The sequence below is a fragment of the Falco cherrug genome, chromosome 4, assembly GCF_023634085.1.
Source record: "Falco cherrug isolate bFalChe1 chromosome 4, bFalChe1.pri, whole genome shotgun sequence".
NCBI lineage: Eukaryota > Metazoa > Chordata > Aves > Falconiformes > Falconidae > Falco > Falco cherrug.
The window spans coordinates 20,753,951-21,042,308 of NC_073700.1; the positions used below are offsets into that span (position 1 = coordinate 20,753,951).

Consider the following 288,358-nt stretch of genomic DNA (forward strand, 5'->3'; position numbering starts at 1 on the left):
GGCAGGCGGCATTGGGAGAGCACGCTGCCTTCAGAGATGTAATGAACAACCTGTGTGTTTTCTTACTAGCAGTAACAGGAAGGTGAACAGAGTCATTCCAGACTGCCCAAAAAAGTCTTCTCGGTCCAGTCTTGACTATTCGCTCTTGGTTGTATTTTTCTGTTGCAAGCCTGTTGAAGGAGAACAGAGAGGAAAGAGTCTCTGGCCAGGCAGCTCTCTGCAGAACTGCTCCCCGTTTACTGTGGTGCTGCTAACAAGGTCATGAAAAAAGGTGAAGCGTTGCTAGTCAAAGAGAGGGACATCTTAAAGAGATCCAGGCAAGCTGGCCAGCAAGCGAAGCCCTTGGGAGCAGACCAGGGATGCTTGATCTATGTGATGAGGGGCAATCTTAGGCTGACTCAGGCCAGTGCCTGGAGCTGGAGAAGTTATTAGGTATGCCAAGCAAAAGATTGAACTGGCCACTTCAAGAGGTGCTAATAAAGATAAATGGCCTTGTTGCATGGCCAGAGTTTGTAAATTAAAGGATTCTAGTCCTCTGACATGGTAAATTAAAGACCCCAGGCTGAGGGAGGACTTCTTGTCCAAGATGCAACATTGAAAAGATAATTAGATGATTTCATGGAAAGAAACTCAGCCTCTTGGTTTGATTCCTCCCTGAACTGTTTTTTCTGATATAGTATCCCAAACATCTGCTGGCTTCTCACTAGCTCAGTTGTTATAAGGCATATGGGATTTAAAAGGATAAAAGAGAGCTGGAAGCCCTAGATCTGTGATGTGCCCAACTTTCTGCAATACTTGCCTTAGCTGTGAGAGAGAAGCTGACAAGACAAAGCCTCTAGGAAGCAAAAATGATCCAAGAGAGTCTCTACAACAAGGTGGTTTTTACAGAAAAAAACTCAAAACTAAGAGAGCTCATACTTATTTTGCTTCTTAATTTAGATTACAAGCTGCTGTTCCTTGAGGATGTTTCCTTGTACTTAACACTCAAGATTATTTTGACATTCTCCAAGTGTACACACATATTTTTAGTACCATATTTTTATCAGAAATACTTTGGCTGTAGCAGTCATCTGCAGGCACCCTGGCACCAACCCCAGGCAGAAAGGAAGGCAAAGGAGATGCTACAAAGCAGCAAGGCGGTAGCAATCCAACCCAATGTGTTCAGGAGGCACCTTCGTTATAGGGCAGAAAAAATTTGGAGATAAGCCAGGTTTGTTTTAACGTTTTAAAGTACTAAGAGTTGAGAGAACTTGGCATCTGTCAACGTGAGTGTTTTCTGTTCCACATTGGTCATTCTCTGAACTATATGTGCATTGGAGTATTTATTAATTTGCCTTAATAAAAAAAATAATTGTCATCTTAAAATTTCACTAAATACGTGATGGGATATATAAACTGAATTATGCCCAGTATTGATCTAATCTTGTGAATATATACTGATTTCCAGTCACTTAAAATGCATATAAAGGACTATATAAGTGCCAAGCACATTTCTGAAAGGCAGATTAATGATCTGAGGAAGTGATCAAGCACTTAGTGGCTTTTGGCTGATAAATCATTTCAGCTCTTTCATACATACGACATTTAATTATGGTCATTTAAATGACTGTTTGTTGTTGTGCCATCCTATAAACTAAAGCCATCAAAACATTAACTTGAATGGGCAGCAGAAAGTTATTATAGCCACAGCCTCATAGGTTCTGTATGAGCAATGTTGCCGGTTAAATCAGGGCAGATTTGGCTTTTTGAAGGGTAGAAGTTTCAGGTTTTACACAGAACTTACCATCCTGTTTGGCTGTTAGTTTCAGGGGAATCCTAAACTTCCTATTTCTCTGCACACAGAGCAGGATTATGCAAAAACACCCAAATGAGGAGCTGGATAAATGCATGCTGTGCCCGTGGAGGGGCTGTGGGGAAGGGTGTCCCTGGGGAGCTGCATCAGTGCCCCACAGCAGCTCTCCTGCAAGTGCAACTAAATCAGTTGCAGTTTGGCCACCCAGGTATGCATTTGAAAATATTTCTCTAATATTCTTCTTTTGTAGACTGAGAATCCTTGCACTGGAACCAGTAGACTAATCAGTTTTAGCCCAGAAATACTAATTCATACCCAAAGCCCCAAAACAAACAGGTTTTTTGTTTGGGTGTTTTTTTTTTCCTTCCTGCTAGAAATCGCTTTGATCGTCTGAGCAGTGCAGCGCTGGCGGCAGGTTTGGCTCTTCTCTGGGGAGGACCTGCCTGTGTTGGAGATAGAAAATCCTCCCTCCTTCCCATTTCTGCATTCATCTTTGGGAAAATTGCCTGCCTGTTTAATTTCACTACTTTTTTCTGCTAATCTCCACCTTGCAAGAACTTGTAGAGAAGTTCAGAGGAATAACAGAGGTTTACACCAACAGTGTAAACCAAACATCGGCGCTGGTTTTTTTTTTTTTTTCTTTTTTTTTCTCTTTTTTTTGTACTGCCTAAATAGTAAATGAGATTAAATATGGCTGATGGCCGTGCTAGCAGCTCGTGTGGAAAGGAGCCAGAGGCAGCTTGGGATGCTCCACTTGCTGCAGAACACTACCTCATTATAGCAACACTGAGTCATCTTTGCAGTGTTTTGCTACCCTTGCCCGCCCAGCCTTCACCCCACCGCTCTGGGCGCTGGGCATTCAGTTATTCTGTCCCCTTTCTGGTTTTTTAGAAGGAAACGAGGAGTAACTGCCGAGTGAGACTGTTCCACCCCAAATCTGCACTGGTGCTGCTGAAATCCCCTTTGAAACCAGCAGATATTATGTAATTCTCCTGGCGTTTTGGGGGGGGTTGTTTGTTTTTAGGGGGCTAACCCAGATGCCAGCAGAGCCAGTAGGAGGCTTTCTACTGCCTTAATTCGCTGTTGGAGCTGGCCTAGGAGACTCTCGCCCATTTGCCAAGGATTTCCTGATGGCTCCCTGATATCTCCATACAGCCGGTGCCAGCCGCCTCCAGCAGCCCCAGCTCCCTTTGTTTTTGTGCGGTGGACTCGGGTGAACCGCGGCGGCGTTGCTGCGCTGTCCCGCGCTGTTACACGCCGTGGGAGATGGGCTTTGCCTCCACCCTCCCTGCCTGTCCTTGGCTGTTGGCAGGGCATCTGCCTACTGAGCTCCTCCACGGGCAGCCCAGGGAAAGCAAATCCTGACCTTCAGCAGGGAGCTGTCAGAGTGGCTACTAAGTCCCTAAAGGTTGATTTCCTATTTTTTTATATATATTTTTTTTAAAGTGGATAAAGATGAAAAGATATGCACATAGGCAATGCTACCAAGAACCCTTTAGGCCTTCCAGAGGGCACCGAGGAGACCCCGCTGGCAGGGGAGGGATGCTGCTGGGGCAGGAGGGGTCTGGCAATGGGGCCTCGAGCTGGGTTTAGCTGGTCGTGTCTTGCACGTTAGATCATGGGCTGCTTCATGTCAGCTTTTGCTGAATACGGTCTTACGCTGCTTATGCTAGAAAACTGCACTTATCACATTGGTCCGGGTAGCATCAACATTACCTCTGGTCCTCCCTACCTTTGTGTGCGTGCTGAACCCTGCCAAAGTTAATGTGCTGAACTGCAGGACTGCAAATTACAATTGAATATTTGATGGGGGGAGGGGAATCTCAAAAATTGGGATGGACTGAAATAATAAAGGCCAGCTAGGAACTGAGGGGCTGTCTATCTGCTTTTCTCTTGCTTGGGGCCAGCCTTTCATGGCTTCTCTTAAATGGACTCTATTAATTTCTGCTGTAAGCAGGGGGAGGAGCTGTAAAGAGTGTGGCTTTTGCTAAAATGTCATTGCAAGCTGTTACTATTAAGCAAGCCTGGAGGAGGAACAAGGGGAAACAACGCAGTGGTGTGCAAGGCACTGCAATGCTTTTGTTCTGTGCCAGTGCAGATTTCAGAGCCGAAGCAGGATTTTAGCCATGCTGCAGTGACATTTGTAAATGAGAACATGGAGAGCCCCTCAGTTTAGCCAGAATAAAATTCTCTTTTTAAGGGTGGGGGATGGGGGATGAAAAAATCTGGCTTAATGAAAAGGGGGAATCAGTCCAGGGAGGGGAAATAAAAAGGTTTAAGAAGCAAAACAGAATTTGGAAAGAACATGCGTGCCAAAAAGTGAGAGTAATCAACGCAGGAGAAAGGGTCTCGCAGAGGCAGAATGCATAGGGCTGGGAGGGAAGGGGCAGCGGAGAGGGGGGAAAGGCTTCTGGAATGGCACAGAGGCTTAGAAAGCTAAAATGAAAACAAAAGGCCAAGGGGTAACATTCAAATGGATATAAGGAAGAATGAATGCCTGTGAGGCATCTCAGGAATGCATGTTACAGCCTCTGAACTGAGGATCTTTATAAATTTGTTTGTTATGAATTTTATCCTACATTCTGTTTCGCTGTTTGATACGAGGCTATTATGTGGAAAATACAACCCCCATTTCAGGGAGCTGACATGATTCCCTTGAATTTCATGGAACTGTAACACTGCCTAATGTTTCCTTTCATTTCACTGAGAAGGTGACAAATTGATTGTGGGCATCATTGACCCCCTGTTTGTGCATGAGGTCTCTGTGGTATAGCAAGTGCAAACTCCAAAACGTATAAGCACATTTTGAAAAAATCAGGTGTTTGTGTAAAGACCAAGATGAGCAGTTACCCTGTCCCAGCACAAACCCAGCACAGCAGCTGGTCCCGTCTTGCTGGAAACAGGACTGGGAGCAGAGGTGGGCTATCACCTTTGTTTTTTTCCTTCCCAGTTCTTGCTGCCTCTTGCCTAATGAGGCACCAGCTATTTGCGAGCACTGAACTGCTGAGGCAGAGCTGGAAGTCGGCTCCAGATCGGTCTCTCATACATAGCAATTGTCGGTAGGGCGTGGAAAAGGCTACAGAGGAATGCCAGCACATCCATCCTGCAGGCCAGGGTAAAACTAACCCATTAGAAATAACCCCTGAGCTTTGCTAGATTCAACATCAAGGGGGGAAACACCTGAGGCTTCATTTAGCTCTGCAGGGGTTTGCAGCCTCTGTTCCCATCAGCCAAGCGCTGCCAGATGAGGCTCTTGCCCTGCGGGCATGGTGGAGAGGAACCGTTTAACGGTCCATGAAATGATGGAGCGAGCCTCTGCCAGATCCGCTGCCTCAGCCCATCGTGGGTAACCCTGGCTCCTTGGCCCTGCTGTGCTGGTGGGTCATGGCCCGTGGCTTTAGGGCGTCCTGCGCCACTTGAACCACTTCTCCATCCTTCCAGGCAGGTTGTCCTGTGGAGGCTGGGAATTCGGTTAGAAATGGAGTCCTTGGTATTTTCTTCTGTCTTAAGGAGGATTGGAAAACATGTCTTCTCACACTAAATCTTAAAAACAAAGGCTTTGACTATCTATATAATGATAGCCTGATTTGATTATTAAATTATTGCATTTTTGTCAGATTGTGCTTTGATGTTTACTTACAAGAGCTGGACATGTGGCTGGTCTGCGCTGGCCAGGGTTTTTGTAACTGGTTCTTGCAATTTCACTTCAGAGATTTACGCGTTTACCCAACAACACAGCTACTTCATTAAATGCAGGGTTTAAGAAAACCTCCATACTGAAATTCATCTGCTCTGACATCAGATCCATGCAAAAATGGGACACATGGAAAACGGTACGTGAGATGGGGCTATTAAGAACAATTAATACAAAATTTAATTGACAATTACTTAGCAAGAGTGATTTTTGGCTTTAAGAGGCCATCTATATTTATGATGCTACATAGTACAATAAAAGATAGCAATCTGTTTTACTGAGATGAACATAAAGTGGTAACAAATGCAAATGTTGGGCTCCTTTTACCCGCGGGCAGTGCTTTCTCGCCAAGCAGTGCAGGTAGGCGATGGCGGGTACACACGCGTTAATCAGAACTTCAGAAGGCATCTTCTAATTGTTTCTGCATCAGTACAGACTGGATTTTAATCCTTCTGGGAAAGGAGGCAATAGCTTTTAGACTTGGTGTTATTTACATATAAAAGATTCATCTGTTCGTGTTAACGGGCTGTGTAGCATTGCTTAGATGTGGGCAGGTGACTCATATAGGCTGTGCACATGTATAAACGTATATTCTTTCTCCATGCTTTATGAAGCCTTTGAGTATTTTCTATATAATTTCCTGCACATAGTTTAAACACTGAACCCGTACAATCTCCTTTGTTCCCATCCTCACCATATTGCTCCTGATATACTAAACCTTCCAGTACGTTGCTCTCTTACCCGTTGGCTATTTTCCCCACTCCATGAAGCTTTTAGATATGGGTATAAAAGAAAGGAGATTGAGATGAACAAAATAACTGAATAATATGTAATGGAATGATTTTTTTAAAAAAAAACCAGCAACAGAAGGAATCAGTAACTAATGAGTAGGAAGTACCGTACAGTATGTCATTCATTTAGCCCTCTCTGTACAGGGTAGTACCAGATGGTGCCCTGAGGGACTTTGATGTTCCCATCTATGCTCTAACACCACTAAAGAGGTAAGATGAGAAAAGGAGATGAGATAGATAACACCAATCTGCCCAGCAGAAAAATGATTATGATTACATAACTAATGACCCAGGGAATTAGATAATATCAAAAATAGGAAGCATGCCAATTTGCGCTGTGACACATCTGAGCAGCAAGAGCAATATGAGGACAGTATAATAAGAGTTTATTTGAATGTATAGTGGCTTAGAAAAAAAGGGGCGTTCCTTATAAAGTATTCAAAACCTTTCTGTTCATTTGACAGCAGTTTCGCTAGATGTTAGCTGATAAACCTCCGTTATTGTGTATTGTTGCAATAATATTAACTAGGATGTGCACTTACATGTTCTCTTTTTGCAGTATTTAGCTCAGTGGGGAACTTGTTAGAATCTGATTTTCCTCCAGTTACGTTAAGTAGTTTCCCTGTTGAACGCAGTAGTAACAGGATTGAGACCTCAGCACCGCTGCTGAGGAGAAGCAGCTTGTGCTGTGTCTGTACAAGAACTGTCAAACTGGTTCTTACTCTGCTTAATGGCACATGGTTTGACGCTGAGGCTCCCATTCCTCCAGGCTTTATGGCATTAGGGAATAGCTGGAGGACTGTGTGCCATGGGAGTGTGTCTGGTGTGGGGCCAGGCAGAGGTCTTGGTTGTAGACCTTGGGAAAGGATGGTGTCAGGGCATCATGGGCAATTGAAATATTCCACTTTGGAATATTTTGGGGAGAGGCATATTGGATGAAATTTTAAGTTACTTAGAAAAAGACTTTGTTTAATCAATTTCCTTCCTCTAGTTGTTCTCATTATTTTTTGTTTATTTGTTTATTTTATTTTGATGTCTGGGAAGGGACTGAAAGTTTTTCTATTTCTGCTGTAACATAGTGACACTAGTGTCTAAATACACATCTACCAGATATTTTGATTTCTAAAACTAGATTTGGTGTGCAGCCCTACAATACGGGTAGCTTAGAGGTCTGGGTATAATATGTGGAGCAGTCAAAAATGATATAAAATGCAGCTTTTTACCATCTGTTGGAAAATGTTAATGAGCTGGTGATCTCATTCTGTTTTTTAGACAGGTGTCCACATCCCCAAAAATGTGACTAGAAATGACATCTTTGTTGACAGTCTCATCAGATTAATTGGACTTCAGGACTGAGCTAATTCTCACATCAAGAGGCTTGAGAACATACTGTCGGAGCTGTGTGAAGAACCTTGAACTCCTGTTTCTTGTGCTGTCGCCAGATCATAACAGCTTTGATGGACTGGATTAGGAAATCAATATACACACATTGACATGCTAATCCCTTCAGGGACACTCATTAAATAACATTCAGATAAAGGGACCATAACAGTACGTGTAGAAGCAACGGCTGCAGCAGTGTGTCAGGTTTTGTTTGGTTTGGTTCTTTCAAACAATATAACATAAAAGCATATAAAACATTAAAAATATACATGAAACTCCTCAAAGCACAAAATCTGGCATTAAAATGGACCTAAAGCATTAAAAGCATGAAAAAGGGTCAGGTTTTGATTGTACACACACATTAATGTGAAGTAACTCCTAGGAGTAAGAGGGATCTGCTGGGTCGTGAGTTCAGTTCTCTGCAGTAGGAGATATCCGCGCCATGTAATACTTTCCATAAAGTGATCAAGCACCGTTTTAAAACTAATTAGAATTTTTCTTCTCTCGGGAGTCTGCTCTGTAACCTTTCTCCAATAATGGGTAGAGACCTTCATCTAATTTCAGACTAAATTTATTCCTGGTTAATTTATATTAATTTCTACACCCCCACCCCCCCCTTCATTTAGCTTACAAATCCTTTTCCTCCTCCTCGTTGTTCACATGGTGTATTTACAGACAGGGGTGTCTTCTCTTAGTTTTTGCTCTCGGGGGCTGAACTGGCAAAACTTGGTGAATGCTGCCTCATCGAAGCATTCCTGTCCCTCGTTCATCACAGTAGCCCCTTTTTTTTTTTTTTTTTTTTTTTTTTTTTGACCCTGTTGCTGCAGTTTGGTCTTTCTGGTCATTGCTGACACCACTTCTCTTGTGCTCCAAGTGACATGTCACCATCATACTCCACCATCTTCAATTCTTGCCTTGTACAAACCCTCCGGTCCTGCTGCAGGACCCGATTACCCTCCAGGGCGCCAGCCATGGAGGGCTGAAATCCTGCCCATACCTGTGTTTTGGCAGGGCTACGTTTGCCCAAGGTGTTTGGATTGCAATGAACCATGGTTCTGGTTGCAATGACTGAATGTTCACCAGGGTGGGGGGTGGGGGTTTTTAAAAAAATCCCTGAAATATTCTGGGTAAACTCTGATTCATATTTTACTCTTCAGACTTGGTGTCCAATCTGTTAAAGTTGCTGACCCTGTATTTAAGTAAATAGGACTACTTTAGTTTTATGCCATTCTAGAATTTGCAGTAGAGATTCAAATAATTGCTAATATTTAAATGTTTTATAAAGAAGAAATATTCAGCATCATATTTTCAGATGGGATACTTTAACTCTTCAAAACTTTTTTTCCCCGTGGCCATTTATATGGCAATGATAGTCTGCATGATACAGAGTGTGTTAGTTTTACTCTATAAGTTACTCAAAATTGATTTGTTTTGTTTGGAGGTTGTTTGGTTGTTTTTTTTTTTTTTTGATATATATATATATATATATATATATTTGTGGAAAAATATAGTTCTCATACAACTCACCTGAAGTACCCAGGTCCCTGAATGTGGCGGTTTAGAACTTTTAAAGACTGTTGACCAAAAAGCCTTGTTGGGCTGCTGTTAGGTCTGTTTGTTGTGTATCTAGTGAGTTATCTCCTATCGGGTTACAACTATTGCAAGTCCCAGATAAACGAAAACATAGGATTTAAGATGTTTTGGGAACCGAGCAGGAAAGGGAAGGACAGAAAAAAGATCTGGATGTCTTCATTCTAGTTCTTTACCCAGTCTCGTGCTCATGATTACAACACAAAATACATGCACAGCCAACAAGACTTTTGTTGGTGCAGTTTTCCATAATTCTGTGTATGTTAATTAAACTGTTTTAATGGCTAATTACTCTATTTACTATTAAAACACACACAAAAAAATTCTCTCACCTATTTAGAAAAAAAACAGGGTATCCCAACACACACAAGCCGTAGATGTAAAGTGAAATGGATTCATAACATTTATTTCTGTGTAGCTGGTTTCCATGGTCTGGACAAAATAAGACCTTCTTGAGCTTACAAGATGAAGTAAAAATGAGGCTACTTTAATTCTTTTCTTCCTCAGCTGCTAACATAACCTTGTTTTACAGCATCATGATTCATTGCATTTTTCACAAAGAAAAGGAATGCTATATTGTGGGGTTTTTTTCTATATAACCTTTTTTTTTTAAATTTTCCCAGCTTACTAAAACCAGAGAAAGACACCCTTTCACACTAAATTTATGCTTTATCCCAGGCAAATGGTAATGTGTTTTTTTAAAACTTTGGAAAACAGACCTCAGTAGTTTCTTGGTTCTGGAATAGAAATGACATATTTCTTTTTATATACTGAAATGGAGTTGTGTACTCATGGGATGGATGAACAAAAGAACAAAAATGAGTTCTTGTGAAAGAATTCCAACTACAAGAAATTTAATAGCACTATAGATAGAATATATAAAATAGTATTTCACATTTTTAGGAAGGTTCATGAAAAAATACCTTGAGCAGCTAAAGCTTCTCAGAATAAAAAGGGATAGACTCTTCATAATAAAATATTTATGGTTTTAATTATAATAAATCTACCATGCATTATGAATTTTTTGTTTCCAGACTGTGGTTCTAACAAATACTTTACTTTAAATCTACCTAGGACAGATTTACCTATTCCTTCTGCAGTTAGCATTGTGTTCGTTCACAGAGCTGCTCCAAGTGTTTTCTATTTGTGATTTCAGCAGTGCTCTTTGTGAACGTGGGTTTATGGCAAAAGGCTTTTTGACAAAAGGCTTTTTGACTATGAGAAATGCCTCGAACAAGTGAAACTGCTTTTCTGAGGCTGCGTGAAGCAGAGATGAAGAGATGTATGGAATGGGGGCGGTGGGACCTCGTAGCGGTTACGCTGGACTCTGTGGGGTAGGGTGCGGATGCTGTTCCTGCCTGTAACAGTCCTGGCGTAAGCCAGGCACATGCCTGTCTGTCTCTTTAGTCCCATTAAACCCCCGGCAGCACATCCCAGCCACACCATGGAGTATCGTTGCACCTTGTCTGGCAAATTGGACCCAGTGCGGGACAAGGTCTGATGAAAGCAACGTATAACTGGGTGAGGGGCAGGGGAAAGAGAGATAAATAGCATCAGCAGTCTGAGAAGAGTTAAAAAGAGCTAATTGGGAAATCATGGCTGTCAGCCCCAGCCCTCTTATTTAATGGGACCGCGTGTAGTTATGCACAGTGGAGCATGTGGTGCGCTCTGTCCGTGTAGGCGCTGGGCAGTACCTCCTGCCCCTACAGAACCGCGGTGGCTGGGAATGGCAGCCAGTTCTGTGCCTCCAGAGAGGCACTGGAAGGTACTCAAGCAGGAGAGGATCGTTCTTATCCCTCCAGGATGCTGATTGTTCCTGTTTCATGGGATTCTGTTATCAGTTCTGACTTCAAATAAACATCTTACAGAGTTTTCCCGACTGTAAATTATATTTTTTTTTCTTTATTTGATCTTTCCACTCCTCCTTGATCCTCAAAGTAGGCATCACATGATTCCATTTAATTGATTATTTTGCTGTTATCTGTTTCATCTAGCATTATTAGCAAGTGCTGCCTTATCTCATTTTGGAAGGTTTTTTAACAGAGAGATCAGCTGGATCAATATCCACATAATAGAGATGCTAACTGTTTTGTCTACAGCTATTTTAACTTTTAGTCATCCTTGCTAACCTTGCACGCCACTGCAGCATGAACTTTTGATAGAGTCTTAAAACATGCTGCATATTTTAATTCACTCTGGTGATGTGTATTATACACGTGAGATTTAGCCTTAACAGAGACAACCCCTTGGGTTTTGGAGAAAATCTGCAATTTCTGGGCTCTTTTCTGATGTAAGTAACGGACTTGATCTGCTGCTGTCTTGCATGCTGTGGTACTGAAGCATTGGCAGAGTGTTGTATCGAGAAGCAGGTGATCTATCTTGTGCTCTGTAGTTCTGCCCACTCCATTTATATGGGTTTCACAAAATTGTTTTTGTAGGGCCAATGCAGTTAAATCATTCTTGATGGCTATGTAAATTGTCTTACTCTGGGTTTAAGAGTGACTTATTTTAATAAATAGGTAGGAACTTACATTTGTTTCCAACCTGATTTAAACTAAAATATTAGAACCTTCCTGCATGAATTATGTTTATTTTTTAAGTATATCTTAAATATAGTTCAGGTAAGGTGAAGGAGGAAGATTGTTCATAAAGTTTCCAGTCAGCTGCCATGTAAATAATGAAAGTTCACTGTTACCACTGGTAAGGAACATTAATTTATGAAAAAGATAGATTATTTTATTTATTTATTATTTTATAAAGATAGATTTTTATATGGTGAGATAGAATATTTGGTAGAGAAAAATAGCAGATTGTTTTAGGTACAGGTGACAGGATGACGGATGGTTTAGAGAAAGTTGTGTTATTATTAATGCAGATGCAGGGAAAAGAGTAGGAAACGTTGAATGGAGAGTCTGGAGGAAGAACAACAGATACATAGAACAGGTCAAGAGCATGGCAGCTTTTGCGTGTAGTGCCAGATATTTATTTTTTTTAATGTCTTGAATAGTAAGTCACTGGTGAAATCAAAGAGGTGATAGAACCATAGGATAAGAATGTGACTAGTTTGTCAGCTCATGGTTTTTGATTAATTCTCTTCTTTTTATCTAAATCTCTCCCCTTTCCCACTGGTTGACATCTCATCAGCAAGGAATTTAATTCTGAAGTAAGAGAAGTATTTTGTTATATTAAAAAGGATGGATCAAATGATTATACTACAAATCTTGTAGAAAAGAATAGAAATCTCTGGTTTAACTTGAAATATTGCAATATTATCTCAATACCCTTTGGGATGGTAGCTTTGATTGTAAAATGCCTATACTTTGATCTTGCCTTCTCATAACAAAACTCAGATCACTGAGTAAATATGAATGCAGGGAACAGCCTTTTTATAGTTTGTGTTGTGTTTAAACAACTTAGCTTTGCCTTGATACAGAACAACAGCTAGCTTTTAGAAGGCAAAGCCTCAGCATTATCTTTCCTCCCTTTCCCCATTTTCTCAAGCCTTAGGTTTGAATAGAGATGTACAAACAATTGGTCAATGAAAGGGAGCAGGCACTTACTGGCAATCACCCCTGAGCTGTCTGTCAAGGTCGGATCTGCAGAACAACCAGATAGATCTCCTGTGAAGTTTGGTATCTATCTGTTTCCACAATGTTCTCTCTACTGATTTGTTTGGTTTTTTTTTTTTACTACTGTAGGAAAATGGCAGACCTAATTTTATATATATATATGTGTATGTATGTGTGTGTATCTGTGCAGCACAGACCTTGTGTATGTGTACACTGAGGACAGCATTGTAGGCCATGAGCAATTTGATAGGCTGTAACACAAAACATATCTAAAACACTCCTTATTCTTGTAAATTATAATTGTTTCCTCTTTTTTTTATCCATCCTGAATAAATTGCACAGACACAAAATGTCATTAAACGCTCCTCTTACAACTTACCATTTTAACATGTCCAAATTTCAATATTAACATTGTATTCCTTTGTGAATTGAGCTTTTATTCATTACATTCCTTTTTAGTCTAATAGTTATTATTATGCTGCTCATACTTTAGCTTCAGAGCTAATTATAGTCTTTGGCTATCTCCTTCTGGAATATAGATACTGATATATATTAATAACACGTACCTTGCTCTTCAGCCAGCACATTTCACAAGGATGCTGTGATTTCATCCTCTTACACTGACTAATATGTCACAATTCTTTTTGCATTATAATCTTGCCATACTGAAAAGCATCATCTACTAGAAATCTGTGCAAAGAGAAATCACAGCCCCTCCATCTCCATGCCCCCCCCTCCCCCTTGGAAATCCCTTAATATAGCCATGTACTGTCAACTCGCACATAATGAAAATGTCAATAGTCCTCAGATTGGAACAGTTAAGGCACTGAAACAGATGTAGCCCAACACAAAATAAATCTATTGAGCAGATGAAGTGGGAGATGGCTTGGTCACACAGTCATTAAAAAAATTAATCAAAACCACCCTCAAACCGAAATTAACCATGAAAGTCCTGCTACAAGATCACATTGCAAACAAGGCAAAGTGATAGACTCTGGCCCAGAAGAGTCGCCTTTGGTGCGATGCCGCAGCTTGGATCCAGGAGGATCTAAGGGAATAAGATCTTAGTGCCTGCTCCCCACTGACAGGGTGGCAAACCTTGTAATTCCCGTTTCATTTCTCAGCTCTCCTGACCAGAATATAGGAAAAAAATGTAATTGTGTTCAACCTTCACCTTTCTAATTCCTTTGAAGGCAGGACAGACATTAGAGAGAGAGGAGTACTGGTACACGTTCTAACCACAGCCACAGTTCTAATACAGCAGCTGTGAAATGTTGAGATAAAATCACTGAAACTGTGGGTACTACTTTTCCCAGTGTGTATCCCTGAACCAGAAGCAGGAAAATCTAAGCTTGTCCTTTCACATAGTGTTCGTGCTTTTGGATTAGCTTCTTCGCATCAAGACAGCTCTCAACTGAGAGACAACTTCAACATCTGAATCTGCTTGGGAAATTCCATATCCCTTAAACAACATTTTGAGTTTTCATTTGTTTCCTATCGGGTCTTTGTGGATCAATGTGAGTAATACACAATTGGTGAATACCTGCAAAATAGCCACAAAATTACCTGAAAACGACTGTTTAAAAGTCACCCACATCCCAGCATTTATGAACAGGGTAGTACTTGCACAATTTATGCAATTTAGAAATTTCAGGGAGTACAGAGAAGACTCAGTGAATGGTAAAGTGCTTAGAAAATCTGTCAGTGGGAGACTGCAGGTGCAAAGTGAATGTTAACAAGCCACCAAATCAGTTTCTGTTTTTTCCTATGAGAACCCAAATCTGGATAATCAGCTACTTTCAAAACTTACCATAAGCTGCTTGTCAGGAAGAAAAAAAAAAAATCATAGTCGCAGCAGACATGGCAATTAACCACTTCCAACAACTGAATATTTATTGTGGATTTTCTCTCAACAGCAATTTTTTTAAATAAAATTATTCCACCTCCTGCAAGGTCTGCTTTAACTCAAGCAAGGATGCATTCAAAAGGCTTCCAGGGCCAGTATTAGCCCATAAGGTAAAATTGATGACTAGATATCATTAAGGTTTCTATAGGTTTTTAGTCCTATAGAATTTAACAGTACTCATGAATATAGTTCAGGTTCATCTGAAAAGATGTTCTTTAGATTCAATAGTATCTGAATAATACTGTAGTAAGAGGAATTGCCTGTACGTGTGTTTACAGCACGTGTGGGTTTTGCTTGACAGAATATAGCCATCATCAGTAAGGATCTTCTAAAACAAATGTATCTCCATCTCATGTCTTTGTATGTATTTAAAATACAAAGGAATGATAATCCCATTTTTCTATACGTTCATCATTTCCTAGCCTGCCTTGCCTGCCCACATACTCTGAGATCATGATTTTCCTCAATATCTCCTCCTTGAAATGACTGAACTCTATAGATTTTGTATTTCCCTCCTAATGGCTGTTTTAGTCCACATTGTATATTATATTTATCTTTGAAATCGCTTATAATTCAAAATCCAAATAATTCTCTTTATGTGGTGACTGCTTGGTTTTCCTATGAGCTGTGCGGTGTTGATATCCTACCAGGATGTCTAGGAAAGGCGCAGGCAATTATCTCCATTAATGTGAGATAATCTTATTAATGAGTGAAAAAGCAAGAAGTATGTTGTTCAGAAGATAACAATTAAAAGACAAGTAGTGTTGTATGGAAGTGTAGCAGCTTTGGGGAGGTTTTCATTTTCTCTAGAAATTCTTATCTTTTTGAAGTGTATTTACAGGACTTTGGGATAGCAGTAAGATTAGGTGCCTATACCATCAAATATTTCAGTTCTGTGGATGGTATATGTTACTCACAAGTGACATTCTTGTAAATTAGTCTTTGCCAGATGCTTTGTCTTGTGGCCTAAATTGCTGTGAAACCCATTAAGATATATTTTGCACATAAAAGGGACGGAGTAGTTGCAGAATCATTGCTATAAGGGATTATATGTTACTTGATTGTTATCCATTAAACAAAAAGAATTTCATCATCCCACTTGAATCTTACTTCAGATGCTTGTGTTTGAATCCGTAATGAAGATTAAGGGCTATAGTCGCAATCTGCCAATGGAATTTCTCCTGTTTTATATTATTGTTCATTAAATACCGGTTATGTCTGTGTGTCTGTGTTTCTGTAAGAAGGGACAGTGGAAGCCCTGAGGTATCTGCACCTATGCTTTAAATCCCGTTTCCCTGGGCCAAAGGGCAGCTGTTGGGAAAGGGGTCCTTGCCCGTGCCCCTGCCCTCACAGGCTGGCCTTGCCTCTGCCATCACCTCCCCGGCGAAACACACTCCAGACTAGGCACGGAAGAGCTTATTTATTAGCAGATCAAAATGATGTCGTGTTTACTTTGAGATTCAAGGCTCCAGTCTGGCAGACGCTGTATGTCTCTTACTGTTTTGCCAGCGCTTGGTTGCAGGTGGGTGTAGGCTGGCGTCATGTCGAAATTACCGGGGTTTAGATATTCTCTCAAGAGCTGAGTCAGGCAATAACACTGCTGACCGTGGGCTTGTGTAGCACAGAGGTGTCACCCAGTGACAATATCACCTTAGCACGTGCACCCGGTATTTTTTTTTTATTTTTTTTTTAGTTACGCTGCTTGTTTATTTGTCTCCTTGGTATAGATCGCAATAGTGCAAATAAAATTTTAAGAGTAACTTTCAAAAATATTCCCCAGTATAATTCTTGTGGATATCAGTGCTCTTCCTTAGGAATCCATGCTAATTAACTCCTCTTTCTTCATGTTTGGAGTCCTTGGCTTGGAGTTAAAAACCTCAGTGAGTCTAGGAGAAAGTGAGTGAGTTTAACCCATCTGTGACCCATTTGCCTCAGTTTTCCTTCTCCTGGTTTGTTTTCACTTGAAGGTCTGCAGGTTCTTTCCTTAAAATCTTGGCACTGGGACTGTTTACCTCTGAAGAATGTCTTGGAGAACTGACAGCGTTTGCTTTTGCAGGTATTTCAAGTATCTTTCTTTTTTTTTAAGTAAGCAATTGGTGACTGTTTCCCCAAATGTTTCTGAGTTGCCAGCACATTGGCCGAGTTCCTACAAAGGGTGACAGGAAGGAGGAGATGAAGGGCTGGACCCTTTCAGGCTGTTCCTGCTATGAGGAAGGTCATTGCTTTTGGTAAAAAAGAGCTGAGAACTGCCAGGCTCAGATTTAACTTGTTCTACAGACTCCCCGTTTCTCATCGGTTTCTGTGATGGTGGACAGCTGTATTTCCTTGTCTCTGAAGGATGGTTGAGCTCTCCTAAAATTAGCATGTGGGTCTCTGGTTCCAGCAGTTGGGACTGGGCTGCTTGGATCCCTGGATAACTCAAGTGAGAAGGATTCAGCTTGACTACAAGCCACACGGCCAGGTATCTGCTCACATCACACTGGCACAAGCAGTTGCTTTTTAGTCCCTTTTTCACTCCTGAAACCTCTGCTCTGGCTAGTCTGAAATGCAGATACTGTGTCCAGCATCCTGGCCCTGCACGCTGTTGTGTGGTATGTTGAGGGAGGGTGAAATCTTCCTTTGCCTTTCTCTGTGGTTCACTTTTCCACAGCAGAATTTTCCTTCTTTCTACATTTTTTTAACAGAAAAACGGTACCTGTGCTGTCACTGGGGTACCCGTAGAGCTGGGACCATAGATCACTGCCTGTGTCACATGTGTGTCCCTGTGGTGCAGCCTCAGAAGAGTGAGTGCCAGAGGTGATGGTCTGGTGTCACTGCAGATGGTAAGAAAATGCTACGAAGAGAATGCAGAGTGAACCACTTCCCTGTCTTTTCAGGTAGAAAATGGATAATACCTCAGGGCTTTATTGTTATTCTGTTTTCCTCAAAACAACATACTAGGAAACATCTGTCTGCTGTAACCCACCGCCTTTCAGGTTCAGCCTCAGACCTCTGTTTCTTTGGGGAGACAGTGACAGTGTGGGGATTGGTTTTAACAGTCATTTACAATTCCAGTGTCGTTTCTGTTCAAATAGCAAATTGTTCCTTATGCCGAATGATGCTGAAATGCATGCAGGGTTCAGAAAACAGACTTGTATCTGGTTTAAGCTTGGAAACGGGAAAAATTTTGAGAAATGATGACTGTGTAGATTTCCTGATTCTTTTTGTCATGTAAGTCCCTTAGAAGATAGATGTCGGAGTGATTTCACGCTGTGTATTATCATGTCATTGGCAGGGTTTCTTTGGTAATAGAATTCGGATTTTACGAAGGACAGTGGCTGCTAAATCAGGCTTCATGAAAAGCCAGGTTTTAAGTCTTGTAATTGTGACACTTCAATGAGAAGCTTAAAACGTGGTGTTAAAGGTAGTGTTGCTGCCTAGAAGTGTCTCACAGGCTACAAAGGTGTAGGACAGAACACCAGTGGAGGAAAAATACCTTAGAAATAAAATCTGGTTTTCCAGTATTTAAAACAACTACATCTATAAGCAGCAAGATAAGACCTTTCACTCACATGCGGATCATCAGGAGGAAAAACTGGCGACTACTCTTGCTTTCCTTGTGAGCTCCTATTGAAAATCAGCTTCACTAATACCAATGTAACCTTCTCTGACTGATCTTCTGTGGGCCTTTTATAAAAGCAAATTTTAAGACAGTGTTTGGGTGCTTTACAATAAGTTCCATTTTGGCACTAAAAATATTTCACTTCAATTGAATTTTTTTAAAAACTTGGCAAGTCTACAAATATGGAGCTGATTTCATTTTTTTTTCTAGGATTTTTCTCCCCAGTGAAGTTAATAGCACTTCTACTGAAAGAGTAGTGAGATCATTGCAATTTTTCATTCTTCTTTTTGGTTACATGTTGATTAAAAGTAAATACAAGCTGTTATGAAAACAACTGCCAAAAAATCTCAAGCCTTAGGATTTTTTCCTTTAAAAAGGAAATTTTGCAGTGCTTGCGAATGAGGAGCCCAGGGTGTTCGTGCATGTGCTGAGGATGGAGTGATTAGATAGAGATCCAGAGTGTGGGTCCATTTAGAAAGAGAGAAAGAAAATTTGACCAAGAAAATGTTTCTTTCTACCACTTTCAGGGAGGTGGAGTTTAGTCACCTCTTGCAGGAAAACAAACAAACAAACAAAAAAAAACCCCAACAAAAAAGCAAACCAAAAGCTGAATGTGACAGGGTTTGAAATGTTATAGAGATGAAAGAGTTGTGGGACACCCCTGGACAGGGTCATGGTAGATTCATGGTGGTGTCGAGCCACTTTGTGTGCCTGATGCCTGGCAGAAATGCTGCTCGGTGTGCTTGCTATTGACGTGCCTGAAGCTTTGGGACTGTGCGCATGCAGGTTGTGTAAATTTGGATTTGGGGTGTTTATTCTTGGGATAAATATCTGTTATGGATCCCCAAGGCCTCAGCCTTCTGTTCTACACCTATGTAAACTCCCTCCCTCTCCTCAGCATGGTGGGCTGGGTGAGCATGGTCATGCTGGTGCTGATCAGCTCCACACCACCCACGCTCACCTCGCTCAGCCGGGGCTGCTCAGCGCTCCCACCCTGAGCTCAGTGGCACTGCCCCCATCCCTGGGGCAGCGGTACCCATGTGCATCCTCCGGCTTTGAATGCATGGCAGGAAGCCTCGCAGGCAAGGGGTGTAGAAATTGCTGTATCTAGGAGCACCAACACTGTTTTATTTTCATGTGATGTTGCTCGGGTTAAAGGAAGCGATTCCGTGACTCTTTCTAGTGATGCATGTCTTTCCCCTGAAGGTACTTTTTAATTTTTTATCATATCCCGCAGATGGTCACATGGGCTTTCAAGAGGACAGTACAGGTGTTCCCTCACCTTCATGCAGAGCATATGCACTGAGCCAGTTATTGCCCTACACAGCAAATATACGTGACTGTACTGTATTTATTTTTACACTCTGCTAATAAAACCATTTAAATACTGGGACTGGTCATTTAATTCAAAATCATGCATTAATCACTGCAAGACTGGCACTTCAGAATTTATGTAGTGGGCTGAAACAGAGGTTTTCTACCCTGTGAAATAACACTTATGGAATGATGGCACGCAACCTCTGCCCCCGCTTGAGCAGACAGGTTGAAGAGGAAGGCAAAAGCCTATGACACAGAATAGCTCTTCTGACTTTGTAAGAACGATGCTGACCGTGGCAATAACAGTGTAATTGCACCTTCTTGCACAGGACCCTTCTTCACTGACTTGGGCAGGGGACACATGGAAATGGGACATGGGACATGTGGAAATGGAACAGAGCCCGGGCAGTTTTCCCTTCAGGAGGTCTGAGAACAAGTAAGTGCAGAGCTACGGCAGGTTTGGGTGGTGAATAAAAAGCTACTAAAATGCTGGTGTTCCCTCTTTCCCCCAGGACTGCCCTTCCCTTTCCGTAATAATTTCTGAAGGACACTGTTGGCTTAGCAGATGAACTCCTTGTTCTTTCTTAAAGCCTTTCCAGCCCTTTGCTGGGGAGGGGGATGAGAACTGAGGGAGACTGTGGTTCATTTGAGGTGCCCTCAATGGGCACTTACAATTAACAACTGAACGCATCAGTTGCTTTAAATAGCCTGACTACAGTCATTCATAAGAATAACAAAAGGCGGCAGACTGATTAACATTTGGTGGAGTTTGAATGTTGAACTTTTTTCAGATGTATGGGGGTAAGTTAGGAAGCCTTTCTCTCTCCCCCCCCACACATCTGTTTACAGGCTGGGGATGGCTATTTAGGAAGAGTGACACGAGATTTGGCCCGGACTGCTCAGTCCAGTAAGCCTTTGACTGTTTTAACTGCTTTTATTTGTAAATGAATTAGCGAAGTGAAAGGAGCAGAAAGCACCAGCAATCTGGATTTGGGCGCTAGCTGGTATCCCTTTCTGGGGCAAAATCAGTTGGAAGGAATGGGCCCACATTTACAGCTGTTGAGCTGTGGGGTACATCACTGAACAGGGTACAGTGAACAGAAATCTCCATTTTTAATGTCTTCGTACAAGACAGGAAGGTTTAATTTAGCGGGATAATGCGGGTAACAAACTTGCCCTGTTCACTTGCCTTGCAGCCTGTGGGTTAGACGGACTGCACGTGTGGCTGAACACTCCTGTACGAATGGCAATGGCCTGAACTCAGAATCCTGCCCCAGACATAACTACATCTGAACACTCTCTGCAAATTTGAATTAAGTAGGAAATGCACCCACTCACTAGGTGCATATACTTGTTTACAATTCAAACTAATACATAAATAAATAAATGTTAAAAGTTAGAGTTTTATGAAAGGGCTCCCTTTAACAAGGTCTGCAGCCAATTTTGGGTATTGTGTTGGTACATTCTCTGCAATGAAAATGCTCACGAACTAAGGAAATTTTTGAGCATGACCATTTATTTCAAATGAATACATTAAAAAAGCTTTAAGAAAGCAAAAGTGTAGATTTAAATGCAGAATGTAGGAGTTGCTGCTGTGAAATCTATAATTCAATCTTGGTTTATCATGCTAAGCAAAAGATGGATTTCTAGTAATGGATTGTCAGGTTTAAACTGCACTGTATCTTTTTGTAATAAGCATAAGTAGATTCTTGTCAACTCAGCATGCAATATTTTTCTACATAAATGTTTTTCCTTATAATATTCTCTACTGGTACCTGTAAGTTTGAACAAGAGACCATGTTTTGCAAGGATATTTGCTCACATTACCCATCAGGAGTGGAAAAGCACTGGAAGTAAAATGCTTTTGCAATTAAAATCCAGTTTCAGTTGAAATCTTCCTCATTCATGAAGGGCAGAAGCTTACCATAATTTATTCGGTGATTTCTTTTCTTGTACCTGAAGACAGGCCTGGCAAGTCAGAGGTTATAACCCTGGAAAAAGAAGCCAGTAATTACACCTGCCAGCAGTTCCCTCTGGCCACTGGTACAATTACCCATCAAGGATAATTGACAACTAGCTAATAGGATAAGCTTTTGTTTGTTTGGGTGTTTTTTCTGTGGTTTCCCCCTGCTTAGCAAGGGGAAGTCTATCAGCCTGTGAGGCTCCATCAGGAACATGCTCATGGGCACAGAAGGACAGTGCTTTAAGCAACCTGACAGGGACCAGCATTTTTAAGGAGCCAGGACAGAGGAAGAAATAAATGTCTTTCATCTTATCTTTGACATTAGAATTCCCAAACCTCTCGCTGCCATGGTGCTGCACATGCCTGGAGCTGCTCCCATAGGAGCAGGCAGCCATATGTCCTCCACCTGAGCCGGATAGGCTGAGATGGGCAACAGGTCTTCTCAGCGCCAGCTCAACAAGCCCTAGCTACGGTGTTTCCTTTCAAGGTGGCCACAGCAGTGGCTGTCTTCTGTACGATGACAAAATGGTGACACAAGATGAGACGCCCTAACCATTCCCCTTTTCTGAGAAGCATAAGCTCAGTATTCTGAGAGCTCAGGGATGAAGATGAGCATCCATCCCCTTTTTATCCCATAGCTATGGTCAGTTCACAGCTTGGTCAGAGCAAGCAGCACTCACTGCTCACGGTTGTCACAGCAAAGTCAGCAAGTCCTGGGGCTGGGAAAAGGGAGAAAGTTGGAGAGAGAGTAACGCACAGCTCAGGGTGCTCGCTGGGTTGTGGGGAATCAGGATAGCCAGCTCCAGCATCACTGACGGGGTTCACAGTTCGCAACCCATTGCTGGCTGGTCATACGCTCTCCTCTGATGCATGCCCAGTCCTCGCCAGACAGAGGGGGAAAGGGAACACGGATCTTCAGCTTCTAAAGACCAGGAGACTGTAAAATAGATCAGACCCGTACCAATTTCTCTGCATCTCTGTCAACCTCTGAAGCTGAAATGGGACCCACAACTGCAAATACAAGGGACCTCTGTCTGAGTCAGAGCGCAGTGAGGGTTCAGTTCGTGTTTAGTGTTTGCTGGTGGCTGATTCAAAAACCACCCCTTGATCCGTCTGCGGATGTTTCTTATGTATTATGTCAAATGCCTGGTTACCTTTATGCACTTTCCCTTCTAAAGTCTCCCTCTGGCAGCTGGCACTGCAGTGAAAGTGTCTCCATCCTTCATCTACCCCCAGCTGCATCCATCCGAGTGTAGCAGCGCTCTCGGCATCTACTTCAGGACTCTCCTAAGTGGCACGTTTCTCCTGTGCCTGTTCCCCAGTGATTACAGTTTTGTTCCATTGTAATCTTTCCTCCACAGCTAGGTGTCTGAATCTCAAGGTATGTTTAAATATGGGGAAGGATATTATTAACTCATATTATTTGTATTTAAAATATGCAAACCTATTAACCCAAATTACCTGCTGGTTTCCTGCTGAATTTAGTTTTCAGAACAAATCCCGTTACCTTTGAAAGAGCACAAAAATTGGGTTCTAAAAAACCTGTGTTATAAAAAAATTAAAATGGAATAAGGATGTTTTAAACTCTTTAAACCATCTGCACGCTGCCAGCTTACCTATTGTGCCTTTAATTTAAAAGGAATGCTAAAATGAGTGCAAACACTGAAAATTATGGCTCTGTGTGGAATACTAAGCCGCAATATTTGCATGTTTCTGACATTTTAAAATTCCCCAGACTCTCATTCCTCCAAGTTCCCATTACCACACTTGTGAAGGACATCTTGTAGTTACGAGTGTATGAAAGCTAGAAGGATCTCATCTAGGCTGCTCCATGTGACTTTGAGAACCTCATGTAATTTGGGATTCATCAAATTAAAACCAGTACTTCTTCCCTTAATATTACGGGAGACTAGATGCACCATTATTCCATCAGGAATACAACAGTATTTTCTCTACTCATTCTCTTTCTATGTCCTGATTCACTTCACCTGTGAAAAGGACATTTCTTCTGCAGCCCGTTCCTAAAACCAGAAAGACAAACATGGTTCTTTCAGATTTGGATATCATTACCCGTTGTCAATATTTTACCATGGGAGTTTAATTACCAGCCCTACCAGCGACACACAAGCGAGAAAGAAATGATCCCTCTCTTCTTAGAGGCGCTGAGGCGTCAAAGTGGGCAGACCCTCGTGTCTTTCCTTAGGTGGCTGATGTGGTTTGGAGTTGTGAAGATGCAGACAAGTCAGGATCAGACTGTAGCTATGCTCAGCTGTTTATGAAATGCCTGGATAGCATTGTCTGGAGAGCGCAGGGTGAAAATTTTCAGAACCTGGGACTTGTATTTAAGGCCAGATTTTCCTCAGTTTCTTCTGCTTTAGATGACTGTTGGCTACTGTGCTCTTCCCTACCTATCATAGAAAGCTTGGGTTTTGCAGGAGTTTGGTGGGGATGGAGCCTTTCTAAAAATTAGTGCCTCCAAAATCACCTCCTGAAGTGTCTTTACTCACATGCAAAAAAGAATCCTTTTGTATCGACTTCCCATATCCTACATCTGGTGTGTAGGTAGGCGAGGACCTTGGCTATACGTTAGTTTCTTGGCCTCACTCTAAGGTTGAGGTCATAAATTTGCACAGTTGGTTTTCTGAGGGTGTATCCCGAAATGCCAGCATACAAGGAGAGGGATGACACCACCGCTCTGAGGTTCGTCTGTGAGTGTGTTTTGAGGTGTCTGCTGCAGCACGCAACCAGGAGTGGTCCTGTGACTGCTGGAAACGTTGTTATATGCAGAAATCAGTGCCGAGAACAGCAAAGTGGCATCAAGGCGTGTTTGGCAGTTAAGTTGGGCCTGCTTGGCTGAGCTGAAGTCTCTTGCCTACAGAATAGCTTCCAAGTTGGAATAGAAATGTTTATATCTGCTCTGTCCTCACTTCGCATAGATGTAAATGATGATAAAAATGAAAGGCAAAACAGACTCACTATTTTGGAACTCATTCTAAACACTAAGTCCATGAAGTTGCAAATATTCCTTATTTTACACATTTGTTTCCACTGCAGAATAACCAAGGACCAGAACTTCTGCTATATGAAAAGATGTTTTATTAAACCTTATCTTCATCATCCTCTCCACTAGTTCAGAAGGATGTGACTATAAGCAATTAACTTTTTGATGCACTTCACCACACAGCCACTAACCTTTATTTTCTTCCCATTAAAATCATTGGCTTACTTGACAGGGTTTGTTTTGGGGTTTTTTTTGGTTTGTTTTTTTTTTTTTTTAATCTGATCCTTCCTATTCATGTTGTAATGAAATCCATTCAATGAATGTTGTGTTGGGTGGAGGGGAGTATCAGTCATTACATAGAGCCTATTTGCCCTGGCCAAACATGGAGGGGGTGTTGCTCTTTGCTCTGTCAGAGACAATAATTTTGGAATTTGATTATGTTAGCACTTAATTTTGTGAGAAATGCAGGTAATTAATGAACTTCACCTAGCTGTTGGTGTAGATAGGCTCTGTGTTAGGATTCTTGAGTCCGAAAGAGACAGCTTGGCTTTGGGTTTTTTTGGGAGAGGGTGGTTGTTCTTGTGGGTTTTTTTTGTTTGGGTTTTTTTTTTGTTTGGTGGGTATTTTTTTGGCTTTTTGATTTTTGGTTTGCTTTTTTTTATTTCTTATTTTTTCATTGAATCAACCTTGTTTTGTGTAGCAAAAGAAGCATAGAGAAAATGTGTTTGAATTCCGCAGTACTTCATTGTGAGTAAATGAATAGCATGAAAGAACAGCATAGAAACCAGTGAACCTGAGGTGGACTTGAACTTTCTGGACTTCTTTTGTTGCAGATTTCTTTTCATTACCATGGAAGGCATCTTACTGTTGGTGTATGCTTCTGCAGTCATAATAACCACCCTGAATAGGCTCCGTCACAGCACTTGAGTGGAATCAAACCTTTGTTAACACTGTAAGCAAAATATTCATAGAATTTGACAAGGATAAGGAATCTTCCTTGCTAAGAGTGAAGGGAAGGCAGGAGGGGAGCACCAGCCCCAGGATGTGCCTAGCGCTGGGGCACGGTTATCCAGGGAGTGAGCAAGCCTCCTCCGCCGCTGCCACCCAACAGGTCTCCTCCAGCCGTCTCCCCATCCTGTTCTTTTCTTTCCATTCAGTTCATAAAGGGTGAGAACCATGGAAACTGTCCACTTTTTCATCTTTCCATAGTTCTCCTTTGCAGAGCGAGCAACGTGGGGGCTCAGATGTTCTGGTACTTTGGAAAACAGGAATGCAATAGATAGGAATAAATTTGCCCTGCCTGAAATCTTATTTCAAAATGTGAAATGATTTACTGTTTTAGTAATTATGTGGAAATTACGGTGGTTTGGTTTTTTTTTTTCCCCTGGGGAAAAATAAAACGAAAGACAAACAAATTGAGAAAACTGACAGTGTAACATATAATGCAAAATATTTTTTGTTTTCAAAAGTCCTGCTCAAGCAAATCTTAATGCATAATTGGGAGCAGTGTCACATCCAGACCAATTATACAACTGGTGTGCATTTCAAGAGGAAAACACACAAAATGGTTCCTATTTGTAAATCTTTATAAAACCTGGGGTTGACATGAGCTGATTTTCAGTTTTGCCATAAAATAAGAGACTCGCATGGTCTTGAATTTTTTGGTCGGAATGTTTCATTGCCAGAGGGGAAAAAAAAAAAAGCTAAACAGCCTGTTCAATTAAAATCAATGGAAATTTTCCCAGTGACTTCAATGAAACCTAGCATGGGCACAAGATCTGTGAAGATGACTGGAAATGGTCCATGGAGAATTTTAAGGCAGGCAGCTTTGAACTGGGTACGAAATAAATGGGAAACCAGTGTAAGTGTCTGCCAGTGGGGCTGCGATAAGCAAATGTGCAAAGACTTCCTCTGATAGCACTGGAATTAGCTGCAATTAAGTATGATTTTGATGAGGAACACATTGCATTTCCAGTTCATCACAGCGAGAAACATTTGTGTAAAATGACAGCTGCAGCTAACTGTTTATGAGTCTCTGCAGGCGCTTCCTGAAGTTGGTGAGTTTGTTTGTGTGTACAAAGCCAGCGGAAAATTCAAGCTTCCCACAATGGGAAGAAATTGGGACACACTTGAGCAAAGCCCAGTAGACCATAGCGCTGTCTTTAAGTTCAGAGCATGCTTTTCTGCCTTGGTGCACAGAAGTTAGCCCTGAGGTTATGCAGATGTCTACACCCTACCAGGCCTGTCACCTACCCGTGACCCATCTGTAACACTTGCTTTACTAAAATTTGGTGAAGGCTTTAGAGAACTAGAAGAAGATCCCTAATGGAGGCCTTTGATTTTATCAGCCCTGCTTTTGCATGTATCTTTTTCCTCCCCCTGTTATTATGGAAGTAGAAAATGGCAGGTCAGGAGAGCAGCCTCAGCTACAGGCTTGGGCTGCAACTTTTACTGAAAATTGGTTGATTGAGAGCAGTGAGAAAATGAAAAGTAAGGAAATGTCAAAACCTCTATGAGAAACAGAACGAAGGAAAAAATGTGGAGGGTCACAGGCTGAAACGTGGCGGTGTCCCAAGCCATCACCTGGCTTGGGCAGATGCTGCTTGCAGGGCAATCCCTGACCTCAGGTTTTTTTACTGTATTTTGTTTTTTTAACAGTCTTTTACTGTTTTTTTCAGAATTATTCTCTGGTTCACTTAATGGAAAAATCAAGGATTCAACTGAAACCAGTAGGTAGGTTGGCACTGGACATTTCTGTGCACTGTACCTATGGTACTAAAAGAACAAGACCTTCATATTTCTTCTCTCTGTGGCTTTTTTTCTTCACTTTCATCTCTATTATTTTGGTGTAGGTGGGATGGTGTTTTGCATCACTGATTTAAAAACTGCTCTGTTTGCATGTTTCTGTTTATGCAGCACTTAACTTAGGGGATGGTATGGATCCCTTAAGGATTTCCCTAAAAGGCAACCTTAATTAATGTTACCAGCTGTATGGAAATGTGCCTGCCCCTGGCAATGTAGGGGAATGATGCTGAATGGTGACAAGTTGTCCTCCTCTTGAGCATAACAACTCTTGATCTTTCCTCTTTCAGCACATGGAGGTGCTGAGCCTGTCTTGTAATGTAGCTACATTGCAACGCATTTGCTTGCCCACATAAATTATATCTGTATCAATCATTTTCTCAGCACTTGTTCTTCAGGAAAAGGCAAAGAAGTACATGCACTTAATAATGGCTCTAGACCAGAAGCACGGTGATCATCAAAGGTGTCCTGATTTTTAGAGAGCCTTACAGAAAGTAAGTGAGCCGTGCCATTCATGGTTAGAGTTTCATAGAAATGAAAGCCGTTGAAATACGTAGTAACGAGTCCAGGGCTAGCTGTATAGTGCTGCTGGCAGCATGGCTTATCAGCATAGGTGAGTAATAGCATGCCCAGCCGCTGTAACTGATTTCTGCCCTCGAGGTACTTGTCAGAAAATATTGTCAGCTGGTTGCACTTTGCAATGACAGGATTTGTCTTCATTCCCCCAAATAACGTGCCTGTGTGTGGGCACGCGCACGCGCCTCTGTGTTTTAAGATGGGGTAAAGAATATTTTATTTTGTCTCACAAATGATAATTTGGTTCATGGTTTGGAGTTCATTTATTTTGGGTTTCGTATTTGGGGTTGGTTGGTTTTTTTGGAAGATTGCAACAAAAGTGGTGTTGCCCAAGTCTAGCCTAAGCCCCCAAGTGCGAGGTGTTTTGGAGCTGAGCTGTGATGCGCAGCAGCCAAGTTCAGGTTAGAACGAACCAGCTGAACCAGGGAATCTCTTAATGTCCTGCAGTACCATTAGCTGTTCATTCACTCTGCTGCCAAGACAAAGCTGTTCATAAGTGGTGGTGCTTTTATTCCAGGGTGGCTTTCTTTTGAGAATATTTGCTATTTTCTGCCTTCTTCCTCCCCTGGTCTCTGACAGCTGACTCACTGACTCTGGTTCTTTGACTTTGCCTTTCCTACCCCTGGCCGTGCCTTTCCCCTTGCTGTCGTTGTGTATGGTGGTGGCTCTGCTGCCACTCTTGCTTAAGCAGGGATCGAAGCACACTGCCTATACCATTAGGCTGTAGGGTTCACCTATACCATTAGGCTGTAGGGTTGCCTATACCATTAGGCTGTAGGGTTTGCCTATGCCATTAGGCTGTAGGGTTTCGTGTGCGGACAATTTGTGGTTTTATTTTAGCATTACCACTTCTGCAGTCCCAAAGGCGTGGAACAGACTCGCTGCAGTCATAGTCTTGCAGGAGTTTACATGAACTTTCGTTCTGCGTACCATGGCAGTCCTGAGGAAGGAGGAGGTTGGGTATGTCATACATACGTGTGGACACATGTAAATCTGCATGGTTGTGCTGGCAAAAGCCTTCACATGGATGCAGTTATTCTTCAGTACAACTTAATCTGGGCAGCTAAAGCTGCCTAAACTAATGTTATTTGCTGAGATGAGCCATGTCTGTGCAAGGAAGGTGTTTGGGGCTGGGTTTGTAGGTTAAACAGCCCACACACAGAAATGATGCATTAATGCAATCACCAAAACATCATGCATTCGTGCACGCGATTTAATCCACAGCTTATGGTCTGAACCCAATCCTGCAGCAGCTACAGACAGCAAGAAAACTTTTCTTTCTACCTTTGGCGAGTTTAGGAATTCAGTGCTTCCCTGTCATAACTCAGTAGTGTGAAAACCACTGAGGAAGATTTGCCTGTAAACAGCTGGAGAGCACCACAGTGGCTGCATGGGCTGCAAGCCAGACCCCACGCCCCACACCGCTCGTCTGCAGAGCTGCAGCATCCTCGGGAGCTACTGCAGCACTCTTGTGACGTGAGGGGTCACCGAGGGTCCTCAGAGAAGATATTCAGGAGTGTTATAACAAAATGCCCTTCAGGCTTATGTAGTTAGGAGCTCGATCCCACTGCTTTGATTCAGTGAGGTTACTCAAGTGAGTAAGACCTTCAAGATTTTCAGCAACAATATAATTGTATGCGTGTTTTGGCTGGAGATCCGTGGAGTGACATTCAAAGCCGGAACATTTTTCCTGCACTGAAAATATCTTGGCAATATTAATTAAAACAAACAAACAAACAACAACAACAACAATAAACCAACAAAAAAAACCAGGAAAAGTAATAAATGCTGACATCCTCAAGTTAGAAAAAACATACACTTTTTGACAAATCTCTTCACCCAAGCCGTGCAAGGTAGCTCTTTCTTGAGAGATACTCAGCATGAACCCCTTGTCAGGAAACTGCTTTTTCTCAGGAAATGTTGATTGCCTTTTGAAAACAATCTTTTCCAAGTGCCCAAGATGAGGTCACCCATTAAAACTGGCAAGCTGGTGTCGTAATTTCAATGCGTGCCATGCATGCCTTACTTCTCAGAGATGTATCACTCACTCTTCCTCAGTATTTTATTTTATTTTTTCTCAGTGGAAAGGCAACCCCCAAGCAGGTGATGAGGGTCATACCTGCCTCCCAGCAGCATGGCGGTATGTGGGCTATACTGCTGGGATGGTCTGTACACTACTTTTCTAAGGCAAGACAAATTACATGTCTAGCTAATAGGGTTGTGGCTGCCTACCAACGGGAAAAAAGTACAGTAGGCACTTTCTCGAGAAGATGGATGTTAAATATTTATGCTCTTCCTTTTACATTGGCGATATTGCATAGGAAATAGTGTTCAGAGCTAGTGTTGCTCGTAATGAAGTTAAGGGACAAAGATCTGGGTCTCCTGTGGACGATATTATCAGCCTTTCTCAGAGGGAGGGCATGATGCACGTCTGTCTTACAGCAGCATTGCCGCAGTCGCTGCTCAGTATCGGTCCCCATGAAATGCCTGGGCTTTGTTCAAGGTTACTGAGTTTATGGCAAAAAATCCCAAACCGTAACATCTGATCATCTAGGGATGAGGACAGGTTGAGTGTTGGCTGTGTAAAATCACAGCACTATACAAAGTCAGGTTTTACCAGTGCGATGTTTTTTTATTTGTTTAGCATGAGATTAATATGAAAATACTTTTAGAGGGGGAAGATCAGCTGGTCCAAAAGCCCTAGCATTTGGCAGTACAATAATTTTTATTGGTAGATTCAGGCTAACTATATTTTTTTCTTAACAATTTGTATGCTACTCAACCCAAAGTACATGATATAATCTGTTTATAGATTCATAAACAGAATGAAAACTTGGCTTCGAACTACATCTCAGGACTTCACAGAAGGATGCTTGCTCTGGTCTGGTGCAATGCTTTGCTTTTATTAGCAGATTTGAGCTGTAAAACTCTTGGTTATAAGAAGCATTATTTAAATTCCATTTTCCGTGTTACTTATTATTATTTCAAATGCTATTATTTGGTGCGTAACTTTATTCTTACTTTAGACAGCCAGCAATCCTAAACAACACTGTGACATCTGAGCATGACAATGTTAACATGCAAATTGCTTATATCTGGCATGTGTATGCTTAAAACAAAACACTCTGATACTTGTGATAATCATTACTCTTGGCTCTAAAACCTCCAACTGTTTGAAAGACAAAGTTCATTAAGTTGATTACAATTTCTTGATGGCAAATTGTCTTGTTGGCAAAGTCAATCTCTATAGGAGACCTAAACAGCTGAAATGTAATCAGATGCTGCTACAGAAAGTGGTTTAAAAAGGCAAAGTAATTGAAATCAGCTCATTTTTAAACTCTGGGCAAAGGCGGTGTGTGCCAATCCTGGATTCTCTGTGTCTTTCCTTTTGTCAAAGAATTGATTTTTGTGTATTGTTTTTAAGTCAGCCAGTACAATGGGTAATTCATCATCACTGTGAGATACAAACTCAAGCAGTCTCCAAAAATAATTGAATTTTGCAGAAATTCTCTAAGGGGGTGAAAAAATCCATAACAGCCATTAAATTCTACTCTTTGTAGAAGGAATCTGAAATATTACAATTGTGATCAAGTGGAAAAAAAGTCTTTAATTTTAGTTGCTGGATCTAGCAGGAAAAATTTGATATTTTGTTATACTGTTCTACTGTTTCAATGGAATTTGTGTGAAAAAATGAGATAACACATATCAAAAGATGTCATTTAGAATGGAAGGGGGAAAGCTTTTTAGGAATTCCAGTGTGACAAATGCAAGCGAATTTAGTCTTGATCTGGAGCTATGCTCGTATCTGCACCTGAATTGCAGAACAGCTTGCTGCTACATACATTAGGAAGCACTTGGTGCCTGCCCTGTTAATCTGTGGGATCTATCATTTTCAGAGCATCTCCAGATCTCCTTTAAACCATGTCTGTCCAGCTGTGATTCCCAGGATCAACCCCTTCACTACACAACTTCAGGACATGTGGAAGAGTAATACTTGGAATATACTTGGAATACTTGGGCATCTTGGAAAACCCATCAGCTCTGAGCAGCATCACATTACAGGAATGGCACAAAGACCACAAGTAGAGTCCAGGTTTGAGCTCTTCATCATGTAAATGTTTCAAGGGTAGAGCAAGTATTATGGAAGAAACTTTGCAAAACACAAGAGGGAATTGGGACTTCATCTCCCAGGGATTTTGTTCCTTTCCTGGTAGCTGTAGGACTTGACTTGCTCATCATCTCCAAAGATGGATTAAGATTCTTCCTAAAGCTAGTGTGCATCAGTAAGAAAGACTTCAGTTCTAGTGGTCATATACTGAACATTTGCTATGCAGAAGAGGTAGCACAAGATCTTATGGTCCATGCTTATAAAGAGTTCACAAAGATTAGGAAATGGACCTGTGTTTTTGTAAATGGACTTACAGTGGCACAGGTTAAGTGTGACAGTAAATATATGCTGCAAAGTAAATAGATGCTGTGATAATTTATTACAAGCTAGGGTTTTTTTCTATATACATAATAGCGTGCTGTAAAGTAATAGATCATATCAGATGAAGCCATAACATGACAAGATGGATCATTTACTATATTAAATGATGCTGTTTTGTGTACTGTTGTTATCTAAAGTATATTAAAAAAAGTATCAGACAGTATATTTTTTCCAATCACCCTCGCATGCTTAGATCTGGCTTAGTAAATCTACTGCATCATTAGCTTCTGCCTGAATTCAGCTTTTAGAATGGTTTACAGTTCTGAAACCATTTCAGTGTAAATTGTCATTTTATTGGTGTCTGTTAGTGGAATAATCATTTGGGAACAAAGGAAAGAAATGACCATGCTGCTTAATAGGATCTGTACCTGGATCTAGCAGGAAAACAGCATCATTTCAGTTTATATATGAAGATGTAATTTTGTGCTGGTTATCGAGGTGCTTCCCCTGACTGCTGTGGGATTTTCTCTCTGTCACCTCTGGAAGAGGGGAGAAGACCCCAGCTGTGTGTGGGGCAGGGTGGTGGCACCATGTGGCAGCGCTGCAGTGGGGTCTGCCCTGTGCCAGGACCTGCCCCAGCCGGAGGATGGGCAGTCCCTTCTGTCAGCCTCTGACCATGCTCCCTGCTTATTTCTTGGTGTAAACACATTTTTAAAAGCGATGAAGATGGGGCACAATACTCTGCTTATACCCAGTTGCTTGGGATAAGCCAGCACAGCCCTGTCGGTAACTCAGGGGGCTGGGTGTGGGCTGTCCGGGCTCAGCAGAGTAAATGGCATTATCTGAATGTTTCTGACCATGCCCTTTAGAGCAGCAACCTGGAGATTAATGTGCTCTGCCTTGCAATATGTTCTCTTGCCTCATTGTCCCATGGCAGTAAAAAGCAACTTTAAGTCTTTGTAACATATAAAGGTATTCATCCATATTTTTGTCTTCCCTGGGCTGAAATGGAACAAGCAGGTTGTTCCAGATCTTTTGAAAGCATGCAAAATTAAGTTCTCAGTTTTCTTCCTCTGCACAACTCAAACCAGGATCAGAGACAATTAAGTGTCTGCTTTAAACTTAAGGACACCTTAGGGTGTATTGTTTTCACAGAACCGAAGTAGAAAAAAGACTGGAACCAGACAGAGAGGGAATATTCCTGCACAGCTCAGGGGCATTTCTGAAGGCCAGCAGAGCCCCTTCGAGGCCAGCCAAGGTTGCGCTGGGTCGGTGAGTACTGTTGCTCATTTGCAGCTGAATCAATGCGTCCCTGATGCCTCCTGACAAGCACATGTGCGCACTGCAAGGCAGCGACTCCCAGGGTGACCTATACCTTTTCATTCCCGTACGTATGGAGATGAGACAGAGCCTTCTCACTGAGCTGGGTGATGGCTGAGCACGCCTGCCAGGTGGGAAGGAGGCCAAGAGGAGGGGAGGAGAAGACAAGCTGAATGCCTGGGGATGTCTCAGGTGGCAGCTGCAGCCCAGGGTACTGAGAAGAAATAAGAAGTTGGGAGGTTTGAGAACTTGGCTGAAATTCTAAGAAAAGAAAAATAAAATTTTCAGAAAAGTTTGAAGTAATACAAACCCTTGGAAGTCATAAATTCAGGTGTAATAGTAACTCCTTTTGTATGTATGGTATACAGCCTTCTGCCACCAGTGCAGTCCTTGACACTGCTCACTGTTACCCCCCGGTACTCTGTCTCTAGAGACACGCACTCACACCCCACAGTATGCACATTTCAAGCTTAGCAATGTGGTCAGTGCTATGTCTTTTACCGTCTAACAATTGCAAGGAAGTTGAAATATAATTACTTCAAGGAGTTTTGTAAGGAAGAAAAATGCTACAGAAATGTCTTCATGGGCCTGACTCCACATTCACTAGAAAGCAGAATGTCTCCCATTAACATCATAGCTCCACAACAGCCCCTTCTTCCTTTTTCCTTCTCCTCATTCTTTCCTGGTTCTTACAGAAACAAGCTGATGGGTTTTGTAAAGGCTTGTGTTGATTCCTTGCAGGGTTCAGATCTCTACCCTGGCTGCTCCTTGCAGGGTCCCCCATGGCTGACCCCCTAGGAAGGCACTTTGGTTAGTGAAGCAGGAGCTGATGCTCTTGCAGTAATTCACTGTCACCTGGAAGGGGGTTGGCAAGGGGGCTGCTGGAGCCCAGGGAGAGCTGGTGCAAAGGGAACCTGCTCGGGACAGAAAATGGATAGGTAGGTTTTACAAATGAGGGATGGAAAAAGTTTTCTAGTGGGTAACGCTTGATTTGGGTTGTTCTTCACAAGATTTTTCTCTGCCAGTGGTCTCTGATGCTGGGTGTGGGTTTAATTGATGGGCTGATTCAGGGCCAGTTGCATTAGCTCCTGCTTGTCCCCGTAACCCCCTTTGGTAATACTTAGCTGAGTGACATTGCTACTGGCCTGTGCTTGGATGTACTGATACCTGAAGCCAGGGCTTCTGAGCTGGATATTGCTGTCGCCAGCATAAAGATGATGCCACAGTAGTTGTGGCTGTCCTAACTGTTTAAACAGTAGAGTTTCTAGTGTGAAAACAAGGCTGCAGAATATTTTTTTCACGACCCACTGGCAACTGCAAGTATTATCTGCCAGAATATGCCACAATATTTAAATTAATTTAGACCCAGACTTACTTACATGGTAGCTAAGACAATATTCACCGAGTTTGACATTAGTTTCCCAACCTTTCCCTTTTTTTGGGAAAGCTGGTTTTTTTTGGGGGGTGAGCTGTTTTGGAGGGAGGTTCACTGAGCTGCCACCCTTGCTGCCCCCAGTAGGAGTGGGGGAAGAGTGACTGCTAGTAATACCATTGATTTTTATGAAGTGGAAGCATCTTTATTCAGAAAGGGCACTCTGATCATAAATCTTAGGCAGTGCTGATGGGGGAGATGAGCTGAGTTAGTAACCTGAGGGTAGAAAACACAGCATACTTCTAGCTATCCAATACCCAACTGAGCTTGGTTTTAAGACCATGGATCTTTTCTCTCTATTAAAGCTATAAGCTCTTATTTTTATCTTTTTCTGAGTTTTTTGATGACGGCCTTGCCCTTTATTTTCCTGCTTCTGTCTTACAGCATTTTGTATTTCTGAGATGCATTATAAGGGGCAGGTTTGTCTTCTACTGAAGAATTATCTACTAGCCAATGTTGAAAGAAGGATATAGGATTTCATGGACCAGTGAACTAATACGATGTGAAATCCTATTTTCCTATCTTCCAAGTGTCTACAGAATTCCAAGTTAATGTACTTTATATTATATGGTTGCCACCTGTTTATATTATCAGTAGTTTGAATATTTAAGCATTACACACTCCATTTCCTACCAATTTGTCTGTATTTCAAGAATGGTTACTCCTAGTGTTTCCATACTTAATTTTTTCTCCCTTTTTCTCTCCAAAATGAATATTGTAGCCTAGCATGATTACATTTAAATTTTCATTAAAAAATTATATAGTTCACAGCACAGATTTAATTGATCACACTCTTACCTGGTGTAAATCAACATAGCGACATTAATTCTAACAAGATTTTTCACCAGCTGAGGATCTGCTTCTATGTATTTTTATGCTGCTCTCAAAGCCCGGAAGAGCACATCTTCAGAAACTATCTTTGATGCTGGCTCACTTTTAACAGTTCGAAATTGCATTTCATTATCATATGCACATTTGAGATACATCATAAATCTCACGTAAACAGCCTATAGTTTCAGTGCATATATTTAAATATATGGTGATCCAAGGGCCTATTGCATGCTGGTGCACAGACGTGTGGGTGGGTGTAAACGCATCGACTCATAAGGGGTCGTTGGATCATTTCTGCATCTGGACTAATAAATGGCAACTGCAGTTAATGGAGAACAATGAATCTTGGAACAAAGGGAAAAAATAGCGCATCTGCTAAAAGGAAAGATGTGTCGAATACTGATTAGGAAAGAGATCTGGGAGTTGTTGTAGAAAATCTCCAAAGCATTCAGCTTAATGTGCAACTGCAGTGAAAAGGGCAAGCAGAATGCTGGCTTGTATTGCTAGAGGAAGGCAATATAAATCAAAGCAGTTGGCTTTGTTACTATCAGGCATTGTTTTGACATCACCCAAAGAACTGAACTTTATTTGCTATTGGCCACTACAGCTTCAGAAGAATGTATTTTTTACTAGAGGGGATTTTCTGTACAGCAAACTAAATTACCATCTCCTGCATTTTAAGATAACACAGAGGGAAAAAATAGAAAAAATCAGCTCATTAAGAAGTAAAGCATATACCCTGATTGGCACAGTTATTTGTTGTCAGAAAAGAACAGCCTACAACTTGACCTGAGTTTTGGTTTCAGAAAAAAGGATGTGGAAATATTACCTAAAACATGGTGAATTCAGATTGAAAAATAAATGTTTTGTTGAAAATCTCATTTCATGACAGCTCTAAAATGATGTGAGTTATCATTACAAAGACAGCAAATGATAGAGAAAAATGTAACTGCTAGTGAATGAAAAGCACAGACATAATGAGCTCAGGGCTCTTATCTGCTTACGAGCATTTGAATTTTGTTATGCTTTAATTTTACAAGATTCCCATAAAAACCAAAGGAAATGTTATGCTAAAAAAAACCACAAAAAAACCAAAAAAAAACCCACAAAACTTTTAGCAGAATCCTGTGCAGCTTTTATGGGCTGTTCTCTGTCAGCATTGCCATTGCGGTTCCTTGGTACAGAAGTTGACGATTCAGCCATAAATAATTACTGCTAGCTGGAAAACTAGTATGCAAAATTCTAGCTAGAATATAGTCATAGAGTCCATAAAAAAGATACATAAAGGAGATATTTTAAACAGCAACAAGAGTTTGCCGCTTATACTACGTTCAATGGGAATACCTGAACCTAACAAAATACTTCTACTGGATTTGAAAAAAGATCTAGAACATTTATCTACTTTTTCTCTTCTCACACTTGGAACTTGAAGTCCCTCCCATGGGATTGTTAAAAATGACTCTGCTTTCTCCAACACCTTCTCCAGCTTCAGTGGGGAAAAAACAAAGGCACGCCGGGTACACCACCTCTGAGCACCCTTTGCAGTCGCAGTGCTGGCAGCGCAGCCGTGGGAAGCACAGCAGTTCTTACTGGCTCCCTACTCCCTGCTTAACTTTTCCCGTGGGCTATTTCTGACCGACCCCAGACACTGTCAGAACAACTTAATATCATCATAAATTCCCAATGTCCTCAACAAGAGGGATCAGGGCTTTTTGGACCACGACACTTCTGGACCTGAATCTATCCTTAACCAAAAGGGAAAGGGGGAAACCCAAAATTTATTGCATAGTGAAGTAATTTTGTGCTTGCTAATAACAGGCTCCAGGTCCTTTTCCCTGCAGATTTTGGAGTTGGCTGAGCAGACACCTGGCTTGAGCGTGCCACCGGCTGTGCAGGCAGCCCTGTGTTCATGTGCCTTAGCCGTGAGCTGGGGCTGAGCTTGACCTTGGCATTCGTCTGTGAAGATCTCACATGGTCCAATGGATAGCAGGTTGGATCTGGGGTAATTTGTTCTCCGTTCCCAGCTCTCTCACTGTTTTTCTGTTTCACTAATATGAGTTCTCCCACCTGCATAGTAACCACCTAACTTAGAGCAAATTGTTTTCCTTCACCATAGCCCAAAATAAATGTTTGTAAAATGTGGATAATATTTACTTACTTTGGCAGTGTCTCCAGTGAGGAATACCGTGCAAAAGCCAGGATTTGTAGATACTAGGCATGTAGATAGGAACCAGCTCTTACCATAAGAGCTGCACATTATCTCTAGTTGCAAACTGTATGCACACATTTGTTATGGAAGGTTTTCTGCAGCACCGACAGGAGTGGACACTATAAAATATCAGTTGGTTTGACTGGGACAGAAAGTCCATCATTCTTGTCCTCAGGGCCATGAGCAGAAGTTCACTCAGTTCCCAAATCTCATTCCATTCTGAGCTGAATTCAGAAATAATATTTTCAAGCTGTGATTGCCTGTCAGATCAAGAGAGGTGGTGATGGTTAAGAAAGATGCTTTTTTCGTCTTTTCCATTAGCTGTGTCCAGCTCAGGATGGGTGATGCTTACCTTTTCCGTTATGCCTGTGGAACATGATACCAACTGATAGTCAAGCTCTAATATTGGGAAATAGGTTCGGTCCCTGGAGCCTGGTGCAGACCCTCAGGTAGTCCAACACCAGTTGAACTCCAGTGGCTCCAGTGTAGCCTTCCAGCCTCATCCCTTTTCCTGTTTGCTGGCCTTCCTGCTGTGTGTCTTATCTAACCCTTACTTTGTCAAAACGACTTTTTTAAGCTTATATTTCTGCTTCTCTGATGAGCTTCCAGAATGTTTCCGAGATGCTGCCACTTATCAAGGTAGTGCTCTTAGCACCATGACTGGCTATGAGCAGCGCTAACCCTTTTCCTCAATAAAGGTCTGCACTTCCACAGACACGAGAGTAGGCTGAGCACCAATGCAGGTGGCAGTATGTATGCCTTTCCATAAGGATTCACACAACAACGGCTTCAGTAAAGCATAGGATGTGCTCCCTGCAGTAATTTTAGCACTTAAACTGGTTACATGTATGTTTTCCCTACCAGACCAGTGTAGTTTCCCAAGGATGTAACCAACTTGCCAGCAGGCAATGTCATCCTAGCAGTTGGGTGTGAGGGCAGGTAGCAAAGGAAAAGTCTGTCTCAAGCATATTTGCTGGAGGTGGATTCCCTGCGGGGAATTCCTCGGCATGTGCTACCCTCAGGTCAAGGGGGTATGGCACTGCTAACACCTCTCTGAGACAGACCTACTGTCCAGAGGCAAAATCAACCTTCCATGGCCATGTGGCCCCAATGACAGTCTGGGACCCAAGACCACATCTGTACAAAATATCAGGATACACTCAGCCTTGTCAAAAGGACACTTCTCCTCACCTTTCTGTCTATCCATCCTGTGTCTCAATTTCTAGATCGGATGTGTTATTTTGCAGTTATATACCAACTGAAGTCAAACAACATTAATACACTAGAGAGAAGTGTGGTGAGCTGAGCAGTTTTCACTTTAACAGTATTTTAATAATCAGGAAAGTCACCCGTGTAGAGTAATGATAAATTGCTTTGCTACAGGGTAATATAAACTTTAACAAGTATAATAAATATTTCTGCTTGGCCAAGAAAACTGAAATACTGGAAACTGTTTAAATGCGTGCATCAGAATGAATGAAGGTGAAAAACTGGTGAATATTTTAAAAATAGCATATGTTTGTGTAAATTAAATCTCAACCTGTCTTTATAGAAACGGGAATTTGGGGCACTGATGTGTTTATGGCCTAGCTCAAATCAATGAGATTTTGGTGTCACGTAGCTACAAAATTCAGATTTATTTATTTTCATATTGCTGTTAAGTAAAATGGGATTAAAGCATTCCAGGTTATTTAAAAGAAAGGTGTCCATCTGAGCTTTTTAAGCTAGAAATTTGTTTGTGGCAGACTATGTTGTTCAGTAAATAAAGCCACTTTTTTTTTTTTTTCCCATAGGAAATGTCACTTTCTGAGAGTTTCAGATGTGATCCATACCAGAGGCAGTATGTATCAGTGCTACTGAGACAGAAGGAGACTTTTGTAACAGCCCTGCAAAGTTAGTTTGCCACTTCCCATCAACAGTCAAGCGATGAGGGAACTTAATATCATGGGACTGTGAGCCGGGAACAGCTTCTCTGTATGAAAATACAGGTAATAAAAATAGTAAAAGCTAATAACTTTATTAAGCCCTTTTATCCCTTTTGCAGTTAGTGGAAAGTTAACAGGGACTAGAGGGAGAGCTCTGCACTGCTTAAAAACTGGCATTTCAAGCTTTGCTTTCAGTGCTTGTGATATCAGTCTTTCACTCATTCTGTAGAGCACATTTTCTAAATTTATTCAATTTTCTTTCCAAAGTTGTTGTATTTCTTTTCTGCTAAGAGCATCCAGCTGCAACAGCCTGGTTTTCATCTGTCTTTTTTTCCCCATGGATATTGTCAGTTCAATCTCAGCAATCCTTTATAGCAGACATGTTTTATCTGGGGTTTCACAATATTTGAGAGAGAGACGGGTTTTAATATGACTTTAGTATAAACGCCAGGGCGTTCCTGCATCTCTCTGTGTATGTTTCCAACATTTTTCTCTTTACTGACATGTATTGAATCTTCCTGTGCATCATTTTTTTGTCTTGCTTTGTTGGTAGAAGTGGTAGATGGGGGGAAAGTTAGACTCCTTTCCAATTTCTGCTTCTATTTTTATTTCTTCATTACTTTTTCTCTTCTTCTCTTTGCTTCCCAGCAGTGTCTCAACAGGAGTGACAAGGCATCACTGTGGGTAGATGCCACCAGTATTTACACTTCCACTGCGAGGGACAAATGTCATGGAAACAGGTGCAGAATAATCTTCTGACAACACCATAATCCCTATTGTGGCAGATCATTGCAAGGTCAAATGATAACAAAGAATGCATATAATATCCAAATCTAGCCCTGGAGAAGAGTGGCATAACTCAGCCTGCCGTTACTACAAGGAGAGCTGGAAACTTGAAGCTGACCTTCTTGATTTTCAGGCTGTAAGTTTAAAAAAAAAAAAAACAAAACAAAAAACTTTCTGATTGTCTCCTTCAATTTTGTTTTATATTTCTTTCTGTATTCTCCTATGTATAGGTATAACCTCTGGAGCTGCAATTCATGCCAAGAAGAAGCAGCATTCTGTCTTTGCATCAAATAAAGGGAGAATGTTGTACTGCAGGAGGGGTTTGGATATTGCTCTGCTTTGGTTCCTTACACTCTTGTCCTGACTTTTCAACTCTGCAGAATCATTTCATTCATTTGATTTGTGTAAACATTGTGGACAAAAATTATTTTCTGAGACTTGGCAGCTTTTTCATTCCTGTGTGGGTGCTGTGTAATTTTATAGCAAACATTTCAAAATACAGGCATGCAGATCTTGAGGAATAAAAATAAAAGAAGGTTTATACGCTGAGGGGAGCAGCCTGAGTGGAATGGCACTGCAGCCACAAGCGCGGGCTGTCTGCGCCCGCTCCCTTTTTATAACTGTTTTGGGTAGACAGCGCTCAGTATCTTTCGTAAGTCAAATTGACTTATGTGTGTGAAGGAGCATATTCAGGAATCTAATAAAATAAAGATGATTAAATGAAACACTGCAACCCACTCACTCCTTCATTTTGTAATAGTACACATAGATGTGAAGCTTGATTGTCAGGGATGCTCAAGAGGTACTTAGAGCAGCTGTAAAATTGCCTGTGCGTGTCATTGATGCTATCAGGATCAAACCAGCTCCCAGTTCATCTCCGGGCAGTCTGAAGTTGGCTACAATAAGAGCCAGGAGATCCTGCTGGGTGTGGGTCAGTTTTGGTGTCTGCTTCTACCCCTGCCACTGCAGCCGCCGAGGTCACCCAGCTGGCTCCCGCTGCGTGCCTGGGCAGTGCTGTTGGTGGACCCAGCGTCCAGCCACGGACGGGGTTTGGTTTAAAAGATTTGTGAGCCTGCATCTGAAGGAAGGGGATTTACTAAGAATGGAAAAATTAGCTTTTTCTGTTGGGACAAGGAAATGATTATATGATGTTCTCACCTGGCATAAAACATAGGGGTCTCTGTATTTTTCCTTGGACAGGCTATTGAATTCCTTGCTTGGAACATCCCGGTGGAAGGGAGGCAGGTCATACGCTGCTCTCTCTAGAAAGGGCCTGTTATGAGTTTTATAACTTTTTCTGCTTGAAGTGGCCATTTTGTTAACTTTGCTGATGTAAATACTGCTGATATTCTTGCTTGGCATGGCCAAAGTGTTTCCTAATAGGGCAGTAACAGGTTCCTACAAGAAGGAATTTGCACCGACCACCACCCGCGCTGGGAACACCTCATGCCCCTTCTCCTCTATTTGCACAGGAGAATTGGGCAGGCGGTGGGGAGTAATTAGGATTGATTTCTGCTGTCTCGGTTGCACACATGGATTCTCCTATAATTGAGAGAGATTTCACTGGTAGAATTGAGCTGATTAGCCTGAACAAAGTAATGTTGCATCCACATGCATCCTGCCTTCATGTAATTATAATTGTTGGTCTTCCAAGAACAACTGAGAGCAAAATACTGTGAACTAAAGGACTCTATAATAAAGTCATATATATACGAGTCTATATGCATAGTAGGAGATAGTTCCTTCCCCAAAGTACTTCCAGTCTGAATGGGAAATTAAAAGGAAAGAATAGCAGGAGAGAAAGGAGGAGACGAAGTAGTTTGCTGACATTATATGGCAGGACAGTAACTGCACTGGGTAGAATGGAAATGTCCAGGGTGTCTGATGCTGCATTTTATCCACTGGATCACACTCAATGTCTTTTCAAGCCACTGTAGTACAGACACCTTTTAATTTTTATTTATTTATTATTATTATTTAAATGGGCTCTGTGCCTTTAAAAGCAAAAATAAATCTACTGGCTTGTAAAGGGGGACTGTAAGGATGTAAAACACTCCTGCAGGTGTATCCATCCCTGCATGATGTCACCTATGTTTTAACATTAGCAAATTGTACATGGATACAGGATGGAAGCTTTCTTGCACATGCACACAAAAATGGGTATTTATTTGCAATTTACTGCTGAGGAAGATGCTAGCAAAGCTCCTTTTTTCCCCCTGAACAGTGCTGTCCCTCAGCAGTCCCGGATAGGTGAAATCCCATTGCAAACCTCCTTAAAAGAAAGATTTTTTTTGTTCTTCATGATTTATTGAGGTATTTGAAAGGTTTACTGTAAAAGGAGCTCTGCCATCCCACATTTACATAAGCTCCTTATGTCAGACAATACCTTTGTTCCTGAATACACCATGTATTTTTCCTCCATGTTTAAATTTGGATTCACATTTAGGGACGATAAAAGGGTTGAAAATTAAGCGGTTCCTGAGTTAACTGCAGCACCTTCTTTCAATTAGCCATTCATACATTATAATAAGCCCTATCTTGAAGGCTATTCCACTATGTAAATGAAAGATTATAAGCAAGAATGCCTGAGGACGCCACCTTTCACCTACCCAATTAACAATTTATCCTCTGAATATTTTCATGTAACACCTTTCAACCTGCTTGGATTTAGTTGCGCCTTTACCTCACTAAGTCCCCCAAATGTTGCACACTGATAAAATCAGTGCCCAGAAAATTTTCAAAACAGGGGTTTTTTTTGGTAAAATGCTTCTGTCCTCATCAGCATCTGCGATATGGAATTCAGTATAATGAACTGCTAGAGCATGCTATATAATGAGCCACTAAAGAAAAGGTATGTGGTTCCCTGAGGATGTTTTTATTTTATCAGTATTTTCTGGAAAATGCTTACACTGACTTTAAATAGAGAAAGGGGTTTATATGCAACACTAGTCTGTATCTGTGTTGGTTTAAGTCTGATTAATGAAGGCAAAAATGGATATTTGTTGGAATATACTGCCTAGTCCTCATGGCCTTGTAGAGCCCTGCAGAAGGGGAAAATGCCTTGTATCCTTCTGACTTTCTCCTTTGCCAATTTCTTTCCTTCCTGCATTCAAATAGCTTTTGTTAGGCAGCTGTAAACTAGAGACTGTCTCTGCATCTGTATCTACTGACGGGTGCACGTGAGGCTGTGTGTGCTGGAGAGCGAGGTACTGCCCCGAAGTAGGAAAACCCAGCAAATACATGATACATGGTCAAGTTGAAGAGAATCCTCATGGAAATCGAGGGGTTAGTTTGTGTGAGGAAGACCTCAGGAGGCAGCATGACCTGTGGGGAGGGGATGATGCTCTACTCTCGCCCAGATGTCCTGCTGACCTGCCGAGTGGCTGTGTGTCCCCTGGAATCTGCTGCAGATTGTCAGCAGGACGCTGCTGCTGTGTCCTGCAGACAGGCTGTTGGAAAGACTCAGGTCACTCTGTGTAATCAGTGAAACAAACAGCTATGAAATTATGAAACACTGCACATTAATAAAACACCTCCTCGTCTTGCACACAGCTCTGCTCTCCCGGTCTTCGGTACTTTTTCTCAATACTTATTTAATGTCAGCTTCATCTGTTTTAATTCATTTCAATACTCCAAAACAGCAGCAGCTGAAATACCAATTTTTCCAATTAGTACAGTCTTGGTCCTGCATGATAATCTTTTCTCTGGGCTGCTGCCTGCTCCAAGAAGTGTACTTTGTAGAGAACTGGTCCTTCATTTTAGTCAGGCTAACCGAAGGCAATGTAGCTTTCATGGGCAAATACTGATGGAAAAATACTATGGGATTTGCTTTTCAGATGGAGGCAATAAGGTAGGAACAGACTGTAGAATATCAGGTTTCACCTTTTCTGTTCTAAAATTCACGATCTGATATCCTGCTAGGTAATAAAGCGCTGTCTGTTCATCACAGGGTTTTGTTCTGTTGTTTGTACCATGCTATCATGATGCTTTTCCTGTGAAATCAGTAGTTACAGCAATGTTCTTAGCTGATCACACCAAATCTTTGTGTCTTCTCAGGAATGAGGAGGTACATTGCCAGGAGGAAAGAGCTCACACATCCAGCAGGTAAGGACAGAAGAAGTTGGCAGCTTCTATACTTTGTGAAGGAAAGGTCTTTCTACATTTTGCTTTGTGCTCAAAAGACCCCTCTGTCACTGATATCTACGCTAAAGGTTTAATTAAAGGTGTGGGTTGATTTGTTTGGGAAGCCCCCCCAAGCAACAGTAGCCCAGACCACAAGCCTGTGTCTCGTTTGTGAGACTCCTTGCACAAGCAGTCCCTTCCACAAGACCTACGAGCCGGACAGGGTTTGTTTTTACCTACACCAGGCAGCGCAGAGCAGCGCAGAGCCCTGAAGAAACCAGCTTCACACCCAAAGAGTCTGTGTTAGCTAGAAAGCTGGGATCATTTCATGGACCTGAACATATGGCTACGGTACTTCCCAAAGCGAGGGATATGCCTGTGTGTCACTGCACCATAGTCCATTTATCGGGACAGCCTTGGCACGGTGACACATCTCACGGGTTTGCTCAAGTCCCCTCTCTCCCAGTGCTTGAGGTTTACTGATTTGAATGTGGAGTTTATCATAGACGCCAGCAAATAAATCCCACTATCTAGTACCAGCCTACCACCAGTAGACCATACTGGTGGTTCCGGAGCTGTGGAGGAGATCGTGATGCTACGGCACCAGGAGAGGGCACCAGGAGCCCTGACTGTTCCAGCGTGCCCCAGGATGGGAAGTGCAGGGGAGGAAGTTTCCTACAAGGCAACTGTTTCTAGTCTGGACATACTCCTTTGACCCCAGGTTCAGAGATATCTCTCAGTCCAGCTTGGAAAGACTGGGGGCTTTTTACCTACGAGTGCTTGCAGCAGTCTGTGTGAGTTAATTTTTTCTACAGGCAATACTGAATGGACAAATATTCATATAGAAAATGACATTCAGAGCTGGCATTATCTGGCGCATTGATTAGCAGCTTTAGCAAAGAGCTGAGGATATACTTGGAAGAAAGTGAACTGCAGATAATCTCACTTTTACTACAAAGGTGTGAGGTTCATTAGTGAAACAGTGTTGGAGAATTTGTCTTTCCTTTTTCATCCTGTGGAGACTGTGTGAATTGGCTTGTGATGGTTTTGTTCTGTGCTTAAATATTGCTGTCTGATTTACAGACTTTGAATAGTCTTAGGCAGATTGCACAGCTGAATAAATAGGGAGGGATCTGCGAGTGAACCAAGCGTGCTCGAGGGGGGAAGCAGAAAGGAGCTTTATTCCATTGATGGCCTGCGGAGAAGGTGGGATAGAAAGCCCACAGAGGGACTAGTCGTCTCTTTTGACCTTTTTGCAATCAGACACATTTCCCTGGCACGTTCACACGAGTGCATGCATCTAACAGCTGCCTCTTGCAAGTTCATTCTTGCAGGAACTAAATGAGTCTTTTGGAGAAAACCGTCTTGGCTCACAGGCTGAAAGCATCAGATTGACTATACAAAGGACTGGAAGTCTAAAAAGCCAGTCTGGTTTGCCAAGCAAGGAATTAGAAGCAGTGGCTTGGATGATGCATGTTATCCCAGATGAAATAACACACCTGGAATTATTGCCAGCCTTAGAGCATAGAGAGTTGCCGAATAATCTCTGGTGTCAGACTCTTTGCTTTCTCCAAGTCACCGCTGTTATCCTGGTGCAGTTTTATATGTGAAGGTCTTTGCTCCTGCAACTTCAGGTCAGATACATCTTTGAAATTAGCTGGAGAATCATAAGAGATCTCTTAATGAGGTCTGCACCATGTACAATTGTCTTTGGGTATAATCATGTGTCTCCTTAACCAAAACCTTTGGCATTCAGCATGGTGATACTGTACATGCCTACAGGTGGTTATGGAAAAATTCACATCAGAAGGCTTTCTTATGAGCATTGCCATCCTAGAAATGCCTCTCTGATAGGGCTTTGACTATCTGTTTTTATTTAATATATATGTAAAATAATACCCACATCTTTATTCAGCTTTGAAACTACACTATCTACCTGCCCTCATTGCACATCCAGGATTCAGAAGCTCAGCAGCCCTTCGACAGGCTGTTTCCATAACAACAGAAGAGGAAAAAAGCCTGAGTAGGAGTCCATCACTGAGTGTGAGGCTGCTCGGTGTGGCCTCTGGAGGTCCCTCAGGTCTCCTGAACCCCACAGCTTCCCCCAGGCTTGGGGGAGACCCCAGGGACCACTCCCCCAGACTGAAATGTCCTCTGAAGACAAAAACCAGCCCTGCCAGCTCCCATGAAGGAAACTGAAATTCTGTCATTACCTAAACTGAAGTGAGAAACTCAGCTCTGCTGTGCAGATCCGCACGCACCATCACACAAGAGGCTAATGCCTTTCAGCTCTATCAGTCAATTAATTTTTATCCATTATCCTTTTGCTGTGCATCCTCTTTCACCCCATCTCCCAAGGGCACCAATAGGTTTAATTGCCCTGAGCAGACTCACCAGGAGCTCCATTCAAACACCTTCTCCCTAAAGACCCAGGAACTGCATTTCATCTGTCCCAGGCACCTAGGTGGTGTCTGGGACATGTCCCTGGTGTGATTGTGCTCTTCTGTGTCTCCCATGGACCTGCCTTACTGGGTGAGTCCTGGACCTACAGGCATCCTGAGGATGGACCTCAGGGTCACCCTCTGGGTAGCCTTGTCCAGTCTTATCCCTCACCCATTTCCTGCTGGTCCTGACTGGACCTTCTGGATGCCCCAGGCCTGACCCCTCCATCTCACCCTGGGGCTGTCCCTACCCCTAGGCTAGCTTGGCTGTAGTGGGACAGCATGATGGTGGCCCAGGTGGTGTTCCCCCTACTTGTCATTCACCCCTGCCCTGCTCCTGCTTTACCCTCTTTCTCTCCACATGCCTCTTCATTTTTAACCTCTTCATTACTTTCACTTCCCAAGAGCTCTTCCTCAAGTTCCTCTCCAGTAGCAAAAAAAGCCCAAAACAGTCATTATGATGTTATAGGATGAAAGGATGAAACAACTTCATGTTATATAAAAAAAATGCAAAAAGACCATTAGTCTATACAGCCTGATTGCCAAAATTCCCCATTACATTGCCATTGTTTGTGCCATTCTTTGCCCAATTTCTCTATTTTTGAATGTTATCTCAGAAGTCTGCGTGCAGCCTAATATAGCACTGAACTCACAGTCATTAATGCAACAGGAATAATGATAAATTATTCTGTGAGCAAAACAAATCCTGTGCAAATTGGAAAACAAAACTTGTGTCTCAAGCAGCTTTTATTCAAGACCGTATTATGTTTCTGTCCTGATTCAGAAGTGACTTGTTCATTTAATTAGAAGGGGTCTCATTCTGATCACAGTTGCTCCTGTTTCACAGAGGTACCACTCTGTTGCTCATTGATATTACTCCTGATTTATACCAGCAGTCAAAATGTGCTTGCCTCTTACTCTGTCGTCTTTTTCTATTAATTCCAGCTTGTCTTTGCCCTTTTTGGGATCCATAACTCCAGCAGACACAAGTGAGAGTACTTACTCAGTACAGGTGAAAAGGCAGCTGCCAATTAAAGCTCCATTATTCACTGTCATTCCTACACCAGACAGAGACAACTCTGCCAGAGCAATCCATTTTATCCACTCCTTGGGTCACTCTCCAAGCCACTAACCTCATCAGCGTAAACAGCCATAAGCCTTCCTTATCCTCTTCATCACGATTTAAGCCATATTTTACTTTCCCTCGCCTTTTTGTGGTTTGCATGCTGAATGTGCAACATGAATTTCTCCATTGCCTTGTACAACTTATCACATGAACTTCCCAGCTGAGAAATACTTCTGTCAACATACAGAGCTGATGGAAATCTACGGCCCCTCGCTTTTCTACCTAATACCCTTGCCTTCTCTGGCAGACCAAAGCAGCCTTTTCTGGGAAACATGTAAGAAAAGTTCCCCTAGCCATGATGAGTAACTTATGCTTAGGATAAAGATTAACCATCTATCTTGAAGGGTAAATACTCGTTATAAACTGATACTATAAGGAAAATATGTTATTTCATCTGTACCATTGTCTGTTCCCAGTATTACGCTAATAAGATTTGTGATGAGCTAATACACATCAAACATATCTGAAAGAGACAGCATTTCATATTTAAGACTCTTCCATATTTTAACTGCATGAGTCAATTAATATATTAGTAACCATAATAGATGCCCACAGGGGTTATCTGGTACACTTGCCCTTATTACAGATGTATTTAAAATCAGCCTTGGCTGAGTGGTCTGTGACCACATCTAGATCAGCTGTGGTTTAAAAGAGGCTTTGTCAGCACAGGGATGGTCACAGCACTCAAAACTCTCTCTGGAGATCCACATCCATAAATATGCTGCAGCTTGCTCAGTAATTTAAGTTCAAATAGCACCTTTTGATGAGAAAATGTGAGTCAAAACTCACAGTAATGCAAACATTTCTCACTGTTTTGTTTCTTGGGTTTTTCTCAAGTAAAGCACAAAGCTGTGTCGGTGACAGCACTCGCACCTTCAGCCATTGCTTTCAAGATTTCAGTGATTTTATTTGAAGACATGATCAGTTTTTTAATTTTCATCTCCCTTAGCTGCTCTTGACAAACACAACTTGCTAGCCCATTTTACATTTCAACGCTTAACATTTAAAGTGCTCAACTGTTTATGGTAAGTCAATACTGTCTTCTCTTTAAATATATAACCCAACTTAAAACGTGACTAGCTTTTTAAAGATTTTAGAGATTTTTAAGCAGCACTACTAATATGCAAATTAACAGTCAAATAATATTAAACAGTAAATCATTCTCTTGCGCATCTCCTGGGCTATATGCAATACACACAGCCAACACGTCGCCTTCGGAGAGACGACGACACCCGTTGCAGGGGCCATTCTAAATTGTGGGATAAGGGTGTCACAGCAACATGTCCCATCCCTCCCCTTAGCCTGTGAATTTACATTACCAGCCAGTATAAGAAGCTGACACACAGGGCCCCAAATCTTGCCGACTCATTGGTCTTTCAGTTCCTTTTTTGAAAGCATGGGCTCGGAGATCTGCCAGAGTGCATTGGTAACAGGGCAAATTAAATTCCACAGCGTCCTTTCACCCATCTGGAAACAGCAATTCTGGCTGTTTCCCATTGACCTCACAAGATTAATTGGCAGTTGATAGCCTTTATATTCTAATTTTCCACCTAGGGGCACCATTATATTTCGACCGCTGTGGCTGCAGAAATGTATCTTCATGTAGAATTAAAACTTTTATGAGTGCAAAAACTCAGATCAGAGGAAGCCAAGCCTACGCTGAAGGCTTCTTTTGTCTTTTCACCATGCTTACTCCCGCTTTGGATAGACAGGTTATCTTACCAGGATTTCCTTTTTTAATGGTTTGTGTTAGGTTTTTTGGCTTTGCTTTTGTTGCAGTTGCATCATTTAACATCCCCGTCTTTATTTTCAGTCTGTCCGATCTCTTGGCAATAAGGGTGGAGAATGTAATCATCCATGTTTGACAAATACATACGATTATATCAACTGAGTATTGCAAGAAAAGAAAACACAGCCCCTTTGACAAACTAGGGGATAAATTAACCAATGAATCCAGAAGATAACTATATAGGTTGGAATGAGACATCACGTAGAAAGAAGTACAATTTGAAACATTTTTTTTGTTTTATTTGTAGTTTGAAAGAAAAGGGTAACCTCTTCCCCCTTCCTGCTCCCTCTGTCAAGACAGTGTGTAAGACTGTTAATGTTATTTCAGTGCATCGTGGATGGCACTGGGGAAAGATACTCATTCTAGCAAAGGTAAGAGACTTATAAACAGTTTGAGTGTTCACAACTTGGACAGAGGACTGAATATAGCTTTCTGGAAACAATTCCTTTTAGAAAAAAGTTCCTTTTGTACATTGCTGATTACTGTCATCATGGCAAAATGATGTCTGACTTGCATTCCTGTCCGGAGTTTGAATGTTGGCATGGGGATTCCTTTCTTTGGTGGTTCTATAAGGGATGTGTGCGACTCTTCAAGTGTGGAATATATGCTAGGCTGTGCTCACGGACCTTGCAAGAGGTTGGTTTTGCCCGCAGTCAGTGAATAGTCTGCAGAGAAATTTGTACCCAAATGGAGATGTATTGGCTTCTGCTATTTTTTAATCATTATGCATTTGTGATATAAGTGCGTTTAACTCCCAAATGAGGCAAGACGCTTTAAAAATACACTTTCTGTTGTGCTTTTCACTGCTTTGGTATGTTCTGCAGAGTCACTGCCAGAGAAACACGTGTGAGCCCAGCAAAAAAAGCAGATGGCAGAAGGACTGAGAAAGCACTTTCAATGAAGTTCAAATCTGGGAGCTGTTAGAGATGATAGATATATCTAGAAAAGTATACAGGATAAATTTTCAGCTGATGGGAAGTGTCACAGCTATATTAACGTCGAGGAGCTGGAAGTCAGCTCAGCTTGAACTTCATGATAATTCTGTATCATTAAATCAGTATGTAACATAACACATCCACATGACTCTAAATACAGGTGAATTTGACAGCAGTTTTTCTCTGATATTGTTTCCCCTCAGTGCTGGGATTTAACATCTAGCCAAAGTAGTATACATGTTTAAGGTGACATACACCTGTTTCTGATGTTGAATTCTGAGGAAGCATAGTACCTCTTTGAGGAACTTTTTCAAGCCCTCAAGCAAGATGGAGCTGTTGTAACAGGATTTGTTCTGCTCCATCCCAGAGCTGGACTACATGGACGGGCATGGGAGGGTGGCAGAGCAGGATAAGCTGTGTGGTTTGCTACACAAGCACTCCACAGCTAGACAGGTCTCAAAAACAGTTTCTTTTTGCTGACAGGACTTGGATTAATGGATTTCTTTTGAGGTCACCTTTGCAGCAGCCCATCCTTGGTTTGTTCCAGGGTCCTGTTGGTCTGGACCTTGTGCTTTGCTGTGGTTTTGTCACTGCTGGGCATCAGCGAGGGCTGCAGTATAACCTCTGTGATCAGCTAGCATGCATTTCTTATATTATACATTCCCGATTTAATCTTTTTTCTTGAGCTAAAAAGTATTTTTAAGAAAACTGTATCGTCTTGGTGTTACAGTGGCACATCATGAATAATGTACTACAGCTAGGAAAAAATTGCTAAAGGGTTAATTAAGCTCTCTTTTTAGAAAAAAAAATAATTTAATAAATTATTTTCTCATTTGCCAGTCATTAGATCTTGTTAAACTTTGTCAGCTGGATAGAGAAGCCCTCCATTACGAAATACCTATTCCCTCTGGTACCGCAGACTGGGATCTAATCACCTCTTAACATGCTACTTGACGAATTCTTGTTGCTCACTGTAAGATGTACTTTGCAATGCTGCAGTTGTTTGCCTGACTGCTTTCTGAATCCTAACAAGTAGTTTGCTATCCATCCTGAGCTGCAGATGGCAGAACTAGACACTTTAATTCCAAAATACATACCAGCACAAAATATAAAAGAAATAGAGAGTTTTTATATCTACTTAATATCCTCTGCTTATACAGCTATGATTTTGTAGACCACCAAATAGATAAGGTTCAACCTCTGGTTCCTAAATCCCTCCTAGACTTATATTCCACTCAGAGTGTAGGCTCTCCATAGGGATCCTAACGCTGTGACTTGCATTCCTTGTTTCTTCCTCCATCATGTTGCATTTTCTGGCTGTTCTGAAAAGGTGTACTGCTTGCTTAGTCAGCTAACCAAATGGTTATGGTCACCAACCAAATGGTTACGGTCACCAACCAAATGGTTTAGGGCCACTAACCAAATGGTTACAGCCACCCTGCACTGCGGACCTCCATTTACAGGTAATTTGGATTTGAAAGTTTAGGAAGCATTTATCATTTAATTCAGATACTGGGGGGAGTGGAAGCTAAGTATTGCCTGCACAGTCTACTAAAACTATTAGGGTGTATTATCATACCTTACCAGTATAATTGTGACCATTTTGGTAATCCCTAGACTTTAAAGGGAGTCCTTAGTTTCATACTTGTAAGAATGGAATTTTTGACTCACACTCATCACCTTAGCCTAGTGATAGCATTTCCAGTATCTACTGAGTGATTCTTATTTTTAATAAAAATTCCTGGGTTTCCATAACATCAATTTTTATTATATTTTATATACATATATATATATATATATATACATATACACACCTAGGTATATAATATATATATAACAGGTTGAAGTAACACAGAAGTATGCTTGTTTTTACAGAGTGTTTTCCCATTTATTGTATCTGATATTCACAGTACTATTTTTTTTAACCTTGAATGTCTTTTCTGAAGGGTATGGAAGAGGGTTAAATCATTAATGCACTATTACATTGTCAGTATATTTAAAAGAAGTCTTATGTTGTTGATCAAACTATTGCTTCCCTGCTTGCATTAATAACTTTGTATAACTGCTGATAGCTTGACTGTGCAACAACAAAAAATTGTTTTAATATACAGTTATTTGTATGCTGTTGTTTCCTAAGCCTTGTATTCCTCATATAACTTTGTCCGTCTGGTAGAATTTAAAAGCAGCCTGAAATGTAATTGAAAAATGTGTATCATACCATGTAGTATTTAGAGCAAATTGTCTGGACTGAAATTGCTGATGCAGGTGACCTATTGAACACCCTGCAACCCACCAGTCAGATTAAATTGGTAAAGGAACACAGGGAGCACCAAACGGTTCAGCAACAACCCGTCTAGTGTTTTGTTTTTGATTTGGACTTTAATGTAGGTCATTTGAATAAAATTGGTTCACTATATGGACATAAAAAATGGAAGAATACAAATGATAGCATTAGCTATGACCACTGTTTGTCCCTGTCTTAGGAGATCAGTGTCATTTCTTCTTTTTCGCATGAAAGCCAAACGAACCCCTCAGTAATTGTCTTGTTCACGTGCCTGCAGAACTCGGGAGGGGGGTCCCTGATAATTCTGAATTAGCTGTTTATGGTCACAACTGTGACTGCTCGCTTTCAAGGGTAGCTACAATAATTTTGTAGATGATAGTTGTTATTATAATACAAACAGGTTTGAGTCTTGGTGGAAAAATGTGCACAAACCATTTCTTTAAAATACTTGTTCTTATTTTTGCGTAGGGGACTACAGATAATCATGTTGTGTTATACCAGTATGGGGGTTTGGCAGTAGACATGTTGTGCAAATTACGCCAGTTGACCTTGACAGAAAGCAAAGGAAAGCATTTTATTCAGTAGTTGGTGAACAATAGGTTTCATCTACATCCCTGAAAAAGCTGGGACTGTGTTCATGGGTTGTCCAGGCAAAGGCTTCGTTCTACATATCCCACCTCCACACTAGGCAAGAGTAAGAACAACCAAGGGGACCTTGTTGCTGATGTTTTGTCCAGTGACTAGCCATTCTTGTTCAGGAAATAGAAAATCTTTATTCCTAGGCCTCTTTAATCTCTTCCACAAATGAATGAGAGCTATGCCATTGCCCCGACGTGAGTCACGATTCCATTTCTCTAAATACTGTGGCTTGCTCTTTCTGGGCTTCGTGCCAGTTCCGTGTGGAGACCAAAGATACATTTTCAGATAGCATTTTTTTGTGAGAAGGGTACTTGCTTTTCCTTATAAATGACCTTGTCTCATTGTGCAGTGAATGACTGGGCATGCATTGGTCTCCATGCAGGCACAGCATTTCTGTTTGACCTACAGTTTGGTAGCTTCATTCCAGAAACTGGTACGTGCCAGCTAGGGAACCGGGACAGCTACCAAAGAGAAGGTGTCCTGTGGTGGGGTGGCCAACCAGACTGACGTGGCAGACAGATCTCTACTTTCAATACACATGTGTACTTGAAACCTGGGCTGTGAGTTCTGCTTTGAATGATTGTAAATGGAAATGTCACTACTGCACGGTACACCCACCCCCCACCCACCCCCCAAAAAAACCCAACAAAAAATCAAAACCCAAACCAAACAAACCCAAACCTAAAACCTGGAATGATAGAGGTTTCACTTAACTAGCAATGACATCAAAGATGACAAATTACAAAGTTATTCTTACATAGTACTATATTTTGTATATATACACACTATATATAGTTCTTATATAGAATATATATTGTATATTCATTCAGAAGAAACTTTCTACACAGGTTCTAGGACCTATGATGAGTGCTTGAAGGAAAAAGCATGAACAGTCTGTTGTGGCACCACTGGAGCTCCAGCCTTCCTTCCACCAACGCCGTAACAAAAATGAGGCTCAGTTTTGCTTCAGGTTGGTTCCAGTGAATCTTCAGTTGTTTTCTGCTCGATTAAATATGTTCTGTAGAGCTCAGCCTATCTGCCCTGGAGCAAAGTCCAAAGTTGTGTGGAGCTTTCTGGTACAGCTGGGAATTAAACCTAAATCCCCATCTCACAGGCTAAGCTCTCCCATTTTACTGTGTCTGTTTTTCAAAGAAAAGAGACCACAGCCTCTTTGTTGATGGAGACGTGGTTGTCTTCGAAAGCAAGTTTTTACAAGCTGGCCATAGGAGATGCATGGGCCCACCGGTGTGGTGACGCTACTCGATGAATTGGTTGCTTTTCCTCCTGATCTTTGGATCTGAACCTAGCTGTGGAGGAACCCACTTGCCTAACTCAGGTGTTTTAAGATTCACTGTGAGATTCTTGCTTTTAAGTTTTTTGGGGTTGTTTGGTTTCGGGGTTTTGGTTGATTTGTTGTTGTTGTTGTTGTTGTTATTGGTTTGGTTTGGTTTGGTTTGGTTTGGTTGGTTGGTTTTTAATGTAGACCTTACTACTTTCTTTCAGAGGAAGTGTAGGAAAAAAATAGGAAAATAAGAAGCAAATATTTCACTGAATTTGATCCTAAATCTATTAGTGTTTGCAAAGCAGATAGGCAGCTTACTGTATTTTGGCATCATATTTGTTATGAGGGATTAGATCAATTGTGTAGCTACAGTAGCTAAAGTAGCAAACCCTCCCCTTGTAATGCACTTAGTCAGTTGTGAAATCATGTACTCAGTAGTGGGGAAAAAAAGAAAAACCTCCATAGCCCCTCGAAGCAATCAATTTATGCCCTGAAGCATGAGATTTGATTACCATTGTTATTATCTTAGCTTGCACAGTTACAAATGTTATTAGCAGTCATAAAATTATCCAGCCTTTAAAAAATCATATTAAGAAAAAAATACCAACATTTCACTCCAGGTTTTTCAAAGCCTAAATTCCTGGGATTGATTCGAACTGCGAAAAGTGGTAGTTCCTTTAATTAATTTTAAATTTGCTGTCCTGTGATCACGTGGATTTTTCCTGTATTATTCTGAAGGGGTAGATGAGCATTTTCTAGCATGTCTGTAGTTTCTCTGCTCTGGCCAAGACCAACTTTCAGCATTTCAAAGCTAAGCACTGATGATGTGTGCTCAGATACATGTTTAATAAACCATTAGAGGGATATGCATCACTCACTATCTCATCTATGTTTTTTTCCTTTACAGTTAAAGTCTTCCCCCTATGAGCTCAAAGTTTTTAATGAAGCTTTGGGCTTCTCAGTATACATCTCAGATGTTATAACTGAAACATTTGAAACATTCCACAGTTAATGAAAATACTCTGAAATGTTACAGCAGAAAATAATTTCCAAAACAAATTTTGACATGGAAAAAATGCTAGTTGGCATGATGTCAGTTAGTTTAGCCATTTAATTTGTCCAGGACCAAACCAGATCCCCAGAAACTTATCCTTGTTGAAAAAAGACAATATGAAATTGTGGTTCTTGATATTCAAGTATGTTCACACTTTTGCATATCTACCCGTTCAAAAAATGGCATCATCTTTATTACCAAGCTGTGGTGGTGGGATCTGCGCTGGCAATTACAAGCAAAATGAATTTTCTCTTAAGAAAATCTGGCCAATCTGTTCTTTTGTCCTGAGTATTTCATGTTTCTTAAATGGCATTAAAGTAAGATTGGAAATCTTCTGAGCCTCCCATTGGACTCTGGAACTGATTTTAAAATAGTGTTTTTTGAGGGAGTACATGCAGCGAATCAGGTAACAAGTTGAAGTTGCGATAGGCACAAACACACCCTCTATTCCTTCTGATTTCTTTAGACAATACCTGAGATAAATCTTCTGAAGGTTTTTTTCTCACGCTTGATTTGAGACAATATTACGCATTTAACATGCATTTTAAATATGTGATTGGTACTAGCCTAGAGAGATGTAATGAATTTTCCCAGTGTTTCTAGCAGTGTTGCACTCTCATTCTCACATCAAGTAGTGGGTTTGATGAAAAGGCTCCTTGATTTTCAGCAGGAAATCCCAAAATAAAGAGCAGTTCTGTGGAGACACGGAGAGGACCGAACTGTGCTTCTCTCTCTTTATTTTTGTTCTGTGCAGACTTAAGTGCTGTGACATTTGCCCTGTTTCGTTACCCGGTGAAATCTGAAGCACAATGGCTTATGTCTATTTACACTTTACTTAAGGCAAACCCGAGCCTCGGAAATAGATGTGATTAGTGCCGTGTCTTATTAGGAACGTGAACACATTCTATTTTGGAAGCATGGAGCAGTTTTTGGTAAGCTGATGTACTTTGACTTTTCCATCAGCTTCCATCCTTCCTAGTGGAAGGAACACCTCCTGCATGATTCCGTGTCAAAAACGAAAACCATTTAATGGTTTCCATATTAGGGGCTGAAACCTGAAAATGTGAGAATTTCCTGGGGAAATCATGTTGCCAGAGAGGATCTAAAAGTTGGGCCGGCTAGGCAGGGGAATGAAAGTCCAAGTGGTTTGGGCATTTTGCAAGACCAGTTTCCTTCTGTTTGTGGCACGGCGTGTCTGGGTAGTAGATGCGGCAGCGTAGCTACAGGCAGCCTAGGAAGTTGACTTTGGCAGCAGTCCTGCCTTAAGTAGTCACTGGAGGTAATTAAATTGTTGTCTCTCTTCTTTACGTCAACCTGGAAACTTCTAGTACTGCTGAGGCATCCCAGGAGGAGGGTAGTGTTGGCCAGAAATGGGTAAGAGTCATTGTCCCTGTTTTTCATCCTCTTGGCAGTGGCAGGACGGGCGATGCCAGCCCTCCCCAGCTCTCCGGCCAGCTCTGTTATCTGTGCTCCCAGACGAGCAGGACATGGGTTCCCACCCTTGGTGTCTTCACTTTTTGCCAGCGCTTCAGTAAATCCTCAGTCATCGCTGGTTTTCAACATGATCTTCGATGGCCACGTTTATACTGGGTCAACTGGCTTTTGAATACATCGGCAGCCCCAACACGGTCAGACATTCCTCTACAGCTGTCTCCTTTTCCATTTATTTTCAGAGGTTTCCGCTGCACGGGGGCACAGGCCTGTTGCTTAGCTGTTGGTTGCTTTGGAAAGCAATGTGCTGTAAATACAGCATCTTACTGTCTCTGGAAGAAACAGTAAGTCAATTCAGGATTTGGCTATGAGAGCGGGATTCAAAGGGAGAACTCCCGTTCCCTCGTGTGTGCTCTGGGCTGCCCACACAACCACAGCACACTTCCCTTGCAGAACAGGAGCTCTGCTCCACGCGTTTGGTGAGAGCTTCGGCATTTATATTGGCACAAGTTGACTCAAATGTAGTTTAAGATGAAAATTATATCTATGAATTGCCTGACTTTGCGTGACTAAAATATCAAGCGTACATTGCTTTACCAGTTTTACATTTGCTTTCTTTACACAGAACAAGTATATTAAATTATTCTATCCTTTTCCCTGCTAGCTCTCAATTTTTTTTTCATTACCCCTTTTAGCTTATAATACCTTTCCTTAAATGTAATTATTTACTTCCTGACCAAAAAGTAAGCTCACCTGCCTAAAGCTGCTGGATGATGAACACGAATTGGCCAGTACATCAACAAATTCTGATTGCTACTGTCCGAAAAATCTTTAACCCAAATGATAACTGTCCCCATGAGTGCTAACTGTGACTCGGAAGGGTGGTTTTATGGTTTAATGTCTGTGAATGTTACTTGATGATTATTGTTCATTGCATTAGACAAGGCTCAGAGAAAAGAGAAACACCTAAAGGTCAGCAGTGAGACAGAAAATCATCGGAGAAGTCCGAGTCCCCATGAAAATGATTATGTCTGACCTTGGCCACCTCCGCATGTGGGCCCTGGGCGGACCGCTTAAGAAAATGACTGGCAGGTTTGTGACGACTGTCTTCACTGACAAATTTAGCCTGTTCCACGAAGGGGTGACAGAGGGAAAACCGCACGGGCAGAAAGCCCGAGTGCCCAAGCCCACCCCTAACCCTGGTCAGGGTTTGCGAAGATCAGGAGGGCACTGGGGAAAGGAGGAAAAGGGTTTGGGGAGGTTTGCCTATGTAAAGCACTGGTGTTGGGATGGGGGATGCGTGGGGCTTTCGGCAAGGGGGGCACAGAGGCGGATGGGGCAGGGAAGCCCATTCCCATCTGGGATTCTGCGATTCCTCAGCCTCTCCCCTGGAAAGAAAGGGCACTTGTGCACCCCGAGAGGTGGGTACAGGGGGCGGGGGGCTCGCTCGGGCCCCCGACGGCGCCGGTTCTCTCCTTGCCCAGCTCATGCGTGCCCCGACCACCACGAGGAAGGGCGAGGGGCAGCGGGTCTTCCCTAACCCCCCGGCCCCATTTCGGCCATTTCCTTGTCCTCTCCGCATCGCCGCTCGGCTGCCCGCAGCTCGCCGGGCCCCCCGGCCCGCACCTGCCACCCCGCCGCGGCGTGCGGGGCCGCTACCGGGGCCGGGGCTGGGCGGGGGGCGGCGGCGAGGCCCCCCCGGGCGGGAGGCGGGCAGGGGAGGTGCGGGCGGGCCGGGCCGGGGCTCCCGTCCCTCCCCGCCATCCCCAGGTGCCGCCCGGAGACGCGCGGCGGGGCGGAGGCGCCGCGGGCTGCCGGCTCTCGCCGAGGGGGCGCCGGAGCGGGCAGGTGGGAGCCGCCGAGGGGCCGGGGCGGGCCGGGGCGGGGGGGCTCGGCCCCCCGGGGAGGCGGGCAGCGGTTTGGGGAGGTGCGGGGGCTCGTTGCCATGGCTCCCTGCAAGCGCTGCCGGAGGAGATAGTGATGCCAGTCACGGAGGGACCCCTCTTCCTTCTCGTGGGTGTGTAGCGGGGCTGGGTTTGGGGTGGTGGGGATTCCCCCCCTCCCCCTTTTTTTTTTCTCTTTTTTTTTTTTTTTTTTTTTTTTTTTTTTTTTTTTTCCGGGGTGGAGCGATTAATTTGGAGAGCCGGGACAGGGCTGCGGAGCGGCCGCGACTCGCCGGACCGGCCGCCCCCTCGCCGCCGGCTCTGCCCTGCTCCAGGTACCGCCGGGGGACCGGGGCGGGGGGGCCCTTCGGGGTGCGCAGGGCGCTGGGACCCGGGGGCTGCCCCGGCCGCCACCTCCGCTCGCTCTGCATTTCTACCGAAAGCCTTTTAAATTATCTTTTTTATTTTATTTTAAATCTCTTCCTCCTCCTCCTCGCACCGCACCTGGTCCCGCGCCCCAAGCGCTGGGCTTCGCCCTGCAAAGCAATGAGGAAACCGAGCCCGGACCCAGCCCCGCCAAGGGGCGAGCAGGTGCCCGCGGCTGGGGGCGCAGCGCCGGGGGCAGCCCGGGGGTCCCCGGCCCGCAGGTCCCGCTGTGTGCCCCCCCCCCCCCCGCCGCTACCTCCTCCGCCGCTGGCGCTGGGGCTCCCCGGAGCTGGGGGCCGCCCCCGGGGCTCGGCTTCCCCGGGGCTGGGGAGGGGGTCCCGGCGCTGCGGGCGGAGGAGCCGCTGCCCGGGGAAAGTTTGCGGGGGCGGGCGGGGGTCCGGGCAGGCAAAGGCACGATCGCGGTGGGGTTCGGGGGCGGGGGGGGGCTGGCGCGCGTCGTCTCGTGCTGTTTTCGGTGGGTTCAAGTTTGCAAGCCCGGGTGCCGCGCGTCTGTGGCAAACACTTGTTTCTTTCCTTCCTCATGGTTCCGGAGAGTATTTTTTTTTTTTTTTCCTGCACCCCCTAAATAACTGTGAACGTCCCAGGTTTTTGCTGGGGAAGCGACAGTGTGTGCGCCGCGTTCCGGGAGAGCTGTGAGAATCTTTACACCTGGGTGTCGTGTGCTGTGTGTTACTAATCCGTGTTGCACGATCGCCGCATCAGTGCGCTCAGCTAGGTTTAGGTTTCTGTAACGCAAGGAGATTCTGTTTGCTAATAGTCCGACACAGCAAATGCAACCAGACTTTCACCGGTCACTTCTATGACTAACATTACTTAACTGCTTATTTTTGGGTGGAAAGGAGGTAAGCTTATGGTATGTTGGATAAGATGTGGGTATTTAACCATAATACAGGAGATTGAAAGTAAGTTCATTCTCGGTGCTACCTAGGAACAGTTTTGCTTGCAACATGTTTTGGAATATTTCTCCAGAGACTTGACAGGTGGTATTTTTGTTTGTCAAGGGTTCATTTGATGTGGCTGATTTAAATATGTGTTCTTTAGCTCTCCCAAATACTATTCCATAAGCAAAAAATAACAAAAATTGTGAGTTTACTTGGGGCCTGAGGAAAGGAGAAGGGGGAAGACTTGCACCTTCAAATGAAGGTGTGATTTTTGCCCACTTGTGAACACACATGCAGTGTTGCCTTGTTGGAGCTGTGCACGTGGGTCTTTGCCCGTTGCTTCCCGAGATCCTCTGCTTGGCTTCTACTGATGTGAAGCATTAAGAGTGCATGACTACTGCTATGTTAGCCTTTTACTGTTGCTTAAAAGTGAGGAATTTTCTTTGTCTTTCCAAAAACCCTAAAACCAACCCAAAAAACAATGAGTCAGTAAAAAATCAGAACATTCTTACTAGCCAGGCTCTGTCATCTTTCCTTAGGCCAAGCATCTGCTGGCAGTGGAGTCTGGCTTACAGCAGAGCTACAAGACTACACTTTGTTACATTAAAATAAGATGCAAAAGATAAGATACTCAGGTTTGCAGGGGGTAATGGAGTTCCTTCAGGAGTATCGCATAATATATGTGAAAGTATCATTAAATATCTTCAGTAAAAATACCTCTCAGCAATCCAAGAGTTGTAGAAATTTTGCTATATGCCAACACACAGGTTTTAAACCAGTTCATTCTCTAAACCCTTGCAGTTTATTACTGATTTTTATCAAAATAGGAATAAAATGAATTCTGAATATGAGGCTGAAATAAAGAGACTGTACTATAGCTATACGCACTTTGATTGCATTTAACTCGCTCTCCGTGTGAACGAATGCAATTGTTATGGACATTTAGCATGTGTTACTTCAGTAATTAAACTTAGTGAATGAAATCATGAGTCCACTCTTTTATCCCAAGAAACCCAGCAGATAAGCCTTCGTTTAAATGAAGGATTACATGATTCACAACATGTGTGTGTACCTTGGGTGGCTTGGATTGTAGCCATCTTGTTTGCTAATAAAAATATGCTTTATCACTTATGTTTGGAAGGAAAAATGAAAAGAAAAAAGAAAGGTACCCATAAATTACATAAAATGATGTAGTGGACAGTTGCTTCTGTGATAAGAAAGGATCCACTCCTTTCCCCAGTGGGAGAGGACAAGCCACTACTTTAAACACTACTAATTAGTTCAGTTTATCTTGCATGCATTACAATGCTGTAGCTAGTTAATTATAGCTTTTCCCATTAGCAGTATGCTAAGAATAATGAATTAACATATCACACAGATCAAAAGAACATCTACAAAGTTTATCTTGGAGGAAAGAAAGTGTTATTGTGAGGCAGGAAGTCCCGGTGGCTTTCCCAAGGCGCAGATTTGCTGGAATGCCTGAGCTGGTGCTTCAGAGCCTGATGAATGACTTGAATTGATCACAAACAAGTGACACTGGAGCTCTTGGTTGCTTAGCAACCCACCAAGATGCCACAATTTCTTTTGGTATATTTATCCAGTAAAGTAGAAATTCTGTTTTGTTAAAGATTTTTTTTTTTTTTTCCCCGCTAGTACAAAGCCCACCCTCTAACAGCCTTAGATTATACATCAATTAAAATTGATACCTCAGCGCTGAATCTGGGGAGCAGCACGGGTACAGAAAAAAGAGCAGGAATCTAACTTGTGAAGTGTATTCTGGTGGTGATGTGCTCGGTGCTCTTTAACAAGTTTCAATTGTCCTTTCTCAGTTAGACTTCTGTTCAAAAAACAAAATCATGAGTGGGACAAGTAACTTAAGAAATTAAGACAATCATCTACCAAATGCTTTTTGAACAGTTCCCCTCATGCCGTCTTGAGTTGTGAGATCCTGCAAGGTCTTGTGGTGTTGCCCTGTGCTCCGTTATGAGTAAATTAAATGCAAGATGGAACATGTGGTTTGATCGTTGGCCAAATTATGTCCAGGCAGTCTGGCCCATCCTATAGCCCATATGGCTGGGGACCTCTGCTAGCTTGTCCTTGCAGAAGACACTGGTTTCCTAACAGATCCATTTTGTGTAAGGAAATAACAGATTTAGTAGTCAAAGGGCAGAAGGAAAATAAATGTTGTGGTGGTTATATATATGCTAAGTACCAATATTGGCTCCTACTAGTTTGTGGCATCCTGCATAAGGTTTATACATGGTGAATTGTATGTTTATGTCAGTAAACTCTTTATTGTTACCCTTGGCTCCATGTGTGCTGGCATCTCAGTTCTGGAGTGCACCTTGGAAAGGAACCTTGCTGTGGTCCCATCCCCACTTACGCTGCTTTTGTTTGTGTGACGGGGGACTGCACAAACCGGATTAATTTTGGGTGAACTTAAGCCAGAATATGTTTCAGGAGTTTACTTTGTGCACTTCAGCTGCTAATGGGCTTTCCATCCATGGCCTCCTGGCTAAAGCTGGAGCTGGGCCCTTGCAGGGTGGGTGGGTGGGTGGGTGAGTGGGTCTGGGGTTCCCAGCACCATTTTGCTCTACTTGTCTATGCCCTTTGAAGCTCTGCTGCTGGCTAATATAGATATAACCTTTTCCTTCTAAAACTGTAATGAAGAAAAAGCGTACTAGGGCTAGGAGAACAGCAGGCTGTCGTGGCATTTATTTTGCTTAGTTAGTAGTTGGTGTTCTGGAAGATTTCTTCTCCCTCTTGATGATAAGATGGAATCCAGGTATTTCTCTTCTTTCCTAGGCAAAAAGCTTGGGTATTGCCTGATTTGCTGGCATATTGGACTAGAAGAGGATGTTATAGCAGTGCCCATAATAATGCTGCCATGTTTGGACTGCAGTGAACCAAACCTCAACTCATTGTCAGTATTCCTAGGCTAAGATTATTATAGTTTGTAATCTGTGTACTTATAATTGCCTTGCTAGGCTTAAACAGACTTAGGTAAAGAGTTGGATACATGCGAGTTTGTTTGAATTTGTTGTGGTGTGTGTTTGTTTCTGTTGTTTCTATGTAACAAAGCTAATTCCCAACCTTGAGGTTGTTGTGTTTGGGGTTTTTTTGTGTGGCTGCTCTCTTTGCATCTGTTTTATGAAGTTGATTTCTGTAAGTCCCTTTGCCTACTCAAATGTGGATCAGTGCTTGCCATTGTAGTGATTGCCTCTGCATTATAAATTGATGAAGATACACAGTAATATTTGGTGTCTGGGGTTTCTCCTCCCAGCGTGTCCAGGCACCCTGTATGAAGTGCACAGCATGGAGCTGTGATGGCCGATGTGCTATTTTCTGAGGTTGCAGCATTCCCTAGCAGATGTTTCCTCCTTCCTTCATTACACCTGAATATATAAAATCCAAAAAAAAAAATGCAAACAGTTGGATGGAAAACAGTTTATCATTAAAATTAGTGGTTATTGTTAAAGCTGAACTAGTGTTGGTTGTTTTGAGCATGACCTCCAGCTGCGGATCCTGTTCCATGTAAGAAGAACAGGATTTATGTTGCTTTCTTCATTAAAGCTTTTAAGTCTTCATAATTTTTTTTGACCCTCACTAGTCCTCTCTTTTCTCCATTTATCAAGAAAATTGCCGATTTCTCTTTTCAGGTGTTTTTCTCCTTTTGCTGACTCAGCCACAACATGGAATTAAATTAGAGGTGTGGTGGGGATATGGTTCAGGTTAGGGAGGGTGAAGGGGAGGTTGGGAAGGGCAGGGATGAGCCTGCTTGGATTCATCCTCATCTTTGCTCCTGTCCTCCCGCACAGAAGAAATAGAGATGTCTGGATCCTGGCCTGAGCAGCTGGGGCAGAAGGAGCCAATGCTTGTGCCTGGCCAGGGCTGTTTCTGTAAGAGTGCAGCTTTCGAGGATATTTTTAACAGATGGTTCCTGGTCTGGCCGTAATAGCCAGTCTGTCAGCCAGGCTGAGCTGCCTCAGGGCCAGCCCCACGCTGAGCTCCTGACAGGTAACCTCCAAACAGCTGCTTTTGCTGTAACAAAAATGTTGCTTCTTGTAGCATCCCCATTTCATCTTCCCCACGTTTGCAACCAAGGCAGGGAAAGGTGAACCTTGCATGCTTGCCCTGGGCTTTTTCCCCCCTGGGCTGCCCCAGTGCAGCAGCAAGGTGGGCACCGGTGGCCTCCGCATCGTTCTGCAAATGCTCTTGGTCCTCAGCCGGGACCCCTCTTATGCTGCTGTTGCCTGCCCAACGATGCTCCTGCTGCACCTGCTGCCAGTGCCGAAGGCAGCACATGGGTTGTCCATGAGCCCTTGTGGCTGCTGGTCTTTTCTTAGAGGTAGACAGGGCTGTACCTTTAAAGGTGGGACAAACCCATGTGAAGGGGGCCTGTAACAGCTGGGATGCCTCACTGCCCTTGGGAACAGAAACTTTAAACAAGCAAGTAGTGAAAAAACAGGGCTCCAGTTCCAAAGAAGTATATCAAAACATTTAAATGAGCCAAAGTCATCCTGCTTCTCAATATAGAAGTCAGATGACTTTAGTGCTTTTAAAAATCTCATTTCAAGTGTCTCCATTTTTGGGGAGACCCTAGAGATGCCTCTGAAAGGCTGGCAAGTTGATATTTAGGACAGCCTCCCAGCTGAAATTAATTGGTTAGGCAGTAATCTCCGAAGAGGACTAAGAAAAAAAAAATAATTGCAGAATTGGGCCCATCCACCTTTCAGTCTGTTTTGCCTTTGGTGACTTTTCAAGTGTGACACAACCAATTCCCTGTCAGCCTTTCCTGCTGGCTGACATGGAAGAGGTAGCTTTGAATGCTGCCTGCTGTGCTTGTATGGCACTTGAAAAGAAGAGAGGGCTTGCCTTTAAGGGGTGTATTCCCACAGCTTTAAAGTATATTTGAAAAATGCATCGTTCAGTTATGTCATGTGTATTACGGTATTAAAACTGATGGAAACCTGGAACAATGTTTCAATAAAAAATGGCTGGTGCCATTGCTGTATCCCCAGCGCTTGAAATAAAATTAGTCTTGATGAAAGATTGCTGCTCTTATAGGAAAAGTAAAATTATTATTCCAGGGCAGATTTTTTTTCTGGTAGAAAATACCCTAACAATGCTTTCAGCTAACAGCAGTGATTAACTAAATGGCTTTTTTATTTAGACATATGGCATACACCTTTTCTTTCCCCCCCTCCCCAGTTTACTGAAATCAGAGAATTGTTAATAATAAAAGATTGTCTGTAGGTTTTGAAGCATCTACTTTCCCTCCCCTCCCCCCACCCCCCCCCAAGAGTGACCTCATAGGCCAGTGTGGTCTGTCTGTCACATCACTAAGACCCTTCCCTCTGCGGCACTGGGGCGGTGTGTGTTGGTTGGCACGGGTCTGTGTGCATGCTTGCACCATGCCTGTTCCCCTAATGGGGTTGGGTTTTCTTCTTCATAGGCAAAATACCCCAAACCACTTTGTTTGCTGATTTCAGTGAGCATATTAACTGAAATTTGGGATACTGCTTGGGTATTTTACTGGATAAGGCCCCGTGCTTTATTTTTCACAGGTTATTTTTTCATATTACTCCAGCAAGGACTTTGTTCGAGTAAAATTTCATTGTAGGGAATAGGTTTTAGAGGATTTCTATTTTGACCTGATATGAGTCAGAGAAGGTCCCAGCTGATCATCTTGGTCACGAGACAGTAAACTGTATTCAGTGCTTACTTGGTATGAGTTCTGCTGAAGAATCGATCAAAACCATAGCTATTTTTTGGTAATTAAAATCCAAAGTCCTTTGAGATAAATGTTCCTTTTCTTATGTTTGAGCAGAAGGAAATAAGATGAAACTGAACTACTGGTATCCGCAAGTACTAATGGAAGTTTTTATTTAATATATTTTTAGGAAAGTAATAAACCCGATAGACTGTGGTGACTTTCAGGATTAATATTGCACATGAAAACGACTGGTGAAGTCATGGCGCCGCTGAAATAGATGGTCAAACTCCCACTGACCTCAGCAGAGTCAGGTTTTTGTCCCAAGAGTGATGAAAATCTAATTTACAACCTAACCAGTTTGAGAAGTAGGCATAATGGCTCAGCTCCTTGACTGATACAAATTACTGTGGTTCAGCAGAGGATGATTGAGTTACACCGACTTGGGCCATCTGGGCTTCTGGAGAGCCGCATCCAGCGCCCGGCGTGGGCGCCCGCTGGTGAGGGTGCTGGAACAGGCTGTGCGCGGGCAGGCGCCTTAGCAGCTTTGTGATGGTGTCCGCTATCAAGCGGCGTAATCTGGTCTTGTGTTTTAACTGGAAGCAAATAACCAGGAAACAGTAATGAATATTCCTGTTTTCCAAGCCATGCAAATTACAAATGTGGTACTCTAAGCTATTGAGTAGCAGTGATTAAAGAACTGTCCCAGCTGTACAAAGCTAAGGCATACCTACTTCATTAAATTTACAGGGTTACCGCGTAAATCCACAGTAATTGCTCAGGGTTTACTACCCGTGTGACAAATGCACCTTTCTATTATTGACTGTATGTGGTTTGACTTAGGCTTTCACCTAAATCTGGGATTTTTATTATCTCTGATTATCGTGTTGAATTGCAGCATCCCCGCTGTCTATGTCTGTGCAGCACTCAACTGGTGATTTTGCCCACCCTGCTTTTAAGATTTCCTAATACCTGCCCAGATGGTGCCTACATGCTGGGAAACACTTGGGCTTGCCTTTCCAGCTTCACGTTACATCCCGAGGAACTGCTGAAAATTGAGCTTTTGGAGTTGTACAATAGCATATATACACACACACTATATATATTAAAGGTAAAGTGCAGTAAGTGTGGTGGTACCAGAAAGTAATACAGCTGGTCTGGTTATGCAGCCCTTAAAGAGAAGTAAGTTTCTCCCATTTACTTCCACATGTGCAGGATCCTACCTTTCAGAGCATTGTACCTAATTATCCTGCCAGTGCAGCAAATTTTCCCTGGCAGCCATTCTCCCTGTCAGGCATCACTCTGCAGTGAAACCTTGCATCATTCCCATTGCATAGCAAGATGAAAATTTCATCTTTGGTGCTTAAGAAATATGCCTCGCTGTTTATTTTAAAAAAAAAACAAACAAACAACAAAACACCACACCAAGAAACCCAACAGACAACAAACATCAAGAGCTATTCACAAATCTTATCATATGCATCACAAAATAAAAAAGGAATAATCTTTGTATTCAGCAGATAAGCAGCATTCTCTGTACAAACCTCTTCCACTGTCATCCTCCCAAATGTATTCTAAGCTTGTCTGTGTGCAAAGCTCCTTGTAACGGGTGGTGGTTAGACCAAATTTTTTATCCTTGCATAGGATAGGATATAGGCAGGAGCACTATAGATCTGCAGTGTTAATTATATAATACGCTCACTGAAAAGAATAATGTATTCAAACTTTTGTAGCTCAGGCAATGGCAATCCACTTAACTGTTTCTAGCTTTATGTATTTTATAATCCCCAAACCCAAGTGTCCCCAGAGAAGGAATGTGCCCTTAAAAATTTTAGGCCTTTAAATTAAGTGAATTTAAATTCAATCATTTGCATACATATTTTTCCCCCCCTTTGTTCTGCCTGAATGAGATATTCCTTCAGTAATTGAACTGTAACTTTGCTACAGGTAAATAATGGCAGACAGCTTATATTCCAAATGCTCGCCCGCATTAGGGTTGCGTGGCGCCAATGCGGCGGTTTGCAGTGCACCTTTGAGAGGGGACGGTGTCCAGCCCACTTAGGATCACCGAGCGCTGGGCTGGCACTTGAACATTCAATTAACGTGTGGTGCTAACTGTGCTTCTCAAACAGGGACTCGAAAGGATGCTCTGGGGTGATGAAACAGGCATCCCTGGAAAAAACCTTGATACCAAGTTAGTATCATAGGGATAGGCCAAAGCTGAATTCTCCTAAAAATGAAATTTTACAGTAAAAACATGACACTGAGGTCCCTGAAATAGCTTTCATGAGCAGGCTGGGGTGCTAGCCATTGGGGTCCGTATTCTCAGCGGCTGGGTTTGGGATCTCTGTACCTGTGCAACAGATAAACTGGGGTGGGTGGACAGAAATGGTGGTGGGAGGGAGAGGCAAGGCTCGTCAAAGGGATAAAATGGCTATTGGAAAAAGTCTTGTTTAGTATCTTTGGAAAAGATAGGGTGATATACAAGGGGGACAAAATATCCATTATCCTATCTATCTTGGTGTTCTGTGGGAATACTGGAGGAGCCCATGTACAAAGAGGGAAAGGAGAGGGAGGTAGAGGGTGATTGTCCAGAGACCTTGGCACCAATCCCAGAAAAACAATGGATAAGTTGATAGAGGACTGAATTAATATAGAGTTAACGAATAGAGTGATAATTAAGGCCAGTCACCATGGCTTTCTGAAAAGGGAGCCTGCTCCTGATGGGGTTACGGGTAACGAAGCGTTGTGGCAGAGTTTTCTAGGTGTCAGATTTGGTATCTCATGAAATCTCAGTTACGAACAAACAAAGGAAGCTAGCAAAGTTAGTGTGTAGAATTAGCAGCCGTCGTGTTTAATGGATTAAGATTTAGAGAACAGAGCTGAAAAGGCCCTTGCCCATGGGGATTGAAAGATGTGTGCGTTTAGCACAGTTTCATGAGAATGAGCACTAGTCCTGAAGCTGTTTAACGTCTCCGTCAATAATCTGGAGACAAAAATGGAATGACTGCTGCCAATCTCGTGGCTGAGACGGTATTGGTAGTGTGGAAATGGGATGTTGTATGGAGCAGACTGACCGGCTGGCAAGATGTTGCCTCTTCTTCTGTCCTCCTGTCCGCCTGTGCCTTAACCAGTGCCCTGGAAGAGGAACAGCCTTGAGAAGAGGGTGAAAGGGTGTGGAGCAGACAGGGAAAGGGACACGGCTTCCCAGTGGGATGCTGTGACTGAAAGACTAGTGGGGTCCTTTGACACAGGGGTTCTATCTGAGTGCATGAGAATGCTGGAAAGCTATGGCCAGTTTTGGTGTCCACAGCTGAAAAAAAGAGTTTACAAAACTGAAGAGTCAAGGAAATAACTACAATATTGATTTTAAGAGTGGAGAAAATTCCCTGCAGTGAGAGATTTAGAGCTCAATCTGCTTAGCTCATCAAAAAGAGGATTGAGAGGGGACTTGATTACAGGGACAAGTATTTTCATGGGGAAAGCATACCCAGCTTTTTAATCAAGAAGAGAAAAGACAAATAAGATCCAATAGCTGGAAGCTGGAGGCAGACAATTTTAAATTAGACATTAAACACGATTTTTTTTTATCTGTGCTTAACCACTAGAATGAACTATGATGTGTTTGAATCGAGACTGGGTGCCTTGCGTGGTATGATCGGTCAAACCCAAGTTACTGGGTACGATTTGCAGGTGACAGGGAAAGCACAGCAGCCTGTGTCATATGGGAGGGTCTTAAAATCAGTGAGCACTGAAAGGGCAATTGAAGGAAGAAGATAAGAAAAAGGAGGAACATACATAGGAAGCACAGAACGGAGAAATAGAAGTACCAAAAGGGCAAAGAAAGGAATTTCATCTGGAGAAGGAGCTTCTGTTTCCAAGTATGGGAGCATATGTCTCAGCAAAGTGGGTTTTGGCAATCTAAACACCTTGAGTGTTGGCAGAGCTGAAGTCATCTGTTTTGCAGTCAAAGCAGCAGTTTTGGAATCTGTGCTTTGTTAACGGTGATGAAGAAACCTCCTCTTTTCGGTTTGGACTTCTGGCACCACTGGCCGTTCTGCTGCTGTGAGAGAAGACCTTGCAGTCAACTTTGCCTGGATGTGCTGGAGCCGAGGGCTGTATCCCACCGCGAGAGCCATGCCGCTCTCCCCAGGAGTGAAGGGCACAGCACAATTCACCTTTGCAGCAGCGAGTGGTCACCGTGGCCTCTTCTGTGCCCTTCACTTCACTGACATCACTGTTACACATACACATTTTAAAAGAAATCATGATCCCTATCTTTATAGCATCAAACCCAAATTTTGGGGAAATGCAGCAGGGACACCTCTGTGGTCGTGGATGGTTTTGATAGTACTGTCTGTGCGTATGTTTGTCCTCTTGAAATAGTTTCACCAGATCTGTGATGGTCTTATTTTTTTCAGAGAAACAACATACTGTATTTCAAGTGCTCACAGTGCCTAATAACCAGGTGATCATTAATTAGAATGTAATATTGTGTTTCTTCTGTGGGGAAGCACAGTGCTTCAGTCAAGATCATGGTCCAGGTGAATTTGCTGCTTTTCTCTGTGGATCTCTGGTTATAATGGAAGTGAAACAGATGCCTTAAGGACTGTAAGTCATTTTGCTGTCGTGGAAGCTCTTTAGCCAGGACTGAAAATCACTTTTCCAGAAAAAAATTTGCAAAAGTGCTGTCTTATGCCCACAGTAGGGAATACCACTGTAATTGTTATGTGGAGGGAAATAACTCACGTATGTTATTGTTTACAACTCCATCACAAAGCTATGGTGCTTATTTAGCAACATTTTCTGTTTTGGATTTGAAGAGAATAGTTATTTCAGGATGTTTTCAATGGAAATTGGCAACGTGTTTCCCTTGGAGTGTTTAACAGAAATATAAACTCTTTGTGATCAATTAGAGCACCCAATTAACCTGCAGCTCTGCATGGGTCAGTTCTTTCTGCCTCATATGGCCATAAACATTTTACGTTGCCAGCAGTACCGAATAGCAGGTTTCTGACTTCTGGGCCAGAGTGCAGCTTTTCCAGGGCTGCACCAGAACCTGGGCTCCTTAGGGTGACATCCTCCTTGGAACGATGAAGACTGATAAATTCTAATAATCTATTTTCTTGCGGAGAAAAAAAACTACGCGAGAATGTCTGTACTACCTGTAATAATTGACTAACTGGACAGTAATTATTCCAAAATACTGTTGAAAGTATATTGACCTTGGTGATCGTTTTCTTTCTCAATAGACATCTGAATAATTGTCTTTGCCTAAGGATTCCCTAGAAGCTGCTCTCAAATTAGAGCAGCACTTCAGCATTTAACTCATGACATTGTGACATCCATTAGGAACGCAGAGAGGTAGGAATTAGCCTATTCAATCCGATTAAAGATCCAATTAACTTGGAATCCTATCTCTGTTAGTAACTAATACTAGATGACTCAACACCCTGGGAAAAAAACCCAAAAGCCACCTGAAAAACCAGCCCCAAATCTTCTTCCCTCTTCCCCTGAACTCTCATTATCACAATTAAGGAATAAAGTGTCCCTGAAAGACTTACTACTTTTTTTCTTTTGGTTTTCCCCACTTCTTCTTACCAAGCACTTACTGCTTGGCTTCCATCCTGGAACATGAGATCAATAGCCCTTATAAATTCTTATGCTGGCTTGGGCAAGTATTATTATTAGCACTTTAAACATCTAATAATTCTCCTAATCATTATGCCCTTTGTATCAATAACGTTTTTTGTCAGTTCACAATGTTAATGATTGTGATTTTTCTTTCCCATTTTAAATTTGCTGTCTCTTAATTGCAATGTGATCATTAGAGTGACTATTTGACCTTGTTTCACCTGTTTTCATAAATACTTGTGTCTGTCATGTTCATTCCTTGAAACACTTCATCTGTACGTGAAATACTGATAATTCTTTTCATTCCTTTCTTAAAGGGACTTTTAATATTTTCCTTATTTTTGACTTGTTTAATCCTTTCTGTTTCTATAATTTTTGAAAGCCCTTTGAATGGAGTTATGCTTAGTGTCAAGGGTAAGACTGTATTAGCAGCACATCTAAATTGCTAATCTCTCACCATAATTATTTTTAGTCCTTTCTAATGTATTCTGCACAGAACCTCCCGTCTCGGTTGCATCTTGACCACCTTGGCCTGCAGAGCAGATGCTTTCTATTGAAGTGATTTTTCTTTTTTTTGTAGAAAGAAAACAATTCAATAGAAACACTGTTCTCCTTCAGCCTTCCAAAGGCCAGGGGCTATTTGGGGAATTTAGCTTCAGTTAAATAAAATGAAACAGATCTATTATGACCCTCTGAGAAAGTCTCATGTTTTAGATCATAGGCTGTTTCTAAATATAGGGGTCGGAAATTAATATCTCCCTGGGTAGATGATTCTGTAACTGCCTCCTGCAAGGTTTTTCAGTTTCCTTTGAACTGAGTGTCCTGGCCATTTCTTAAGAGATAGTACTTTGAGTGGAGAAAGTGTTAAGATGATACGCTGTAAGATATATATATATATACACACACAATTGCTTACTATATAGATACATTTTTGTATAAATTTGTTCAACCATCTTGGCATTCTTTTTTTTTTTTAAAAAAAAGATCATTTGGTATGTGTGTGTGTATATACATAGATATAATTTTTTTTCCCTAAACCATTTTGTGCAAGGGCCAATAGCTTTTACCTTTGGCTTTTGAATCTGATACTACTTTGTCTTCCTTGAAAATAACCAGAGTACCAGCAACATCTGATGTGAGTGAAAGGGAAACAAACAAAAGTGAAGCAGCTTAGTATGGAACATATCCAACGTTCAGATTTATTCCAGAGACCTGGATTTCAAAACTTTAAAATGACACACCTATAATGTGTGCTTGCATGTGTATACACATACAAATGCACATACACCTTCTGTTTATAAATATATATGTATGTAATTCAGATCTTTGACTTGTGCAGGCACATGAGAAGTGCTGGAAAGCTTGTATGCTAATGTTTATTGGTTCCTGATATTTAACAGTTAGATCTTACTACAGCTATGGAGAAATGATTCAGGTTCCTTCTGGTTTGAGGTATTGTCTTTCTCTGGGTGCTCCTCACTACAGAAAAACATCTTCCTATATTTGGCTGCATACATTCGCTGTGGCAGATGTTATGACTCAGAGCAGACAAGAAGGTTCAGATTTTTTTTTTTCCCCCCCTTTTTTTTTTTTTTTCATAAGTGTCTTGCCCCCAGGCATGTTTTGACAGGGAGGATATCATTTCAAATTAAATGTGCAGGCTTTCCAAAGCTACAAATTGCAGAGATTTCTCAGCATGACTCAAAGAAAAAAGTGTTGTGCATGCTGATCGCTTGCTGTGGCGGGAGGGAGCTGCTGTGGCGTAGCTCTGGTACTGAAACCCATAGTTTATTGCCCTGTAAGAAATTTGGACACAGGAGAGGCTGTGTCCGTGAGTGAGCTGCTTTGACTTCGTTCCTTTAAGAACCATTTTCCTCTGAAAACTACACAAAGGCTCGCACGGCAGAGCTGCTTTTTCCCTGCTGCCTTCAGGTAGGCTGGGATATTGACTAGTGGTATAAAATCTAATTTCCCCTACTTGGTTTAACTGGTCAGGTGGATCTCTAGCATCAGTGAGCAGAAGATATTGGAAGCAGACAATCCAGAGGATGCTTCCTGCTGAAGACTGCCAGAGGACCATGAAGGTCTCTGTCTGTGCCAGGGTGACTGCTTTTCCCTTCTGAATGGGGAGAGGTGCAGCGAGTAGAGGAATTTCTTCTTAATTGTGGTGTTTTCTGTTGTTTTGTTTTGGTTTTTTTTAATTATTTCAGGAAAAAAAATGGAGGGAACATCTGTAGTTCTGAATATCATCCCATGAGCTACTGGTGGGGCCTGTGATCTGTATGTCATTTGTAGTAAGGGAGCTTAATACCCCAGATTGCCAAAGTTTTAAAGTTTTTTCCTGAGTTTATGAGCAGAACTCTTTGTTCCTAATGAAACAAAGCAAAGAGAACCCACCTAAATCTCTCAGCTTTATGGCACAGCTGTAACAAAGGTCAGATTTGCCTTGTTTGAGGCTGGTACACTGCATGGGTTCTGGCTTTCTGAGGCTGTCGTATCTTCTCGTATCTTTCATTCTTCCCACCTTTATTCACTTTTCCACCTTTTGTTCCAGTTTTTGACCTGTGTTTAATCTTTTTCTGTGCCTCCCCCTCCTCAGTTTTCCTCACCCCACCACTGCTGCGTCTCAGGGCAGGCATCCTTGGCACACGGGGACAACCTCAACCACGGCATTCTGGTGTTAGCGTGGTGTCAGTAGAAGGAACGATGCTGATCAAGGGCTGCTTTCAGCAGTGTCTGACTTCAGGTGGGATCTGGTAATCTACACTTCTCTTGGAAGTTGATGGAATTGTGGAGATTTGTGTGCAGGCAGGGTCTGTCCCTCTGCCTTGGCTGTGCTGCCCCAAGGTCTGTAGCATCCGACGGTCCCTTTAGGGAGACGTGGACCTGGGCACCCTTTATGTTGCTGTGTTCGCAAGGTTTTCCCTTCTGTGCGGAGAACGCAGCGTAGGAAAGGCGTGAGAGCGAACTCTGATAGCCTTAACCTGTAATAAGCCTGATGTCCTCAGGGAGAATGGAGATTAAAGAGCCAAAATTCTCTAGGAGATTGTCGCTTGGCTAATGATGATAGTTGCCTATGGCAGTCAGGGATGATACGGCTGATACTTAGCAGGGGTTGTGAACCAATTAGTCTGCTCAACAAAATACTTGGTCCATTGGGTGCAAATGTTAGGAATATTTATAGGGCTGGCGATGGAGCCAGCTAATCAAAACTGGAGAAAACTACTTAAGAGGCTGTCCCAGGCTCTACAGAGGCCCTGAGATTACCCAGCTGACAGACAAACAAATGTTTGCCCATGTAAATATTAGGACTCAAAGATTGTATTTGAACTCTTCTGTGGTTTTCTAACATTGTAAAAACAATTAGAGGTGCTTAAAACATGCTAGAAACTACTTCCCTGTGGAGGGCTTGCTTCCACGGTGGCTGTCCATAGGTGGTCTCCTGCAGCTTGGCTGCCTCCAGCGTTGCTTTTTGTGGCTTTCAGATGCTCCAGGTAGGAGCCCAATTTCCATGATGGCAGAGGGATGTCGTATGAGCTGGCCCAGGTAAAACGGCAGCAGCACAATAATTCAGCACATACTAGCATGTTGTCTTGCATTTGTTAACTGCTAAAGCTCTTGAGTATTCCTATTATCTCCTTAAATCTTTATGTACTAACTTGCTGGGGTATGAAACTATTCAACATTAGTGTTGCAGTCTGGTCCGTTTATTAGTAAAGCCCAGCCATCATACAAGTGATGCAGAGAGCTGGTACTTACACAAGGTATAATAGGCAGTTGGAGAAGAAATGCAGTAATTCATCTACATTTGCAGGATGGATTAAGAGTTTCTTTGTTGGCTTGTTTGTTTATTTACACTTTATGTTAATTAATAATTTTTCAGGTGTTTTCCCCTCTAAGGTATTGCTTGGCAGAACCACTTCTGTTAAATAGATAAGACAATGAGAAAAATCCACAGGCTTCACTGGAAAAGCCTTGTGAAACCTGAGAATATTGATTTTTTTTCCCCCCTCATATTTACAACACAAATGTTGTTATACATGTTTTGAAGGAGAGCTTGTAAATAGAAGAACAGCTTCTAACCCTACTACTAAGCTTGTGATCAAAATATTCTTCCTTGCTATTTTACAGCTGTTATTTTACAGTAAGCAATCAATCTGAAATACAGCCATTTTGAGTTTGGTGCTGAAGGTGGTTTTCTCTAGTACTTATTTCAAAAATCAAACGTTAAACTGGGGCATTTATTGTATTTGGCAAGCTCTACTCTAGTTCTTTACTTACAGAAAAATAAAATATTAATAAAAGCCAGGTTGCAGATTGCTATAGTAAGCACTGTGATTTTTATTTTTTTTATATTGTTATGGTTTTTTACACCCCTCTGTGTAAAAGCTTTCTTTGTGCTGCTGCTGTTCTGGCTGTAAGTGGTTTTAAGTGCAGTGGGTTTTAATATACAGATGTTATTTCTGATGGTTCTTACACTTTCAGAAATGGCATAATGTCTTTTTTGATCCTGAGAAGCACAGTGCTTATTGGTACTGATAATTGTGTTAATAGCTTTTTTTTGATTGGTTGTTTTTTTTGGTTTTGGGGTTTTTTTTGGTTCATACGTGTATCAGAGATGCAACATACTGGCAGTTAAATGGGGTAAAAACGGTCTTTTCAAGAGGAAGATCCAAGTCCGTGGAGGCTCTCCAGGGATCTCATTAAAGCATTCTTTTCTTAATATAGTGTGCTGCAATAACAGCTATCAGAATCCCCACAGTGTGGTTTCCTGATAGGTTAGTTTACACAGAATTAATTGTCTAATTTTGCAAGCAACCAGTACAGTGCACATTGATATTTATTTATTTATTTTTAGTCTGATGTGTTGCTCTTGTGGATTCTGCGTGATATTTTAAGATAGTTTTTACAATCCATCTTAATGCCACTTCATCACAGCACTTACTACATAGGAATCATGACTTGGTTTTATAATTTTTCTGTCTCTCCTTCCATATGTAAGAATTGCTGTTAATTCAAGCAATACATTTTTGCTTATGCAAAAATGTTTTTAAACAACAGGAATAAAAGAATGCATCAGACAAGCAAATTCAGACTTTAGAAGGCTTCTGTGGTTTAGATGCTCCAGAGGCCAATGTGGAGAGCATGTTTCCCGTGTCCTCAGAGGTGCCTTGCTGGTTTGGGTGGTACAGCCGCAGCAGCGGTGAGCCTGATGCAGAACAAAGGGCCAGCAAGTTGCAGTCCGTGGAAAAATATATTTGGATAAAATCTCGCAGGCTGTGCTGAGAGTTGGGCTTGAGCAGGATTTTAAATGTATTTGGAGGATTCCTTTTTCAATTGAAGCTCTTGAGACAATTTGCACACCAAGGGCTGTTTTACTACCTGTTGTTTAGCTGCATGAAAGGGATGTTACGCAGAGTATTCTCCGGCTTGGTTTGGGCAGGATGGCTGCTGCAACAACTGCTGGTCTCAACCAACTGCTGAAAGCTGCCTTCCAGCTTGACTCAGCATCGCTGCTGCACTGGGGAGATGACCGTCCTTCCCTTACCTGCTCAGGCTCATGCAGGTAGGGAAAAGGTGATGGACTTCTGATTCCTCGCCCCTGGACCTGGCTGTGTTCCGGCAGACTCCTGAAACTTTTATCTCAAGGAATGGCTTTGCTCTACGAAGACCATCGCAAAATGCAAACACCTCTGCTGAAGATTGGCTTGCGATCAACACGTTGGCTGGAGGAACTGGTGACTGTGTCCTCAGCTACTGTAAACCACAGGAGTTATATAAGCAGATGAAAGAGCTTTCTGCACGGTCTGGAAGCAATATAGGAGGCAGGGAGTGAGCGCAGGCTGGGTGGGTGTCAGCTGGAAGAAACATGGGATTCCAGAGACAGGCAGTCTGAGGGTTCCAAGAGGTTGTGCAGAAATGAAGGAACAGAACGACCTGCCCTGAGACTGTGGCTGGTGGGTGCTGGGGTACCTGTTGTCTCGGTGTGCTGCTGGGTTCTTGGAGCATCTGCTTTTCTGTAGGTTGAAGAGCTGGGTGGAGGAGGGAGAAAGGGCTGAGGAGGGGTGCAGGGGAGGAGGAGCAGATCCCCATTGTTCCGGTTGGGAGTTCAGGCAAAGGGGGTCCTTCAGATGAAAGTGAAAGTATGCAAAAGTGAAGCACTTTGGTTAATGTCAGTGGGGGAGGGTAAGGCAGTAGTACTAGCTGAGACAAGGGATGAGTCAGGAAAAAGCTTATTTGGCGGGTAGAGTGTGGGGAAGGGAATGGGGACAGGACGGACCAAAGCAGCAAAACCTTTGTTAAAACCTCAGAAAGTGTGTTTGTCAAGGATTGTCTTGTCAAATTGTCATTCGTTTCTCATTTACATACATGAAACGTTCTCCAGGGAGAAGCTATGACTTTTCCTGTAAGAAGGGAATGTTTTGGACAATGCTGCCATCCTTCTTGCCACCATGTCTGGGAGGGGAAATAGAAGGGAGGTCAGTGAAATGTGTGATTCCTTTGCCTTCTTGTTTGATGTCTTTTTAGCTCTTGCTTCTATTAAAGAAGTTAAGATGTGGTGTACGCAGTGAATTTATAATGTCATAGCATTCCAAACTGTTCTAGAGCTATTTCAAAATATTTCCAAAGTGGTGTTCTAGAGCTGTTTCTAGATAGGGTTTGTATCTCCCTGTTAGACACTAGGTATGAAGAAGCTAGCCTGCAGGCTGCGGTATAGATCCAGCCCACCAAGCAAATGAGATGTCTCCACCACACTGGCCAAGTCCTGCTGTCCCCAGGTATTACAGACCATGTCGCATGCAGGGGGCTTGACCAGCCATGAGGCTGGTCTCTGTTGGGAGGCACCTGGAATGTGAATGTGCCACCATCCTGCCTGGTCCTGTGACGGGGGTTAGATGGCACACAGAGCCTTTGAGTGCTGCGTCTGATCCTGGCACCACTGGTGATGTATATGTTGTGCTCGTGTCAGTTGTTATCTCAGTGTTGACATCATACACTAAATAACACTTAAGCGGGTCTCTTTCCATTAAAAGATGAATTCCCGACACAATTGAAGTCAATGGGGCTTTTGTCACTGACTTCAATAGGCCTTAGCATCCACCTCGTGGCTCCATGGGAAGAAGAATAAATTGCTGCTGGAAATGCAACTGTCTCTGACATCCAGTGGGAAAGGATAATTAGCAGTCAGTCATGGAGCTGCCGTTTGGTTGTCTGATGAATAATAGAACTGAGTACAAGTGATACATTGTCTTCCAAGTGGGTAAAGTGATTTTAACAGATTAGCATAAGTGTAGGCAGCCAAGAAGTACGGTATGAACACCAAGTGTGAGGAGTTCTAGACAGACATCAACTTTTCCATCTGTCTGGCCTCCACAAGTTAACGTGTAGTTGTGTGTAAACGCTAAACCAGGAAGATGTTGGGGATTGGGAAGACAAAATCTTGTGTTACTAGGTTTTGTTTCTTTTTTTGTTGGGTTGGGTTGATGCTCTTAAAAGAACATGAGAGAGATTTTGATGAAACCTCTTCTCCATTTTTACGTCTTGTCAAAAATACCTCTGGAACCGGTTGGAGCATGGTTGGAGCTCTGCTGTAAGGATGATGTTACAAGGGTGAAGGACCATGTTTTATGGACATGTGCAGCTTCCACATGTTGAGAAGACCCTGGCTTGGAAACCCTGATTTCTGACAAGGATGGTCAGACCAGCTGGTGCGGTGGGCATCGGGGGCGAGGCGCGGAGGTGGGCACTGTCTTCGTGGATCTGTACCCTTTGAGCAAAGTGGATGGCAATTAAAGCAGAGGAGGGCAAGGCCAATGTAGTTTTAATCATTAGTTTCAGTTTGTAGTTGGTCTTAACACTGCGTGCAGCTTTGTGGGAGCATAAAGACGGCACTGTGATGCCGTGGCTTTTAACTAGGCCTGTTTATGTATTGTCGTTGGCGAAGCTATTGACTTCATATTCTTTCATGTTCTTTATGTTCTCTTCTGTTTTGATGTTATCGTGCAGTCGTCTTTGCTACGTATTAAACAAGAGACTACTTCAATATAAAATGATCAAAGGGGTAAGGGAACACAGGGCTATAAAGAATATATGGAGAGCTCTGGGAGAATAAGAAGTTGAATTTAAAGGCTTCTTCAAGCTGCTTAATTCCTGCTTAGATTTCTGGGGCCACCAATAGGCAACAGTCCCTTTCTTTAAATCTTTTACTAGGGATTGACTGGCAGAATCACTGTTTTACATGGGGTTTAAAGAGTAAAAGGCCACCCTGAAGGTCAAGCCCTAAGAGATTTCCTCTAAGAGCTCATTGATTCTACTAGATTTTTGACTTGAAAAAAGACCGCTCCTTCCTAGATCTGCGGCTGGGATACAAGTGCCTTAGTATGTGCCTGCACAGAAGGCAGGAGCAAAAGCGTAAGTGCAGGGAAAAAATAGAGAAAGATGCTGTGGGGCAGACAGACAATGATTTCAGTCTCTCGCTTGTACAATTCAAACCGGCGACGTTATTAGCTGCTGGTCCATGAAAAAAGAAAGTCTTATTTTATCGGTTTCAGAAATGGATTATATTAACAGTGAAATTGGGCAGAATAAAGATTTATGGTCACATCCTCAGCTTGAGTAAACAGGCAGAGGACCTCTGCTTGTAATGGGGATAGAAGGGCTTGCTGCAGCTGAGGAGCTGGGCTGTAAATACTGGGGGTCTGGTTTTCTTCACATATAGAAATGAATGCTGTGAACGTATATGCGTGTAATTGTCTTTTGCACAAAAATTAAGATGAGCATGTTTCGCCTCTCTAACCTCTTTATAATATTGGCTTTGTAAGTTGCCCAGTGCTGTGGTAGTGATTAGCAGAATGAATCCAAAAGCCTACCCCATAAGCAAACTCTGTATTTGCGCTATTACCTACTCCTGTGATATTTCAATCTGATTCATTAGAAAAATTAGCATTTTTATGGACTAATTAGGGGAAAATGTTGCTTGTACTGATTGTGAGATACAGGTATTTTCACAGCTTAGGAAAGCCAAATAGAAGTGAAACATGATTTCTACCATGCACCCTCCAATCCGCTCCTCTCCCCCCCCCCCCCCCCAAAAAAAAAAAAAAAAAAAAAAAGAAGAGCAAAAGGATTACTCAAATGAACTCAAAACACTGGGAGATTTGAACTTTTGGGTTTTTTTAAAGGGGGGAAGGGATTAAAAGAAGATTATATTACTATACTGTTGGCAGTTTGTCCAGTTTTTTTGAAATCAAAATACCAGATCTTTCAGCTATTTTGGTTCTCCAGGCATAAAAATATTTTAAAAGCTGTCAGTCAGTCACCATATTTTTTGTGACAGTTGCAAAATGAACAGTAATGAGAATGAATAGTAATGAGTGCATTATTCAGTATCTATACATGCCAATTGATTTTCATTGTAAGTTTATATATTTCAGTTGACACACATTTTCATTTTTCTTTTCTTTTCAAAACCGAGCTCAGGTTTTATTAGACCATAGCTGTTCATGCAAACATGCCTTAGTTTTTCTCATGTTATACTAATGAACCGCTTGCTTTTGAAGTTTGATTCTAAATATGCATGTGTGTCACTTGCTCCTGCTCACATTCTCCATTTGCCAGGAGGGTAAAAACGTGTGTCTGTGACAAAACATCTGAGGTCATCTTTTTTACAAAGGAAGCATTCTTTCTTCTTAGGGGATGGAATACCATTATTTTAATCAATGCAGGCATCTCCTGTTTTCATCGTTACGTTTTGTTGATGATCTTGGTTTACTGAGACACAGAGCAGTGAACTCATTTTGGGCTTCTGTGGAGGAGGTGAAAATCTCCATCTTGTGCAGAGGGTGGAAGTTCAATTAGGCATTTTGGTGTCATGGGAGGCTGATTGTGCTTTAATTGGCTCCAGCTGACTGGCTTTTAGCCCACGATATTCTTCACCTGCAGTTGGATACTTCTCAAATATGTATGGAATTTTTTATTGCATTTAAAAATGTTGCACAAAGTCAGAATAATTATTTCCAAATGATACTTTTCAAGTGAATGCCCTATGATAAATAAAAGTGAAGGAGGCACCATTAAAATCGTAGAATAATTTAAGCTGGAAGGGACCTTCGGAGGTCATCTGGTCCAACCTCCTGCTGAATGTAGACATGACTTTGATGTTAGATGAGGTTGCTCAGGGCTTTGTCCAGTTGAAAACGGTAATTGGCCTTCTCTTCTTCAGGCTAGGCAAACAGTTCTCCCAGCTTCTTCTCCCAAGTTACGTGTTGCAGCCCCTTCATCATCTTGGTCCTCTCTGCTGAATTTCTGCCAGTTTTTCAGTGTCTGTTTTGGAACAGGGAAACCAAAACTGGACGCTCTGTTCCAGAGGCAGCCTCACAAGTGCTGAATAGAGAGTAATAATTGCTTTCCTTGACATGCTGGCTGTGCTCCTGTGAATGCAACCCAGCGTGTGGCTGGCGTTCATCACTGCCGCTGCCGATCCCTGTTCAACCCCCGGCTGCCTTCCCCCGAGCTGCTTTCCACACGGTGGGTTTCCATTCCCAGAACTTCATGCCTGCGTTGGCTGAACGTTGCAAGCTTTCCGTCAGCTCCCTTCCCCAGCCTGCTGGGGTGCTGTGGCTTGGCAGTCCCCCTCTAGCACATCGGCTGCTCCCCAGCTCCGGTGTCATCTGGAAACCTCCCACGACTGCATTCCCTTTCACTGTTTTTGTTTGTTAACAAGACATTAAATGGTTAAACTGGTTGCCTTCAGGAAGATTTGTTCCTCCTTACCCTTCTGGAGGGTGGCCATGACAGTTGCCTTTTCCAGCCATCAGAAGGATTCCCCAGTTGCCACAATATTTCAAAGGCACAAAGAGCAGCCTCAAAATGATGTCAGCCTGCTTCCTGGGCATTCACAGACCTGTGTGGGTCCGGTTTGATTAAGTGGTCCCTAACAAAATCTTCCTCTGCCGTAGATAGGACTTCCCTCCGCCAGACAAAAGCATTAGGAACATGGACCTGGGCAGGCTGAGAGTAGGCCTTGCCAGTAAAGACTGAGCCAGAAAAAGTCACTGAATGCCTCCTCCTTTTTACCCTTTCTCAGTAGTTTTGTTGACATATTCAGGAGAAACTCACGTTTCCCTTGGTCTTTTGCTGCAGATGTACCTATGGGTGAAGCCTTTCTGATTGGCCATACCATCCCTTGCCAGTTGCAACTCCACCTGGGCTTTGGCTTTCCTAACTTTGTCCCTGCAGTCTGGGCAAGGTTTGTATAGTCCTCCTGGGTAGCCCGTCTCCACTTCCACCTTCTGTTCGCTTTCTTTTTGTGTTTGAGCTCAGTCAGAGTTTCCACATTCAGCCAAATCCACCTTCTGCCACGTCTGCTCCACTTCCCACTCATCAGGGTGGATTGCTCTCATGCTTTGAGGAGGTTCTTCTTGAAGATCAAGGAGCTCCCCTGTTCCCTTCTGCACCCCAGGGCAGTCATCCGTGGCATCACATCTATTAGTTCCCTGAGCAAGCCAAACTGCTCCCCTGGAGTTCAGCATCAATATTGTCTTTGATGCTCCCATGAAATCTCGGTTGCTTGTGCACCACCAGTTGCCATCTTAGTGGACATCAGGGTGCTAAGGGGGTACCAGGATGACCAGGGCCTTTGGTTATGAGGGCTGAATAAAGCTTTATCTACTTCCAGTTCTTGTCTGGGTGGTGGGCAGCAAACGCCCACCGCAGGGTCCTCCTTGCTGGCCTCTTTGAGTCTGACCCAACTGTTTACAGCGCAGCTCCATGCAAAAAGCCTTGAGAAATAATTTTGACTCATTTGTCTCTTCTGAGGAAAATTATGATTTTTTTGAGCATACGTTTTAACAGCTTTTAATCCTATACAGTGTCTTTTCCAGCAGAAACATGTTTTGTTTTGTTTTGTTTTTCTGATAGACAAAAAAAGGAGTCCTGAAAACCTATTGGACTCAAAACATTTGGGGTACTGTAATAACTTCAGCATATGCTTCATAACTTTTCTTGATGTGGGATTGTTGGTATAAAGTCTTTATGCATATCTGGGGACAGGAGATAATAGCATGCTTCAGGTCTTAAGTGCCAATGTGAAGCACTCACTGAATTAATGTATTTGTTCAGTTGCATTTTTGTCATTGCACTTTCAGCAGTTCAAAAGTTGCGATACTGAAATCACCCGTCTTGACCTTAGTCGTCTTCTGCGTTAATAAAATGCCCTGTGCTGTTACTTAGGCCATTAGTCTGGGACTCGGAAGTGTTATTTCTGGTTCTGCAATTATCCCACTGCTGCAATTTCCCTATCTGAATTGAGGATAACAAAGCTCTCCTTCTTTGCAGGATGCTTTGAGATTTGATGATGAAAAGTGCTATATAAGGGTTACATATTGTTATGTGAACAAATATCACTTTGTTTGCATGGCTTGACCATCTTATAAGCAAGCAGAGAGCTGATGACAAAATCAAGATTGGAATTGAACAAATGAGTTATAATGAACAATTTCAGTCTATTGACTTGATTTTTTTTTCCCCCTGCTGTTTGAAAGTCATTAACTTTTATAAATCAATCTCTAGAAAAATTTTTAGTCTGTAAATCATTTGCCAGTTGGGTTTAGAAATCTTTTATGTTTGCTTGTTTTATAATTTTAGAAGGCAAAGAAGTTACATGTTAGTTTGCATGATCATTAGCAATCTGCACATAGAATGGCATATTGTAAGGGTAAGTTTCCAATTTCAGTGTTTGACATTTTTCAAGTGCATTTAAAAGGCATTTCCAGGAAAATAAACCCAGAAAATTACAGTTTAATCTTCAGAACAGAAAAAAATTATTTCTTCGTTAAAGCTGTACTTAAATCTGTTGCAAACAGGGCAGCAGCAAAATTGATTGTTTTAAAAATAGCGTGAAAAACCTTTCTACGTTATTTGCACTTGGTGTCATGGGTTAGCTCCTTCAGATCTTTCAGAGTTCATGTATCATTGCAGTTTGCATATGATTGACTTTTGTGTTGTAGAGTAGAAAAAAGCATCCTCAGTTAAACTCATATACTGTCTGCATAAAATTTGTAACAAGGAAACATCAGGGAAGTAGTTTGTCAGGTGGTGTAAATAAAAATAACTTCAAAAAACCCACGCTGATTCACTCTGCTTGAAGATTTGCTCCAGAATATCTGAGAATGGCTGTGTGTTTTGCCACGAGGGTGTGAATAGTTGAAATCTAATTTGTATCTGGAGAGCCCAGCACCAACTTTTCTGGTGGTGTTCTTTCCTGAAACCGCAGTACTGCGGTAGGGTTGCATGGGTCTCGTGAAGACTGGTGGATATTTTTCAGCTGCCCTGTAGATACTGATGCTGCTGCCTTTCCAGTGCAGGAGAAACCCTTTTCTCAGCCCACGTGCCATTCAGTTTGCACATGCTCCATGTGGAAGAGCTTGGGGAAAGGTTGTAATGCAGAGCTGCGCTGCACGTTAGGTTATTAAAATCAGGTGCAAGTGTGCTCTATGCCGTGGGGACCTTAAATGCAGAATCATTCTAACTAATCAGCAGCTACTAAGTGTGCCAAATTTTACCCCAAGGTACGCGTGGGCTCCTATGGTGGTGTCGGTTTTGTTCGCTGACTTTTATTGACTATCAGGATTTATTGACCCAGGAGGGAAATATTGACAGACGTGATTCTCTACCAGTCACAGTTTCCCTTAAGGGACAATAACAGCTGGTGTTCACTGTAAATTTAAACTCAATGCGTGCATGTGTGTCATGGCATGGGGTTTAACCGCTGAACATTTACCTTCCATGATCGTATGCCCATGCTGCCCGTGAGACCTGAGTGCTTTTGCACAGACCTCAACGTTTTCCTTAGGGAAAAATCTCTGTGCTGTGCCTGGATGGTGACAAACCTTAGGGAGCGAGCCTGTGTGCATGTGTTTGCATTAGCCTTTGTATATATGTTAAAGCCAAGGTGATTTTCTTCTGATAACTGGTGTAACAACTTTTAATGCCATACATCCATATTGCAAAGTTCACTGCAGGCTTGAATTATGTACCGGCAGAGTACTATAGCATTCCTTATGCCTGAGTAATCGTGGACCAGAATCTGGCCCCATATACTTGATTTACAAAAACTTGTTCGTGGCGCCTCTTCTTTTTTTGGTACAGTAAATCACAGGAATTGTTGGCTGACATCATGTGATGGTCTTAGGCAGCTGTGATTAGTATTTCAGGGCTCTCTTCATGTTCTGATAGTCCTTTCAGTAAAAGATAAACAGATATTTGAGCAATTTGCAACATCATGCTTGCAGTAATGATGAGCCATCTTCTTCTAAATGTGAGACGGATCCAAAACACTTCCCCCCCCGCCCCCAATGGCCTGATGGTAAAACTGAAGTAGTGGCAAAGCATGTCTGCTAAACTGGATGTCCTAATTTTATGCCTGTTAAATTAGTACTTTCCTACTCTATCTAAAATGAAAATAATCGTATTGTTTAAGAAGTAGAAAAACTGTTGTACTGACTTTTTTCAACAGCACTGCATCTTTGTTGGGTTGTGTTCATAATGCACAGGGGTAAAATGACGTCTAAAAATGTTTATTTTTTTAATAACTAAGAACTGCTTTTATCTCTTGCTCCCCCCCCCCACTCCTATTAATATTACTTGGTATTAGTTTGAGGATGTCATTGCAAATACTCCCCTTAGCACATTTGCACTTAGGTGGGATCCATAAGCAACCTTTCTGCTGTGGCTACAGTTTATCCATTTCACCCTGTGCTATTTTCTAAGTTGATTAATGCATCTTTTTATTGTTTGAGAAAACTTCCTCCTAGAATAACCTTCTGCTATTAATACGCACAAGTGAAGACAAGTGAAGCTTATCCCTAATTCGCAATGGTGCTGGAGCTGATGGGAACACTGCCCAGGCTGGCGTGCTGGGATTTGGGGTCCTTTCATCCCTTTGCCACCCACGTGTCACACGATGCTCTGTGCAATAGGATAAACCGTCATGGTCCGTGCTGCAAGGCAGAGCTGGGTCTCAGAAGCCTGGATGTGCAGAGCATGGTGCTGCAGGAGCCGCCTGGCTCTGCTGTGGGACAGTGGCCAAAGCAGCATCACAGCTTCGTCCCGGGCAGCTCTCCCCTCCTCCGACCCCCTTCTGCTTTGTCAAGCCCTCTGGGCCAGATCTGTTCATTTTTTCCCTTAGTGTTGTGGGGATCTGCAGCAGGCACAGTTCGAGTAATGTTTAAATATTTAGTTTCTCATTTTCAGAACGTTACCTAAGCCTGACTTGGAGGCTTGTGCTTATCAGTTCACGTAGCTTTCAGAGAGAGATGGCTGGATAGACGTGAAGGTCACATTGCAGCAGGGACCACTCGTCCCTGCTCCAGTCTGCTCTTCCTCCGCAGTCAGTGGATGGAGAAGCCCGGGAAGCCACCCGGGCCATCTGTGGCATTGCCAGAGGCAGCGGGCAATGCCAGCCCTAATCCTGGCTGCGGCATTTGCTCCAGGTTCTTTTCAGAGACCAAGCAGCTCCCGGGTGGCTTGGCATGGGGATCAGAGATGTGTCTTAAAGCCATCTTTGTGCCCTGCTGCTTCTCCCCTTCTCTGCACCGTGCCTAACTCGGCTCAGATACAGCATCAAATCCGATGAACGACCAGCTGAGTGAATAAAAGTGTGAACTGCATTCCCTCACTTAGAAATCTGTCAGCTCCCTCTAACCTTTTGGAAAATTGAAAGACCAAGTGACTGTACTTGCACTTGTAATGATAAAACATTGTCGTCTTCTAGGAATCCAGGCACGCAGACACTTTGCCCATACCCACAGAGGGAAAAGATTCTGTTTTTATTTTTCATCTTTACAAATCCCAACAGATTCAATGGACCAGGGCACCTGACCAATTTGATTCTGGCTGTGAGATCTCTGGGATAGTAGTCATAAATCCCAATTTGTAAGGCTGCACATTTTTTCCCTTGCAGTATGCAAGGCATGAAGAACCAAACAGCAGGTTAAGTTTTCAATGTCAACTGGGAGACAGGCTTTCTCAGCAAGACATACACTGTTCCAGTAATTCTTCTTCTTCCAGTGCAGTGCTAGATGCAATCTTTCTAGAGATTTTTTTGCAGGTGCAAATTTTCTGCAGCCTAGAAATGGCCAAGTGGATAACGGCAGCAGTAATGGCACACAGCCCAGAGTGCCGCAGATCGTTTCCTTACCCCTCTGTCAAATAAGTCTCATGACTCATTTCTAAAGTTTAGTAGCTTGGTTCGAACGGAGAGCCCTTCACCTGAGCAAGGGGAGCAAGAGCCATCTGTGTCTGTTGCGTAGCTGTTACGCGGGAGGAATGATGGTGCTTTCCTGGTGCCAACATCACCCCAGGTGATGGGGAACACCTGGGACACAGACCACCAAGGCATAGTACTTCCTTCACATTACCGAAGGAACTTGGGCAAAAGTGATAGATAACCTTCACCAGGGGATGCACATTGCCAGGAGCTCAGATCACCTTCCCTGGGGAACTGTGGTATCACCGCATGGAATATTGGGTTTGGGGTGGAGGAGGATTGTGGAGATTAATGGTCAGCTTAGCTCCTTCAGTAGGACAGTCCTGGTGGCTCACTGGTGAGAGCCTAAAGCTGTACCTTTTGGCCCTCTCTGAGCTGAAGCTGCAGTAGGCATACCTGAGCACCAAAATCAGCTCTGCTCCTGCTCTGCCTGTTTAATGTTAAACATTTCTAGTGGTTTTGGAGAGTGGTGGATTCTTACTGAAGGTTTATACTCCGCCTGAAACAACAAGAACTGCTATAAATTGGCTGCCTCTAATAAACCCAATAAAAACACCCAGTGATACAGACTAGGTTACTAATACTGTGTCTTGTGGGGTTTTTGCCAAGCTTTCCTATACTTCTCACAGGAACTGCTTTTGATATAAATCTTTTCCTTCAATCTGTGAGCTCTGTTTACCCTTCCTCTGTCCGTACAGTACACTGATAACTTCAGTCCTACAGACCTTCCCTCCAGGAAATTCTATTAAGATTTGCTTTTAGCAAAAGTGGGTAGCCCTTCAGAAATCCTTTATCAGGTCTGTTCTTTCCCGTTATGGTTTGCCTCTGCTTTTTCTTTTTTTTTGTTGTTTCTTCATGGATAGCTGTAATTTAAAGCTTACTAGATCGATAAGACCAAGATGCACAGCATAAATGGGAGAAGCAGACAAACAGCTGGTAAAGATAGGAGACAGCTGATTAAAAAGAATGCAGCTATAAAGCATTTGAGTTACTATTCTCTGCTGTAATTTTTTTATTTAGATTAAAAAATAGGGGGAGGGGGACATACAAATCATAACTCCCTCCTCCCTCAGAGTCTCTGATTAGAATAGTGTGAATTTCCTCTTTTTTCATGTTTCTAAATAAAAAGTGGGGTCTTTTTCTTTGGAGTAGATGTTCTAATCAATTACAAGTGAATTGGCTTAATATAGAGATGGCTGGAGGAAGTGCAATGGCAGGAAGTCTGGACCTGATGTAATAGCAGCATCTCTGGTCTTGCACTCCCCTAAATCCAGTCCTGAAATCCTGAAAACGGCCTCTGTTTTACACTCGTTCATGGCACTGCTTTGCAAGCCCTGGTGATCATGTGTGGGACTGGGTCTGGGTTTGCTGTGCTTTCTCGCTGAGGCATGTCTTGCAAGCCTTGGACCAGGGTGCCACAGCTTTGTTGGGTTGTACCCAGCTGGCACGAGCTGTAGATCAGGCAATTTGCATTTGGCATTAGGAATTGTAGTTACATTGCTTTGTGAAGGTAAAGACGCTATAAAAGGCTGAGTGTGTTGCCAGCAGGAAAGTAAACATTTCTAAGCTAATGCCTGAATAGAAGTCAAGAAGGATTAAGGTGCAGCTGAAAGTAGAATTGAGGTTCCTCCATCACTGCAGAACTTTAAAAAATGTTTTCTGTTCACATTGGAAACCATAATTTATTGACAGAGGGGTTGAACTTAAAAATACATGTGCTAGTGAATTGTGTTTCAGTGAAATTCCATACTTCTTTTGATGAGGAGGTTTGTATAAATGTTGGGTGTGCCCAAACCCACAGAAACTTATGTGAAAGAGTAGAGATGTGTGTGGCAATAAGTGTGTACACCTTATAGATGTACACATATGCAGAATTTGGCTATATAAAACACCAACACAGCAGAAAGACATTACAATGTGAGTATGAAATGCTGTGGGTAAGATGGTGATTGTGCACATGTGCACTTTGGGAGAAGGATTGGGTCTTTCCATGGGGAAATAAGTCTGTCTGCAACTGGTGAAATGAGACCATATAAAGAGATTATCAAGTAGTGACAAGAAAGAAAATAGGTTAGCTGAATTTCTCTTTATCACTTCTTTTCCCTTAAGACATCTCACTGAATATCTTGTCATTCATACAGAGAGTCTGGAAAGAAAATGGCTTTCAAAGGTGACCCACAAAGGAAAAAAAAAAAAAGGAGAGAAATAACAGTGATTGTGTGCTTCTTTTGCTCCTTGGTGGCATGGGAACATGGCCTGGCATTTACACTGTGTGTGTGTACTCTCTTCTGGGAGGGCAAGAATAGGGGTCTTAAAGCACCAAAGCATTTCCCATTGCCTTTGCAGCTCCCAGCACATAGCAGAGCATCCCATAGGTACGGAGCAGGATGCTGAGCAGCGAGCGAAGCCTGTGGTGTGACCTGGCTCAGCCAGGAGTGAATATCGCAGGGTTGGTTCAATTGCAGAGGCGTGTCGTGTCCATGGGTGTGAGGATTGGTACAGAAATGCAACGCTTGTTCCATGTGTTTAAACTGGGGGGGAATGTTATTGGAGAAAAAGAGCTAAGGGACCTCTTTCCTCTTGAATACACTTCTTTCATGGTCCTTTTTTATTTTAAATGAAAGTAACTATTGAAAATAATTTTGAAATTGTGTTTCACATTGGTGGACTATGGGAGAGCAATAATGTAAGTGGTGATCAATAAGATTTATTGTTTCTGGTTTTGTATTACCTAGTGATTCCTATGAAAGCCAAACCTTACCTGTTTGGTATTATATAAACACTTCACAGGCTTTAGAAAGCTTGTAATCCAAGTAGACAAGAAAGGCAAAGAAAGAGAAGGGAAATAGAGGTGCAGTGAAATGATTCCTTTCAAGGTCACAAACCAGATTTAGAACAAGAATCAGGTCTTCTCACTTCAGCCCATTTTTCTATTCTGTGGGGGTATGTTGCTTCTGTTATTCAAATGCAGAAAAACCTGTCCTTTTCCAGTCAAATGGAGGGCAAAGAGAATGAGATCAGACATAAACCCAGTGATATGGGGCGGGGGGCAGGGCGGGGGGAGGAATTAAAAGAAAACAAAGGAATTATACTGATAACGATGCTCCTTTTAGACAAATTCAACATATGACATACCATTACTCAAATCAAAAATTTGTCTTTCTCTCTAGATGCGGTAAAGTGGGGAGAAAAATTCAGCTGTAAAACTGCAAATTGACCATGCATTGATGAAGAAACAGCTGCATGTGCTGGTTAGAAATGCCTTTTTTTTATTTAATTAAGTATTTGTGTTTTCGATGTAAATTTTATTCACCTTTATTTCTAAATCATAGCAGTTAGTCATTGTAACCATTTTAGACCCATTTGATACCATTTCCATCTTAAGTATGCTTTCTATAAAAGCATAAATGTGTGTATTTGTTTGTGCATGTATGTGTGTTCTGGAATAATTCCATACGATTTTAATTACTTGAAGTATGCAGACATGCTTTCGAAGTCTGAAAGCTCTCTAATGGCAGATGGAACTTGTTTGTCTTCTCTTTTTACAAGTTAAGCAAACAGTTACTCATTATTATATGTGTAACACAGCCCTCAGCTAGACTTTATCCTGTTGGAGCATCTAATTGGGAAGGAGCTTGTGATTGAACATGTACAAAAAATTGACCTCAAATCTGTTTGGTCCTTCAGCCTGTAGGAGAAGATGCTGTAATTATTCTATTCTGATTATTTCAAAGGAAGTCTCCCATTCTGCTTTCCAACAGCGAGTGATGGTGGCCATTGGGGTAGTGACTTACCCCTGGCACTGGAGGGGCTGGTTCCAAAGCGGTGGATGGACCTGGCCTTTCTTTAAAGTACCCCTGGGGCATGCTGAAGAGAAATAGTGGAAGAGCACGGCCTTAGTGGTGGTATTGCCAACAACTGTTCATCAGTGAATAAAGGTTTTGGAGCTGTGCAGTTATTTATGTCTTGGGCTTCTCTAGGGTAGCTGGTTACCAGGGAGTTTTAGTGCCTGTGGACCCTTCCTCTAGTGAGATGTGCTTGGAGGAAATAATCACACTGGCAAGGGATTTCTATCTATTTTCCTTTTTTTTTTTTTTTTTTTTTTTTTTTTTTTTAAAATCCTATTCATCAAAAACCCTTCCTATAATTTTGTATTCTGTTTCTCATTTGTGGCTGAAAAAAAGGGAGGCTGTGCAACCAATATGTGACATTTAAATATGCATTTCCTATTAGCTTTTTTTAATAGGAGCTCTAAGGCTAAAGCTTTGTGTATAATGGGAATTATTTGCACCATAACTTTCTTTGGACATACCATTTATTAGGATTTTCTGTATTCTGCTTTACTGGCTTTGGCTACTGCAGAGAGTGGGGCTGAGAACATTGCTCTTATCTATCTGCTGCTGAATTTCATTTTGCATATTTTTGTCTGTAAAATTCAGAATGACAAGCTATTGATAAAATGTAATCTGTCTGGACGTTGCTTTAATTTTTTCTAGTAATTTAAAAAAAAATCTTGTATCATATCCACAGACAGATTTTTTTTTTCCTTAAAGCCAGTGATTGTTTCAAGTAGAAAATAACTTAATAATTTCTGATGTACCCCAACTAATCAGGCACTGGAATTCAGATGCTGTGGGAAACTAGATCTCCATAAAATCTTGTTATATTTTGATTAATCTCTTCATAGAAGCCGCTCTGAACTGAAAAGCTTACTTTCTTGTGAGTTTGTAAGTTAGCTTATAAACTTTCCCTCTTTCAAGACAAGCCATCTAGAAAGGTCACCATGTGAAGACTGGCTGGTTTTTGGGTATGCATGAGCAAAGAGAATAAAGATTGACTCTGCTTTTCTTGAGGCACAATCTGTCTTGTTTCTTCTTACACACCACCAAAACATGCATAAACTTTTCTCTTTCTTTTTCATTTGTTTGTTTGTTTTGTGGTTGTGTTCCCCCCCCCCAAAAAAAAAAACAACAAAAAACAAACAACACCCCCCCAAAAAAAAAAAAAAAACAAAACAAACCCCAAACCCCCCAAAAATCCAAAACCAACCTTCTCCTGCATTCTCTGTGAAAGTATCCCATGGGCTGAGATATTCCATTTCAAGGGAGGAATCCTGGAAATGTAGGCATAACGTTCTGAGTGCAGATTTGAACAGATTTCTATATAGAGCCATAGAATCATTTAGGTTGGAAAAGACCCTTTGGATCATCAAGTGTAACTGTAAAACTGACGCTGCCAAGCCCACCATGTCCCTAAAGGCCACCTCTGTGTGTCTTTTAAATGCCCTGACCTTCTCCCTTAGCAAGAAAGGTTGCAAAGTGATGCAGCCTTTGCAACCAGCTGGATGCTTGGCTCTCAGTGCGTCAGCAATGTGTGCGTTTGGAAATGTGCTGTTTTCTTCCCTTTGGTTCACAACTTTACATACACACACTTTTCTAGTTAATATGCTGTTTCCTCTCCAACTGATCCGGTTTCTCAGTGCAGGGATCAGCCTTGCGACCTCTTTGCCCTGCGTGACCAGAGAATGAACCCAGAGCCATTCAGATGGGGCTTCAGACTTCAGCTAATGTGTGCTCCACTGGCTCCCCCACGAATAACTGCATTTGCACAGGATCTTCTTATTTAAATGTCTTTCTCCTCTTTGTCAGATAGAAGAATTGTGATGAAGATTTCATTGCATTTAATTGTGTGATAAAGTTCCTGTATTTAGAGTTTGTGAGTCTATTACCCTTTAAAAGATATTTGGCAATGCAAAAGTTAGCACTTAATTGTTTTCATTTAAAATTCAGGGCATGATATGTGAAGCTGTATTTATAAGAGGATGTACCATCATGTCATTTTCTACTTGCTTAAAAGCTAGGTAACTGGTTGAGGTAGCTCCCATCCCGAGGAGAAGAAAGAGCTCATTAAAAACATTAGCTGATAGAGAACAAATTGAGATGCAGTGCCCTGCGTAAAGATTATAATAACTGTAACAATAAATGAATTAATAATGCATTACAGGAGAGTTCCTCCAGTCAGATTGTCACACGCTTATCCTTGAAAATTGACTTCAGTGAGGTGTGTCACATGAGCTAATGACCTTAACTGATGGATTTGGGATTTTTCCGCACTCCAAAATCGACTCAAATCCCTATTTCTGTACTTTTGACAGATAGTCTTCTGGACAGACATGAAGCAATTAGGACCGTTCGGTGTCGCAAGCCAGGGAGTAGCTCTTTGCCGAAAATAAGCAATCTCTAGTTTTAACCTCAGGTAACCAGAGCGGGTTAAATCCTGATGGCTTGCAAGGGAAGGTCAGGTGAGCAGCGCGGTGCTGCAGGCTGCACAGCCATGCCAGAGGCACGCACACCGCGGGGTCACGGGGGCTCAGAAGCATGTGCAGCCTCCATCGTGTAAAGAGCTTCCATGCAGCCCAAGCTTTTGGGGGGAGCTCATGTTTGGGTGGATCACCAGCCGATTCTCCCTCCCAAAGCCACAGACGAGCCACTGCCGGAGGGTGTGGTACGATGGGGCTGTTCCCTCGCTCCACAGGGAGCGATGTGGTCCAAGGGCAGCTCCGTCTGGCATCCTTCTGCCTGCCTCTGAAGGGCTGAGCTGGGAAGGCAGCCGTGCTCCACAAGTGCCTGCGCAGGTACTCGATGGGAGATCCCCTGAAATAGCAGCGTAGCTGAAAAGCCCGTGGAGTGTTGGGTTATGAATATGCTATTGTCAGGATTTAGGAATAAGTGATCAAGTTCAGCGCTGAGATACAGGCATCAACAGGGCTGAGTAGTGGAAGTGTAGGTATTGAGGCATCTCTCTAGACACAGCGGAAAAGCGAGTATTGGGATTTCTGCCGTCTCCCCTGGGTAAGGGCCAGGTTTATAATTATTATTAGGCACTTGTGCTACACTGAGGAAAAACTGCATTAAGGAAATTGATTATCCAGACGCTGTAAGCTCCTGCTGCTTGTAAACTGCATCTTTAGGCACCTAGGTACCTAAATGAATGAACCTAGGTACTTAAAGTGAATCCATTAGTAGCTTCTGAAAACTAAAATGGCTCCCCTAAACGCAGGTACTGCTGAAAATGCCATTTATGTGAGTCGTGAGGTGGTTAATTTTTAGAACTTTAAAATAATTGAGGCTGGAAGGGACCTGGAGAGGTTGTCTGGGTGCCTCAGTTCAAAATGGAATCTTTGGGTTCCAAATGGGATTATGGAGAATGCTTGTCCCTTTACTGTATGTCACACTGATGCTTGTGTGTGTCCCTGTTTTACCTGCAAAGAGGTATTTGTAGGTGTTAGTTTGCATGTGCAAACACTGAGCTTTGCCTATGAAGGATAAGAAAGCAAAATTCGTTGTGGGATGCTTTTTTTTGGGTACCATTGAATGTTCATCTTTGGGGGTGGGGTTTTTTTTTTGTGGGTTTTTTGGTATTTTTTTATAATAAAAATCTGATTCAGCATGAAAAGGCAAGCAAAAGGACAATATCAGTGGGTTTCTTATCAGTGCTTTGCATCACATTGATACTACAGCCAACAGTAAATTAGGTAGGCATTATACTGGAACAAAGGAAGCTGTACCAGGGGTTTTGTTTGAGAAGATTTTGAGTTTGCTTGTCAAGCCATGCAGTATGTGGTTTGCTTTATTTGCTGGCTAATGTGAGGCTAGCTGAGCAGTTGCCTTGATCTGCACAGGGCTTCTTCTCTTTCCCAGTGCATTGGTTGACTTTGGTACATTATTTGATAGATACCAGAAAAACAGTAAGGTATCAAATAAAGGTAGTGCATTTATGGACCAAATGGTTAGGGCTGAGACCAGCAACCAGAGTGGTGCCGGTGCATCACCAGAAGTGGTTGCTCAGGGAGCTGAAAGCTCAATTCTGTTTTTCAGCCCTCCAAGCAATAAAAGACACAACAGTGCTGAGGATGCTGAATTTTGGAACAGAACAAACAGGTACCTGCTAGGAAGCAGCTAAAATAGCGATAGCCTGGGGCTGGCAGCATGTAACAGGGGGAATACAGCTCGACCTGCCGAATTGGATCTGCTGCCCCGTACTCTCAGCGATTTCTGTATTGACTGCTGTGAGGCAGGAGAAAGGGCTAAATACTATGGCTATTCTTAAATTTTTAGTAACGAGACTAGGTTCATTAGAGCTCTCATCAAATGGCTTTCAGTTACTATCAGTCTGAATTGTATTTGAATTGATGACCTTGAGATGAAAGGCTTTTTATTCTATTATCCATCTGCTGAGCCATCAAGTCTTTAATATGCCGTGTAAAATCAGTTTTCAGATGGTATTTCTTTTATATAAAATTGTCATTTATTATTAACAATGTCTGATTTTGAGTGCTACTAGCTATAATTGTACATAATACTACTTTTTGTTATTCCTATTATTTCAAATATATCTGCTCTATTACTACATACTTGTAGACACAGAGGAAATAGATTGGTAATAGACTATAATCTAGGCTTATATAAATGAGTTAATAAAATCACATAAAAATACAAAGTTAAAATAAATTCAGCCTCAGCAAAGCTCCTGTATTGCTTGAGTAAATTGAAATATAAAATTCTGTTTTGATGCTGAAATAAGCTTTCCTGCAAAATACTGTATGTGACTACCAAATGCATAGTAAATTAGGAAAAATGAGTAAGAATATGTAATACAAGCCATAACAGTGAAGGAAGTATATTGCACACCAACCTTTTCCTCCTGAATGGCTTTTCCCTAAATATAATAGAGTAGACCATGTTAAGAAACTAGTGTATACAGGAGGGTTAAACAGAAGTGTAACAAGGTCACTTTTGGCTATTTCGGTTTTACGTGATTGTGTTTCTCAGGAAAAGACAAAACTGGCAGCACTGGGATAGAGGCACGTTTGTGAACAGGTTCTTTGCAGACTCTCAAGTATGGATAGCTAATTGTACATATTTGTCTGACTTGCAAGCATGTAATATGACTTTTTAAAGAATGATAAGAGAAGCTGGTGCTGTACTGGGCAGCAGTAGTCACTTGTGCCAAATGAAATTTTTTTTTGCCCTTATTTTATTCCAGAGGAGATGACATTTCCATAAGATGTTATTTCTTGGCTTTTGACACTAGAAGTGTTAGAATGCAAATCTGGCACACGGTCTGCAGGGGTCATGCAGCTCAGCCCGCTGGCCCACACTACATAGCCTGCCTCCAGGAGAGACGGCTCTGTCAAGGTCTTGTTAGAAGCTTCCAGTGATGGGTCCCAGCAGCCTTCTTGGAGATAACATATCAAAATGATCGAGTCTCTCTATAGCTTAGAAAGCTTGTCCTAGTATCTGTCCTTAATCTTCTTTTCTGTGAATTAAAGCAGTCACTACTCATGCTCACAAAGTACAACCAATTGTAGTATTCTCATTTAAAACCTGCTATGTATTGGAATATTGCTATGTCTACTCTTTAGTCCTCTGTCTTTATGGAGCAAACAAATACCCTTCTTTCTAGGTCATGATTTCTAAATCTCATATGAATAATTACCTCCTGTGTCCTATGGTTAACATCTGTTAATGTTTCCCAAAACACCACTTGTCTCTGGCAGCAGACTTGTGTTGCTGACTCATGTTTAGTTTTTATCCTTTCTAACCACTGTGTTCTCTCTGTATCGCTGCCTGCCAGATAAACATGTTTTAAAGTTTGCACTTGATTATTTCCAAAATAGGTAAGACTCTGCATATCTCTTTATTAAATCACCTTCATGATTTCAAATGGGTTTTTTTCCAACATGTTGGGATAATTTGGTGTGCTAGTGCTGTCCTCCAGAGGGCTTGCAGATCCTCCGCGTTCCATGTGACCTGAGTCACTCATGGAAATACGGGATCAAGTGCAGACACCTGCAGAGGGTGAGCGCAAACACTGGTGCGTTCCCTCGGTCTGGAAGCAGACAGTTGAAAACTGCTCTTTGAATGTGTTTATTGTTAGTCTAAATGAAAAGGTTGGTAAATCTACCTTGCTGTGATAGAGGAATATGTGTGTATTCAAAATGCGTTATATCTAATTCCTTCTTATGGTAAGGTAATTATCCTGATTAAAAAAAAAAAAAAAAAAAAAGACAGGGTTGACATGATTAGTTCTTTACAAATACATTTTGGCAGTTTCTTCTCACTTTATATTCCTCTGGGTGTTTGTTATTTCATTGTTTAGTCATTTGTCTTGGGTCTTCCAGCATATTGAAAATCCAGACACTATAGGCTTACTTTTTCCCATTTCTAAAAATAGCTGCAATGTTTGCCCATCGCTTACCTGCTGGGACCTCAGCCGTTCCCTGAGAGTACTAAAAAAGTAATTATTAATAGTTTAAAGGGAACTTCAGCTGATACCTGAAGTATTTCAAAATAAATTTAACCCTTAATGACTTACCCAGCTGTACCTAACACAGTCTTCAGTGCTCTGCTCAGCTTGTGTTCCAGGCTCCTAGTTAAAATTAATTATATTGAGACTGGTCACTGTAAAACATCTTTTTGTGAAGACGTAAGGAAAAAAAGTCATTGAATATGCCAGCCTTTCCTATGTGAAGCATGATTTGCTATTCTTTCCCTATCAGGTAATGGACTAATATTTCCCTTTATCTTTTAAATCTCCTTTGCAGGCAAGTTTGGAATAGGAGGTCTTCTCGTCAAAAGTGAAAGGTTCTTTAGCAAATGACCTTTTTAAAATTTTTTTTTATTAATTACAGTTAATTCAACTACTGAAGGGTTAGAAAAACTCATTAATATTTATATGGAGTATTTCTTCTTGCTAGATTAGTCTTCATTAGTTGAACAGAAGACTTGAAGATTTGTATTTTGGCGTGGCTTGCCAAGCCCATGCGAACCGTACAGCATTAATGCTGCTCCTGTAAGTGCACCACAGCTGTGGTTGTGTTCTCCTGTTGTATTCCCCTCCCAGCTATGTTTTCAGGATCTTTTTTGCAGCCCTGGTGTCTGATCCTTGTTCTGGCCAGAGCACTGCAGGGATGTCCCGCTCCAGCAGCCTTGCTTAGGACATGGGGGTCAGAGCTGGAGCATCTCAGGTCTGACAGCGGTGGGGCGGAGAGGAACAGGGAGGCCTTGCTCTTTTGCCTGAGCATCCGACATGTGGGGTTTGAGAAGTGGGGAGGGTTAAGCTGCGAAATGTCTCCCAAGTTGGTGTACACTGGGATTTGTAGAGGCTTATAGCTTGGTAACACTGCGATGGCTTTTCATGATGAAGGCAAAGGGCAGGGGCATCCTGGGCTGACTTTGGAGGGCAGGGGAGATGGAGCACTTCCAGGGAAACAGCTTAAGGATTTGTAATACGTGCACAAGAAACCAGTGTATTTTTGCTAGTCTTCACCCTGGGGAAAATCCAGAACCATTTTAGTTTAAATTAGTCGAAAAAATCTGCCGTAAAAAACAAAACTTTGAGAGACCGTTCACTCTTTAAAGAAAAGAAATACTAAAAAGAGAGGTGTTTGGTGGGGGAGGAACAAGTCCTCAGGTGTAGAAATGTCAATGTTAATTGTGGGTAGGGAGGAAGGCCAGAACTGTGGTTTGAATGAGTGAGGATGGACGTTGGAGAGACACAACGCGGTGACGGAGCCAGCACGCGCTGCTAGGGCTCCAGCTGCTGGGGGGAGCAGTCCCACGGCAGGGACATCCAGCTGTGGCTGAGCCTGCCAGCAGACAAGCTGGCTTCTTGAAGTCCTTTCCAGCACTCTGGCTTGATGAAGTAATAAAAATTAGATTTGGGCCAACTTCTGAAAGGGAAAGTTGTTACTAAAACGAGCTCTTAAAGTGCATGGTTTGTTTTGTGAGGTTTTTTTTACACGTGGGAAAAAATGTGTACAATCTTGAGGCCTTACCGCAACATTATATGTAAATATGGATGCAATAAATTAACGCATTGCTTGCAATATTGGTTATAGGTTTGGACAGTGTGTAGCATAGTGCTCTTCTCTGATGTCCACTGTAACACAGGATAGTAAAGAGTATTGGAATAATAAACGGATGTTAAATATAATAAATGCATTTAAAAGGTGTGGTAAACCATGAATTAAAACACCCTCTTGAAAAAGTACAGCCTATTTTTTAGTATGTTTCAGTAGTTTATTCTCTTTCCAAGTCCTGTCCCCATAGACTTGAACATGAATGTATTTCATTTTGCTATGAAGAATACTCACCTTTTCTGCAATGCCGCTTCCCAGTTACTATTTAAGAGGCAGGTTTGATAACAGGGTGCCTACAGTTCTGTACTTTGGAACAAAAGAAATTATTTAAAAAGAAAAAACAAAACCAAAAATCCCAAACCATCCAAACCCAACACAGTAGCCTCCATGAAATGAAAAGATAAATTAATTTTCTGAAAGTGATTGGGCTATTTAATTCCTTTTCTGAAGACATTCTTTGAGAGACTAGCATAAGGAAATGCTAGAGAGTGGAAAATGATTAAAAATGTAAGAATTAATAGCAAAAATTAAATAAGCAAATGTTATGTGTACAGATTTGAATCCTATGGCATAAAGAGGATTAAAGAATTAATTTACCACTGGCATTTATTTTGGAAAAGTCCTGAGGTCAGTTCACATAAATAATGCTCCTAATGTGCAAGGGCCCTAACGAAGTCAATGGGGCAAATCCAAAAGAGTCAGTTGAAGAAGAAGAATAGGGGAAAAAAAATCTGTATTTTTTTTTCTTATCAGGTAGAATACTAAATTAATAAAAACTGTAATGATCAGATTAGGAATTGGAATTAAAATTGTCTCTAAATGTAGTTTGTGGTAACTAGGAAGATTTTGGAAAGAAAAGAGATTGCATAAAGAGGTATGAATTGTGAACCAGATTATTAATATTACCAATATTTTATCTTAAGGCAACAGTAGCTTTGTCTTTAAGTGATGGAAATTGCTTTATTTTCTGACAGCCTGAAAACTGATTCTTACACCCTGATCCATCCTGGATTGGATTAACTGAACCGACATTTTTCCAGAAAAGAACAAACAAAACACACGGCATCCATCCGGTGACGAGTTGACAGAGGCAGTGTTCACAAATTCCCTCCTCGTCAGCCTGAGCCATGGCGCCGTGCCAGCTCTCATTAGTATCAGCCCTCCGTTTCTCTTCCCAAACCACATATGCTTTGCAAAGTGCTCATGTCTCCCATGTATGACAAGTGCTTAGGGTAGTAACGGGGAAAATGTTTGCAGAAGTTAATGTTTGCCTGAAAGGGCCGCTGCTTTCTGCTCCGTCATTTTACCATGCGGTATGGATGCACGGTCTGTGCCTGTATGCATTCCTGTTTTCCGTGCCACCCGTGCCCATGGAGTAGACTTACAAAATTATACCTTGGCTCACCAAATCGACTGCCCGTTAGAAACTTAGGCTCTGAAAGTCATTGCAACTCCAGTTTCTAAAAGCTGATGTCTCATCACAGAATGACTTGCATGCCTCAATCTGGTTTGACAGAGATGTGACACATTACTTAGGGATTTTCTTTAGATTCTGCTGCACTGTTGACATATTTCCCCAAAACCCATCCTGTCATGCTAGATCAAAAAGTGTTGCAGTAGGAGTTATTCCTGTGTAGCAATAAGGCAGATTGTTGTTCAGTTGCACTTACAACTCGTGGTTAGTAATCTGTTTGTTTGGCTGCACCATCTTGCTTGGCTGTGTAGCAGTGGGATTACCAAGTGGGCAGGTATCTTTTGCAGATATCTCACTTTGCATATTTCCTCTCTACTACCTTTGAAAAAAGTCATTTGCTTCTAAGCACTTCCCTGCCAAGCTTAGCATTTTATATCCTGCCAAAAAATTCGCTGATCGTGTCTGAATATGGCAAAAGAGGGAAAAGAGTTATGCCTAAGTGCATCAAGAGTGGTTCCAAAGAATGTTTATCAATATGGTGGTAAGTGCTTTATATATATATATATATATATATATATATAAATATATAAATGCACCTTTTTCCCTTCAGTGCAGTTACTGTTTTGCCCTTGCGTACAGGGCTAATGGTGAGCACAGTGTACCAGCTATTCAGTGCCTGAAATAATTTGGACAGAATTTATTATCGTTGGCATGCAGAAAGAGCAAAGCCGGTTGCCGCATGAGTTCATTACAAGGGAATTATTTCCGTATATACATTTAGTAAGAGTCAACCCTAGGTGATGTTGCCTCATTAAATTCAGGAACTTGGATGCTGTTATCGCTCTTCCAGGTTTAATAGGCATACTTTTTCCAAAGGCTTGCTTTCCTATAATCTGCTGCATAGCATGCAGACACCTGACAGATGCTCAGTAGATTTCTGCATCTGATGAGGGCTGGAGCTTTGATAAATGTAGAAGGGCTGTTGGAAGGGCCCGAGGTGTGAGGGTGCAGGGATGCTACCGCAGCAGATTTTGTGTGTGCTGAGCACTGGGAAGAGGCTGCTGTGAAATAAACATTTTTTGTTAGCCCGTTACCCGACAGCTTGCGTTGGCTGGAGGTCACCGCGTGGTTTCTGTCGTCATACGAGAAGTTCTGTCTCTGAGTGAGGGGTGAGGAGGACACCCACTAATAAGGGACTCGGCGTTATATCCTCAGTGTGCCCACGCTGAGAGACAAAGGGGCACTGTCCATGTTCGTAATCCCTCATCTGAAAATTAATGAACAAATGGCAGGCTACAGACGTGATGGCTATGAAACCTCTTATATTGGGCAAGAAGTGCTTTCCCACTGAGTGCTTTCTGGTTAATGATTTAGTTTCAAATTTGAGTAAGTCTTTGTTGCTGTGCAGTGGTACTGAGTAAACTAGTTTTGGAGGAGGGATAGATAGACCTTTTGAAGGATGCTTTATGCTTACATTTGAGAAATACTCTTTTTTCTTAATTCTTTCAAAGGCAGTATTGTGAAATCATGCAGATTAATGATGCAAAAGGTCTTTTTGATTGTCGGTTGAACTGCTGTGTCCTTACAGGGTGGTTGTTTTCGTTAACCAATATTTGGCTTATATTTCTACAATTGAGATTTATGTAAAAAGTTAATAATTCCCATACAGCACAAAATAACGGGGAAGGTAATTCTCTCCAAGTAATTAAAACTTGAGCCTTTCTTACAAAATGAGGTATTCTGTAACCTGTGAAGCTAAAAGCCTGCCTTGGTTTCCTACGGACTTGCATTTCCAATCGCTCTGCACGGGGCAGTGCTCGTGCATTTTCTGTCTTCCCCAGCAGGCTGGAGATAATACTAGGTTACTCACAGCCTACGTTACGTACAGGCTGACTGGCTTGCCAGTAAATATATTGAGATTTGCTGGTCAGCTGCTCTCAAACAGAATTTACAATGTACTTTTTCTTAGTGGAGGCGCTAGTTTGTGTTTCTTTCCTTTGAAACTCCCCTGTTCACCAGTGACTGAGGGGTTTGGGTAGATGGGGGAGGCTGCACAAGTGTAAAAAGCCTGATTTCTCAACAAGCTGTCCCAGAAAATAGCATTTTTTTCCTTTTCCAAGAAAAAAAAAGAAGTTCTCATCAAACCAATCTATTTCAACATTATAACCTTTATTCCCGGAATAAAGATGCACAGTTTTTGCAAAAACCCAGCTCGTTACACAGGTTTTTCATTTCTCTATGAAGGGTTTATGCTTGAGGTTTTATATGCAGGTACGGTGGGTGAATTGCTGGAAGGGGGGTGTATGCAGTGTCCCCCAACATCCCTGGGGTGCTCTTCTGCTGTCCCCAGGGCTGGTGGGCGAGGATGGAGTCAGCCCCCACTGATGGGGGGCAATGAACCTGCCTTGGGGGGAGCTGAAGGAGAGCTGGGGGCTACTGCGGGGGGAGTTTGGGTACTTGAGCATTTTTCAGTAGAACTCTGAAAGCCCAGCCTGGCATCCACTGAATAAATGACAGTTTCACCCTGATGTTCTCAAGATGATAATCAAGGTGGTTTTCCTTTTTAAAAGAGCATTTTGGGAGGTGGCGGCTTTATGAAAGAATTTGGTGGTTTAGTGTTGTGAAGGCACTAGTAGAAGCACAGAAGAGCTGAGGCCAGCTCTTGATGCCACTCATTATTAAATGCTTTCTTTAGCAAATGGGCTTGAATACAAATGTAGTCATTTGTCTCCCTCTGAACTGCTAATGCTTTTGACATATTTTTTGAAGTTCCCATCGTGAGCTGAAGCCTTTGGACTCCCTGTAGTTTGCTGGCAATGTCCAGACCTGAAACTTTATTTTTCCTTCTTGTAGCTAGTATTGAAAATCATTAAGAAAAGGTTGTCTGGTATTAGGATTAACTAGAGCTTCAGTTTCTCTTCACTCCGTTTTCTGTTCAAAGTCATTCTCACACTTGCAAAACAAGTGACCCGTCATTTAGCGTTGTGCCTGATGGAAAAGTGCCGCACTGGATCCCATAGAAGTTAATAGCCATCGTCCAGGTGCTGGTGATGGGAGGATGAGTGTGCCACAAGGCAGCAAATGAATGTTGTGCCATCACTTGATGAGAAATATATATATAAAAAAAAAAAATCATGTTTCTGTGAAAATAGTAAGAAGCAGAGAATAAGATTTTAGATGAAAGGCTAAAGGAATTGGATTTATTTGGGATTTTTTCTGTGTATGTGTGAAAGGGTAACAGTGTGTTTTACTGTAGACCTGTAAAGGATAGAGATTTTCAGTCATAACGTATCTAACCAATGCCATTGTTTCATCTTTTTGATGTGAATTAAATGTCCTTTGCAGGTCATACATGTATTTCTATATATAAAAAGAAAAACTATTTTATTCTATATTACCAGGTAGTGAGCTCTGACATCCGAAGCACAGGTTAGCACCCTGCTCATTATGGACTCAGGAGGTGTTAAACCTCTCACCGTTACTGTGTGTGTAGATAGGAATATTATTTTGTTATTAATCTCTTCAGACTTCCAGGACTAGTCATCATACCTCATTTCATTGACAAGTAATTGTAACACAAGGGTAGAGCTTAATAAATGATTATGAATTGTTGTTTTTAACTGTTTCTGTGTAGAGTTGGTTTTTCAGTTCCCTGCTGAGTTGCACAAATTAGTGATATGGATCTGCATTAGATAACATCACTTACTTGTTTTAGAGCAAGATGTGAGACCAAATCTCTTTTCTTCTTATTTCCAGTCATAAAATTCTTGGGTTTAGATGAATGGTCAGATTTCTCTGACTCAGTCGGGTTTTTTGTCTTGAAGCCTGACACTTTCCCCCATCTGCAACCCGCTGCCTCTTTGAAAGGAAGGTTAAAAATACTCACAGGCGTTATCTCCACAGTCAGTTGCAGAGACACAGCAGTCTGCTGGTGTGTCAAAGGCAGGGGCACACAGACATCCGCCAGATAGTTTGGAATAATAAAAAGTAATTTTCCAACTGACAATTTAATTAAAGGTGCCGTATCTCATAAATTGGTAGAGGGTCTTCTGGTGAATCCTGAGATTTCTCTGAAAGGAACCTCGTGGTCTCTGTAATACCGATTTGCAGCCTGGATCCATTCGGTGTAGAATGTCCTTTCATGTTGATCTAAGAGAAACCTGTCAGAGGCCAGTCAGCCTGGTACGGACTCATTGGAAGTGATCATACTTGAGTAGTTTTAGTTACTTACATGCTATGTGGAGCATCGTGGTACTTTGAGTAGTTTCACTGTATAAAATTTGTCGATAGACCAGCTGTCCCAGTTTGAAGCTGATCTTAACTGAAACCCTCCTAGAAAGTGAGTGAAGATGTAGGTGATGGGATGCTGGTAACTTAGACAAACAAAAAAGTGCTGGGCAAGCTTGAGATTGCGATGGCAGTCAAAGACAGAAATAAGCTGAGTTTGGGAATTCATTTTTAAAATATTTAAAATATAATTTGCTCAGCTGTAACAGAAGGTTGAATTTAAAATCTTTCTTGGCCACGTTCAGCTGGCTTCTTTTAATAGAGGAGTTAATCGAATAAAGGGCAGAAGGGCAAACCCAGATATTTTAAGATCAGGCTTTGCAAATACCACATGTAGGAAAATACGGTGCTATCGCTTTCCACTTGACAAATGGGGTTCTACTACCATATGACCCATATTTTCAGCTCCAGGATGCATCACCCTGCAAATTGCAAAACTAAGTATTAAGAAATATGCCTTGAAAATGTGCCAGCTAAGTTCCTTAAAAGGATCTGAGAAAAGATGACTCACTACTTAAATGGCCATTCATTGCTTCGGCAGAGCATTTCAGGTTAAATTCTCTGAAATAGTCATGATTTCTTGTAGAAGCTCCTGTGTGTTGCAGAGCCAGTGCTGCAGCTGCAGCCCGCTGCTGCGGTCCTGGTGAGGCAGGAGGGAGGCGGCATCAACCTGGAAGAAGGACAGGGATGCCAAGAGAGGCACCTACAGCCATCCTGAGCAGTGAGGAGGAGGAGGAGCAGCACTGAGGCTACCCTTAAGAAGGTTTGACATTTCTGAGTTGACTAAAAGCTGATCTAAAGCAAGTTTTGGGGGTCAAATGGCTGGTTAACAGCTGGGGTCACCAGAAAGGAGCATATGTGAAATATTGTCGCCTGGTCCCAGTGTGCTGCTTGGGGTGTGCAAGGCAGGGCTAGGGCGTCGCGGTGACAGAGCAGAGCACCTGGTGAGATGTTTGTGACCTGTTGACGCACGGACTGTAGTTGGTATTTCATACTTGTGTCTGCCTCTTCATCTTCCTTAGGTCTCTCTGCTGGTTTGTAGCCCAGAACCTTATTTACTGCACATCTTGGTAAATGATCAGCATTTTTTTTTTTTTTTTTCTGTTAAGTCAGTGTTTCTGGTTTCCTATCTTAGCCCAGATATTTTGTGTGGGTTTGGGTTGTGGGTTGGGGTTATTGGGGTTGGTTGTTTGTTTCTTCTTTCTCAAGAAAACGTGCTTCCTCGATGTCTTGCTGCTGTTTCTCTGCCAGCAGTGAGCTCCCGGGGCACAGCTGTGCCTGACGTCCCTTCATAGCTCAACATGCCGATGGGGCAGAGTTGGAGTGACAAACGCTGAGCTACTGCAAAGCTGAGACATCGGAGTTTATTCACAAGTGACCGGTGCTCCTTCCTTGTTAAAACACATCTAAAATAACCTTTACTGGAACAACTCCTTTTAATAGGTCTGTCCTTTGGGGCATACAGGAATTTGATTTTTGCCAGTTTGCTGACCTAATATAGCAGATTTCTTTACAAAATATATTTCTGACATGGAGCGCTTCAGTTTTGAAGAAGCTAGATTCAGGTGCTCTGCAGGAGCCTGACACTAACTTAATCTGCTGGAAAGCAGATCCTCCTAAGCGTTCACCAGATGTTGGGAGTATCCTACCACGACCGTTTGCAACCTCGAGCAGCCTCAGCTGGCACGAGGAAGTGAAGCCACCAGGAATGTGCAGGTGCTCACACCTAATGAGCTCCACGTTTCGCCATTGTGGTACGTGCCAGGTTTTGGCTGACAGCCTTTTTTGCCTCGTCCTGAGTGGAAGCAGCTTCTTTCTGTCTTTTCAATAAACGGAGAGAGCTGCATGTGGAGGCAGTGCCTTTCGTGGTTCTTTCTCACAGTTTCTGATCCATATCTGGGGAACCTTTACTGAATTTTTCTGTTCAGCTGGGTGCACCGATACATTTTTGCCTCCTGTGTTCAATTATTTATTTTTCTTCTTTGAACGCCAAGAGAAAAATAAATCAGGGAGAATCCAGTTGTTTGTGTTTCCAGATTTTGAAGTTTCATCAAAACCGTGCTGTAGTCTCTTGCGATCCTTATGGAGGAGGGATCCAAACTCTGCTGAAGTCAAAGTGAATCTCTTGCCAGCTTCCATGTTACCTTGGACAGTAAGTAGTAGTAGATGCCAGTTACCTTTTCAAACAGAGGTGCCTGTAGAGATACCACACCTAATGGGGCTCTGTCCTAGGTTTTCATGAAAGCTCAGAATAAAAGAACTTAAATGAAATATGCATATTTTATTCATATTACTGGAAAAAATCTCATGTTAAGGAGTTTCTGTGGGACAGCAGGTGGGGAGGAGGAGGAAGGAAGGATGAGGGTGGAAAGTAATTCATTGCCTAATGCTGGTTGAAACTGGGGAGGGCAGAAAAATGCACTTGAAAAAAGGAGCAGTTCTTCTCTCAAAAACATCAGAATTGGAATTCAGGTTGACATGCCATCATCTAAATACCAACAAATTTGGATGAACTCTCTTCTTCTCTAGCATGTTCTATGGCAGCCAGTGCAAACAGAGTCAGCATCCTATCTGAGGCTGAGGGACAAAATCTTTGAGTACATCCCAGCACACTTTTGAAGTGAAAAATGTGCTGGGGAAAATGGACATGTATGTCAGGGAATATTATATGTATTGCCGTGAGCATCAATACATACTACTCATGTTTGAAACTGTGTGGAAAACAAGTTTTCTTTCTGTCTGCTCTTAGGTGTGGTTGAATGGAAGAAAATCTGTGATCTATTTTTACAGTTTGTACAATTCATTTATTTGCCCTGAGTTTAGAGAAGAGGAGGAATATTCTGTTTACCAATTACAGAATCCATTTTAATTTTAGGCATTAATTTATTTCTCTCTGTTAAAGGGTTCTTGTCTATCTCCACCCTGAAATCTAGGTCTTTATGGGGAGCATGCCTGTGTATGCTCCACAGGTGTGTTTTGCAGTGGCAAACCAGTATTTTCCTTTACAATGTACAAGCAGAGCAATTTTGCCTCAGGTAAATTCTTTCTCTGGGAAAACCCATTCAGTAATGCTTTAGGACTTCTATCTCAAGATGAAACAGATACCCATCTTGCTTGTAAGATGTGAGTAAATTTTCATGCCTATGACACCTGAAGGAAAGTTAGCAGGAACAAAAAATTACACTCTGTAAGGCAGAGGGAAAGCAACCAAACCTCAGAATATATATATGTGTATATATATATACACACACACATATACTGTTTTAGCTCGATACGAATTTCTGCCTCCTGTACTACGCAGCAATCATGGACCCGTGTGGAGCCTTTCCCTGTCTGCCTGCTGGATAAACCACCAAACCCATACTGGATTTCTTCCTCTCCTCTCCTCCTTTGTGAAACGGCAGGGTTATGGCAAGGCTGTCCCCCTTGCTCTGGGCTCTGAGGCTGGCTGTGCTAAATGGGGGTGATCTGCGGGTTTAGTGGAGGGTTTTGCCTGCCCTGGGTTTTCCCTGGAGCGATGCAGGAGTCCCATGCATCCAGTGCTGCTCACGCTGCTGAACAGTGTTGTTCTGCTGTTGGATATATACATTAAGCAGTGGGAATGGGTGCGAACTGGTTATCTTTAGAAAGAAAACGGACATTTATGGTGGTGAATTGTCTCATTGTAACATAGATGCTGTATTTGTGAGGTCTGACTGTTAAAAGAAGACAGACATTCTAATTTATTTATTTATTTATTGTTAAAGGTAAGGTCAGATGTTTGATGAAGCTGTAAGGTGGACACCTGAATTCTTAATTCCTTTACTGTTTTGATAGCTGTTTTTTGTCACTGTATGGTACTAATGAGGTTTGATTGTCTTTACCCAAAGCTGGAGCCTTGGTCTGCTGTAGCTTTCCAGCGGGCGCAGGCAGAGGATGGCACTGGCGGCTGAGCTGGCTGTGCCGCAGCTGCAGGGCGTGCGACCACCTCAGAGTTAGTTTGCATTTCTTTACAGCTCCTCTTTTAGGTGGGGGAATTGCATAACTCAACGTGAGTAATACTAATTATTTTGGATCTGTCATCACACAACTGATGATGAATAATGCAGATACTGCTGTGGTGCTGAATGCAGTTGTTGGGGATTTTTTGCCTTTTACCCTCATCATCTGTCTTGAAGTATTGTGACATTGGATGACACAGATAAACCTGAATTCTGCAATTAAGTTTTATTTTAACAATCATGGAAAATATTCAATTTTGCATGTTCTCATAGTTTAAATGTGGCTTAATGAGTCTTCTTCCAGCTTTCCTGTCTGCTTAATACACTGCTGACATTTCCCCATTTGGCTAACAACATGTAGTAGGCTGAAACTATCTTGAAAATGCCCCACACTGGCATATTTAGATTTTCATGTTAATGGAGATATTTTTGTGCCATTAGATCAGTGACTTTTTTCCATTTATTTGTGGAAGGCCAGCTCAGGCCTATTGCTAAGCAAATGACAGAACAAGGTGAGGGGGGGATTTGAGTGACTGTGAATTTGATTTTTCTGAAAGAATTCATCTTATTTTCCATGAGCGTTGGTGCGATTAGGATTTTTTGCACTACTGCTCTCAGAAAGCAAGCTTTAAGCCTCCTTGTACAGGCTTTTGCATTTGCAAAAAAGCATATTTGATGCAAGCAGTGACTGAAACCACAGGCTGCTCACCCCCTCACTGTAAACTGTGCGCAGAGTCAATTGAATATGTAGCTGTGCAGAAAAAGCTATGGTTAGGTGGGATCTTTCTTCCACAGTAGGCCAGCAGAGCTGCTGGCTGCCTTGCTAGGGAAAAGGCAGTTGTGTGTGTTGGGTGAGGAATTTTTGTGTATTCGGCTTGGCTGTCTGAGCTGACGCCTGAGTTATGAGAGCTCTGTCCTTAATGTGTCCAAACTGGGTTATTTTTAGAGTGAGGTTGATCCCTCACAGGCACAGAAACTTATGAATTTAACAGTCCTTTTATTTTTTTTTTTCTTCCTCCCCTTCCTCATTTCCCTGCCCCCCCGTGGCTGTTTAATATTAAAAATACTGCATCTTTTGGTAGTAGAGTCAGCAGGGATGCTCCGGCTGCCGAGCAGAGCTGGGTGGTCGGTGCCGGCGGTGCAGGGCTCCCCAGCCCCTCACCAGAGCGCTGCCGGCGGAGCGGCCAACGTGCCCCTTGCCACATGCTCCCGGCAGGCTGCAGGCTCTCTGCAGGCATGCACGGCTCCCCTTGGCTTCCACAGGCCCTGCGAGTGTGTCCTAGTGGGAAAGATGTCCCAGATTTGCTCGGGCAGTATGGGAAGCTTAGCTTAATTTTCATTATTTCTTCCTGTAAACAGAGAACATGGTGATGGCCAACTCTTTCCCAGAAGGGAAGGTTTGAAGGGCGCTCCTGGACTCCGGAAAGGTGATTTTGTTCTGTCTTAGACTTGGAAATAAATCTGAATATATTTTTTTTGGTTTATCCAGCTCTATCAGAGTGCTTAGGAGTATGAATGGCACTTTTCCAGCCATTGTTCTCTTCCTCAATTGCAGCTGGAAAGACTATGGAAAAAGACTAGGAAAAAAAAAGGGCTGTTTGATGATTCCTGCTATAGAAGAGTCCTTTGAAGTTTAGTAGCTTCCTGAAGTTACAAGCCATTCAGGGGTGATGTGTGTTGCAGGACAAACCCAAGTTGGTATTTCCAGAAAATAAGTGAATTCAAGACATATTTATTAGCACTGTGGCCTGAATTCAAAGATCTTCAAATGAGAAAGTGTTCAATTTTCCCAGTAGAAACATTTATAACAGGAAGAAATAGGTTAAAAGATTAGCCTTTAATTTCTAGCCTAAGGCCAAACCGAGCAATCATGTGTAGACGTATCGGATGTATTCTGTGTATAAAATGGTAGAAAAATCTGTTATGAAGCATAAGTTAACGCTATCGCATTATGATTTTTAGGCATGTAATTACAATCATGCAGTATTTACCAGATGTGAATACTTACATTCCAATGATTTCTTATCAGATTGGACGTGGGACTTAATTTAGATTGAATTCAGAAACTTTCTGTTTGGAAATTGCTCTGTACTTTGTGCCTTGTAGGCATAAAGTCAGAGGGAAAACATGAGATGTCGGAGGGGAAGTCAAACACCCCATTTGTAGAGACAATGATACACTTGTTTTTCTTTTTAAATTTACAATAAAGGTCCATGTATAATAATAGAAACAAATCAGCTTGATGTAAATCTGTTGCAAACCAGAGGCGCACTACATGTATCAAAAGGGAAGATCAAGCACCCTAACCAGAGTCCTGTGGAAGTTGTTTTTTGGAATTGGTTATTGTGAGCCTGAGCCTGAGTAATAAGCATGAACTATTAATTAGGCTACTAGTATATTATGAAGTAAAGATGTTTCAGCATTAAGAAATGAAATGCAACCAGATTTAGAAGAAACATGTCAAACTATTTTGTGCAGTAGGCTAAAGCAAATATTGACTCGCTTGTACATTAATGCAAAGAAATTACATTATTAAGGATTAGCGACTGGTTTAGTCTGTAGAGGATCCACAGCAGAAAGCTTTAACCCTTTCACTAGCTGCCATTGATTCAGCTTCGGACATAGCAGCAGTCATGCGTGCCTTCTGCACTGAAGCACTAGTATTCTCCAGAGACATCTTGGGTCAAATTAGTCCATAATCTTTCATAATGTGCTCTCCAGAGGGTCTTATTACTAAATGCTCTTGATAAGTAATAGTATATGCAAAGTAGATCTGCACTCGTAGGCCCTGTCATGTGCTGAATGATTGAAGTATAGCAGGGAACTGCGCTGCAGTAAAACCCCTATTAGCCGACCCCCAGTTGGTAACATTGCAATAATCTGGAATTCAGACATGTCCCCCAGGCTGGTTTATCTGCACTGCCCCGGATTTTCGGCAGGTCAGGATCATTCTTCAGTGACGTGTCAGTTTTGCTGCTTGGGGGTCCTGATGGGACTCAAAGACGGAAAAGCACGAGAGTAAGAAATAACAACTGTTTTGCTCCTTGTGGCAGGGGGAACTCAGCGAGGAGGTGGAGGCGTGGGTTGTGCTGGGACGCTGCACTGCGTCGGGCTTCGGTGCTATTGATGTGACCTTATCACGTCTGTTAGACCATGTGGGGAAGTAAGAGGAAGGAAACGCTGGAGAAGTGCTTTTTCTTATTATCACCGGTTTCTCCAGAAAGGAAAATCCTGGTTTTTCTCTCAGTTGTGTTTTACTATATGTCCCTTGCAGCTCCTGCTGGTTGCCTCCAGACTAGAGCCGTGACTGGAGCTCCTCTGTATGTCCCAAGTCGCTCCAGCTCCCTGGTTTTATAGCAGCAGGGAGTGTCAGTAACCTGAGTGGCAGTCACTTGCACTTGCCTCCTGCTTTCTGGTGTCATTTCATCTGTGCTGGGTAGCCCACGGGGCTCGGGAGCTGCGTGCCCACAGCGTGTGCCACAGCAGGCGTGTGCCCCGCTCACCTCTTAGGGCGCTGAACTCCAGTAATTTCACCTTGCTGGGTATCCTGGGTACTTACTCATATTACTTGGGTTTTGTGCACTTTAATTCATTGTTTTTCTAGGATCACAGGCGTTCTTCTGTTAAACCTTCATGTAACATTTAGGAACTGGTACAGGGCTGATTCAAGTAGCCTTTTGTAATTAAAAGCCTGGATCCTCTGGCAAATTTTTAACAAGTGCACTTCAAAATAAGGCTTAAATAGTACTTTCCAGCCATGATTAAATGTATCGTTATTAGACCAGACCTGTCTATCCCCTGGCAAGGTCAGGGTGCGTACTCATTGCACACAGGTTCCATCCTGAGGAACCCATGATATGAATGGAGAAGGTGTCCAAAAGGTGGAAGAAGACGGTACATCATGGCTGGCCATGAAAAGATTCAGTAAGATCACCTGTAAAGTCTGTCAGGGTTGGGATCTGAATTTCCGCCTCCTGTCCAAGATCATCCCCTTAATTAAAATCACTGCAATGGTTTGGGAAAGCAAAGGACTGCAGTGACAAGGTCAGACGTGAGGTTTTAATCCACCTCCTTCTTTCCTGAGCTCACCTTCTGCCCTCACAAACGTTTCATCAAGTGCAGGAGAAGCGCTGGCAGAGTTGAAACACAGACTGACACGGAGCTCAGCTGCCCGCTTCTGCCTGTCCTCACTTTGTTTAGGTCCAGCAATTTTGCTGGTGCACCCTATATATATCATTAGGAATCATGAGCCTAATTTCTTGTTTCATTATGGATGATAAAATAAAACATTAATAGGTTTTTTAATATGAACTGGAAGTTAAATATTCATTATTTCTTATTACTTCAATGTCAGTAAGCCTTTAATATGCTGTAACTCAAAAAGTCTTCTCTCTGCTCTCTACTTGTACCACTTTAATTTACGAGCGTACGGGTTGCCCAAGCAGCGCTGCTCCTGGCCCGTTCGTCACCGCTCCCGGCGGTGTGACCTGTCATCCCCTGTCCTGGCGGGTGGCTGCTCCTATGCACCAAGAATGTTACCAGGCTTCTGGTGGGCGCTTTGGCTTTGGGCTAACTTCTTCCTAAAGCTGGGCCAATCCTCGGTAACCGCTTTTTCAGTACGTTTCAAACGTGTGATGTATAGAAGAACGGCTGTGTTAGAAGCCCTGGGCCATCCGTGTGCACTTGGTGTGCCAGAGGGGTTTGCTGTGTGGGGAGCTAAGGAGGGGTGCTTGTTGTTCAGAATATATAGTGAATATATGCATTTATATATGGTGAATGTATGCATTTTAAAATATATTTCACATATATAATATAATATATATGTGTGTCATAATACAACAGCAGTAGCTGAGATGGGAGGGACCAGCTTTGCAATTTCTTTCTTAAAGCCCTTTGTGTCCTCTCTTCCACCTTTACAGCCCCTTTTTGTGTCTGGATAGTTGTCTTATTCCTTTATCCTTCCCAGCCAGTGTCCATGCAACTTTCTATCATAATTCCTCCCCTGCAGATTTTATTCTGTTTGGTAGATGTGTTCATATTTATTTCTGAGCGGGTGTGCTGAAAACATTGACTGTCCATTGTCCTTTAATACCAAGTATTTTACATAAAAATTGCATTTGAATGCTGTATGCATTTTTGTGGCATGTTTCCACAGAATAGGAGCAGAATCTTCATACATATATATGAAACCTTCTTTGTGTCTTGGTTTTACTCAGAACCTAGTCATAACCAAACCCTGCTAGTTAACACCAAAGTACCATAACCATTAGTTGTGTAAGTCATTGTATGTCCCTGTAAGTTTGGTCTTATTTCTGCCGATGAAGATAAGCAGTAATAGGGAAATGGATATTGGAGACAGGGGGGTTTCAGATGGGAAAAATTTGATTTAATTTATTATGAATAACCAGTAATTATGAATAATGGGATAAGTGGACCTGTAGTTCAGTCTTGTTGTACGAGTTGCATCCTGTGGATCTGGGGACTGAATGTGCAGTCTAGAGCACAGTGGCACCTTTGCTGTCCTCCTAAACTAGAGATACCTGTGAGGGCTCAGTGCAGGTCCTGCGTATGGGTCCTGGTCTTCCTGGATCAGCGAAGTCCTCGGTGCTGAGCGAGCAGGCCTGCCATCACTGTCCTTAATACCATGAATTTTCTTATTGCCCTTTTTGGTTCATCCCCTTCGGATTGCTGAATGTAATGATCACAAGATCCTGAGGAAAATAACTATTTAATAATCTAAATGCAGTTCACTGCACTGGAGCTACAATGACACATACAGGGTGATGTTATGGTTTTATGCTGTATTGCATCTGGGCATTTTCATGTAATAAGTTCCTCACATCCAGGTTAAAAATAATTTTTTATCCAATACACGATTGCCCCTGAAAGAAACTGCACATTTTGCTTTCTGTATGATCAAATATTTTGCTACCATGCTGAATTTATAAAATGATGTCTCTTGGTTACTCCAGGTATTTCTCCAAAGGTCCTTCAGCACATGTCCATTTTAAATTAGTTTTCTTGCAGTATTTCAGTCCTGTAAATTGCTTTAACACTGCAAAAAGCTGGATGATTACAATTTTGTCGTGTACTTTATTCATAAATCCTGAGTGCAGTAATAGGATGTTTGAATTCCTTACTCAACTGCATTTTTTTTGCTAAGGGCAATGAGCCACTTTGGAAAATTGAGTAGGTACCAGGTCACCAAAAGAAGCAGGGCACAAACTACGCCAGATTATTTTGGAATAAAGAACAAAGAAGGAAGCATCTTTATTTTATAGCCTGGGCTCTTACACATGCATTAATTTTGCAGTATTTTTCACCTCATCAATTCATAGCAATGAATATATTTCAGTCTTGAAACATGGCAGTTCTTCGGATCCTTAGAAAAACTTGTTTCTGTTGTCCCTGTCCCCTCTCTCAGTTCACCTTGCAACTCTAGATGTAATAATTTATGAGCAGCATTTTAGAGGCCAATAGTCTGTGCGTTGTTCACTGACTCTGGAAGAAAGGCCAGGGTAAAAATCTGGACTCGTGAAAGAATCCCAAGGGATCCTCACAGTTCCTCACAGGTTTTTGCATTCATTCAAATTCTTCTGCTTTGAGGCACCAGACTCTGTGTTTTATGTCATCTGAGGTTTTGCTTCTGTGACAGGTTCGTTGTTTGCTGCAACTCACATCCCAACTGTATATTGTTTGCAAAATGCATGGTCACTCTTTAAATGCTTTGACCTCTAAAGCTCCATCATCTGGACTTAAGGTCATCCTCACATCAAGTCAGTGTTAGAAGAAGGTTCAGGTCTTGAGAGGAGTAAACCCTATGGGTGGCAGATTTCTCCTGATGCAGCAGTGTAAGTGGCTGTTGTTCGAGCTGATTTATTAAAAAATTACAGGCTTGCAAATATGTCACCATCAGACAAAGGTAAGAGTTTTGGTGGTTTTTTTCATATCTTTAATTTGTCAAGGGCTTACATGCTAGAAATATTAGTTGAGTGGTATACCAAGAATTGGATATATAATATTAAGATTTAAATGGCAATGAGATTAATAGAACCTTTTAATTAATTATATCGTTTACTTAATCATCTACCTTAGATTTAGAAGCAACTCTAGACCGGGAAGCAGGTCCTCCTCAAAGATCTTTTTGAAATAATTAAAACAGGAGACAGATTTATCACAGTCCGTGTTACAAAAAGGAGAGAAACAAAGCGTGTTCCTGTTGAGGTCGAGGTGCTTCCCTCCTGCTCTGAGATGATCCTGCTACTTGGATGGAGAGCAGTTTGAGGCCCCCAAAGGCTGGTTTTGTGCATGCTGCAAAGTGCAAATGTGGAAGCCTTTTTATTAGTGGATTTTGGATGGGACTGGCTCAGATCTGTATTCCAGCATGTGCTGGCTCTGATGGGGGGGCGCGGGGGAGCCCCAGCCCTGGGCTCTGCCAGCACCCAGGGTGGCAAAACACTTCAATAGTTTTTTTCCTTCAGAGCTCACTATGACACACAGAGGGTTTCTATATGTCAAATTGCTACAGAATTACTCTGAAGAATGTTCCCTGCTCATTCCTTTGTCTGTTGTTTATTATTATTATTAGCTTATGGTTTTCATAACTTATATGTATTTGTAAGTTATGCATATAACTTATGTTATATGCACTTGATTCGTTCTAGTTTTACCAAAATCCCTGGCATCCTGTGGATCTGTTGAGATGAGATCAGTGGAATATTCTTTTAGCGGGACAAGCAGTTCAGAAGGTCTGTGCTTGCGCTGCAGAGGGCATTGCTAAGCAGGGAAGGGCCTGGAAGAGGCAAGAAGGGAAACTCAGACAAAGCAGAAACTCTCCTGTACATTGCTTTTCTGGGAAATCTTCCTTTAGAGAGGGATGCTGCAGGGAAAGGCGTGATTGCTGCGAGAGCCCCACTCCCGTTGGGGCATGCTGTGTGTGTCAGGAGAGATGCTTGTGGCAGCTGTTCCAGCTTGAATATATGGACTTCCCGTGGTTTAGGTGTTGTCACCTTACCTAGAGCGGCTGAGTGCGAGAGGGAGGCGGCTGGGCAGCGAGAACGGCAGTGCTCCTGCCTCCCTGCTTCTGACAGCTGAAATCAAATCTGCCTGGTCAGGACAAGTGAAAGTGAAGGATTTTGTTGCTGCTCACCTCAGTCTCTCTCTCACGTGCATGCATACATACCCACATCCATTCATCCATATATTCCCACGCATTCGTGTCCAATGCAGTGGAGAGCTCCAGGAGCCTGCACACACACTTTGGAAGAACACAGAACAACTTCAGATATTACACCTACCTGAAACCCTCCTGCCCTTACCAAGCTGTGCATTTGCTTGCAAAAATATCTGCCCTGTCTTTCAGCTTTCCATCTACCTGATGGGGAAGATCACCGTGCTCTCTTAGCGCTGCTTTTAAAGGCAATTATATGAAGAGGTGGTTGGAATAGTTTGGAAATGAGGAATGTCGCCAAGTGGGGCAGGGAGCTGAATTTCTGGAAATGATTCCTTATGAAATGGCTTCCAGTTTTGGGGCTTCACGTTCTTCATTTTCTCTTCTGACCTTAATTTTTTAGTTCTGTTTTTTTTCAGGGTGTGTGTGTGGGAATGAAAGTAAGCATTTAACAGACGATAAACTGTATAATGACTGTGATTAACATTCACACAAGGTAACCCAGGGATGGGAAAAAGACAGCTCAGCAAGCCTAATAAATGCTTTTATAAGCGGATCTGCTTCCTCAGTGCTTGGGGAAAATACACAAAACAGAAAGAGAAAACCAAAAGCCCACTCCAGGGTTTTCAAATTACCCTTGGAGATTGGGCACTCGGGTTGCTTATGTTAATGTGAACAGAGTATCCAAATCCCTTGAAATATTGGTCTCAATCATGTCAAATGCCGGGAGGAGTGGGTAGCCTGGAGGGGACCGCTGCTGCAGAGAGCTGGGACTTTGTGCTCCTGCTCTGGGCTTCAGTGGCTCCGAGGCTTCAGGCTGTTGAGTCCCAAGGTTTTAAATAAGCTGTGCTGAGGAAAAATCCTAAAACTGTGAGTGCAATAAGAATTAGGGAATGTTTCCTGCACTCTGCAGGAAGCAAAGCTGTCCTAGTGAACTGGATTGGATCTGATACCTAGACAGCTTTTACCGGGACTGGCCCTGTTATGGACATAGCGGTCACCTCTGTTCTGTCTGTTCGGTGCTCGTCATCAGAGCTGCTCTGTCTGCTGGGCATCAGTGCCCTTTCGGATAGTTATTAAGTTGTTATACATTATGCTTGCACTATGACCAATATGAAACAATGAAGGAAGCAGGTGCACGCTATTTCTTTATTTATTTATTTTATTTTGATGTAAAAATAATTTCAGTTTTACTCTTTCTTTTTTTTTTTTTTTTCCTTCCTCTCCCAAGAACAGGTTCCTATTTGTTTTCTTTTTTCTTTTTCTTGTTACTGTAATGGGCTGTCTCAGCTCTACATGCAAAAGAAATCTTGGTTTGATGAAGCTGCTATGAAACATTTAAAGGTTTAAATTATAAACTCAGAGTGAGAAAATCCGTGATGCGTGATTAGTTGAAAGTTTTAAATATAATAGTAATATTTTTCATATTCATGTACAGAAATGGCTTATGTCAACTCTAATGACTTTTAATACATATTAATAGACTCTCTTACAATATAGACGGTTTGTACACCTTTTGGCAGATGGCTGTGGCATTGGAGTCTGCACAGTATAAATTAGTCATTTAGTAAAAGAAAATAATACATGAGCGTTAAGGTCAATTCTGTTCAGAGATGTGGTTCCAGTGCATCGCTTCTGCGACCGAAAGGATTAGAAGCAGGATCAAATTTACTAGCAAAATTTAATAAATTGATAGATAAATTCCCATGTCGGACCAGAGCTTACTGTTGTTACAGCTTGTCCACATCCCCGGCTGTGTCTCCATCTCTTTGCTCCCGCCCTTTTAGAGGTCAGATGGTGCAAAGCCGAGGCTGCGGCTCAGCTCGCCCCTGGAAGGGCTGGAGTCACATCTGCAGCAAGGAGCCCCATGGCAGTGCTGTTTGGGCACCAAGGGCTGCTCAACTTGGGCGTGCATGAGGCAGCGAATAGTCTGCCTTAAAACTGGTGTAAAATAGGAAAGGAGTTCATGTCTGAGCATCATCTCTTTTTTTGGTTCTGTTCAGAAAACAGAATTAGCTGGTGTTGCATCTGCGACGACTTCAAGTATGTTACACTTTGCAGGTAGTGGCCTGACAAATGACATGGATTTTGTAGGAAATCACTTTAGCAAACACTAAAGGGCACTCATCTCTGAGCCGAAATACAGCAGCTGCTTTGGCAATTTATTGCCGTGCTCAAATACCTAATTGAGTCAATTGTTTGTAATCACTTTGACTGGTAACTTTGGCATCGCTGAAGTAGTCTATATAGAGATACTTTTTTAAAAAAATAAATCAGCATTTTCTTTATCGGAAATCTTTTGAACCATTCTCATTCCTTAAGTTTTCAACAGGAAAGGCACTAGCTTTTGGCTTATGCTTTATGAAAATGATTGTCAGGGCACTTAATGAGCTTTGTGCCAGACCAACTGCTTTAGCAACATATGTCTGCAGCAAGAGCCTTGCCGCCGCTGGCCGGGCACGCCGTGAGGCTGCACCTCTCTGCAGCATTTGCATCTTTGCAGGCACCCTGTTGGAATTAGGACTTACCATCACCTTTGCATCGTGCCAGGCCCTTCGAACAGTTGCTTTGTAGGGAAGGAAATGTGGAAACAATTTCTAGTGCAAATCCCACGGTGCAAGAAAACTGCCTCTTTTTACTAGCTGGGGTTGTGTTTGCTCTTTAAAAGAAAGCACAATAAACCTGCGCTTTAATTCTTTGAAAAGAAACATTACAAGATAAGGTGGTAACTAATATTAGTGCACAATAAGGGCCTGACAGGTTTGCACGGCGTGCTGATGTGCCGTGTCAGGGTTGCTGTAGATGAAGCCAGGTTCTGTGCTGGAGATGTGGCAATTGCAGATCAAGTGATATATAATTTACTGAGCTGCTGCTTAATTCTATGATGTTATGAAATCTCCTGGGCATATAATTACTACAAATGTTTACTTGACTTTACCACATAGCTTGACATTATACTGCAGAAATTTGTACTTAGCTTGACATTGTATTGTAAAAGTTTGTACCTCGATAAAATTATGGCCTAGCTGTAAAATGCAGCTATTAGGCAGAAAAATATTAAAGAAGTATGGATGAGACTAAAGGCATTTTAAAAACACTTTCTGCGGCCTGGAATTACGAACATTCATCCCATCTCCTGCTGATTACACACTTTGTAATAGCTATTGTTTCCACGGCTGGGGTTTAATTTTCCGCAGCACACTGGCAGCACTGCAATCTCAATAGCAATCCTCCCTGCAAGGCTGCGAGGGCGGCGGGGAGGCCAGCAGGGAGGCAGGGTGACTGACAGGTATTTTAAGCCTTTCTGTGGTTCAGGATTAGTGAAACATTTATAGGCAGACCTGCTGGAGTGGGTAATGCGTGGGCTGGTGGCCACGCTGGGAGCCTGGCACCCACGGGAGGCTCCGTCACCTGTAGGGAAATGACTTGGGGATCAGGGCGGTTCGTTCCTCCCGGCAGGTCACGTTTGGCCCTTGATCTCCTTGAAGCCTGGGGCACAGGTAGTGCCAGCTTGCTGGTGAGAGGTGAAGCCTCCCTCCTGACTGTGCATTGCTGAATCGCTGCCGAGAGGCTTTGCAGCAGTGGCAGTTAGCCCCGGAGCAGAGGCTGTGTCTGGGCTGAGTCCTCCAGGGTGTATGCCTCCCCCTCGGCTCTTCCACAGGCTGCTGACCTGTCACGTCAGACAGGTGTCAGGTTAGGCTCAGCCTGCTTCACACCTGGACACGGTCTGCCACGCTGGTCCCATCTACACAGCAGTCCGTGAGGTGTGAAGGTGGGTGAGCCATGCTGTGCTGCAGCCTGGGTGTTTTCTGGATTGTCCCTTCTGAGAGGGAGAAGTGGTGCTGTGGAGAACCACCGGCTCCTGGGAGGGTTTCTCTGCACCTGCAGCTTGCTGGTAGCTGACGTTGCAGTGAGAGCCACTCCCGAATGCTCGGGATGCCCAAACTTGTCCTGGATTATAGAGGTTTAAAGTATTTGTTGAAAACAGTGATTCCTTTGAGTGTGAAAGCAGCATTCCTGACGCCCAGCGAGTGCGTGTGAGCCGGTTGAAACATTAGACGAGTTGGGAATGAAAACAGCTTTCACTCTCATAAAGCAAAAATTGCAAAATTAGAAACACGGCTACAAAAGAAAAGGAGACAAAATTAGGGAACAGAAACTTAACATATACCTGAATCAACAGCTGCCAAAGGCGTTACCTCTGAACGAGGAAACTTGTCTTTACTTGGGTGCTTCCAGCCTGATAGCGCTCAGATTTTGGTGAAGTCTGTTAGAGGTGGGAGTCTCGCTGGAGATATCACTCCACTCTTTTTTTTGGTTTTGGTTTTTTTTTCCTTTTCTTTTCTTTTCCCTGGCTACTCCTAAATGTAAAGGGCGTTTTATAGTGGCTCTCAGACTCCCTGATTTCTGCACTGATTTGAGGGAGCAGCCAGTGTGCACTTACCTGCCCGGCGCCCAGGAGGATGCTAACAAACTCGCCTTGCCTGACGAGTGGATGCGAGGAAAGCAGAACTATTGGGACACTGCCCTTTTCTGTTCCTCTCAGGAAACACACTGAATTGCAGTTACCTGGTGATGTTTATGAACCATATAAATCACATGAATTAATCCCCCCAAGAAGGGTTTTCCTGAGATGGGTAACACCAAGTGCCCCCAGCCCTGCTTTGCTTTGCTTTGCTAGTTGCTTCTATGAGCTGGAAAGACAGGGAAGAGATCTGGCGCATGAATGGAATCTGATAGGTTTCCCATAGAAACAGAAGATCAGGGTTTTTTTTGCCAGTGGAGGTGACGTCAGTCAGGAGCATCTATTCCAACTTCAAAGGATACGGTCTGGTGTAGATCAGAGTGAGTGCTGAGTCCTCTTGTGCCGGTGTAGTGATGCAACTGAATAACTCATATGATCTTGTCTGTCTTAATATATCTCATTTATATATAAAAAAGGAAGATGTGCTTGGTGCTATTAGTCTTTCTTTTTGAAATAAATGCCCACTGTGTTTCACAGCTTGGAGTGTTCAGGCAGGTTTGAAATACTCTGTCGGATGAAGGATTCGTTGCTGTGCTGTGCCGCGGTGAGCTGCTTCTCTCCCATCCCCAGTGAGTGCCATCGCCGTCGGGGGATCTGCAGTTCCCTGCTCAGTGCTTTGAGACCCAGTCTCTCTTTCATTTCTTCCCCAGTGAGTTACTGCTCCAGACTCACAAAATCTCCCAAGCCCCTGCACTGCCTGTCTCCGCACAGCACCGATCCCTTGCTCGTCTACATTCCCTGCTATTTTGACAGGATCAGCCCTCTCCCAGGATCTGCTCACTCACTCATCTACATCTAACAGCAGCTGCTTTGAGGCCCCACGTAGCTGTTCCAGGCTTGTTGGTGTCTGGTCTAATTTCTTCATGTACTCCTCTTGCTGACTCTTGTTTTCCTGAAGACTTTCCCTCTCCATCTCCTTCTCGCACTCCAAGTCCTGTGCTCCTCTGTGTGGCTTCACAGCACCTTGCCCCTTCAGCCTCATCCCTTGCTGCTCTCATTTCTGCATGGCGCAGTACCATGGGTGTCAGTGCCCAATGCTGAAACATTTTGGCTCAAAAAGCATTTAATTTTTTTTTTCTTCCATTTACCTTTTCTACCTCCAGTGTCAAACTGGGTCTAATGAATAGGTTTTTTTTTTTCCACACTGAGTTGGCTCTGTCGTTTCCAGTATGGAAATGGGTGAGAATCTTTGAGTTTTGCTTAAACCAGGTAAGGAAGAGTCAAGACACTGAGACGCGCATCTGCTTTGTGAGCTGGCAGAAGGAAAGCAAATTCTCCCCAAGCACGTCAGCCCTTTACTGGTATTTGTTCAACCCATTTGCCTTTAATGCCATTCCCAGGGTCACCTGCTGGGAGGAACAGAGGGAACAATTCTGTTAACACATATGGTAGGGTAAACCCAGTGCCTTGCTGATCCCAGGGGCTGGGAAATACCACAAAGCATCACGAGGCATTGCTGTGCCTGGCTGCTGGCTAGGAAGAAATTTTAAGAGAAAGGAACCTGATTAAAATCCATATTTCTCAAGAATTCTCTTATTCCTATTGTGATACTCATCTCTATTTCTATCCCCTCTGCAAACCTGCTTGGTATGTGTTGTGGTATCGTTCACCTGATCTACTTTTGTGTCATTGGTGGGAGAGATGGCGAAAAAAAATATCCTTTTATAAAGTGTCCTGCCAATTTACCGTGCTGTGAGAGATATGCCGTAGTTATTACTAAAGTCTGATTATGTAAATGACATAATTTAATAATTATTATTAAATCCCAATAAGTTTTGTTGCTTTTTCTTATTGTTGATAATGCCCATGATAGCAAATGTCACGGTGCATATCATAGAATTAATTTTTGTGGAGCCTTTGCCTCATTGTAGGGGCTTGGGGCACAGGAGGGCTTGCAGGCAGAGGCTGCTCAGCAGACCTGTTATCTTTGCAAGAAAAAATGTTGTCCGCAAGGATAGCAAGAAGGGGAGATAAAACTTGCTCAGCAGCAAATATTTAATTAGAAGAGCTGCTTGGGCCAGCTACTTGTGGCAGCAGCTGCTTAAACAGAGCTGTGTCCTTTAAATAACTTCAGCTAAATAAAGGGAGAAAAAGGAGAGTGGAGGGAGAAGCTCAGAGGCCATGTACTGTAACTGCAGAAGTGGTTTTCATTTTGACATTGCAACATCTTTAGTAGCTGTTAGCTTCTTCTCTGCCACTGTGGAAAATCAGGATGCTTCAGGCTTGGGGAGTTTTACACCGTTGCCAAGAAGTTGAGAGGAGAGTGTCAAGAGAGTCAGCGCATCACCTGCCAGCTCCTGTTACCTCTATTTTGGATGTACAAGGTCTAATGATGTACAAACTCCCATTGGCTTTTCTGCCATGTAGACTAAACCATCATTTGGTAGGTACAGGATCAGTTCTATTCTAGCATTCACTGCCTAAATTCTACGTAATCCCATGGCTCCTCAGTGCAGCAGGTTCAGCCTTGTGCCCTCATGCCAGGGAGCTGCCCTGGCTGTGGGCAGGTCTCTGCATTTAGTATCGGACTCTCTGTGAGTTCCTTTTGCCCCTTCTTGATCTGTGACGCTGTGCCCCGGACCTCTGAAGGGTTCATGCTATTCATTTAATGAGAAATGTTTATAATAATATAGGCACATTTTCCGGGTAATCCATCAGGCTTCCAGAAGCAGTTCAGCTGTATAATAAATGATGTTGTTTGCCCCAAGGGGATGAACCTAATGGACGTGGCAATTGGGTTGGACAAGCCCGAAGAGCGTGAGGTGTCCCTGCGTTTGTGTGTGCTAGGGAGAGCTGTTTGAAATGCTCAGATCTGTAAGGAGTGAAGCCATGCAACTAGTCTTTCCCGTGCTCTGGGGACCTTTGTATGCTGACAGCTGGCTGCGGGGAAGCATGAAGAAGCAGAAGTCAGAGGTATTTGGGAGTGAAGTGGATGAAAGGTATTGTGCAGTTCTTGTCTTTTTCATAACTGACTCCTCTCCATGATTTTCTTAGCCATTTTTCTGGTTAGCCTTTTGAAGGTGCATAATCAGTGATGTAAGAGAACAGTTAGAGGGCAATAAAGTGATTCTGTCCACATAATGCAATACAAATGAAGTAGAAAATAATATGACCAACAGCATTTATGATTTCTACATTTGTTCTTTTTTTTTTTTTTTAAGAAAAAGATAGAACATGTGTGATGCTATAGAAGCGCTGTATGAAGTGTGTAATACAGTTTTCTTGTGTATGACATGAAGAGCACTTTTTCCAAGTGTGCATGTAATTGATTAGTATGATAGATCTGCAGACGGGCTGGTGAGCAAAAGTCACACTTGTTCTGAAGAACATTGTGTTACAGACAGAATGAGTAATGCAGACCATGGTTCTGTGTGTTTGACATTCAGCATTAAGATTGTCCTTAAAGTTTTGCATAACTTCAACAGATTTTAGTCATTCAAGCAGATTTTTCCCTCCTGATGTATGTTTATTTTACTTATAATTTTATTTACTTCGATTTCTAGCAAGGTGGAGTTCAGGTTTTTCCAAAACTGGGATGGGGGAAAATACGATGTGTTTGTGCTCAGCATTCATGAGTCCCATCTTGGGGAGCTGGGAGCAGCTCCAGCTTTTGGAGCAGGACTGCCTATTTAGTGGTGTGGTTTGGGTGCACATGTTGTACTGTAGTGGGCGAAAGCAAAACACCAGAAGTAAAGAGAAAGGAAAAGTAATGATGTAATTACATCCATGTAGTTGGTGGGCACTACCTCCAGGTTGTCTCTAACCCTACTTGTCTGGTCTCAGGAGACACTTTCCCAAATTCTCACTGGCTAGCTGAGGGAATGGGCTTAGTTTTGCCCAGTGTCCTTCAATACATTTTCCTCCAGGTACTTAATAAATAGGTGAGTTATCTTACGGGTTTTGAGACTTTTAGACTGTTTGGATAGTGTATTTTGCTGCATGTTTGCTTTCTTGTTATTCTCTGCTCAGGCAACTAGCTCAAGTAAAATTGTATCTCTAAACATCAACTGTGCCTTAAAATATACCATGTTTATGTGATGTGTATAATGAAAGATCTTCTGTGTGATCACCTGGAAATCCTGCAGTCACTGACTGCTTTTCTGCATCTTGCTGGTAGTGAAAAGGATGGTGAAGGTGGAACCAGGACAGAGAGGAACAGTTCCAAAGTCTTTCACCTTTCTTTCACAGCTACAGAAGATACATTCAATATATTGTCAGTCAACCGTCTTCAGTGCAGTTGACTGAAGTTTTGATTCAGTACCCTGAAAAAAAGGCATTAATGGAGAGAAGCAAATGTTGCAGCTGAAAAATCATTGTGATGTGTTCTGAATGATGCCTTTCTCTTACTCATGTAAAACTACATGAGCATGTGCAGAAAACTGCTGCCTGTGCTCAGAAATCACCTTCACCTTATCAACAGCTGGGTTCCCCTGAAAGTACAAAATGTTTCCATTAACAAAAGCTATTGAAACAAAATGATGACCAGATAAATTGTAGCATTATGCTACTTAGAAGAATGTCTCCGGAATTTCTATTCAGATTATAAACTCTTTCCTCCCTGGAGATACCAGCCAAAAACTCGTCCCATCCATTTCTCATGCCTCTGCTGGGATCATAATGGCTCTTAAGAATGCAGGTGGAACAGGAGCATCTCATGGATGTGGGTTTCTGCATGTGTGTTTCCCTTTAAGCTTATTGGTGTTGTTTTAGCTGTAAAGTTGTTAATGGAAAAAGGAAATTACTGTAGACTCCAGCATCTAAGGTAAACACTAGGAAAATAGGAAATGCAGGATAAGGATGAAATATCCATTCCTCTCTTGTGTTCTCATGTTTGCTCTAGTGCTTAGACTTCCTAACGCATAAATGGGGCCAAACCCTGCTGTTACTGCCCTAAGTGAATTCCTCTGGCACTTCTTCCTTGGGAGGCTGCATATCCCACTGGTAAATGTGGATCCCCCGTAGAAGCAAAGCGCAATGTCAGGCTGCGAGGAGGTGCTCCCTGCCCAGGCAGGGCATGCCAGGATTTGGGAATTTGTCCTGCAGAGACATGGCTGGTGTTTAACTTGCATCCTTAAATGCTTTTTCATGGCAGTGTCTGTAGTTAAATCATTACATTTCACTTGATTATTTTTTTTTTTAAGTAATCCCTTGTATCTCTAGTAATGTGGAAAATGTTGGAAGCTTAATGGCCTTGACTTATCTGGAAAAGCAAACGTTGTGAGATCCTCCACGAAGCTGGAAGAGCTAATCTCTCTTATTACACAGAAGGAGGGAAAACCAGAGGAAGGCAGAATGTACAGGAGATTGCTTGCCGTGAAACTCTTCCTTGTCATGAGTCACTGACTGCAATTTAAATGAGAAACACACAGTGTTCCAATGGCTTTCGCTATCTTGTAGTGCTATTGTGCTGAGATACAAGAATAAAATTGATCTCGAAGGAGATTTGCTTCAGGTTTGATGTTAGGGGTTTTTTTGGTTTTAAGATTTCGTGTGTGAAGCCTGCCAGGATTTTCCTCTCGGGATCTTGGGATCATGCTGAGCCTCCCCTGAGTCCGTGAGGCAGAGAAGGGCTGTGAGTGTGCATTTTGCATGGCACGAATGAAGCAGTGGGCTCAGATTTGGGATTGTTGATATTTGACAGTATTCGCTGGTGGTACACATAGTGAATGAGTTCACCTGTCTGGGATGCATCAGGAAAAGATGATCCCTAGTGGGTCAAGTGGAAATACCAGCTGTTTTCTGCTGTTTATAGAGGTAATTCATTTGCAATTAAATACCCTTCTTTTTTTTTTTTTTCCCCTCCTGTTCATATTGTCACCTTGCTGCTTGCACAGAGAGCTCTCAAGTAAACACAAGCCCATGCTGTGAAAATCACTAACACCAAGTGGAACCCTCATTGCTCTGCAGTGGTTTCGGTTGTCAGATGATTTTCCTGGCACGGGGATTGTTCCTATACCACGAGCACACCACGCTCTCGAATGGAGCCCGTTAGGTGCTGGGTGCTGTGAATTTTCCCCCTCTTTAGTACCTGATAAAGTGCAGAATTTCTCCCATGGCAGGCTTTCGAGGAGCCGGTGTGGATGCATTTGGGAGGGGGGTATGCTGTGTTCGCTGAGCTTTATGCTGAATGAGCAATCTCATTAGACTCCAGGCCTGGAAGGAGCTCTGCCTGGCAGATCCCCTGCCCACATTTCCAATTCAATAGGGCTCTGCCTGGCTTTGTGTCTGCTGAGCGATGTGTCGATGTGTCGCCGAGCAGGAGCTGCAATGGCTAAAACTAACTGTGGCATGAGCTGGGTTTCAGGAAGGGGTTGCAAGGTGAGGCAGGATTTCTCCGAGGAGGTGTTGCTTTACTATAATGCATGTTTATTTTTATTAACGTGAGAAGTCTCATGGCTTTGCTATTATTTTGTGCTTTGAAAGAAGGAGAATGAGCATACAAAAGAAGAAAGCGCCTTTGCCGCAAATTCATTTTGAAATTCAGGAGAATTTGCATTGCCTCCATTGGAGGGGGCTGTCATTAGCAGTCTCATCTGAAAACAAACTGCAACCTGCTTTTATTTCTTTTGTGCGTGGCTGACACGCCGTCATTCCCAGTCATCCAGCCCAGTTGCTACTGTACTTTGTTTTATGCTTCATGCTTGACCTATGAGCTGAAATGCTAATCGCTGATGAAAATTTCAATTAATACAAAACTAGTTTCAGCCAGAAATGTGGTAAGCTCATTTAGGAGTGTTATTGTCTCAAGAAAATGTATAATAGGAAAAGCCTCAGACAATAGTTTAATTTTTAACCAGCTGGTGTGCTTTCAGATGTATCTGCAAAGCTCAAGTCTGTGCTGTTTTGTTACCAGCAAAAGGGGGAGTGATCATCATTGTGTGTTTGTAGGTCTGTGAAAAAGCCATGCTCACAGCATTCCTCTACTCTACAGCATTACCTCCTTGTGCCAGAATAGTGCCTCTGATTTCATTGGTTAAGAACAGAGTGAATGTATGGCCATACCTTTCAGTAAGGGAGGTTACAACAGATACACGTTGGGGGATTAGACTGCTCTTACGTCTATAAGTGTGTGTATATACAAAGCCAGGAACCTTATTTTGTGGTGACTTGTACAAATGTTATGCAAAGTACACTTTATAGTGTGATGAAGAAATAGAAACTGAAATTTCATCATGGTATTTTTAATTCAGCTTTAAATACCTTAGCAAATCATAGATTTCTGAGAAGTCTGCAAAACAATTACACAGGGGATTTATGCTGCAGGATGTGGTATGTACATCTCAAGTACACTTTCTTAAATCCAGATTTTCCCCTGAAAGAGAGGTTAGTGCCCCAGTAGGACTGAAAGAAGTCTAGAAGATGACTGTAAAGATATGGATTGGTTCCTGCTCAAGGAAAGACTTGAGTTTGTCTCTGCAGACCTAAACTCATCTGGTACAGGAGCTGGTGTGGTGGCCCAGCACTCCCACTTCTCAAAGTTGCTGCCCAGTTGACCCAGTCCAAAGGTGAACTGGGGAAAGAACAATTGTACATGCAGGTGAGGAAAGCCAGAGAAGCAGGAGCTGAACCCAAGCTGAGAGCTGGGTTACCCCACCGCATGCACTGCTGTCTGAGCTGGTGCTCTGGGAGGGTTCAGTTTGGCAACGGGATTGTGAAGGGGGATACAGGGAATTGCACAACCTCGGTGATGCAGGGAAGAGGACCCACAGAGAGCTGGGGGGAGCCAGTGAGATAATTCAGCAACAGGTTTGGCACTGTACGTACTGAGGGACTCATTATCTCAGGTGATAGAGGTCAAAGTGTGTCATCAATTAAGAAAAAAGAAAAAGGTACTTAAATTTGTGGAAGAAGGGCCCATTGGTGGCTGTTATGGACAAAAGGTTAGATGCAGCATCTGTCGCAGAAGGTCCCCAAGCAGCTGCAGGAGTTGGGGAGGGTGCATGTACCAGGAGAGGGTTCTCCTGCACTCCTGCTGCTGCTTACCTCCGCCTGCCTCATCAGGAGGGCTCCACAGGAGCAGCTTCAGGGTGACCTGGCATCCCGCTTGTTCTTGAGCACTGTTGTTCTCTTTAAATCAACAGACATGCTTGTATGTATTCACATATTTAAGAACATCCATAACGGTGGAATTTGGCTGCAGGGTATTCGGGTTTATGTGCTTCTAATGGTAGGAATAACCACATCGATGGTTATCTCAATTTACTTGTAAGTGCCATGTCAATATTGCTACGACCAACGTTTAATGATGTAGTCATCATAACAACGTACCGTTCACTGTTAACATTTATTTCTTTGGTTATGAAAAAGCTAAGCCGGGTATTGATTTCCACGCTGGGTTTTCTTTTGAGTCTTTATTCCAGGTGCTGCTGGGAGGCATTCTGAGCATACGGCAGAGCTGGTCTGAGGGCTGGCACACCTGGAGCATCCTTGCAGGGCTGCTGCTTTCTTGAGTAGGTTCCTGTTATGAATATCTACAGCTGCAAAAGCAAACTTTGTTTTCAGCAGTTGCATAATTTGTATTAAATTGGTAGGTTTGTCCAACGTTCCAGGTCTTAAGCTTGCTCACATGAATTTTCACAGGAAACAAATACAAAAGAGGGGAGTTTTATTTGAGATTGCTTGACTTAAAGTTTACAGATCGTCCTTTGCTGGGCTAAATCATGTCCAGGTAACATTAGGTAGGTTAAGCAGATACAGTAAAATGAGTAACGACAAATTACTTTTTGTTTCAATATCATGTGTTCCCAGAAATGTTGCTCAGTTCCACAGTTTTTAAAAACCAAACTCTTGCTGACTTGAGAGGAGCCATCCAATGGAGTGTGTTGGAAGGTGTAAGAAAAGAAAAAAAAAATAGTAGTATTTGGGTAATCTAGTTTGTATGAATCATATTGGTGAAATGACAATAGGGAATCCATTTATTAATTTTTTCAGGAAAATCTGAAGACCACACATTCTTTGGCAGCAAATGACTCTAGATCTTAGGAAGAAGGTTCACTTTGGCAAATGTCAGCAGAAAGCTACCGACAAGCAGATCATTTGTACTGATTAGAAAGCACATTTCTTTAGTTTTCAGTCATTGTCCATGTGTAAAAGACACGCGAGGCATTAAGAAATGTGGTCCTCCTCTCTGATTTAGTAGTACAGTGCTGCAGCTATTAGATGTATGAAACAAATTAAATCAAATCTGTCGGGTGCTGTGCCATTATATGGGCAGAGCGATGGTCAGAGAAATCATTAACCATTTAGAGCTAGCTTTTAAACGGTTTGAGAGCATAAGGTGCGATCTGCTGAGACCCAAGGGGCATTGCACGTTAGGATTTTGTTGGGAGCAGATGAGGAGTATTTGCAAAAATGGATAGCTGGTGCCAGCTGCCTTTTCGGGGGTCAGGCACTCGGAAGGGAAGATGCTTGTACACCTTTTCAGCTTTCCCTCAGCTCAGGGTAGATCTCAGGCAGAAACAGCATAAATTGAGTTTCCAGACAATCGCACAAACATCAGAGACGTTGGTCACAGGCAGGTGACAGCAGACCCCCAGCGCGGGGACAGGCACCAGCCGTCACCCTGCTGTGCCTGCCCGGCCGGGGAGAGGCTTTGCCTGGCCCGTGTCTGGCTCCTCTTCCAGAAAACCGGGATCTGACAAGCCGGGCTCCCAGAATCCCTATTCATTTCTTAAAACCTCATCCCAGGGAACTTAATTCTGATACTTACATTGTTTATTGAGTTGAAAGTTTTACTGCTGCTTGTGCTACAGGAACATATTTCACAGATTTGTGTACATATTTCTTGATTATTTATATTCATTCTCTTACATTTTTAAGAGATTTTTTGTGGTTTGAGAAGCTGAAAGACTGATGTATTACAAAACTGGGAAGGCATAATACTTGCAATCGTATTTGAAACACATAAATTTTGTGAAATAATGTCAAAGTTGTTTAACTGCACTGAAAACTTTTATTTCACATGTGCTGTCCAATAATATTTATAAAGTCCTTGGCAAGATAAATAATACATAGACTTCTACCACCAAACCTCCTGAGAGTAGAATTGCATCTAAAAAAAGAATCTTCCTGCCTATGTGCTACAGTCTATTTGGAAGTATTTTACCACGGAAGGAAGAATATCTTTCTGATTTGGATGATTATTTTAATCACCTCCAGCATATGCATCATGGGCTGCTTTTCTGGGAACTGACAACAACCAAAAATAGGTGATTGGGATAGAGTCAAGTGAAGGTTATCTTCTCCCTGTTACTAACACAGGGGCGTCCGAAAGCTTTTAGGGGAAAAACTGTGTCTAACATTGACACCTGAAGTAAAACGAAGGATCCTTATGAATATTGCTTCTCATCTTTTCTAAACTCTGCCTGGGAGGTTGGTGGGGTGATGTCGGGGTTGGGGGGCAGGGGGGAAGAACTGTAGCTGCATAGATATTGTTGCTGTAGCATTATGGTCAAGGTTTCACTAGCATAAATCTCAACCTTTCTTAGCTAATTAGAGAAGTAGGGAGGTATTCCCACTTGTGGCATGGAAAAGCACAGAGGTGATCAATTCTGCATGTTCCTGGGGCTCTGCCTGTATCCCAGGGGACCATGGCCCCTCTTTGGGAGCTGCTGTGGGACTGCATGTCCCACGCTGGACACATTTTCATTCCTCCCGAGTTGTTTGTCAGCCGTTTGCTGGAAGGCTGTGCAGCAGAGGGGAGAAAGGGGCGTAAAGGATAACTGGGGTGGAGATGAACACTTTCTGAGTTGAAGTCCTTGTCATTATAGGTGTCACCCGCAGTGTCCCCTGAGCCGGGGTGTGCAGCTCGGAGCAGCAGTGGTGGAGCAGGCAGGTGGAGCATCCCTGCTGCCCCCCACTCTCAAATACCTCAGCACATGAGGTTGCTCACTGACATCTTTGATCAAGTCTCATCTGCTCTGGGTTTCATACCACCAGCCTCACCAAAGAGGCCCTCAGAGGTGGCAGGGCTTCAGGAGGCTTGCCTTCGGATGGGGGCATGGGTGGGAGCCCCCCCAGCCGCCAGGGCCAGGCTGAGCTGGAGCTGTGCGTGGTGCAGGGATGGAGGCAAAGGCATCACTTCTGGGCAGGGACTGATGTTCTTTGGGGATGGGGGACCTTTGCAACTGTGTCTGGGATTTTTTTTTTCTTCTTCTGTGATTGTAACTGAGAAAGAGTGAGAGTATTTAATTAAGCTCCTGTTCTATAGAGTCACTTAACTTGTAACATACAGTATAATTAAACAACCAGATGTTTATTTCTTATACCAGGGAACAATTGTTTTTTTCCAGAGTTTTGTTCTGTTATTCTGTAATTCAGGCCACACTGAAGGTTATAATTTCTAATTACTGGTGGCTTTTATTTAACAATTCTGTAAACGTATATGTTACTGACAAATCTGATTCTAGCTAATGACAAGGTCAGCCCAGAAATGTACCAGTATTAAGCTGTGGGAATCCAGTACTTTCATGAATATTTGGCTGTACAGGACTTACACAAGGTCCAAATCTTGTATATTTTAAGGGGGAACTGAGTAGCTGAGATTGGTGCCATATTTAGTAGTGCAGTACAATTTCTCTTGGAAGCAGTAGACCAGTAATCTGGGAATTTTGGCTGTCATCCTGCTACTATTTATGAGCAATTTTAATGTAGTAATTACATGTAGGGAAAATTGTTCACTAGGTTGATGAGATAAATGGATTTTTTTTTCTTGTTTAGTAGTCCAATGTTTGTATTACACGCTTCTGGAAGCAATAGTATACAATAAAAGAATCTTGGAACTGCATCACTCCTTAGAAATACTGATATTTTGAAAGATTTGCTCATGTAAGTTAAAGGCAGCTCATTAAATAAACAAATGAGCTGTCCTTAGAGCAATCAGTATTTACTATTAACTGAACAGCACAGTAAATAATGAATTGCAGGTAAGGAACTACAGATAAGTATTTGCAGTGAATTCAAATTACTTGACTTAAGCCTGAGGCGGAGAAAAGCTAACATAAAGATAGGAAAGGAGGGAGGAGGGGGAAAAGAAAAAGGGAGAGAAGGGATCTTATTGTAACATTTGTTGTAGCGATACATGCTCATCTGTTGTGCCGAGGAAAGGTTCTCATCAGGAATCTTCTGCCCCCCTCCCTGGTGCAAGGGGTGCTGCAGCCATCTCCCGGTGAGAACAAAGGAGGATGTGGAATTCCTGGGAGAAAACAGGGGTCCACAGCAAGCTCTGGGCCTGGTCCAGCACACTGCCTCGGAGAGCAGGGCTGGTGTTTTTACCAAGGCCCAGGGTTCTGCAAGTTGCTTGCTGGTGCTCACAGGACCCCAGGACAGAGCCGTGCTTTGGCACTGGCGAGACCGAAACCTGCCCGTAGCTGCCAAGTGCTTGCGCAGCTCCCTCATTTATTTCTCCAAATTACTTAAGCAGTTAAATTGCTCATTTTCTAGGAACTGGCACAAGATGAGAAATTTTGGTTTGGACTTTAATCATCATAAGAGTGAAAGATCGCGCTGCCTGAAGTTTGGGTAGGCGGCTGTGTTCAGTGCCGGGATGGGTGGGGGTTTGGGGCATGTCTGATATTGCTCATTTAGGAAGGGGCTGGAGGTTGTTTGGGTGCTGGCGGTGGGAGGGAATGTCAGTGATTTAATCAGGGACTCTGCAGTTTCAGCTGAGCTGTGGGCCTGAGGCTTGGTAGGACAGCTAAACACGTGACAGCCATACTAAACGCCTAACGCTTGGCAGCCCTGTCTATACATCACCTTAAATAAGGTTAATCGCTTGACGCAGGTCTCCTTGCAGGGAGGACGTATGTCTCAGCTGTCCGTCTGCTGGCGACGATCGCTGCCCAGAACAGGGCACAGAGGAACAACCGATGGAGACGTGCATTAAGTGTTAGCCTTCCCCAACAACTGCTGTCACAACCGGCACAGCCAGGATAACGCCTCCACCACTCTATTAAGGGTAATATTTATATAACGCGTGAATGGGAGGCTTGTCTTGCTGGATAGTTATCACTAGGTAAATACTTCTGCAGAGATACTATTGCTTAATTCACATCACCCCAGGACTGTACCTCGTGGAAACTGCCACAGAATAAAGTGGCAGAGGTTAAATGCAGCTGCAGGGAAATTTCCAAGCGGCCTTTGGAAGTATCCAACTGCTGTGCACAAGTCCAGCGCCATCAGTCCCCAAGTGCTCGCTGCTTCCAAATGCTGGTGCTGTCGGTCCCTGCATTAGTATTCAACACAGGGAAAAAGAGTGAGGCGCTAGACAGAACAACTAATTACAGCAGCCTGCAGAGGCAAGTCGTATCACGTGATAAAGGATATCCTTTTCATTTAGTACATTTCTTCTTTGCTCTCTGTTGCTTTATTAAAAAAAAAAAAAAAGTCTGAGCTAATGGGTTTGGTTAAGGAATCAAGCTGTTTTGGTGTTTTTTCTTGATTTTAATCTGAATCTATACAATGCTTTATATCAGTCATATAAAAAGAAACTTCCTACTCCTCAGTCTGCAACCTTAGCAAGCTGCACACCTCCTGTTGTCTTAGCTCCCCTTTCTCTGGTTGGCATCCTGACACGGGCTGCTCCAGTCCCGGGAGCTGTCAGCAGATGGGGGGAGAAGAGGGCTTCGCCACCACTAATGCACCATCTGCAAGCAGCAGCACTGGTCAGATTTTGATGAGCCTAAATTGCAGCTGTGTGGCTAGAGGGTTTGCTGTCAGAGCAGCTGTGTTACTATGGATGACACAGATCTGGAGCTAAGCATCTGCCAAGACCAGGTAAGGCAGGGTAGGAGAGCCCAGTGCTGCGGTTACAGAAGTGCAGCACTCAGGTAGCTGGGGTGGCTGTGGGTCGTGGGCACCCCCCTGTGCTATGATGCCCTCCAGGTTTTATTGGTCTGGGGTTTGGAAAGGTCTCTTGCTTGCAAGTTAGAGCTAGGAGAAATAAAAATGAGGGAAGTATCGACTGCCACAAACCAGCGCTTACTGATGTTGCCCGATTCTGCCTGATTTGAACCCAGACACAGGCTGGGGGTGGCAGCTCAGCCAGCAGGTCCCTCGTCCCTGCTGGTGCCCTTCTGTGCCAGCCCCGTCTGCGGAGCAAGGCACTAAGCAGATTAGTCAGCTTCTTCCATCAGCGAGCCCTCGGTGCCCGAGATACTTACAAGACATCTGTTTTTTAGCCTCATTTCTAAACAAATGAAGCTTATGCGATTATCGAATCTGTCTCACGTCCCCTTGTCGGCCAATTTCAATCTTCACCCAGTAATTTTGGTCTCAAAGACGTTGACTTCAAGAAAGTTTTTGTGAACTAGTGACCACATGAACTGGAGACCACATGGACAGAAATTATCCTGCTAAAGACTCTGAAGAAGGGGACACAGCACAACCTGTTGCTCGTCTCCGAGAGCTGATGAAGAGGGAGTGTGCAGGGTAAACGGGAGATCTCTGTTTTATGCCTGTGTTTTGTAGCGGTCCAGCAAACCAACCATCAGGAGAAAAACCCATGGACTGGAGCATGTGGGCTGTGTGGCTCGGCGCTGTCTCCGCTCCAGCTGCAGGCAGCTGTGCTGGGGAAGGGCGAGCATCCCCGGTGTGCTGCCCAGGTCCCACCTCCTGCCTGCCCCCACATGCCAACTGCTCTCGGTGATCCCGGGATTGCTTTTCTGATCCGTGGATTAACTGGGTGGGATGTGCAAAGATACAAGAGCTGTGTGCAAACCAGGCTTAGTCTGGAAATCCATTGCCGTGCTCATACGGCTCTGCCTGCGAGCTGGGCGCTTGAATTGGAGCTCGTGGTGCCGTGCAGGGCTGGGCTGCTGGCGGGTTTGTCTTTGCCTCCAGCACAGTAGCCTTGTCTTGAAAATTTGCTCTTGCAAAATTATCTTGACAACTGAGGTCTAAAATCTCTTGAGACTGAGGTCCCTTAAGTGCTACGTGTTAGGTGCACAGGTACAGAGCATCTTACACCGGTTAATATTTCACTGAGGTACTGTGAATGATGCTGACAACTGAAATCCTCCGTACACCCACATTTGTAGAACTCTCTCTCCTTTACTCCTCTGTGTGTTACACTTAAGTGCTTGTTAGAGCTGAGTATGTCTCTCTTCTTGGCACCCATCTGACGTTTTTGCCTTGTAATGCAGAACCTAAGGATGTATAATGGATTGTCTAAAACCTTCTTATAGTAGTTTTGAGATTATAGAGGAAAGGCAAAGGTTTCGTGCTTTGGTCCTTATTAATGAACTGAACTAGATTGTGTCCTTTTTTAAGCATAAACAAAAGATAAAAGACATATGGGATTTACGAACAAGGTCATTAGTCTACCACATTTCTCTCATTAGGATGTTACATTACTTTCCAACTTACACAACTCTCATTAGAAAAATTTATGAACTGGAATGATTACAAATATACCATATTTTAAACTGTCCCTACTTTTAATTGCAAAACAAAAAATAATTATACTTGTGTGCTGTAATGGATTTGTACTGTTGTGCGTGTATTTTTTATCAAAAATTTAATAGAGGACCTTCCCGAATCCAGGGGGTGGGAAGAGAGGAGAGGAAATTCTACCACTTACTGCAAATTGCAGTTTAGCTGCGAATCCTGAAGTATTGCTTTAATTCAGTAACGTTGTTAAAACTAAGTTAATATTATAAGCTGATACGGCTGTTTCTTCTCCTTGCTAGACTTTCCATTTCACATCCTTACGTCTGATTTGAAGTGACGGTGAGAGGAAGCATAAGGTATCTCTCATTCTGTTTGGACTCCTTGTTTACAGAAGAGTGATGGAGATGCTATTAAGCACAAAAGGGATCACCATATGCCTGTTTTTCTTTGTATTGAGTTTGGCAGCAGCTATTGAAATACCATTATCAGGTGAGTTGTAGCTATTTACTGAACACTTTGCCGTTTTGTTTTGGTATCTTCTTTTTTTTTTTTTTTTTTTTTTTTACCTTTCCCCAAACTAAAAAATTAAATCCTGCTTTACAGTTGTTCCATTTTGAATTTAATTCTGCCAGAACATGGCCTTTGGGAAATTCAGATGTGATAAAAATGTAAGCTACTGTGTATGGACTTGTTTAAGCATAGCAGTAAACTTGTCTAATAAAATATACCTGGTGTTTGTGATCCAACGTACTGCTTAGCTCTGAGGATTTGGTTTTGTCCTTCACATAAATTCCTCATTTTGCCTTTTTGCCTCTGAATCTCCCGGAAGATTGTTTGATGTACAGATACCCTTACTTACTTGTCTTGCAACCTGCCATTTCGGTCTGAAAAAGGAGCAGGTGTATGTCTCAGGGCATACATTAGTCCCCAGAGAAGTATTTCCTACGCCTTGCATACCGCCCCGGGGAGCACCTCCTTTATCCCTCTCCGGCTGCGATGCATTCAAACTGCCTGTTTTACATGGTTGGTGTGGTTTCAGGACACGCGTAAAATACGGGATGAAGCTCGTGGGGGACAATGCAATGAAAGCCAGTGGACCCCACTGTCTGGAGTACAGCCCAGACCTCCCAGGCTTTGGGTTTTTTTCCAATGTAAATGGATCAGGAGGGTTGCAAACTACAGGTTGCTTTTTGGGGGGCAGGAAACCACAACAAAGCAAAATGCAGCAATATTTGGGTTTTAAGAATGACAGTGGGGGAAAACAAATAAATAACCCTCAGGAAAAAGAAATGTAGGTTCTTTGCAGGGCTTTGGGTGCTGTAGCCTCAGAGTAGGACACGGGCCAGTTTCAGGGCATCAAGCGGACCTGCCATGAGCTGTTAGCACTCTGGGGGTCTGCCAGTAGCCCTGGCTGCAAAGGAGAAGGCAACCAAGCAGGTTTCCAGGGTATTTTTCTAAAGCTATCCAAACTTGTTTAACAGCATTTGGAAGCAGAAGGTTTTTCTGGAGGAAGGTACCGCAGTGGCTCCTTGTGTTTAAATAAAGCACAAGGGGAGCTGTGACTGTGAAGCGTGGGGCAAAGTGTCTGGGCATCCACTGCTTTTATATACCTACACAGGGGAGCCACCTAGCCCTTAATTTGCTTTAATGAAGCGTTTTATATTTTAATAAAAAGGAATTATGTCTGATCAGTGAAGCTGGTGGGCTTCGAAGTGTTCAGCTTTGAGACCACATGGTATGGCAAGACACCACGTTTTGCTCCAGCTTTGAGTTTCCTGGTCTTGAAAGAGAAACCAAAGAGCAGATGAATTTTCTTCCTGGCTGTTTATACGGATGTGGTGATCCTGTTATCGCCAGCTCCACCGCAGGAGGCATTTACCCTTGTGTGGCTCTGTTACACAGACATTCACAACACTGTAATGCCCTTTGAAAAAATAGTGAAATATCATTGTGTGGCCATGTGACTGGAAACAGCTCTTCCCCCACTGCACCCCGGAGGGGGACTTCAGCCATCTTTGCAGTCGATGGATTTCCTGGCAATTCTATCGAGGATGGAGAAAGCAGATTGCTTCTTCATGTGTGTATAGCTGTGCCTGGATTAAAAAGCTGGTTATTGACCACCACTGAATAGATTCCCCGGCCCACACACCCACACGTTGGCTTTGGCTTTAGCTTTAGCATGGCTGCAGCCCTCCCGTGCCCTGGGTGGGTTGGCCATGCGTGGACTCGCGTGCAGGCGATGCCTGTGGGCGGCTGGCAGAGCGCGGTGCATGTTGCCGAGCTGTCCCCTGCCTGCTGAGGCCATGGCATTGGTCACTTGGGGGAGCAGAGAGCAGTGCCGATGCCAGAAAGATGATGATTGTCATCCTTTGGGGTTTCTGTTTGAGCAGCCGTTTGCAGGAGTTTGGCAATCCTGACATTGTCCCTTTCCAAGAAAGGGCCTGAGCAGAGCGCGGTTTGGCTGTGATGGTGCTGTAACCCGGTACCTCTTTGTGTTCAGTTGCACAGCTTCCAACAATCACGGAGCAGTCTCACACCCAGGTTGCCTACCCTTTTGATGAGGACTTCACAATTAAATGTGAAGCTAGAGGAAACCCACAGCCCACGTGAGTACTGCTTTCACCTGTAGAACCAAGCAGCAATTAATTTCGATTTTAACCTTTGCCAAACATTGTTCTGGTTTTGAAGAGGGGAGGAAGAGCTGAGGTGCAGTGACCTGCTCATCATCGTGAGGCGACAATAAGGTTTGCATTTCCATTGAGGTCATTCAGCTTTTGTTGCTCCTTCTCTTCTGCTTGCTCTGGGAATTGACAGCAGCATGCCTTTTTCTTGTCAGGAGATGTTTTGTTTCTCTACCATGTGCTACGTTCACCCCGTGATTTAAAAAGGCTTGCCTGGGCTGTGCTGCAAAAGATAGGAGGTGTGTAAGGGTAGTCAAAGGGTCCCAGCTGCCCTTCTGCCTTTTCCGCAGCAACCCTAAAACCACCAACCCAGTGAAACCGTGTATTCAGAGATCACATTTGCATTTTATCAGATGCCTTGTCTGTACCTAACATCATCGTGTCTGTGGTGGTTTCAGATATACACATAAGGAGTTACTCAAATAAATAGCCAAAGCTTTATGTGTTTTACACCACTGTAAAAAGGAAAAAGATTTGTAATGAAAATGTGATTAACAAAAATGTAATAATAACATAGTAAAAGCTCCTCCTGAGACTTTGGCACTGGCTGATGTATGGGCTAAATTAATAGCTAGTTTGCATGTCATTTTTACACTTTAATCCTTCCCTTCTTTCTCTGTGACATAATTTAAACTTGCTTTAAAAAGGCAGTTGTTACTTTATATCAAGATGATTTTATCATTTTAATTGAGCTCTGAACAGAGATTTGTAGCATAGTAACAAACTCCTTTGTTTCACTGTTTCTCAGTGGATCAATGAGAAGTTTTCTGGTATATTTAAATGTGGTAGTGCTGATTAGGCGGTGGGAACCTGTGTTCCCCTCCATACTGTAACAAGGCAGTTTTGCCAATACTAGTGAGGTGCTAAAAAATAAGTTTCTGTTGACATTAATGTATTCTCTTAAAACACTGCAAAATGTTGAAAAAGGTACGTCTTCCACTAAATGCATGTTATACTGTAATTTCCAACAGTCTTGGGTTTTGGATCAGTTTAGCCCAATCTCAGTCCATCTGAGACTTCCAGATAGATAAACTATGACCAGTACTTCAGCATTCATTGGAATCACACCCCGGTAGCATCAAAGCTACAAGTGATTCTATGTCAAGACCAGGAGAAACTCAGTGGAGTCATCTCAGTTTGCACCGGGTTGAGCCGTGGTGTCTGCTGTAGATGGTGGAAAGAGCTCCTGTCAGTTCTTGCTGGTAGAAGTACCAACTCTCCTACAGAAGGAGCTTTTTTTGCAAACCTTTACTTCCTTTCACTGTGTGGCTCTTGCTTTCACAGACAGTCTCTCTTGTTTATTGCCCTTGCCTTAAGCTTTGTATTCTGATCTCATGTCACAGTCAGTTATCCAAATGTAAAGTGTCCGATAGGAGAGACATGCCCAGTAGCTACACAAGTTATAGGAGCACAGTGGTCATTTTATCACTCAACTCTCTCCTTTGACATCAATTTTTCCCTTTCATTTTAGTAGTACACTATTGGACCCAATTTACCACTAGTTTTGTACCACAGTGTGCTCTGTTCTGTGACCTGTCCTTTGTAACACCTGTATTATTTTTCAGCTTTAACTGGACAAAGGATGGAAAACCGTTCGATTTATTATCTGACCCGAGGATAGTTGCATCTAACAACTCTGGAACATTTGTGATTCAAAACCGTGGAATCATCACCAGTTTTCAAGGGAAATACCGTTGCTTTGCATCCAATGTACTGGGAACTGCCATGTCAGAAGAAATTGAGCTAATTGTTCCAAGTAAGGGCTTTTACTTTGCTTTGGTTGGTTTGGATTTTTTAATACAAAAACTGTGTTTCCTCAAATTAAATGGGAAAGAACTAGTTTCTGGGCTGGTGTATGGTAAAACACACACAGTTTGTTATTCAGTGACTATTGGAAGGAAACAGTCTGTGTGCTCCCTGGCATTATGTTATTTTGTTCCTGGTTTTGAGGGCAGAAACCAAATCTGAATGCAGGATTTCAGACAGAACCACTGGATTATCAACGCCTTACAGGCTTCCAAGCGCTGATACTGACACTCCTTCACCAACTCTAATTAATACAAGTCAATTGGGTAGATTATGTATATGTTTTCCCAGAAACATTAGTTTGGAAAACATTTATTTACTTTTCCTTGCTGAGAATCGTCTATCCCACTTTGCCTCTAGAGGGTGGGTTAGTGGGTAAATTAGTGTAAGTTTTTTAATAGCCATCTCAGGAGAGCTGAATGTTCAATGACAGAAAATTATTATTTGCTTTGATTTACTATTTAAATGCCTTTATAAAGCACTTGCTTTGCCTTTGCCCTAAAACCCATAAGAATTCTTTTCTGATTCATATTTGTTTAGAGACACTATTTGCTCTTGTGATGCTTCCACTTCTAATTCTTTTCTCTTTCTGTAAAGGAGAAAGCATAAATATTGATGAGAGTTGCAGTCTGGTAAATTCTTTACTTAATCTGAGCAGAGACAATTTGTTTGTGAGCTGATGCCAGCACATCTTGACAATACAGAAATTAAAATATTTGAAGAGAGAAAACAAATAGCAGAAAAAATGGCAGAGTAGCTGTCTTAACAGCAGTACAGTTATTGAAAGGTATTAGCTGTTCATGAAAGGTAGCAATGATGGCATAGATCGTGAAATAATGTTAGAAATATATTAAAAATGTAGTGGGTAATAAAGGAATAGGAAGAAAACAAAATTGGTTTGAGTCAGGTCACTTTGGGGAAGTGATGTAAAAGACACTTGTGAGTTTGGGGGGTCTCTGGAGTTAAATTTAGTGATCTGTCTAATATTGGAGAAGTCTATTTGATAAAGGATTAGGAATTATGTGATGCTTTCGCTTTCCAAACATTTATTGGAAAGCAAATGCTGTTAAGTATCATAAGACTGTAATATTTCAGCTTGGCAGCCGTGACTGAGTGCCCAGAAATTGGGAGGACAATCTGGTCTACATCTCAGAGCAAGGAACATGAAATCAGAAGCTGTGGGGAAGGACAGAAGAAATAGCAGTTTATTACTGCAAAATAGAAACCGATGCAGATGGTTGAAAGCTGAAGGGGAAGTGATCCAGTCAACTGCGCGTTCGTTAGGCTGATATCAGTAGCATTCAGGGTTTGGTATAAATACTTATGGGGAGAATATTAAAGGCGTAGAATGGAATGAGAAACGAGCTCAAAAACATAGTAGTGACAGTGACTGATCCTAGAAACTTGCCCTTCCATCCTTAGCACAGAGGGAGGGCAGAGGGGGAAATGGGTGATTTCAAGGACCAGGTTTATAGGAGTGGGATGAAACTTACTGGTACCCAGTTCAAGGTCTTGATTAGGACAGCATTGATACAACTGGCTTTGTACTAACGCATTTAGGCACTTGTAGTTTGGAAGTAACATGGGAAGGCGAACACACAATTGGTCTTAAATTCAGGATCAAAATGTATGAAATTAGAAAAGAAAAACTTGAAACAGAACCTTCCTAGCATGAGTAGGAAGGACGAGGAACTTCCCTGGCTCCACCACAGAGCAGGATGAGAAAGTGAAGCAGACTGTGTGGTGTAGTTGGGTGGCATAGAAGAAGCAGAGAATCAGCAGTGCAGTGGAATTATTTTTCAGACTAGATCCTGCATTCCCAGGTTCCTACAATATTTTGGTGTTAGGAGATCTGAAAGCACTTGCCCATGTGGAATTGGTACGTCCACGTGACAGAGGGTGTCTCCACAGTCTTCTCAGCCTTTGCAGTGACAGGAGATGGCTACCTACAACACCTACTTCTAACAAGTCAACACGGATGAAATGGGCTGTGAGAAACATGCATAATCATTTTTGTCATGTGTTCTCCATAGGAAATAATCCTGAGGAGCATTGTAGACATAGCAGGGGGTGGGAGAGTCGTGGTGCTGTGGTCACGTTGAAAACAAGACACATTGCAGGGGCTGGGAGAGGGCTCCTAAGGATGCTATCTGAATGTATTTTTAGGAGTGCTCCTCATGAAAGACATGATTTATTTTTCTTCCGGACAGTTTTATGTTGGGTTTTTTTTTTTTTCCCCCCTTGGGAAATTCATTTAATGTTGCACTGTATTACATAGTATTCTCTAATGCAGAAGCTTTGCGTTTGATGAAGAATTACCAAGATTACAGCTATTGCTGTATGGTTTAGTCTCTACTAACTTGCAGTTGCTTTAGGAGAATAGCATTCCTGAGCAGAGGAGAGCTGCACAAAATTTTAGGACAGTGAGTTGAAGTTTATTGAACTAATGATGTAAGTTGGCTCCACAGGTAGGACAGTGCTGCTGATGTCAACGGGAGTTTCAGGCGGGAACAGGAGAGTGACGCAGTTACTCAGAGCTTTAGACAGGACATAATTATTCATTTTGGATTCTGGCCAGGGCAGTGGGGGTTAATACGATTTCTCTTAAGCAAAATGGCTCAGACTCATTAATTTTCAGAGGAGTCAAGACCTCAGTGTGATGTTTCAGTGAAAGTATGTCACCTCCAGCAGCAGAATGTTCTGATACTCCATTGCTACTGAACTAAAGAAATTGCTTAAAAATGTAAAACCAGGATGAGTTGATGTCTGTGTCTGGGATTATTGAATCTGTACTCAGAGCAGATATTTTTTGCTTTTAAAGAAAAATAGTCTATACTAGCTTGACTAGATATTAAATATACTAGGGGTAGTTAGCAACAAATTAATAGAGAAGTTGCAAACATGGTTGATATCAGATATGAGAGAAATTTCAGTGCTAATACATGCAAAGTCCTAAATCCAGAAAATAAGTAAATGGTACAGATAATACATTAGAGGGATTTACCAAACTCCCACAACCTTTTAAAGCACATTTACTTTTATTCACACTCTTCTGCCATCAAGTTTTTCACTTAATGGGGCAATGTAGATGCTGCAAATTCAATCAGGATTCAGAGAGACACCTTTGGTTTTCTAAAGTGCTGGATAGTCTACAACTGTGGTCAAGTGAAAGAGAGCTGCTGGTGCACAGATCCGATGTAAATTAGGCAGTCACTGACACAGAAGAGTTTGGGATGAATTACCTCTATTCACCCACAGGTTTTGAAGCAGAGACTGGTACATGTGAGATCACTACATGCATTCATGATAATGATGCAGAGGTGGTAGTGCTTTGCCAGCTGTATTCAAGTAAAATGTAAGCTACTTGGCAAGTCACTATGCCAATGAAGTGAAGAAAAACCTAGCAAGTCAGACTAGGCCAGTTTTTTTCATAAATTACATTTACACTGAGTAGTAGAATACTGGGTCTGTAAGGTTGCTGCTGAAAAGGAGAACAAAAGATTGTTTACTCACAGTAGTCGTTCCAGGAAAGCAATAGAAATGTCAGCAGAAATGATCATTAAATCTCACATACATAATGAAAATGCCACACCTCCCCTATATATGATGACATTAAGGAGAGTGGGGAAGAATGGGGTCCGTGGATCTCTTATATGTTTCCATGGTTTACAAAGTCCAGATTGTTACAAGATACATGCAGCATGAAAATGAATTTAAATGGTGAGAACACAGACTTCAGCTACCCTCCTCCTGTATTTAGGGAATCTGTTGCTTGAATTACTGAGTAGGACCAATGCCAGAGGAAGGAGAGAAGTAGTACAGTTTAGACTTCTTTAATTAACTGTAGTGTAAAAGACTGCATTAAGATTTATGCTCGTATTTCCAAAGCTGCTGCTCCAAAAGACTGAAGATTTGAGGATGGAACATAGCCTAAACATAAAACTGTCCAGCGCTATGCCAATGGTGTTAGTTCTAGAATTCCCAAAGAAAGCAAAACATGTGTTAATATTTAAAAAAAAAAAAAGCCAAAAAACCCCCAACAGATCTGAATATTGTGAAATCATTGAAATCGTTAAGAGACATTGTGCTAATACTACAATAGTAGGTCTCAGTAACACGCTTTGTGAACGTGTTCAGTCTTCCCTTTATGGAAGAGGAAACACAAGAGAGGAACTCAGGGAGACTTTGCAGACAATGGGAATTACGTTTAAACCTCTTGCCTCCTAAACCAGTGTCCCAAACCTTTGACAGCTTTTCTGGCCATCTGCATTGTTGGGATCACTCTGATTGTTGCCAGCAACCATTGTTTTGGAAAAGGCGATACAGAGATCTATACAGAAAATAAGACCATCACTTTATTCCATCCACCCATCCATTCCATCCATCCATCCATCATAAAAGCTTCTCCGAGAGAGTGGACTGACAGCCACAGTCTTCCTGACAGCTAGACTTTCCTAACTTTTTCAATTTAATGCAGCAATTAAAAAAATCCATAAATAAGAAGGATCATATCTCATAAACAGTTCAAAGGCTGCAATGAAAATTACAGATTTAACTACTGCTTATGCTACATGGATCAGAATATCAATTGATGCACTGAGATGAGTACTGGAAGCTGCCGCAACTGCATTCAGTACAACTTATGTGGTCAGTGGCTGCAAGTCACGTTTAAGATACTTTGATATGATGTGTTGAATACACAAGATATAGACGTGTATTACAAATCAGTCAGCTAGTAATTAAGGTGTCTGAGGAGCTGGGAATTTCTAGGATATGGACATTTATTGACTATTCCCACTTACCCTCGCTCTTACATCCTTTAAGGATTTATTTGCATAGAAGAATGTAAAAAATATCCATGGTGGGTCAGGCTAAGTGTCCATCTAGCCCAGGACACATCTCCAGCAGAATCTGCAGAGAAGGTTATAAAAACAGACCTGGTGTATGTTTTCCAACAAGAGTTTCCCAAAATATTTCCTACTTGCTGATTTGCCATGAGTTGGCTCCCATTTTACACCAGATACCGGTAGAAACCAGACACAGGGTTCTCAAGGACTTCTGCAGTTACCTGGAGAAACCCTTTTCCTGCAGTTAAATTTCTCAACGCTTCACCCAGAAACGTGTGAAATAGCCGTTTGGATGGGCTCCATTCTCATAGAAACTGGTATAATTTGCCACACTGGATACAGTCACAGTTGTGTGGAGTCACCGTAGCCAGCAGCAGGGCAAAAACTGAGCTGCAGGACGAAGTGTGCCGGTCGGTACCTGTCAGCCCTGCTGGGGACCGCAGCACCCCAACTTGTTGTCGTATTTCTGAATCCATACTGCTCAACTCAATTTTAGATTTGATATTGCAATGTACTAATCTCCCTCCTGTTTGCTTTTTGTTGAGACGCTGCATTTTCTGAACAGCTCAGAAGGAGGAGGGGGTGCCCCAGGCTCCTTCCTGAAATTTCTCTCGGCCAACCTAATTTGCCAGTGGTATTTCAGCCTAATCCGAAGCACAGTTCACTCACTGAACTTTGAGTCACCCCAGGGATTAAACAGAGCCTGGTTCCTTGCACAAATGACTCTGGACACTGATAATCTTCCATTTCCAGGGTTTACACGCTGGTAAAGCACTGAAATTCTGGGGCTGGAGTGTGGTACAGCCTTCACGGTGCAGCCGTGTCAGGAAGTAATACTTGGGCAGCGAAGCCCTTCCCAAGAGTGTTTTGAGAGCTTTACGTGTCACAGTGGGCTTTTAGAAGATGTCTCCGTAACAGAAGTCAGGTGTGCAGTTTTTCATCTTCCCTATGGCAGTTTCATCCATGCCACTTGATTGCTTGTGTCATGAGAGCCATCCTGCTGGCAGTTCAGCGAGCCTTTGTCGGAGTCATTAAATAATGTTGTTCTCCCCTGTGTTATGGATATGTGAGAGGTAGCACTTGGAGCTATGCTGGATCCTCTGTCCTCTCTCATTATATCCGTGTGTGGGGAATTGCATGAAAGATTGACGTGACAGTTTTAATGGTATCGCTGCAAAGAGATCAATTGGCTGTAAATTTTACAGTGTCCATGTGCTGCATTGATAACTCCATACAGTATTAAACACTTTCATGGCACAATTAATCTTGTATGATACTTTCGAGCTTAATTCAACTGTGATAGTTTCTGTGATCAGCCACAAATCAGTAGTGATTGATTCTGGAATATCCACTAATTAAAACAGAGGAACACTGGGAAAACAAATAGAAATTCTGGCTACATATACATACTGAAGACTAATGCGCAAGAGCCAAAGCCTAATGTAGGAGTAGTTTCTTGGTTCTAATAAATCTCCTCATGCAGAATTCAGTGCAGTTCTTTTTCTAGCCTTTGAGACTGATGGGACCCCAGCAAGGAGATACACTTGTCGGAAGGTTGGGCTCAGGAATTTATCACAAAAGTTGAGTTTTCCTCTCTTGCAAAACTTCAAGGGTTCAAAACGCTCAAAGTCATGCACTGAAGGGGAAAAATCAACGTTTTCCAATGTCTTTCACAATGAACTAAGCAAAACAAAGCAGCGTGGGAGCACCTGGGGGGGTTCAAGTGTTTGTTGGAGGGGGGGAACGGTTGGGTTCAGGTCACTACTTCCCCCAGTGAGACCCCGAGGGGACATCTGGGCCCGCGCTGGGACGAGTGTCTGTGCTGCAGCTGATGGCACTGAGACCATGATTTTTCACTGTCTCCTGGTGGGACTTGCTATATTTCTGTACAGTTCTGTAATTATTCGCTACAGAAATTGATTGAGAAGACCAGTGGTTATGGCACCCGCCTGGGATATGGGAGACCCAGATATAGTTGTGCCAAATGAGGCAAAAAATTGGTTTGAACAAGAGTTTCCAATGTCCTAGAGGAATGATCTAAATATTAGTCTGTTTGCTGGTTTCTTTGGTTTAGTCGGAAATCCCTTATCCCTCGCCTGATCCAGCTCTCTTAAAGTTTTGGGGCGAGTGATGTACTTTTGGGAATAAGTAAGCTTAAGATCAAGGAATTGGCTTTGTCCTGCTAGGAAATGTTCCATCTCTCTAGAAGTCAGCAGATATATTTTCCAGGGCTTGGAGACTACAGGTTATTGAACATACTGGGTTTGAATATGTAGTTGCCTTTGTTATCTGAAATGTCACCTACCGAGTGAGCGATTCTTATTAGCTCCATTTTGCCTCTCCTAAGAATTCATAATGTATTAATAATCCTCCTGGAGATAAAATCTATGCACAGTCTGCATTCAGGCAATCAGCATTATAGTGGTTGTTTCTTTTTATGTTTACTAACCCTACAATGTGTGAAGTCTGCTCGGAGTCCTGGCCCTGCGTTTCTCACCTCCTCCTTTGGCCCGACTCCTGCAGCGTGACGCTGCAGATACTCTGCGGAGCTGCTGGACCACTGATGTTTCAGTTTACTATCAGAGCTCCCTGTCATGACTTGAACACCAGGATGGCAATATTTGCTGTGCCAGTTTGACTGCACAGCCAGGACGCTTTCACTTATTTGCGTTTAATTGCTGTTAAATGTGCTGTTGCCTGAACTGAAACTTTTGCTAGTTTGAACTTGCCTGAAATGAAAGCAGATGACATCAACCCTGAAACTCTCTTAGCTAAAGTCGTTTAAGGAGTGGTTATGTTTTGCAGACTCAATTCTTTGCAATAATCTCTGAGCTGCAGGCTCCCAGTGCTTGCTTTGGCGTGGGCTCTAGCCTAGCACCGCTTCCCCTTTCTTGGATATGCTCTGGTTGCATTTTGGGCTGCCGAGACTGGCCAGGTTGCTGAGGTTTGCCAAGCGTGGTTCAGGCTTTGAACAGTCTGCTGGCATCAGTGCTGCTGCTCTGGGTGATTAAACAAGTCCTTGATCCATTAATTATTTAACCTATATTTATGCCCAAATAGTGCAGCCCTTGTGCACCCCTGCGTGTTCTTCTGTGCAAAGCCTGTCTCTGCATCCCAGAGGACCAGCTTGCTGAGGAGTTCTGTGGGTCTGCGCAGCAGGTTTTACACCTGAGGGGCTGAGGAGGCAATATGGTCTCCAAGCCACACTTCTGCTTCATCTGATTCTAGAGGCGGATAAGAATTGGGATGACTCCAGGCACAGGGCAGAATAGCTGCCTGATGTCTGTCCCCACCTGCATTGACTTGCAGTGGCTTCTTGGGAATCGCTTTTTAGCTAAGACTTCCCAGCACATCCTGCACTCCCAGACTGGTCTCTGATCTCCTGGGAACAGCCTGCGACCCATCAGCCCACAGTCCTTTACACCAGTCTTGGCCTCAGGCTGCGATTCCGTGTGCCTTTGAGACGTCCCTTCCACACCATACACACAACGGAGCTATAGAAAGCATTTGAAAATAAATGCATTAAAATAAAGCCTAAGTGAAGCTCATGGACATCACAGACAAGGGTTAAACATCACCATCCGGTTCAGTACTAGGTTTCAATACTACAGTCTGTGTGCTGTATGAATGAGGAATGCAGCAGAGGTTTCTTACGCTTAGTAAAATGCATCATTACTTTGTATCACTTTGTAAATAATGGTAGTAACTGGAGGCAGAGAATGCAAAGGCTGACGTTAAGGTCAGTATTTATTAATAAGTATATTAAGGGGGAAGCAAAGGGCAAAATTTTAAAAGGTAACGATAAAAGAGGAACTTCTTTGCTTTTTTAGGTGTACCAAAATTCCCCAAAGAAAAAATCGAGCCTCTTGATGTGGAGCATGGTGATTCTGTGATTTTGCACTGTAACCCCCCAAAAGGCATCCCGCCTTTGCATATCTATTGGATGAATATCGGTAAGTAAACAATTCTTACACAATTCACATGCAGAGACTCAAAACATTTGTCTTCCAGAGCAGTTTCATTATGGATTCATAATTGATGGGAATGGTAATTGTGCAAGTGCTTAGGAAAAAGATCTGGGTATTGAAAAACAAAATTGAAAAATTGAGACTGCAGGTATGTTTTTACATAGCATAAATTGTAGAGTGCATTGACACAATATATTATTAAATATGAGATATTAGAAAGCTTATGTATTGGTAAGTGAGTCTACCAGTAATGAGAACTACTGCATTTACAGGAGGGAGGATAAAATATGTCGATATATTATTTCTATCATTTCTGTTTTCCTTTCTTCATAAACTAATAGTTGATTTACGATGCTAAGAAAAAAATATCTGTCAGGTATGGATAATGAGTTCCTTGTGGGTTTCTGTTGTGTTATTCTTCAGCATTGGTGTTCTGCAGGAATGTCTGGCTCTTGTGAAGCAGAGTAACTCGGATTGCCTCCGTGCCACGCGGGGTTTGTTGCTGATGCTGACCGAGTACTTGCAGAGACAGGGTGCCAGACTACACCTCTGATCTCACATGGCAGCCTCTCTACTCCTGACATACGTATTTAGCACAGACCTGCATTTGGCTGGGTCAACAATGAGACAGTGCAGCAGCCTGGGTTCGTACTAACACTGCTCTGCTGTAAATCTGTAGTTACAGAAGAGCAAAGCACTTGGCAGCCCAGCTGTGGGGGGGCATCTCTAAATGGGGACAGCGTGTCACCATTACAGGCCTTTGTATCGGAGAGAGGTGCTGGAAATGTCATTTCACCTGAGCAGGAACTTTGTACTGAGTATTTTTTTTATCATCAGTTTTTCATTAACCATTATTTTCCACATATTTTATATGTAAATATATATATTGTTACAGAAAAATAATTCCGTTATGGTTTGTATGTTGAATATTGGTAAATAACCCATGGGCTGTGCTGAGTCTTCTCCCTCTCTCGCCTCAAAGTTACATCCTGTATCTGGAAGCGAGTGTATGGCAGGAGAGCATTAGTAGTCGCATTGGTGAGCCAGCTCAGTATCATTACCATATCATAATTATTTTTTCTTGCTAGATTTGCAGCACATTCCGCAAGATGAAAGGGTCTCCATGAGCCTTAAGGGAGATCTCTACTTCGCAAATGTGGAAGAAAATGACAGTCGGAGTGATTATTGCTGCTTTGCAGCATTTCCAAGGCTGAGGACAATTGTACAGAAAATGCCAATGACGCTGAAGGTTTCCCGCTGTAAGTCTGTGGCTGAGCAGTTGCTTGATTTCTGTTGTTTTTTCCTTTTTAACTCCCCAGGCATCAGCGAATGCAGATGTGTGGTCCTGTGTCTCTGATGCGATTCTCTCTGAAGAAAATGCATGTTACTGTGCTTATGCCTGCGTTATTAACCTTACTCTAAGAGCTGAATTCAACTGATAAAAGCTGTTTGCAGCTGTCGGGTCCCAGAAGTTCCCTGGTCTTCCTGCTGTTCTCCCCGCAGTGAAAGCCAACAATGCACTGGGGAGATCCGCTTCTCTTGCAGGTTACCGATAGATGGGGCTTCACCGGGTCTGGAGGACCTGGATGGCCACCTCCTCCCTGGGCACAGCCCTGGTTTGATCGAGGTGCAGAACATGGTTGGGAAATATGGTGCTTTCCAGGTCTCTGCAGGATGCCTGGAGCATCAGTAGCGACATGAGGCATTTTCCATTTCCTTAATGAAATGTTGTGTAGGGAACATCAGTTTTTATTTACTTATTTAATTTAACATTGTTATGTTCCTGTAGTCTCCAAGGATCTTATACAAAAGATGGTTGCAGGTACTTTCCCTGCCCCTAAGTCTCACCGGGGCTGTGGGGTTTGCTGTCCTATCGTCGTTTGTCCAGGGTACCGTCTGTGGTATCAAACTGCTAATTCAAGCTGCATGAAGCCACTAAATATATGGGATGTACAACTATCAGTCTTAGAAATGGAGGAAAAGAATAAAAATACCCAGGGGAAAAAAAAAAAAAAACCCAACACAAAACCCCATCCTTTTAGGGCACACTCAGCTGCATGAAACCAGCAAAGCCCAGCAGAAGCCAGTGGAATGAAGGCAGCTGGTACCAGCTGGAGATCCATCGTGCTTTGCCTGAATCTCTTCGGGCTGTAATAGTTTCTGGTGTGACTTGTGCCCCTCGCTGAGACTGCCTGCTCCCTTCATATCACTCTTTTGTGTCACTAACACTTCTGACCTTTTGGGGTTCTGCAGCCCAGAAAGCCAAGGAGATTTTTCTTTGTGAACGAAAGCCTGATATTTAATACATGATTGTGAGAGTCTTCTTGTTGGTGTAAAAGGATAAAGGTTTAATGATGGCTTTCAATATCTTGATACTTGCTTAAACTGTATCTTGCGATAACAATGGTGAGAAAAATACCAAAATGGAATGCTGCTGCCTTGTGGCTTTCCCGATGGGTCCAGCCCCACAGGCAGTCACACAGGGACTGCAGGAGTGAGGTGGGGATGGGCTGTGGGGCTTCTGATAGCCCTGGCGGTGGCCCAGCACCGCACTTCAGCACCTGCACCTTCCCATCGCAGCCACCAGTCTGAGTGCAGGCAAAGCAGTGCCTTTAGTACAGGTACTGTATAAAATACATATATATATATAAAAAAAAAAAAAAGTTGAGCAATAAGAAAAAGGATGCTGGATATATTATTTCATCAAATCTCTTCACAGTGGATGCTTAGGCCCAAGTGATTTTGTTATTGTACCAGCTATCTAGGATGAAATGATGGTTGTATTACCCATGGAGTATTTTACTGAATAATATGTATCTTTGAAGAGTTTTCTTTGTATTTTCAGAAATGTGTTGGTCATCTATTGCTTTGCTTTATATTTTTTCCTCGTTTCTTTCTTTTATGCCAGATATTGGGGAGGGGGGGGCATGTTTTTGTTTTGGTTGATTTATTATTTCTTTTGATTCTATATCGATTATGCATGTTTGTGTTTGGTTGTCACTTTTATTTATTTCAGTTAAGCATGCTAATGACTCAGGCTCACCTAACGCTGCAGTTACTAAGGGTGAGTTGAATGCGTCTGTTATTTAGCCTTTAAACTGGGAATCTCCCAGCTGGGACAAAATGTGAGCTGCTGCTCAGGAAAAAGGAAAAGAAAAAATCACAAAAGCCATTTTATTGTGATGGGATGGATTTAAGTGGTCCATGGAGTGCAATTTGCTCATCTTGTACTTTCTGACAGAAATCTGAAGGTTTTTTAACAAAGAGCTAGTTTTCTTACTTGAGAAAAGAGCATTCACATTTCATTATGTGATGTAAGTAAGGAGGCTGATGTCCTGGGTTTCTGGTGTTACCAGTTCAGAGCAGGAGCCAGAGCTGGATGCTCCAAACCTTCCTCTGGTGGTTATGAAGGTGCTGACATTAGGTACCCACTGTTTGAAACCACAAATTCATGTCCGAAGGGTCACCCTGGGGCTGCTCCGGGGGGAGCTTGAAGTGTGGATTTGCAGAGCTTTAGGCACTGTGTGTTAGCCGTCCCCACGGACCCTGTACCCGGCAGTGGGTGGGAGCTGGCGCTCCTTGGCTCGGCATCGCCCTGTCTGACACTGCTCATCCTGGGGCTTCACATCTGCCCTCGCTCTGTGCCCCTTTTGGGGAGCAATGTCCTGAAAACACTCTGCTGAGGTTTAGGCAGGCAACGTGGGTAAGCCAGAAGGCAGCTAGCGGCTCTTTCTGCAACTCTCCATCCAGTTAATTTTGTTTAAAATAAGTGAAAATGGGAGTCTTGGGTTTTGTATTTAGCTCTTGACTCTGATTTATGTGGTTAAGTTGCTTTTGAGAGTCTCTGTTTTTTGAAGCACCCGGTTTGAATCTCCTGGGCAGCCCCATTTTCCTGGAGAGGTGCTGGGGGTTTGGGGAAGGGGGTTCTCCTGGCGTCTGTCGGGGTCGATCAGCCCTGCAGCCCCAGGAGGCTGAGCCTTGCGAACAGAACAAGCAGGGCTTGTGCAGAGTGACGGACACTCAACAGAACAGTTTTTCCCTCGAAGAGATGTTCTGAACTCCTGTTGCCAGTTGGGAAAGGGGACGGCCTGCCTTTGGCGGCGGGAGGCGGAGGGCAGATGGGACACGTGTGAGCGTATCCAGAGGCACCAAAGTGTTTTGCTGCAGCTCTGAGCGCTCGTGACACAGATTTGTAGATATACAAAGCAAGGGGACAGAAGAAAAAATTTATAAAATGGTTCAGAGAGATACATGTAGTCTTTTACCAAATCATCCATAACTGACTGTTTTTGAAGAACTAGTACCATTTGGGGACTTATTCATTACTGTGCTAATTGTTATTATAGTGATAACTGGATAGCCATTTAACTCCATGCGTATTTCATCATGAAACCATTGTTTGGCAGGCTGGAACAAATGGTCCGTTGAAATCAAATGCAGGTCAATCTTGTTTTATTATTTTAACAGTCTTCCTTACAAATTGTATCTCCATTACTGTAGATTTAATAATTATAGCAAGAAGGACATTTTTGTAGGATGGTCAAGTCAGGAAGGATGGGCTTTCATCTGATATCTAAAAGGTGATGGAGGCAATGCAGAAGAACGGTGCTAAGAAAGGTGGTGTGGGAGCAGGTCAGCAGCTGAGAAGACTGGTGTACCAGGGGTGGCTGAGGTGTGCGATGGAAAGAACCAGTGCTGATAAAGCAGGACATGAAACCGTAGGAAAAGAGGCTTCACCAGTGCTGCTGCCTGTTGTTATCGCTGTAGCCATGGTCTGACTGTTACCAGGAGAAATAGGAGAGTCCTGGATTAGTCTCAAACTGTATAAATAAAAAAGAAAATTTAAAAATCAATATCCAAAAACCTTCTGACAGAAGTAATGTTTGTGGCATTATTCAAGAATAAGCAAAGGCTCTTACCTTTCATTTTATTTTATTTTTTAGCAAACTTTATCAAGGAAAGAAAACCCAAACTGCTGATCCCTCCTGAATCTGCTGGCAGTAGCTCATCAGTCACTGTCATCAAGGGAGGTGTCCTGCTCCTGGAATGTATTGCCGAAGGGCTGTGAGTAATGCACAATACTGCACAAACTTAATCACCTTTTGAAATAGAACTGAACAAAGAAAAAGCTATGTTAACAATTATACAACTACAAAAGAATATACCTATAATATACTGCCTTATGCAGTTTGAAGTTGATCCTCACTGCCAAGTTTTTTTGAGGCAGGCAGACTCCTTGTAAAGCAGTACAGAGCTGGCACGCAGCGTTTATGTATTTGTTACTGCTATAGCCTATAAACAAGTAATTAAAATCATAGCATGGTAAGTATTGATTTTTTTTATATATATATTTGCTGTTACATTAAAAAAAGCCTGCTATCAAACTTTTTTCACTAGTACTGCTTTTGAGATGTTGAGAAGCTAAATAACAACAGAACTCAGGTTTTGTGGTTTGGCTAACAACCTGTAATATTTCTTTTCTAGTTTTGCCAATTCAGTTTTGGTTCAGTGCTCAAGAATCATTTAGAACTTTACTTGTGTCAGATCTCGGGTTTTTAAAAGCAAAGCTCTTGAGTGATGTAATATAAGACATCCATTAAAGAAGAGTCCCGTGGAGGGAAATCGGTGATCCATCTAGCCCAGCTGCGGTGGGAGATGCTGGCTCAGGAGCGCATGTGAACCTGGCCACTTCCTGTGGTCCGGTTGCCCGCACCTAGAATTTCCATGGAAAGGATGTTCCTTCCATGATGTTCCCACAGATGACAATATGTCATGGATCAAAGCCCACAGCTATGTAAAAGTAGTGAACTGGAGTCAGCTGTGTTGGCTTGACCCCTAAAACAAACGGTAACGAGCTAATTTCAGGTTTAGTTCCAGTGTTTCCTGCTTGGGCTTATTCCTGTGCACCTCCCCGGTGCTTTGTGCTGCACAGGGTAGCTCGAGCTGGTTATTGCTGTCAGCATTTATGTTACAGCACTACTCAAGCTCTAGTTGTGGATCTGGCTGCACTAAGTACGGCAGAGTATCTCCTCGATGAGGAGATGGTTGCTGTAAGAATATAGGGAAGGGTTAAAGTAGATGGCAGGTGATGGGGAATCAGGACAATTTTGGTCCTTGTTGTAAATAACACAGGATGAAATAAAAGTAAGGAAGGAAAGGGAATGGCTGAATAGATGTTAAGTGCGGTCCTCACGACGAAGCTCTGAATGCCCCTCTCAGCCCTTGCTCCTGCTGCCGTAGCTCGGGCAGCCGTGAGCTCCGCTTTTCCCTAAAGTCCAGTTCTCCAGTTTTTACCGTGTGCTTGTAGGTGCCCTAGTCCACCCCAGAAGAGTTGCCACCAGAGAAATAGGTAAAGCGAGCATCTCTCCAACCACTAAACCCACAAATGAAAGCACAGTCATTTCTGGTTTATCCGTGGTAGAGTTGTTTGTGGAAAGGCAACTTAAATCATCGTCTCCTCGTGCTGTACGGCAGAGCTGCGGGGCTGTGAAGGCAGGTGGGCAGCAGGTAGATAATTCGTATTAAAGGCTGTGCAATTATATCCCCTCTATAAAATTCCAGAATCAGGGTAGTCATCTGCCTGAACAAACATGTTTAGGGTATTTTGTTTTGCCATGTGGGCTTGAAAGGGCATTGCTCATTTAAGCTGGCAAGATGATGCCTCTGCAGTTGGTTGTCATTCCTGAGAGAAGGTGAATTCCTTGTGTCTATGGGATTCACTCCAAGTATCTGTTGCGAAACTTCCTTGTCTACTTCACTACCTATCACGCTAATTTGCAGGCCCACAAACCTCCACAAGTCCACAGTTATGAGTTTATAGTGTTTTCAAGGTACTTACTAGGCAAATCACCTTGGAAATACACAAATATGAATTTTCATGTGGGAGAATTAATATCATGTATAAGAAGAGAGAGCCAGAAAAGGCTTTCTGTTTATTGGGAAAAAAAGTTTTAAAAAATAATAAAAAAAATTTTTCTTTCACTCAAAATTTCCCAGGAAACTTTTTTTAAAAAGTACTTTTCAAACAGAAAGTTTTTTTTAAATAATCACTTTTGAAGGAAGACAAAGTACTTCGTTTGATCATCAAGCAAATATTTTTTCCTTGAAACCCTTCAAAATTGCAACGTTTAGATCAAAACATAATGCTATTTTTATTTGCTAAAATTCCCATTTTCAGCAGAAAAATGATCAGCTTTGCCTATATCTCTGCCAATCCATCCCACCAAATGTCCACAAACCACGGAAGCGGATAGACTGAACCAGATTTCAAGTAACTAAGATCAGGGGCAGCCAACTGCAAAATAAGGAATTAAGTACATTTCCAATCTGTCAGTTTTGAAGACTGATATTCTGAGTAAACGACAGCGTCAGGAGGGCTTTGCCTCAGTGTAACACCAAGGCAACACAGAGCCTGACCGTGGTGCAAGAGCAGGGCAGGGACTCTTGCAGGAAATAATAGGATATTTGCACGGTTGTGCTCGCTGCCCGTGGCAAACCCTACTTTCTTGGTACCCGAGGCTTGGAGTAGCTTGTGTCTGGGCATTGTGCCACAATAACAGATGGACAAAAGAGTAAGCAGATATGACACTGTGTATGTGCGTCGTGTACGGTGTCAGGGTCATGAAGCCCAGCTGGGAATGTGCAGACAACAGCCTGTCCTGCCTTTCTGTGTCCCTGCCATTTGCTTTCTAAAGACGTAAGGAGCATTTTCAGCCATCTCCGACAGTTGGCCACCTTTCTAACCAGGCAGGGCACTGAGTGAAGTCACTGTAATGAAGTCTTTACCTCCTTGTCTGTCCTCAAGTGCCCTTTTGGACTTGGACAAAATGAGCCGAGTCCCTCTCCCGCAGTCCGTGCCAACACGTGTACCAGGAATGCAGCCCCATGCCGTGGCCTGGTGTTGGCTGTGAAGAACTTACTCATAGGAGCCCTTCAAATCAAAAAGCAGTGTATATGGGTTGTGGTCTCTAGTCCCTTAGTATAGCCCCAGTGTTCTAAAAGGGCCAGAAAGACTCTGAAGACCACGTGCATGAAGTCCAGCAGCTCTGCTGACATTAAGCATTACAGCAGCCCAGTATTGAACTCAAAAATATCTTCTTTTTTTTTTTTCTTTTTTTTTTTCTTTTTTTTTTTTCTTTTTTCTTTTTTTTTCTCTTTGCTATTAGCCCAACTCCTCATCTAAGCTGGGTCAAGGTCACTGGAAACCTGCCCAAGGACGAACCAGAAACAGAAAATTTTGGGAAGATACTGAAGATAGACCAAGTGACTGCAGCCGATGAAGGAACATACCAGTGCACGGCCAGCAACCCCATGGGGAGGGCGAAGCATGAGTTCCACGTTCATGTGGAAGGTCTGAGTACGCTTTACTAAGCTTATTGATTTTGAATAGGGAGGTGGTCAAAGGGAAGTGGACAAGGACCTTTGCTAATATCACTTGGCATAATTCAACCAACTCTATCGATTTATGAGAGCTAAGGACCCGCCTTATAGTTTTGGGAAGATTGCAGAAAGTAGCACCTTTTTAGAAAAAAAACCCAAAAGAATACCTTTTTTTTTCCTGAACCATGAAGGCTCTATGCAGTGGTGAATGGGAGTACAAATATCTGAACAGATTCGGTGCTGTAAACACGTGAGTTAGTCAAGCAGAGATATTGATGAAATAAATGCCTTGTATTAATCTGAATGTCAGATCAAAAGATCTAATTATCCTACTTGTTCATACAGAACGTGGAAATGGCCATGCTGGGCCAGATCAGAGGTACCTTGAGCCCGGTTTCCTCCCTTTGACTTCCACCAAAACTGAATGCCTAGGGAGGATTGTAACAACACAGTTAGCAAACAGGGTACCACCCCTCTCTGTCTTTCCCTCCTTCGTGTGCTCCCTTGCTGTCAGTTTTGTATGGGACAACCTGAGCTAGGATTGGTTTCTATAACCCCTGAAAAGTATCATAAAAACGTATGAAACAAAGTTAAAAAAACCCAAACTTTTAACCAATTTTTAACCATTTAAAAAAATTGAAATGTGACCCACGTGACCCTTTTTGTCACCCCTCTAAGTAATCCAAGGCCCGTTCCCACCCTTGTCTGTGTGCTGGGAAAGGTGCTGTATTAGCAGCACCCATAAATAGCCTTGGGGTTACACCTGTGTGTGTTACACACTTGTGCGTAGGGTGATGCATCCCTGTGCACGGGCATGCCTGCGTGCAGGTGGCTGAACAGGGTCAGTGCTGGCTGCTCGTGCTAGGCTAGCAAAACAAAGAACCTGGTGTGTCTGTGCATCCATTTGGTCACCATTTATTTATTTTGTTGCTAGAAGAAGGTAGATTAATGAAGCCAGCTGAGATACCTTCATAACCAGCATCTTGCAGCATGCAGGTACAAGTGCACAGCGCCTGCTCTTCCTCCATCCTCTTTTCTCCCTTCTCCCCAAACCCTGAAGGTGTGAGCCCTTCACATGAGGCAGGTGCACATGCTCTTTTCCAGGAGCAAAATAAATAAATGAGACAAGCGAGCCCTGCAGAACTATCAGTGCCACTGCAACTCTTTCAGCAATGCTGCCCATAAATAGCCTCAAAATGAGACTCCTGAAGCACAGCTGAAGAACTTGCTGAAAACATTTTCTCTTTACTGATGAAAAACGCTCCAACCTCTGCTCTGCAAAGTAAAAGAAAAAAATCCCAGGCAGTATTAAACTGTCAGAGGCTGCCAACCGCTTCATTTTAATCTGTTCTTCTTCTCCCTCTTGGTCACAAGGATTCCTGACGGGAGGAAGGGCACTTCCAGCTACCTGCTCTGTGTTTACTCTTCAGCTGAGAAAAGGCCTTTTCTCCCAGTACGTGATGAATCATCCCCACTCACTTGACACAACCTTGTGTCTTGCAGTCTTCTTTCCCTTCCTGGAAGCGTGGCAGAGGGGGATACCAGGGCATGGCAAGTTTTCAGCTGCGATGGAGGGGAAGTGCTGACTCCTAGAAATCATTCCAGATGGTTTGGAGCATCTCTGCTGTAGCTGAATATTTTAACAATCTGGCTATGATTTTCTGGGCTGTAAAAATTGAATCCTTCAAAGAAATTGCAGGAGCTGCAAAAACTAAAATACCAGAGAAATAACATTAATTAAGCAGTTCAGAATATTGACCCCTTTCTCCCCCAGTCTCCAGAGGGAAGAAGGCTTTCTGGCAAGTTGTTGTTCCTGCTCATTAACAAACAAGTACTTAAAAAAAAAAAAAAAAAAAAAAAAAAGAAATAATCCCACTGTAGCCATTGCAATGTAAAAAATGCTTTTGCTATTACATTCATTTTCCATGTGTGTAGCTAATGATGGCTACTGTCACCAACAGGAATTCTTCCTGTTAGGAGCCACCTCACATGCAGGGTATCAAGGTAAAATTGAGCCCAAACACTGTCTTTTAGATTTTCTAACCAGCAAATGTCACTATCATTAATCAGAGATGGGCACGTTCATCATTCTTGCAGCAACTCCTCTGTGCGCATTCAAGGGCAGATCTTGAGTTGGTGGAAGTGAGCATTAATTTCGGTGGGCTTCAGGGAGGTTGTGCTGACGTAGGGCTTCCTCGCACCTGACAGGCTCTTCTCTAAGGATGTATGCAGGGAGGAGAAAATTAAACATGGAAGAAAAATTATCTCAGTTATTAACCGCCAACATAGTGCGGGTGTGTAAATCAGGATTTTGCTATCATTTCTGCACTCTGTCAAATTTTCTGTTCCTCTTTCTGCTATTTGAGGATCTCAGACCAATACCCCAGCTTTCTAAATAACAGACTTAATCAATGATATTTGCATGCAGCCCACTTACTAATCCTACAGGAGTCTGAGGGCAAAGATTCAGGCAATTATTACCAAGCATATAAAAATATTCAGCTAGCAAATTGCTTGACTGTTTGAGCATTTTAATCTCTCTTTGCAAGGAGAGATGTGGCCTGGAACATTGGTGCAGGCACAAAAGCCCCATTGTTGTTATTAGAACGAGAGATAATTATAACAAAAAAAAAAAAAAAAAGCAAGCAGCAGAAAAGCAAGCCTACAAATTGTCTTGACTTTAAATGTTTGTGTATTTGGTTATTGTATATAATCTGTCAAGCCCAATATAAAATAAACATACAACCTCAAAATCTTGTCCCTATCACAGTGCCTGATCTGATAGTACCTTGATCTTGACTGAGGCTCCCAGACTGTTTTTAATAGAAATAATTATTACAATATAATGATTAAATATAGTAATGATATAATAACTAAGGTCCTTTGCAGTAATGTTTCATAATACTTTCATTACTCATCTAGAGAAAAATAAAATAGATGAAAGTAATGTGAGGCAGAACCATGGCTGGTTGGTTTAATCAGGCTCGAACTGTAGTTCTGGGCTTCACTGGGAAAGTGCTTCGGTAGGGCCGCAGACACCAAGGTGTAGCTGCAGCGGAAGCTGCCGATGATGCCCCTGAAGTGGGATGGATTGCCAGCCTTTGGGAAGATGTGAGAATTTGAAATGTTCTTGACAAATTGGAAAAATGGTCTGGAATAAAAAGGATGGGCTTCAGTAACCACAAGTGCAAACCAGTCCTGATCAGGCAGCGCTAACTGGCTTCATAAGCAGAGGATGGAAAATGCCTGCTTAGACTAGTCTGGAGGTTATGCTGGATACAAGCTGAACAGAGCTTGGAAATAGTAATCTTGCAGAAAAAGCAAAAATTGTCCTGGAAAGTGTAAAGGAAAGTGTTTTAAGAGAGGCTACTGAGAGCTGGTAAGGCTGCATGTGACTTGACCAGTTTTATGCCATGCACTTCATCAGGGCTGGGGTTACCTCAAGACAGTTCAGGAGAAAGGAGAAAGCAGCAAGGGCAATCACAAAGCTCAAGAACATGGCATTTAAGAAAAAAAAAATAATGATAGATCTACTTAATTTAAGAAGGAATGGATCTGGGGAAGGCATAACAGCCTTCAGATGAACCGAGGTTTCTTCACAGAGTTCCCTAGGCATAGCATCCGTTACCATAGACTGAAACTGCAGCAAGGCAGAAGGTGGTTAGACCTTAAAAGCTTGTTCTAGTCGGGGGGGAAAGCGTAGTGCTGCCATAGACATCATGGGAGGCTGAGGTGAAGGTTTCTATCCACCAGGGGAATTTTAGGAGTAGATGATCCTGCTGTGTTGCAGAAGGGTGGGCCAGGTGCCCATTTTCGATCCCTTCCATTTTTGGACCTGTAATTATATTCCCATAAAGACATAAATCTCTTAACCCAGACCCCCATTTATAGCTCTTACCAAGAATAATACAATATGCAATGAACTGTTTGCCACGCCGGTTTGCTCACAGACTAGTGGACTATCTAGCCACTTGTTTCTGCAGTTGCTAAAAAATACGTGTATCTTGTTATTCTCATATTTTATATACTTATTAGAAGTACAGCGTATCTGCCATGCAGAAAAGAGGTTCTTCAGCCTTTCTGTGAAATTACATTTCATACTTGGCAAAATCTTGTTGCCTATGGTTTCTCAGCTGCATCATTTTCTTGGGGCAACCCCAGCAATTTCCACGCTGAGGAAGGAAAGCGGTGGCATAATGTATCTGCAGCTCACTTCAGTGTATGCACAGATGGAAATAGGAAGGGATCCATTGGGTAGTTTGTATTCAGTCTATGTTTGGTGTCTCACCTCCTCCAAAACAAGGAAATATCCTGTCTCAAGTACTGTGTTTGTGGCAGACCTAGAGGGGAAAAAAACAAAACAAAACCAAACAAAATAATCAGCACTGATACAAACCTGTTCACCTCCATGCCTTTGACCTGACTTTTCCTGATGAAAGCATAATATAGAAGAGAGAGAAGAGACAAAAGATCTGCAAAATCAAAATGTTCTGCTGCTTGCAGAGTTTTTTCCTGGAGCCAAATACGAGGAAGCATAGCCAGCATGGTCACGTCACACGCTGCGCTGCGAGAGGGCGACCAGCAGTGTGAGGAAGGCAGTAGGAGAAATCTGTACTGTGTGAAGGAAATGCAAAGATTTTATAATTTTAGATAAGCTTCAGTGTGTTGGATTTTACTTCAGCCTTTAGATGTTGTTTAACGATGTCTCCGTGGGTGCTTTACTGTGGAAACGGTGGAGCGTGTGTAGAATCTCTTGTGTGTCACACTTCAGAGGTGGTTTTTCAATATGTCTGTGTGAACGTGAGCAATGATGCTTTGTTTTAGCATATCACACTGATAACATCTGGAGATGTATTACCAGGCAACAGCTCTGTTAATCTTCAAAGCGTTTTATAAGCATTAACTAATGAATCCTCATGTTTCCCATACATTAGGTCATCATTTTCTAATAGGGAAAGAGGCCCAGGGATCTGCCCAGCACATGCAGAAGAGGTAGCGTTGGGTCTGGAATTAAAATGTGGAAGTTTGCTGCTTCTTGGGGAGAGATAATGAGGAGTTCAGGGCTGTGTTTTGGATGGAGCCTGCCCACTGAAAAGTAGGCAGGCTCAGGGACCTGCGTTCGGTCTGTAGAGAGCAAAGCACTCATCAGATTAATGCTTTTTCTCCCCTCTCTGTTCCCTTCCCTCCCTTACGGTTGTGTTTTTCCGATGAGGTGTGGGTACCTGGTGCTCGGGCGCTGCTCTGCAGAGAAGGTTTCTCCAGAGCTCTCTCAGTTTAGCTGGCAGTGCTGGGAAAGAGGCGAGCCCAGGGAATGCAGCAGCACACTGCAGCTCCTCTGCCACACTGCTGCTCCTCTACCACCACCCTGTGGGCAGCCTTTCTGCGCTGCTGCTCAGGATGGAGGTTCTGTCATCCCCCCGTGGTAAGAGAATGTGTCAGCATTCCTAAATACGTTTCCATCATGAATACATGATGGAAAACCAGAATATTGAAAAATCACAATGCATTTCGTCAGCACACGTCGATGAGCAGATGGAGGTGCTGTGTCCTGTCGTGGAGCATCGCTGCGGCGCAGCACGCTGCCCTCCGGCCGCTCCTGGGCAAGGGGGTGGGAGCCACTTGCTCTTGTCTAGTGATGGGGATTTGGGCTGGGTGGATATTTGCATCTTGTTTGAGCTGCCGAAATAGCCTCACCTCATTTCACAGACCACAGTCTCGTGTCTGAGGGTCCTTGTGAAAATGCTGACCTGTTCAGGTTTGCCTCCTTCCCTAGCCTCTCACCTCCCATTTGCATTTGTTTTCCACTTGGATTAACGCTGCCCACTTCCTACACCCTCTCCCTGACACATTTCACAGAGTCTGAAGGACAGAACCTGATGTGTGCTGTTGCTTGTTTTACCTTTTGTAACATCGGTTTGCAAGAACCCAGTAGGCTGCCAGGAGCTGGCTGGGAGCGGTGGGCAGCGCTTGCCATCTCCTGGAGGACCACAGAGACAGCAGGGACGGGCGCGGCTGGCTGGGGCCCTGATACCTGCCGTGTCCCCTCTTTGCAGAGCCTCCCCGGTGGATAAAGGAGCCCGAAGGTGGTGTTTACAGCGTAGGAACAAATCTTGTGCTGCTGTGTGAAGCTATTGGCAACCCCGAGCCGACCATTCAGTGGAAACTGAACGGGATGCCCATCGACAGTAAGTTCTGCTGTAGGGTGGGACGTCCCCCTTCTGCGCCCAGTTAGAGGGAACACACGAATCCCAGTGCACTGAGTGAGGTCTCATGTGACATGAATGAATATTTATTGACTAGTAAAGCTGACGTTCAGATGTGATCTGGAAGGGAGTAGGGATGGAAGCCACAGGGTGTGGGGGGTGGTACCCAGGAGTTGCTGCATCTGCCTTGCCCCGTAACATGCCCGTCTTTTGGGGACCTGGGGTAGCTTATGTTCGTTGAGGGCTCCTGGTCTTTGTGCTTCTGAGTAAGCACAAGTGACTGTGTGGCTGGGGAGCACAGGCCCTCTCCCTGCTGCAGCAGTATTATTACTACCATTTAAAAAAGCCTGTGTGGGGATTTTACTGGAAATTGGTGCTCTGAAACATTTTCTTAAGGCCACAGGAGCGCTGACAAAGGCAGTGCTCTGCAACTTGATCTCCAGCTCTCGAGCAAGGTCCTGTGTTGATCTTGAAGATGTGCTTCATGTTTTGACTTTCAAGGAATGAAGAGAGACTGTGAACTCCACAGTCATGGTGTTTCCCCCAGCTCCTGACAGTCTGGGTCTTTCCAGGTAGGACCTTCCGAGGGAGAATCTCTGCCAGAGAGATCAGCCTTACCAACCTTCAGCTCCACGACAGTGCTGTGTACCAGTGCGAGGCCAGCAACAAGCATGGCACCATCCTTGCTAGCGCCAATGTGAACGTCCTCAGTGAGTACCCTCCCACCCTTCCCTGTGCATGAGAAACATCTGGCTACCTCCCATTCTGCTGACTGAATCACTGGAACAGCTTGGGGTTTGTAACCACGTCTTTGTCCCTTTGCATTGGCTCCAGAGTTTAAGAAATGTGTTGTCTAAACGAATGCAACAAGCCTTGTCAAGGGTAATATTATATACTTAGTATAAGTGCTCGTGAGCTTTGATATATTCTTTATTTTAAAAAACATGGTTGTGGTTGGGCTCAAAACCTTTTGAATTCAAATGTACTAAAACCACTGGGGGCTGAGTTGTGACCACAACTCTGTTATTGAATTATTAAGTGTATTGTTAATCTTTAATTTCAGTTGTGGTGCTCAGCCTGTTCTTCAAAGAAAGGGAGTGATGGGAATGTATTTAATAAAAGAGGTCTCTAGAGGAAGCAGAACCAGGTCTGGTTTCTCTCCTGGAGCACACTGATGTTTCTTGTTCTGACATGTCCAGCAGTCAGTTGCTGTTATCTGTGTCGGTGAAGCTTATGAGACCTCAGTTGCTCAGTGCAACTAGTTCCAAAAGGCAGTGAAATTCCCATTAAGTGGCTAAGCCTTTGACCTTTGTTGGAAAAGGGGATGATGCGGGGACAGTATTTATATTCCCAGTTCTGAAATGCAGTGCTGCTCATTTTGCATTCTCTTCTGCAGATATTGCTCCCTTAATACTGACCTCAGATGGTGAAAACTATGCCACAGTTGTGGGTTACAGTGCCTTCCTGCACTGTGAGATTTTTGCCTCGCCTGCAGCAGATATTAGATGGTAAGCCACTGAGAACTGATGTTTTCATGTGAAGCAAGCTCATACAGGCTCCCCAAACACTGAGAAATGTGCTGGTTATTGTTTCTGTGCAGTTAAAATTAGAAATGTTTTACAAAACTGTATACAATGTAAATATTCTGTGTTTAAATGCACTTTCAAGAACCTTGAAGAACTGGTTTTTAAAGGGAGGCTGGTGAAAGTCCTCGACACCTGTGTGAGACAAGCGCTGGGACATTCATTAAACCCATGCTGTATGGACCCAAAGCCTGCTATAGCCTCATCGGCTTTAGTTAAATCTTGGCAACTTTTTGAGTTTGGACACATTATTGAGGTGGGAACGGCATGACTTACAGACTGTATTGACCTGGAAATGGTTCCATACGTTGGAAATCACAGCATTGTCACAGCGCTTGGCAGGTGCAATAAAATTGCAGATGACAGCTATAGATTAAAGACTCAGCCAGACTAGTTCAAAGACCTTGCTAGACGCTGTCAGCATGGTTTTGGTTTGCAGGAAGCTTATGTCCCTTTATGATGTGCTGCACGTGTGTAAAGTGACTTGCTAATCGTGGCTTGGTTGCTTGGTGGCAGAGCTGAGGCCAGCTCCCCAAATTCCTGTGTTCCCTGCGATACCTGCTAACCATGAAATAACAGTTCCTGCAGCCCTAGAAACAACCCGTAACTCTTGTTATCATCTTTAGGACGAAGGATGACAGCATAGAGCCACTTTCAGCATTGCGCTATGAGTTAAATAAGAACGGCACCCTAGAGATCAAAGAAACGAAGAAAGAAGACTCGGGCTCGTATGCTTGCTGGGCTGCAAACTCTGTTGGAAAAAGAGCAATTACTGCTAATCTGGATATAAGAGGTAATGGATCAGTTGTGCACAGAAAGACTTTTGACATCTGCTGAGGCTGTATATTTACAAATTTTCAGTGAATAAGTAATTAGTAAATATTCACTCCAAGGTACAGATTTATTCTGTGAGGCTATAAATTCTCTGTATGTTGACCTGAAATTGCCACAGGTCTCATGTATATGCAGCAATTAGTATTTGTCTCCATTTTTCTGTGTGATTTCTCCATGCTCGCACATGACATTTACTTTCTTCACACTTGCAGAAGCTGCGTAAGCCACCGAAAACTTGCAGTTTACTTCAAAGATCTGTTAACTTTATTATCTTTAAAGGATTTCCCCTCCTTCACGCCACCAGCTCTGTTACGTTCAGAGCAGGTTCTTGGCAGATCCTCAGCAGCCCACAGCCCTCCCTGTGCTCGTGGGCTTGGGGGGGTCCTTGCTGAGCCGGACAGGGTCCCTGAAGCTCCCACATCCTGGGATGAAGCTGGGCATCCTCCTATAGCTGCCATCCCTCCTGTTGATCAGCAGTTACATCCCAAACTGAATCAACTTCTACAGTGAACCCCAAGAACCTTGCAGCAAGATGAGTTAGGTGGTGATGTTGGTGTAAGGGATTCGCATTAGGCCTTTGCCTTATTATCAACTTTGCAAATATTTGTAAATAGGGAAAAAAAATACTGAAATGTGTTTACTTCTAAATTTCAGATACATCCCTTGTGTTCCAATTCTGCTTTAAGGGATTTATGTGCGTGGTTGGGCAGGAGGGATTTTCCACTGAAGGATGTGATGGCAGTGGACAGTTGAGCACACAGGTTTAAATTTAATGGGCTGTATCTAAATTCGCTGAGGATTTAGGACTTGCCAAAAAAACCACCCCAGACTTAAATACTCTATTAGCAAAGTCCTCAGAAGAACTCTCTAATGCAGATTTGCTATGACAAACATGAGAAACAAAACCCACTCTTTTTGTGTTCAATTTCCACCCACCCTTTGCTTTGTAAATTTTACAGTGATAATAAACATGAAAATGTACAATGAAACTCTTACAGAGCAACATTTCACTGTAAAAATAAATTCAGCCAAGTGCTTTCTTCTTACTTATTCATCTGTTTCTGCATTCAGATTAGAGTCAATTAAAAGAACAAACTTGATTGCAATAATTTTTTCTCACTTGACTTTAATAAGCTTGTAATTTTTCTTGGATCATTGCCAAAGCCTATCTCAAATGGCAATTGGACATAAAAGTCATATTCAAGCCTTTTTTTTATCATCCATTTCATGACAGTCTGCTAACAAGGATTTTCACCTGTGACTTTTTTTGTAGGTTTTTTGAGTTGGTTTTCTTTTTCCCCTGGAGCTCTTCCATTTGGAGTGAACGAAAAAACAATTTTTCAGGATAGAAAATTAAATCCTGGCAAATATCTGTTTCGAAAACAGCCATCCTTCACTCGAAATGTTTGTATATGTAACAAAAAAGACATGATTGTTGCTCCTAAGATTGTGTTTTATATATGAAGTGCTTGGTGAAAATTTGATGTAATAGTCTCTCTTCCTAATCAAAGTATTTTTTCTGTGATCAATCAGATGCTACAAAACTTGTTGTTACTCCAAAGAACCCCCGAGTGTTGAAATCACATTCAATTTTATTGAAATGTCAGTCTGAGTATGATTCACACTTGAAACACAGTTTTAAATTATCCTGGAGGAAAGATGGAGATGAGCTGCCATTCAACAGCACGGAGGATGGCAGGTAAGCAGGGAAGAAGCAAGAGTTTTCTTCATCTAAGCTGAATAATGCTGTATGGTGCTGGAATATGAGTTTCAATAAACATGAGACTTAATAGCCTGAAATGCAAATTTATGTCTGCAAGAATTCTTCATGCAATGTGTGAATAGATCTGGATTTTATATATGTATAAATATAAATGCATCTCTGTGAGTTTTGAGCCATGGCTGGCAAATGATACTGGTTTTTATTCACTCTCTCACCATCACAGCATCACCAACATTGCATAAATGTTGATTCAGCCCAAAGATACAGCTCTAGCCCCAGTGTAGTCCATTGGGGTTTTTTTCTCCACTTCAGTGGAACTAGTATTTTCCTGTGGTTTACACCTGTTTGGGCAAAATGAAGTCCTTGTGATATTTAAGTGAATGAAAAACAGGTTTCTGGAATTCTGCCTTAAGATCGTACACATTAAAAACAATTAGTTTTTCCTATGTATGAGTTTAGGACTTACAGGTCCAGGCTGAATTTTGCCCTACTCTTGTGTTTCCATTGACCTCAAGGGGATGGAGCTCAGCCTTTATTCCATATGAAGTGTCCCACAGTGAGCAATCAGACATCTTTATTAATTACCACAGAAGAGAGATGGTTTCCTAAATACCGCAGTGCTGGAGAGGCTGAAGATCCTGCTGAGGCCACGTAGTGTGGGGAGATAGCGCCAAGCAAATGTCATGTCTGCAACAGAGCCCTTGTGTGTGGGTTAATGCCAGCTTCCCCTGGTGCATTGGACATCACACAAGTGGATCAGGAATGCTCGGGTTTACTCAACCCTTTGAAAAATTCGGACATAAAGCCCATGTATTTGCCTCCTTAATGATGTGCCAAAATCCTATGTCCCAGACACTCAGCCGATGCGTATCAATGTGGCTCTTTTCAGCCCCAGAGAGGCTTGCCAGCTTCCAGCCACGGAGGCTAAATTGCTACAAAATACAAATAATAGTTTACAGCACGGTATAATACAACTACAATTACATTTTAAAGCAATAGGCCTGATGTGCAATTATGTTATTCAAAACGTCCAGTTACCAAGATTTTTTATGCACCGTTTTCTGGAGAACAGCAGTGTCTGTCTGTCGTATGCTTATCTTACAGATTTTTCTCTACCTTATTTGTACGTACCTTTTTTTTTTGGTTTTGTACCCCACAGGGTAATTCTGGACAGGGATACACTGTTCATATCAAGCGTGACACTGGAGGATCAAGGTGTTTACATGTGTGTGGCTAGCACGTCTCTGGACAGCGTCACCGCCACATCGCAGCTGGTAGTTCTCGGTAAGAGAATGTTTCCCTGCTGTTCAGGCAGCTCCGTGTGGTACAGAAAGCCATCGCCCTGCTGCCCCTTCCTTGCTTCTTTTGCCCAGTTCAGTTACAGAGCCTCAATCACCCAGTTTCACAGAGGTGTGAGGTACCTCTCGCTTGTTAACCTCAGTTGTGCTGTTCTTGTGCCGCCTGGAGTAGGGCCACCGATGCACGCTTTCCATTTATATTCAATCTTTGTGGGACCTAGGAGGAGGCAGCCTTTCTTCGTGGTTCAGGAGTTACCCACAGTGGCTGTAAGAGCTTGTCCAGGCTGGAAGGTGCAATAGCATATTGGGAATAGCTCTGCTTCTACTTTGAAGTCCTTTGTCAGTCCTTCACCCCACTTCACTAGCCATTTGCACACTAATTACTGCTTGGACTATTTTTTTGAAGAAAGACGCAAGGCCAGTATTTAGATGTCTAAGTCCTCTGAAGATCAGTGGAAGTTAAGCACCTAAAAGGATTAATTGTCTTAGCGAACCTGAGCATAAATTATTGTCCGGTGGCAAAGAGCAACTCCACAGCAGAGAAAAGCCTTGACCTGCACAGCCTGAAGCTTGACCTTACAACCTGCCTCCCTTTCTGAAGGACCACTTGGAATTACAGGGGTGAACTTCGGAGTGATATGCAGTCCTTTCCACATGTACCTAAGGGCATCAGCCAATAGCTAAAATTTTGTTTGGTGGACAGTTTTGCATCATTTAAATTTCATTAAATTTTGCTTCATTTTACATTTTAATTTATTTCTGGCAGTGACAGCAACAAGAACTAAGACAATCTGTCTTTCAAGATGTTTCACGCTTTAAATGAATGGTATTTTTCAGTAAATTAAGAAGATGCTATACACATTATTTATGGTACTGTGTTCTTTAGTGCTGTATAATTCAAAATGTTTGTAGGCTATTCGTTACATTACTTATGAAAATTTCATGAAGCATTTTATTCCCTCTTAGAAAGGTGATTTGCGGAAGAGGAAAACCAGTCTTCTGCTCTTTCCCCCTTGTTTGTCGTATGTAAGGAAGGTCTTGGTAGATTAACAATACCTGTTATTTTCAAAATGAAAAAATCAGGCTTCTTTTGCAATGAAAGGCTTGTGAAATGGCTAAAGAACTAATTATGGTGCAGATGGAGACATCAGAGTATGGGCAACTAAGAGCAAAAGAAATATTCAGTTAGAGTGGTGCTAAGTATTTGTTCTATGATACATGAACAGATAGAGGAGTGGGTATCTTTAAGATGCACTATTGTCATCTTTAAAATATGCTGAGTTTTAACTCAATATATTTAACAAGAATAGAACAGCAAAATGCCTGTAGATGAAATGGTGCTTTCATGATTTTTCCCAGGTACAACAGAAATAGGGGGGAGAAATGCAAAGAAAACTGAAACAAGAAGTCCAACCAAAATATAACCTTTTTAACTTTCTGATGTACCCTGAGATAAAACAAGAAAACTCAATATTGTTATTTGAAAAAAAAATCAGTACAAACACAATTAATTTTTCTCACAATGACAGAGACAGCTCGGTGGTGAAGGTGGCTGCTTTTCTTATAATGAATGACATTGCCAGCGAAAAATGTGCTTGGGACATTGGGGCAGGAGGAGGTCAAAGACCTGAAGTTGTGCAGTCTGGTTTCCTTGGTCTGTACGTTTCTTAGATCTTGAAACCGCAGCCCTGTGGCTGAGGAGAGGGAGGGAGCGTGTGTGACTTTGGAAGGATGTGGGGTTGCCATCAGCCCCCTCAGCGAGAAGTTACCCTTTTACATCAGGCCCTGACACAAAACCATAAAATGTAAAACTTCCCTGTTTCAGTTACCGAGCTAACCCAGCCAGACTGCCGGTGGTGAACGCCAGCCGTAAGGAGGCTGTACAGCTGTCGGTCTGAAACCGCTGTGTTCGCAAGTACAAATACCGGCGATTTGGCAGACGACCCGATGCACAGAGCCCCCCTGCTGCCATAGAGGAACAAGGTGGTGGTGCAGATGTGTGTCCCACAGGACTGTGAGGGGGAGCAGCCTGTTTTGGTGGTGCTGGTAACCTCAGCCCTGTTCAGACCACGTCCCTGGAAAGGGAGCTCTGGTGGCACCAGGGTGGTCCTGTGCTCGGGGCTTGCTTGTCCCCGCAAGGTGCAGGGCAGTTATCATACCAACCTCCAACACCTCTGGCTCTGGATCCTCTGGACAGTGTGAATTGAGTTGGCAGGCAAAGAATTTTCTGGTTTCCTTTAAACATAGGTGCTGATGGCTGGGATAATGAATGTTATCCCTTCACTCATACTCTAAAGGGCCAAGTTCGGTAACGGTTGGAGCCGGGTCACCTTCTACTGCTCTGGTTTGCACCAGGGTAAATCCAAGTGATGCTAATACAACTTTCTGCTAAGAGCAATGTCAATGTCTATTAATGATTAAATAGATCTTAGTGTTGATTTGAAAAGAAAAATCAGTTGCTGCAAGCACAGTAATGACAGTAGGTGGAAATGAGCTTCAGAAGGGATATTGCGTTTAGAAGGGAGAAAGCAGGACCAGGAGATACAGTCAGGTGTTCTCTAATAAAAAGGATCTTTAAAAGCTTTTTTAAAACACTTTCCTAATCTTTTCCGTTTGAAATGAAAAGATGTTTTACCACCAGCGTCACTAAACTTGCTGTTCTCATCCCTTGGGAAATGCCAAGACAAATGGCAAGAGCTTGCCGTGCTCCTGATGCTTCTTCATTATTTCTCAGATGTTCCTGATCCACCAGAAGACCTTCAGCTCTCTGAAAATCAGAACCGGAGTGTTCGACTGTCCTGGAAAGCTGGGGCCAGCCATAACAGCCCTGTTAACGGTATGAAAGATTTCAGTAGCATCACCTTGTGCTGTTCAACATTGTGGCATGTCATGACTGTTAGGAGAAACAAACCGTGCTCACAGCCATACTTAATCGGTTTTACTATGACAGTTAATTTGGTGTAAGTTCATTCCCATTCTTGCTATGTATAAGCCATTTATACAGGCTCTGCCTTTTTTTCTTTTGTTTTGTTTTGGTGTGGTTTTTTTTTCCTCCCCAGAGTCGATTATAGAGTTTGAGGAGAACCGGTGGGAGCCGGGGAGGTGGCAGGAGCTCACGCGAGTCCCGGGGAATGACACCACAGCCCTTTTGTCACTGGCCCCGTATATGAATTACCAGTTCCGTGTCACGTCGGTGAACGCTGTGGGAAGAAGCCAGCCTAGCAAACCATCGCTGCGCTATGCAACACCTCCGGCTGGTAAACACTGCCATCTAGTTTTCTGAACGTTAATATTTTTAGTGTTTTGCTGGGAATAAAAGTTTCCTCCTGTGCCTTAGAGGGGTGCCAAGAAGTCAGGGTGGCTTGTGCTGCTTTCGCTGCTCAGCGGCAGCCCAGGGATGCTGCGGTGAGGAATACGCTGCTGTGGTTAGCGGGGTGTTTCCTACCTGGGTCCCTCTACTGCTTTCCTGAGCTCTGCTGATTTCACACCGTTAAAGCCCGTCGTGGCCCGGGATGGACAAGCCGTTGCGGGAGAAGATCAGGGTTTATGGGGAGCCTTGCAGCAGCACAGAATTGCCAAAAATCTCCATTCACAGGGCATTTCGCATCGTGACAGAAAATGTGTCTCTGAAAGTCATTTTAGAGGCCAACTGTTCAGCATTTGCATTCCTTGGCATTTTTATTTATTTATTTATTTTTTTCCCCTTTACTTCAATTTCAGGTCCTTTCAGCTGTGTGCGTCCCACTAATGACATACCTTCTGTTTACTATCCCCATAGGGAGAAAAATCTCTTCCTCGTAATCCCCCTACATCTGGTGCTTTGGAATTCAAAAGTCACAGTTTCATGTTAGCTGGTAGCTCCAACCAACAACGGCACTTAGGAATCAAAACAGCATAAACAATGTGTTTTGGTCACAGCAGCTTTGCTGATCCAAGTAATTAATCCCATGAACTTTTGTTAAGGTGTCTTTCACTCTCAGTAAGACAGAAATAAGGTTTTTTACATCTTTTTTTGTTTGTTTGCATTTGAGATATAAATGCAATTAAAATGCAGGCTATGCAGACTAACCTTATCACCTGTGTGGTTCCAGCTCCAGACAAGAACCCAGAAAACATCCGAGTTGAAGCTTCTGAACCAAATGAAATGGTGATGAAATGGGAGGTAAGGCGAACATGTCCCTCAATGCTACAATATGGGAAACAGGTTCTCCCTTCAAGCGGCAGTTTCTAAAGCAGCATGGAATTTATCATGATGTTGTTTTAATGTAATTACATTTAAAAAAAGAAATAACAGATCCCTTGACTTTATCTCCCCTTCCCCTACCTCTGTGTTTTGGGAATTAGCAAATTCCATAGGTAGGACCCTCGATGCTCCTGAAGTCAAAGGTAAAGGTGTTATTGACTTTAATGTGTGTACTGGGTTTCCCCCCTAGTATCATTTTTGCTTCAAAAGACAATTTTTTACATCTAACTTTGCGGGTTATTAAGAACTGTGGAAGCACAGTGAGAATTCCCCAGTGTGCTCTTCTTGTGTGCATCTTGCATACAGGGAAGTGCTTAAAATGACTGCGGCTTTACCGTGCTCGCAGGAGGAGCAGCCGGGCCGGGGAGGGGTGCTCTGTGCATCGCTCTGCCCTTCCAGCCTGGAGGCTTCAAAATGATGCAGATCGCTTCACCGAGAGAATGTGAGCTTGAATTTTTACATCAAGGACTGAAGGAATGTAGATAAAGCTCCTGAGCATGTGTCTCAAAGGAATTGCGTAGAGTTCTTGAGGATGGTTTCAAGTCTTCAAATTCCCTGGCTTGTAAGCTTACAGCTTCTGTGCCAACAGTTTAGAGAGCTGTGTATTGCTTCATTTAAGACAAATTTCAACAACTGTGGAAGGAAGCATATTTTTCTGTGGCTGGAATTAAACACAATTTACATGAGATTTACTTCTCAATCTGCCACTCAGAGCAAAGAACAATAAATGTTTCCCCATTGTGAACTGGTGGTCCAGGCTATAAGTACGCCAGAAGGAGATGGCCCTCTAGATCGATGGGCTTGGATGTGAACGGGGATTTTTGCTGTCCAGTGTAGCCCAGGGTCATGGATATATTCCTGCCTCTCCGAAGAAATGCAGAGCGGCAATAGCCAGTGTGGCTGGGAGATGCGGCTGTGCCCACCGCTCCGTTGAGCAGAGAACGAGCGGCTGCGTGCTGGGAAGCCTGTAATCTGCTGCTGAGGCAGGGCAAAAGTAGAAATGGAAACTGAGACTGAAGGGAGAGAATGGGATGGACAGGCTTTGATAAATCCTATTGAATCATTTAAATGTCGTAAACAGCATAGTCATTTATTTATGGTGTTTCCTGTATGCTTTTCAGAGAAAATGCTAGGCACTGAGCACGCTATTCCTGGCAGACAAAGGCTGGAAAATGATGTTAATCTGCCTATTTTGGATTAAGAGACCAGATGAGCATTAGCAACTAGTTTTTCAGCCAAGGATTTGCAGCCTTCAGGGAGATCAAAATAAGAGTCAAGCAGCGCTGCAATTTAACTCTAAACGAGGAGTTATTTTTTAGTAGGAATTTGTTATTTCTTCAGCTTCTCTTGCAAATCCCATTCTCCAGGATCTTTGCCATGGAGGTGATTCTCCCAGCATTGCCTGATAGAAGGCTGCCCAGCCTGCTCACTCCTTCGCCGCAGTCATCCCAAAGGTCTCGTACCCTCAGAGCAGATAAGTGGGAATTTTTGCAGATCCCGCAGACCTAGGTCCCCCTTTGCAAGGAGCATCAATGGGGCATCGCTTTCTGCTGGTGCTTACAAGCCGATGCCGTTTCATTTCAGACCTCTGTGTACAGCTTGGGAACATATCAGTTATTATATATTTAATATGTACAATATATAATTAAATATTACTTAAATTAGGCTATATGGTGGGAAATACCCACAGCTGTTTCAGTGGACTGAAATAACCCTCCTCATTTTTATTTTTAGTAGTGCAGGTGACCTGTTAACTTTAATTAATTAAAGTAGTACATTTTCAGAGAAATAAACTCAACTGGAGAATGTCTTATGACAAGCCACTGTTATACGTCTTCTAATATTTTATAAATTAATGTTAATTAGATGGGAACCATGCTGTGATGAATTCTTCTGCTGATGGGTAAAAAAGAGTAGCGCAGCAGTTGCACATTAAATGTCCAGGCGTAGTTTCAAGCATTTGGTGTGCATTTAGAACAAATCTGAATTTTAATGACCCAACTTGCTGTGCGACATAAAATTCTAAGATAAAATGCAGATTTTAGCTGTACTAAAAGGCACACACAGCCTTATACCAAATTATGCATTTTCGTTGTGCTAAAAGGCGTGTGGTTTTGCAGCACGCAAGAAAGCAAAGAAAACCTGTGGCAAAACAAAAACTGCTGCATGTAGTATGCAGAAATGTATCTACTATCAATTAATTTGGTTTTAATTGAACAGTTTCTCTGCCTTTCACCCACCTTTCTCTTGAAGTCATGACATTTTTCTTCCAGTCGTCTTGAAATTAACACAACAGCGAAAACTTAAATCTTTCTTTCCCCCCCGCTACTTTTCTCTCCCACTGTTGTAACGTGCTCTCCAAAATTATTCCCCCCTCCCCTCAGCTGCTGTTTCATGATTACTGCAACAAAGGCAGACAAGATCTCTTTTAACTTCTTCCGCAGCCGTTGAAGCCTGCGGAGAGGAATGGGCCGGGGCTGGAGTACAAAGTCAGCTGGCGGCAGCGGGGAGTCGAGGCGGACTGGAACGAGGAGATGGTGAAGAAGCATTCTCTGACCCTGCGAAACACTCCCACCTTCGTGCCTTATGAGATCAAAGTCCAAGCAGTAAATAATTTAGGATCCGGTCCTGAACCAAATGTTACCATCGGGTATTCAGGAGAGGATGGTAAGTAGCGGAAACTTTCATGTAAAAATACGCTGCGTGGGGGATGCTTGCGATGCAGAACGATTGGATATAGAGTGATGGATTAGGTGTAGCCAGTGGCCAGAACTGCTTGAATGCCAGTGCTCAGCGTGATGGGCTACATGAGATGCAGATAAGACTGATGCTGAGTGCCATGGTTGCTAACTTGCTGGAGTTTGAGGGGTTTTTCGGAAAGGTCACTTGTGCTTTCATTAATCTCAGTTGCTGGCTTAATCTGAGTACTTGTTTGAAGGCCACAGTCCATAAGAAGCCTATGAAGTGTAGCAGTCATTGTGTTTTACTTGATGGGAAAAAATTCTTTCGTTGTCTGGGGCCTGATTCAACAGTTTAACACTGTCAGAAGTTAAGTACTCTGGCAATTAAGCAGAAACACTCAGGCGCTGGGCATTGTAAGTGGATGTATAGACGATGCCGTGTTCCCATGTAGGCTGGCTGTTACCTTGTCCGCTGAGGACTTGAGGAACAGGTCCCCTTCTCCGGCTGGGTTTCTGTCCAGCAGCTTTCCGTGGCTCCTGGGTGGCACAGCCCTCTCTCAGGTGCCTCTCTGCAGAAGTCTGCTTCCGCTGTAAGGCTTTGCTTTGGATCTACTCCTGCTCCAAGCCTCCTCCCCGAGTCTTCTCAGCACCTGGCCACCTCTGCTTTTGGACTATGCCTGCAGTGCCTCACCCAGGCCAGATAAAACAAAGAGGCTTTCTCTTCTTGCCACCCATTCTCACAAAACAGATGCCCAGGGCTGCTCTGAAATCACAGCAACGGCTTGTGATACCCACCCTTTGCGCATGCTCTTTGAGCTGCAGCTTCATGGTGGGCTTTAATAGTCATGTCCAGTAGGAGAAGTGGACATGCGGGAGGATTGCCCTGCTAATAGAATTAATGCTGGTGTCACTCAGGATGCAACAGCCTTGCTACACCTGTGGGAAACTGGATAAAGTCACTGCTGAGGCCACCCCTACACCTCTGAACAGCAGCCTGTCCCCTCTGGTGTCTAGAGGAGATATTTGGAGGACTAGAAAACCTACCCAGCTGCAGTAAGGCAATGCCAAGCTGCCCTTTAGGAAGCAACTCGGTTAAGCACTAACACCAACAGAAAAAAAAAGAATATTTTTTGTAGGAATTAAAGAATTAAATCAGCAAGGGAATAAACAGCATGGTGACCAGCTGGCGTGGGGTGCCAGGCTTCCCTCATCCCAGATATACAAATGCTTGTCGCCTTTGCAGGTGGTCGGCAGGAGGGGCTGGGGGGCTGGCAGAGAGGGGCGAGGGTGGCCAGCAAAGGGTTTGTGTTTCAGATCTGCAGATTAGTTTTATTCGTTAGACAGTGCTCATCCCATGGGGAATCTGAAGTCTTCAAGTTGGTTTTGTAAGAATGAAAAAACTGATGGTTTGACTGGCCTTTGAAAAGTCTGTGGTGGCGTAACCAGCTAAGGCGAGCATGTGGCGTGTGTTTTGCTGCTTATTGAAATGACGAGACAGCCACGTCCTCGGTGTAACACCCCGCGTCCCACCGCGGTTGCTGCCCAGCTGCAGTAGGTGAGTGGTGGGTGCTGCTGCTCCCACCTCTCCGCTCACTGCAGCTTCTCACAGGAGCCACTGTGGAGCATCGTGGTCCACGACAGGTTGATAGGAAACTGTCAGTAAAGTCACCGTGGTAGCCACAGATATAAAAAGTGTTACCAGCTTTACAGAGGGAAAGAAACCCCAGGGCAGGCTCTCTGTAGAGCTCCTCCCTTCGAGCGAGCGCTCCGGTGTCTGCCATGTCAGCCCTGCGTGGAACAGTTTGATGTTTACAACCTGCCGAGTGCTTCCTGGTGTTTCACCAGCGTAAGGTTTCGGTGCTGTGCAGACAGGAGAGTCCCCACTGCACACCCAGAGCGGGGCAACACGGAGGTCTGGGGGTGCATCTTCTCTCCCCCGTAGAGTGTATGGCAGAAGAGGTGGTGAATAGTGACAGCGGAGAGGAAGAAACCCCACAGCATGTTTATTTTCTTTGTGTGTCTGTGATGGATATAATTTTATATCTATCAGTGGAAAATCTTCACTGTGATTCAGTTGTCAATGGATCAAGGCCTCTTTTTTCAGATGCTATAATAGCACTCTGTGTTGCAGAGTGATTAAAATCCTACTGTTTAATGAGTTAGTTGTAAAATGAAATTGATTATAAAAAAACTTTATGATTGCCTTCTTGAGTGCTGTGTTAATAGTTTTTTTTTTTTATATTCTCACTGCTGTAAGCATTACTTGAAACAGGAAATCATAAATACTGGTGTAGAAATTCATATGTCCCAGTGCACCTGTATTCCAGCCCGCAGCAGAAAGCCCCGATACAGCAAAATAATGTTTATTGGCCTGTTTTACCCACTGGATGCAGGTGGAATGGCTTTTTTCTTGCCTGCGGTAAGACTGCTTGAACTGCCACAGCTTGAGCTGGAAAGCCAAGCCCCGTGGCTGTGAACAGTGTGAGATGAGCTCTTGTAAGTGTCTTTAACAGGCAGCACTTTTGTTTTTACAGTTCCAGATGCCGCTCCTTCCGGTGTGTCGGTGGATGTTGTGAACAGTACGTTGGTCAAAGTCTTCTGGTTCGGAATACCAAGGGACAGAGTTCGTGGACATTTAAGAGGCTATAAGGTTACAAATTTCTCTTTAATTATTTTGCTGTAGTTGAATAAGCTATTCAATCAATCCCAGATCAAGGGTAGATTGCGATCTCTCATTACTGGGAAGATGAGTGAATTCAATATCGTGTTCAGCCCCATGCAACATAATTTCTTATAGAAATACCGATCTCAATGCAGGTCAGTTGGTGGAAAACGAAAAGCATGCTGGATGGAAAAAGGCATCACCCAGAGAAACACTTCCTAACATTTGTAGGAGACAGAAACTATGGGATGATTCCTGGTCTAGAGCCCTTCAGTGAATTCCGCTTAACTGTTCTGGCTTACAACGCCAAAGGAGATGGCCCGGAGAGCTCCCCCGTTGTGTTTGAAACTCCAGAAGGAGGTAAGGCAAAATGAGAATATGGGGCGGAGGGACATGAGCAGAAGTTGCCCTTGTAACAAGGCAAGTTGATTTCCTATTTAAAGGGTTAGTAAAATCTCCAGTATTCATAAAACTCTTCACTAGGAAGGGGAACTGCAGGTGTTGAGATAAACTATAGCCTCACTAAGCAAGCGTGTGTAGGGACGGCGCTGTTCAGGCTCCCTCTCTGAATGCTGCTCCCTCTGTCTTCCAGTCCCAGAGCAGCCACGGTTTCTAAGGATCCTGAACTTTGACAAGGACTCTGTCACACTGTCATGGGGACTTCCCAAGAGAGCAAATGGTCACCTTACTGGCTACATTTTGCAGTACCAGATAAGTATGTGTTTCACTTTGATTTTAGAATTTAAGCATTGTTAGTTAAAATAAAAAAGAAAAAGAAACAACAAAAAAAAGGGGGGGACGGGGACGGGGTGTGTGTGTGTGTGTGTGTTATATGCACAAAGTTATTTAAAACAGAGGCTGATGAGAAGGGCGCTTTCTGAGATTCCTGATCAGAAAGATCCCTGATCAGAACAGCACGTTTTGGACTGCGATGTGCACACAGCCTGCTAGAGGGCAGGCTGAAGTCATCTTCCAGAGCAAAAAGTTTTCCATGCACTTTCCCGATACAAGGTCACATCGCTGCTATGCCCCATTCCATGTTTATAGACTAATTCAATTATTTCATATTTGTAAATTGTACCTAACATAGTAGTTAAGAAGACCCATAAACTGTAGGTGCATTTTACTGAAGTGAAACTCATTCAGTGCAAAATAGTTTGTAACCAGAGCACTTTAGCCATGTTTATTCAGTTCTTCACATTATATCAGTGTGCACCTCCTCCCTGTAAAATGCCTCAGCAGAATCGCAGACAGGTACCACCTGAGTCATGTTGTTGAGTCATCACATTGAGAAACGACTAAATACCAGGGGTATTTCTTTCTTTCTTGCCTACGAAAGACCTGAGTATCTGGGAAGAGACTGAATAGACAACCGCAGGCAAGGTCCAGTGTTGGTCCCACACTGCCACACCACCAGCTGTGAGGTGTGGTGACAGTTCAGGGTGTTTTATAGGTTTTTTGAGGATGGACCAGGGTTAGACTGTCCCCTGTTTACAAAAAAATAAAATTTAAAAAATGTACTTTTCACTTACCTCTGCTGATAGCAGAACTGCCCAGTTGCCTTGGCAAGCAGTGGCTAGAGGCTGGATCTTCTCGTTGTTTTGATGACTATAAGCAGAGAGTGGATCCATCTATGTAGGCGGGTTGGGAGCGGCAACCCCTCCTTTGGCTGCCAACTGTGCCAAGGCAGAGCAGAGCAAAGCAAACAGCCATCTGTTAACTTGCTTGTAAAAGTTTGCAGATGTTTGGAAGCCAAGCAGGAAGCCAAGCAGGAAGCGATTCATATATATTTCATGGTCTAGGAGACAGTAATTTTTACCTCCCACTCAGTCTGTGCATATCTAGAATCGGAGAGCTTTCTAAGAACGGTAATAGCTCACCAAATGAGATAAACCCCATTGAAGTGCTTGGCAGGCAGGTGAGGTATGCTTATTCAGGCTTCATCCTCCCACTTACTGCCGAGTGCCTCCCCTGCAGGAGCGTCCGTGCCTGTTTCATGTCCGTAGCCGTTAGCTGCTGGATCTGACTCGCCTGCCTTTTCCCTTTCAGTAAACGAAACACACGAAATCGGACCTCTGAACGACATCAGCGTGGCAAACCGCTCCACGCTCAGCTGGAGGCTTTCAGGTCTCAGCTCCAGTACCAAGTACAAATTCTATGTAAAGGCTTGTACAGTGAAAGGCTGTGGGAAGCCGGTCACAGAAGAAGGACTAACGATGGCTCAAGGGAGTAAGTTAATAGGCAATATGTTTTTATGTGGAGAAGCTCTAACAATAATGGGAAAATCTATTGAGAATATTCCAGGCTTGACATTTCCTTTGTAATTAGATGAAATAAATTTGTTTTCCTTTCCATGAGAACAATCAATGAACTTTTTAATGTAGCCATGCAGCTCTTCAGAAAAGTAGAGCTTATCTGTTTCATTTTGCTGTACAGGGCTGTGTTTCTGTTCCCAATGACCAACTCTTTTAAGCCATACTAGAATAAGTGAATTGCATTTGGTCATGAACAGAAAATTGAAGAACTAGATAATCTAATCTCAGGAATATTATAAAAATAAATTCCTCCCTTGCATGGAGATGGGGGACTTCCAGCAACATTGGGGGCAGGTATGTGACATGGAAAATCCAGATGAACATAAAGTTGACTGCAGTGCATTTGACCCGTTATATTACTATTATTTTATCAGAGACTGGAAGTGTCGTTTGTGTGCCACTTAGACCCTATCCTAAACCACTGATGTTTAGTGATTTAAAGGAAAATTTCAAGCACTGTATGGTAGCTCATCTTTCATATTTAGCTGAAATGAAATAAAACGTACTGTGCTCAGCAAGTCTGAAAACTCTACAATACCGAGGAACAAGTCCTTGCTATTAATCAGAAACCATTGCTGTGCGCTTACCACGGGGAAGGAGAAAGAGACTGTGATAAGCAAAAGAATCCTGGCTTCATCATTTTTAGCAATGATAACAGTCTGGAACAATGTTAATATAAAATAGAACAATGTTTCATGTTGCACAACATCCTGTTGGACTTGTAAGTCACAGAATCTCTTCAGTTACTGTTAAAAGAAGTAAAAAGTACTTTAAACTCATCACGTCCCATTTCAGGCTCCAATCATGAACTATCATCTGTTTTCTCAAGTAGCAAAACTCCTCAACTGTCTTGTAGCCTCCAGTCTCGCTGTAGTATACAGGTACTCACATGCCAGTAACTATTAATCCATCAGCGTGATTTAAAATTGATCTTCATTAAGGAAAGTAAAAGATGCAGGGTTTTTTTCAAGCTAAAAGTATACAGTTTCATTAGTTAATTTTTCTGGCCTTCATTGGGCAGCTGGAATGATGTTTTCTGGTCACTTAAGTCAGTAACTTTGAATATCCTTGTCAGGTTTTGTAAAATGCATCCTTGCCTGATATGCTTAAAAGGATGGTAATGTCACCATTCGTTTCTCATTCCCTTCTTTCCTAAGACTTCGTTGCAGCAGTAGAAGCAACTGTTTCTTGTGAAATGCTTGTAGAATATAGTATAGTTAATAAAAGCCGCAGGAGTCCAGTTCTGCGATTAGATGCTGGTACTCAAGCCACTCTGAATTAGGACACTGCATCTGTCACTGAGATGCCATTAGAGTTTTGTGTCGTTATTTGCTGGCTAAATTTCTTGAATATTTTTTCAACTAAACATGATAAGCTGAAAAAAAAAAATCACTTTTTTTCAGTGACCTTCTTGGGGTTTTAAGCTGTGGTGTGGGAAGCAAAGCGATTGCTCAAAATTAAAACAATCTCTCTTTCTGAAGAAAGGAATTGATTTCAAAAGTCAAAGTTTATCATTAAAAATGACCCACATAAATGACAAATATAAAATGTGGTGCCCTCTGAAATGAAACTCCATGACAGAGCACTCCAAGTTTCTTTGGGTTTTGATTCAGTGATTCGATATCCACTGTGTTCTGGTTTTAGTAATAAAAACCTAAAGTTCTCATTGTTCATTGTAAGACTTTGAGTAGCTTCCACTGCTGTAATACAGCTTTGCAGGCTGTGCCATGCGTATTTCAGCATTTCACAATGGGTTCTGCCAGGAAAGTGGAGATGTTGAGGTGGAAGCTACGGATTCATTCACATTTTATCATCGATGTACATGATCTGCATCACTGCTATCGCTTTCACTTATTTGCAGTTACCCCTGCCGCTATAGGTTGGGATATGCGAGTATGCATGTTTCACCACTAAAATCAAGTCTGTTTAGGGAAAATTGTTGTGCTCTAAATGATAATTTTACCAGCCTATAATTTATGTGCAACCCATTTCCTGATGAGTTTGAAATGGCATGAATGACTGAATTTAGTAAAAAAAAAAAAAATCTCTCAATTAAATAAATATAACTCCCAGTATAGATAAATGGGTAGATCATACCCTTCCTCTACAGCTGCAGCATCTTCCTCTGAGAATGAACCATTCAAATTCAGATTTTGTAAGGAGTAACACATTGCTTCACATCAGCAACACTTTACCAAAAGGTCAGTGAGTGGCTACTGATGGGAAAAGACCATCTCATGCTCACATCTCTATTTCTTCCTTGTCCAGCAGAGCAGTGCCACGCTCTGTGCCTGCCTGATGGCAGTGGGGAGCAAGCCCCTTGCTCGGCAGCGCTGCCTCTCTCAGAAGGGGCTGTTTCTGTGTAATTACTTCACTGAGGAAAACTACACTTTGGTGTTTGTCTCTAGGATTAAATGCAGGCCCACTGGAATTAGTGAGAAATAGGAGTAGGCAATACAAAAGCTTTCATTGATAGCATCCTTGTTGCATGATCCGACACGACCAGCATTGTCGGCTAATATGAAGGCAATGAAATAAAAGGTGTCTGTCTTACGAAAGATCATAAACAGAGCCGTAATGACTTGGATGTGAAACACTGATAGACAACCAAAGAGTTGTATCATTTGTTGATAAAATACTGTGGACAATCATGAAGAACCTGTGCAAAAGGATATTTGCATTGCAAAACAAATCCTAGTTTAAATTTTGTGGCTTTGCCTTGGTTTCATTCCATAGATGAAGGTATGCTGCCTTTAGGAAATGAGTTTTATCTCTAACTTTTTCATTTTTGGGCAGTATTTCTTAAATGACCTACAAACTAATTAATTTTCCCCTTGAAAATGTTGATTTCCCAATGATCGTTAGCCCTCAGAACCGTAACACATAATAATGTTTTGACGTAAGTGAAAATAATTAAATATAGCAGCCCTTCTTCAACATAAAGCTTCTTTTCATCTGGTTACCAGCATTTCTTGAGGATTACTAAACACGTATTACATGTTGAGAATTATTACTGTGTGACCAGAAATTCAAGCCTTAATGAAAAGTTCATCCAGAGGAAGCCGTACAGCTGTAGTTTTATTTTCCAGAGAGGCCAGAGAATAGAAGTTCACCAGTTTCATTATATTTCAGTGGCAATTGGCACGTAAATCCCAGAGGCTCCTTGAAAATCCTAGCCGGAGGGTACTAACCTTTGTGACACACCATAAGATGAGGAGAGTAACCATTTGTAACAAAACTTTGTATGGGTTTAGTTCTCTTCTGTCAGACAGAGTGAAAAAGGAAAAATACAACTGCCTTAGCCATATGTAACCACGGGTATTATTCCCAGCAGACCCTATGTGCTGGGAATCGGGAGAACCTGGTGAAATCTTGGGGAAAAGTTTCTTTTTCTGTCATTTATGCCACTCCACTCTGCTTCCTCTTTGGCTGGGGGAACTGTAGCCCATCAAACATCAAACACTGTTGCTAATTGCAGGCAACAAACCAGCCTGCCAGCCTGGCTGCTGCCCACCGGCTGGGCTGGGCAATGGGATCTGTGGTGCATTGCTGTTTCAAACTCCTATCGTTTTGAGCAAGAAAAATAGGCATGTTAAATATAATGTGCAAAATATATCGGTCTTGGAGTACTTGAAGCAAATTTGTGATTAACTGTTTGTCTTTGTCTTTTACACACACACACTTTGTCCTCTTGTATCAGTCTGCCCCAGTGCAGCCAACACAGAGGGGTAAAGAGTAGAGGAAGAGATGAACAAGCTGTAAGCTGTTGTCTTGTCCGAGCTCAGATTTCTCCTACAAATGGCAATCAGTACCAATAGATGACCACTAACTCACCTATAAATTCTTCTCAATAGACTTCACGTACAACAGGTTTACTAATCTCTATAGCTTAAAAGATTCCCAATTTAGCATGAGTTACCTCCAGCACTAAAAAAGCCCAGAAGCTTAAGGATACTTGCGATGCATATTTATACGCTTTTAATAGCCAGGCAGTAGGGGAAAATTAATGAAAGTTCAACTTTCCATTTATTGCAGCAGATGTATTTAGACAGGTATGGTTATAAATTAAGATGTTGCCCACAATTAGTATTTAGCTATTAGACTGCCAGGTTTTTTTTTTTATGTAAGTACGTTTTATAACAGATGTGCTAACTTTTTGAGAACTAGCGCTCTTGTAAGTCTTTGGGGGCAGTTTATATTGTTTTTCCCTTTATACCGTAAGCTTCTATAAAAAATGTGTGTTCTGTTGCTCTCATAAATCTTGAGGCCCGGTAGGAATATTGTAAAATTGCAGTTCAGTGTTTAATGTTCATGCGAGTCCCATGGTATGGCTGATAAATAGTGGAGGAAGATGAGAAGTGCTGGTGATATGCCTTTATTACTAATGCTGCTTCTCCCTTATTGTAGATTAAAAACCTAACCCAACTGCTTTCAATTTTCTGAAGCTAATTTCTGCAGCTCACTGACCTTTCAGTATGTTGGGCTTTTCCTTATCTGTATATCTTTGCTTTTATTTTTCAGGATGCTACACTGTTTTTTCTATTCCAGCCATCAAACTTGCCCCAATTAGCAATGCTTTCTCCTCTCTAGGTACTATATTGGGTGTGTAACACATACCAGAAAGAAATTGCATGGAAAGAAACTTCATAATCACCCAGCAGTGTACACCTGTACCGAGTTTTAAAGAAAAAAATTAAAATATTTTGTTTAGTGTTTTGGGCTAGGTGACATTAAACCAGCCTGGAGAGGCAATGGTAGATCCCTGGTCCCGGGTCAGGCTGGGCTCAAACCCTCATTCCCATAGGAGCATCCCAGCCCAGCGCTGCTCGGTGTGCCAGGGCAGCAGCATGGCCAGAGGGGCTGATACAGCTGAGCAATAACCTGCCAGAAAAGGGTTCTTTTTCAGCTGTATCAGTTCCCCCGTTCTGCTTCTGTAAAGAGCTGACTGTTCAAAAAGAAGAGGCTGGCCCAAGCTGGAAATAAATAGGTGAAGGATACAGACTGGTTAAGTTGGTTTAAGGAAGCGCACGATGACCCCCCGCCGTGGGCTGCCGCTGAGCTCAGGGTTAAGCATTTTGCTTACCAGGTATTCAGGAGAAATGCTTCCTAAGGAGACGTGTGTCGGGTGCAGCGCGGACCCTGCGGTTGATGTGTCATGCCTGAGTGTTGTACGGTGTTTAATGTGCAGTGGGTTGAAGGTTCAAATTCACTCTTGTTACTTTATGGATAGTGTTTCCATTTAAATATGGTTTTCTGATGTCTTGATTTTAGAACATGTAATTAAAATATACCTGTGGTATCCTGTTGTTTAATTTGCAGTTTGATTAAAAATTATGGCTCATTATGCTTCATTTAGCAAAAATTACCGATAGATGGATTAATTTATGCTAATAAGCTGTGCTTCAGTATCAGCAGTATTTCAGCCGTTTGTGTTCTCTCTGAGTCCCAATGGTCTACTAATTTAACTGCTTATTGTAATACATGTATAGTTGCCTTGGAAAACTTATCTTGAACTGCTGCTTTGATTGTGCTTGGATTCATCTTAATCTTTTTGGTTTTTTCCCCTTCAGCTGTCAACTAAGCCTTAATCTCTGAAAGCTTCTTGCTTTGCTTGTTTACTAGTTTAAGTATTATCAAGCGTTGTTTTACTGTCAGTGCTAATCGGTCAAGTAGTTTTCAAATTATACTGTGTGCTCAACCCTTAGCTCAGACAACTTTGGGTAAAGCAGGCAAATTAGGCAACTGAACACAATTAAAAATTGATGTTTATTAAGTGCAGCCCCTCCCAATTCTCTCCTGCCGTGGAGGGCAGGCGCACCCCCATGTTGGACCCATGGTTTGACTACAGAGGTCTCCCGTGTCGACATGCAGTTCTGAGTTGACTTGGATGAACAGGCTTTTCGTGTTCAGGCGGTGGTTGCTTAACCTCTGTAGATGTCCTTTTTTCTGTTATCCGCAAATGCTGTTTTAACAAAGCTTATTTAATACCCTGCCATCTTAATGCAGACAGAAATCACAATGGGCATTTTGCAAGTAAAAAGGCTCTAAAAGTAGGGCTACTGGAATTTCCCTTCTACCTCCTAACCAAATATTAAACTCATCTGCAACATGTAAATGCCTAAACATCAATTTAAAAGCAAACTTCAGCTATACCGAAAACAGCGCTTTGTGCAGGCATTGTGGAATTTAAAAGGACATGGAAAATCAGTGTCAGCAGAGAAATGAGTACAAATCCCAATGTTAATTTTTTTTTCTGTGAGACACATAAGAATCTATTTCCAGATAACAAGCTGTCTGTGCTTCCCTGCTGAGTTCAGTTCAATGGGAGAAGCGTCAAACCCCAGATTATCTATACAAAGCAAGCCCACTTTCAAGTTGTAATTTTTTAAGCACGCATTAGTTAAAGCAGATCTGTAATCCCCCATCAATATTAACTTTCATCCTGGGAAATGTACAAACCCCTTCATAAACATCAGGATTACTTCAGTCTGCTGTTTATTTTATCTGATAGAATATTAAAAATCAAATAAGGGGAATGTTTTTTACTTTACTGCCTGCTTTGGAAAATCAGCTTACCTGATGACAAATGTTAAAAATCCTCGTGTGTCGTGTTTGTGTGTTATTTACGTTATTTGTAACTGCATTTCACAGGCTTTTTGTTCAATGAATACGATTAATCAATATGACTTAAATATGTACATTCCATAGGTAAAGGGATCGGCAAGATTTCAGAAGCAGTAAAACCCACCCAAAAGTTTCACCCCATTGAGGCGCTTGAGCCTGGAACTGAATATACAGTTCGTCTAGTGACTAAGAATTGGGTTGATAACAATAGCATTTTTGAAGATGTAATTGAGACAAGGGGGAGAGGTGAGACACGAAACCCTTCAAGGTGATAAAGATTTATTTTGAATGTAAATAAATGCTGAGGTTACATCTTACATTGTGCAGTGAAAGTGTACCAAAATCTTAATTTTGTTCGGTGATTTTTAAGTTGACCTTTGCGGCTGAATCCCACGGGAGCATAAATGCATCCGTGGTTCCCGGCAGAGCCCTGTGCTTGTACTTGATGCACGATAGCCTGGAACAATTACAAACCTTTACAAACCAGTTTTCCCTCCTATGCGATTTGGAAAGGGTAGTACTGTGGTACAATCCATTTTAAGTGTCCCACTCCAGTGGTTTGCATGTAGCGGGTGCACTTTTAACTCTATTTCTTTCGCAAAACTGCTTTTGCATGAGAGGCTTAACAATTCTCTGCTCAGCTTTCCTATTTGGCATTAATCCTTTGAGTCGACTGCTCTCTCAGAATTACCTTTCCAAAATGTCTGTATTGTGCCTTGTATGCTGCACGTTCCCCATAAATCTAAAAATGTCAGTCTCCGGACATATTTCTGTCTTGCTGTTCTTTAAGTTGAACACAAAAAGTAGTGATAGACTGATTTAATTAGGATCCAGCGAAGATCATGTTCTGTTTTCATGTTATAGGAGGATGATGCCCTTTTCCTCTGATTAATTTTCATCTTTTTTACTCCTCTTCTGTTTTGCAAAGCCTATGCTGGCATTTACGATGGAATTTCCACCCAGGGGTGGTTTATTGGACTGATGTGTGCCATCGCTTTGCTCACCCTGCTGCTGCTAACTGTTTGCTTTGTCAGAAGAAATAAAGGAGGAAAATACTCAGGTAAATGGATTTATTGTCCTTTCACTATGTTCACATCTTAATAAAGAGCATCCTTCAGACTTTTATCTCTGGAGGCTGCAAAGCCGCGAGCAGAAACATCCAATTAGGATTTGTAGCTTTTGATAAATATCCACAAAATGGAATCTAATGAACAAAAGTGAAACTGTGCTCTCTGGGCAAGATACTGCTGTGTGCTGGTCAGAGATCTTGCAGAGGCCTCCTTGAATCTTCCAGCATTTAATCCAGCCGTAGAGTCAAGGTCCTTCACCAGCTGCACCCTGAGCCGCACGGGGGCTGCCGGCTCGCTTCCCACCTGGCAGCTGCTGCTTGGCATCCCAACATCGCTTTCCATGGGTAGCCAAACTGCTTAACAATAGAAGATTTTGCTAAAAGTCATTCTTTAATTTTCAAAGCAGTGAGTAAGGATTCAAGCGTAACTATTTAAGTATAAATCTGGTTGCCCGGAGTGACGGCAGATGCCCCATCCCTGGAGGTGTCCAAGGCCAGGCTGGATGGGGCTTGCAGCAGCCTGGGCTGGTGGAAGGTGTCCCTGCCCGCGGCAGGGTGGTGGACTAGATGACCGTTAAAGGTCCCTTCCAATCCAAACCGTTCTGATTCCATAGACACTTGCAAGCTTTCTTACAAAGCAGGGAATGGCTGCAGACCCTAGACGGCAGCGTGCTGTTGTGCCCAGCCACAGACGCAGTGTGAGCCACTGCCCCCTGCATTAGGCAACAGGCAGCTTGCCCATTGCACCTATGGAAAGAAAAGTCCACGGAGAACATGGCATACAGATCTGTGCTTTATTTTATTTGTACAGTGAAAGAGAAAGAAGATCTGCATCCAGATCCCGAAGCTCAATCAATAAAAGATGAAATCTTTGGGGAATATAGGTAAATAGGACCTGCTTTAACAAGCATTTTTATTTGTTGGGGATTTGTTTGTTTCCAGATGTCATCGTTATTTAGGACATTTTTATAGCATGCAATTAATGCTATTTTTCATTTTCAAAGCAAACCTCATAGGAGTGGGTAATAGTAGGAATATAAGGGTATATGCAGTATACTTAAATCCATCCAAGTCGGGATATAAGTAAATGTTGATGTATCAGTGGTTTTCACTTGCTTTTTTTTTAAAAAAATTAGCATTTATGAATAATGTACATATATATGATAATTTGGGTTCCTACTGTAATGTCCACTGAAGTCAATAGGAAGACTTTTATGTCTTCAGTGGGTATCTGACACCCAGTCAGGCCTAAATCGTGTAATATGGGGAACGTTCATTTAGTGGAAGAGAATTTTAAAAAGTTTAAAATACAGTAAGAGATGGCAAAAACCCAAACAAACGTAACTACAGAAGTTTCTGTAGGAGAACTGAAAATAATCACTTTGGCTGCTTTAAAATAACTAAAGCTTACAATGTTACCTAACTGTGGTGTGAAAAAAGTGCATCATTATAAGAACTGTGGTGGAAAACTGGTGTCACTGGCCTTAAGGGCGTAAAATTTCTATTCAAATCCCACTTATATATCCTACATTATTTGTACTGAAATAGGGTTTTTTTTCTGCATAATTTCATCTTTATTTAACTTTTAATGCTTTCTAATGGGACAAATATTTAGAAAGGTAAGAAAGTCCTGAGGTTAATAACTTTGACCCCCTCCTTTTCCCTCAAACTCCAAACTTGTCTTTTTTATCAATAGAAGTACCATGTGAAAAAAGGTAGCAAATATTTTTAGTGTATTGATTAAACACATTATTAACTAGATGCTGAAGAGGTAAAGTTCAGGTGTATTTCTCTGGCCTTCCTTAGATAACATTACCAAAGCTCTGACACTTAGTTGGCATCAGCAAGGGCCATAATTGAGTAATTATGTACTTAGTTCAGAGGCCTGATTTGGGGTTTTTTTTATAGTCTTTTAATCTGTGTTCCCAATCACCCCAAACGTTGTGTTCAGGCAGGAGTGGCCAGTGGAGTTTCCTTTTTCCCTGAATTTTGGTGGGTCTGGGCTTGTCCATGAAATCGCCATTGAACATTGAGTGCATATGAGCAGATAAAGACACTCAGATTCTGCTTTCCTTTTTCCTTGTGTTTCCCCTTTAGCAGAGAGAAACTCCATCAGTTACAGTCAGATAACAACAGGACAAATTAAAAAAGGGGAAAAAAAACCCTTTTTCATTCATCTCAAATCAAACAGCTGCTCACAAAGCAGTGAGATACGACCTACACCTGATGCCCCATGCCACAACTTTGTATGGGTTCACTCACACACCTTGAAAGAAAAATGAAATAAAAAGGCCCTGAATATTGCCCACTGTTTTGTAAAATGAAAACATCTCTTTCTGTAAGGTGCCGAAGCTTGATATTGGCACTGGCACTGGAGTGGATCCCTCAGATCCTTTCCAGCATTCCCTTTTCTTTCCCCTTTGCTTTTTGCCTGTTCTGCTCTCTGCCCGAGGCAAAAAGGGGTAAAAAAACCCCAAATTTATGTTTGCCTTTTTAACCGAATCCATTGTGGTAATAATGACAGAATCAGGTACGTGGGGCACTCAGGGGTGTGTGACCTGGCAGAAGTGCCCCAGACCCAGCAGGACTCGAGGGGTCACATCACTCCCCAGGTACCACCCAGAGCTGTTTCCCTCGCTCTTCCCTCCTGCTGCTTGCTTTCGCAATAAAAAGAGCAGTTTCCGTGCTTGCAATTAAAAGCTAGATTTTTGGAAAGGCATTTTTTTGTTTTGTAGTGACAGCGATGAAAAGCCGCTGAAAGGCAGCCTCCAGTCAATTAACGGGGACATTAAAGCCACTGAAAGTGCTGATAGTCTGGTAGATTATGGCGAAGGGGAGCATGGGATGTTCAATGAAGATGGTTCATTTATTGGAGCTTATTCTGGATCTAAGGAAAAAGGATCAGTGGAAAGCACTGGGAGTTCAACAGCAACTTTTCCTCTCCACGCCTAAAATATTAGCAAGAATGATTCGTGTTTAATTGTGATATTTATCTTGATTAGTACTCCGCAGTTACCCCATGTGATTGGAAGCAGGTTGCCAATTGAGCCAGTCAGGAACCTGACATCCAGGTAATACGAAAACAAGTCACTGCCACTAAAAGATGATTTTCCATCCTAATTTCTAGGTGTTTACTTCTAATTAAAACAAAACAAATAATTCTTTACTATACAAAATGTCTTAATCTTACCAAAACAGAATTTCTCAGTGTTACATCTGTATACTTAACTGCTACTCCGTGTATTTCTAAGGTTTGGAATATGTTTCTCTGTATAGTATTTTATTTTTTTTTCCTGTATGCCTGTGGTCACTTTGTACATACATGTATATGTAGTATTCTCTCTTGTACTGTGGCCTCAGCATTGTAGAGGTTATAACACAACAAGAAAATCAAACAAAACCAAGTAACTCTGCAAAGTGACACAATGCATCCTACTGAGAAAAACAATAATTTAAAATACTGGAGAAATATATTCTATATATTGTATAATGTTTCATAAAGAAATAAACTGCTTGTGATACTCTAGAATTACTTTAGTGGTTTCAGCTGACTGCAATTACCAATACTTAGAGATGCAACTTTATCCACAGAAAAATTGCTCTTAAAAGACAAAACTCTGGCCTTGTGGATGAATCTTCTGTCCAGTAGCTGGCACTATTTCCTTAAATAAGTTAAGCTGCAGTATCTTTCCTGTGGCAAGGCAAAACAGGGTTCCCATCCACCATCATTAGAAAGTATTTTAATTTGTTTTCCCGAGTCTCTGCAAGCTGCATTTCTAAGCAAAACGCTTGTTGTCTGTCTCATATCTGTATATTTGTGCGCTAGCATACATTTCATGGAGACGTTGTACATATGATATTAATATTGACACAAGTAAAAATCAACCTTCTATTATTTTGAAATGAGACACGTTGCTAGCATGAGTCTGTATAGCTGTGTAGGAATGAGTAGAATTGCTTCTCGTTATGAGTTTGGACCAACAAAACTAGTTTTCAGAAGGAGTTGTGTGTATACAAGTCATAGAAATCTCACCTCTTTCTAGTGTCACATCAAATAGACCTACCTGACTTTCAAGAGATCATTTATTTTCAAGCTACTCATTGTTAAATAAACAGAAGCGAAAGCAAAGAGAAAATATTATGGTATAGTTTCTTTTATATTTTGTTTACTGAATGCTGGTTTAAATCTCATAATTTTCTTTGCCTCTCCAACACTAACTCAGCAAAGCTGTACGGCACATTTTTTTGGTCTTTTTGTATTGGAATCTCCTGAATTTCTTTGAAAGCATTTGTATCTTTGAATACGCTTATTTGAGTAGAGCATCGATATGGCTTCACTTCTTGCACTTACAAATGGCTGGCGCTTCAGTTGTAACGTTTTTTTAAAATAGTTACTGCAGGAGGAATAGATCCTAAAAGCCATTTTGCATCGGGAGAGTAATTAGGCAACTATCCCCAATGGCTCCTTCATGGCCTCCATTACTTCAATGGAAGAAAGAGAGGAAGCAGGAATTACTGACATGGTGACGAGTTTCCAGGAACAGCTACACTTCAGACTGGTTATTTGCCCGCAGAGGTGGGGGTTGTTTCCAGCAGTAACGCTGCGGTTCGCACACAGACCCCTGGGGCTTGGGCTCCTCCCCAGTGCCCAGTGCCTTCCCAAAGCAGTGGCCTTGAGAAGCTCGATGCTTCTGCTTATCTGTTCCTCTTTTTTAAAAAAAATAATTATTTATTTTATTTTATTTTAGCTTCTAAGGGCCTTTCGTATAGCCTTCAGTTGGGAAAAGCAAACCCCAAACAGCCAGCCCAAAACCGCCAGTGATGCCGTGTGTATGAGTGTAAAAGGATGAGTGGAAATCTGCCCTGAGTCACAAATCGCCCCACTCCATGCTGGTGACACAAATGATTCACTTTTTTTATTACTTATTAAAGGGTTTTTTTCTGTCATTCCAATCCAAATGCTGGAAAAGTCCAAAGTAATTTTCATTTTTGAAAAAAATCCTCATTTTAAAAAGAAGGGAGTGTATAATTGGAGAAATGTGACAACTGGCATCTGGCCAACAGAGACATTTCACACCAGGATCTTTCCCTGCTGGCTCTTGCCTGCTGCAGCCCAAACCAGGTAAATCCTTGGGACTGATTACAGCGGTGACAGCCTTTGCTGCAAGCTTGGGGCTGTTTGTGGTGTAATTCCTTCAGGAATCATTCGCACTAGCGCATAGGCAAGGGTCTTTGAAAATAGGAGCAACGTTAGGGAGCCAAACTGGGGTGGGATTCCCTGGATCCCAGCTCGTGGGCGGTGTGGAGGGCTGGGGAGGGCTCTCCTGGTGGTGGCTGTGCCAGCAGAGCGCACCGGCCGCGGGGCACCGGCACGGGCAGAGCTGTGGGCAGGCACCCGGGGGGGGGGGGCAGGATGCAACCCATCCGCAGTCCCAGTCAGCCGATTGCTTGTCCTTCGGGTCACTGCAGATCAACTAGACTCCTTGTCCCAGAAAATGCCTATGCTAACAGACACAAATTTCAAATCATATTATTGAGTGTCAAATTATCGAATAATGAATATAAATCCCCTGTGCTATCACTTGCTCTGTTGCTGCTAAGAGATGTTTATGACATTCCTGTGATGTGCTACTCATCTGTGCCAGTATGAGTGCTTTTTCTATTAAAATTTTAATTCAGATCCTTAAATCTTAATGTTGGTGTTTCATGATGCCTTAGGGCCTAAAAATCATGCAGTGACAAAAAGATGTGCAGTGGAATTTCTACAGCATGCGCTGACTTTTGAGGAATATGCCCAATGAATATTAAGCAAATGGCTAAAACTCCTGGGGAATCTCACTCAGCTGAGCTTTTTTCTCTTTCCCAATAATTTATTTTGCTTTCCCCTCCCCCCCCCTCTGCTGGGGTTTTATTTTCTATTGTAAGGGTACCACTCATACAGTGTACTTTGGAAAGTGCAGGACACTAATGGTTTTCTAGAGATTTGCTTTCAAAAGTAAACTAACTGAGCAAGCTTAGGTTTTCCTGAGCAGTTTTCTGTCATTGCCAGGGGATGGGCTGCATTTTTTCTAGGGCAGTCTGTTACAGGTGAGAGGGAGCATGGCCATGTAGGCTGAATAAAAAGTATCACCAACTGTACCACAGTTCTGAAATAGTATGTTAAGTCAAGTAACTTTTTTTTTTTTCTCCCCACTCTGGCCAGAAGTGTTTATTGAAATTAGTTGCTGGAAATCTGTGCTGGTTTCATTAATGAATGCCTAGCAGGGAATTGCAGGCTGCCTGCTGGGAGGAGGGAGTCAGGGGTGGCCAGCCGTGTGAGCCTGCAGGCGTGCTGGGCAGGGAATTATTAATTACCGATGCCATGGCTGTTAGCTTGGTTACATTTGGTTACGCTGTGCCATTACGTTTTGCTGGCAGTTACAAGTGTGAGAGGGGAAATGACACTTGCAGATTTGGTATCTTAGTCAGCCCAGGATGCAATTTCATCCAGCAAGGAGGAGGCATTCCCCTGGCTCCAGGAATCCTGGCTTGCGGATTTAAGCAGCCTCCTCTGGAACAAGAGAGGGGTGGATGTTTCTCAAAAAGTTGTGCAGTTTTATCTGTGCAAAAGATGAAACAAATAAAATTAAATCTTCTAACTAATGGGGAAAAAAACCCCTATGTGATAGCTCCTGTGCAAATGAGCCATTTGTGTTCACAGAGCAGCGTACCATTGGTTTGGTATGGACTGCAATCTCAGACCTAAGTATTTTTAAATATATATGTATATATAAAATGTAATTGCACAATCAAGACTTGTAGGAGTGGCCCCAGATTCATTTTCTGGTGAAATCTGGGGGGTTCTTGAGACCAGGTCCCCAGATTTTGCCAGAAAATGAATCTGGGGCCATTCCTACAAGTTCTTGATTGTGCAATTACATTATATATATATACAATAACGTAACAGCACAGGGCTGGGTATCAGAGCCCTCCTGGGGCTGGATCTTTAGGAAGGGCAGAATTAGGAACCAAATCAGAAGATGACTTTCCCCTCTGGATAAAAATATGTGTGTATGTATAATAAATTTTAAAACCTTTGCAACTCAAGTTTTAAATGGATCTAATTAGCATATCATGTAATGATTTGTGATATTTGTTGTGTTCTGTTCTTCTTACACCAATTTTAATGAGTAGCTCTTTTTCTGATAACTGCTTCCATTGACTGAATGGGTCAGAGCCAATGCACTGAGAGGTTTTAATGAAAGTGTTCAGGCCGAGATTATTTTTGAGATGAAAACAAATAGTAGCACAATCTTTCTATGTAAAAGGGTGGGGATTTGTAACAGTAATTCCACATGCAGTTTTGTAAACTGAAGTTAGAATAAGATTCACTGATCCTTGCATGCTTCTGAAAGGAAATATCATAAGTTTTTATAGTCATTATTTTGCAGATGAGTGGTAAATCTAGATTACGTAGCTGTAAGCACGGATATAAAGAAAGGAAATTCTTCATGGCAAGAGCATTTCCTTTGTTTGACAATGGATCAAGCCCTCAGCTGCATCTCTGTTAACATTTAGTATTTCAAAATAAGGCGTATAAACCGTGTCGGAGTACCAGTACATGTTTACATTGCAGCTCTGGATCTTTCATGTAAAAGTCTTGAGTGGTCCGACTGATGTGTTGGGTTCCAGGCAGGCACCAGCGAGTGGGTTTGAGCCAAAGCACTCTGTCTGTTTCGTTTGTATTATTGTTACTTTAAACAAGATACTTTGTAACTTCATGAGAAAAGATCAAAGCAAATGTGGTGTCACCGTTACAATGTTGCTTTTTTGAGCAAAACGTTAGTGTGCATTTATTAAAGTTTAGAGAAACGTGTTGTACTGTAGTGGCTGTTTGTATCATGCATATGTGCACGTATGGTTTTAAAAGAGATTTCCATTTTACATGAAATACAACTTTGCTAATAAAAGTTTGACTTGATGTAATCTTCAAAAGCTTTACTTGTAATCAGCAAGTTTCTCTTTCATTTTGCTTTGGGTTTTTTTCTCCTGCTACCACCTCTTTGCTGGGGCTGGGGTTTAAGTGTCGCCTGTAGCCCCCTCCTGCTGGGGGTCCGCGGTGGGTTTGCCTGGGCTGGGGCTGTTGGGCCGCGCAGACCACCGGCCATCTCGCTGTGATCTACGCCAAAGCAGGGACGAACCTCAACTGCAAACACCCTGAATTCAAACGCCTCATTTATTCCATGGTATGATCATCTCCTGGATCAAACTACCATCCTATATAATGTTCGCTTCTATAACATGCTTTATGTACTCTCTGTCGGTTTAACATTGCATAACCTCCCAAGCACACGGAGCTTTAAGCTAAGTGGCATGTGAAATACCTGCAAAAATAACATTATCTAGTATTAAAATACGCTTAGCCATGAAACGGAAGACAAAAGCTCAACATATCAGGCATGGACAGAGGTGAAAGGAACTGATCCAGTTACATGTGGTAGAATATAGCTATAAAGATTAGCAGGGTGAATTTCTGCTCTTCATGGAAGATCACCAGAATAATGGTGATTTTATAAGTAACCAGGCACCTAGAAAACCAGTAATGCTCATTCTTTTCTTATCCCTTAGTTAGGGAAAATCCCACTTTATGCTAAAAGTCCGAAATCTATATGTATTCATTATACAGAAATACAACAGATGTTCTTTATTTGCCAAGGAAAACAGGAAAAGAGCAAAATACCTTAGTTCTTTTGTTACTGAGTATTGAAATGGTCATCTTGTCTTCCCCTCTTCCACACCTGTAATATTCGGTGTTAGATGCTTTCTTTAGCCTGCCCAGGGAGAGAGGCCAGCCAGGTGGGACACCCGGCTGGCGCCTGGAACAGCAATACTGCCGCTGCTGAGGACTCATTAAAAGCCAGTGGATGAATCCGTGGCAGCTGATATTGCTGCCAAATCCATTATTTATTTTTTTTAAAGGTATTTAACAGAAATTTGAAAGATATAGGCAGTGCTCAAGTGTGGTACAAATTGCTCACAGAGAGAATAATCCGTGCCTTCCAACACCCACGTGGTTCCTGTACTATTGTAAGAGTATTTCACTCGGTGAAAGAAATGCTCTTGTACATTTTCTTCTTCCTCATGTTTTTAGCTACTTCATGTTAGCAGGAAGGTTTCAGAACTTCGTAATGCATTCTTCACCACAAATTGAATTTAATACATTTGGTGCAAATGCAGAAAGTAGGACTGTGCTAACTAGCATCCACCTTTCAGGGTGGCACCAAGGGCATCCCAAGGGGTTTTTTTGATCATTATTCATATTCTGGAATAATGAGATTGGCTCTTTTCTCAATAACATAATGGAGAGGGAAAAGTCTTACAATCACGTGCTTCACTGGAGTGAGAATAAAGATGCTGCTGCCGCCATCGGGAGCACAGGCTGCAGATCCCAGCTCACCGCATCCCACCACCTCTGCTGACACCCAGCCCACAAATCCCCCGGCGAAGGTTTAAGGAGGAAGTATGGGACCAATATATTTGTTTAATATTTTGCTTTTAATACCAAGTTGGCATTATTGGCATGGTTCTGGGGGCAAAGCATTGTTTCTAATGTTCAAACATTTCATTCCGTTCTTCAGTATTCCAGTGAATTGTCATCGCTTTTGGACTTTTGCCATATGTTAATAAGCCTGAAATGCAGAGAAGTGAGCCAGTCACCTAGTGGGAAATACCAGCAGCATCACTCCTTGGAAATGTGTAGGCTCTGCAGAGTTATAAACCTTATTTAACAAGACCTGTGTGGTGTTTTTGCCATGCTGGAGGCCTTGATGGCCTCAATCTTAGCAAGAACCACATCCCCATTTGATCTAGCTGAACCTGCCCAGAAGAGGTGTCACTGCCTGGAGGTAAGGGTATTTCTGTAAAAAAACACCCTGTCCCACTGCCTGGCCACACAGCACCCAGCTGGCAACACCTGCTGTGCTTCTTCCTTTTGCAGAGCATCTGTGCAGGCACAGGAGACTTTCCTACCTGACTGCAGGGCCCTTTGATTTAAAAAAAAAAAAAACAGAATTGCCTGCAGAGTTTGTACTCCTGTGCTACAGATACAGCCCTGCCTAGGATTTGCAGCACAGTCCCTCCCATTTGCTTGCGACATCAGAGCAGGAATATTTCGGAACAGAATACATGCAACCATACATTTTGGTCATTGTTAATTTTTTTTTATTTTTTTTTTTTTGACTTTGACACCCTGGTCTTGTTTTGGAGCTCTATGACTTTGTATCACTATGCTTTTTCAGCATGCTTGCAGTACTCCTTGACAGAAGCCTTTAAAAGCTGGTGGCGTTGACAGCTGCTCTTCATCTGGGGTAGAGGTGAGAAGTGGCTGGTGTGAGGAGGAGTGGGAGGGTGCAAAGCAGCAGGCAGCCGCAGCTGGCACAGGGTGAGCAGGGAGCTGCTGCCTCTGCTCAGCACCTGCTGGGGTTACGTGCTGTGCACACTCCTGCAGACAGCAGTATTTAGCCAGAATAAGAACTGGCTCATTTTCAACTGCTGCTCCTGAAGGAAATGACATACAGGTGGTACTTCTTTACTAGTTATCCCAGTAACAAATCGGTAGCCTTTCCTCCTCATTTGCACCTTTATGACTGCAAAGTGTTTCCATCACCCCTTGATGGATGGGGAGGCACTGTGGGGGTGTCACAGCTCCCTGCCTGCGAGCAGGGCTGGGAGGTGAGGCGGTCTCCTATGTGTTTGCCAGACTGGGGATGGAGCTGGAGCTGCGGGAAGCCCTGTGTCCATGGGAAGGTGACCTAGACACCTGGGTGAGAGCATACCAGCGCTGGGAGCATGGCTTTGTTAGTGCTTTTACCTGTGCAAAGAGGTAAAAGCGATGTGGGAAGGTTGGGAGACTTTGCTGGGGAGGTTGATGGGGCTGTGATCTCTATCGGAGAGCTTTGTTGTGCTCGCACTGGTTTGTGGTGTGTGCTGGGGGCTGCTCCCCTCTCCCCCTCTGGGCAATGTGGCTGCTCTTCTCTGTTTATTCTGAAATAGGTTTGCTGTTATCCTTCATCCAGCAGGGCTGCCTCTCCTGCACAAACTTTTTTGTTCTTTCTCCCAACTCCCTGTCGGGATCTGTCTGTATCAGTCCCTCATCTCCCTGGTCCCTGCACATGGAAAACTTCCAGCCTGTTCATGTTGGTGCCGCATCAGCGTGTCCTCCTCACCATGCATTTTCCTCGCTGCCTGTAATGTCCCTCATCTCTTCAGGGATGAATACGTGTACTGCTTACAGATATACCTGGGAGTTTTAAACTGCTGTGGGTCAAGATGTCTAGAACATTTCTGGTTTTTTGTTTCATGGGTTATTTTAAACGTAAAACTTTAAGTTAAAAAAAAAGAGAGAGATATGAATCTTCAGGTTTTAAGACTCTGTGTAATAAATGCTTGGTTTTTGGGTGAGGAGAGCATGACCTGGGCCACATCCCCCAGTTCCATCACACAGGGCATGTGAGCCCAGGGCGTGCTTGGCCAGGCACCCCAGGGAAACAGGCTTCTCGTGGGAAAGCGCTGGGCTGGTGCTCAGTGTCTGGCTGGAGATACAGCAGTTTGTCCAATATGGTTCCTGCTTGCTCCTCGGGGTGATGTAAGGAAGATCTAAGCAGGCACTGAGGTCCTCACCAGTATGTTACTGGTGTGGGGACCTTCCTGAGCCCAGTCCCAGTGCAGGATTCAAGCTGGGAATGACTCGTGTGGCTCTCTGCTGTGTGCTTGCTTCTGTGGTGGCTGTGCACATGGTGGTGGAGATTGCTGATGTTTTCTTTTTATGATTATTTATTAAATGATTAAAAGCCCAAACACAGTTTCTAATAGAAGAACAGGTTACCATGTAAGAGGGGTGTTATCCTTTACGACTTCAGGCAGTCATTGTTCTGAGCATTTATTTTCTTCTAAGTGCAATTTAGAAGAGATGTTAATAATAAAAAAAAATAACTGTTATTTAGACTGATAGTGGAGTAGCAACTTCGAACAAAGCAGGAGTTTGTAATTTATAACTTTTTTAAAAAGTACACTTTTCCAAAAAAGATTCACAGAAAGTACAATGAAATCAGATCATTTGACACATTAATTTGCCTAATGCAAAAAAACTTTTTTTAAAAAAAAAAGTTCTTGAGGAAAAATAATTGTTGCAAAGGGACCTGAAAGTGGTAACAAGCAGTAGGGGAATAGCTCTGGAACACAGGTCTTGAGCATTTCAAGATGGGGAGGAAATCATCATGGTAGCCGTTAAAGCCACTTGTTTTCATTGTTCCTTTGTCAGGAGTAATGCGAGTGATTTTTGTCATAAATCTTTTCTTGGGAGGAGATTATTTGCTGAAAAATATTTGCTTTGTTTCATTTTCCATATCCACCAGTTGTTGAAGATTTTATTTCTTCTTGAAAAATTTTCACAAAAAAAAGAATAAAAGACAAAAAAACACCCAACCCCAAACAAACCCACAAAACCCAACCAAAAACTGTTAGTTTTTTTTGACTGCATTTTTTAACAACTTCAAGTATGCAGATTATCTAGTTCTTTAGAGGTGTGATGGTTGCTCTTACAGAGCCTCTTAGCTGTCATGTTTTATACATATTTTTTTTTCTGGCTTTTTCTGCATGTGTTATCGCTGCACTGTGCTGTGCTTGGCAGGGCTGCTGCTCCCCTGCGCGGGGGTTTGTCCTCCCAGGGCACCAGGGTCTCAGCAGCTCTACCTGGGTCTGACTTTTCTGGATGTCCCAGGCAGGGACACCATAACAGTTCTGTTTGCAGATGGTTTCAAATAAGGAGAAAGGGCGGGGGGGCGGGGGGGAGTGTGGTGGGAAATTAAAGTCTACCTCAAGGAAGAAAGGTCAACAAGCTCAGTCTGTGATTTACTGAGAATTTTTACATTTCAGATATATTTTTTTAAATGAAATGGTTACAATAAAACCCCCTTCACCAACCCTGTGGAGCTTTGAAAGCCTGAACCCATGAACCCTAAGTTTCATAACGCCATGGGGGATGGAAGAAGAGCATGCTAATTCTTTAAATATGCAGGAATGTGTCTCTGTAGCTGACTCTGACTTTAAAAATCAAGAGCTTAAATGTCTGAGAAGCCCATATTTTGACTAATTTTGGCAAACCTCATAAAAAATATGCATTTCTCAGTCCTATTATTTAGGAGTATAAATTTGTCTACATCTCTCCTTACCAAATGTTCTGAACATTAAAATTTTCTCACATCTGCAATTTAAGTTTCCAGTTAAGGAAAGGAAACTTTAAACTCTGGCTGGTTTCATCAGCCTGTTATCAGGGCCCATTGTATTTTCAGGTTTCTGTCAGTTTGACAAGACATAGCTGAATCCGTTTCTCCTTATAATCAAGATAATAACTACTAAAAATTGATGGATTTTGCTGCAGTTGAAAATGCAAACTAATTCTTGCCATAATTATCAAGTCTTTAAATGGTAATTGCACACTGTTACCATCTATCTGCTGTCAAATTTATTTCAGTAATTGACCTCCCAGTCCAGGAATTAGAGACAGCCTTTGATTATTGGTTCAATTAGTCTTAAAGCATCATGCCTCTTCTCTCTTTTTTTTTTTTTCTTTTTTTTTTTTTCCCCAGGTATTTTAGTCTTCCAGCCAGTTAAAGAAGATACCAAGAATGTCACTAAATATTTCTTATCTTTATCACTTGCTATCTGTATTTGTTCTGTTCCATTTTAGCCGGTATGTATAGCTACATTGATGAGGTTTTTGATGAGAAAGTATTGACTGACTTTGTACTTTTACTTAGTTTCAACCTTTAGTGACACCTCTCTTAGGTGAGGGAATGGGTTTCGCTGCTGTTCTCTGGTGGTGGGTTGGGCTGCGGCATCCCCAGAGCGGTTCCCATCGGGGCTGGGGCACTGCTCTCAACAAGCTTCTGGATTCCTTCTGGTGGGGAGAGGGGAAAACAACCAAAAAAGTCAGATATAACTACCATAGGCTCTGCTGTATGCGTGCTTTCAAATATGAGGAAGGCAGAGAGAAGAATACATATTTTCAAGGACTGTTACTATAAGAGAGGCTTACCATGCAAAGTGACAGGGCTTGGTTTGGGAGAATGGAAGGAAAGAAATACTGTGTTCTTGATGTCACCACACGTGGAGATGGAGAAACATGTGCAGCTTGACTTGTGCCTTGCTTTGTGTAAAACAAATAATGCTGTGGATTTAAGCAGCAGTTTCTGGTCTGGTTTTACTCATCTAAATGAAAGAAAATGTACATAAACAGCATAGGGCCAAAAATAAGTTTGGGGTTTTTTCTCTCTTGTAATTTAGTAATTATTTAGGTGCCTTTTTTTCCCTTCATAAAAAGGAATTGAAGTCCTTTATGGATTCCCTGAACCAGCAAGCGTGCTGATTTTGTAGCTGGGAAATGAGGGAGAAGAATATGGAGAATAAAACTCCAGTCCAGGTGAAGTGTCTATGCAAACACTGTGCAAGCCCAGATTAGATTCTCCAGCCAAACTAATCACTGCCTTTGCTTTAAGTTGTATGTGTAAAGGTGGATTTTAGACTAAGCCATGCCTGATAAGCAGCTGCAAGGACGAAGAGGTTTCAGGTGGAATTCAGTCAGTATTGCACCTGACCTTGTCATGGGGGCAGAAAGAAAACCCACTTCAGTGGTCTTAAACCTGTCCTTCCCTCCCTTCCTCAAGCTTATTTTCCCCAGGTTTGCGCAGGTGTGTTTTTTTCTTCCCCTACATGTTTTCCCCATGGGAAATTCAGCATATTCCATAAGGTTTTTGGGGAATATACTTTTCTGTTGTTGTTGCATGTACACAAATGAATGTTCATGCAGCAGTGGAAGAAAATGAATGAAATAAAACAGAAACGTGTTCTCTGGTTTCCGCCCTAAGATAAGCAGTAAAATAAAACATAAATCCTTCTCCTGTATGTAGCAGATATGTGATCTAGGCTTTTTAATTATTTCTTTACAATGATATTTTATTCAGTTCTACCTTAATTTTAATCATCGTTGTGAGGCATCACGAAGTTACATTTCACAATCCACATCCCTGCAGGCTGGTAATGAGAGCAGTGTAGCACAGCTATCTTTCATGCAGCCGTCTTCTGTAGACCAAAACATCTGCTGGTGATGCAAACAAAAGTCACGCTTGGCTTTTTAATTCCAGATGATCACCATTTGATAACTCTTTTCATAAGAGAAAATGACTGCTAAATATAAACAAATGCAGTCAGGATTTTCATGTTCTGCAGTATTCACCTGGCGTTTCAGCTCCCTGCTATTATCCCAAATCCCTTCTGTTCTTTGCCAGTCTGAGCAGAGAAGCAAGTGTTGCTGTGGTTACACTGGAGAAATAGGCAGATGCTGCAACATGCATGATGACTCTTCCAGGAAATGCTTCAAGATAATTATGAGTAGCGATTGTGCCAGGGATATTGCTTGTTCCTGTGTCTCTTCAGATAATAACTTTTATAACCTCCTTGGCTGTGTCCTCTGGAAGGATTTGAGGACATAGTGATTGTAAGAAATCACCTGAGATTATTATTTCCCCGTGTCTTCTCCCTCCCAGACTGAATGACAGCCTTCCTTGCACCTCAATAATGTCTGCCCTCTCTCGCCTCCAGTTTGTGAGCTTTAACTATATTTCAGTATCTGTTTTTTCTTTTTGGAACTTTTCCTGCTTGTGGATTTAAGAACTTCAGAATAGGTAAAGCACCTGAGTCCAGTGCTTAGCTGCTGCCTAACCTGCAAGTGCTGGACATCAGTTGGTGTGTAGATACAGCTATACTTTAACACTAAACTTTTACCCTCTCGCTGAGTGAGTGCACTCCAAAGCTCTCACTCGTAACGATGCAAAGCACCTTGTGCACGAGCTGAGGGAAAGATGTCCAGTGGAGGTTTGCCTGCCTCATCCTGGCTTTGCTTCTGCAGGTACGAGCAGAGCAGACCTAACCAGATACCAAGGGAGATGGATGTTGGTCTATAATTCTCCTCCAGCATACCTGTACTGGTGGGACTGGGATTCTGGGAGCAAGGACCCTGTAACAGGGAGACCTGACCCACCTGAGGCTGGAGCATGCCTTTCCAATTGGATGCTCCTGCCAGTGAAGGTGGGCAGCAAGAGTGGGTTGCTTAAAGAAATATGTACATCCCACAGCAAAGCAACATCATTTAGTCTTATTTCAGCATTTAGCTGCCGCTCTTCTCTAGCAGTAACATGCAAAAGCGCCAAAAAGGTACAAAAATTAATACAATTGAAAGGCACCTTGAGCTTCAGAATTCCTTGTTTGCTGGGACTTGGCTCCTACTGAGGCTGTGGAGGGATGTGCCCGGATCTCTCCCAATGCATTTGTGAGGAGTCCAAGTACTGTACCTAAGCTTGAGAAAACAGTGGTGGAAGCAGTCCAAGACATCTCTGAGAACTGGCCTTCAGTCAACTCATTCATTACTTTATTAAAAAAGCATAAACAGGTAGGGAGTTCAGAATTCCTCCTCTCTCTAACTTAGCTGTCGCATCAGACTTGCCAAATATATATCTTTTTTTTTTTTCTCTTTACCCCTCGTACAAAACAACAAGCTTAGCTGCTTCTCTGAGACTATTCATTTTCACCACATCAGGAACTTATTAATTCTTGATGAGAATTCAAGCATTAATCAATTCTTGATTGAATTCTCCCCAGAGGGAAAGAGGAGAAACTGGGCCAGATTTGCCTTTTGGCTGCTTTGAGCTGTCTCTGACTCTAACACACACTGCCACAGTGGTATAATTGGTCTGCTCAGCTTCGGCTCCATATCAAATGCATCTTCACAGATAATGGAGGGCTCTGAAGACAATCTTCCCACTACAGGTACTGTCTGATGAGAAGAAAGTGGCCAGAGCCCCCGCAGTGCTTTACCTTTGCAGTCCTCCCGCGGCAGCCGCAGCAGGTACCAGCGAGAATAGCCTGGGGGATGCTCTAACAGGGGTCAGGCAGGCACAGAGCTGCAACAAGACCAAGGCAGTTAAAAGGAGGAGATTTAAAAATAAAAATAAAATGTATATAGCTTCCTCCATCTGGGTTTTGTGTGTTGCAGCCATACCTGCAGCAGGTAAGGGTGCAGGACTGAGCACCGGGAATCTAAGTTACATTTGGAGAGAGTCAAAGAGCCTGGATCTGCTGCTGGTCTGAAGTCGTGGTCAACGTAGATGCAAGCATGTCAGATTTCTGTGGCAGTCTGGAATCAGGCCCTCACTTGCTGTGGAGAAGTTCTTACATGGAAGCTGTTTGCTTCTAGTGCAAATCTTGCAAGTATACTGTCTGCATTAACGGCAAATCAATTCAGATTTTTAAACTGAGATTTCCTGGTGGTTTCATTTAGTCATGCTGTACTGAGGAATTTACATTTAGATTTATACAGTTGACCCACTTCCTTGTAACCATATTTTGCAGAAGGAAGTTTCCCTGTGAGATTTTAGAGCTATTTAGATGAATTTTACTTGACAGCTCCATGTAATTTATTTTATGACTCCCTTGCAATGAATTAGAAATAATTTACCCTTGTGCTAAAATTTGCCCTATTTTCCTAGGGAGCAAAACTTCTTTTATTTTTCTTATACTTCTCATTAAAAGTAAAAGATGATTACTTCAGTTCTAAGGTGAATTAGACATGGCACAAACTCTAAAGCGGTGCCTACAATATTCTTAATTTGAGCTGCACGTTCATTGTCAGCTTGTGTATCTCTTAACTCGGGAGCATGGATTTTTTTTTTTTTTTCAGTAAGTTTACTATTGTTTCTTCAGAAAGGGTTTTCTCTCCCCATCTCCTCCCTAAATATAGAAGTCCAGTCAGACTGCATTCATACTCCAATACATGTCCAAATTCTGGTGTTTACATTTCTTTCTTGACTGTCATACTCGGAAATTTGCTACGATACATCAAGCAGAAGTTTTGCGTGGACGACATTGCACATGTTTCCCTGACAAAGTGAATTTCCTGGTGTTGAGCTCTTACTAGGGGAGAAGGGCAGATGAGCTGGGAAAGCCAGCTTGCTTTCTGCATGTCGCCTTATCCCCAGCGTGCCCCGCTGCTGCCTGCAGGTAGAGCTGCTGCTGGTAGGGTTGCTGGAGTTGAGATCCATAGCCAGTGGTGCTTTGCAGTTACTGCCTACTTCACTTGTACATAAACCCTGTGTTTTTTTCCAGTCTTTGCCTTTGCTAACTGCTTTGAAACCTACAGATAAAAGTGATTTATAAGAACCGCTGCTGCTATTATTTTTTTCCCTCATTCCAGAAAATAAATTAGAACATAATATTATGAAAAATATGTCAAAACAACCCAAGGAAATTTTGTTCCCATTAATTGCAAGAGGACCAGCTGTTTAAGTTCCAGGTGGTGGCTGCTCTCCTCCCCAGGGAGCGTTGCACAGCAAAGGTAGCATGTGGCGAGACAGGAAGGAGCGGCACACTGAGCATCTTGGTGCGTGGGAACTCCGAGGCAATTCTCCGCTCTTCTGAGGCGGCCAAGCCGCTCTCTTCCTGCCCCGTGTCCATTCCGGAGCGAGCCAGGGGCATGGCAAGCGCTGACTGGTTTCTGAGCATGGGCTCTGAGGATGGACCTGTGATGCTCGATCCTGGCGGCTCGTTCCTTCTTTCCTCCTTCATTCTCATGCCGTTGAAAATAGGGTTCATTTTTATTCCTTCCAACCCTTCAAAGGCAACCTCCGCCACTTTGAAGCAACTGCAGCTGGAAGCAGTGACCTTGCCTGCATCGGCGTACCCATGCTGGCGGCACTAACTGGGGGTGTGGGGGCTATGGGAGCTCTCCTGCCTGACCCAGAGACAGGTTCAGGAGGGAGTGGGAGCTGGGATAGGGACAAAGTGCTTGGGCAGAGCGCTGAGCTAACCTGACTGAGCTACTGAGACGCTGCAGAAGAGGAGCATGGGGGAGGGGGTTTAGGCTGCTTTATTCAGATTTTTCATGTTTCTGAATTGCGATGGAAACGTGGCCCTGGCTGCCCTGGGAAAGCACAGGGGAATGGGCTGAGCTGTAACCGCGGTGCCAGAGGCACAGAGCTGGGGGGCTCTGGGTGGCACAGGGAGGAGCAGCCACTCGCGGGTCAACCCTCTCTGGTTTTGGTCTTAAAGTAGCAGGATGGTTTGCTATTTTTTAATGCCTTGGAGCTGGCTGCAGTGCCTTTGCTGTGCCTGTCTCAGCAGGGTTCAGATACCCACCACGGTGGTGGTGATGATGGTCGCTGTTGAGGGTAATAGTATTGTAGCCTCTGGTTTCACCTATGAATGGCTCTAAGGATTTAAATGGCTGAAAGATGAGAAATGCCCAAATTTTCTTCTCAAAGACCCTTTGCACTCTAAGCACGAAGGGAAACATCCTGGCAGTCACTTGGGTTTATGGGTTGCTGCCTTGCCACCTCTGGAAGGAGAGGACCTCTATTTCAACCACCCCCCTCTAGCTCAGCTTGAGTAGCTGAGCAGGAAGGGTAGAAAACAGCTTAAAAAAACAAACAAACAACAACAAAAAAAAAACAGCGGCGGACCGAGGGAGCACTTAAAATGAAGATGTCGGTAACGAAATGGACATTTATCAAATCTAGTGACCTGTATAAACAGAGGAGAGGAGTTGTAGCTGGTCAGTTATGACCATGTAAATTTAATTGAATTGGTATTGCTTGCAGGAAATAGAGAGTATTAAATATAATAATTAGTAGCTTTTTTGGAAGAAGCAAGTAGGCAGAAGGCACAGGGAAATGACACTTAGAAAGGAGTGCATTACCCCTGTCAGTCACACACAATTAATACAAATGAGCCATCAGTGTTGGAGTTCAGTTTTCTAATAGCTAAAATACAAGATGGGGCACTTGGTCATGTCTGCTAGGAAAACAAATCCCGCAGGATCTTTTCCACTGTCTGTTTTGCAATGTGTGTTTGCAGGGTAGGAGGAGGTGGGCTTAGGGGAGGAGCAGGAGGAGAAACGACATCGCCGGGGTCCTTTCCTCTGAGAAACTGATGCGGAAGTTCTCAGGCAGCTGCTATGAGACTGCCCTTGGTGTTTCTTAAGAATGGTAGCTGACATTTCCCTAACTCAAGATGCATTGCAACCAACTGAAGAGAGCTCTGTAGTGGATCCCACCTCCACGGCAAGAGAGTGATTGATCACTGAATAAAAAACTAGTGGTTGCTTGGCGCAGGGAAGCATGGTTTGATTGTGTCTAGTAGGTACTAATGAGGGGGGGGAGTCTCTGTGGTTTATTTACTGTTGTCCAAAAGATCCAGTTTCACAAAGATAAAACCAATAAAACTCCCCTAATTCCTCCCCTCTCCTCCCTGCTCTTGGTAGAATAACAAATGGTGAATGGGGTGATGAGGAGCATACAGCAGGGAATATAAATGACGAATTGAACATGGTAAGATTGACAAGCAAAAAAGCATGAGAAAATGTGTGGCCAGCAAGTTTAACCCTATTTCATAATGCCCTTTAAATATGACAGGAGTGAAAAAGAAGTTTAACAGTTGTGCCAGTCCATTTGCAGATGGCCAAGGGGCTGTCAGGGTGCCTCTCCTCTCGCTGGCGGGGAGGGAGGAGGGCAATGCTGCCTCGCAGGGGGGAACAGTTTTGATCCCACTAGTGATTAAGAGGCAGTTAAACAGCAGCTACTATCATCAGGCTCTGTTAAATCAGTAAGTCTGGGTAACTGGCACCTAAAATTTTTAAGAGCCGTCTGAGCTACTCTTTGGATCATTAATGTTTATTTTTAATAAGTCCTGGATAGCGAGGGAAGCTTCAGTAGGCTGGAAGAAAGCTCGTGTTCTGCCATTATTTAAAAAGGGTAAATGGGATGACCTGGTAATTACAAGCCTGTCAGATGAGCGTTCAATCAATATGTGTTTCATACCACCAAATGTAAGGTCATATATCTAAGAATAATGAATGTAGCTGATACTTGCAGGATAGGAGATTTTATCCCATGAAGCGGTGTATGGGAGGAGAATACCGAGCAGGTCTAGGGAGAAACTCTCTGTCACGGGGGAGCTCCAGGCGGCGACGCGGCTGTCCTCCTTGGGTGTCTGTGATTCATGCAGCCACTTGGAAATTCAGAGGGAGTTCAGGGAAAATTCACCAGAATGATTAAAGATTTTGCAATCCAGCCATAGAAAACTGGAGTCTGTCCGAGCCGCAGAGGAAAAGCGAAGGACTTCCCCAATCGGTCTTTAATGATCCGTGCTGGGACAATACTGGCAGAAAATAGAGCGGCTGCAGCTTGAATCCAGAAAGCTCAGGCTACGATCAACATGTGCAGTGCTCGTTAATTACTGTCCAGGTGAATTAGGATTGTGGCAAATTTCCACTGCTAGAGTTCTTCGCAATAATCTTGATTTGCCCAACCGTTGTTGGCCTCTAAATGGGAAGGGACCCTGGCTGCTCTTCCTACCAGGCAGGTTTTGCTGGCGTGCAGGGCTGCAGCCGGTGCAGGTCAGGGTGCTGCTGTCGGCCGCAGCTGAGGATGTGCAGAGCGGGGGGGGGGGGGGGGGGGGGGGGGGGTGGGGAGGGTCTGCACCGGCACAGCTTTCGGCAGGACCTCTGGAGTTGGAGCAGCCACCCCAGAGGAATGAGAAATGGAGGTCTGCAATAAAATGTAAAATTGATAATCCACCCTTCAGGTGGCCAAAATGTGTTTGACCACTGAACTCAGAGGTGATTCCTGCATAAGCTCTTATTTTATTATTTATAGCTGGCTAAATCACCACGCAGGCTACAAGGCTATTTTTTGAAGGTGCAGTGTAAACCTAAATTGAAGCCTATTTTTAGCACCTCTCCTGGAGGTCAGGATGTGTACAGGTCTCTATGGACTCTGCAAAATCTAAAAATATTTTCCAGTTACAGTGGATTTTTTTAATTCTCTTCAGAAATTCATGATCTTTCTGATTTTAAAGCAGACATTGAAATCTGGTGGTGCTTTTCTAACTCCCTTTCATCTCTTACTGTTGCTAATTTTGTCAGTTATCTGCCCTGGTTTTCCCGTTTAATGAGTAGTTGGATCTTCTGTATGAAAATACTGTTGTGTTTTTGGAACTTGGATTGTGCATTACCCACACAATTTGCACATTTATGTTGGGTTTGTAAGTTGTTTGTATTATAAAAAGAAACTGTCTCTGCCTTTGGGGCCGGGGGAGGACATCCTAGAGTCCTGGAGGAATTTAGTATGGAAGGGCTTTTGGAGGCTGCACAGCAGTTAGCTCGTCTTAGTTTCTCCTACCCTGATTTTCCACCGGGAGTTAAGGAGATGTGGAAATAAAATGGTGTGGGGATAAAGAAGCTTTTGAGAAATTTCCTGATTAATTTATATTTTATAAATGTGTGTGTGTTATATATATATAAAATAAAAAAGTATTGTTTGAACTTTAAGCGAAGTGTTGCCTTTCAGAATTTGAATGACATTTAGGTTTGGAATTTAAATCGATACTACGTATTTTGGAAGATTAAACCTAAACAAGGTACATCATTCACTAGGGAAAATTCCAGGTTTCGACTTTTGTAGTACACTTCCACTCTCGATTTAACCACTCTCCCCCAGGTTAAATTTCTTACCTTTCATTTAATTTCTAGGTAGGTAAAACTTCATATTGATATTTCTCACAAAGTAGGCCAATATTTGTTTCCTAGACCTAGCTCCTAGTGAAAAACACTTGAGGATGCTGAAGTCCCTCGGTGCAACAGACAATGATATTGGTACAAGGCTGCTCTGGAAGTACGGCGGGCTCCGAACGCCTTTGACAACCCATTCGTCTCGTGCCTGCTGTGCTGAGGTTACATATTCCTGCAGCCTCTAGAATATCTGTTTCCAGAAATTCACTTTCACAGACTCTCCTTTGACTTTCTCTTTCTCTTTCCTCAAATTTCCAGTTCTCCTCTTTCTTTAGGGAAGTAAGCCTTTGAAGCTTTCTCTGTCTATTCATCCTATTTGTAAGATTATTAAAATATTTACTGGATACTTTCATCTACAACAAGTCTATGAGGGCTACTAGAATTAGCATGTATTTGGGAGTCTGATTTGGCTCATCCTCGTGACTGGTAAATCAATTTCTGCTCATTTAAGCTGATGAACCTGATTATCAATGTTCCTCTGGCAAGGAAATGGAATTCTATTGATTTGGGTGGAACCATCTCAGATGTATAAGTTAACTTTTAATCAACAAAATCCAGCTCAGTGGAATATAACTGGTAGGATAACATCACTTTCAACCCTAAACAATTAAGAAATACTTCTTTTTTTTTCCTCTGAGTACTCACCATTCCACAGAAGGTAATGGTTTTCTTTGTGCTCTGTATCTCTTTAGTGTTAAAAATAAGCATTCTTTTAATTCTCTACCAGTGGTTGATTTGTTGGTTTGGTTTTTTTAATGAGTGCTTGCTTGTTTTTAATCACTAAAGAAACTACTGGCGGAAGGTAGGATCTTTGCAACTGCAGCATTGTCCAATGAGACCAACAATATCCAGACTATTATTGGTGGATGAATCTTTGTCAAATAACAGTCAATTCGAGTTATTGTGGACAAAATTTGTTCTCTGGTCAGCTGACATATTATCCTCAGCTTCCAAGTCCTAGAAAAGATAAAATATACTCTTTAAGTATTTTAACGTTTACAAATTTGCTTTCCAGAATTGAGCAAAACCAGAATCAATGAGCAGCTAACATCCAATTTCGGTGAAACATATGGAAGTCGCTTTTTATAGGGTTCCTAATGAAGTCTTCATTATTGTAATATGTACATATTTTGAGTGTTGTCAGGCTGTTTTTAATTGGTGTTAGTGCTAAAATACATCAATTGGCAAATGACTATGGATTACATGGAGTTGTAATTTAGTTCAGAGTTCTGGTTCCTACTTGAATCACTTGGGAGTGAATTATCAGAAACTTAATATGAAATTTTTTTTTCATTTGGGTCTTGTTGTTTGTCTGGTTGGGGTTTTTTAATGTTCTGGGCAGCTATAGCCAAGGGAAACAAATAAAATGGAGATTACATCCCAGAGTATACTGACCACCAGGAAACGATTTTCCAAGGAGTGTCAGTCACAGAGAACCCCTGCAGCATCCTGGCGTTGTGGCCTGTGAAACTGGGATGTTTTGGAGCTATAAATGGAAGATCAGGAGAATCTGAGTGGAGGGGAGGGGTTGTCTGTTACTTGGCACCACCAGCATGTACCACCATGGGGTCCTATGCTGCTTACTAGGGTGAACTGGAGGGTCTCTGTCATGAGAAAATGATGGCACTCATGGTCTCCTTCAGTGAAGAAGCAGCTGGGAAAAAGGCCCATCATTAAGAATAGAAAGAGCAAAGAGCAGGGTCCCAGCCCTGGGATCCCTCCCAGATCCGGCCGAGCTGTGCCGGGTCGCTGCCGCGTTCATCTCTCTCCTTGTGCAGGCACTGGCTCCTGGTGAGTGCTGGGCTGCTGATCAAAGCACGCGCAGAGGGGGTGCAGCTCAGGTTTAAAGGCTGTAGCCCTGTCTCTCCTTTATATATTAATATATTCCTTATATTTTATTCTCTACTAGTTATTATTTTTATCGTTCCTATTTTCCCTTGAAGGTGGTAATTATTTTATATTCATGCTTCAGTCATTATCAATTGATGTGATCATTTCATGCTCTGTAGCTTTGAATGCTACAGCAGATTTCCAGCTGGGATGGCTCTGTTGTGCAGTACTTGTCTGTGGCCGATGCTACTGCCACAAGAGGTCTCGTGTGCAGACACGTGTTCAGTTTTTTAGTTTACTGTCCTCTGACTTAGCTCAGTCCTTTTCCAGCATTTTGCCACTACTGTTGCAGAGATAAAATAATACCATCCTGATTTTTTGGGGTGTGTGTGGCCATGTTCCACCTGTGTGTGACGAGAGACGTTACAGCACAGGACGCGTGGGATCAGGTGTTCAATCCATGCTCCTGTGAAAAGGACGGGTATTTTGTGGAGAACCTGGTGCTGCCCGAGCAGGGAGGCTGAGGTGCTCGTGGGTCTTTGCTGCCCACACATGTATGTGGTTGGACTGACCCTGTGGTCTTGTCTCCTGGGTCATGAGATGCTCGAAGCTGATCCAAACCTTTTTGGGTTGGTTATCCTCAGTCTTCTAACATACCTAGTGCAGAGAAAATCTCTTTACGGCAATATCACTTTCAAAATAACTCTTGGGTTTTTTTTCATGGCATAGAGGTGCCGTTACAAGGCTCAGCAGTCATCTTAATGTGGATTTAGTGCCCACGAATACAGGACAAGGAGGAAATACCAGTCATGTGTTTCCAGCTACTTGTTTCCAATAGTTAAGCTGAAGTATGCTAACAGAAATATTATTGATTAGCTTTCAGGGTAAAAAATTGTCTGCACAGATATGTTCAGCATCATTGTATATTGACTAAATGTTTTAAAGACAGATAAGATACACCTGTGATAGGCATATCTTCTTGTCTGGAGCAATGGCTTTCATTAACTTTATTATTAAAGTGAGCATATTAATACTGAAGTCCTAGAGCCCTTCTGCATACCTGTGTGATCAGAATTTGAATCTTACCACTTACTGATACCTAACTCAAGTTTTCCAACAATATAATCTTCAGTATAACATGTTTCATGCTCTTCTGAGAGACAGCTCATTCAGGGAAACCTGGAGCAGAAAAAGAATGAAGCTACCTGCCCAAGCAACTTTGACTAAGCATGAGAAAAACCTGTTTCTTTCCCATTTGTAATCCATTATTGTTTTCACAATTGGTTTGAAAATGTGAGCATTGCTTCGCTTTCCATATAACCTGATCCATCTGCTATTTGCTGTGTATTGCTCGAGATCCAAAAATGCACACTGAAACAGGGGTGACATTGTCACTGCAAGAGAACAAGGATGGGCTCGCCCTATGCTTGTCTTTGCTGTGTTGCATGGAGGTTGCCGGGGCCAGCTCCATTTATTCTAGACTTTGTGTGCAGTGCAATTTGGCTAGTTACTGTGATGAATTAATAGGCCAAGAAAATGAAGTGCTTTAATCATAATTGCATGTTCATGAGCCAAATTTCAAGGCAAGGATTTAATATCTATAAGTGCAAGAGATAATAATAATGGCGAAAGTTATACTGTAAGGAGTAATTTTGGTTTCTAAAATCATTTTGAAAAGGCAACCCCACTCAACCAAGTAATTTGTGTAGCTACATAAATATTCCCTGTGTTCCTTAAAGCATTTCTTTTTCTCCTGGAGTCTGCAAATTACACTTTTATGAGATGCTGTACAAACGAACTACTATATCTGTTCAGAGTATGATAATATCTCCTTGCCTTTGAATGAAATATTTGGCCCTTGAGAATCTGGCAGTATCTTTCCTCATAAAATACCTGAAAATTGAATAAGATCTTAAGCTTTATTATGTACATATAATACTGGTACCTGCGGGATTATGTGTAGTAACCTTATTTACAGAACCTTAAGATATATTTGCAGAATATATTTTAGGCTGGGGCAACTCTGTAACATGTGTTTATAATCTCTTCTTCTTACATGACTTGATCTCAAAAAAAATCCCAAAGGTTTTATCTCAGAAAAAGTATGCAGGTCCCCAGTACAAACTGTGTATAACTTTAAATGGCAATGCTTCAGATGGCAGGGACAAAATGCATACCTGGTGAAATATAATAAGTCAGTCTCTTAGGCTGTGTTGTTTCCAAGTCCTTTGTGCTCAAAATGCAAAGACATTGTAAGGAAATGTAGCTTTTCTTATAAGAGAAAATATACATATATCATGGATGCTGCATCCACAGGGATTCTTCTTTTGAAATTGGAATAAGGCCATGGATTTTTAGGCACCAGAGGAATACATTAGAGACTTAATACTGATGAGAAGTCTTTACTTCCTTCCAAGAGTGCATTTCTTCTACTCTGGAAGCAGGACCTCCTCTGGTAAAGCGTTACGGTAAAGAAGCTGCTCCTTGGAATGTTTGCAAAGAAAACCACTCCCTTTGGAAGGAAGGGGGGGGGGGGTGTGTGCGGGAAGAGATACTGCCTACAAATGCCTGTATTTGGAATTAGTGAGTGCAGCTGGGGAAACATAAAAACATTGCTTTGTCGGAAGAAGTATCCACCTCATCCACTCTCTGCGTATGAAATTCTTCTTGGCCAAAGTCTGGAGAAGTGTTAGGGCTTTGCAAAGTGGTGTTGTGGTATTATCCATGGGGATGCTGATGTAAAAGGGCTTTATCAAAACTTTTGAGGAATCAAAATACAGGATAAAAAACTTTTTGTCTTAGCTCAAGAAAACCAGAGGTTTCCAAACACTTTTTTCCCCCTGATCCTCTTAGCAGTTCCTTCACAGATAAATAATTCTGTTATGTTTCTGGTTTTGAAACACGCAAACATGATCACTTTGGTGGTTTTAGTTATTTTTCTTTACTAAGCTGTTCTTTACAGGCTTTTTAGAGAGCTGGAACTGAATCCACGTCCAATCAAACTGATCAGCATTTTTGGGTATGACTTTTCAATCACAGTGTAATGTACAGTCATTTAATGTAACTTCATACAACAAAGCTGTTTGGATTATTTCCTTAAAATAATCTGCAGGATCTTAAAGAGCGCTTTGGATAGCTCAGAAGTCTCAGCACTGTATATATTTTTCATTACATTCCTGCTGCTTTTGTAATGTTTCCAAAGTGTCAGTGATGGGTACAGTAACAGAAGAGGGCCTGCAATTTACTTCACTGAGAGAGCAATGCTGTCTAAGGTGAAATTAAAATAGACTTCACTTATTTGTGGAATTAATTATTAAAATGTGCTCAGCAATCACTCATGTCAACCGTCTATGCTTCCAGGAGGTTTTTTCCCTCGTGTAAATGCCAACAAAACAATGTTAGGTGATACTGAGTTGCTTTGCATTAATGATAGCATTCCCTTCTTGTGTCTGTTGTATTATTTAAAATGTGGCTTTTGTTAGTTATTCAGTGCAGTGCATTTGTGTGGGACAGAGTAAACCTTAGTCATTTTCATCAGCATCTAAACTTGCAAATATGAATAAGGGGCCGGGGTGTGTGTGGGTGGGTGGGTGGGTGTGAAGCGCTTTAATTTTCCAACTCAGTTTCCATTTGGTTGTTGCCAGATGTCACCTTTTGAGTTAGACTCAACAAGTTTTCCTAAATCTTGTTCTCAGGCCTGATTGCTTTTTCAGGGTGCTCTTCTGTATGTATGGGGCAGCTTTTGGGTTGTCCTGCGCTGGGTGATGTAGGAAGAGCCGGTGCTGTCAGCGGGTAGCCCTTCCAGGGAGGGGGCAAGGGAGAACTTACCAGAGTTTCCTGAGATGAAGCCTCGTTTAAGGATCACTGAAATGAATTGTGTGTCAGTGTTCTCACAAATTGCACCTATGTCACACAGGCTTCATTTAAAAGCACATATTTGTTTGTGAGCATGTTTTAAAATTGAAGAAGTTGGGAGCTGGATGTGAAGCGGGACATTTAGAAGGCTCTCTCCTGTGAAGAGGCAAGTTTAAGGGTCTGAAGTTGTGGTTTTGTTTTGTTGTGGGTTTTGGTTTTTTTTTTTTCTTTTTCAAGAGATGATCTTTGAAATCTTTTCCATCAGTTCTCTCCACATTCCAATTTCAGTTTTATAACACCCCTCACTGTGCAAGACTTGGCAGGAAACTTGCCCATCTTGCAGAGCCTTGCATGAATAATTCATTTAAGTGTCATGCTGATTCTCAAAAGGCTGGAATATTTCTTTGGAGAAAGTGTTTAATAAGATTCTTCCAAACAACACAAAATATAGCTTTGTATGAATTTTGTGGCGTAGTATCTCTTTAAAGGTTTTGCACAATCAACGATTTAATGAACTGAAAACCAAAACATATGGTAGTCGCTTCTACCTATTTGTTTCCTAGGCTGAAGTATGGAGATGAAGCTGCTTAATTGGGGTCAGAAACTTGAATCTGTCAGATCTGAAGACATAGGCAAAAGTTCAAGAAATAGGATACGACTCCTTTTTGGCTCCTTATATTTATATCTTCATTGGGGTGATGCTATACAACAAAACCGGAGAACGAGGCAGCCCTTCTGCTTATTTTTCCAAACCAACAGGAAATATCACACGGCTCCTGCAAAATGCTGTCACTCTGAAAGGTTCCCAGCTGCACGGTGTCCCGGATGTTTTGTTCAACAAGGTGTCATTTAGCCCATCAGGTAGAGGCACAGAGGTGCTTGTAGTCCTCTGAAGAGTGAGTTCCGTGACAAATTACGGGTATTTAGAAGTTAATGAAGCCTATTAAAATGGAGGGTATTTTTGCTTTGTATGTTTTTCCTTTCGTAGAATACTTTTAATTGGGCTTTGGTGATGTAAGAGGCTGATTTGAAATGGGAAGTTCCTTGAAACCTTTCAAAAGAACCCCATCCACTTGTTTTATTTTGCTTATGCTATTTTAACATTATTACAGTTTTTAACCAGCAATATTTTACCAGAAAAAAATAAAAGCAAAAACCAAATCAAGAGTCGGCTGGTGTAGTTAGAATACAACGCCACATCAAGCTCATCAGTGGTTGCAGGAGCACCTTTCAGAGTGTATTTGGCAGCTATACAATTGGGATAAAGTATTTAGGGTTGCTCTGAGGATGGGAGACCATTGTGTTTCCATGTCTGTTGAGAAGGAAAATAATTCACAAGAGGAATGTCTTTGGTATGTAATTGGTTCTCATTAAGTGAATTAACTAGGCAAGCGTTATAATGTTGTCATTTCAAGGCATTTCATCAGAAGAACTTGGCCTCGGATCTAAATCAGGGCAGAGACTCTCACTGGTGTTAGTGGTGATGCAGCGCACTCGAGCCGAGTGTCAAGATTATGGGTCTGACCTTGTCAGCAGTGAGTAAAGATGAGGAGACAGCCAGAGCACTTTGGGGCATGCTGACTTTCATGCTGTGACTTTGCCCTCTACGCTATTTCAAAGCTGGAGCGAGTTACAAGATTTTTCAGCTCTCCAGTTCAAGAGTGGGGAGCCCTTTCTCCAAATTTTCCCCCAGCAGCCCTGGAGCCGGCTACCCAGGGAGCTGCACAACCTCTCTTCTTGGAGATTTTCAAGACTGAACTAGGAAAAAAAAGCCTTGACTGACTTGATCCAGCATGAAGAGCTCCACATTGAGTGGGGAAATTAGGTTCTCTCATGGTCCCCTCCAACCAAGACTTCTATGAACCTATGAAATCTGCAAGGCAAGAGTCACTTAGGGCTTCAGTGAGGCATCGGACAACACCCAGGTGTGTGGGACAGATCGTGGCCCATGGAGTGGGGTCACGGAGTGTCGCTCCTTGAATCCCAGTGCAAAGATGCCAGAAAAGCTGCTGGATCAACAGCCTGCCTGGGCACGCGTGCCTCCTTCCCCCACCTCCAGCATCCAGCCTGCTTCATGGTCAAGCCGTGAGTTTGCCAGGTTCCAGGACTTGCGCGTTCATTACTGCTGAAATGTATTCCTACACAGATATTGCTCTCTGTAGTGCCTTCCAGGGAGCTCATTTAAAGATGATATTGGTGATTGGTGGTTTTCAGTGTTGGTGAAGCAGTTTTCATAATCAGAATCTAAGAGAACTGAACTCCTTCAGCTTGCTGATTATTATTTTTTTTCCTAGTTGTCATTTAGTTGAAATTAATATTGTAATTGCTTTCTCTGGAGACTCTATAGTTTCATGAACTCTCATTTACGGAGAGAAATATGGATGATGGGTGACTAATGATGCTTAGTTAGGCATTTTTGTAAAAAATAAATACAGAATCTGTCAATCCGCTCTCTGTCAGAGAGAGAAACAACTCCCATTTTCACACAGTCTCTTCCTTCAGGGTATTCTGTCTTGGGAAGTACTATAATAGGGAGAAGTCTATGGGTTTTGACTACTTTGGCAGTTTTCATCCTTTCGCTTGCAAATACCCTTCCAGTTTTCTGATAACATTTATGGGGGCTGAGAAGTGCATCTCTTACTGAAGACAATAGAGCAAACTTCTTGGAATGACATTGACCATGGCATGTCGAGTCCATATTCTCTGATTTTACCACTAAGGATAATAAAAGTTGAACAAACAATATCTTTAACCTGAGAAACTCAGCTTAGCTGTATTGATTAGGAGGTTGCTATGCGGATTTAAATTAGCTGTGTCCTTAATTGTTTAAAGAAAGCGTACTGGTATGTCTAGCTCCCATCTGCTTCTTTTGCAAGCTGCTTGCTGACAAATGTTGTGTTCCATGTCCCCTGCCCTCCCCCCTCCCAACCCCCCCCCCCCAGTAGTCTGGTAATTGGTTAATTAAGTTCAGATTCCTCTGACTGCAAGATTCAAAAGGAACATTCTCATTTTACTTATAAATACACAAGCTTTTCTTTCCTTCATATTATCTCCTCTCTTTTCAAACATTTATTTCTTACATTTTCTTTTCTTGTGAATGGCCTTGTTTCCTACTGCTTATAAAAGAAAAAGCAATGGTCTACTTCCCAAGCCTCCTAACGGGTCAGCCTCCTCTGTTTTGAAAATCAGCTGTAGGCTAAGAAGGTGCAGGGGAACAGAGGGTGGGGTATGGCAGCATGAGCGATCAGCTTGGATCCAAACAGAAAAATTCATGACCTAAATGAAGTATCTCCCTCCAGATGTCAGAACAGTGAATAAATGTTTCATAAACTTTGCTTTCCAGGTCAGCTCCAAACCGTGATTTTATGTTTGTGGTTTAACCCTTACCATTTAGCAAAAGTAGCATGGTGAGATTGGACAAGGAGCACGGGCATGTTCCTGGACATCCCTGCTGCTGGGAGTAGTCACATCGCTAATGCCTCCAGCCAGGAAAAAACTGTGCTTGCCTGATACCCCAGCCTCGAGGATGAGGAATAATATCAGATGGGTTTTCTTTGTGAAGAAATCTGAGCAAATATTCTCCAAACCCCATGAGAGTACATCATAGCAGGTTTAGCACTCTGGGGCAGCAGCAGCCAGTAACAACTGCTGACACAGCTGTGGTTGTTCCTCCGGGAGCCAGCCCGGCCCTCAGAGGGGTCCCGTCCACCTCCCTCTGCACAAGAAAGCGTGTATTTTTACAGTGTGATAGAGGAAAAGTGGATGGTGGATGCCTACATTGAGGAAGTCAGAGCACAAAACAAAAATTACATTTATTGGGTGAACACTTTTCCAACGACTCCACCCTCGCAGCTTGTTGAAGCGCTCGGTGCTTTACCTACAGGTGAGGGGAAAGTCTCTTACTGCTGCTGCATCCTCAAAACCAGAAACGCTTTCATTATACGTACTAATCCTCCACTGTTGAGTAAAGATGCCTGGCACCAAGGTTTCACTGTACACAAGATTCATCTATGTACTCCAAATTGGCCCCTGTGATATCTTTTTGTTTGTTTTTTTGTGGCGCAGGGAACTGTATCATGGCAACCTGTGTCTGAGAGCCCAGCCTGAGCTCGCTGTGCCTATTATTAGGAAGCCAAATGGGACTGCACACCAAGCAATTTTAAATAGAGCATAGAGATTGTCAGCAAATTCTGTTAACAAGTGGCAGAATTTATGTGCTCGTGGACTAGTCCCTACATTGGAGATTGATGGTATTCTCCTTTCATGCTGTGCTGTTACCGCTGCTTTACAATTAGAGAGAAGCTGGCATTAAAAACAGCTGCTACCCATGCTGGCCCATAGTTGCCAAACTTGTCGCTTTCTTTCTGCCAAGTGCTACCTTGCCAGCAATACCGTTGTGCTTAAATGTTAGCTCCCGAAAGCAATGCTTGCAGACATTAGTGCCACTGAATCAGCACTAATACTGACATTTCACTTAGGGAAGGATTTGTGAGGAAGCAGCATCTCCAGGAGCTTAATTAGCATGGAAGTGCAGAAAAAAATTAGTGTCCTACAAAAGAGCATGGTAAGAGGTTATTTCCTGTGTTTTCCTGAGATTTCCCAACATCTGTTCTGGATATGTTATTTGGGAACCTGTGGCTTGGTTCCAGGCTGCAGTCCTGCACTGAGGTCCCTACCTGCTGGTGACAAACCAGGACACGCAGAGCCCCAGCGTGGGTGTCCTAGTTCCTACCAGATGTACAAAATCTCCTCCTGTTCCTTTTGTCCATTCAGCTGCATTTTTGCGAGCTGTCATTATAGTGCTGATGATGTGGTCAGATGCTCCAGGTGGGTCGGGGGCTGTGCCAAGTGGTGCACGATAGTGCATGGAGATGAAGTCCTTGCCTCCAGCATCCTTTCCACGTGTTTTTCACTCTATTTAAAATGGGTACCAATAGATGAAGAAGTTGTCAACTATTCATTTCCACTTCTCACTAATGGTTACTGTTTTGGTTTTTTTTTTTTTTTTTTCTGATTGCTTCCTGAGCAATGTAATCTCCCTGTTGTGACATGGGCAACACTTTTTCATGGCACAGAAAGAAAAACAGTGGCCAACTGCTAAACTCACTGCACAGGGGTGATGAGCTGGGGGGCAGCAATGCTCGTGAATGACATGAACGCTGACCCTTTCTATCTTCTAGCGATGTTCTGAGATGAAATACCTCGGGGGATAGCCAGGGACATTCAGCAGCCAGGATGTAATGGACTTGGCTTTGGCCATTGTAACATGTTACTGATACTGGGGAGCAGGGTGCTGTGTAGCTCTGTGCTCTGCAAAACTGCTGAAGTGATGTATCATGTCAGAGGAGAAGATACGCTCATCTCAAACACAAAATCATCTTCCGAATTCGTCGACTGTTGAAGACATTGCACACATGCAGAGGCAGGTACTCATACAGGGAATATGTGGATGCAGAACCATTACCAAAATATTTTTTCTATTCTAATTTATGTGAAAAATATGAATAGTGAACGCTAGAACTAAGGTTATAGATTGGTAGAGCAACCTGCAACACTTCTCTGGGAAATGGACTCCCAGAAGAAAAAGGTTATTAGTGCTTTTTTCAAATTTGGCTGAATCCTACTGCTGCATATAAGCTGGAAGTTCAGTCAAAAAAAAAGAGGAGGAATTAAATGTAAAAGATTATCAACAGATTCCAAAAATTGCTATGTTCATTTCTTTCTGTTCTTCATGGAGCAATGTGTTCCTTCCTCCAGGCAGTGTTTAAACAGGCTGCTGTCAAGTTTTCCAGCTCACTATTGGATTTTTTTCTCTTTTTGTAACTCTTCTGCTTTCTTGTAGTTATCTTTTAGGTTTTTAAACTAATAGAGTCTTTATACTTTTCTGTGGCTTAATGCATTTGTGACTTTCATTCAACTGCAAGCAAGACCCTTATAGCATGAGCATCCCCAAGCGTAATGCCATTTCTAGCTGAGACGGGATTTCCCTTCCACCTGGATCTGCTGGGTGCAGTGACAGTTGGCAAATCTCTGGCTTTGCCCCACGTTAGCACTTTCCTTATTAACTCCACAAGGATATCAAGCTGGTAATATGTGTGTAACAAGTTCTAGATATGAAGGAAGGTGCTTGGTGTTTTCTGTTTTATTTCGTTCAGCATAAGAAGGGCTGCAAGCAAGTTTGGGATTATTTACTTATGCACCCATGGGTTCGGCTGTACCAGTTTTACTCATTTACTCTTTCTTTACTCTTCGAGTAGCCAAGTGTTGTGGCATGGGCTGTTTGCAGTGAGACACTTTTATCTTAACATACAGCTGCAATATAAAACTGTCAACCACTTTTTTCCCCACAACACATTAAAGCCATTTCATTTGATCAGAAAGGGGGGGAAAAACAGAGTTTAGCAGCAGTGCAGCAGGCAGAGCTTTTGTTTCTGGGCTGAACAACAGGGCTTAAGATACGTAAAGACGCTTTTCTTTTTAGGCAATATTGTCAGCACAGGTTGCTGTTGCTAAATTTCCCTGTTGTCTGTCACTTTGCTTAAAAAGGTGGTGTTGGCGGTTAAATTCCTGTATGTTCTTGCCGTCCACGCAGAGCCCTGCGCTGGCTGCGGGCGCGCCGCGGCTGGGCTGGTGCAGGCGGCGAGCGGCAGAGGGCACTGAGCTAACAGCAGTCGGAGCAGGCTGGGTTGTCACTCGGCTTCAGCACAGTCTGAAAGGATCCAAGATTAATCTGTTAATATCCTCTCATTCCTTTTCCCTCCTATATCAGCGTTAATTGCCAAACAAGTGACAACTTTCTCCGGTATGTTATACTGGTACATTATACGCTGCTGCTGTAGACACGGTTATTTGCAAATTCGCTACAGACTCCTCCGCAAACTGGAGAGGTTTTTATGTTGCTTCTGTATGCATGAATACAAATAAATAGAGGCTGCAATTTCACCTATATCAAGTCTAATCTCCATGCTATTTAAAGCAGCCTAAATATTAAAACCAGATTATTGGAGTATTCCACAGCAATAGTTTTATTTATCATAGTTTACTTTCAAATAAACTTGTCCACTTTCTTTGGTTTTATTTCCCTCCAAAAGATGCATTCTTCTCAGGATTACAGTGGGGTTTTAAACTATGCATTCACAACTGTATTTAAGAAATGCTTTATACCCGTTGTCAGCTGGGCTGATAAATGCAGGCATGACGGAGACTTGGCAGAAATGGCAGTCATAAACCTGGCTGCAGAAAGCACCCCTTGTAAACTGAGTGAGATTGAAAGCAAAAGGCCAGCACGCTTGCGCTGGGATGAAGGAGAAGGCAAACAGGGACATAAGCTACTGGTGGTGTTTCCCCAGATGCCAGGGCAGAGCAAACCTCCCGAGCAATGGCAAGGCATCACGGTGGCTGCAGATAGGGTTGTAGGCAATCGGTGTCAGCAGAAGTGATGGAGGCTGGCATGTCTGGAAATTGCTCTGACAGCCAGGGCCCTATAAAATTTTAATTTGAGAAATGAACCTGTTGTAAACTTTGAGAGTCAAGCCCTGCAGCTTTTACTTGAGCAAGATTTTTGCTAAGGTAAATGAAAATAGACTTAAGGACTCTGACAGTAGCTGGTGGGCAAGTCCCTGTCTTGTGTCTGGCAAATAACCCTTTGTAGCCCTGACCTGTGTCTCAAGATTGGGATCAATAAATAAATATCAGTTTGGTGGAAGCGTGTCGTGAGTGACACGGCATTATTAAAAGCCTTTCAGGTTGAGCAAAGGGCAGTTCTGTAAAGTTAGTCTCAGAAGTGCTGGTCTCCTACAAATGGTGTTTCTACTGCCTTTTATGTATTAGTCTTACTAAGAGCATTACAGCAAATGTAACTGTGTCCTGAAGAATTTTCTGAGATTTGGCTCATTCATTGTTTTTGGAGGAGTTTTGAATGAAAGAAACCTTATTACTGAAGGTGCAATTTGGAAGCTTATTGAACATTGTGGCTCAAAGCAGAAAAGGGATCTCAGTCTTAGCTATTTGGGATTAAACCCCAAAATCAAACCCAAATGAAGACACTTAAGTGGGACCACTAAAGACAGCATCTCTCGTGCTTTCCTCATCACTGCCATATAACAACTAAAATAGATAAATCTCTTGAATAGTCAAAAAGGGCTTATCCCCCCAGTACATGCTAAAAGCAGCATTTTTAGCATTTGTTTTGGGGAATTCCTGTCTAAATACAGATCATACTCTTAGGAGTCAGCAAATAGTTGTCAATTAAGGGCTCATCTAACTTTGGAGTCAGCTTCAACAGAACAATATCACTTTAGTGTTATCTCAACTGATACAGATGCCCAATTAATATGTTCAAACTGATCTGTCCAATAAACATTATTTTCAAACATGGATGTAGCATTTTCCTCACTGATGGGTAGTGCACTTTTGAGAGCACTAACACTTGTCTAAAATACAATGTTCATAATGCATCGTCATTCTTTCAAATATCTTTTTAATGTAAACCAATTTAAACTGTTTTGGGTACAACTCTACTGTGCTTTTCCTCGCTGGGGGCTGCTTTATCCCATCAATATGAGGAAGGCTGGATTTTGTGCTTCACTGTGTTGCATGTGACTTAACAGCACCCATTTGACAGAGAAAGCTTGCTCATAATTGTGAATGTTAAGCAGGATCTGGCCTCAGGTCAAGCTGGGATGCAATAGGTCAGACTTCATCTGTGGTGGCTTTCTGTTTTGTTTGCTTGATTTAGTCTTGTTTAGAAAATGCCTAAAAAGAATTTCATAAACTGAACTAGGTCACCTCAAGTGAGGTCAGGCAAAGTGGGCTGGCCAGAAAAATCCCTGATTTAAGCTGTCTTTTGGCTTATTTGTGGCAAAGGGATGCAGCCCAGATTTTCTGCTGTATACAGCAGCTGTTGGGCTCCGGTTTTGTCCACAAATCTCTGCCCAGTTGAGGTCCTACTGCACGATCTAATCCGTGCTGAACTTGCCAAAAGTGTATGCGAGTCATCTCATATTTACATGTTATATTAACGTGAGAGAAGCAGTAAGTCCATCTTTATAAGGCTTGAGCAGAAAAATGAATGTACCTACGGCTGCATGTATAATCCTGCAGGAGAGAGGTGTGTAGGTGATATTTAACAGATATATCAGCTACTGTGGAAAGTGAAAAAGTTCTGTATGTCTGAGTCTCATCGCTACAGCAAATGAAATGCATAACTTTACCCATGATCCAAAGAGGAGAGAAGAACTGGGTGTTTCTGCTGTGGACAGACCAGATGGGAGGGAGAGCATGCCCAGGCGAGCATTGTTTGAAGTGCCCTTCTTCCATATGCTAGTAACATCTGAAAGGAAAGCTAAAATATTTTAAAAAAAAATGGAAAGAAAGAAAAAAAATACATTTACAGCTATTGTACTAATAACTCTAAGTTGCAGATGTTTGGAGGAGATATTCAAAGAGGTCCTTGCTCTGATTTTAAAATTGCTATGAGCTCAAGGGGAGGAGTATGGCATCAATTGTCTGCAGGGGCCAGTGAAGAAAATGCATCAAGGTCTTTGTTCTTACTGTGCTTGGTTTTCTTAAAATAATGTTAGCCTTCCTAGCACACCGTACTGCCATTTTGCAGAAAGCAAAGATACAGTTAGGAATAATTGCTTTAGCCTTTAGTTCTGAGTGGAGTTTTTTCTTTTCCTCCGCGAAGCAAATATAAAAAGCACTTGTACTACTTTAACATACACTACTATCTTAGAAGAAGAAAAATTCAATAGAGATGAAGATAACTGTTTCTGTCACCAAAGAAAAATATATACTTGATCCAATCTATGCTAAACTTTTCTTTGCAGCTCTTGAGAAATACTAAAAAAAAATCTATATATCACACTCTTGGGCAGTACTTGATGACATTAGCCTTCAGTTTTTCCCTCTGTTGTCCTACTAACAAAACCAAAAAAGATAGAGTGTGAGCTTATGTATCAGTAAAGGTAGAGCAGCAGAGTTCCCATGCACCTCATTTTACAATTTGCTTTGACATGTAGTGAGAAATAACTGAGCACAACCTTTACTACAATAATTGGATTTTTGCCATCAGGAAAAGCTTGTTACAATTGTGTCCTCTGAGAAATAATGCACTTTTTAGGTTTAGTTTTATAGAATCCATTCTCTGTAACCTTAGAGGGCTCAAATTCCAGTGAGAGAGGTGTGATGTATGTGGGCTGGATCCTTCCCCACCTAAGTCAATAGCCTGTCATCGTTCTGTCAATAGCATTGGTTGGTTTACACCACCGCAGCCTAAAAAATCGTTTTGTGAGACACATCTTAAAAACACAGACTAATTTTAGAGTAGTCTCCTTTGTCTTCCTCTTTTTGTTTTGCTTTTTTGTTGTTGTTGTTCTTCCTTCAGGTCATACTGATTTGCTAGTGATGTTTTTCCCTTTGTGCAACTCCCCTGAAACAGTATTGGAAAATACAATTAATTATAAAATTTGCATGGATATTGCACCTGAAAACATGTCAGTTAAGGTATAAGAGGCAGAGCCTAAGGATGAGTGGGCTTTGTGAGCTGGGGATAGGAAGTTCCTTTAGTTTTAGGATCTCAAGTGTTTTAAAACTGCCTGTGGTACTTCCCTCCATCATACCTGGGCTCCCCCCAGTCCAAGAAAACAGTATAACTATAGGCATCTCATTAAGCATGTAGGTAACTGCATAGATTTCATTAGTACTACTAAATACTACTTTACCATAAACTTTGATTATCATCTACAGGTATTTCGAGGACGATTTTTGCCATTCTCCAATCTGCTGTTGAAGCTGATGTTAAAAATATATAAAAATTTGTTGCTTCAGATTTTGTTATCGTACAAATCTATACTCTTACTAACATTGCTGATATGCTCTCCGGAACTTTGAGTACCTGAGAGGTAAAACCCCAAACATTTATTAAAAAATATCCTTAAGATTGTGTTATTATTGAAGGTATTGTAACTATGTTTTAGATTATAACACCCAGGAGGCTATTATGGTAAGTTTGGATTCTTATTTTTAAAAATAAGTAGTAAACTTTTTCATTTAGAAATAAGAATCTTGTGTGTAAGGAGTTAACAAAGTTACTCAAAGTATGTGAGCTGGGGGATTAAAATCTAACTGCAAGGTCCCTGTTAGAACAAGAGGCAGTAATAGCTTATGGAAGTATGAAAAGTCAGTGGAGGATGCAAGCGCCTCAGCATCTGCCCCTGCACTCACCCTGTCTTCCAGGTGCCGTTTTGGCCAGTGAAGCAATGGCAGGGAAGCGCCAGAGGCAACTCCAGGACAGCCCTTTCTCCAAGGAAAGTGATCCCGGCAAAATGTGGCTGGATGTAAAAGACTGGGATGACCTCAATGGCTGTACCACTGGTACCTGTCGGAGTGTGGCTGCTGTACTCGGGAATTCCTCTGACAGCAACCTGTACACTCAGGACTAGTGTTAGAGTAGCAGAAGGCAAAGCCCTGAGCTGGGTCTCCAGTGGAAGCATCAGGCACGTGGTAGGTGAGCATTGCCACTGCAGAGCTGTTTGTGTCTCTGGTGTACCCAACAGATTGTCTTTTCAGCAGCACCAGGACTAAGTATCATATGAGGAATAACTCTGGTTGACAAAACTACATCCACAAAATTACAACTCTGTGGTGTATTCTTGGACTTCCCAGATAGTAAGTTCTCCACAAACTAGTGGGTCTCTGAAAACTTTGGCCTCTCAGAATGCTACAGCCATCTAATGGAGGGAATCTGGTGGCACACGTTTCACATTCACACCTCTTCCCTTTGGAGTCAATAGCAAATAGCTCCCACTGACTTCAATGGGAACAGGATTGGGTCTTGAATTATTAACCACGCCGGATAATAGGAACCTGTTTTATTTAAATATAACCGATGTGAGAGTGGAAGCGTGAGGCGGCAGTAACAAGCCGTTCTGAGTAGAGGGAGAGGTAGTTAAAGTGCCTTGCACTCAAAGTCAATTTGAATTTGCTTCAGACTTTGCATAACCTTCTCTTCAGTGCTATACAAATGTCTTGATAGACTCATTAAAATCTGGAAAATGGGAGAGAAAATCATAAGATCAGAGACTCATGAAAGAGCAGATATAAAAATCTGTAACTGGAGTGTGAAGTTACAGAGTGGATCAGTGAGAATTTTAAGTTCCAATTTCTTTCATTTTGTGGGTTTATCACGTACTAACTGTTACTTCACCATTTTTATGAAGTGGAACATAGATGTTACAACCTCTTTATTTCAATTTCTTTTTGCAGCATCTTCCTTCTGCCATTCTACTTGTGTAACTTGTGTTGAAGATCCCTGTCTTTGACAGAAGACCCAACGTCAGTAAACCCATGAGAAATGACTATTCTTGCATGCTCCTTCCAATACATTACCTTGGTGTCCAAAAGAGGAGAGTACTCTGATTTGGAGGAATCCCTTATGAGCTAAATGGCCATGTCCTCCTTCTAGAAAGCACAAATGCAATTTACCCTCATCAAAGGAAGTGCATTAATTTGTTTTTCAGAAAGCTCTTCTGACTTGCAGCTAAGCACTGCTTCTCATGAAATCCTATTTCAACTACCCATTCTTGTCTCACTCCAAATGGACAGTACAACTGGCAGCATCTCATTTACTGCTACACAACCAAGCCAAAATGATTTGCTCCTGTCTGCTCTACCACAGAGGTTAAAACTTGGCTCTTATCCTTAAGGATACCTTGAAACGTGACTTTAATTCTGATGAAAGAATTTTGGTTGAAACTTCTATTTACACCCCAATTTGATAGAGAAAAATTGAGATTTTCCTTATCATGATTGTACAGTATGGAACAAATTGCTTCAGATTATGATTCCCTCCACTTTAAATTGTTCCATTGTTTAGACTAGAGCTTGCTGACAGTTTCTTCATTTATCTTTTGTAGACTAATGCTGCAGCGGACGTATTCGAGGCATTAGGTTGGTGCTGATTTGTCAACCTTGACCTTCTGCCACATTAGCTCATTGCAAACCTGACACTCTTCATTTCTCAGCTGTAGATTTTTTTTCTGAGCTCTCTGAGCCAAGATTACCTACCACTGTTTATGTGAAAGTTACATGGACACATATCAAAAGCCATCGTGCGGTGTTTTCTTTTTCACGTTGGATCCCTATTCACCAATGTGTATTCTATATCAGAAACACGTATCTCATCATCCATAGCTCGTAACAAAATTTAATTGCTCTTCATCTTAATTCTGGTTTATTTTTATAGACTTGGTCTGGCTTAATAAAAGCTTTTACACAACAGACCAGCCCATGCTTGAAATATAGGCCATTGAAATGAGCAGTGAGTTCTTGCTACTTAGTGATCAGAAGTATCTGTGTTGGATATACTGGTGGTTTCTTCTAAAAATTGGCTTTGGTCAACTTTATATTTAAGCTTCATTTTAAGAAAGGATTGCAGTTGTTGCAGCTGAAATCTGAGGAACCAGTCTTGCAAGTCTGCAGCTAATTCAAGCGTGTAAGTACTTCTATGAGTGCTGGAAGGTGATCCTATGTTCACTTTAAATTGGATAAAACTAACCACCATTTCAAAGCCACCTCGAGAGGCAACCAGTGTGGTCTCATCAGCTTCTTTTCAGCAGCAAGCTGGCCTCACTTCTTTATGACAATTTGTTGCAAACTTTGCATGTTCAGATGTTGGACCTCACCTTTGGTCCTGATGGGAATTAGCACCACGGGGGAATGCTTACAGCAGTTGTCCCTTTCCAAGGAGCGTGGTGTGACTCACCAAAAGCTGCCTCTCCAGTGTCCTTGCAGGGAGGCGCCCATGGGGAAAACCCTCCATTGCAGGGCAAGCAAACAAAATCCACGACGACAGCACTCACAGGCAGGGAGAGTGCTCTCCCAGACCAATTCGTTTTCATCGCCTAATGTAAGCTCACAAATCTTTAAAAATGCCACTGCTGGAAAAGAAGGGCTCATGTAGCTTGTGCAAACCCAAAGCATTTGGGAATCAGCTGCTGAGGGAGCAGGAAAACAAAGGTGCTGATTGCAAGTGGTGAGAGAAAGGAGGCGAAGCTCATCCCATCAGGGAGGTTTATCAGCGTTGTGGGCTCAGCTCCTGGATGAAGAGGAGCTCTTGGAGGAGAGGGAGGTCTGCGCCACCCTTTGCTCATCACTGAACCCACGTGCAGCTGCTTGGCTGCCAGATGCTCCGGTTTTAATGGGTAAGTCACAGCTGCATCGCTGAAATTGCAGTACATAAGACTCAAATCTATGATGTTAAGACCTGATGTCATCTTTTCAGTTTACAGATTATTCCTCTTTTCAATTCTTTAGAATGTTTTAAATTGGTCCTTTCTTTTTTTTGCCCTGTGTTTGTAGAGACCTTTGTGAGCTAGTGGTCGTATGTGTGATTAGTCAAGGAAAGCTCAATAAAATAGTTCAAGTAATGCAGTCTTTAACTGAATAACACTCCCATTGAAGTCAAGGAGAATGTAGTATGTTTAAATACCACAGAATGTAGCCCTAAATTTAATTGTGGATTGCAAGAAACTTAAATCAGCCATGTAGGAGGTCTTAGGAGGCAGGGTTTTGTTTCCCTAGGATAAGCATTTTGTTTTATATAGTGATAGACACCCAAAATGAAAACAAGGGTCACCTTTAACCTGGACTACTGTCTCAGATTATTTACCCTTACGGTACTTCATCTTTTAGTGTGGGCTGACCTGACAAAATATAATAATAAGACATAAATGATAACTCTTCCTCACTAAAAGTTACAAAAATAAAACGATCTGCCTTTAATGAAACACTTGAATTTTTTAAACTTTTTTAACAACACACTCAGCTTGCAGAGTCTTGCAAATTCCTAGGCTTCTGCAAGCAAATGCCATGAAATAAGCCACAATTATTCTGCAAATGTGGGGATTTCAGTGGTGTTACCCAACATCCAAGTTACAGTCGTCGATTCTGCTTTTCTTGAGTGGCAGTGACTATTATTACTTGCTTCATAGTCAGTGGGGAAAAAGATCATAACATTTTGTTGGAATTGGTGTGAGTATGTGTGAAGACAGAAATAACCCTCAGAACGGGGCCAGGACCTTGTGCTTGGCAGAGGGGCTGAGCCATGGACTGTGACAAGCAGTGACTGCTGCTTGCTTTTAGGGCCGGCTTTTGCAATCATGGTTCTTATTTACAAAGCGAGATTTCACATTTTCTTGTCTGTTTGCTCTTTTTAGGGATCACCAGATGCCACATAAAAACCCATCGACGTCTTGATGTCTTGTGCAGATAAAGAAGGAGGAACATTTGTCCTTGGCGACTGGCGAATGATAAAGGAAGGTCAGTAAGATGGTTGGGAGAGATTTCAGTGGGAATCAGGAAACAATTGGCAGTTTATGACAGCCTAAAATCAGGCTGACTTTCAGATAGCACAAGGTCTGGGCATTTCCGGAAGATGAGTTTCTCATGACTCTGCACTTACTGTGACGATGAAGTGTCGATCTTTATCAAGCCTGAGCTATCTACATAATCTCCTTCCCTGACTGCTAAGCTCTCTGAACAAATCCTTCAGCTAAGGGGACAGAAATGTAACATTTTCCAAACTGTTTTGAGAAAGATCCTTCTCCCCCAGCTCTGCAAGCCATGGAAGAGGCCACGCTCACCACCTTTTCGTCTTCAGCGCTGCCCAGACCTGATTTTACTGCTGGCGCAGGAGAAAGCTGTGGTTATGCGATGGCCACTTGTTTACTTGTGGTTGGAAGCGAGAATGATAATTCCCCTCAAGAGCACATAATCTCTCTCATTGTTTCTCCTGCTCTAAACTGCATAATGTATTGATCTTTATTGCCATTTTATTCCATGTAAGACATAGACGAGGCCATGGGGTGTTTTACTTATCTCTTACACTACAGTAACTGTCATTTGCGTCAAGAGTTGTAAATGTCCAGGCAATTGGAGATATAACGAAGCAAATGCCTCCTAAAATGCTTTCATATGAGAGCTAATAGCTGTAATGTATGTTTCTTGTAACTTAGTTCAGTCTAAACTGATAGTTAATTGGATGACAATACTTACGTGGGTAAGTATTCAAACATGTCTAAACCTCACAAAACCTCCTGTACAGAAAGAAAGACAGTATTAAAGGAAAATCAAAAACAAACTTTTAAGCATGTTTGCACAGCTAGCTCAATAAGCACTTCTGCTGATCTGCATGAAACCTGTACAATTCAAATGCCGTTATTCTTTTTGTCAGTGTGCAAGCAAATTCTAGTACTAGTGGAAAACCTAAAAATATTAACTTTACTTAATAAAACCTATTAAAATTGGTGGCATGAAACTGAATTATTTCAACTGGAATATATACACCGGGGAAAAGCAAGATCTTGAATATTCACATTACAGCTCATTGAAAAGGCAATGGGCTATGCAACAAGATTGACAACAAAGGGAAAAATGATGAGGAAAATTGCCTTACTTATCTGCTAGAGTGCTCTTGACTGCCAACTGTAATTTTATGGTTCATTATATAAAAAAATACCATTAATGTTAGTACTTGTGTATCATAATCATGCGAAGAAGGGAAAAAGTTCATTGAAATGTGCTCCATTTTTAATCAAGACACTATAATTGTGTGTTTTTCAGGCATCATCAATTTCCATCAATTTTACTGCTGCAAAAATAACGTGCTGCTATAGTTCTTCCAAAGGTCAGTTCCTGCATGAGGTACATTGACTGCAGGGATGTAAACTGTAAATAAACAACGACATAATTTGTCTTCTGATATTACTTGATTCATTATGAGCTTTAAGTGGATAAGTGAAGAAAATGGAATCACTGGTGTTAAATTTTGTAGGGCATCAGATAACTTAGAAATTACAGGAACTTCTGTTATACAAATGTTGTTATATAAAATGTCAGGCAACAGCCAATATTAGTATTGCAGAGCCAATATCACATAGCAAATGTATCTGTCAACCTATCTGTGTGCTTTCAGTAGCTTTGAAAATCACAGAACAGATAAAACTGTCGGAGATGGTGGCAGGCTCTGCGCTGCAAGGTGTTGCATGCCTTGTGGATTAACAGTCTCAGACCAACTGTGGCCATCAGGGAATCCGGGTTCTACCCACCTAAAGGGGGACAGCGGCGTTACTCACCCAAACACCCCATCCCTTTTTAAAAAGGGTGTGCAGGGGAATTTAGTGGCACATGCAAGTATGCAGAAAGTTTTGTGCAGGACCAGTTTTCTGAATTAATGATTGTGTTATCCCAGCACAATGTCAGAGAGCGAGCCCCAGCACCACTTCATTCCCAGTGCAGCCGCAGAGTGGGGGAGTCCCTGTGCCAAGGACCTACTTCTGAACAAAGCAGAGATGATTCCCAGATGATATTTTCCTAGCTGGGGCATGCTCAGACTTTCCTTATTCCATGGTCTGTGATTGAGACTGACCTTGAGCAATAGCTGCTCTTTTCTCCTGGGAATGTGCTCTGAGTTTTGAAACCTTGGCAAGTTAAATTTTGTTTATTGGCCAACCAAGTACAAAAAAGTTCGTGTTAGATACATTATCAACATTTTTGTGCTGGTTTTGGCTGGGATAGAGTTAATTTTCTTCACGATAGCTGCTATGGGGTTGTGTTTTGGATTTGTGCTGGAAACACAGCTGGTAACACTGGGATGCTTCCCTCACGGCTGAGCAGCACTGACACAGAGCCGAGGGCTCTTCTGCTCCCCCCCCCCCCCCCCCCCCCCCAGCAGCAGCAGCAGCCTGGGGGGCACAGGGGGCTAGGGGGACCCAGCTCGGACAGCTGACCCCAGCTGACCCAAGGGACAGCCCATCCATATGGCACCATGCTCAGCCATAGGAGGGGGATGGGGGAGTGATGGCGTTTGTCTTCCCAAGTGCCCGTCACGCGTGACGGAGCCCTGCGGTCCTGGCGGTGGCTGGGCACCGGCCTGCCCGTGGGGAGTGGGGATGAATGTCCTGCCCTGCCCTGCCCTGCCCTGCCCTGCCCCTGCTCTGCTTTGCTCCGCTCCGCTTTGCTTTGCTTTGCTTTGCTTTGCTTCGCTTGCATGCCCAGCTTTTGCTTTGCCTGTTAAACTGTCTTTGTCCTGATCCACGATTTTTCTTGCTTTTCCTGATTCTCTCCCTGGGGGCAGGGAGTGAACAAGCAGCTGCTGGGGTTAAACCACAGAAGTGTTTAAGGGCTATCCTTCATTGGGCTGCGCTTTATGGCCAAACTCTGTTGTAGTCGATCCTTCATCCCATTGAACACCCCTCACCTTCTTGCAGAACTGCTACCAGTATTTCTTTCCATGCTTGCTCTTGCAGTCCTCAATCTAAATTTCTCGTGGCACAATCTGTATATGGATGCCCAAGACTGAGGACATCTCTCTGCCTTTCCACCCTTGCAGAGAATCCCAAATGCACTGAGTCCCTGTTCTCCGTGTCGAGCTCCCTGGGACCCCGTCGCTGGGCTACGGTACCCGCGTCCCCTTGAGCAAAGCAAGGAGGGCAGCTTTAACTTTCATGAGCCTTGTAGTCTACTTTGGTCTCAGTTATTGCGGCATCACATGAAAGGAGCAGCGGCACACACTGCAGCCAGGAAAGAAACACATTTTCCTTCTATTTTCTGTCTTTTGAAAGATTCCACCTCCTTAAATAAAGCGAGAAAAGCCCAGTACACTAGCAAGGGCTTCTGCTAGGTAGCTCATATTAGGGCAAACAGATCATAAACCCAGCATTACTTGGATGATATATTCATGTACTATTTCCTCTGTGCTAGTGGAATACACTATCAGATTTGTGTTGCTTTGATGATATATTACTTGATAAAATAAGGTCAGCTAACAAAAATCCATTCCAGTGTCTGAGGCACTCAAAGTTTTGTTGGTGGGGGGGAAAGTGAAGTTTGTTTTATTCCCGAGGAGTGCATTCTTCAGCGTGGTGAAGCAAAGGGTGCTAGGCCTGAAGCTGAGAGGCTTTACCAAGGCTGACAAGCCCTCCAGAAACCCCATGGCTTAGCCAGGGCGGGAGCACCCAGGGAGCAAAGTGCAGCATTTGCTGCCAGCTGAGACCTCTCCTGCAGCTCAGCAATAGGCCTGGAATAGCCAAAATTCACTCACATTTATGTCTATTTTCAGCTAAACATCAGCATACACCCAAGACCTTTGAGGTGGGACCATCCTGCAGCGGATGCTGAGCAGCTGAGCGGTGATGGTGGAGGAGCATCCCCACCCCCCCCCCCGCCCCGCCCTGCCCCCAGCAGAAATGAGTGTCTTGGGTGGTGCTTTGCAAATCTCACTGTAAAAACACAGCGTTATTCATAGTGTATGATTAGGCTTTCATGATTTCCTTGTTATAAATATGTAACACATGCTACAGTGCAGAATGTGATAACGTATTCTAATGTGATCTTTAATGCTGATATTTAAAAACCTGTCTCTGAACATGCACAGTTTAAATTTCACATGAATGTACATCTACTATTTTTCCTGGTTTAAAACATAAAGTCTTTTAGGCAAAAGGTAAGTTTTATGTCATTCCATTTTTACCCCTTTCTTCAGCTCATCTGTCTACGGCTAAATATTTTCTTCATCTTCCACAGGAAAAATGAATTATTCTGAAGCAATGAGCACTGCAGTGTGTGTGCATGTGTTTGCTGGTAAGTCAAAATACAAATGCTGGGAGAAGATATTCTCATTTGTTTTCCGTTCCACTTTTTAAGTGATATGTTAGGAAGCAATCATAATAAAGAGGAGCTGAAGGAGCTGAAAAAATTATTTCTCAGTTAGACAGCAGCCTGCTGTTATTTCTAATCTAAGAGGCACTGGATAGAGGTCATCTTCTGATCAATGAAGTGAATTTCATTTTATGATGCTGAAAACAGGCAGAGAATGGTACAATCAAGTGCTTTCAAAGAGAAAGCAGGAGCATTCAGAGAGTGATGGAATAACCATAACAAAACTAAACAGATTTATTGTTATATATAGCCTGTTTTACAAGGACTCTGTAGTGCAGAAAGAGGATGTTGCCCTGCTTTAGCCCCCCAGATATACAGAGTATTGCCAAGATTTATAATCACTTTACCTGCCCAGGACAGTCTTCTGGACAAATGGGGTTAACGTAGTGCAGTGCTGCGTTCAAAGATTATCTCTCATAAAGGATAAGCAGTGCAGTTTCCAAGCTGAACACTTAAGCTTGTAATGCAATGCGACTTTGGGGAATCCCCGTGCCCAAAGGATGCTGACAGCTTTTCTGTGTCATGGTCTCTGGGAACTCTGGCACAGCCGAGTTCCTCCCTCATGCACTGGCTCCGAGGGCTGGCGCTCTGGCTCCCTGCGGTGTGTGCCCGTATTTTGCTTTTCAAGTGGAATTGACTTGGCTGTGTTTTATTCATGGCACTGATATGACTTTGGGTCACTAAATCATAATGGATTGTAAGGCCTGATTAAAATGTTTGCTACTGAAGTTTTATAGTTAGTCTGGAATATTAAGGATGGACATGTTGTGGTCATTGAGCGAATATTGGATGTATGATGTAGCCTGTGCCATAGGTAAGCCTTTAAAGCAGGGTCTGCTGCTCTGTTCAAGAGCTGGGGAAAGGGACAAAGAGGTCATCATGCTTTGGAAAGTTTGGTTATAAATGGCTGTTCAGCAAGAAGTTAAAAATACTTAACACAAAAATACTGAATTTCTCCATATGCACAATTGTCTATGTGAAATGATCTGTCATGTAGCAATCTCAATCATTTTCTTGAGAGTTTTGATAAAATTTATATTGGTAAGAGCAAGTAGATGAGCAAGAGGAAAAGACTGCTGAAATACAGAAAAGGGTAAAGAGATTTGAGAAACACTATGTGCCAGGTGTCAGGGTGCACTGGGAAATCATCCATTTCTGAGTGTCTGGCTTACTATTTCTGTCTGATCTACCAGTTATAAAAGAAAGGTGGCCTGCAAGTAGTTAAGATATTAAGATATTGGTTAAGATATTAAGAGCAACATTAAACCTATACTTGTATCCCGTGCAACTGGGCATGGAACTGGGCCGCTCAGCCAACGATGGCAAAGAGTGAATGGTTCCATACGCTCATAGACCAGTTACAGAACGAAACTGTGGGAAGAGACACCTGAAACGGCAGAGCAGCAGCATGCACAGGAGCCCAGAACTGTAACTGATTTGCTGCTGTTATGTCTGTCGGAGGGTGCACCAGCAAGGTGCAAGAAAAGGTGAACTATTCTGCTGGCAGTGAAATGTAGAAACAACTTTCTGCTTTTGTGTATGCCTCATGCAAAAAATAAGGACTGCTATATATACTTATTTGAAAAAGTAGCGTTTGCCCCAAGTAGTAGAGTTTATTTTTCATCAGAACACATAGCAGAGCTTTTTTTCTCCAAACTTCACAAACTATCTGCACCATTAATTGAAAGCTAAAAAGAGCATTTGTTGTTAGTGTGGATTAGTCTGGAATTCCCTGGCATCTTCAGATCCTTGTGCATCAAAATGGTAGTTTGCATCAAAAGTTTGAAGAATGGCTCAAAGTATTCAGGAGTTCAGACAACTACAAGAGCGAATGAGCTAAAATGCCTCCAATTTCTATGGCTTGCAAACTTCAAAAACTGTAATTGTGCTGGAAGTCTTTGATCTCAATATTACTTTTCTATTGCCTTTGAAGTCAAAAGCGTAGGGCTATTGCGGTGGGATCCTAAGATGTCAAGTGTTAATTCCCTATAGTCACATTTAAGGTACATTCTATTAGCTATTGACCACAGGGTGCTAAGGAATGTGACCATATGTAGAAAGCGTTTTCTTATTAAAGAAGGTTTCACACGTCGGTAGTTTCAGTGCAGATTGGTTTTTACCACCAAAGAGGTCACTGCAGACCACTGGTGCGTGGGACCTCTGCAAGGTGTTTTCTAGAACAAATGAGCAATCGCACATTTTTAATAATCAACTGTTACAGCTAAGCAGGAGTTAAAATGATGTCCAAAGTTGCATAGCAAACAGCAGCATATATTATTTTTGGACCTTATTTATGGAGCCCTCCATGGGGGAAGCTGGTGAGGGGCTCGGCTGGAACACCAGGAATCTCTGCAGGCTCCCGAGATAGGAGCTTAACGCCATAAATCGGTACCAGCATCTGCCTTCGTGCAGCAGAACTGGCAAAGAAAAATGGAAAGGGGCTGCATTCATACGACTTGTAAAATATTCATTTACGTGCTGTGCTCGAGGAGAATTGATCTCGAGAGAGCGTGTGGTTTCTCCATCTCAGTCAAATTAGATTAGAGGGAAGAGCTGAGTGGGATAAAATGTCACAGGGACAGAAAGGGGGTGAAGCGGTGCGGGACGTGTGCCCCCCTCTGACCCTGTGGGCAGGGCAGGGGGGGCACTGGGAAGGGCTGGGGCTGCAATGGGACCGGGACACGAGCCTGCCCCGCAGCAAGCATCTCTGGGTGTTGATTCCACAAGGTGGCAAATGGTTGCAATCTGTAAGTAGATTTGCTCTTCAGTGACTTGTGTCTGCCAAATTATAGCAAGGTTAAATAAGGTCGGCACTGAGGGAAGCAAGGGTTACTTTCGTTTATTTGTGGTATTATTTTCAGTATATGGTGAAGGAGAATGCAGCGATGGGCGCAGCAATGGGCACGGTGGGATTCATGCTCTGCTTCTCCAGCCATGCCTGTCACTGCTCAGCACTGCTGACAGGCACTGGGCGCACTGCTGTGATGATACACAACTCCAGGGCTTTGTGGGGGGCTGTACATGTCTGGATTGACTTTATTTCAGCCTCTTGAATGCCAGTTGTTGGGTAGCTCCCTCCTCGGTTGGCTTTCTCCCCATGTGTACGGCCCCAGCCAGCTCCCACCCCATGGTTTTTTCCTGTTTAAAATTCTCTTTGAAGATTTTAAGTGAGACATGCTGTTGTGAATGGGGTGTTCTCAGTCTTTTTTTTTTTTTGATGCTAAGGGATCCTGAAGTGTTTCTAACAACAGACTTTTACATAGTTAAACTGAGAAATCTCTTTTATAACATTTTCAGCTACTTCTGACAATAATGTCTTTACCTTGGGAACAAAGTATTCATGATGATGTCAATAAGGACAGCAGCTTTGACAGCAGTTTTATGTATCAGCATAGATGTAGAGAGCTGAATATTACTTGTATTATCAATTGGCTAACGCTTTCCATGAGAAAGATGTCTCTTTGGAAAACGGTGCCTTTTATGAGTGTCATCAGCTTCTGTCAGGCTTGACACGGCTGGGTTTGAGGTTTTTCTTGTTTAAATTTGTGATAAAATAAGTGAGCATTTTCTGAGAAATGGATGGTGAAAAAATGTGTTATGTTCAAATACAAACTGCTTCCTTCTACTGGTTTTTGTGAAAGTGCTGAAATCGTGGGGGAAAAGACTTAAGTAACAGGATGATTTGCCATGGTTTTATGTTAAAACAGCACAGGTACAGTTTGTGCAGAGGCAGTGACTTACTACAGCTCTAAATACCTCTCCCTTTGAAAGCTCTGGGGTTTAAAAGCTTTGGGCGGAGTCTCTATCGGCTTTTGGGTAACCCAATGGCAGAAGAACAGGGAGGGCAGTGAGGGCAGCGAGGGGAGGCAGGCAGCTGTGAGCACAAAGCCTCTACGAGCGCGTAGTATCATACCAATAAGAAACAACTTAGTTGTAAGCGTGAGGAATGTTTATTTTTCTACATTACGAAAGAAACCCAACCCTGTATTTCTAACAGTGCAAATCAGTATGGGTTCATACTTTATTATTTCAGTTGCTTGATGGACACAGAAAGAAGGCAGGCGTACTGACAAGTTTCTTCCATTTCAATGTTCTCGGTGTTTGTTGGTGAGCATAGCGTAGGAAAGAGGACATAACATAGATGGTAAGTTACAGCTCACCACCAGCTTGTGCCTGAAACCGGTGGCCAAGGGCCACGCTCCTGAAAAGCAAGAAAGCATCATCACGCTTCTGAAAGGTGACACTAAGTGTTTCCAGAACGATCACCACCGCCTTGCACGGTGCAGGTGTGAAGCACTGCTCCCAGCTGCCGTCCCTGGCACCGCTCAGGAGGGTGTGTGGTGCTGGTTCAGAGCGCGCTGCTTGGGCCACCTTCTTTTCTGCCTGTATGTCACCAGGCAGGTGGGCTGTCCGGCGGCGTGACCCGCCAATGTCCCTCTGTCTGCACACTGTGCTGAACCACAGGTGGGGACCAGAGAGGGGCTGCTGTCCTCATGAGATGCCTCTTTCTCTGAATATTTACGTATGAGAGATGAATCATGTGAACACATCACTCAGTGTAGTACGTTCCTGTAATTAAATGAGAGCTTTATTGAATAAATTACCACAGTGGTAATTATATGTGTAATATTTTTGCTGTATCTCCAGCAATTTCTTTGACTTTATTGCAGATTTAAAAAAATGACCTTGTCTGTTTTCATAATGCCTGACAATTTAAGAAGAGTGAAGAAATGTTAATTGCGGGCTGTTCAAGAAGTCTTTAAAAATGTTGTCACTAACAGTATTAGCTAAATATTGAGACAGTACTATTACTAATACTTCCTGCAAGCTCTCAGTGCCAGCCATACCCCTCATTACCTTTGGAATCACAAACGTACCTGTATGAGCAATGGAGCTTGCTATGTGCAGCAAACACTGGCAGCATAGTAGGAAAACATTGGTTTAGTCTACAGTATCCCCAAATTGATTTTTCTTGGTGAAGTGGAGAGCCAGAAATTATCTGCATCCAATCAGCAAGGTCCTTTATGTAAATTAATGCAGAATTAGAATAGCAGGGTGTAACATGATGACATTGGCCTTATTTTTGTATATTAGCCAATGCTTGTCAAGTTCACAATTGCCCCTTTTCTTTGGCTAGGCTATCTATATATGCACACAAGTACAAACTTGCCCATTGAATAGTTAAATTCCAGTGAGGTTTTATTTTTATTTACTGTTTTCTCCAATATATGCACATCTTTCAAATCTTTGCAGAGCTGCATCGATTCCTGTGGTATCATCTCCTGGTTTATTGAGTACAAGCAGTGACTGATTGTCCCTTGATACCTCAGGAAGACCTGAAAGATACAAGAATGTAGTTTTAAATAGGCTACGACTTTATTAAGCTACCACCACATCTGGGAAATTATTTGAAATGGTTGGGAATTTCTTGACAATTTTTTTTCCCACTGGAGAAAAATGCTGATTTGCCAAAACCCAAACTGTTTGCTAAGCAGAATTTGATTCAACATACCCAATTAGGAAGAAGCAGAAGCCAGTGGAATAGCGGGTTGACACTGTTAACCGAAGATTGTGCTTTTTCTTGTGATGGCAATTTTTCAAAATTTTAATGAACTTCTACATAAAAAAAGTTGAAACCAATTAATTTGACTGACCTGACAAAAAACAGAGGAGCTGTTGGTGGGTGGAAATGTGAGATCACAAATTTACACCCTGCCTCATACGCAATTTCTCTGCAAACTGTTGAGAACTTGTGGGACAAGAAAACACAATCCATGCTCGGGGGGAATATCCTTGCCGTGCTGCCACTGCTGATACCCTCCACTTGCCTGCTTAGAGAAAACCTGGGAAACTGGGAGGAAAAATCAGCATGTCAATGTAAAGGCACAAACAGCCTGGTTTCCTCCTCCTTGATTTCTTCTGGTTGGTGTCTTCTGCTTTCCTGGGAGCAGCTGGTTTCCATCGCCCTGTGCCACAGAGTCGATCTCAGGGTCCTGCTTGTTTTCAGCTCTTCCTTAGCGTGTGCCAGCCCACCCCTGGTCCTGCTTAGCTTTGCTGACATCTTCCTGAGCATCTCTTTTTTTTTTTTTTTTTTTTTTGCCTTGATCCCACTGAACATTGCACTTTTGTGATAAACTGGTATTGATCCATTCCTAATAATGACTTTGCTTGAAATTAGCATTACTGTGATATCACGATCCTGTCAAGTTAGTTTGAAAACAGTCTCTGGTTCAGAGAAGACACTTGAATTTCTGTAAAATCAGAAACTATCTTCCATTAATAACATTTTAAAAAAATAATTTACACTTGTGCTAAATAAGTTGCAGGAAGGATAGCAAGGCTTTTTGCTATGGTTTGAAAAGCTATAGCAAATAACTTCTCCAGTGAAAGAAATATAACCTAATAGCAGCTTTCTATGGGAATTCACAGTATTTCCCTGTTCAATGGTGTGTGAAAATACATGTGCTTTGTATGAATATAGAAATGAAGAAAAAATTTATCAAGCAAACATATCGGTATTTCTTCAAGAATTTCTGTTGCTTTGGAAACATTATTCTTTTTTTTTGATCTTCACTGATCTGTTGTCTGATGCATAAATCTAAGATGGGAGAGGAAATACTTCCCTTCGTTCTATGATAAAGAAAAGGGAAGAAAAACGAAGCATTAAGATGCCAACGTTTCATCTATTTCAGTTCTGCCCGAAAGAACTAGATCCAGCAGAACGGTTTCACCTTCGCAGAAGTTATTGCCTTACCTTCTCTGCCTCTTCTCACAAGTTTTCCTATTTTTTTCCCCTTAGTTTCTTTGTATTTTACCTTTCAAGTGAATGTAAAGCATCTGAGGTTATACAGAAGGTATGTAGATACTGATTTTTACTGATCTTTAAGCTGTATGTAAGGTTATGCAGAAATCAGTGCCACCCAGCACTGAGGAGCCCCCGGCGTGCCAGGCTAGGGGAATGTTTTTAAGAGGGATGTTCTGCCTCGAGAACTTATATAGAGCCTGGAGACGTCTAAACACCTTTTAAAAATCTTCACCTATGTGTTTATTGATAAACAACCTGAATAGGTCTGTCCTAGAAGGTTTTTGCCCCAGTGACTCTCTGACCTCATCCCCTCCCGTAGGGGTGAGAGGGGGGTGGGCTCCCACCTCCCTGAGCTGCCCTGCGCCAGCCGCTCTGCCCAGGGCCATTGGGCAGGGGTCTCTGGGGAGGCAAACCTAGCTCAGAAGCGCGAGACATTTTTCTAGCTGTAGCTAGAGACTTCACATGTCGTAACGGCCCTCGGCCCCAGGGCAGGGGCAGCCTTGATGGCTTCTGATGAAAACTTCTGATGGCTGTTTGTCCAACCTTCTCGTACACCCCAGCGATGGAGGTGGAGGTGCCATGGCCTGGGCTGGCCTTACAGCTGGGCCAGCCAAAACCTCCCTGGCAGCAACCTCCCTGTTGCCTAACTCTTGACACCCAAGCCAAGTTCTTTCCTTTACCGTTGCCACCACGTTTTAAGTGAAACCTCTTGTGTCTCTGCTCTGTCTTCATGACAGATTATGGCCAAAACACCCCAGTGTTCCCCGTCGATGATGCTAGTTGATCTCTGCCTGTTTTCTTTGTTTTCCCTTGTCTCCATCCTTGGCCAAATCCAGTGCACTGACTGGTGTCGTTCAGTGCACCGAGGAAGGTGTGCCGAACTGAGACAAATGTAGGTGACGCTACAGTTGCTGCAACAGGAGGTTCCTTGGTGTGTGGAGCAGAGGTTACTCAAACAGCTCCAGAGGCTGCGTTGGGCACGTGCACCAGGTCTGACAGTATTACTGTACCGCAGATGTGCATCTCTGTGCGAGAGTGCCATTACATTGCTCGGTACAGCCACAACGTTGTTATTAGGCAGAGTAACCTCAGCTACTGTTTTTCCTCTCCTGTTACTGCTATACGGCACCAGAAAATTGTCTAAGATTTTGGTGACTGTAATTATTTTGAATTCTGTATTGTTAACACTGTGAGTGCATTTAGGTTAGGCTGAGTGACACACTCATTTAGGTTAGCCTCTTTGCTGTGTGAAAGAAAGACATGGATGGATAGAGACTTACAGTTTAGGGAAAAGATATGATTATTCATTTGTCTTTAGAAAAAAACTAAGAATCATAGTAATTCTTCAATATATTGTCTAGGAGAGAAAGGCTAAAGCTGTCTTTTAGAAAAAAAGTAGAATGCGGTGTCTGTTGGGAATTATTTTACATTGAAATCCATGGTCAACCAATATCCTTGACCTAACATACGGAAAGTCCATAGTTAAAATACAAAGTAGCTGCTATTTTAAAAAGCAAATATAGAAGACATTTAGCTCAGCAAAATATTATTTCTAAGCTTTGTACACGGACAAGAAATCCAAGAGTTTCCTGTAACCTCTTTGTAGTTGATAACATGAACATCTTTCTTCTGATGCAAATAATGGCTATTTTTAGCATGGATTATATAGCATGGTATTTTTGATGCTTAATTTTTGTTTTGTTTTGTTTTTTTTGTTTTGTTTTGTTTTCTGTAAAGACATTTTCTAAAAAAGAAATCATACTGTCAGCAGGCTTTTGGGATGCTCCAGGTCCTATCCAACATCACATCATCCTGGCTGTCTGGGGCTGGACACAGGGCACTTTCGGGGATGTGCACCTGCTTCTGCAGCCTGCAGGGACCCCCTGGTGTGGCTGCCCCTTGCGCAGCCTCTGTACACCCCACCTGGGAGTCCTGCTGCACCGCTGGAGGCCACGCAGCCTGCTGCTGAGTTGAAAGCAGCGGGGTAACCGCTTAGCTCCTCCACGTAGTTCTGAAATCCAGCTAGCAAGCTTCGTGGCAAGCACACGCCTTGCACACTCATGCAGACGTCACACTTGGAGAGAGCTTTCTGCAGAGACCATTCCACATGTTTCTGGAGCGGTTCTTGGATTGACAACATGCAAACAGAACTTGACATGAGGCAATGAAGAAATATTTGACTGAATGTGACAAGAAGGTGCTGTGGCTGCCTCTAACAGACAGCAGTGCAGCCGCTGTGATTTCAGGCAATTGCCTGTAATGAATGGGAATGTGCTGAGCGGTGAACGAGGGGGGGATGCACACACGCGCTTCTGTGATCTCTGCCCACCACCTTCCGAATATTTACAGCACAGCAGATCTTCAGGACTGCAAGCTCATTACCGAAATGAGGATTGCTCTGACCCTGCCCATCAGGAACATGTGCCAGAAGCTGTTGATTTGGGCTACAGCTCCCGAGGGTAAAGGGAAAGGATGCTTAAATGTGAACTTTGTGCTTGGCAAATACCTGGACAGATGATAAGTTGGTGTGGCCTCTAATTTGTGCTGGGCACGACCCTCCCAGGGGTTTCAGCCTGTAGTGGAGGCCCAGCAGAGAGCACGGAAATACCCCCTTAGCAGGCTGGTGAGTACAAAACATCTGCTCTGCTATTGAGGCTCTGATCTTCAGCCTTTTTAATTTAATTAGTGCACTTAACCAGTCTACTTTGAAGGGAATATTGATTAGTTCTCTACCCCCAATATTATTGTTCTTTCTCTGAGAGATGTTAGTAGAAAACACAGTGTCTTAGTTTAAATACAGAGGTTTGATTTATTTGAAGCCCCCTCCCCAATTACTTAAGCTTGTGCTAAAGCTTTCAGCTGCAGACATATATTGGAGTAGCAGGGGTGTTCTTCCTTGATTGAGTTTCTACTTGTACATTTCCCAAAGCAAACAGAACCGGACTGGAATTGAATTAAGAGGGTTCACACAGTGTTTCATATTGGTTAATTTAATAGGTATAAAATTCACCTAATTAGTGAATGTCATACAAATCTATGTCAGTTTGAAAGATCTTTGTTATGTATACAATGTCTCTCTGTTACATGTGTTGTGGTTTGTTTGAATGTTATGACACGTGATTACTTTTTAAAATAGTGAGCAAATTTGATTGTGTCCATGTTTCTTAGACAAAATTTTGCCCACGTTTTTTGGGGGGAAGAAAACATTTTGGATGACTTGATAGGCACTTATCAATGACGACATCCCAAATCACTTTTAAAGTATTTAATGTTTTGGTCTAATTTTACAGTTGAACTCTTAAGTGGGCTCTACAGAAATCAGGTTACCAGCTCCCACTGAACTTCAGTCCAAGGAGTTTCTCTAAAGCCTACAGGAACCTCTGATTTCCAGTAGGATTAGGAAAATAATCAGATTACATTGATTTTAGGATTAAGAAGCAAGCATGGGAAATGCTTATTTATTTACCGGATTCTGATAGTCTCAGTGTGATTAAGCATAATTATTGTTATTTTACTCATCTTCTTTCCAGTTCTGGCAGTTATCAGATGTACGCATCGGGAAACAAAAAAAACCAAGCACAGCCACGCAAAGTGAACACCCTGAGTGTAACAAAGTGTGACGTGAAATACACAGAGAAAACGAGGATGGGCTTTTGGTCCAGTGGAGTTCCTCATCCCTGTAGCTCTCCAAGTGGTAAGTCAAAACAAGCTCTCTTTCTCTCCTTGTTGTTAATTAGAGATTCAGCGCAGTATCTGGGTGGAATTCTCCTGTTGTCCATCAACACGCCAACACTGTACAAGAAATCTCAGTTAGTCATCGGCTTCGTAATATTTCCCTCTGCTGTACTGCAGAGCCCCTGTGTCTGAATGACTTTGTGTCAGTAAAAATGCAAAGCCATTTTCCATTTAAATATTTAAGTTAAGCCATTTGATAACGCAGGCAACAAGGTCTGGTAAATCTCACCCACTACCATGAATATAACAGTGACAAATACTAGTAATACTTCAAAGGAAGGTCAGCGCTCCAAACAAATTACACTGGAGCCTTCAGCTGAGGTGTTGTCCCTCCAAAGCATGGATATATGGTGGATACAAAATTTAAGGATATTAAGTTATTTAGGCTCAGTTTGACTTCATGATAGACAGTGGCACTGAACTCCACAGCTTGCAGCTTGATTGCAGACCATAAATAGTGCATATGTGTCATATCAAATACATGACCTAATTTCATTTATATTGAGAATAGGAAACAGGAAACTGAGAACTTTTCCTCTTTTCTTTTGTTTCTTCCTTAAACTTTCTGGGGGAAGGGAGAGGATGTAGTTGAAACAAAAACTGGTTCTGTGGAAATTTCTCAGCTTTGCTGGAAGTTTCAAAGACCAGCTCTGTGGTCCATGATGGTTTCTGCATAAGAAATAACATCCTCCAAATGGGATTATTTTCCTGGATAAGGCAAGAAAGCTCTGTTTTCAAAAGCTTGCTGTGAATCAAGCAAATGAAAGACTTGAAAATATCAGGTAGGGGTGTACTCGCAGTTGACAGTATCATGAGGTTTGTGAGATTTCAATGATAATTACAGCTAGGTAACTTTTGGTTCATTTTCTTACCGATATTGATTAGCTGACTGTGCAGATGTTGCAAATGTGTGGCATGAGAAAGCCTTGCTAACGTTCATGAACTGCAAGGTGCTCGGGTCAGCGAGCATCACAAGTTGATGATTCCCAGTACACACTTTAATGAAGTCTGACATATAACTTCAGTGTGACCTTGTTTTGTACAAGAGCAGTAATATTGTGAGTTACATCAATAAAATCTGAATAAGGGGGTTTTTTTCACCGAAAAGAGTCTCTGACACCTGCACCGCTATAAATATTTATTGGAAAAACATACCAAATGGTGTCAGGTTTATTTTTGGTAGGGCTAGGGCTGCATTTGGGTTTATGCCACAAGGAACAATTTAGGATTTTATTTATGAATATATAATATTAGAAACAGTAGTTTAAATTGGAGCTACAATTGTAGATATGGGAGTGCTTCCACGTGCGTTTGCTGGAGATATTTACAGAAGCTGGAAAGGGGCTATGATTCACCAGTGCTCGGCTCACCCAAGAAGTTCGGAGGTGTATTTCAGTGCAGCAGTGCACTCCGAGCAGGTCTTGGTGAGATGCTTTTATAGGGCCTATGCTATATTTAAATGTTTATTTTCCTTTGGAATATCCCAGGATATTATCTGAGATGAGAAGTATTTTGTCCTCTCTTAAGAAGAGTTATGTGATCAGGGGACAGCAGTTCTTGTTGGTTCAAAGAAGTAGTAGCTGCATAGTCAAAATATGGTAGCACAGATTTTAAATTCTTTTGTATTTGTTTTTTTGTCATTTATTGTTTAATTTTCTTTTTCTCTGGGACATAAAGCTTAGGAACAAAGTTTAATTAACTTTAGTTTTGGCTGCTGGGGGACTGCAGGGATGTGAACACAAGTGCTGATTGAAGGACTGTGGAGCTCTGTTTTTTATTCATAGTTTGGCCTCCCTGCTTGAGCTTCATTCCTCTGTCATGTTCCTGAGAACTCTCTGGGGCAGTGGATAGTCTGTTCCACAGTGAACTGCTTAATTTGAGAAAGGTGGAAATTACAGGGAATCATCAAAAAATAAATCTGGAGAAAGGTCACTTTATATGGCTTTAATGCTCTACTTTTCAGAAAGAGAAAGCCTTTAAAACTGAAAAGGATGCTTCTTAAATGTATTCATTGATGAAACCCCATTGCAAGGGAGGTGGAATGATAAAGCAGAACCTTCAAATGGAATCTGCTCTTTTCTTGGAGTGTTTTGCACCAGGAAATCTGTGCCGGTGTCTGCACGATCCTTGAAGGGATCTGCTCACCAGCTCTGTGCAGTTTGCTCCGCCGCAGTCATAGAAGACTTCTCATGTCAGTAAAGCATGAGTCTGGGGGTGGAATCTCCTCCAAAGAAAAAGCCTTAGCTGGCCAGTTAAGATGATAGGTTTCAGATAGGTTTTATTTCAAACAGAAGATGCAATGGGGCCAAAAATCTAAATCCAAGCTCTGTCTCTGTGCAAGGAATAACAAAATCTGCAGCTGTGCAGTAAAGTAGCGAATGTTGCACTGAAGATGAAATTCACTTCACCTTTTGTTTCTTGCCTTAAGATTATTCTATGTGGATTGAAAACAGAATATGAGTTGCTGGGAAAAGGCTGTAAGAGCCTTCTGAGTGTACAGATAGTATGGCTGCCTCAGGAGTCTGACAATTCCCAATGCATCTTCAATAAAACCACGCATGCAACTGCAGCGTAAATGACCTGCCTTTGCTCAAGAGCAGTAATAATCTGGGTTACATCAATGAGGTCTGAATCAGTCTTGGCACTGTAGAGATTGCCTTTTTTGACACCTGTATGGCTCCAAGGACTCATTGGAAACTGGTAAGGAGTTGTGCTTTTTATTTGACTACTCAATAGATTCCCACTACAGTCGCCTTTCAGTTACGCATGTAAATACATCTGTCCATCTGGCTAATGACAGCGCTCAAGCGTCCTGCCCACAGTCCCGCATGCAAACCCTGCCTCAGCCCCCTCCTGTGCGAGGGCAGAGCAGCTGCTGCACCTCTGGGGAGATGAAACCTCTGCATCCCGATTCCAGCGCCCAGCGCATTCGAGCCAAATGTAGTCCAGCCTCCACTCTTCTGCTTATTAAAGAGCATTCATCATGGCACAGTTAATGTAGCACAGCTGCATGTGGTAAAGTTGGTATTTGTGTAAGCGTACAAAGATATATGCCTAAACTATTTTTCCAGCATCATTATTTTTAGCATTTATCTATTGCTCAAATGTAATATATGGGCAGGTATTGTTATTTTAAGAGCCTTTTTAACATGCATTCTGGACACACTGCAAACAATATTTTTAAAATATCTACATATATTAAAAGAAATATGCAACTGTGTTTCCTGAACTCAGTAACAGCCACAATCTGGCTTTACCTTTAATATTGCTTCTTTACTATCTTAATGATGCAGTTTCCATGCAGGCAAACTTTGATGTGAGCATTGTGCATATGAATATTATTGACAGAAGCCCTTTGTTTCACCTTTAGTAAGAAAGGGAGGAAAATATGTAGGAAATATCATGGCACTTATAAGTTAACAGAAACAGGATTTTGCTTTTGTGTTTGGTTGGTGGCTGTTTGGTTTTTTTCCCCTAATGCTTCAGTCGGTGGCATCTTTGGCTCACCGTGTGCCATCTTAGCTTTGCAAAAGGCTCTGGAGTGCTTTATGTTATTCAGCAGCCTGTGTGGATGCTGAGAGGGGCACGCAGAGGTTGGTAGGGGTAGGCGTGGTAGGAATTCTGTCATATTTTGTATTTGGGCAATCTGCAGTTGGAATTCTGACATCACTGTTCATAGATGCACTGTGCAGACCCCTGCCCTATGCGCCAGCCGAAATGTGATTCCCTGTGCCACTCTCCTGCTGCCCTCTGGTTCACACAAGGTGGCATTTTCCAGATCTCCCTGCTATATCTGAACAGCCCCACAGGACTAGTGCTAGGTTGCCTTTTGCCCATGTGTTATAAAGTCATTACAGGAATATGAAAGATGCTAGGCAAAATGAGTACGATTTCTAGATTTTTTCCAAGCGTACACATTTGTTTGAAAGAACCGGTTTTGTCTTAGCATGCTAGCATCATAGGTTTGTATTTTATTAATACACCACCCCAAAAAACCCAAAACTGATGCGGTAGAGTTGCAAGTGTACAGCACAGGATGATGGATGGTTCGAGGAGAGGCTGGGCTGTCCCTCTTGCAGACACATTATTTTGAAGTTTAAACGATTAAGGATTTAAAGGAATCCAACCCCTGATGATGTGCTTATTTGACTACAGAATAGGACCTAATTTACTAATCAGACATAAGGAAGAACAGAATCTCTAGCAAGAGAAAAAGAGGAAATTTAGCACTGAAAAAGGATAGAGAACAGAAGAGAAAATAAGTAAGGATACAAGAGATATAATCTACGTTCTAATAAAATATACATGCTTGTCTTACTGCTAGTACTTCTCTTATTACACAAGTTTTACCAATTTCATGTAGCTTGCACCATAAAAAGTTGCCCACAGTTACAGTGATGCTTCTAGAAGGTGAGTATATGTATGTCAGGAGAAAAAATAACACTCGCATTGAAGGATGATTTAAGATTATTCTTCCACACTTCTGTGTGAGATTGGATCTATTGTAACCTTCCTAAACCTTTGTTACCTTTGTAATTTAAACTGACAGGTTAAATGCTAATGCAATTGATAGGGGTGAACAACTGGTCAAGGAACAACCTGATCTGACTGTATAATGCATCAGAGAATTGCAAAAATATGCAGGTCAGATGTAATTTTGACAGAAAATGGCTCGCTGCAAGGGTTTATGTTTCCCTGGATAGTCTTAAAAAGAGTTGGACTATAGTAAGTACCACATTGCTTGAAAAAAATATCAAGTTAAACTTAATGGAAAAAATCCAAGTTCTCAATATCCTCAGATTTCATTATCAGTTTTTATTGGAGCTAGGATAATAAGATTATAGAATTAAAAGAAAAGTTATACCCATTTTCTTCAGCTCAGCAGTCCTAATGTGCAAAAGGAAAGCGACACTCATTCCTCACCATAAATACACAGTGAAAACTACTTGGAAGAAGAAGTGGTCTCTGGCCACAGACAGCCTGACTTAGTCCTTACCAAAGTAGAAATTCTTTTACTTCAGCAGGCGCAGGGTCATGGCAGTTACCTGTAACAGTAGGTAAAAAGATATTATCTCATGAATTAATCCTGAAGTTAATGGTTTTCCACCTGGCATAACAGGTATGTCTGTTGAGTGAGGTCGGGGTGGGAATCAAGTGCCTGGAGCAGCTGCCCACGGAAGCAGCCTGTCTTTTCCAGGTATAATATGTATTTAAGTGAAACAGTAATACCTGGGAAGATTAAAGGCAGTTCAACCTAGCCCATCTTATTTTCAGTTTAGGGAGCTTCCTGAAAAGTAGGAGACCCGCATTTAAATCACTCTGCGGACTGGTTGAGATGAACCTGAAGTAGATGGAAAGGGTCACGTACCTGGAAAGGTAGACAACTTGCATCATGTCCAACAATACTCTGTGAATCCCACCTTTTTTTCCCTAATATTAATATATGTGAATTCTTAAAAAAGAGCAGTGCTTTTGAATACAGATTAATTTCCATTTTATTGCATTGTAAGAAACAGTTTACTCCAGCCTGAGGATTACCTGGGAAAAACCTCTTCCACCAAGGACACTGGAGAGTTCTTCTCTGAAACCTTTCTGGTCAAGAAGAAGGTGCGTGAATCCAAAATTTGTCAGCAGTGACATTATACCAATGTATTTTTGGAACCATATTGCTTAATAGAGTATTTAGTTTGTTTGCCTTTAAACTCTGAAATGCCAGAAATTGCTCGGACTGTTGCCACTGCCAAGCGCTCCTCAGCTCCCCGCTCCAACAAGGCGGCACAGGCAGGTAGTAAATTGACCAGAACAAAGAGAAAGAAAATAAACATATAACCTCTCCCTTCAAGAAGTTAACTTATTTTTAGTATTTTACTGATTATTTTTTTACTTTTTTTTTTTTTTTTTCTCAGTGGAATTTTTGGGGTTGAATTTGTCCCTTTGTCTGAGCAAGTGTTCACTGTATTCTTCAATTATATAAATGTTTTAAAAGGAAAATAGAAATGTAAATTGCCTCAGTGCTTTTAAAACCTTAAAAGTAAAAATTCAGTGACTACTCTATGAAATGGAACTATCCGTGCTGCTTTAACCTGCAGAGTAGGTTAGCATAACATGAAATCAATTATTGTACTAGACATATAAAAGCTGTCAGGTTTAATACTTAACTGCAGTATCTCCCCTGAATGTTTGATTTCCAATCACCTGTGTGAAGCTCCAGAAATACAGAGACATCAGACAGATTCTGGGGTAAGAATTGTATTTGACTATCCTGAGTTACAAAAGTAAAATCTGGAATGAATAATGCACCCTGCCAACATGAGTCCCCTTTTAATCAAACATTTCCTAGTCCCTAAGGTAAAGCAGAGCACAAACTACAGAACGAATATTGAATTTCTATTCTGCATTGTCATAATTGTGACACCATTCCGTTTCTTTTACAGTTTGTCTGGAACCAGTTCAGCTTTAGCTGGAATATTACTCTCATCCTCTTCCATCTTTTCCCTTGTCTTTTTTGTGTGTGTTTCAATGCAGAGGCAGAATCAGGAATAGAGGAAAAGCTTTGACTTTCACCGTTCTTCTTCTAAACATTATTATATACTTATTACACACAATGAAAATTATTATTAGACTTTCTTCTGATATGTGCTTTACTGTGCGACCTTGTTATGGCTAAGATTGCAATCGGTATTTTTTTTTGCACTGGTAGCAGAGATCAGGGACGGTGAGTCCTTCATTTGAGAGTCCTGAAAATGATGGATTAAACACACATTAAGCATTGTGAAGTGCTAATATTATGATAATGGGCACCGTTTCGAAACCGAGCTGGGACCGCTGTCTGGTGTGGTAGGGAAGGAGCAACAATTGTGACCCTGACTCCTTTCTCCTGCTGCGCACTTCTGCACAGAAGGGGAAGGCTGGCACTCTGAGGAGAGGCATCTTAGAGCCCGTGTCCTTCAGGCAGACAGCACTGTGCCCCCCAAACAAGCCTAGCAGCCGGGACAGGTTTCTGTGAGCTGCTCCTTCGCACATGCCTGTTTAAGGTATCTCAAAAGTAAAACAAAACAATCTGTAGGGTCTGGTTTGAAGCGCTCAGTCACTTGACAGCTTTGGTGTATTGCTTCTAACACCAGAAACATTATGTGCCTGCGGTCCGGTACCAAGAGTGATAAAAACACGGAGCAGGAGAGATATTTGTCCTGGTGTATTTCAAGCTAGAAATGATGAGCCTAAATTGATTCCTTCTCTGAAATACAAGCTCCATGTTTAGCTCTTCTTAAGAAAAGAAGAAAAAGGAAAAAGATAAAAGAAACCAGGATTTATCCTCAAGATCAACTCTCATTTTCTTTCAGAAATTGCATTCTAGACAATAAGCAATCATTATGTGGCAAGAGACCTGAGAAACTGATTTTAACTTTCAGGTAACGTATTAGGGCTATAACCAAATCTGAGGACTATTATCATAGTAAAATGACTGTAATGCTTCAAGGCTCTAATAGTCATCACCTTTTTATCATTCGTATTACCATCAGGTCCAGAAACAATGAATTTCTCTAACGTTATTCTACCATAACCTTTAACTATATGCATTATTTCAAACATCCGAAATAATCCTTTATATGACACAGTAGAATAATACATTTACCACTTACCGCACAGTAGAGTTTGCTAAGCCCAGATCAGTGCAAAAACTTGTTTGTTCTGTATATCATGAAAATACATTTGTTCTCTGTCGTGCTGTGGAATGACATTTAAGTGTTATGTAAGTTGAAGGAACACCAACAGAAAACAGAAGGCTCATAAAAGCCTAGGAATGCTCTTTCAGTTATATCACCATTATAAAAGTGTCCTGCTTACCTAGTTTTGGGAGGGCCTTACTTGGCTAGCTCTCACATATTTTACGTGGCACATACAACATAAATATTCCACGGGTTCATTATAAAACTGTGCTTGTGATACACCTTTCCAGTGTCCTTCGTGTTTCTTCCTAAAATGTTTATTCCTGTTACATCAAGTAGGTGCTAATGCATAACACTAGCACTATACATAGACCATCTTGATAAATAATCATGTGTATGATCCAGCGATTTTTCACATAAACACTCCTATATCGAAGTTACTGCAGCCCTAGGCCCTGAGCAGATCAAATTTGTAAATACAGCACTATATTTCTTACCTCCATTGAAGTTATTATGGTAGTGGTACCAGCATTTATTTAGACTGTTGATATAAAGGTTGCTAGCCACACAAGCAATGCATATTGCATTATGGAATTTTGTAATAAACTGCCTGAAATATGACCAGAGATAGAGGATCTTGCAAAACATCAAGGAAGCCCCGAGGCAGAAAGATTTCTACTGAGTACAGAGTGGTTTGGATTAGGTCCTTGGAGAATACTACCTCTAAAATAACAAGTCTGAAGAATTTAATTGTGACTTCTTCAATGTCATGGTGTCACTCTGAAAACCAGATGCTTTAGTTCAATGAAAGGCCTCAGCAATACAGAAGAGTTTTTTGTTAAAGTTTAACTAGTTCAAAGAATTTGAAAATTCCATTTCTATGACATGAGGTATGGCTTTCAGCTGTACTAAAGCGCTTAACACAATTGTGAGCATGCAAATAGGATACAAAGGTTTTGATTCTTTACCTCTGTGGGACTGGCTTCTGCTCCTCCTGTAGGAAACTTGCCCAAGAGATCGCTGCTTCCAGACTCTGGAGCTTCAGCCTCCACTACCAATGAAGGCTCCCAGAGAGGAGACCCACGGTGCTGAGTCTGAATTAAAAAATGGTAGTGCTCCAAAGCGATTGGTTATCCTTTCAACGTCGCCTCTCCCGCAGCACACAGCTGGTGGTGATAGGAAAATATATTAGTAAATCTAAATCTACTGGAGTAGTTTTAAACTGCATTAAGGAAAAGGGATTCAGATACAAAGGATTCAGGCATCGGATAAAGGACAGTTATTCTTGTGCCGAACAAAAAAAAAATATTGGACTTCTGTTCTAATTTTTCTGTGATTTCTTGTATGACCTTTTACAAGCTACACACAGTCTGCCCAAGGAAATCACAGAATGATTTCCATTGGCTTCAGTGGATGAGAGATTAAGTTCCTAATTTCTCTTTGAATCAGTTTTCTCATTAGTAAATTACCAACCTCAGAGCTTAATGTGTCCAATGCTCTTCAGTATCCTTGAAGGGAAAGCGATATTGGAATGTTAACTGTCCTCATTGCCAACAGTCACACAGCATACAAATCTAGATTAATATGAGCATTTCTGTGGCAGTGACGGCGCTGTGTAATCTGTACCCATGCTCCCTCTAGCCCAGAACAACTAGGCAAAATTAAAAAAGTTTAAACATTTAGCCAAAGAGAAAGCTGGTTTCTCAGCAGGTACCTTGTATTTCCTGCGGGTTTTACTATATTTTAGGACAGATTTTCATTGCTGTCATCCTAGCGCTGTACTAAAATACTCATTTCATTCACAGAGTTAATCAGCAAGTTCACTTCACCTGGATTTGAAATTTCTGGAGCTGAATGTTCACCTTTTTTCAGTACTTAAGGACTTACAGTGTTCAAACAGCATTATGAACTCCGAGCTCAAGGAGAGGTAAACGTTCTTCATGCTAGCAGTGGGCACCTTTAAATATAAACATCTGAAAGCAAAAGGTGAAAATTTCAGAGTAACCTTCAGTGGAGAAGAAACACAAGACTGAAGGCAAATTTACTGATGAGCTAAGTATTTCAAAGGCGGCCAATTCTGAACATTAAAAAGGCCCAGCAGGAAATCATTAAATCTGAGTGATAAAATGGGTTTATTTTAATTTGCTAGCTTGGATGTTCATTAACAATGAACGGATTGTGCAAAATATTCATCTATAGCTTGCAGCATGACTTAGATAGTAACTGTATCAACCTAGTCAGATTTCCCATCAGCAGTTTCTGTTGGATTGTTTTTTATCATATATTATTTGCATCACCAAAAGGTAACTTTTTATATTGTTTAAGTGCCAAGGGCTAGACCTGCTAGAGTATTTCAGTCTCTGTAACTGTGATTTTTGATTCAAACATTTAAATGAATGGCCTCAAATCCTCAGCTCAGATGTCACCAAGCCCTGGAGTTATTGGCTGCTGTACTGGCCATGCAGATGAGCCCGCATCAGAGCAGGTATTCCCCAGCTGCGATGCCTGAAGGACTCAACCGAATAGATATCATGGTCTGGACTTCATGCAAAACACAGCCCCTAGTGTCTTTCCCACCTAGAAGGCAGTTAAATGCATCACTGACCTGGAAAGTAGCAGACTGAGGTTGCACTCTGCTCTGCTTGAGGAGGGTTGAATTCCTGCCTCAACGTCCTCTGTGGACTAGGTCATCGGTTAACCATTGGGGACAACTTCTTGGTATTTCTTTTGAAGTTATTCAACTTGCATAAATTCAACTGCTACAAAGTCTTCATAAACTCACTGGAGTAGGAGTAGAAAGCAGGTTTTTTCCTTTTCCAAGGTGCTTTAACCTGTAGTCACAATGGGCACACTCACCATGGAGCACTAAATCTTACTTTGTGCCTGCTCTCACGTGCAAAAGTAAAGACTAGGTAAATCTAGGTTTAGTATAATCCATTATTTGAAAGAAATGCTTATCTCCCTGATCCCCACACTCTGCTCCAAACCTACATCATTTTACCATCACCAGTTAAAAAGCCCATCCTTGCTGTGTCTCACATTTGGTCACTCGTGCCCACCCTTTCACACCAGCTGCGTGCCTCCAGTATACTCTTCTTAGCCCTCTAAGCACGAGATTAACCCAATCTTTGACTCACTAGTTACACAAAATTCTCCAGTGGCAGATTCGGTTGTACCCTGGGTGCACAGGTGACTGGTGCTATGCATAGATTTCATTCCAAATGACTCCAGCCCTTTATGGGTGATAACTAGAATGGTAATTCTTAGACTGTGACAGATGGTACAGATATTTTGGGAGACATAGATATCTAAGAGTTTAGGCAGCAGATAAACAATCATTTTAAATGTATTAGTGATATCTAAATAGATTAAAATTGCATGGAAGTCAGGACAGGCTTCAAAACTTGCCCAAGGTGCAAAACTAGAACATGTGAGACAGAAACAGAGACACAAGTCCAGAAAGATTGAAAGCATGCCTGGTATGCCCATGCTACTGTCATTACTGGGATTATAGGTGCCCACCAGTCTACACTACTGTTTTATTTTCTCTTGGTCAAAATATACCTTGGGGCACAGTCTTGAGCTGAGTGTAGCACACTGCTGTTCCCAGGAGAAATGTGCAGAGGCTTGAGTGGATCTCTCCCTTTTCCAAAGCAGCATGAGGTGATATAAATCACAACCCTTCCTTCTTCTTTCTATTACTTGGTATAACTAGTGATGCTATATTATTATTTTCAAAAAACATTCATGTGCAGCCTGAATGTCCCAGCTGGAACTGCATAGGTTAAAGCCTCAAATCAATCCTTCCTTGTAACAGCCTGGGGAGCAAGCAAGCAGCTTTCTAACGCAAAATACAGAGGAGAACTCCGACCAGCTAAAAAGATAAAAATGGTACAGGCCTAACACTCAGTCTCATTTATTCTATTGCTTGCATTTCTGGTATTATCCATGTTGTACATTAGGCACTTAGCCCTAAACTGAACTGGGCACACATGCTTATACTGCATATCTTGTACAAAAAGTTTATTCATAAATACCTCTGTCCTGCAAGCACATCAGGTCTTCTGGGTGAGAGGTGGAGGTGTATATCCAGCAGCATTTCTTGGTAATGAGTCGTTATAGCTTCATCCCTGTGAGAATCATAGAATCATTCAGGTTGGAAAAAACCTTTAAGATCATTGAGTCCAACCAAATAGAATGTGCCTTTTCAGTAAATCAAAATAGAAATATCCATCTTTGCTGTAGAGTATCACCTGACATGCTTGTTGATTTACTCAACATTTTTCATTCCCTAACTCTTCCAGTCTTGTTCCAGTGATCTCATCCTGCATTTGTTTGATGGAGGTTACCAATCTGGAAAAGCCATCTACTTCCACCTTCATTATTATGACTGATATTTCTACCGCTCTGTTTACTTGCCTTTAATCGACTCCAAGGCCAACATTTATTTTTTGTCTCATCCATAAGGAATTCAGCAATACCCTCCCCGCTATCCCCCACCCATGTAGTGGGAACCTTTGCATGGCAATGAATCCTTTGCTTGACATTATTAAAAATTTTAACTTCTGATCTGGTGGTGCATCAAGAACTGGAAATACCACATGGCTTAGTCAGAACAGCTCCGACTGATGCCAGCCACAGCCTGAGTAATTGGTTACAAGAATAATTTCAAATCGAAGCAAGTGATCATCAGCAACTGCTCAGCTTTACTGCTTGTTATCCTAGGATTCGTTCCTGGTCCCAGGGGCCAGCAGGCATCGTGAGTAGGGCAGAAACATTCCTAAGTTATTTTAAAACCCATCAATTTTCAAAAGTGTGCTGTGTTGAATTAAAGCTTGTCCAAACTATTCAACCTGGTCATATTTCTTCACCATCAGTGCTGTATATGTCATCTGTCGTTTCACCACCTGTTAATCCGTCTGTGCTCTAGCTGTAGATTTGATTTATAAAGATGCCTATATCTTACTTGTTTGCAATATGCGACCTTTGTAGCTTTTTTTTCCATTACTGTTTGTCTTTTCATGCTACATCCACCTATTAGTCTAAATTCTGAAAGACAGGGAAATATGAAAAATTCTATTCCCACAACTGTCATGCACATTTTTCTACCTTTTTAACATGAGTTATTGAAATCACATTGACACAACAGGATATTGTTCAAGCACATATTTTGATTTACAATTTTTCACCGCCCTCATTCATTTCTATCAAAAATGAATTTTAACAATGAGTGATATATATATATATATATATATATATATAAACCTGATGATTTGTATTCATAATCAGCTAAAGTTACAAGGAATCTCCTGCTGTGGTTAGTCAAGTTAATGCAGTCATGAGCAAAATTATTTTACTCATAACCTGTAATAGTTTTAATAATGTTATTTCTATTTCTTTCAAAATTCTAGGAAACATTAGCCAGATAAATGATGCCTTTTGATTACCAAGCATGTTTCCTTCTTCAAACATCAGCTTTGGACTGTAAACATCAGCTCAAATAGGGTTTGTGTGTGTGTGTAGTTGGTTGGGTTTTGTGGATTTTTTTCTTTTTTGGCTATTTCAGCTTTGTGCCTCAGTATGTCTGTTCTTCTGTTCTACCTCTATGTTCCAATATGCTAGCAATATTTTTCCTTTTACTGGCTCATTTAACCTATGCAATAAAGATGCTTGTCATGTCATAAGGTAAGTATTTTCCCTAGAAATTGCTATAGAAGTTCGTATCAAGCTGGACATTTCTATTGATTTTTGAATTGATATTAGCAGGTCTGTTTCTGCCTTCTTCTTAACAATTGACTTTTAGACCTCCACATTTCTTGAAAGAAATATTGCTGTAAATTGCGCTGACCCAATGTAATTTTGACCTGCTTTTTTTCTTCTCTTATTCCTCAGTGTTCTACTATTCTAATAGCTTTTCTTACGCTCCTTACAATTAGTTCACAGAAAATTAGAAGAGATAATGGTTAATGAACAACTGCCAATCACTGTCAGTTAAGTGCTACAAATGAAAAGGCACTTTCAGAAGTCAGAGAAATGAAATAGTATTACAGGGGCGATGAGCTTCCTAGATATGGGGGGGGGGGGAACTGGGAGGAAACTGAAATTTTCCTTGATCAAGATCCTTCTGAGACCTTCACACCTGCACCTCTGGATGGCACTCACTCAGGTCAAACCTTGAGGGACCTTTCTGTCCCTCAATACATGCAGTGAAATGGCCCCATGTCAATTTAGGCCAGTAATACTGTTAGAAATAATCTCATGGTCTTTCATAGCCTTGTCTCAGACTCTTTAAAAGATACGTGAAAAAAATGGTTCCTGTTATTAAACCTGTGTAATATTAAAGTATCAATATTTATACTCTCATCACTCAGTGCCTTCACTGATGTTGTGGCCAGCATGCTGAGAAGGCCAGTTTATTCTTAGTCTCACCAGCACAGAAATCGCCAGCGTCTACCACATTAGGATAATGATTTTCCATGTATGATCGTTGCCTTCATTTCTCCAAGATGAAATGAGCAAAAAAAGTAAATTAAATAAAAAACATTTTTAAGGCTCAGTAATAAGCAGGAGCTACGTGTATTTGCCTACATGGACATTATCATGTGGTGGATTTTTTACCTGCAGTTTGGAAAAGGCAAAGATGAGAGTTTCTTGATAAATGACTGAACAGGAATATCACTTAAGAAAGCAGCATTTCAGGAACACTGGAGAATAATCCCACTTTGGTAGACTGCCTGTACTCCTACAGTACACACTGAAAATGGAGAAACTTTTATCCTACTTTTCTTTTGGACCTAAAAATAGTCACAGCAAATTTAAAGTGGTTACTTTCAGAATAAGATCCCATACAGGATAAAATGCTCTAGCAGGGTATTTCTATTACTTATTTCCCTAACCAAGCTTTAGTCAGAAACATTCCCAAATGTGGTTTAGAACTGTTTTCATTTAGGAAAAAGATCAATTCTGTTGTGGAAACACAGTGCACAGCATGGGATCACACTAATCAATTTGAGCAGAGCAGGCCTGGGTAAAACTATCCGTTACTCTGCAATCCAGCAGCATCAAAGCTCATTAATACTTTACTCAGCTTTAATGAATGTATTAGAGGTTAATATTTGTGTACAAGATACTCATAACTCAATAATCTTATCTCATTTGCATTGATTAATAGGAAAGTTATTTGCCTTTGAGTCCATTGATCATAAAAGCTGTTAACCCAGATTTTTAGTACGTCTCCACTTACCTCCAGGGAAGAGCAGCAGCCACTATGGGTGTGAGAGCAGGTAACAGACTCGGGGTAAAAAGGCCTTTCCAGATTCCAGGGGACTGTGAAGAATTACAACAAAAGATATGTTTTTAAACCACACGTGAGCTGATCTAGAAGATGATAAATGTCTAAAACTGAGGAGTAAGTGCCCTGGATTATGAGATTCCCAAACTTTTCCAGCTTAAATCTCCTTTACAAGTAAAGCAGTAAAAGTGAACAAAAAAAAAACAAAAAAAAAAACCAGGAAAGAAAAAAAAGAGGAAAAAAGAAAAGAGCCTAAGCATGGACTAATCCACTCCGTACAAGAAAGAATTTCCCTTACTCTCTTTACCCCACTCCACATATATAAACCCATGTGTAGTGCAAGCCTATTTATTTAAATGAATCTGTGGGTTGTTTTAGGTGGGATATGAGTAAATAAACCAAGTACTTCTCTAATGCATGTTAGAGAAGAACAATATTTTTGCAATTTCCCTCCTACAGGCTTTGTGCTCTACAAAGAGAAATAAAAAAGTACTTCATCCTCTTCAGCAGCCTTGAAAGCTTTTGCTTATTCATACCTCCCTACAATAGAGGACAGATAACCGTGCTGAAAAGGGAAAGCAACATTCAAACACTGTGGAGAGAATATGCAGTTAGATGAATTCCATGTGAACAATAATAAAAAAAGATATGAGGAGAAAGCAGTTCATTCCTTTGGAGACTCATCTTTTTAATGCTCTATTTCCACAGGATCTTCTAATTGCTTCTTGTGGGATTGAAGTGTTTTCTCTTGCAACCTTGGTTTAGAAATTTGTTACATTTGTTGGTACGTTGTTCTTCTGCTTTTTTATTTTTAGTTTTGAAGAGTTGTTTTCTTACCCTTTTTTTCCTGTGATATTTTCCCCGTATCTCACATTTTCTTGTTCACGTTGTTACTATCAATGAAATTTAAGCTTGTATGATGCTGTGAGGCTGAATCCTCTTTATTGCCATACTTTCTTATATGGTGGGACAGCAGTGAAAGCTGCTGGTTAATCAGTTCTGAAGTCCTACATGCGGGCAGGATGATGTGCTATTAATTATCCAGTGAGGTGTACCTGCATGATTAACGCGAATTCATTTTCCATTCTGCACTCTATTGCTTCTCTAGTTGCAATATCTTTGTTAGAACTATGCAGAAAGGGAATTAGAAGGGGAAGAAGGCACGCTGTGTAAAATCTCAAGCAAAGAACACACAGTGTGGCTAAAAAAGGAGGCAAGATCAAGCAGCAGCGCTGCTATTCCCAGCTGTACTGGCCAGATGTTTCTCATCTTTTCAGGCACAGCTCTTTGTTGTCAGCTGCCACATGACAGGTTGCAAAGTTAAGGCCTAATATGTAATTAGAGCAGTCTGCCACGGAACGGAGAAAAATGAGGAAAACAATACACTTTCACCTCTTTTCATAGAGATTTAACTGGTCGAAAATGTTCCTCTATTTTGCATAGGGCTGAGTAAATCACTCATCATAAATAATGTATTAACCTAATTTCATCACTTTTACTCGGTGAAATGTTCCTGACTAGATTTAAAAGTATTTCTTCTGAAAAAGTACTGGTGCTTGAAAGCAGATTACCAGATATTTTATCTGCACATGATGGCTGCATACAAATACGTAATGCTGTAAATTGAGAAAGTAATATTACCTCTCCATATACTATAAGAAGCATTTAAGAAATAAGTTCAAAGAAAATATTTATAGCTAAAATTAGCATGTTAGGAATATTTTATGCAACTGAAGCTCACTGATCAAGTCCTTGAGGAAAGTCATTGTGAAGGACTCAGGCTCAAATAAAAATTAATTATTTCTTAATATGCCAGTAAAATTATTGCTATCACTTGATCTGTTTTAATTAACAGAGGCATAGCTTTCTGGGATAGACAATATCATCTCAGGTATACAAAGGCCATACACTTCTACCCAGATATCAAACTACTCTAAAACAAATTGCCTATGTTTAACTGAAACGTGTCTCAGGATTACATCAAATCTTTTATTTCCCTTGATGCAATCCTGTTATTTCCCTTGAAGGTCTCTGCACAGAAGGTTCAAACAGCAGGAAAAACAACTACTGAGGTAATGCAGGAAGATACAAAATGAAAAGTATGTCCAGATCTCTGCTGGAAAAGAAATTGCATTTCTGGTAAGCAGCAGAGATCAAACAAGGCAGAAGGAGCCTGACTGCCCATCAGTCTATTAAGGGCAATGAGAGTCAATACAGGATCAATATGTTTTGGGTACGGCCTTGAAAGAGACTTCTAAATGTTCATAATTAGTCATTCTTGAAAGTGTCAAAGTAATTCACACTGAAACACTCTTGCATATGTGAAAACACGTGAGACTACAGCCTCAGCTTACACGCGTGTGAAATCCAGGCTGACCAGCAGCTATAAAAGACAGAAGAATGACAACAGCTAAAACCCAGAATATATGATATCAAGTCGTATGTGCTTTAGATTTGCAAGAGCATGTATTAAAACTTTCATGCGAATGGTTGAAAACCAGTTGGTCTGGCCTTTGGGATGGCAAACATTATTCAGGATCAGCAGCAGCCATTCATTCTGCTTGTAACCACGTGTCAGACATGCACATTCATCCTCTGCTGCACCCGAACAACAGAAGGTGGGAGACCTCACATTTAATTTGAGTTTTATGATAATATTATAGTTAAATAAGGACTAATATACACTGTAAATAAGGACTAGCTGCCCCCTAGGAGGATTGCATAGTCTGTAAGGGTTCAAGCCAAGCAAGATTCTACTATTGTTTCCTTTCTAAACCAATATCACAAGAGTTCTTTCTGCTAGGTTCTTTGTGAAAGCTTGGGGTGCACAAGTCTGGGATATGGTGAGTTTGGACCCCTGTCTCTATATGGTGTAAATGAGGTTCTGCTTTTAGCATCTGGAGGGTCTCACCAACAGGAACTCTGTTTTGTAGTTAATGATGTTCAGAAGACAAAACCCTGTTGCTTTGTTATGAAAACTCCCTTCATGCCAAGCAAAAATCAGATCTAAAAATAATCTGGTGGTCTGTTTATTATCCTCTTGGCATTAGTTCATAACTCTCAGGAACTATAAGTGAAGCTGTATGGACGGGTTGTTTACAACTGTTTGTATCTCTGGCTGCAGATACTCTAAACACACCGATATAAAAGCGGCTATTGCTTATTCACTGCAAATAAGCCTTTACTTTGCAATTGATAATCTACAAACAGATTTACTCTCTGAATAGTTAGCAATCATCAAAACAGCAACATTTTTTTAAACCAGGCTGATTCCTGTTTTAATGACTGACGGAACTAAACAATACGATTAGTTCTTTAGTTTAGTTCCTGCTTTTTACTTTCCTGTGACATTAGATTGGCATTTGAGATTTAACATGAGAAATCTCTGGTGGTTTTAGAGGAAAACCCCAGACAAGGCAACAGACTGAAGGGAATAAAACATACCTACCCCCACCTCAGGACGGGATTGTGCATAAACCCTGCTATACATGTATATAACATAGTGCATACATTTTTACTGTCTTCTACAGGATACTCAAACTCTCAGTCTATTTATTAAAGATCAATTTTTGTGATATCATTGATCCACCAAACACTGGACCTGTCATCCTCGCTCAGGAGTAGCTACAGTAGCAGCTGAAATACAATCCCTTCTCCTACATTTTGCCGTGGATTAAGCCCTCAGTATACACACAATAGACACTCCTTTTGTGAAGATTATATGCCACTGGTATCAGACAACAACAACAACAACAAAGAACAATAATAAGGTAATGTGTTTAAAAAACATTGAAGAATTACAGGCCAATCATTCTCTGCTCTGTGCCCAGAAAGATACCAGAACAAATAGTCATAAAATCTATTTAAGCACTCAGAAGATAAAACTGGTAGGAAAAGGACCATGGATGTTTTGAGAACAAATCCTATCAAGCTAACCTAATGCCTTTTGGTAAGAAGGTGGGAAAGGAAGGAAGATGGATAGGAAAGATGTCTGCAGGAGAGCAGCTGTGGTGGAGACAGTAGGAGTGTCATTAGCAAAGAAAAGCAGACAGCACGTCAGGAGAAATGAACAGGAATAGCATGTTTTAAATGTGAAGTAATTCTTCAAGGCTACTCATCAATAAAACTACAGCCGGAGCACGCTGGCCTCCCTGGCTATTCTTTTACTTCTTCATCTGATCATCCCCAGCACAAAATCACCACCGATGCCTTTGCAATCATAGTTCAGTTTCCCAGCTTTTGCAACAATTCCTCCATGATGGCTCCAGCCTTTTCAGGAATCCTCTTGTAAAATGTATTTCCTCATTTTCTTTGTTCCAAATACTGTATCTTTTTCAAACGCTCTTTTCATGGTGATTGTAATTAAACTACCACTGTTTTTCAAATGTCTTTCTGCACTCAGGCCCTGTTCTAGCTAAATATACCAGGGGCCCTGGAGTGAAATTAAGTCAAAATACATCAGCTCCTGAAGTTCTCACAGGCTTGCATGAGTTCTTTTGAAGTTCTGCACAGTTTGCCAACATATTGCTTATAAAGCATATATAAAAATGGTGACCATTGGAAATATATTGGTAGGCTTTGATGTGTGGGAGCTGAATGAAATTCCATGAGACAGAGGAGATCAAATAATTTTCCAGTTGTTCCAATTCCAATACCCAAGAAAATTTGCTTGTTGAGCGATAGAATCTCTTCTTCCTCCTATTGACAGCTCATTTCCTGCATTGGTAGCCAGTTCCCTACAGAACCTACCAGCTGGGGCCGTCCCCACCTTCACTACTTGATACCAACAGTGACCCAAAAGTAAATTTTAAGGGGTTTGTTGCAATGTTCCTTAAAAAAAAAAAAAATACAAAACTTTAGGGAGCAATTCAAGGGACGTCATGTTTATTTTTAGTTGCAAGAATCAAGGTCCCAGAGAAAAATAAACCTTAGTTAAAGACATTTATCTTAATTTTCTGATCCTAGTTCATATTTCTTGAGAATTATGAAAGCTCAGCTATGGTCTTGCACTGTTGATTCCATGGACTTATCTCCATGTGTAAACATCTGGAGAGTCAGCGCCAAAGGTTTCTTTAAATTAGTTGCTCAGTAGCCAACAGATATTTGTTATTATTTTCATGAAGTCCCATTCTCATGAGATAAATACACAAAGGCAACTTTTATATTTCACTTTGTTGAATCCATTTTATGAGATCTTCAGGCTTAGTGGTGCTTCGTTGCTTTTTGTGGAGGCTTTTTTAAAGATTATGTTTTCATCCAATTGTCCTTCTATAGATTTACAGTAAAAATAACTAAGGACACATTGTACCTAACCCTTTCATAAAAAGTGATTGAAAAGTTCAGCTGAATATGCTCAGTGCATTTTTTTTTGCTTGACATCCTTCACAGATTTACTTCTTTCCATTCCATCTAAAAATATTGTTTTGTTTAAGAAGAAAAAAACCTATCCCTGTGACAATTTGCATAATATGTTAATGCTGATATGCATCTAAACATCTGGATGGCATTTTAATATCTCATTCTCATTCAAACAACTAGAAACCACACAGATGGCAGAGACAATTTTAAGAGCATTGTTGTAAACAAATAAGGCAGCCAGGAAATCAAACATGCTGCAAGATAGGCTTTAGAGCCTCTACTGCTTTCTGTGTGAGAATATGCATCTGACATGTTTTGACTGCAGGAGAGAGCAGCCTTCTTCAGTTTCAGATAAACTAAGAGGTAAATGCAGAATTTTTAATTGAGATTGGGGATCATTTCATGGGAAACTCCTTACCCTGCCTAGCATAGCTGGCACCACAGATTATACTCAGCACTTGTAAGACTAAGTTGTTTGAGGCTCAAGATGCTGCTGGGCAGACTGTGTAGTTTATATTATCTTATTTTCAATTAGCCATAGAAATATGAAAAATCCTGATTGCTTCAGGAAGAAGACATGCAAATTCTGTTTTCATGCTTTACATAATAATGTACCTTCTAGTAGTTATTTGCTCCTGTTGTTATAAATTCATTTACATGAAGTTGTATAGGACTCAGTAATCCCCTGCAGTTCTCTTTAATCTGCCTCTTGTTTGTACCTCTGTATAGGTTTGTAATCTTGCTGAACTAGAGCAACTACTGCACGTGTGGATGTTTTGGATGTCTGCTCAATGTGCTCATGTAAGAGCTATACAACAGCCTTTTCTGTAGGTGGAGCTGATGTCTCAGCAGATGCTGCAAATTAGTGTATCTCTCTGGATTGCATTAAAATTACTCACTCCTATTTTATCCAATAATATAATAAACTGATTATTTTTTCCTTCACTCTATAGCTGCTCTTGGATATCTTAGAAGTTATGGCTACAGATTCCACACAATTAATTCCACTGACCTTACAGAATTTTTCAGGAATCCAGCTGTACTCTGTGAAGTACGTAATACAAAACTCCAGGACCTCCTCCTTCATCTCCTGTAACCAGGAAAAAAAATTACTATTTAAATTCTATTTCTTCACTATGTAATTAGAAGTAAACGAAAATATTACAATTGCTATTAAATTTTAAATTACAAAACTAGATATCTAAGCCTCTACCAGTAACCCAAGGAACATTTTAGGTAGCAAACACCAATGAGATATGTGGAAAAACAGTTAAAAATTTGTGTCCAATTCAATCTAGTTAACTGAAGACCATGGGACTCACCTGAGTTCAAGAGAATGGGATTAGAAGCTTATGGAAAGCTGGTGGATAACCACCTCAGAAAGCAGCTTATTGAGGGAACTCGCTAAAACAGTAGTTCCTAAAATGTTTCTGTTTTTCCTCTCATCTCAGAACAGTGGATTTGCCTATGGTAAATGCCACAAAATCTCAGAAATGACAGACAAAGCTAATGGGAATTCAACACAAAAAAAGGCCTTAAGTCATGTCTCTTTAACTTAGGAATAAAAAAAAAAATACTGCCACATAAAATAACATGACAGAAGCCTTTCAGGGTGAACGCTGAATAAACCAGCTTTCCTTCATGACCACCAGCCTACTCCCCAGCTGACAACCATTCCCATTAACCTGCGGGTGATGCCCACTCCTGGGTGATATTCTTTCCCATAGACGTTTCTCTCAGGCTCCATCTCTCACACTTTTCCTTCCTTTAAGAACCCCTCTGCACCCCAGTTATGTTGCCCTGACCAAGCTGTGAGCCAGGTAGCCGCAGTGGATTGAAGACTGTCCCCATAATTGGGACCAGGAGCCCTTGGCAGGCAAACTGGAGGCAACACGAGTTGGAATTTGGGGCAGGAAATCTTCTGCATTCTAATGATGCTATGAAAACTTTATGTGCCATATTATAAGTTTGCCTTTAAAAAAAAAAAAATCAATAAAACTTTAATCCTAAGCATGCTTACTTTGACAAATTTAGTTAGTGTCTGGCAGAAAAGGGAGGATAAAAATAGTCATTTAATTTTTAGTCTGCAAATTGTAAGATTGCAAACAGCATTTGCTCTCAAAGATGATTCTTTACTTTGTTCACACAGCTGGATTTTTGTGATGTCTGGTACATGGCTTAAAGAAAATCATGATCTAATTGTTCATACTTCAAGCCTGTTGATGATGGAGCTATTGTGGCAGCCAGAATGGATGGAAAAACATTAATAACAAATGGTGCGAGTGCCTCCCTCTGATCACAGAGTGCTGGAAAGCAGGAAAATTATTAAATTATGATAGGAATAGTCAGAAAGCAAGAGACAGACACTTTTAAAGCACAGATTTATCCTTTGTTCTTAGGCAGATGGGGCTGATGCATTCTCCCGCCAGGCTTAGCAGGCTGGTAGGGGCTGAGACAGCTCCAGCAACAGGAGTGCCTAGCTGAGAGGTCATGATCAGTGCCATGAAGCTTCAGGATGTGCCTCCACCCTTCCTTCTCTGCAAATTGCACTTTCCACTCACCCTGGTTTTACAGCAGCGTGCATTAGTGAAGTGGGTTAGAGAACCCAAAGTTATTTTTGAAGTCCATCATTTTTCCAAATATCAATCTTCCTGCGTCTCAAAAAATGCAACAAGGAGACATCTTTATAGGATTGCAAGAGCTTTTGGTGAAAGGTTTTCATAAAATATGTATGAATTCATTGTATATACACAGTAAAAAAAGAACAGATATATCACAGAAGATCATATTTTTGTGTCATCTTTGGTGAGAAAATATAGATCAATCGATTCTAAACTCTTGTTTTGCCCATACAGAAACAGTACAAAAAGCACTGAGGTAACTGATGTTGACACCACAGGAAGAGTTATTATCTAATGAGGTTTCTCTATTCAGATCTGTAACTCACACAATGCCATACTGAAAGAAATTCATTTTGTTGTCTACTATTCTTTATCAATTTGGAAGAACAGAAAAGGTGTTCCAAGTCAGTCATTTAAACTGTAGTCACATTAAAGCATTTCAGCAGAAAATTTCAAGAACTTTTATGTAAAGAATGTGATGCCTTGTTCCTTAAACCTGTTTCCAAAACGAATGCATTTTTTAGAACTATTGAAATTTCTTCAAAACAACGTAGCTGATCATTCAGGCTGCATGATTAAATTTGAGGATTCAAAAGCAACTGAAAACAGGGTATTAAATTAGCTGATACTGATCTGCATTGTAAGTATAAGCCCCACTGTTTGAATAGGTGGAAAAGAGGAATCATAATGTCTGCAGATTACTTAAATCTGCCATTAATTTGTGCAGCCCTAGTTAGGTAACAGAAGATCAGTTGGTAAATTGAGTGATAACAACAGCCAATCTTTTAAATATCTTTTTAAGATATTATAAGGAATCTGTATTCCTTAATTTCTGTAAAGAACCTGTCACTACAGGTATGTACACAATAGCATTACATGGAGATATTAAGATTTCTATCAGTGTTATGACAGTGATTTCAAAAGCTATATTGTTAAAAAAGAGGCATAATTAAAAAGGGATGGGGGTTCTTTGAAGTTGTTCCAGGCTTTAGCTATTTACCTTAACCGATTAAAAAAAAAAAAAAAAAAAAAGGTGGGATTGTCTCCTCCATTTGCATGCCTAGAATAGCTCTTTTGGAATTGCTCCAATATTTTCTGTAATTCTAGACTTAGGACAGCTGCTCACCTAGTAAAGCTAATAAAATTTCACCAAAAGTACATTGCTCTGGTGTGCAGAACAAGATGAAGGCAAAAAAAAGTATCAAAATGCTTGATTGATCTCACTACCTTGCAGCAAAGCTACCCCTGCTCTCAGAAATGCTAGGGTGTAGGGTACCGCGGGATGTCTTTGAGTATAATGTAGTGCCAAGGGAAAAAACAAATGAAAGGGAAGGAATGCACTTTCCCTGATGGGATTTAATTGTGCCATCGACTCTTTCTCTACAGGATCCCATCTCCCAGCCATCCTGTAGCAAATGACATGCAAAATGGTCTGTGGTGCTACACTAGCTACACTACAGCTGCGTGTCAGTCTAGCAATCAGCTGTGGAGCCCTAAGGATGGGGTTATTTCAGCTCTAAATCAGGTTTATTTGGGAAATTGCTTACTTCTAGTATTGTGTCTGTAGCATTTGTGGAAAAGTCCTCTTTACGGACCTGCCTCCTACCAGCTGGTCTTCTGCTGGTCTTCAGACATGCACGTGCGTGTATCTGCCATGGAGCAGCCACCTGCAATACATTCACAGGTCAATTTACTGTCAAGTGGTTTGGAGTGATTCTGCACTCAGTTTGAGGTGGAGTTGCCCTAAGCAGCTGAATTTCAACGACTAGTTTCCTAGAATTGTACTTACAGTAAATTAAGCCATTTCAAAGGTTTTTCATTTAGACACTGGCAAGTGTTTCTGTACTTAATGTTGTTTTGATTGGGATCTGCTCTATAGGACTTCTGTGTAGCTCTTAGTCCTCCCTGCAAGCAGATGGGGAAGCAGAGGTTTCTGTAGCATGTTCTATAAAAAGCTAATTGCAGACATCGCAACTGAGCCAGGGTGATTTCCAAGTCACCCCCCTCCAACTCAGGATCAGGTTTGGTGCAGTCAGTCTCATCTCACCTGTGCCTCAGTGGGAGCCTATCCTCTGACAGCACAGAAACTGTGTATTCTCACTCAAAGCTGGGTTTTTTTCAAAGCCAAAGTTAATGACACTTCCCTACCGATGTGCTTTCTCCGTATTATTAGATTTCATTTCTGGTACATCCTTCCTTTTTACAGACAAGCTGAACAGCCCTCACACCTTAAGAGGCAGAAAAAATAGATGCACCTTGTCATATTACAACTCCCCTCCACTTTTGATCACCATGCAAAACAAGTAGTGTCCTAAACCACTATCAACTGAGCAAACTCATCCTGAAAGAACAAGAAACATTCCTCAGAAATTAATATGAAAAGTATAAATTTTCATCTGCATGGATGAAACTCCATCTGAAGGGAGTGAGGCAATGCTTTATGTGTGTGCGTAATGTATGTATGTACAGTACCTGTAACAAAGCTGGTACTTTTTAATTTTCTTAGCTGTTTTTTGTTCAGCAAGATCAGTTTTGCCCTCCTTTGGGAGATGGATATCTTAATCATATTTATAGCATTTACAAAAATCATGCATACCTTATATTTGATGAGATCTGAGGTATCCAGTAAATTTCTAGAAAGAAACCTCTTTTTTTCCCCCACACATAACAGGAGATGCAACTGCATGAGATTATATGAAATTTAAATGCATTAGCTGTTAGCCAGAGTGAATTTTCATATAAATTAATATTGTTATTGTATTTTAATAAAGCAATAGCATTTATGGAATTATGTAGACATCAATTACTTGGAGGTGTCTTGGAACAATTATTGACTTCATGCATCATCTGCTTCTTCACTTCAAAATTTGTTGCAGTCTTCATAAATACCATATATCAGCGAGCCATAAAACACATTTTAAATGCCTTCTAGCCCATCACTAACACTGTTAGAAAAAGCCCCCTGAGCCAATGACATCCTAATATGTGACTATGTAATTAAAATTTTGACATATGCAAAGAGTTGTAAAATAGATAAAAGAGTATGTATTGTAAATAGAAGTTTAAAGGCTCTGAGCAGATGGTTTGTTTGTGAAAGAGGTATGGGGAGCGCCAAGAAATGACAAACAGATGGCTTAGGTGTGAAGGACAGGCAGGGAAATCTGGAAGAGTTGAGGACATAATGGACAACTCTCTGGATTTTTGCACACACTAAGTGAATCACGAGGCTTGAATTGGAGGTTAAACATTTTACGTGTTGCTATTTGCATTTATATAAATGTGTCAGTGGAAAATGTCCCACAATAAAGGCTGATAATAACAATCAAGACAAGTCATGCTACACAGGCTTTAGGGATACAAAGTCTGTTCAAACTGCAGATATCGCCTGAGCAATAGCACAGGCACTGCTATCCCAAGTCATATCTGTGGGCTGAGCTGTCCTAATTCAAACAGAAATATCCAGAATGGTAGCAAAACCATATTGCCAATATTTACAGGTGCCTGAAAAAGAGTTTTAGTAATGTACTAAATGAACTAATGTTTGCCAGCTGGTGCTTCTTGCTTGTCTACTAATGGTTATGTTAGCAGTATGTGGAGTGAATTCAGTTCAAATTTAGGTGTTTATAAACCAAAACTGTGACCAAAAAAGGAATCTCATTTGGGTGGAAAGATCAGATCAAGTATTATATATTTTTTTAAGCAATGGCAAGTCTTAAATCATGACAAGATTAAAATTGTGATGCTGCTAAATCTATTCTTGAGTCTAATTTTCTCTTATGTTTTGGCTCTCTCATATTTGCCAGGCAATTTTTGAGAAGTGCATTCCCAGCTACAAAACAGAACTTCTACACACAAACAGTCAAAAGATCACTTTTAGTAATCAAAATCAAATTTCCTAAGAACTGTGAAAGTGCAGGGATTTTGAGAGTGCTCTTTGATCAGATTCTGTGTGAAAACTTAATCAATGTAGTAAAGGGGAGATAATTTATGGACCTTTTTGCAGAAGTCCATTAGTTTTGTCAGCAGATATTCATTCTGAAAATGGCAACTGAAACCAAGAAAGCCTTGGGCACAGCCAAACAAACATCTTTATTTTATAGCAATGTCTAGTGCCCAACTGAGAAAATATAAACTCACAGGCATCACGAAATGATCATCCACGTAGCTTTGGGAAAACTTGACTAAACAGATTTTTCAAAGCTATGGAGAAAGATTTCAGGGATTACTCCAGAGAAAAAGGTAAAAGCAAGATAGACACCTTGTATACTTGTGGGAATTGTGCTCTTCCCACCTTGCCTGAACTGAAAACCTCACCACAGCAAGTTAGCCTAGCAGATCGTATTCATGTGCCTTGCTATTTCCTGATGCCCAAGTATTCCAAACTGATAAAAGCTACTGTAAAGCACTAAGTGTTTTTCAAAATCTAGCTTTTCTAGTGCTGAAAGGAAAAAGATAAAAGCCTGTCCAATACAGACTACTAAAAGGCCACAACCCTTCTGCAGGTAGTTACAAAAATGTGCAAGTAATTACAAAAATGTAAATCTTCCAAAATAGCTTAATGTTGTAAGTTATGTAATCAATGTTTATTCTTTTCTCTTACTACAAAAGGATATTTACATTTCAAATGGCATTTATGTTTATGAAAAGTGAGTTTCTGCAACGCAGTTGTTACACAGGAACCTTTCTTTAGGTTTACCTGAAGTTTACTTTGCAACCTTTTAACTTGCAAAACACCCAACATAAACATTACTTTTGCATTGTGTAGTTTCTTGCATAAGAGTATTACAAATGGAATTAGCAGTAGTGTGCAGTGTAGATGCTATGGTAGTGGGGAGAACACAGGATAAAAAATAAATATGAAAAACATGGTCTTTTCTAGCTACTATTGTGTTATAGAAAGGTTTGACATTGTTTATTACAACTATTTGAAAGACCATCTGAATATGGTTCCTCCAAGAATCAAACCACAGTCTTACTACAGTGTCCTGTAGTAAATATTGTTCAAAACAACTACCTATGCTTGTGTGCTGGTTTTGGCTGGCATAAGAGTTAATTTTCTTCACGATAGCTGCTATGGGGCTGTGTTTTGGATTTGTGCTGGAAACAGCTGGTAACACTGGGATGTTTCCCTCACAGCTGAGCAGCGCTGACACAGAGCCGAGGGCTCTTCTGCTCCCCTCCCCCCAGCAGCAGCAGCCTGGGGGGCACAGCGGGCTAGGGGGACCCAGCTCGGACAGCTGACCCCAGCTGACCCAAGGGACAGCCCATCCATATGGCACCATGCTCAGCCATAGGAGGGGGATGGGGGAGTGATGGCGTTTGTCTTCCCAAGTGCCCGTCACGCGTGACGGAGCCCTGCGGTCCTGTCGGTGGCTGGGCACCGGCCTGCCCGTGGGGAGTGGGGATGAATGCCCTGCCCTGCCCTGCTTGGCTTGCATGCCTGGCTTTTGCTTTGCCTGTTAAACTGTCTTTGCATGGACCACAAGTTTTCTTACTTTTACCCTTCTGATTCCGCCCCCATTCTGCCAGGGGCAGTGAGCGAGCAGCCCTGGAGGCCCAGTTGCCGGTTGGGGTTAAACCAGAACAGCTTGTCTTTGCAGAGTTCCCATGCAGTGGGTAAAGCTAATTCTGGTTTTATTGCCTTACAAAGCCCCAAGAGTTATTCCAAGTCTGACCTGTGGAGCAATCTGCCTTGTAAGGTACATGTACCTTTTAGATATTATCTATTTTTTGAACTTCATCTGCATTTATTTTGCTTACTGGGTAATCTCTTTAACCCCTGACAAACTGCTTTTCCTCTGCAAAATTACTCTTTTGTATATGTGTCTCTGCCTAGTTAATTTTGCCCTTCCATTCCTCAGGCATGCCAAACAGTAGCTAGCATCCTCCCAGCTGTCACTCCTCTTTACAGTGACAATCCCTTCTCCTGCCAGCTTCTCCCTGATTTTCCTATTCAAAACATCTCTATTGCTCTGCTCTCCATTCCTATGGTACTACAGTTTGCTATCTTGCAGCATAATTCCCATCACCAAGCCATACATTTTTCCTAGGATACTGGTAAATTTATCTGAGATCTTCTTGCCTGGGAGCTGCATATTTGAGCTATACGTTATTCTCAGAAGGATGAACTTATTTGACCTCATCTTTTTTTTTTTTTTTTTTTTTTTTTTTTGACTAAGAGACAGACTGTTACTTATGATGGGTTTTTATCTCTCTCCTGTATTCTAGACTATCCTGGTTCTTCTCCTTGATTTCTTTTATCTGCTAGGTATCACACCATACCAGCTGTCCAAAGGAGATGAATTTTAGTAGGACTGTTTGTGCGATGACAGCTAAGGTTGTGTCAGAAAAGTATTACAAATGACAACCTTAAAAGTTTCTAGTAGCCATAAACATTTGCTCTAAAATTCTGGGTTTTGCTAAGGATATTTTTTTTATATTTATAAGTCCAGCTAGGCCTTATTCTAATTACGAATAACGTGCAAATAAAATATATTGCTATAGTCTAAATACCTAATAGAAACAATAGAAGCATATAATAAATATGAATATAACTATAGATTACTATTATTTCAGTGAGAATATTGCTCTCATGTAAAAATGTTATTTGAATAACAAACAGCATACCTACTTTGGGATATGTATTTTTCAAGAAATATAAAGCATAAAAATGATATTCAGATATAATTGGTCCCCAAAACTAAAACAAATACTCACCTCTGCCTAGCATCTATGTATGTGTCTGAACTTCCAAAAATACTTTAAATATCCATCTAGCAATACCTACTTCTGGGGGAAGCACAGAGAAGGAAGACAGAATCCTCAAGACAAATGTAAGATTGCTGATGCCACATCATAAGATTGAGAATTAAAGGAAAGTATTAAAGCAAGCCCAGTCAGAGGGCAATAGAGGAATTAAAGAAGAATTGAAACAAAGTGATAGATCCTCTTTCTGCTTTCCAGTGAATACATTTGTGAGGATATCAATGCTACAACCATTTGTTTAGCTTGTTTTCTAGGATCATAAGGACTAAATATTGAGGTTTCTAGTACAGATGGGAATTAAGAGCTGTAGAGCTCCCTTTTCTCCCCGCCAGGGCGGTCAGTAGGATGCACTGCAGGGGAGCAGCCTGTGCACACCTCAGCACAGTCCCTGCCAGGCACAGCGCGGGGGGCTGCAGGAGGGAGGCAGCTCCAAGGATGAGAGAAAAAAGGAACTTTGTTTTGGGTGTCTGGCAGTCATAATCTTTTCTCTCGCTTCTATCAAGGCTGTGGCAAAATCATGGTAAATTTTGTTTTGTTCTGTTCTCCTCTGTGAGGACAAAAATCTTAAACTCATTCCAGTGAGGCAGGCTGTGCCCTCATTTACACTGAAGTCAATGGTTTCTGCAGATGACTTCGGATTTATAGTGCCCTGAGTGACAGAAGAATTTGACCCATAATTTTTTTAAAAATAGTTATGGGTTTTTGTACAGTCTTCCTTCTGAAAACTCACTTTACTCAGCCATCAATATTCACACTTTAAAGGCTTATTTTCATCAAGTTCCATCAATGACCTTTAGAAATTGGTCCCTTCAAATAATAAAAAAGACCTCAATTACAACAACATCTGCCTCCACCTAGCACTTTATTTGCCTTAGAGAAGGGATGGAATGATGATTAAGTTAATGGATAGGTCATTTTCATTTTTCACATTTACCATGTAAGTGGTTCCATGAATCACCATTTATCTGGAGCCCAATCATGGAAGGCAGTGGCAAAACAGCCATTGACTTCCACAGGCTCTTTTCCTGTTCACTTCAGAACGGAGTGGAGTACTGGCATTAATCAACCTTTACAACCCATACGATAATATATTTCTCTTTTCTTAGGGCCTGAAAATAAACACTACTGTCCTCAGGCTCCTGTTTGTCTAAAATCTCAGTTGGCTACCTCAGTTTTTTTCCATCAGCACTCCATTAGGCAGCATCACAGCCCTACATGGCCACTTGCAAGCAGTAAACTGACAATTGTGCTCCCTTAGCTGGGATAAAACAGAGTGAAATGACAGCAGAAGAGAATAATTTCTCTACCAACTTATTCTTTTTTTACTAGTCCAATGCAAATATATAACTGAAGTGATATGGCAGTGATGGAGTGAGACATTACAGTGTCCCAGTCTGTGTACCTGTCATGCTGCAGAGCGTTGCACAATCCTGCTTGAAGGGACAGAAAACTGGAGGGGGGTGGGGGTGGGCGGGTAGGGGGGTGGACTGCTGATGCTGACTGTGGCAGTGAACCCCCTAAGTGGCAATGAACCCTCTCCTAAGTGGAGAGGACGTGTAAAATATAGGATGTGAAAAATTTAAGAAAGGATACATATGAGACATAGAAAGAGCTGAAAACAGAACAATTTGGGATTTGGGGAGGAACCAAGCTTCAGTCGGGAGAGAAAGCCATGAAGTCAGAGGGTGAACCCCAGCCAGCCACCGCTGCAGCAGCTTACCTTTCCCTGGGTCTTCTGAAAAACCAGCCTGCAAACCGACCGCCTTGTTCACCACTCCAGTTTCATCCTTATCTTTGCAGAGTTGCCTCAAAGGGTTCAATTCCCTGACCTTACTCAGCTTTGCTGGTCTGTTTTTGGGCTTGCCCAACATAATGCTGCGAAATTCCCTGTGTATACACAGACATTTATATATGAACACATGCATACAATAAGTATAGATGTATATATATATACAGGTTGAGTTTGAAAATACAGACTGAATCACTCCCCCCCTACCCCCCCCCAAAAAAAAAAAAAAAAAAAAAAAAAAGGGAAAAAACCTTTTAGCAAATGAAAGTTAAAGACATTAGGTTGTCAGTGAACAAGAAAACAGGTCCCCAGTAGCATGTTACAAAGCAAATAAAGTATCAGGACAGGGGGTAATGGTTTTAAACTGAGAGAGGGCAGATTTAGATTAGATATAAGGAAGAAATTCTTCACTGTGAGGGTGGTGAGACCCTGTCCCAGGCTGCCCAGAGCAGCTGTGAGTGCCCCATCCCTGGCAGTGCTCAGGGCTGGGCTGCAGGGGCTTGGAGCAGCCTGGGCTGGCAGGTGGTGTCCCTGCCCAGGGCAGGGGGTTGGATGGGGGATCTTTCAGGTCCCTTCCAACCCACACCATTCTGTGATTCTATGATTACCACTATGATTTATCTTCTATTACATCATGTATTAAAAAATGAGAGAGGAAGCAGAAAAACTTGTTGTAGTGCTGGAGATGACACTGTGAAACTTTAAAAGTCTGAGAGTGCACTGCAACAAATTAAACCAAGTAGGAAGCAAATACGCACAAAGCACAGCTCTCTTTGGAACAGAAACACATTACAGCAAGAAGCTGTTTGACCGTTCCATTTGTTGACAAAGTTATAAAGATCAAGATCATTAGACTAAGTAGTCAAGATTTACAAGAAAAGGAATAGTAACATGAAAAAATAGAGATGGAGGGTTTTATTTGAACTGACAAATTACATTTATTATTCAAATACTATAACCATCAACTGGCTAACACCAGAAGGAGCCTTGAAAGGTGAGATATAAAAAGAACTTCAACACAAGTCTGCAGAGAACAATATGGTCAGCATAAGGGCAATAAAAAACAGCCCAGAAAGTATTCTGAAAAACTTACGTGACCTATAGAAAGACACAAACTGGGCTGAAAGGCGTGATTTTGGTACAAGCCGCGGCTGGGCTGCAAGGTGTGCAACAGCAGCATTTTACTGCTAGAAAATGCCAAAGAGGAGAAGCTGCCTAGAGCACGTGTGTTTGGTTAGCAGCACAAAATCACTTGTGTCACAAAGCAAAGAGAGAGACGCATAAAATGAAGTGTTTATGATGAACATGCTGCCTGCGCCATGGGACCAACAGCAGTAACATCTTCAACAAAGAAATACAGAAGCTGCAAAATTTAGTTGCATATAGACGCATACTCAGAAAAATGTCCTTTCATCCTTACTTAGAGCTTTGAGTGTAGACACACATGCACACAGCCACACACCGTGTGTGTGTATACACATGTTTATATATGCATTTTTTCTAATGGCAGAATTTTGCCCTGTGTCCTCTGGTAGTGTGGAATGCCAAAATAATTCAGTATCATGTTGAAATATATCAGCTGTAAAAAGCAACACATCTGGGGATGTGATAACGTAAGCAATTCTAAACAAAATTTTATTTCTACAGAGAATCTTTCTGTTTAAGCTGCTTTTCCTTATCCTTCAAGGATATGGCCTATATTCGTCTGAAGATAACGTATATCAGTTCTAAGTCACATTTATGAACTTCATTCAAAAGCCAGGACTCCTCTGAGTTATTAAACCATTAAAGGCCTCTGTCACTTTTCACGTCAAGGTTAATAACCAAATGATTAAAACAGTTAAAGTTAGAACTGCAGCAGTAAAAATGCAACATTGCCCCCCATTTTATGAGATTCAAGAACAAACCTAGATGGTTTTAGATGTGAAAACTGTGTTGAACTGTTTGTAATTAAAAGGTAGCTGTTGGAAGAGGAACTTAAAACATTGCTTGTAATGATATCAAAAGGAAGTTGGTTGATTCTTCTTTCCCATTTATCTTGCATTTCATTTAAATACTTTAACAATCCTCCATTACTTTAATTTGCCAGAGTTTCTTTAAACTAGGAGTCTGAATGTGCTTCCAACATCAGAAGTGCCTAATCAAGAACAATGATGCATCCGCACTGTGAAATTAACAGCTGCTCTGGTCCTGACAAACTCTGAAGCCAGGTAGTACAAAGTCTCCGAGAAAAACATACCGTACGCACCGTTACTTTGTGACTTCCAGGCTTGCCAGCGCGCAGAACAATCGTCACAGAGGACCATGCCTCAAGGCGACATTAACTCCTGCGCTGGAAGACCCTGCTGGGAAATCCTCGGCGTGGTGGGCCGTTTCCCGGGCTAGGGGAGAAGCTTCCAGAATGGAGTGCCCCAGCAGTGTGGGAAGGCGAGAAGAGAGACATTTGAGTTCACTTTGACTTGTGCAGAGCTGCAAATTCACAGTTGGTGTTTCTTTCAGTTACTCATGGCCTCAAGCGCACCTAAGAGCCATGACTTATATTTTCGTTTTGTGAGCAGTCTAGAAAAGGATCCCTCAGTTTGGGCTGATGTCCCCCTGGCATTTTCTGTCTCCCTCCATGTTTTGTGGAGGGTAACCACTCAGATATTTGTAACTCAATCAAGTAATGCTAGTTCTGCAATGATCACTACTGCTGCATCCTGATAAATTCTGGATTTCAGCATCCATAAATAGTTTCCTTATTGAAACTACACAGAATTATTCCCGTGCTTATATTTGTGTGCAAGCATTTTGCTGTTTAGAAACTTATTTATAAAAAGCTAATCAACAGCTGAAGTTAATATTACATGAAAAAAAAAAAATCTAACTCACCTTTTAAGTTACTCTTAACCTCCTGAATTTCTGCAGTTGTATTTGAATCATGCAGACATGGCTTCTTCAAGTGTAAGCTATTCTGAGGAAACTTGACAAAAAAAATGAATTCTACAATTATATGTAAATTTTTTTTTCAAGTTATTCTTAATAGGCTGTGGAAACTTGAAATTTGCTGTAGAAACATTTGCTGTAGAAACATTTTCTATAGAAACATTTTCCTGGAGAAGCAGCATGTTGAAATTCATTCAAGAAATCTTGCTGACAACTTCACTCTATTCTATTGCTGTTTCTATTTTGGGACAGTTTGTGAAGGATTTATCTGGTTTGTGAAAAGCTAAAAGATGGTGGTGTACATTGTAAGATGATACAATGAATTTAGCTTTTGCATTACCTTTCAGACTTGTGCACTATAGCAATCTTTCAGTTTTATGATTGGATGCGCTGTATCAAACATCACCGTACAACACTGCAGGTTTCTGACACCTTTAGTTAGTTCTGTGTTGCTCTTAAACATTGTACTACATCTAGATGCTGAGTTCTACTGCGACACAAAAATCTGTGAACATGTAGGTATGATATAACCGTATGATATAACCAAGTGACCAAAAAACCAGCGGTGTTTGAGACAGGGGCCTTCTCATTTAGGTCACAGGAGTCGATCATAAGAAAACCATTATTTACCTAAAACATATGTAGCTGAACAAAAAGCAGAGCAAAATTCTTATTGTGTATCCAATCAATTGTTCATGTTTAAAGAATGAAAAAAAGTCATGACCTTGAATGAAAACTAGGCTTTTGTGCACACCAAAATAAAATGATAATTAATGTAACCAGTACCTCTAACGTGTCATAGCCAAAAATGCCCATTTGTTAATAAACTGCATCACTTGTAGTGTGTTTCTGTGTAAGAATAAACTCCCTTAAGGAAGGTTCAGAAAACAGGAAAGAAATAGTAAAGATAAACCCCATCGCTCAAAATCTGACTTCTAATTTCAATTTGAAGTAGATAATGTGCATGTAGACATGGCAGTATTTGTCTGATAATTTGCTAAAAACAACCTACTCAAATTAACTTCTCATTCCATTAGCTTGCTATTGTTGAAGACAGCAGTATAACGTTGTAAAAGTCACTCCCTCGATGTATATTGTTTCTTTATAGTAAAATGCCATGATTTATTATTTTTATTTCCCGTCACCTGTTTCTTTCCTCTGGAGGAATAGCTGATTAGTCTCACTTCAGGCAGCTTCAAGCGGAGAGACAGAAGCAGCTAAAACAAGCTAGGAAAAAACACTACAGGAGCTATTTTGCTCTCTCCATAATTTGAAAGAGCTCTTCAGCCACTGTGCTGTTAAATTCCACCGGGTTCTGCTGGAAGAAAGAGAATGCTGCAGGCGAGGCACTGAGGAATTAACTTGGCTTTTTTTCAGCTGCATCTCTCTCCTTTTTGGAGAATATTTTTAGATTAAATCCTTGTCTAGCCTAAAATAAATCTCATACTTGAGATATATAACAGCAAATCTTATTTACTCTGTGTGGTAGTGAAAAGTCTGTTACTCAGGCACTGTGAGAAAACGGGATTCCACTCATATGGTAAGATGAGGATTGAAAATGATGGTACCAGAGCAAGGGCATCCTGACATGCCGGTTAACATCTGTGCTGGCAAGCACAGCTCAGGAAGAGGGGATCTTAGGGCAAACTGGCCCTGTAGACCTGCTGATCACAAAACACACATTTCATGGCCACGCACCAAATGCTCCACCTCCCTGTGGCTGGACCATAAAGGCATGTTCCTGGACCACATCCTCCAGGAGAGACCCAGCATGGGTACTGTGAGATGGCAACCACAGTGCAGTAAGGGGAGACAAGCAGGAGGTGTGTTTCAAAAGGGCACTGCTGCCTGGGCTGAACAAAACCACTAATGCGGATGCACTCACTTTGGTTAAGAGGTGCCGAACACCACCACAGCAAATTATTCAGTTGGTCAGATGCAATGAGGATACTGTGGCACTGGCAGCAGAAACAGGTCTGCTGAATTACTTTCAAGTGAGGTGATAGTTTCATATGACAGAAAAACCCCAAAGAAACCAAACCAACCAAACAAACAAAAACCAAAAAAACCCACAACCGAAACCTGCAAGGAAAGTGTTGCACAGCTTTGCAAGTTCCCCTGGTGAGACTGGTGGAGAATCAGCTGATGCTCATGTGGTGTACTGGGATAGGTGGCATTGGCTGCAGGCCAGTTTGGGAGGAGCCCAGCGTGGAAATACAACGTCCCCAACCTGCACCTACCTGAGCCTTGAACTGACTGCCAGAAAGAAGAGATAGAGATCCACATGCCACAACTTCTAGTAGCATCCGAGCACCTAACTGCTCCTCCATAATATGCACTGACACCCGGTTCAACCTTGCTTTTATGTGAGGCTGTGGAAGAGAAAATGATCTAAGATATTTCAATTTCTTCAACAAAGCCCACTCAGGGAAAGAAATGATAGCTAAAGAAAACAAACCCAACTCTTCTTCCCAAAACCTCAAAATAAGGCAACTGTAGGGATAAAATCTTCATGTTATGTATTATAATTCACAATAATTACATTTATTATTGGCTTATTTTAATCATCTTTAGACACACTAGAATAATATTTTGCTTTCAAATTCAACAGAACATAGAGTTTTAGATTACTTATATTTATGAAAGGAATTATACAATGTGATGTGCCAGCAGGAGACAGGATATGCCAACCCAGGAGATCTTTTCCCACTTCTATTTCTCTTTCAGTGTTCCTGTGTTCCTACTTAGGAGGCTGCTATAATAAAAGTGGTACTCATAATATGCAATATATTTTTCCAGATTACTTTAATAGTGCCAAAAAGATAACCAATGAATAATCATAATAAAATATATGTAAAGGGGATCACAAATCTCACTGATGCAGAACAGGAAGAATTTATTTTCAAAGTGTTGCTAATGACTTTATGCCTGCCCCTTTGAAAATTGCTTTGAGCTTAGTACTATCCCTTGGAAATCCAATTCATAAATTCACAAGCAGCATGAAATTCCAGTAGGAAATAAAACACTTTTATTCAAATGTATTACAGCACGTTAATGCTGTTTCTTAGAACATAAACTGAAGTAAACAGTGAACTGAAACACAAACAAGGAGTGACCTTACTATACGGTTTTGAAAACTTTCTGGGTTAAAAGCCAAAGCTCAGCACACAGACAATTCACAGATTATGAAAAAATGGATCCAGATGATATTCTGCGGCTAATGCAACCTAAAAGAAAGAGGCCCTCCTGTGAGCAGAGCGTCCCTTCCCTGCATCAATACAGGGAGCTGCTGCTTTGGTGAGCTGCAGGGATAGGCACGATGTTTCCCAACCCGCTGCCAGAAAAAGCAATATGCAAAGAGCAGGTGCTACAGACTGGTGCTTTGGCAACAGCGCTGTGTCATTCAGCAGCTGCTGATAAGTGATAATTTTTCATGGGAGCTATCTCAGAAGCATTTCTCCAAGTGGCTGGTTCTCGTGACTGCCTCTGCTCTCATTTTGCTCTGAGTGCTCCTCTTAAGCACACTCAGCTGATCTGCTCTGCTTGGAGGGTGACAGAAAGTTGCTGCATTTCTATATATTGCTACTAAACACATACTGGTTTGTAACAGGACTCTCAAAATAACTGGTAGCCTACTTGTATCATGTTTTCCATGGCTCTGCTGAATACTTTTTGCTCAGCACAGATGCAGAAGGCTTCTCATACTGCCCAGTATTGCCAGCACATGTTGGGCTGCCTCATGTCAAGAGCTGCTCACTCCCTTTTCCTTTTTTTTTTTTTTTTTTTTTTTTTTTTAAGGGATACCAACCGACATTCTAAAAGAAAAATACGGGGAAGCAATAGAGTTATCTGAGATTGAAAAAAACAGGTAGCTCAGAACTCCCTTAGTAACTG

General features: G+C 42.1%; 1 protein-coding gene and 1 long non-coding RNA gene across 10 annotated transcripts; one reads left to right on the plus strand and one right to left on the minus strand.

Moving 5' to 3' along the window:
• The first annotated feature begins 59,768 nt into the window (after positions 1-59,768).
• On the plus strand, positions 59,769-199,414 carry CHL1 (cell adhesion molecule L1 like). Of its 9 annotated transcripts, none has more exons than XM_055709838.1 (29): positions 59,769-59,868; positions 92,016-92,096; positions 135,938-136,099; positions 138,831-139,020; positions 141,032-141,137; positions 142,778-142,968; positions 151,696-151,818; positions 152,922-153,092; positions 154,850-154,897; positions 156,777-156,897; positions 159,999-160,183; positions 166,266-166,397; positions 166,988-167,125; positions 167,812-167,923; positions 168,625-168,791; positions 170,366-170,531; positions 171,715-171,839; positions 174,588-174,689; positions 174,913-175,110; positions 175,945-176,015; positions 178,541-178,763; positions 181,312-181,427; positions 181,595-181,799; positions 182,032-182,154; positions 183,489-183,668; positions 190,463-190,624; positions 191,307-191,438; positions 192,259-192,331; positions 194,183-199,414. In XM_055709838.1, exons 4-29 carry the CDS (start codon positions 138,930-138,932, stop codon positions 194,397-194,399), a joined length of 3,678 nt encoding a protein of 1,225 aa, XP_055565813.1. In that variant the 5' UTR covers positions 59,769-59,868; positions 92,016-92,096; positions 135,938-136,099; positions 138,831-138,929; the 3' UTR covers positions 194,400-199,414. The 9 variants fall into 9 exon arrangements, with proteins under 9 accessions (XP_055565813.1, XP_055565811.1, XP_055565818.1 ...); XM_055709839.1 differs by lacking the exon at positions 59,769-59,868 and adding an exon at positions 59,942-60,037; XM_055709836.1 differs by lacking the exon at positions 135,938-136,099.
• Positions 199,415-249,197: 49,783 nt separating this feature from the next.
• On the minus strand, positions 249,198-259,828 carry LOC114016154 (uncharacterized). The gene is made up of 4 exons (XR_008731992.1): positions 259,603-259,828; positions 258,684-258,881; positions 255,042-257,773; positions 249,198-250,102 (listed from the first exon to the last, which is right to left on the minus strand). It is a non-coding gene; the product is annotated as an uncharacterized LOC114016154 (long non-coding RNA).
• Between the last annotated feature and the right edge of the window lie 28,530 nt (positions 259,829-288,358).

Bases quoted from the DNA above. Each gene is read 5' to 3' on its own strand.
- CHL1 (XM_055709838.1), top strand. From the start codon at position 138,930: ATGGAGATGCTATTAAGCACAAAAGGGATCACCATATGCCTGTTTTTC. The intron at 160,184-166,265 runs GTCTGAGTACGC...CCCTCTTTGCAG, and splicing joins GTTCCACGTTCATGTGGAAG to AGCCTCCCCGGTGGATAAAG. The intron at 192,332-194,182 runs GTAAATAGGACC...TTTGTTTTGTAG, and splicing joins GAAATCTTTGGGGAATATAG to TGACAGCGATGAAAAGCCGC.